The sequence below is a fragment of the Homo sapiens genome, chromosome 2 (assembly GCF_000001405.40).
Source record: "Homo sapiens chromosome 2, GRCh38.p14 Primary Assembly".
NCBI classification, from domain to species: domain Eukaryota; kingdom Metazoa; phylum Chordata; class Mammalia; order Primates; family Hominidae; genus Homo; species Homo sapiens.
In genome coordinates, this window is record NC_000002.12 from 67,434,732 (window position 1) to 67,723,089 (window position 288,358).

Below are 288,358 nucleotides of genomic sequence, written 5' to 3' on the forward strand. Positions count from 1 at the left end.
AGATAAATACTTTACAAAAAATGTAAAGGATGTGCACCGCATTTGAGAATCATTGACCTAAACCTTAGCCTCTGACTTGAATTAGTTAACAGTTTCAAAGGAGCTCCTTCTAGCCCAGAAACATCTTATTTTTAAGAGGTAAATGAGCCCATGACTTATTTCTTCAAATTAGGGGATGAGAATTAGAGAGGTAAAAGAACTAAGTCTAATAACATTAAATAAGCAATTGAAAACAGCTGATTTTTCTAACCAGGCAGTAAAGAATCTCTTTTTCTTGTGACGTCTCAAGCCACAGAAGCCATGTCTTTGAAAAACTCTTTTGTATCAGAAGGGCTCCGCTCCTTTTACTCCATCCTTTTCAGGATTGTGGATTGTGGTTGGGGAGGGTGGACCTTGAGCTTTTGGATGCAGAATTGATGGGAAATTTAAAAGCCTCATGGAAAATGTAAAAGAAAGGAAGAGATTTAAGAACTTCAACTGAAATTTACACTTTCTCTTCTGACAGATCCTAAATGGCTGGGGTGAAAGCAATCTTCAAACTATCAATTTTAATTGTCTATGGGAAATAATTTTTGAACTGCAGTTATAGCCATTTTGGTTGTTTTTGTTTTTTGGGCAATTGTTTCTTAATTATATTTGGTGATTTGATTTTTCTATTAGATGACATGGTAATTGCACATTTTAGCAAAGTAATTATGCAAATTTCTATTTCTGACATAATATGAAGAAAAAAACTATATATGTGAATGAAACTGGTTTCACAAATGGGCTTAGGCAAACTTAATATCTCAATTATTTTAATTAAGAGAACTGTATAAAAAGTTTCAAATATTTTGTTTCGTGAGATTTCAGGATAATGAACAAAAAGACATAATTGAAAATAGGTTCCCTTTAATCTTATAATTGAAGCAGAAAGTATTTATTCTAAGCCACTGACTGCCCATTGGAATCATGTTGGAGTCATTTAAGCAAATACCAATATCCATTTGGGAATTTCACCTGTGCATCAGTATTTTTTTAAAAGCTCCCCAGGTGATTTTAATAGCCATCCAGTGTTCACAACCACTGAACAAGGCTACCCTAAAGTAGACTCATCTAAATATTTATTAAGCCTGATATTGCTAAAAATGAGATAGGAATTATGAAATAAGTGTATTCCATAATTGAAGTAAGCCTTAGTTATCATACTTAAGGAGCTTATATTGCACTAGAAAAGATTAAAGTGAAACAAATTTAAAAATTTCAGAAAGTGGCATCATTAAAACCTAACTGTGGCAGAGAATTTGTTCTAAAGATGTTCTGAGAAGAAAGAAATCATGAAAGAGTGATGATTAAAGAACTACAAGAAGCCAGGCCCCAGTCTGGGCTTCTAAGTGTGGTAGCTATGGTAGCCAGCCCCCAAGATGACTCCTAGGAAGCCCCACCTCCTGGTATTCACTTTCTTGTGTGGCTTTTCTCTTATTCTCTCTCTCACTCTCTTTTAATCCTCTCTCTCTTTTTTTCTCTCTCATTAAAAATTATTTTCTCTCCCTTACTCTTTCCTCCCCTTTCTCTCTCCCTCTCTCTCTCATTAATAAGTCTGGAGGAAGCCAGATGTGAGGACACTTGGGCAGCTTATGGAGAGGCCATGTGGTGAGGAATGGAGGCCTCGGCCAACAGCCAGTAACCATGTGAGTGAGCTTTTAAGTGGATTCCTTAACGCCAGTCAAGGCTAGAGATGACTATCGCATCAGCTCACAGCTTGACTGCCACCTCATGAGAGACCTTGAGCCATAAAAGTTCAGGCCAAGAATGGAAAACAAGGCACTGGGAAGAACATCATGAGCAAAGGAATGAAGAGGAGCTGAAATGCTATGTTGTCGTATTCTGTCTGGAAACATAGGTATGTTGGCTAAGAAGCACAGTGTGGAGGAGTGCGGGGAACGTAGACTATCGAGGCTATTGAAAAATGTACTAAGCACTTAATGTGAGAGGGAATAAGGAGCCATTGGGCATTTGTTTTATTTTCCCTCTCAAAAGTTTGGAAACTTAATTTTTGAAAACACCATAATTCAAATGCAGAAAAATATTGTTTATAAATTAACAAGAGGAAAACCAGACCACTGATTTGTATAGAAATAGATGAGCACTACTCTTGTGAAAAAATGTTTAGGTGGACTGACCTCCTTGGAGCAAAGGGTTGGAAAAGAAAAGGAGAGATTTGATATATGAGATGAAATTTATCAATCACTAGTAAACACTGAAACAACAACAAATTTATATACCATAGATCAATAATAGCCTGACCTTCCATCTAAAAATATCTAAACATGTATTAGATAGACAGCAAAATCTGTTTTTTAAAATTAAGACTTGATTTCCAATGTTGGTTCAATGTGATTTCAAATACATTTATTAAAACTTACCACATGAACAAAAATTAATTGAGTGTCTTATACATTTTTCACACAGTCACTTATTTCCTACAAAGCACATAAATACTAAATTGAAAGTCCAAGGGCAGCAGTTTTTCATTTTTTCATGATGTTGTAATAGGAGCAGGAAAGAATTTTATGAATGAAAATTCACCTGGTTTAAGTACAAGCTCATAGCGGTCTTTCTGCTGTTGGAATGTTTACCTAAGGAATTTTGCCTTAGGCAAGTCTCTGCTTTTAGAATAAATCAGATCAACCTCAATTTTGTCAATGTTTTGCTTTTGGCCCACTGTTTATTTTGCAAGTAATACTCAAAATCAACAGTTGGGTCTAGGGTGAACATTAAGGAAACTGTGCCCACAGTACAGGGTCTGCATAAACCACCTTTGGGGAATAATTTACTTTTTCTTCTCCACATTTATTCAGAAAACAAGATAGAGCATCTTCTTAAGTCAAAACAATTGTTTCCATTTTAAAGCAATGAACAGTTAGTATATACATTTCAGAAAACCAGAAAAAATAAGTTATTTTTAACTGTTTATTGTAACACCAACAAACAGAACATATCACTACTGCATTTTTCTTTCTTTACTTCTGTATTTTTTTTCCCTGTAGCCTTAAAGGGTTTTTAACATTTAAGTTTTAGACAATTTGAGTCTCCATCTCACTGTGGAGGAAAATGCACTGAGCAACCTAGTATCTTTAAGGATACTGTGGGACTTATTTCTTATAATTATATCTAGTTTGAATTTTTAGTTTCAACTGATTTTTTTATCTCATTTGTCTCTGACCTCCCTTCTCTTTCTTTTGTTGGCCCAACATAGAACAGAACCCTCTGTTTTTAATTCAAAATATAGTCCAAACAAGACACTTATCAAAGGTCCATGTGTAATAGACTTTTACTGTTGATTTGGTGAGTAGTTACACTGAGTGATAGCACTACAGATAAGATTAATATTAGACATCGAGTTCTTAAGAGTTCCTTGGCTATTTGTACTATTGAGAATTTCTCATTTTGTGACTTTTTCTTGATGGTGGTCTTCCATCTTCTTCCATCTCTAGACTTCCTCAGCCCCTCTCTTATGCCTGTCCCTGGAAACTAAAAGTTCTTCCCAGTTTCTTATGCAGAGCAATTCAGTGCTGTCCTTATTTACCCTTATCTCATAACTGGCCACATCTTAAGACCTATCTTTCCCCAAATGCCATGACCCTTCAGAGGTTTTTTGGCTTGTTTTGTTTTTGCTAATCAAAAAAGAGTTCTCTCTTAAGAGGAACTGACCTGCAGTATTTAACTGACTCCTTCCACCCTCATCCCAGTCCTCTCCAGGAGTGTGGATCAATTCAGAAGATAGTCCTAAATCTTTAAACAGGATGAGTCAGGCAATGGTACTAGTGCTTGTGTGGTATTCTCTCCTGTTTTTTTTAAACCTTCCGATAATCTGGTAATTACCTGTCATTTCTGTTGATGGAAGAATTAGATGATTGGGATCCCAACACGATGCATCTGTCAGCAGCATTGATTCATCATCACTGGATGCCAAGGTTTTCCCTGATGTGAAAAATGGAGGATTAATTAGTCAGTGGCTTTCACTCCTCCCCCTCTTCTGTTTTTTAATTCTCTCTGTATTCTAGCGTTATGATCCTGCTACCTGTTTTATTCTCTAAAAGGGACACCCTGGTATAGGGGGCGGGAGTCAGAAGAATTGGAGATAGTGTAAAAAAAAATTATTCTTTCCTTTAGGCATTAATCTGACCTCCATTTTTTTTAGAGGTCTTCTTAACTGTGAGTATTCAGTTAGGACTTTCTTCCCCCTTTTATCCTATAAACCCTCACAGCCAAGCATACCTCTGTGACTTCTACTGGCCTTTCCCATACTGCACCTGGCTAGACTATGTTTTATTCTCTGTGTATACAAAGGATAGGACTTAGAGAGTTAGATACAGGGATTATGGCCCCTAAGCAATGCATGCTCAATTACAAATATTAAATTGAGCACAGAACAGTGAACTCTATCTACAAACAGTAACAGATCAGTGTTCAGAATCTGAATGTTCATTTGTCTCACACGGCCTGCACAAAGAGTACAGGCAAAACTTACCTTAAATATCTTAAATAGGATTTTGACTTGGCTTTTCTCCTCTTATGGCTAATAAATGTCATCATCATCATCACCATTGTCATTGTCATCTCTCACCATGCCTACTCTCCTCCCTCCCTAAAGCACACTCTTTCCCTTCTCCCTCCCTTGTTGGGAGCTAAGTGGACAAGAAATGCGGCACAGAACTCTGAGAGAGTTCAAGGCAAAAAGGGTGTCAGGACCTGGCAGGTGGAGAGAATTGAAGTCACACAGCCGGTGATATCAAGAGTGAGTGTGGAAAAAGCAGAGTCATGGGTCAAAGATGCATGAGTTGCTGAGTGGGGAGAAGGAGGAGTTCCAGAAGTGTCGGAAAAGAAACAATCCAATAAAGTAGGAGTAATGTTGTATTTAATAATACACTCTGGGCCAGGTGCGGTGGCTCACTCCTGCAATCCCAGCACTTTGGAAGGCCAAGGCAGATGGATCACTTGAGGTCAGGAGTTCGAGACCAGCCCAGCCAACATGGTGAAACCCCGTCTCTACTAAAAATACAAAAATTATCTGGGTGTGGTGGTGGGTGCCTATAATCCCAGCTGTTCGAGAGGCTGAGGGAGGAAAATCGCTTGAACCTGGGAGGGAGAGGTTGCAGTAAGCCAAGATTGTGCCACTGCACTCCAGCCTGGGCAAGAGAGCAAGACTCTGTCTCAAAAAAAGAAAAATAATACACTCTGATTCATGTCAACAGTGTTCTCCTAACTCTAATTAGTAATGGGTGAAGAGAAACTGCACCCAAAGCGCTCATCTCTAAAATCATTTTAATGTAGATTAAATTTATATATGATTAAATATCTTATTTATATTAATTAGAGAGGTATGTATAAAATTCAGACAAAATCCTCAAATTTTATTTCCACTTCTAATTCCAATTCATCTGCATTACTATGTTTTTTTAGCAAAAATAGAACAATAACTTGTCAATACTTCTCTTGTTCTTCTATGACTTGGATGAGGATAGAGACTGCAGCAAAATGGTCACCATCCGAATCAACTTGAGGACAACAAAGAAGCTAGCATTACAAATTTTGGCAATTCAAATATGGAATAACAGGTTCCTGAAGTATGATTATTCATTGTCTTTCCAAGGAGGCTCCAGGTTCAGAGTAGTTGCATTTAAACTCTGGTTCCAACACTTGCAAACAAGTCTTGGAACTTGGGGAAGTTAACCTTGCTCAGCTGTACTTTTCTCATCCTTAAGACAGCGATAATAACAGGACCTACCTCATATACGGATGTTGCGAAGAATGACATAATACATGTGAAGCACATACATGGCACACATTAAACTCTGGATAAATATGAACCATTACTGTAACACATACAGGTGATTAAATAAGGACTGGCTACCATGATGTTCTCAGATGCTCAAGCGAAAGATGTGGGGGGCATCTTTAACCCTACCTTTCCTCTCATCACCACAGCAAATCTGTGACAAAGTCCTGTCTTTCTTAATTTTAAAATAAATCCTAAATCCATACTCTTCTCTCCACCTCCACTGTAACTGCTGGTACCCAGGGCACCATCATCCCTTCCGGCCGATGGCATCAGCCTCTCACAGGTCCCAGCTTCCAATCTCCTTCCTCTCTAGTCCACTCTCCAAACTGCAGCCAGAGCTGACTCATAAAGTTACAAATACTATCAAGTGGGGGCACTTGTGAACTGTCCTCTATTTCTCTTTGTTTTTAGAATAAAACCAGACTCAGTCCCATGACCTTCAGGGTCTGGCTTAATTTGACTCCTGTCCCCCTTATTCACTTCATCTTATTCCACTTTCCTCCTTGCTTGCTTATGGTCAGCCACAATGACCACATTTTAGTTCCTTATCAACATCAACCCTTTCTCCAGGTACTCACTCTTCTCTCAGCCTGCACTGTTCTGTCTCCCATTCTCTCTTTTTTAAATTTATTGATTTACTTATTAAAATTTTTTAATTTTTAATTTATTTTAAATTTTTTAAAATTTTTTATTTTTAATTTTAAATATATAGTACATAGATATATTTGTGGGGTACCTGAGATGTTTTGTCTCCCATCCTCTTAATGGCTGGCTTATTACTATCCTGCAGACCTCTGTTCAAACTCTGCCTTCTAGAGAAGGCTCTGTCTTTCCTGCCCAAGGGGGCCTCCTTTATTAATTGGTAATCTCATCCCCTGGCTTATTTCCTCCATGGCTTTCATCACAACCTGTAATTATCATCTGTGTTTTTTGTTGTCTACATCTATGAACAATGACATCAAACACAGTTGTGTGTGGTGTGTTCTCAACAAAGAGTTACCTGTTTCTATAGATGTTTTATGCTAGATGTTGGGGAAATACATTTTAGCGAGACCATTTTTGTATTCTCTCCAGGATGTCAAGGAACTTGAGGTGTATTGGAAGCCCTGTAGAAGTGGAAGTGGCAACAACACCGTACAAAATGCTATCATGGAGCCAAGCACAAGCTGCTAACTTTGTCTGGTGTTGGGGGATCGGGGAAGGAAGGGTTCTAAGTGAAGTGTCATCGCGGGTAGGCTTCACTGAAGAATGAGAAGGGATTATCTCAAGAAGTAGGGAGGAAAGGACATGCTCAAGCACTTCTCTGCCCCTAAAAATATCAAAGACACATTGACTCAGCAGAGCATGCCACACACAAAAATCGTGAGGGGTCTCAAGGGAGTAAAGTGTGTCTGTTGAGAATAGGATATGTGAGAACAGCACACTTGAGTGTGATGGCTCAGAGGCTGGATTCTGAAGTCAGACCACCTGATTGGAATTCCAGTTCTGTCACTTATTAGCTGTATGATTGCAAAAATTTACATGGCTCTGTGAGGCTCAATTTCCTTCTCTGCGAAATGGGATTTCTCATGACAACTTCCTTAAAGGAATCCTGTAAGAATTAAATAAAATAAATATTTTGCAGAGTATCTGACACATACTGACTGCTGAAAAAATATATATAAAAAAACAAGAGTACCGGAAATCATATCACTCAAACACTTAATACTTTAACATGTTAGTGTTCCAGGCTTTAGAATAGGGAATACATAAATATATATTTTTGTGACCTAAGAGTGGGAAAGGATTTCTTAAATAAAATTGAAGAAGTGCAAAAAAATGAGACAGAAAATGGACGCATTGGATTGTATTAAAGATTTCTGTTCAATTGAGGTTATCATAAGTAGACATATGGCAGAATGAGAGAAGATATTTGTTATTTCTAAATCTGAGAAGGGATTTTTTTATCTATAAAATAAAAGGAAGTCCTTCAAATCAACAAAAACCCAGCAAATTTGATAGAAAAATGGACAAGGGATATAAACAAAAAAAAATCATAGGCAACAAAACCCCAAAGGCTAATGAGCATAATAATTGCTTAACTTAATTTTTATCAGGGAAAAACAAAGAAATAAACATTGAGATATCCATTTATTTTAATTAGACTGACAAACTAGGAGCTGGAAAATGCCCAGTGTTGGCAAGCATAGGGGATATAGAAAGTATAGACTGGGCTAGCCATCCTGGAGAGCAATCTGACAGTAAATTAGAAATATACGTAGCAATTCCACTCCCCGGTATATATCCCAAATATATTCCCCAAAAGTGTCTTAGAAGATATATCTGTCAGGATAAGTTCAGTTGTGTTGTGAGACAAAGAATCCCCAATCTCAATAGTTTGAAACAATACAAGTTAATTTCTTGTTCATACCATGTTCCATTACACATTGGCAGAGGCCTCTCTGCTCATCCAGTCTCTTGAAAACTATGCTGGCAGAGCAGGCTCTTTTTGAACATGACTCATCCCTGTACCAGGGGTGAAAAGCATGTACTTGTGGGGGTCCTCCATGGGCAACTAAATGCCCTAGCCCAGAAATGATATATGTTACTCTTTATACAATTCATTGGCCCAAACCAGGCACATGGTCCACCTGACAATAGGGCGTCAGAAATTACAATCCTACCATTTGCTGCCATAGAGTGCTACTCTCTGACCAGCACAAGGGACATATACAAGAATATCTACTAGAAGTATTGGGAGGTGGGAACATCAGCTTAGATGCGTTCATATTAATACATTTGAATTTTTAAATCACGGTGTCGAATTAAATAAAAGAAAATGAGATAAAATTTTTAATAAAGCAGATATTTTTACATAAATATTGTTTTATGTAAAATAGTATTTATGAACTATTTATATAACATAGTATTTATGTAAAAATACCTACACATTTTATACAATAGACATTTCCATGGCTCCACCCTCTGGGCCCAAGTTTCTACCCTAAGGGCCATACCTTCTTTTCCTTGAAGGGTAACACACATTTGCAGCTGAGTAGTTTCATCAGCCAGTTTCTTGCTTGTAGAATTTGGGGAGTAAAACAATCTTCCTCCATTCATCCTTTATTCCTTTTGATTCAAGCTGGCAGTGTTTATATAACTGGTAATGTTGGTATAACATTCTCAAAAACCTGTGGGTCTCCTGTATATATCATAAAATTCACACAATTAGACAAGAAGGTCTCCCACAGATCTTTCCTGGGTCACCCCATCTCCATTCTTCACTTCTGCAGATAGTTGAGAGGAATCATGAGCCACTCACGTAATCTCTTCAGCAAAATGTTGTCCAGCCACACCCTGGGCCTTCTCTCCAGAGCACACCTTCCTTACAGTGAATATACTACTTTTTCTGTCCTTTGCAGTCTGATAGGTTGAGAATTTCCAATATCATCAAGCCCTAGTCCCTCTTTATTTAACAGTTTTCCTGTCAGTTTATCTCTTCTCACATTTTACTACAAGAAGCAAGAAGAAACCTGGCTTCACCATCAATATTCTTCTTGGAAATATCCTCAGCTAAATATCAAAGGATGTTGCTTCTAAGTTCTGCTTTCCATACAAAACTGTAGAACACAATTCAGCTAGACTTTCTGCCACTACATAGTAAGGATCCCCTTTCCCGGAGTTTACAAAATCATATGTCTCATTTCCTTCTAAGTCTGCACTAGCATCAGCTTTAACATTCATCTTTCTATTAACATCCTCTTTATGACAATATATGTATTCTCTAGGATAATACAGGCTTTCTCTATCACGCTCCTCACTTCCTTATTAGTCCTCACCAGCAGCATCCTCAGCAACCATTTTTCTACCAACAGCCTGTTTACAACAATCTAGGCTTTATCTGTCATGCCCCTCAAAATTCTTCCAGATTCTGCCCATTATCAAATTCCAAAGCCACTTCCACATTTTTATGTATTACAGCAGCATCACATTTTCATTACCAAAATCTGTATTTGTTTCCTGTGCTTTTCACAAATTACCAGAAACTTGGTGGCTTAAAGCAATAGAAATTTATTATCTCACAGTCCTGGAGGCCAGAAGTCCAGAAGTGGTTCCACTGTGTTGACATCAAGGTGTGGACAGGGCTGCATTCCTCTGGAGTGCCCAGGGGAAGGTCTGTTCCTGGCCTCTTCTAGCTTCTGGTGGCTGCTGGCATTCCTTGGTTTTTGGCTGCATCATTTAAATCTCTGCCTCCATGTTCACATTTCCTGGATTTCCTTTGGAGGGCCATTGTTGGGTCTATCACAAATATTTATATGTATGCTCATATACTCTTTTATAATGTTAACATAGGAAATTATACTACTCAATTTCTTAGTGTTGAACCACACTTATATTTTTAAAACTCTACATAATAATCACTTTATCCTTTTGATGTCTTTACAGTTTTTCATTTTATGGAACTACCAGGCTTTATTTATGAAACTTTACTAATAAACATTACAGTTATTTTCAACCTTCCTGTATTATTTTATTATTGTAAAATTATTACATATGTACACATAATCTTTGTGTATTTATCCAACTCCTTCATTGGAATATATTCCCTGGAGTGGAATTGCTCAGCAAAACATACACATTAAAATTTTTTTATTTACCTTACCAAATCACCCACCAGAAAGTTTCCAATTTAAAACCTCATTTCTCATCTCTCATCTAAGAGAGTTTCTCATTCCCTCTGCATCTTGCCAAGTTCAGAGTACTAACAATTTATTTTCATAAGAGGTAGGGCATATTACTTCAATGTTTTCTTTTGTATTGCTAATTAAACAGCTGTTTTATTTTTATCAGTAGTCCATTTATTCCTGCAATTATCAATCTTTTCTTTTTTTGCAAGAACTTCTATAGATGAAGATAGTAGCCTTTTATATTAAGATAATAACCTTTTTGTTTAGGTTTAAACTATATTTTAGTATTTTTTCATTTTTCACTCACTTCAACTCTGTTAATATTGCCTTTAGTTATATAAAGGTTTAAACTTTTTAGGAACTAGATTATGTAATGTTGTTTTAAGAAAATCCTTCTTTACTCCAGGAATATCAGCCATTACTGTTAAATGTGACCTTACTCTCAATCACAGGATGGTGAGGTTTTAAGAGCATTTGTGTTTCACTGAGTTATTTTCTGGGTCAATTCTGGGCTGTCCCGATACTTTTATTTAATACCGCCTAAATCTGCCTCTTGAATGCCAAGGTTTGGCAAACCATCTCAGTTGGCAAACCATCATAAAAATATTCCGCAGAGCCATCTTGATCAACCTCTTAAGTCAGATGAGTGTTTACCTTACCTATTGTTCATGTTTATTCTGGGTTTTTATAAAGTTGGGGCACTTTTTTTTTCCCTTCTGTTTTCTTCCACTGAAAGCTGAAATCACTGTGCTCTAGAAGCAAATAACTAAAATGAGAGAGGGAGCAGACACCTGAGGGACGTCACACAGTTCTAGTCTCAAAGTTATTTAGGGGTTGATGAGTATGAGAATCACAGCGTGGTGTGTCACAGCTGACATGTGGTGTCTGAACTACTTTTGTCAGTTTGTGTACTATTTTAATCCCAGGAATAAACAAAGAAAAAAAAACTTGCCTGATACTAAAACTTTGTTGGATATAAAGTCAACTTAGAGCCTGAATTCAGACACCAGTTCTAGACAATAAGAGGGTACATTTTTTCCCCTCTCCTTAAGTAAAGAATTTTTTCAGGGTCAGCAAAAGTCCAGATGAAGTAAATGTTAAAAGATGTGCCTCCATAATAGTTTATTTTTCTGTCTGAATTCTTAATCAGGTCCATATTTAGATTGTTTGCATTCATCTTAATCACTTATCAGAACTGTTTCTTTCCTATATTAACTAATATCAAGGGATGGATGAGAGCTATCAATTAAATTTTGCTCATGCCTGCCTCTCTTGAGGACTAGTATGCTTTCCTTTAGAGCTGTAATCAATGCAGATCCCTTCAGGGTATCCACCCTTGCAACAGCTGTCATCCTAGCTTACCTCAATGAGGTCATCACAGGCACACCTAGTTTTTTTAATTTTTCCTCTATAATTAATTTCCTTGAGTCACTGAATACCTTTATCTACCTTCTGCCATAAACGTCTCATTTTCTCTAATATCCTTATTTGCAGTAAGTCAACCAGAATTGAGCACAACATGGCTTTTCCTTTCAATGGCGCTGAAATAATTTCTTCTGACTCATGCTCTGCACACTGAGCAGTGACAGGACAGTCTGTGATTGTTTGTTTAAGCACTTGTATGTTAGATTATTTAACTGCTTGTTTAATTGTACCTCACTGAGTGTTCTGCTCTCTGTTAAGCCTTGTTATCATTTGAGGCTATTCACCAAATACTTCTCTCTTATTCTAAATGGTTCGAGGAAAATATTTACCTTATTTCCTCAATTTTAAGATGCACTACCCCCACCCCCAACACACATATTTTTACATTTCTGCAACCAGAATATGTTCTAGAGTCAACGTGCACATTTAATGTAGTGTTTCCCTTCAAAAAGAGTGTCTTAGAATGGCTTAGAAGCCTAGAGCTGTGGTAAGTCAAAGATACATAAAACTGTCTCATGTGTTCCAGCCACTAACGCATGATCTTAACTCTTTTTTTGACTTTATTCCTCAGGTGCTTTGGGGGAAAAAAGTACATTTGCATTTCATGAGTTTAGGCCTGAGCTTTTGTAGTTTAGTATCATTGACTCTCCTTCCTCTTTGCTATTTCCTCCCATTGGATCATTATGGTATTATTATTAAAAAGTAAACTATTCCTGGAGACCCTCTCTGCTTTTGAGAACATCTCCCATCTCCCTTCCACTTAGACACACACACTACCTTTTTTATGCCTGGCCATTTGGCTTTAGTCTTAACTTCTTTGCCCCTGAGTCTATGGAGGAGTCTTACATGTTGCCCATTATATCAAAGCTTTGTGGAAGTCAAGGGTGGATTATGTATAAACACAACTTTCTTTGTCTTGGCACTTCCTCATACATTTTCATAAAATGTTAACTGCTGAATTCCATTAGCTCCAAAAAGAGAGTGAGTAGAATGCCAGGTTTGAATGTTAAAGTTCTACGTTAAACTTTCAAAAATCTAAAGCCATCTTCATTATCTACAATCCTTAAAAAATTATCTAATCAAAATGTTTACTGGATGCAAACATTTTCAGTCAGCACATGGAAGTCTGAGAGATAGGTAGATGAAAAATAGGTATATGTTTGTATCTATAAAAGTATGTGAGTATTTTTGCTTAAAATCTAAATAATTATTAGTGTATTCATTTCTACATATACATAAATTGATATGTAATTGTGGATTACATAAAATTGATCCATGTGATTGCGTACATGTATAGAAACATGTAAACTTAGCCATACCTTTATAAACCATACATAATTCATTTAATGACGTGCAATAGAAACTAGGTTAAAATTTGAGCTCTGCCATTGTCTTACTTTGTGAAACTAAGTCACTTAAATGTTCTGACCCTCAGTTTTATCTTTGTAAAATAAGTATGAAACAATAATGCTGCCATACATACCACAGAGGCCTATGTGGAGGATCATTCAAAAAACTTTTTTAACTATAAAATACTTTATAAATATTAATAATGTTTAATGAGATATGTATAAATACCTCAACTTACTCATAAAAAATCCATATTCTTAAAATAGTATATTTTTCAACAATTTAGTATTTCTTTTTTATTTACAGCTGATATGTAACACAAAATAATTGAAACTTTCTTTTTAAAATGAATTGGTTTAAAATATATTAAATATATATTAATCTATAATGTATAAATAATATATAATATATACATAAAATTTATCATATATATTTATTGTATTATATATAGTTGTACATGGTTTTAGATACCATAAATATATAGTATAAATTTATAACAGATGTCAACTTATTTTCAGTGGTCTTATCTTCAGTAGTCTAGTTCAGAAAACCTATAAGAAAAGGAAAAACCTACTTTTAAAAGTTATGTTTATTTTCTAGCTGCTTAGGTTTAGCATACAAACCTATATAAATGTGATTTGTTAAAATAATGGCATAAGTTACATGTAAATTTAAGAAATGAAATCAGTCCTATGCAGATATCTATGGCCAAAGTTATACTGCATGATCAAATACTTGCAAAGACCTATCATAGCCTTGCAAAATTAATCTTAAGTTAAATATAGTCTGTGAGGCACTGCTGCACTGGAGTTTCTGGATGTCAAGGTCACCCTAGAAATGTCCCAGGAGAAGGCTCTGGATATCACTGACTCAGACATTTAGAATCACCCCTTTTAACACTGTGCTTGCTGAGACTTGCAGGTATATTCTCTGTATTATAGCTTGTAAATATAGAGAAGCTTTCTCACAGCAGCCACGCCTATGAGCATCTTCAATGACTTTACCTCAAAATCAACCACATAGAGTCAACTTGGATGAAATCTTTATTGTGAAGCCTCCATTCTCATGTGAAAAATACCTTTTTTGGTGGGGGCGGATAGGGTAAAGAGCCTTATAGTCTTTGTCAACTGCTCTCAGGTAGAATGACTAGACAGGGAAGAGCAACATCCAGTGAAGTACAATTTGGTTTACAGACCCCCAAAAAGTATCACAAAGTAAACTGCTGGATCTTCTTTCACAGTTGCACATGTGTCTGTTCCCACCTCTTCTTAAACTTACTGCTTTCCAGTCAAGCAGCGGAGTGTAATTCCCCTGTACTTGAATCTAGAGCAGCCTTGATAATTGGTTCTTTCTGGTGGTGTGCAGGAAATGCTACCCCCAAAATATGGCACCATGGCATACTAAGTAGTTTCCATTTAAGGAAATTGACAAAATCTGCGGAAGCAGGAAGATCTCTCTGACCTGCTCCTGTCCCCTCTCTTTTGAAGCAGGTCATAGAAACTGAAATTCCCCTCACTCTTCCTTCCATAAAGCAGGACATAAAACATAGGAAGGTCATTCTCTGACCCTTTCTCCCCTGAAGACCTTCCTGTGGCAGGTGTCCTGACCTACACCTGGAGAAAAGAAATGTCACACAGAGAGGTCAAGAAGAGTCTGAATGAAAAAGGCTTTGCTAAAGTCTCACCCCACCTCACCCAGTTTATTGCCATTAGATCACATCCTTTTGTCTTCTAATCATATTTCTATGTGACTGTCCACAGTTTTCCCTGGGTCTTTGGGTCTTCCTCTCTGGAGGCGCCTATGTAACATAAAACTTATATTAAATATATCTGTATGCTTTTCTCTTATTTGTCTTTTGTTATAGGGGTGTCAGCCATGACCCTTGCAATGGGTGAGAAAAGGAATTTTTCCTCCCCTACAGTTCATAGCCAATAAAATGTGTAAGAAGTGATACAGTGTGACAGGTCATAAAAGGTGACATGGCTTTGGCCTTGTTCACCAGGACACTAGCCTTTTGAGCCCTGAGCTGCCATTTAAGAAGTCCAATCCTGGGCGAGGTGGCTCATGCCTGTAATCCCAGCACTTTGGGAGGCCGAGATGAGCAGATCACAAGGTCAGGAGATCGAGACCATCCTGGCTAACATGGTGAAACCCTGTCTCTACTAAAAATACAAAAAATTAGCCGGGCATGGTGGAACGCGCCTGTAGTCCCAGATACTAGGGAGGGTGAGGCAGGAGAATCACTTGAACCTGGGAGGCAGAGGTTGCAGTGAGCCAAGATCGTGCCACTGCACTCCAGCATGGGCGAAAGAGCGAGACTTCATCTCAAAAAAACAAAAACAAAAACAAAAAAAAACAACGAAGACAAAAAGAAGTCCAAATATTCTGAGGCCGCCAAGCTGTGAGAAAGCCTCACCCACAAGGAGGAGCCACACACTCATGGACCTGGCAACAGCCTCAGCTATAGTTCCAGCTGACAACCAACATCACCGTCACACATAACTAAAAATGCCTCTAGGTGATTCCAGCCAATAGCCTTTGCATCTTCCCAGCTCAGGCTGCAGATATCATGGAGCAGAGAGGCAAGCCAAGCCCACTGTGTCCTGTCTGAGTTCCCAACCCAAAGAAATTATAAGCATAATGAAATGATTATTTCATGTCGCTAAGTTTTGGGATAGTTTATTTCATTGCAATAGTAATTGAAATACCTCCTAAGTAAAAAAAAAAAAAAAAAAAAAAAAATCTTTCTTTCACTATCCTCTCACAACACACTTCTGACACCAGATGTGTGGGGATTTCTCCCCACCAGCAAGCAATTGATCAGTTCTGCAGTGGACACCAGCTGGCTGTCCTCCAATTCAATTCTGACACTATCTACTTGGAGATAGCATCAGATCTTGTGGGTTGAGGGCTCAGTCCCCAAAACTGCCCCCTGCCCCGACACACTTTGAATGCCAATTACAAGCCCCAGGATATTTTATTTTACCTATGTGTTTGTGACCAACTGGTTATAAAACTATAAAACAGGGTTCTTTGGGCTTGATTAATTTGCTAGCATGGCTCACAGAACTCAGGGAAACACATTTACTGATTTATTACAAAGATTATTACAAAAAATACAGACGGAGAGATGCATAGGGTGAGGTAAGGGGAAGCGGCCTGGAGCTTCCATGCCATCTCCTGGCCCAACACCCTCCAGGAAACTCCACATGAGCTATCTGGAAGCTCATCCAAACCCTGTTTTTTTAGGTTTTTATAGAGGCTTTGTTACATAAGTATGATTGATTACGTCATTGGCCATTGGTGATCCTCTTTAACCTTCAACCTCTCTTCTCTTCCCAGAGTTGCCAGTGTGGGCTGAAAGTTCCAACCCTCTAATCTGCCTTGGTCTTTCCAGTGACAGTCCTCATCATGAAGCTGCCTAGGGGCTCCCAGCCGTCATTAGCATACAAAAAGACATCAGCTAGAGATTCTAAAGATTTTAGGGGTTGTATGTCAGGAAATGGGAGGAAAACCAAATATATATTTCACAATACATATCACACCTTCCTTCGACTCTAGTTTGGGCTCCTGACTTGCTTTGGTCAACAGAATGAGGAAAAAGTGGCAGTGTGCCAGTTCTGAACCTAGGGCTCAGGAAGACTCGCCTGTTTCTGTTTATGTGTCATGCTCTAGACGTCACAATGAGAACATGCTTAGACTAGCCTGCTAGAGAATAAGGGACATGAGCCATGCTTAAGTCATCCCAGTCATCCCAGTTGAGGACAGCCTAGATCAACCAACAACCAGCCAAAATTCAGACATGGAGCAGAGCCACCTAGCTAATGACTCCAGACAGAGAATAAATGAATGTGTGTTGTCCAATGCTGCTAAGATTTTTGTGGATTTTTAATTAATTAATTACTTTTTAAAAATACAGATTCTTGCTCTGTTGCCAGGCTGGAATGCAGTGGCACAATCATAGCTCACCGCAGCCTCTACCTCCTGGGCTCAAGCGACCCTCTGGTCTTGCCCTCCCAAAGTTCTGGGATTACAGGCGTGAGCCACGGTGCCTGGCCTTGTGGATGTTTTTTAAGCAGCATTACTGCAGCAGATGATAATCAATACACCATTTTAAAAATCCAGAGAAGACATTAATAACACACCCTCCTTTGGTCTCATAGTCCCCTTCAGCTACTGCCTTGTATGTCTACTTTTCTTCACAACAAAACTTCTCAGGTTGATTACCTACTGACAGTTTCTACTCCCTCACCTCCCATTCTTTCTTCAGCCCTAATCACTCTGACTCCTGCTCCCACCACTACTCTGGAATTGCTCTCGTCAAGTCAGCAATGACTCTCATGGTGGCAAATCTGATGATCAAGTTGCTTTGTGATCTCACTGGGCTCTGTAGAAGCGTTCAACATATTTGATAACTCTGTTTGTCCCTTTTTTTCTTTTGGCTTCTGAAATACCTCCAGGTTTTCCTCCTATTTCATTGGTTATTCTTTTTTTTTTTTTTTTTTTTTTAGATGGAGTTTTGCTCGTGTTGCCTAGGCTGTAGTGCAATGGTGTGATCTTGGCTTACCACAACCTCTGCCTCCCAGGTTCAAGCAATTCTCCTGCCTCAGCCTCCTGAGTAGCTAGGACTACAGGCATGCACCACCACGCCCAGCTAATTTTGTATTTTTAGTAGAGACGGGGTTTCTCCACGTTGGTCAAGCTAGTCTTGAACCCCCAACCTCAGGTGATCCACCCACCTTGGCCTCCCAAAGTGCTGAGATTACAGGCATGAGCCACCATGCCCGGCCGGTTATTCTTTTTTTTAAAAAAAATCATTTTTTTTGCATTATAATGAACCTTTGCTCGTTCATTTTTTTTTTTCAAATACTTATTAGGCACCTATTGTGTGTCAAGCATTTTTCTGAATGTTCTGGTCACAGCAGAAAAACAAAACAAAATCCTTGCCCTCATGGGGCTTACATTCTAGTGACAGGAGACCGAAATACACAAATAAACAAGTAAGTGTATATCACATGGTGATACATTCTATAGAGAAAAATCAAGCAGATACAGGGGGATAGATAGTGATGGGGTTCCTATTCTAAATAAGGTGGTCAGTAAAGTCCTCATTGAAAGGGTGACATTTGCACGGACCCCAGAAGAACATAAGGAGTGAGCCATATGTCTTCTGAGGGTGGAGTATCCCAGACAGAAGGAACAGCAACTGCAAAGGCCCTGAGGCAGCAGTGAGAGTAGCAGGTCCCCCTGCCTCTTTTAAATATTTTATTATACTCATTTTCAAATCAATCGCTTGGCTTTTCAAATTGAAAGCTTCACTAAGAAAAAACAAAACAAAACAAGAAAACAAAAAAAAAAACAACAATGAAGCAATCCCTCACAAACGAATGTCTCAATTTAACACAGTTTAGGGTATGAGGAAAGGAAGGCCTTTTATATCTCATCTTGGATCATTTGCTCCAGTGTTCTGGAGCAGACTCTCTGATCTCTACACAAATGCTTACTGCTTATCTTTAAAAAATCTTTTTAAATGGTGACTCAGCTGGGTGCTTTCCAGTCCCTCTTCTCTTTCTGCACTCATGCCTTGGGGGAGCTCATCCATTTCCATAGTTTAAAATACCATCTAGAAGCTGACAATGCTCAAGTTGACAAGACTAGTCAAGACCTTACTGCTGAGCTTACTCAGATTCCAATAACCAACTAGATCACATCTAATGATCTAGATGTGATCTTGACACTTCCACTCGGGCATCTCAAAATTACCTACTTCCAAAGAGAACTCTTTATTACATCAATACTCCACAAAACTCAACCCTATCGCCCCAGTATTTTCCGTCTTTAGAAATGGCCATCTACTCAGTTGCTCAAGCCAGAACTCTGTTATCATCCTTGATTTCTCTCTTTTCACTATACCCCAAGTTCAAATTATTAATCACTTAGACTGTACCTCCACACCCAGGCACTTCTTTCTATCTCCACTTCACCCATCCTGTGCCAAGGCACCAGTACTGAGTACCATATCCATGATATTCATGGGAGAAGCCACTGCAAGTGTAAGATAAGAAAAATGAATCTAGACCATATCATCACACAACCCTATTTAACTAAATTTAAGATAAAGCAAACTTCCTAAAAGGCCAAACATATATATATATATATATATATATATATATATATATGAATATAATACCCAATGTTGACTTTTTCAATTAGTTTTATATTTTGCTTATGAACAGTATTTTATTTATGATATTGGATAGATCCCTGTGTATAGTGAGTTTTAAAGTAAAAATGAGCAAAATTTAGGTTGAGAAAATATTCAGAGGTGTGGAAACATCTCAGTGCTTTTTGTAAAGTCACTTTCATTTCTCTGATTTTATGATTTTTATATGTTCTAAGATGAGGTTGACAACTCTGGCCCTTTCTTACTCTAGTCTAGTTTATTAAATTATTAGATTCCTGGCTTTTACAATGTGAATAGAGTCTTTTGTGAACATGAATAACTATTATTTTAATAATAACTCACCATGCTAAAAATTGGCATTTAAATTTATAAATAAGATCAGAGCTGCTGACCTCTTTCAGTGAAGAAAAGAACAAAAAGAGTTAAGTTAGCAACTCATTCTGATAGTCCACCTAAATCAATTAGGATGTTAAATCCATGCATAAAATAATGTTTAATAAAAATCCTTTAAAGGGAAAATTGTTTCATTTTAAACTGAATGAATACAAAAGATGACATGAGTTTCCCGGATTACCACTATGAGGCTCTAAGACACCAGACTCAGGCATTGCTAATAGTTCAACAGTAATTGGAATATTAATAGGACATGTCATTCTGATTATATAGAATATGCATCAGAGTATTTTACCAAACCCTTCTGGATTGATTGGAGATTGCCAGAGAATAATCTGATTGTTGCTTTTCTCAGTTTAAAAGCCCCATTTCAGTATGCTTCTCGCAGACTCTATTTGAGGACATATTCAAAATAAAATCGATGCATTTATAACTTAATTAGCTGGTCTATATTGATTCGTGTTCCAGATATCCAGTTTGCATAGCATTATTGCTTTCACTAACTACTTGTAAATATATCCTAGGTGCCATATTGGGTTAATGCACTAGTTTTTTCCCCCGGAGGGAACTGAACTAGCAGCTGCCATAAGTCATCAGTAAAGTTCTATGTTTCTCAGTTTTCTGCTAGTCAATACATGTTAATAAGATGTCAAACTCATTTATCACTTAATCTCAGTCAAGTCCTGGGCTCTGTATATAACATTAGATCAGAAATGGTTGTTTTACAATGAATGTACTGTTCAAAAGTGAAGGGAATCTTGGCATTTAAACAGTTGGCTCTCTCTGCTCCATGGTTTATATAAAAGAGGGGTCAGGATGTCACTGGAACAATGACGCAAGAGCATAACCTGCCAGGGTTTGGATCTAGTCACCTGTTCTCATCCTGCCCAGTTTCAGAAGCGGAAGATGACTTTTCAACTTTGCCTGCCACACGTTTACCCAGAAGTTGTCATATAAAAAGAAAAAAGAAATCAGGCCATATGTTACTTCAATATTCTCCTGACTTAAAAAAGCAGTGGAGTCCATGCTATATGCCCAGGACTGGTCACTCTTCTCTAATTACATCAAGTGAATTTTTGAACTTTGCTCTCATAACATGCAAATATTCCCCAAGCAGTGGAGGAATGGCAAAACTCAACTCTTGAGGACTGAAGCAAACAGAGGCTTAAAGATGTAAATGGACTTCAGACTTGAAGCTCTGGCTCTCTGGGCTTGTTTAGGATGTCATTGATTTACTTACTCCATAAAGGTGGAGAGAGAGAGGATGGGGAGATAGGTTTAATTAATCTTAAATATCTCTGCAATTTAAGAATTGTAGGCCTGGAACAGTTCCTGTACTAACATGATTAGCAAATATTGACTTTTGAATACAATAATAATGTGTCATCTAAAACCCTTGATAAGTAACTTAAGTACTTCCTTAGCTTGCATCTTATTAAATTAGATGAGGTATGGTGGAGGCACATTACACAAAGACACTGAAATGAAAAATCAGACCTAAGTGGGTTTTAACATTGATTCTAAGGGAGCCAAAAGTCACAAAGAAAACATGTATGCTTCGGTTCTGCAACCTATGAATAGAAGCTGTTTATTTTCTCTAAACGGATTTTTTTAAAGTACGCAATAATTTTCATGGTGCAACTGTAGTAAACAGTCACAATTTGTGACTTTGTGACAGCTGTAATCAATCATCAGATTACGTATGATGACCATATAATTTTAGTTTTATGGAAGGTTAACTTACATAGATTGTGAGCTTTTGATGTTAAAATATAGAAGAAAGATCCATGTTACAGCAGGGAGCCTGTAAATATGGAAAGGATGATCTACCCAACTCCCTTCATAAGGTTTGACTTAAAAATGTGTACAAGTCAGCTAAGAAAAGAGTTAAAAGATGTGATACTAGTCAGCTGCAACCTGACAAATCTTACTGTATTGATTAGTTTTCAAAGGCTGTATGGCATGTGTACTCTATTTACAATAGAATTGGAATGAGAAGAGCAAAGCCTCCAAATGTCATCAAAGCAAATGGTCTGTGAATGTTGCTCCAAAGCTAGTCATTAGTTGCCAGGGTATTTGGCTGCAAAGCTTGTAAAGACGTTTCTCTGGAGGGGAAGGTATGACAAAATGCACTTCTTGGCAAAAAGACTTCGGCTCAAATAGCAGCACACATTAATTCTTGCTTGATTACATAAAATTAATTAGAGGATTAACATCCTTCATGAAATTTTGCCTGTTTTTTATCCTTTTCTTTAAAAAAAAAACAAACAAAAACAGGAATAGACCCCAGGCCTTTTTGGTTCTCTAATGAAATTGCAAATTGACTTGTGTTCAAATGGTGCTTGAGTAAAATGAACAATTAAAAATGTATTGCTAACAATGAGATGTATCAGCTGATCTCTTTAAGGATTAATTAGTTCCAGGAATGATCTTTCTTATACAACAGACCAAGGGGGATAGAGCCGTCAAGGGCAGAAAAGAAGGTATCAAAGAATAGGTTTTTAATGCATGCAAGTGCACACATGAGTGTGTGCATCCATATACACACATGTAGTAAAAGAACACAGAAATACATGCAAGCATCTTTACAGGTTTAGACTGTAAAGATGAGCTGCAGCATCCTTAGAGATATTTATTCCACTTCAGCTAGGATGATTCGACTGTTGCTGATTAGTGATCCATTAGTTAGCTTGAAGGCAGCCAACAGATTTTACCGATTGTAATTTATCATTAAAGCAGAGAAATGCTTTAGGTATTTAAATAATGTATGCAGATAAATTCACTCTTATTAATTACCCACCTGTACCAACCTTGTAAGAATCTTTGCCCCCTATCAAAAGTTTGCTCTCTTGAGGAAATTTTCAAAGTTAACCAAAAAAAGAAAAGCTCTCTCCCTTTGTATTTGTCAATTCTGCATTTCAATCCACCCCTTCACAAAATATCTGATATGTTTCTGGTTACACTTTCAGTGCTTAAAAATCCTAAAATTATCTCCACATTTGCCATTGAGGATTGAGGACTTATTTTGCAAAATATGATACCTCTGTCATTTCTTTAGCAAAGATTTCAGATACAGTAGGGATAAATTGGAGTCCCCAGAGCCCACAGCAAAACTCCAGGGGAAATGGACATTGTTTTCTTCTTCAAGACCAGTTTCAATAGATGATATTCTAGAAAATGTCATTTTTCTTAGGCTGCCCTAAAGTCAGATCTCCTCATTGCCGGTATTGTGCCGTGTCAGCCTAAAAGGGCATTTAGCATTGAGGCATTTGGTAAAGACTGCTTTATTGTACTTCATCCTCTCTACAGGGCATTCTGAAGAGATGAATAAGAAGTGCGAACAGGAAGAACAAGTTTCCAGTCCTGTCAAATTAATTAGACTAGCGTAGAATGAGGTGAGGTTTGCCATTAGGTAGGTTGAAAACATGTAAAGAAAATCATCTATGCAAACTGAAAGGATTTTTTTTTTTTTTTTTTTTGAGATGGAGTCTCACTCTGTCACCAAGGCTGGAGTGCAATGGCATGATCTTGGCTCACTGCAACCTCTGCCTCCCAGGTCCAAGCGATTCTCCCACCTCAGCCTCCCGAGTAGCTGGGATTACAGGCACCCACCATCACACCCGGCAAATTTTTGTGTTTTTAGTAGAGACGGGGTTTTGCCATGTTGGCCAGGCTGGTCTCGAACTCCTGACCTCAGGTGATCGGCCCACCTCGGCCTCCCAAAGTGCTGGGATTACAAGCGTGAGCCACCGCACCTGGCCATCTGAACGGATTTTAAGAGGGCAAGGAGCCCTCTTATATTTTTGTGTGTTTGTGCAAGAGACATTATACACGTGGATAACTGTGTTGTATATAAATGTATAGCATCTTTGAATGGAGAATGGTCTGTGTGTTTACACGACACACAACATTTGCAAAAAAAAAAAAAACAAACATGGCAGGCCAGTTGGAAAAGGAGAGCCACAATTAAAATAACACCTATTTAATTTTTTAGAAACATAAAATATATGACCTTTTACTTATAGGAGCAAACCCTAGTTTGGACTAAGAACTGAATCATGTGAGCTTATGGGGAGATTCATCAGAGCAGAGGGAACAATGCAATTTGGTGGTTGTTTTACCAGGTTCCAGTTGGGTGCTTTGAGCCTCAGATCTCCTGTAGGCAAAGATACAGGAGAGGGAGAGTTACATGTATGGTTAGGTGCTATTATCAATGCAGGGCCTAGTGGGTCATTTAAGCTCATTTTAAATGACCTTTTGAGAAACATTTCCATAGACTTCACTCTATTCTGGAAAATTGATCTTGGTAATTGAAGTAATCAATTTGTGTATCTGTAGAGCACCCACTGCTTTGGACCGCCCCCACAAAGCAAGCTGGCCAAGATTCCATCATGCAAATTGATGTTTTGATATTGAGTTCCAAAGTGGCAGGCTGCAGCTACCCTGTTCCTCTTAGTCCAGAGAAGTAGTTCACCTCCCCAAGCATGGGATGGATGTCCATTGCACTAGTTTAAACCTTGCTAAACCAAATCATTTCCCGAATCACATTAAGGTTGGTAAGTGATTTTATTTATGCAAACGACATGGGGTCATGAAACTATGTTTTCATATGTCCAACTTTGTTGTTGGTGGGGTTTTTTTTCGCTGTTGTTATTATTATTATTATTATTATTTTTGAGGCAGAGTCTCAATCTGTCACCCAGGCTGGAGTGTATTGCCCAGGCTGGAGTGCAATGGTGCGATCTTGGCTCACTGTAGCGTCGCCTCCCGGGTTTCAAGCAATTCTTGTGCCTCAGCCTCTTGAGTAGCTGGGACTACAAGTGTGTGCCACCACACCTGGCTAATTTTTTTTGTATTTTTTAATGGAGACAGGGTTTCACCATATTGGCCAGGCTGATCTTGAACTCCTGACCTCAAATGATCCACCCACCTTGGCTTCCCAAAGTGCTGGGATTACATGCGTGAGCCACTGCACCTGGCCCAACTTTGTTTTTTAACCTTTGTGGTCTTCATGTATCTCACCAGTTTCAAATCCACTTTCTCTGGCCTTTTATAGTTCCCTTTCTCCTCTACCTAGCATCCGTCAACATTGATGGATCACATTCCAGGCCCTCTTTTTAATAAAGAAAAGAGACTGTACAATTGTCAGTGATCCTTTCTTCTCTGCTTCTTTATATCCTATCCTGCAGCATCTTGGGTAGAAGTCCAAAGCTAATTCCAAGTGAGGGATGCTTCCCTACCATCAGGTTATTTTTGGAATTGATGCTCTCATTTCATTTTGTTCTGTTTTTTCATTAACAGGTACAGGAAGGCAGAACTGCCTCATATCTGAGTCAGAATGCTGGGCTTGATTTCTCATGTAACTGATGAAAATGTCTTACACAAAATGATGACCGTAAGAAACATCAGAATACTTGCTTTGCCGGATGACACCAAGATAACTAGAAGGTATTTCTACTTTCTTTTTGGATGTCAAAAAGTCTGTTTCAACTTCTCATTTTTTCAGGGAAAGCCAACTGCTCTTCAGTTATAGCAGCAGGACATGTTATCTTCCAAACAAAAGAAATTCATGTTCATGATGAGTAACATTTCCAATTAAAATTCATCATGAACAGCAGGCTTTATATCTTTTTTTGAACAGTGTGAATCATTTTTGATGCTGGGAAATGTGCTTCATTTACCTCCATTTTGTCATAGAGTGTCTACTTCCACTAGAATTTGTTATATATTAGTAAATAAAACATCATCTGACATTTTTGTCACTTCTTATGTTGGGGTGCTGATGAAAATAATGAGAATGCTCAGAGGTTATGGGAAATTGTTTATCAAGGAATGTAGGTGATGCTGCAAAGTATAAGTAATGCCATACAGCTGAATGATTGATCCCTGCTGCATATTTTAAAGCTCCCTTCATTGCTTATCGAAACCTTTTAGGTAATGCACTCCTCTCAGATATCATTTTATGCTTGAAAAGCTTTATAATTCATAACGAAAAGTTGCTTAGTTACCTCAAGTGAATCCACAGGTCCAATTATTCTCCGTGCAAATGGTTGGACTCCATTTTGACCAATGTTTATGGTGTTTGGCAATTTTTCAGTGGCTACTTTGCTCTGATATGATTAATTTATTGCATAATACTCTGCTTTGCATGTGTGGAGCCTAAATAATCTTAGTAGGCAGAAAGGAAATAAAAGACCTATGTCTTTCGAACTTGGAAACATTGGAAACATAACATCACCACGTCAATACTGCCAAAACCAATACCAGTTAGCCTCGATAAAGACAACTTGTATGTGCTGATGACACCCAGTCTTGGGACAGCCAGCCCTTCCCTTGTCCCATTCCTTGCCTTCTCTACCTTCAGAGATCCAAGCAGGGGAGAAGCAGCAGCCCCAGAACTTACCAAATCAGATTCAATCACCAGGAAACTCCTGGCATCTTCCCATCAGTATCTTTTCCTGTGGCTTTCCTGGGCCTCTTTCTTTGACAAAGTTACATAGAACACATGCTCTTATTAAATGGCTACACATGAGGTTGCCAACCCTTTTGTGGAAATATAAGGAACATACATATCTGTCAAATGAATGAATGAGTGAACTCAGGATCTATAAGTGTGGTGACTGCTGGGCTTCTGACCTTGGGAAAGTGTTTATCTACCTCTGTCCTTAGAGGATTTCCTGATGCCCTTACACTGTGAAATTCTTGCTTTCTCTGAGGTTTCTTATTCTGTTTCTATTTCCTTCAATCCCTTGCCACTTTTCTTTTGATCATTGGTATACGGTTGTGAAATGACTGCATAGGATAGGAAGCCTGGAGATGGAAAGAGCATGGGTTTTGAAATTACACCAACCCAGGTTAAAATCACCATTTGGCAAATCACTAGCTGGCAGCCTTGGGAGATATTACTTAACCTCATACAGCCTCAATTCCCCCACCTGAAAAACTGGAATAACTCTCTCTCTCTCTCTCTCTCTCTCTCTCTCTATATATATATATATATATATATATATATATATGTGTGTGTGTGTGTGTGTGTGTGTGTGTGTGTGTGTGTGTGTGTATAGCAAAAATGCATTAGAATTAAGATGAAATCTCCTGTGCAGATATACTAGGAATACTCATTTATTTTATCTAACACTCCTCTAGCACTTCCTGAAGTATGTCCCAGATGTTCCAGGTACTGCTCTAAGCATTCGATGTACCAATGAGGTAGTTGCTATTACTCCCTCCATTTCACAGAGAAAGCAACTGAAGAACAAATGGATTAAGTAACTTGACCAGGGTCTCATGGCTTGTAATTGGCAGAGGCAAGATTAAAACCAGTCTGGCTCGCTACGGAATCTGCACTCTCAACTACAGTCCAAAGCTGCCTGCCATAATGATGGCTTCCATTATTATTATTGTGATCATTGTCCTCATCACTATTACTATCATTATGACTACAACCAGGGGCACTTGGAAGACCTGGAATCAAGTGGAGATAAGCGGCGCATAGGGTGCTAGTTAGGCACAGAGCATCAGGGCGGCAAATCCAGACCTTTCCTTTCATTTTGTATCACAAAGCCTGTGGGAAGACATTATCACAAATGAACAGCCTAAAGCCAATGCCACAGCTCAGCATCCTCAGCTCTGTTCAGTGGTAAGTGTTCATGTAGCCCAAGGGCTCAAGGCCATTGCAAGCCATTGCATCTTCATATAATGCTAAAATTTTCACTCTTGTTCAGGTCTTCACCATACATTAGGTTGGTGAGGCAGCTCTTACGACAAAATTAATTTACAGAGGAAAAATATTTTTATTAAAAGATAGCTCTTTTAGCCAGACACATACCTGCTGTCTCCACTACTACGTAAGCTGAGGCAGGAAGATCACTTGAGAGCAGGAGTTTGGAGACTATGATGAGCTCTGATTGCACCTGTGAATAGTCACTGCACTCCAGCCTGGGCAACATAGAGAGACCCTGTCTCTTAAAAAAAAAAAAAAAAAAAGACTGCTCTTTTTAAGTACTCTTTCATTACATAGATGGCAATAACAAATATTCTCTCTTTTTAAAGATGAAACACTACTGAGCATCTGTCAAATAAGATGGCAACGTTTTCCTCCTCTCAGAAGCAGGAAAAGAATGTAAAATTATCGCTATGGGAAAAAAAAACTCACCTGCTACAGTCATCAGCTCAGTTTATTTGAAAGAAATCCTAGCTTGTCAACTTTGCTTTCCTCAACAAATGTCCCTGAAAGTAGCGGGATTTAGAGATTTCAAGAAAATGTGGAAGTAACTCTGTTCAGCTCAGCTCTATGGACAGAGGATGGGGAAAGAAGAGGGTGGTAGTTCCATATCAAGGTCTGTTGCTCAACCTTGAAAATAGAGACTCATACTTAATCACAGATGATTTTGATGCTATTGTTGGCAAAACAATAGGAAACCACATAGAACATGCCTTTATTTTCTAAAGACTAACCAGAAAGAATGATTTAGTTAAAATTTTCATGATTGTCACCACAATTCATTTCTTATCAAGAGCTACCCATATCTAGAAAAAGTGAAAATCAATAAAAAACAGTGAAATATTCCTGAAAGGTGCATGTAGGCTCTTCTCCCCTGCCCCTGCCTATTTATAGTACTTATAGGTGAATACATCCACTACGCCTATGATCCTCTGAGAGTGGTTGGATGCTTTTATCTTCCAACCTGGAAATATGTGAATGTAAAGCCATGATGTAACACACAGGAACACACCCTTTACCTAGGAACACACCCTTTGCCTAGGAACACACCCTTTGCCTAGGAACACACCCTTTCATGTACTTACATTTGAGACTAAATAAAAAGTCTCTGCAAATTTCATGAAATTATTTAAATACAAGGCACACTTGCAAACTATAATCATTTTGCATCTCAATGAAAGACACAGAATCATAATCAAAATTGCAATATCTAGTTTTAATGTACTGGATTACATTAAAATAGTATTACTATTTGAGAATCAAAAAGAAAAAAATATAAGTAAAAAGGCAAGAAAAATATTTTTTAATGTTGAAGTCCTGATAGGAGACTTTGCTATGTAGATTTAGGCATCAGGGAAGACTTTTCACATCAGAAATGCCAGCCACTTTCCCACAAGAAAGAATATTATGTGCACATCTTAATAATTCAGTTCACTAGAACTTTTTCTGATTCTCCTTCCTCTATTTGTAAAATAAACAATTTTAAAAAGCTTCATGTAGTAACCATGGAAAAAGAAAAAGGCATGTATTGATAATCTGAGATTGGTGATTTTTTTTTTTTTAAAGAATTGGTATGTCAAAAGCATATGCTGTGCCTCATGGCCAATATGGAAATGTCAGGGGTTTAATTGGCAGCTGTGAATAGCAGCACCTGCAAACAGCTCAGGGCTTGTTCCTGTGGTCTGGCAACATTCTTACTTAATGCTTTAAATAAAGGCTTACTCACTGGGACAGAAATAACTGACAATGGATGATTGATGATTGTCCATCACGCAATGGCTGACGTCTACCATTCACCAGGTCTGTTTACGAGCGCACGCCCAGATTTCATTAACAGGGGCATGACATCCAGGAGTGGGCCTGCCACAGATGGCCAGTCAGTAATCTAGTTCAAAACACCTAGAAGAGACCAAGATTTGTTAATCTGGAAAAATAGATTGTTGCAGATTCAGAATGCCTTATGAAGATGATTTTCAAAGTTCCCTTTTCTTTTTTTCTGCTTGTGTTCTTTTGTTTTGTCAATGTGTTTGGTTTCAAGTTCAATGTCAGGTTACATTTCTCTGATTCTTATTCCATACTGACTTTGCATTTGAAAGATGCGATGGCAGAAAGACGTATACAAGGAATTATATTTCTAATCATTAATTTATAACACTAATGTCTGGGGGACTATTCAAGCTTTGAGTATAGTCAATTTTACTATTTCAATTAGGAGGGCAAAAAAAGTGCAAAGAAATAAATCCACAGTGCATATACATGGCTAACGTGAATTTTCACACCTGGACATTCGTCAGCCCACAGCACGCCTCCAGGTACAGCCAAAAAACACACCAGCATATGTGGTGTACTGCAAAGAGCACTGGGATAGCAAACCTTTCCAAATAAACACCGCTAAATTAAAGCAGCTTTGCCCTGTTCAGTAAAACAGCCCATAGTATCTTGGGCTGACATGTTGTAGTATGAGACTAACACTAAGCTTTAGTTTTCTTCTTCCTGTTTCTCCTCCCTAAAGTCTCTTTTTCCCAGCTACAATGTTTTGTGGTACACATATACCTTGATTATTATTTCTCTCCAGTTAAGGATTAATCTCCTCTGATGCACTTACAAACCTTTTCATGGTTAGTGACTGGACCATGGGTTGGTTTGTTTGCTTGTTGGTGGGTTTTATTTTTTGGCCTACCTTTTGGACAGTGGCAGTTTCTACATCCTGTTTGGGAAAGGTGATGTCTTTGTCTTAAGTAATGGAGTCTTCCCCTAGAATTTTGCTCATTGCCTTTTCAACCACTTGTGAACTTATTTCTACAAATGGTTGTATTCTAGGCATTTCATTGGCAAAACTTGAGTAAAGTGGCCTATTTGTTTTTAGCCCTTTCTGAGTCTCACTGTATTCTCCTGAGGAAAATAGGGCAGGGATCATTTTCTTGTCATTTCAGTGCAAGAAAAGCTAGACCAAGAGAAGTCAAGCAACTGGAACCACATCCCACAACTTTAGCTAGCACAAGAGCCTCTACGAGCATCCAGGACTCACATGTGGCACTTGAGGGATCTTTCCACTGGGCTATTTGGGTGTGAGGCATGTGGACTGGATGGCACAGATCACCTGCTTTTTGGGGTCATCAATGAATATACAACCATAGCTAGAGAATGGCTGCCCTGCCAAAGTCCTAATTCAACCCCAAACAGTGTGCATAGCAGTGAACAAACATGGAGGACCAAGCATGTGCCAAAGGCCATGCTCTTTGCCATTCAGAACATTACTGCAAAATAAGAAAGGTCTGCCTTGCCTCTGAAATTGCTACCTTTGAATATGTATCTATCTTGGCTTTTTAAGTACTTTTTGTTTTGTTTTGTTTTGCTGTACAATCTGCTGTCTCTCCTTTTGTTTAATTGCATTCAGTTTTACAATTTCCCCCAGGAAAAGCAGCTAATTATATTTTAGCACAGAGAGAGGCAGGTGTTAGCTAAGATGTAAGAGTCCTAATTTTAGCCTTGATAATTCATGCAGTTTAGCTGGATCTCAATGTAAAGTCACCAGACTGGGTGTGTGAGCTCATCATTTTAGGCTTTCTGAAATTTGCATGGGATCATGTGACTACAGATTTGCACTTTGAGCTTGTAAATGACAAAGGGTTGGCAATAATTGAAATGGTTGTGTTGTAATCTTGTGTCCAAGGAAATATGGTCCAATGGTAAATCCAAATAAACTGAACATGGGAAGTGCATTTGGATAAGATCATTTGGATAAGCAGCCAGGCTTCTTGGGGTTGAACCCTGTCTGTACATTTCCTAGCTGTGTGACCTTGCGCAAGTCATTTAACCTCTCTGTGCTTCTGTTTCTTTATCTAAAAATTTAAGATAGGCCTGGGCGTGGTGGCTCACGCCTGTAATCCCAGCACTTTGGGAGGCTGAGGCGGGCAGATCACGAGGTCAGGAGATCGAGACCATCCTGGATAACATGGTGAAACCCCATCTCTACTAAAAATATAAAAAATTAGCCAGGTGTGGTGGCAGGCACCTGTAGTCCCAGCTACTTGGGAGGCTGAGGCAGGAGAACGGCATCAACCCAGGAGGCAGAGCTTGCAATGAGCTGAGATTGTGCCACTGCACTCCAGCCTGGGGGACAGAGAAAGACTCCATCTCAAGAAAAAAAAAATTAGGATAGTGTCAGTATATATCTGTAGGTCGTTGTGGGGATTAAATGAGGTAAGTTATGTAAAACTCATCACAATACCTGGGTCATAGCTAGGTATCTATATTTTTATATTCAGGGAATAATTGTATTGGAAAAGCCTAAGATTTTTGGAACAGCAACAGCAGCAAAGGCAGAAATTAGAGAAATATCCAGAAGCAAATTCTCCTCTAACAAATATTGGCATTTCAGAACATATCTGAAACAAATGTTTGCTCTTGAGATGAGTAGGTTCCCCAGTACTGAGATCATCTTCGTTTCCATGGACATGGCATTTACAGTCAAAATATCCAATTATATCCGTGAGAATACTCCTCCAATTGTTCTGATGTGTTTGTGTGTGTCTCTGTGTGTGCTTGTGTGTATGTAGGACTTTCTTCCAGGTTCAGAGATAGTAGGGGGCAGTGTCATGTAGACCAAACAACCAAACGACTTACTGAATTTTTTTCATCCCTACTGGTTGTTTTAAGTAGGGACAGCTCTGGCCCAACTCTGTTGACTGTAGCTTCTGAGCTGTTCTCACAGGGCCTACAGGGGAGTTACTGATTGTTTTCCCAGGAATCTGCCAAGTGCGGTGGTGTATGATGGAACATGCCACTTCCCTATCTCTGGAACCTGAGTATGAGTTGAGAATAATGATCATTTCTGCTAATGAGTAATTAAAAACAATTTCAAGACTACCTCTAACCTCTGCATTTGTGAATGCCACCCTTTCTTAAATGCTATACCGAGGTTCTTTGCTAAGGCTCAAAGTCTTCCATTCCTCTCTCTGACTCCAAATTCAATCAATCAAGTCTTCCTTTCTAGTAGTTCTCATATTTATTTTATTCACTCTATTTAAGATCCACTTTATCTTTCATTTGGACTATATAATGACCACCCATAGAGCCTTCCTGATTCTAATCTGTCTCCCTTGAAATCCCTAATCCAGCCTCCAAAGTGCCTCTAGAGTAATATTTTTTAAATCACAAACTTTTTCATGGTTCACCATTGTCCACAGAATCAAAGCCAAGTTTCTTTGTATTGCACAAAAGGCTTTGCATGATTTAGTTCCTGACAGCATGGCCAGCCTCATCTCCCTCCTCTTGCTGCCTGCGTTCTAACTACACAAAGCTGTTTGAAGTTTTGTATCTCTCTCTTCCCTTTTTCTCTCTCTGGTGTTTCATTCTTTAATGCTCTCCTAAACATTATTTCCTGTGTACAAATCATCTTCCTTTTGTGACTGTAGCATGCTTCTATTAATATTTTAAGATTTGCTCATGCCTGTAATCCCAGCACTTTGGGAGGCTAAGGTGGGCAGATCACGAGGTCAGGAGATCAAGACCCTCCTGGCCAACATGGTGAAACCCCGTCTCTATTAAAAATACAAAAATTAGCTGGGTGTGGTGGCGGGTGCCTGTAATCCCAGCTACTCGGGAGGCTGAGGCAGGAGAATTGCTTGCACCCGGGAGGTGGAGGTTGCAATGAGCCGAGATCACGCCACTGCACTCCAGCCTGGTGACAGAGCAAGACTCCATCTCAAATAAAATAAAATAAAATAAAATAAAATAAAGATTCTGCTTGGGTTTACCTTTTCCTTGACTTCTACAGAAAAAAAATTGTCATTTCTTCCTCTGGGCTATCTTTGTACAGATACAAATGAGATTGGTACACTGTATGGTATTTGTTTGTTTTACATCTGTTTCCTTTACTAGATAGTATGTCTTTGAATGTGGACCATTTCATTCATTTTTATTTCTATAATCATTATCATGGCCTTTAGGTACAAGGTAGATATACAATGTGCATTGTGAACAGTTATTAATAGTTACACAGTAATTCAAAGATTCATCTAGACAACTATATATAACATTGGATAAGAATTGAAAATTCTAGCTTGTGTAAATGAAGCATTTATTGAGAAACATGCCTTAGATTGAAACAATTCTTCATCTGATGCCTTTGATGATGCAACCCAGGCAAATACTTGCTTACCATCCTCAAAAATTCTATAACTCATCAAACTTAATTAAACGGTTAGAATCTTATCCTTTTAATTAGTGCTTGCACTTGAAAACTTTAAAAATAATGTCAATAATGACTAATAAGCTTTGAGCTTTTTGGTTTACGTGGTTCCGTCTCTAATTGTTGGCAGATTGCTACAGTCCTATCCTTTTGCAACACTGTGTATTTTGTATGAAAGTGACTTTTCCTCTTATTTCAGAGGGAGGAGAACATCCAAAATAATTACTAAGGAGAGAATATCTGAAATAATTAGGGAACAAACTTTGAGGACTCAAAAACAAGCACATGTCATCACCTCTCAAGATGGGCATATCTGGAAGGCCTATGTTATTCTTATTGCTGCGGTGGGGGACCCATGTCCTCCATACCCAAGCCTCTTGAAGCTTATAGAGTAGAAAATTCCTCACAATTTTCATTAAGAACCATTATATCAAGGGAATCATCATTCAGCTATGACAGATTGCTTTGCAGTGTAATGTTTTTCATCTTGAGAGCAAATGTTTCTTCAATCAATTTTTTTAAAGGGAGAAAGTAAGTAGTTATTTTGAATACATGTAAAATGCAAATAAAGTGACTATGGATGTTTGGGGAGCTCATACAATAGTAAGTCCAAAATAACTTTGATTTAAAAATTGAACATTGGCAAGTGATCAATCAATACTGGCCTCTAACTGCTTTTAGTGTCTTGACTAAATAAAAATGTTATTTTAGTGGCAGAGACATTTCACCTTGAAAAGCGGCCATGGAGCATGCACAATGACTACAAGGATGTTTTCCCTGGAATACATAATCCACACGCTCAGCTTCATGCACATCCTGGATACTGCCTGCCTCTGATTGACATAAGGCATTTTAATTTAAAAATGTTTCTCAAAGTGCCTAAACATATGTTTATGCACTATAGCTATTGAGTAGTATTACATAGAAATGCAAAATCTTGGAATGAAAGTTGACTCTGTGCAGGACCACACAATGGAATATAATGGAAACCAGAAAAGGAGAGGACTTGTGTCATTTTGTAGGCAAGGCAAAAAAAAAAAAAAAAAAATCCTTTAACAATTCAGTCATGTTAAAATTGGGAGACAATACTGACATAAGAAATACAGTCGATGTTAAGACAGTAGAGTCCTTCTTCACCACAGCAGGTCTAGACAGCTCCCACAGCCATGTCTGCCCTCTCACAGGGTGATATGTAGCCCTTCTTAGAGGGTGGTAAGAGCTCCGAAGGGAACATCAGTGCAGGGTCTTAGTTAATTTCCTTTTGCACAGGTGTCTGTGTCATAGTGGTTTTAAATTTGCTAGGAGGCAGCTTAATGGGGACAGCCTTAGGTGCACAACACTGCAACTCACCAAACCTCAAGGCAAAGTGCTCACCCGATAGAGAACGCATGTGGTTCCTTCCTGGCTGAGACTTTGTGCCAGAATCCAGCTTTATGCACCTCCCTTTCTGTCCCAGAAGGGGCTTCACCGACTTGCATGATGTGCTGTGCGTGGCCAAGACTGCTTCTTGTGGTGTGTGCTAGGTGAATACAGATTCAGCTCTCCTCCCAGTGTTCTGTGGGAATGGTGGTGACAGATATTGGATGGTTCTAAATACAGATATCAGAATGTCTACAATAAGATGCATAGAACATAATCCAAGTGAGATGCAGTGCTTCAACCATATAGCCTGTGCCCCAATTATTGATGGCAAATAATGAGCTAGATCTGATCCAGCCCCTCCTCCAGAGGCAATGCAGTCCATTTCTTTTCTTTTTTTGGAGATGGAATCTTGCTCTGTTCCCCAGGCTAGAGTGCGATGATACGATCTTGATCTCAGCTCACTGCAACCTCCGCCTCCCAGGTTCAAGCAATTCTCCTACCTCAGCCTCCCAAATAGCTTGGATTACAGGCACATGCCAACATGTCCAGCTAATTATTTAATTTTTTTTAGTAGACAGGGTTTTACCACGTTGGCCAGACTGATCTTGAACTCCTGACCTCAGATGATCTGCCCACTTCAACCTCCTTAAGTGCTGGGATTACAGGCATGAGCCACTGCGCCTGGCCAATACAGTCAATTTATTATGAACTCCTGTGTCATTGATGATTTGTCTATATCAGTGGTTCCCAATTAAACTGACAGGAGCCTGGCACTGTGATGCCCTGGGGAGAAGGGTGACAAAAAGAATCCAGTATTGCAATTCTGCTATCAGCCAAATGGAGCTTCTTTTGCTGAAACCTTGGATTTTTAACAGCAGTGATAACCTCTGAGAATCACCTTGGGATTTTGGAGGAAGTAAAGTTGAAAAATGACCCTTGGATACTAAACTTGTTTAGGGCAGGAATATGGTTTTCTATAACTTCATTGAGGGTGGGAATATTTGGTCAGAAACAACACTTTACTATACCTGCACTGAGCATCCAATTGTCCTCCGATTGGTTGAAAAATGAAATTTTTCATAGAGCTTCAAATCCAGTCTTCTGGTCTCGAGGTCTGGAAGGCAGGGCTCTTGTTCCAACTTTGGGCCACTGAAGTTTTCAAACCTTGGTATTTCCTTCTGAAGCTGCTGTGGAATCTTCAGCTTCACTGCACTACAGGACTAATGAAGGCAGGTTTTCTGAAACTGTGAAGGGTACCTTTTTAGATTCTAACTTCTTCATTTGTAAAATGATGTTAGCAATGTGGTATTACCAAAATGATGTTACCATGATGATTTCTATCTAAGGCTCCTTCTGTTCTGTCACAGATCACTCCATGATTCTGATTACCATTCTCTGTAAGACTTTCTCTTATTGTTCTGGGATACTTGAAAGAATATTTCTCGTATAGTTAGAAGCTGATCATTTTAAATTCTCTTTAGACAAATGTTTCTTTCATGTGGTGCACCATTTTCAAATGCAATTTGGGGCCGCTTTTTTCTTGTTGGATCTGAGATGGATCACAGGGGTTTGCCCCTAGTCTTCAAACACACAAGCAAACCAGGGTCTGGGAGATTTATAGTTTACATCATCATCGTTGTCGTAGTCATCATCCTCATCCTCATGATCTTCTTCTTGTTTTTTTTTCCCCCTCCAGATTTAATCTAGCAGACTACACTGACCTGGCTTAAGAATTTTTCAAATATAAATGATCTAAATGTTACCTTACTTGGCAAAACAAAGGCAGAGCAAGTAATTTTCTCAAATCTCTCTTCGGGCATGCCTTATAAGGAAGATTTTCTTTCTGGGGGGATTTAGACTCTCATTAATCTATTTCTTCTTTCAACAATAAAATGAAAAATGGAATGAGATTATCAAAATGGATAGTCTGGTGTGGACCTGATAACACGCTTTTGAAAAGTGGTTTACATTTGACATCAGTTAAGCTCCTTGGGCCAAGGCGTCTCAGGTCTGCTATGTGGGGCCTGGACTCCACTCCCAGTGTGGTCACAAATATGCTTTATTGTTTCAAAGGCCTCTCAAGGCAGTTGGAAGGATGAATGAATTCCTAGGGCAGTAAGTATTAAGTCATCGGCAAAACTATAAATATCTCCTAACCCTATCTTATGGAGAACTTATACAAAGACATTTTTGTGCAGTATGCTTTTTCCTTAACCTAGACATATATGTATTTTAAATTTGTATTATTTTACACATTTTTATACATGGTACAAAAAGGTAGGTAGTATAAAGTGAGCAATATAGATATTTAAAAGTTGATGCATCTTTCTTTGTGCCCTTTGGCACACAGAGTGTGACTGTTTCTTCTGTAAGGATTTTTAACAATCTTGAAGGAGTGGAAAATTCTGTGTTTCTTGTAATTGCAAGGACAATGGCAGTTAAAAAAGCCAATGTATAACTTCAAAATAATCATTTCAAAGTAATTATTCAGAACGTACAGAGTAGCTTAAAGAAAAACAACAAGCTGACAACACACCTTATAGTATTCACTGGCTTTAAAACCTGTGCTTGTAATTGAAAGTGAGATTAGCAGAAGTGACTGAATCCATGCTAGGGGAGATGTGGTTGGGACGTAGACGTCATCCCTATGTTCCACTCAACTGATTAAAAATTTCTTGATCACCCCTCACACTCTTCATTCCATTCTCTCAAAATCAGATTTGTGGACTAAACCATGAAATAAATTACCTTTTCCTAATGTTCTTTAATAAAAGTGGAACCATGTACTGCTCAATACATAAGCCAGTAAGAGAGGATCCATATGAAACTAAGCACTTTTAGCCCTTGTTAAGAATAAGAGCTGGTGATGAGCTGGTGATATTTCTCACAATAATGTACTAAGAAAGAAAAAGTAGCCAGGGGCCAGCTACAATCCAGATTCCTAGGATCCATGCTCAGAGATGCTGACTCCGTGGATCCTGGGTGGACCCAGAGCACCATACCTTTACAAACAGGCTCTCAGCTGATCATGATGACAATATCTGTGGCCTGAATTTTGAGAACCAGAGAAGACCGTGCTTCCATGAAAGGGTTATTGCTGGATCCACATCACTGTACTTGAGTCCAAGAACTCAATTTCTCCTACCTCCCACTTCATCCCAAGACACATGAGCACATCTGAATATGATTTCCTTGTTGCATTGAAAAGTTCTAAAGTCTAGAGAGAAGTGACTTGTTTCAAGTCATGAGCAGAAAGGGGCAGAGCCAACTAGGGAATCCAAACCTCTATACAAAGCAACAGACATCACTCTTTGGTGGGAGGTCTTTTTGCACTGAATTCTCCAAAGGCACGTGCCAAATTCATGAGCGAGGCAAAAAGTGACAGTGGGTGTCAACTCTTCAGTCCTTTTTGTTGCTCTCTTTTCATTCTGAGCCTGCTCACTGCTCCTCAGTCCAGAGCCCACTTTAAGGAGCTCCTTGGCTCTCCAGGCAAGCCACTCCTCCTCACCATCTCCTCACCATTTGATGTCTCTTTCTCAGCAGAGGTCCCTGGAGAGCTGCTATACTGTATTTATTTCCAAAGTCTAACTGTGACACTAAGAGTCCCTAATGTGGCTACACTGATGTCAACAAAGGGAAAAATCAAGTACCTGAAGGCATTCACAGCACAGCTGCCGCATCGGGGGGGACCTTCCTAGCTTCTCGGGTACAGTTGTGCAGCTTCTACCTTTTATTTCATGTAAACACAACTAAACTGGCTCTCCCCACCAACACCCATCAGATATCCCACAATCAAAGAACTGCCTACAGGCAGCAAAGAAGAATCACTAACTGGAGGATTTTTTGTTATTATGTTTTTAATTCACTTGGGGAATGATCCTGAATTTTTTTTTTCCTCTGCAAGTGATAGGTAGCCATCTTGCTGTATTTCTGTCCAAGCCCTGTTCTTGCTGACCCAGAATGTTAATGAAATAAAGGCAACTCAGAAACAGTGTTCTAGGGTGTGGCTAGGAACAAGGGTTTTAAAAATGTTTTAATCTAGTGTAAAAGGCAGTTCCAGTACTTTCATTATAGTAAGATGAAAAGGGTATCACGTTTTCTACTTTTTTTTTTTTTTTTTTTTTTTTTTCCAGAAGGAGTCTCGCTCTGTCGCCCAGGCTGCAGTGCAGTGGCGCCATCTTGGCTCACTGCAAGCTCCGCCTCCCGAGTTCAAGCAATTCTCCTGCCTCAGCCTCCGGAGTAGCTGGGACTACAGGCGGCCGCCACCATGCCCGGCTAATTTTTTGTATTTTTTAGTAGAGACGGGGTTTCACTGTGTTAGCCAGGATGATCTCGATCTCCTGACCTCATGATCTGCCCGCCTCGGCCTCCCAAAGTGCTGGGATTACAGGCATGAGCCACCGCACCCAGCCCACGTTTTCTCCTTCTGCATCATTTCTCGGCTGAGGTGCTTACAGCTCTCTACAAATTCTCATTGTATACCCAAGTGAGAAAGAAACTCTTCATTTCCCCTTCTCTGGGCAGTACTTCTTAAGCAAGCTACATTGAAGACTTAGCAATTATTTGCATAATTAGAAAATTTGGTACCCATTCAATTTGATCAATATATCCATTTTTCAAAATAACCAAGGAATTGCCAAATCTCCATCCAACTTTTTGTTTGACATGGCTTTGCAGAAGAATATAAAACGAAGGGGGTGTGTGCATGTGTGTGGGCATATGTGTGTGTATACAAGGCCGAACTACCGAAGAGATTTGCCCAAGGTCATAGAATAGTTCCTTGCCATTTCCTTTATTGTCTGTCCTCAAATTCTTTTTTAGTAGAAAGCAAAGGAAGAGAAATGACGCTGGCTTCTAAATTTCATTATAAAAGCTTCCATTTAAAACAAAATGTATTGCATATGATAATTGCAACCAGAGCTGGTGAAGGCAGTGGTTTTCAGCCTGGTAAGAATTGTGGGACTGCTCTTAAACATGCTGACTTCAATGAACCCCTGGTCCTCTAACTAGGCTGTGAATAATAGGACATTAAAAAATAGTTATGTGGCACAAAACACAAACACATTTAATGTTTATTATTTTGGTTAACAAAATGCACATTTATTTGAAAATAAATTCTATTCATTTTTTAAATTCTTTTGTTCTTTCCACTTTTATTCTGTTTTTTATTCTACCCAGGTAACTTCCAGAACGTACATACCTTTCTTAACCAAAAAAAATTATGGTACTAGTTCTGTGTTATCATAGTAGAGTGCTCTCTGTTTTCTCTGAAGTCCAAGTTTGAATTGGTAAACACAAAGCTGTTTGGAAAAACAAAAATACAACTGTTAATTAAAACCTGTCCTCCTCACCCCCAAATAACAAGCTGTTGAATTCAAATGTTGTTTTCTTATGTTGCTGTTGTTTCATACCTGCTTGTGGGTGTAAACACAGCATCTGTCCCTTCTTGATAGGTGTCAAGGAGTTCAGGGGACTTCTGTTATGACAATGAAGATGAATGACACTTACCAAAATTTTCCCATTCCAAGCCTGGTACCAACCACTTTACACCTATTAATTTATGTCATCCTGCCTGAGAAGACAGAAATTATTAGCTCCTTCTTACAAGTGAGAAATTAGCCTTGCGAAGGTCAAGGGCTTGCCCAAGTTCACCTTGGCTGGGTAGTAGAGGAAGCACCAAAAGTCCAGCATCCAGATTACCTCTTCCATGCTGCACTGTCTCGTGGGCAAAGCAGTTACTTTTGATTCACATTGAGGTTGCGAGCATCCTAATAGTCTTCTTCCGTCACTAACATGAATTTAACAGAGGATATTTGGCAAATTCTATTAAAAATGTGTAATTCTCCATTAAAATATTCAAATTATATTTAAAATCCATTTTACCCACACCCATGAAATTCGTAGAAAATATCCGGTTACTGAGGAGCTATTAGTTAGCTCTCTGAACTTTAATTACTCCCAGGACTGTGATTTGCATGGACAAATCAAAAAACACAATGGAGAACAAAGAAGAGGTTCAGCAAAGAAATGAGATAGTTTTCTCACCCTTTCCCCTTATTTGTCCTTTGCTACAGGTCTTGCATTATCAAACAAAGGCATGCATCACGTGCAAAGAATAGAAAACAAGAGAGATGAAATGGGCATCTTTCTGGAAACGTTGTTTGCGAGCCTAGCTTTGAAATTTACACCTCCAGGTTGATCCTTCACTTGCCAGTACACATGTCTGAAACCAATACTCTAAGAAGAATACTGAACAGCATGAATATGTCTTCTGGATTTCCTTCCTTGGCAATGAGATGCTATTCTTGGGATAGATCATCCAGCCTTGAGTTTTTCTGCTAATCCACTCAGGAGCCAGCCTTTGGGCTCTGAAATAGATCTGCTCCTTCTCTATCAACAATATGCACATACTGTGCACCAAAAGTCTTGGAGCACAGTACGGAGCCTGAGACTTCTTCAGGAGCTACGAATAAGGGAGTTCTTCCTGTTAAACTCATTACATTTACAAAGGCCCACCCGTCGTTTTTCCTAAAATAATTTCCTTTTATGAATGTAGAGTTGAAATGTTACACTAACAATTCCCATACTTGTTCCAAGATTTTTCACAGACTTGCCATACCTAAACAACTTTCTCCTTACAGCTTCAAAGATAGGACTAAATATATCATCCCTATTTAACAATCTTAAAATTTGAAAAATTTTTAAAAGAGGGAATCGTCTTCCCCTAATAAGAAGAGGCATACTGACCATAATTCCTCAATTACTTTTACTTTCTAATCCAAATGAACATATAGATGAAAGGTGTTTTTCAAAATGCAGAGTAGGTGCAAAATCTTTCATCAGAGGTGAAGTATTTGATATGTCCTTGGTCATGAAAGAAATCCTCAAAATTAAGATTTATTTTTACATTTCATCTTTTTATAGCCAACTGTCCACATAACCACCAGAAAAAAATACCATGATGGATTTTTTTTTAATTTAATGAAGGTAACTGATCTTTTTAGAGTTTTTCTGATAGGCACAGAACCTATTAAAATATGCATATTTTATATATATACATACCTGTGTGTGTGTGAGCACACGCACGTGTGTGTGCGCCTGTGTGCCTGGGTGTGTATGTGTGTGGATACATCTTCAGCTCAAGTAGCAACAGTGACCTCTAGTGTGTCTTTTAAATTTTCTCCCTCTACAACTTTAACTCATTGTTTCTTTAACCTCTAGGGCATTATTTAAGCAAAATGTTACAGTTCATATTTGGTCTAATTTCTGTATTGACTCTATATGCTGACAACTTATTCTTGAGAAATCTTCTTTGATCTTGGTAATGTATGATAAAATAATTGTGCCTTCATTAATGACTGTAATTATAGTACATAAAGCTGTCATTTAAATGAATAATCACCCCCCCCCCACCCCTCAAAAAAGGTTGGCTTCATTTGCAAAATGAATTTAACTTCAGCTGAATAACTCTTTGAGCTATAAGCCAGGAGCATCCACATGCAGTCATGTATTGTTTGCAAGAGTGCTCGTTTCTCATTGATGAGGTCCCCTCCCCCGTTCTTTTTAACTAAAATTAAGAGAGAATCAAAGAATCCGTCGGGCAAAACATTTTTTTTCAGTTTTGGGGGTTTTGCCTTAGACGTGTGCTGATGTCAGGACAGAGTCCACAAGAATGAAGTGGCCTGGCTCTGGCAGCTTGTGTCAGCACTTTCATTCCAAGTTCCTCTTTTCAGGAGTTTATAACATTGCAATAAAATTTATTATGGGCTGGGACTTGGCATACAGGAGCCTGGGCTAACACCGTAAAGTAGTTTGGAGATTTTTTTCTTTTCTTTTTTTTTTTCCAAGCAAATGTTCAAATCTGTTGGGTCCTGTTTCCCTTTTTAGGGAGTTCAAAATAAAAGCCTGCTCTCATCTGGTCACATGGCCTTGGTTTCTCCTGGTTTTGCTTTCCCTGTGGGCTGTTAGAGGAGAACTGAAAAGGGTCCCCTACCTACGCTATGGTAAACTCTTTTAGGATGAGTTGGAAACAAACAAACAAAAGTAATAAAGAAGTAAATGTTTCCTGTAAATGAAAAAGGCCCTTAAAATTGTAGTTGTTGGAAAAGAGCCTCCAGGGTAGGCGAGGGAAACATGAAAAGGTATTCAAGACTGTTTTCTATAATTGGGTGATCTTCTATGCCCCCCAACAGCTGGGCTTGTTGGCAAACAAGAAGCTGTATGTGGAAAACATGCTCCAATCTGTGTAAACGAAGCAAGCCATGAAAATTAGCATCATCCCCAGGTTAAAAAACAAAATAAAACATGCAGAACACAGACCCCTAGAGAATCAGGTGGGAGGATGTGAGTATGTGGTTATGAGTATGTGCAAGCAGATCTGTTTGATACCGTGGCATATAGAAAATATACACTATACATTTACATTTAATGTATACCTTGTCATGCCTCCCTTGCTTTGTCTTCTTGTTATTGCCCACAAGAATCTATGTCTCAACGACAATTCCGAGATGACCCCCATCCAGAAAAAGAACAAACAATTGAATCAGAAAAATGATTAATCCCATGGAAGGAAATTAATTAGGGGTGTACATAGCTCAATAAGGAATGTCAGAGTTAGAAGGAACTTAGAGTATTGCTTGACCAACCGCTCTTGTATTTTCATTTGCAAGTGAATAAGGTCGCGAATGTCAGCTTTTCCACATCAGAGCTGATATTCAACTAGAACACACAGTATATCTTTACAGGTGGTTAATGGGCAGCATGTGTTCTAATTGGACAGTGCCCAGCCTGGTTGATGTTTTTGGATACTTTCGAATATCACTGCTATCTGTGGTCACACACTGAGTTTGTGGCGATAAGCTATATCCTGGGTTTCTCTGCCAATCATCAGAAATTGTACAGGCTCCAAAATTTTTAACTTGATAGATCTACCGCAAACACTTTCTTAAACGGCCCCCACTTAACTGCTTTGCCAGATCAGACCCACCTGATTAGCAAATGCTCTCTGTTCACTGCATAAAACCCTCCACAGGATGAATGCTAGTGTCTTCTCATTGAGGACCAATGGTATCTACAGTTTGTCCCTAAACCTCCTTAAGTCATTGTACTTTTTTTTTTTTTTCGAGATGGAGTCTCGCACTGTTGCCCAAGCTGAAGTGCAGTGGCGTGATCTCGGCTCCCTGCAACCTCTGCCTCCTGGGTTCAAGTGATTCTTCTGCCTCAGCCTCCCGAGTAGCTGGGACTACAGGTGTGTACCACCACAATGGGCTAATTTTTGTATTTTTAGTAGAGACGGGGTATCACCATATTGGCCAAGCTGGTCTCAAACTCCTGACCTCGTGATCCACCCGCCTTGGCCTCCCAAAGTGCTGGAATTACAGGCATGAGCCACTGCACCTGGCCATCATTGTACTTTTTATTATAATTATGTCATTTAATAAAATATGAAGCTATGAATGTATTTTCATGAATCTATGAAAATTTAGCCAAGCACATTGAAAGACTTAATATAGTTGATTTTTGTTTAAAGTAGGATTGTTAAAAAAAAAAAAAAAAAGTAGGCTGTTGAAATGGGGTGGGCCAGACAACTGTGAACAATTGGAAAAAGCTGCAAAACAATGTGGACATTCTTTTGGCAGTCAAAGTGCTTTGCAAGTATCATATTTTTTTCAGAGAAATTTCCAAACTGGAAATTGTAGAAATATATTATGGATATGGTTTATATAAGAAAGATGCTGTGGAATTCCAGAGGACCCAGACAGGAGGAAGGACCCTCACCCCTGCATCAACAGCTGCAAAATGGACGTGCATTAAAATAAATGTTTAAGTGTAATATCATTTTAAATCATTCCCCACTTGAACAAACTTTGGATTAACTGATTAACAAGTGGTCTCATCATGTCTGAGTAGAGGGCTCTTCCACTAACTCTTTTAGCTCTGTTGTCTTGAGAGGATTCCAGAAAAGAACTTGTGGTTTTAAGCTCTGGGAGCAGGTAGGGGGTTTGGTATGAGTGGAGGAGGGAAGCAATGGAAGGTGGTAAAGATTTTGAAGAGGAAAAGCACGGTAAGGTGGAATAGGTCCCTTACAAATGATCTAGATATAGAAGGCACTGGCAAAGACTAGACATTGGATGAGAGCAAATCCAAATATGAATGATTATTCAGAATGGCTCACTTGGAGAATAAATGGGTTGTGTTGTCCTTAACAGTAATTAGTATAAGCACGCACACAGATTATTTACAGTCTATCGGCTCCTACCTCACCCCAACTACCAGATATTTATGGACAGTAAAATGCAGACACTTTTGTGCAGGTTTCTTACAAGGTTGTTTTATGTCTTCCTCTCATCTGCGTTTGCAGATGCTGGACTGTTGTATGTGTCAGATTTACCAGAATCATATTCTTCCCAGTCATTAATTCAGCGAAGTCTCTCCCATTATGCTCTTTTAATCTATTCTTTAAAATGTTTTCAGTACCTATCATGGAAGCATGTAATGCTAGATGTGTTTTTAGCTGTCCTACTGAGTCACCACTAAATCTTTTAATGGAGCACAGTCCTTTTGTTAAAATTATTTTTTGCTTTAAAATGCTTGAGTTAGGGATAGAGGGATAGTGTTCAGTTTGAATCTTCTGGCTTTTGTCAATTTGTGTCAGCCCTTAATGTAATCTTTCCTTTTCAGTACAAATATCATAGCAGTTCTCCCTTTTAAAACAACTAAAGAAATGGACTTTTATTTTTAAATCCAGGAAACGAGTATCAGGAAGGAGAGCTTCTTTGCTCTAGAATCTCTTTTGAATTCATGGTTTCAGCTTTTCCTTTATTTAAAGGGAATCCTTTTGAGATATTTTTATTTAGATGTTCTTTGTTGTTTTGAGAAAGAGAAAAAATATTCATGGGAAAAAAACAAGAGAAATCCTGATTTTATTTATTATTTTGATCACTGTAAGCACCTCTCATGTCAATTTTTTTTCCTGTGTTTGACTAGCAATGTGAGGGTATCCAAAGAGACATACGCTATTTTATTATAGTGCCAAAATAAAGATGTTCACTGCAGTATTGTTTAAGTTAATGAAAAATTGGAAACAATATGAATGTCTACAAATAGAGAATTGCTTAAATTAAAATGATGAAATAGAAATGCAGTGATTAAAAGGCTGATGTTCAACCTACAAAATGGGAGAAAATTTTCACAACCTACTCATCTGACAAAGGGCTAATATCCAGAATCTACAATGAACTCAAACAAATTTACGAGAAAAAAACAAACAACCCCATCAAAAAGTGGGCGAAGGACATGAACAGACACTTCTCAAAAGAAGACATTTATGCAGACAAAAAACACATGAAAAAATGCTCACCATCACTGGCCATCAGAGAAATGCTAATCAAAACCACAATGAGACACCATCTCACACCAGTTAGAATGGCAATCATTAAAAAGTCAGGAAACAACAGGCGCTGGAGAGGATGTGGAGAAATAGGAACACTTTTACACTGTTGGTGGGACTGTAAACTAGTTCAACCATTGTGGAAGTCAGTGTGGCGATTCCTCAGGGATCTAGAACTAGAAATACCATTTGACCCAGTCATCCCATTATTGGGTATATACCCAAAGGACTTTAAATCATGCTGCTATAAAGACACATGCACACGTATGTTTATTGCGGCACTATTCACAATAGCAAAGACTTGGAACCAACCCAAATGTCCAACAATGATAGACTGGATTAAGAAAATGTGGCACATATACACCATGGAATACTATGCAGCCATAATAAATGATGAGTTCATGTCCTTTGTAGGGACATGGATGAAATCGGAAATCATCATTCTCAGTAAACTATCGCAAGAACAAAAAACCAAACACTGCATATTCTCACTCATACGTGGGAATTGAACAATGAGAACACATGGACACAGGAAGGGGACCATCACACTCTGGGGACTGTTGTGAGGTAGGGGGAGAGGGGAGGGATAGCATTAGGAGATACACCTAATGCTAAATGATGAGTTAATGGGTGCAGCACACCAGCATGGCACATGTATACATATGTAACTAACTTGCACATTGTGCACATGTACCCTAAAACTTAAAGTGTAATAATAATAAAATAAAATAAAAATCATTGTATCAAAAAGAAAAAAAAAAGGCTGATGTTATCCATATTCATTGACACGGGTCAGTTTGTTTGTTTTTTTTTAGTGAAAAGCAGCAGATTAGAAAAGAAGCAGAGTGTGATTCTATTTAAATAAGGTTACACACAGGTGTACTTTGATTGGGCCTCACTTTATTGTGCTTCACAAATATTCCATCTTTTACAAATTGTAGTTTCATAGCAACCCTGCATCAACCACATCTGCTGGCAGCATTTTTGCAACAGCAATGCTCACTTTGTGTCTCTGTGTCACATTTTGGTAATTCTCATAATATTTCAAACTTTGTTATTATTATTATATATGTTTTGGTAATCTGTAATCATTGATGTTACTATTTTAATTGTTTTGGGGGGCCATGAACAATGCTCATATAAGACGGCAAACTTATCTGATGAATGTTCTGTGTGTTCTGATTGCTCCATTGATCAGCCATTCCCTCCTTTCTCCTTCTCCTTGGGCGTCCCTATACCCTGAGACATAGCAATATTGAAATTAGACCAGTTAATAACCCTACAATGGCCTCTGAGTGTTCCAGTGAAAGGAAGAATCTCATGCCTTCACTTGAAATCAAAAGCTAGAAATGATTAAGCTTAGTGAGGAAGGCATGTGGAAATCCAAGACAGGCTGAAAGCAAGGCCTCTTGGGCCAGTTAGCTGAGTTGTGAATGCAATGGAAAAGTTTTTCCAGAAAATTAAAAGTGTTATTCCAGTGAACATACAAAGGATAAGATGGAGAAACAGACTTATTGCTGATATGGAGAAAGTTTAATGGTTTGGGTAGAAGATCAAACCAGCCTCAACATTCTCTTAAGCCAAAGCCTAACCTAGAGCAAGACCCTAACTGTTTTCAATTATATGAAGGCTGAGAGAGGTGAAGAAGCTGCAGAAGAAAAGTCTGAAGCAAGCAGAGGTTTCTTCAGGAGGCTTAAAAAAAAAAGCCATGTCCATAACATAAAAGTGCAAGATGAAGCAGCAAGTGCTGATGGAGAAGCTGCAGCAAGTTATCCAGAAGATCTAGTTAAGATCATTGATGATAGTGACTACACTAAGCAACAAATACTCAATGCAGATAAAACAGCCTCATATTGGGAGAGGATGTCATCATGGACTCTCAAGCTAGAATGCCTGGCTTCAAAGCTTCAAAGGACAGACTGACTTCCTTGGTAGGGACTATTGCATCTAGTGACTTTCAGTTGGAGCCAATGATTATTGACCATTCTGAAAATTCCAGGGCTCTTAAGAACTATGCTAAATCTACTCTTCCTTTGCTCTATAAATGGAACAAGTTTGATGATTGCACATCTTTTTACAGCATAGTTTAATAAATATTTTAAGCCCACTCTTGAGACCTACTGCTCAGGAAAAAAAATTCCTTTCAAAATAGTACTGCTCATTGACAATGCAGCTAGTCAACCAAGAGCTCTGATGGAGCTGTACAAGAAGATGAACGTTGTTTTCACGCCTGCTAACAACATCCATTCTGCAGCCTATGGATCCAGGAGTAATTTTGACTTTCAACTCTTATTATTTGAGAAATATATTTTGCATGGTTATAGTTGCCATATATAGTGATTCCTCTGCTCGATCTGAGCAAGGTAAATTGAAAATCTTTTAGAAAGGACTCACTGTTTTAGGTGTCATTAAGAACATTAGTGATTCATGAAAGGTCAAAATATCCACATTAACAGGAATTTGGAAGAAGTTGATTCCAACCCCCAGGGATGACTGTGAGGAGTTTGAGACATCAGTGGAGGAAGTAACTATAGATGTGGTAGAAATGGCAAGAGAACTAGAATTAGAAGTGGAGCCTGAAGATGTCCCTGAATTGCTGCAATCTCATGATAAAACTTTAACAGGTGAGGAGTTGTCTCTTATGGATGACCAAAAAGAGCAGTTTCTTGAGATGGAATCTACTGGTGAAGACGCTGTAATCATTGTTGAAATGGCAACAAAAGATTTAGGATATTTCATAAACTTAGTTGATAAAGGAGCAGCAGTGTTTGAGAGGATTATCCCCCATTTGGAAAGAAGTTCTAATGTGCACTAAAATGTGATCAAACAACATTGCATGGTACAGAGAAATCTTTCATGAAAGGAAGAGTCCATAGATATGGCAGACTTGATTGTTGAATTATTTTAAGAAACTGCCATAGCCACCCCAACCTTCAGAAACCACTAAACTGATTAATCAGCAGCCATTAACATCAAGGCAAGACCTCTCACCAGCAAAAAGATTATGACTTGCTGAAGGCTCAGAAGATCATCAACATTTTTTAGCAATAAAGTATTTTTAAATTAAGTATGTCCATTTTTAGACAATTCTGTCACATACTTGTCTTAATTGTCTATGGTAAACAACTTTTGTATGCACTGAGACACCAAGAACTTCATATGACTCACTTGATTGTGGTATCCACTTTATTGGGAAGGTCTGGAACTGAACCCACAATATCTCCAAGGCATGCCTATATGCACCTCTGCATATATAAACATCTATGTATACAGTTAGGTACTGCATAATGGTCAATGGAGGCCCACATATAAGACAGTCGTCCTGTAAGTTTACTGTATAATACCATATTTTTACTGTAGTTTTCTCTGTTTAGACATGTTCAGATAAACAAATATTTACAATTGTGTTACAATAGTAACAATTGGCTACAGTATTCCATACAGTAACATGCCCTACAGGTTTGTAGCCTAGAAGCAGTAGGTCGTACCATATAGCTTAAGTGTATAGCGGGCTATACCATCTAGGTTTGTGTAACTATATTCCATGATATTTACACAATGACAAAACTGCCTAACTACATTTCTCAGAATGTATCCCTGTTGTTAAGCAATGCATGACTATGTATGTACAGAAAGAGAGAGAGAAAAGGCTGGGCATGGTGGTTCATGTCTGTAATCCCAGCACTTCGGGAGGCTGAGGTGGGAGGATCTCTTGAGTCCAGGAGTTGGAGACCAGCATGGGCAATATAGGGAGAACCCGTCTCCAGAAAAAAAGTTAAAAATGAAGAAATTTAGCTGGGTGTGGTTGTGTGCACCTGTGGTCCCAGCTACTTGGGAAACAGAGATGGGAGGATTGCTTAAGCCCAGGAGGTGGAGGTTGCACTGTGCTATAATCATAACACTGTGGTTGAGCCTGGGAGACAGAGCAAGAACCTATTTCAACAAAAATAAAAACAAAAAAGGGAGGGAAGAGAGAGAAATATAACAATATAATCAAAATAATAACAGTGCCTAACTTTGGGTGGTAGGATTTAGTTTTTTATTATTATTTAGCTACCAAAAAAAAAAAAAAAAGAAAAAAAGAAAAAGAAATCTTCTTGAAAAACTGCAATGGCTACCACTGCGTGGTGCTTTGGGGTAAATACTGTTGTTTGGCTGACCCAGCATTTATTTTCACCCTTTCTTCCCGCAGTACCTTCCCTCTTCAGATTGGAAAAGGAAAACACTTTCCCAGCTTTCCTTGCAACTAGAGTGACCATGTGACACAATTCTGGTGGTAAGGCAAAGTGAAAACGTGTGGGGGCCCACAGGAACCTAAGAAGGCTCTTCAGTTTGTTGTCTAGTGAAGCAGCAGCCAACACTCCATCACTGATCTCACAGGCATAAGGGAAAACCAAAGGCATTCCGGAGATGCCAGTCCTGATAGCATCAAGCCTTGACACTGAGGCAAGCAGAAGTCTACTTGTGAGAAAAATTAACTCCTCCTTGTTTCCCATTTGTATGGTATGTAAGTACTTGCAGCTAAAATTATTCTTAATTGATGAGGAATGAAAAAATAACATCACCTTTTAACCCCTCCATCATTCCAAATGCCCAGAGTTTATTATTCAGGAAAGCACTTTTATTTCTTCCTCTTTCTGTCTCTGTCTCTGTCTCTATCTCTCTTTCACACACACACACACGTGTATATATGCATTAATGTATGTGCACATGTACATATATTTATCTACCTTGCTTTCTGAAAATGAAAATATATATTTAAATTTTTCCTTCTATAACTTGTTTTTATTTTAAAAGTAATGGCATGATTATCTTTATTGGTTCATGTAATTCTATCATATTCTTTTTAACAGCTTTATTGAGATATAATTCATGTAGCATAAAATTCACCCATTTAAAGTGTGTGATTCAATGTTTTTTGTATATGAAAAGTTGTGTAATCCTCACAATTGGTCTTAGAACATTTTCATCACCACTCTCCAAGAAAACCCTGCATTCATGTGCAGTCACTTCCCATTTCCCCCCAACTTTCCAGCCCTAGGCAACCAGTGCCTTATTCTTTATAACAGCAGCTTAGTTTTCTGTAGCTGGATTTAACATAAATCAATCACTTCTCTACTGATAACTATGTAGGTCATGTGCAGTTTTTCATCATTACAAATAATGCTGTGATGAACACTCTTATTACCTCCTCCTTTACCCTTTATTACATGGCTTAACTTTTCTACTTGCATATATTCATCTTTAGAATCAGGGAAAGGAATCTATTGACACTAGGAAATGCAGGTTGTGGCCTACAGAGAGGCACTTAGTGGCAATGACTCAGCTGGGGGCTGGATCCAGCTTGGGCTCCACCTGCCAAGGGAGGTGTGTGCTCTGGAACAGGCTGCATAAGCCTGTTCCAAGGGGAAGTGGTGCTATTTGGTAAGAGTCTACCCAGGGGATTTCAGTGTTGTAGAAGGTCTCTTAGGATACTGCTTCTTCGAATTTACCAAAAGGCAGGGTCCTAGGGGAAAGTAGTGGAAGGTGGGGTTGGTTGATGATATAGTTTGGCTGTAACCCCACCCAACCCAAATCTCATCTTGAATTGTAGTGCCCATAATTCCCATGTGTTGTGGTAGGAACCCAGTGGGAGATAATTGAATCATGGGGTGGTTTCGCCCATACTGTTCTCATGATTGTGAATAAGTCTCATGAGATCTGATGGTTTTATAAGGGGTTTCCCCTTTCACTTGGCTCTCATTCTCTCTTGCCTGCTGCCATGTAAGATGTGGCTTTCACCTTCCACCATGATTGTGAGGCCTCCTCAGCCACATGGAACTGTGAGTCCATTAAACCTCTTTTTCTTTATAAATCACCCAGTCTGGGGTAAGTCTTTATCAGCAGCTTGAAAATGGACTAATACAGCTGGTTGAGGGAGGGTTTACAACTCTTGCAGGTTCTTACAGGCCAGAGCAAGGAGTTTGGATTTTATTCTGAGAGTGACAGGAAGCCATCAAAATCTTTTAAGTAGGGAAATAGTGTAACCTGATTTTTATCATAAAGAGATCACTCTGGTTGCTGTGTGAAGAATTTACTGTAAGCAAGCAAAAGTGAAAGATGGTGATAGATTAGAAAACTATTGTGGTGGCCCTGGTAAGAGATGGATTCAGTGTCAGAGAACTCAGAATTTAGGAAGAGAGATGAAGTATATGTGTTAGGATGATGCAAGGTAAAAAGTGATGTATGTCATGAAACAATTACATAAAAGAGACACATGAAATACTATTGAAATTCATAAGTGGAAGGAATTATTTGTACTACATCCTGGAGCTCAGGAGTAGCCTTGTGATTAAGGATTGTAGTTGGGCCTTGACGAATGGGTAGAAAATATCTTTTGGAAGTAGTGGGGGACTGGGGAAGGTTGGTGGGTAGATAGAGGTATTCAAGAGGAGATAACGTCTTAGAATCTGTAATATTTACCACTCATACCTAAGGTGCCAGGCATTAAACAGGATTGTTTGACATGAGAAAGTTCCAACCTCAGACTAAGGACCTAGGTACTGAGAAAGTGGACTGCTCTTCTGGGGAATGGCCCAAGCTTTGGCTTCCATGATCACAGTCTTCTACAAATGAGACATTCCCTTAAGCCATTAGAGTGGGCTGAATGGTGGCCCTCAAGGATATATTCATTTTATAATTCCCAGACCTGTGAATAACACCTTATATAGCAAAGGAGTGAATATTGCCTTATATGGCAAAAAATGTAATTAAGTTAAGGATCTTCGGAGGAGGTGATTTTCCTGAGTTATCTAGGTAGACCCTAAATACAATCAACATGTATCCTTATAAAGCTGCTGTAGGAAGATTTGAAATAGACACACAGACACAAAAGAGGAGAAGGCAAGCTGAAGATAGAGGCAGAAATTGGGCCGCAAGCCCAGGAATGCTCAGCCACTGAAGCTGGAAGAGGCGAGGAACAGATTCCCCCTTGTAGCCTCAGAGGGAACACAGCCCTGCTGACACCTTGATCCCAGCTCAGTCATACTGACTTAGGATTTCTGGCCACCAGAGCGGTAATATAGTACATTTAGGTTGTTTTTAAGCCATAAAGTTTGTAGCAATTTGTTACAATGGCCACAAGAACTGAATACAGTCACATATATGTGAATGCATTATTTGGAAAAGTTTGAGGTGCACTGGCCTAGGATGTTACCCAGCCTGAGGGAAATAGTTGTATATTTTACAATAGTTTTATGTTTACAAAGACCTTTTGGAAACTCAATACCTTAACTCAAGTGTGTAACCCTAGTGGGAGGATTACAGGACCACACTGGGTGAGGGGAAAGATATTTTAAATTAGGAGCAGGAGGCTAATGCGGTGCCATTACAGTCATAACCTTGAGAACACTGTTTTCAATGAGAGAACATGCTCTCTTGTGAGTGCCTCTTCCACCAGGGAGTTTTGATGGGTTTCAGGCCTGGGTTAATCGTGTGACCTTGAACAAATCATTGCAGGGCTCTCAATCCCAAATACTTATCTCCAAAATGGAGAAATGAATTCTTACTTCAATTGTAGGATTTGAATATTAAAGAGGACACATGCAAATGCACTATGTAAATTGTAACATGTTATGAATTTAGTAGCACTGTTATTATTTTCCATGCATGAGACCTTAAGTTTCCAAGCTGACGAGACAAATGACATCCTAGATTGGATGCCTGTTACTGCACCAGCTTTTGATGAAGATGAGACAAGGGCAAAGCTATTTATGAGGGCAAACCAGGTGCCAAATATTGTGTGAAATAAGTCACTTCATCCTTACAGCAACCCTTAGGGGATAGGCATTATAACCTCCATTTTACGGATGAATTGTTGTATATTGGAGAGTCTAGCACAGTCCTAGCACATAGTAGGTGCTCAATAAACGACAGCTGATACTAAACTGGGTCTCCATTGGGCCCTAAAGTTTCTGCTTCAATTCTACATTAGGCCTATTCCATTACATAAAGCAAATTTTCAAAGGGCCATGATTTGAATCAAATGATTCTCTTCTGTTGCTTTCTGTGGAGCTCATTTAAAACACTAAGTACCTGCTTTGACTACAGCTCATAACCAGGCACAAGCCTCTGCTGCTGGCTGCCCCGTCCATGAAGTGGATGAATAAACAGAACCAGGGATCTTTGTATCAGGGTAGCTTGATCATCCATGAAGGCTCTACGGAAGAAGAATGATGCCTATACCAGCCTCCAGACGCATTCCTCAAGCTTCCCTTTCTGTAAGCACAGGAGAGGAAGGGCCGCAGGGAGGTCCTTCCAACGCCTGCGCTTTGTAAGCTAATTATCATCTTAGGTAGCTGGCAGTCCTCAGGCTTTCCTTCCGGGCCTCTCTAGACAGTGCCATGAAGCTGCGTCAGTGATTTCAGTAATCCCTTTTATTATTCATCTTCAAAATATCTACTTAGTGGAAGTTAAACTCCAACCTCACATCATGTCAAATGTCCTGTATACAGGACAGGAGGTTGGATTTCCCGGTTTGAGGGTAAGAATGGCTTGTATTTGGGTGCTCAGTGATTCAGAAGAGGTTATTTGGCAGAATGAGAATCTTTTTATACAGGCACGACACTAAAGGGGCCTTTAGTAAAATGCACTATCAATTTATAAGGAAAAATACAACACCCTGATGCATTTCAAGAATTACACATTCACTGTGTCCCTAACAATGATCATAAGAAGAAGTTCAGATTCAAGGAATAGAGGGGTGTTAGATGCCTGTTTACATGGAAGAAGTAGGAGGAGGTAAAAGAGAAAGGAAGGGCATTAATAACAGCAAGGGTGCATAAATGTCAATAAGCAAAGGCATGTGATAGTAGAGGAGGAGCAGCAATGTCCAAGAATAATGATACCCCAAGGGATAAGGGGATGAGCAACCTGCAAGAGGTCCAATGCATAGCAGGACGTTGGTTCTGATCAGGTAAATGCAGGAAGGTTTTGTGGAGATGATGGCAGTTAAGTGCTGCCCTTGAAAGCTGGGAGGGTGTTTACAGCCAAAGCTACGGAGAGCACAGACTAAATAATGGGAATCTTATATGTGAAAGCAAGAACACACGTAGGAAAATACAAAGCCTCTCAAGGAGTTTTTCAATCTTATGATTCAGGGATTAATATACAGATCATTATGTACGGCTAATTATTCATTTAATTCAGGGCTAGGCAGGCAGACTAGAACTTGCCCATGGGAAAGGCTTTAAAAATTCTTATTCAGAGACACATGTGCATCAGGGATTCATTGAATAAAAAGGAAATTGTTTATGAGATTAAACCCAAATGTAAAGGTGGAGCCACCTGGCATAAACCCCACATGGGCATATACAAAGTGAGTTATAACTCGGGCACCAACCCTATCCACAGACTTCTCCAGCATACAGCAACACTGTAGTAATAAAAGCACAGACCTTAGTGTTTCAGAGGAGCTCAAGATGACATTGTCCAGCCCCTATGCTTCAAAGAAAGATCTGAGATTCCTGCTGTAGGGCGTGAAGTCCGGAAAGTGACTTGTCCAAGGACATATTGTTTGTAAGTGGTAGAGATGGAGATATACCCTGAGTTCTTAGATTTATGCAGAGGTCCAACTTTCCAATTCAGCAGTCACCTCCTCCTGCCTGTACAAAGCAAGGATTTGAGCTTAGCTCGCTATATCTGAGAAGAGATGACCCTGGAGGAGAAGTATGCTAACCTGGCCCAATTCACCAATAGTTGGGTGCCCCAGAAGCATCTCCAAGTGAGATCTTGACATTGTCTCAAAAAACTCTCTCCCACATACTCTTAACTGATCCCATCATTCTAGTGATTCCTGCAGTTACTCCCGAAAATCTTCAAAAAATGTTGGCTAAAATTCATATACCTCTGGAGGGATGCTACATAAGTAATTATTGGCCATTAGCTCCTTAGAATGGCCGAGTCCATCAGGTATTTCTGTAGTGGTAGCTAGTGAGTATAATGTCATAAATAGAGAAATGGATCTGAAACATTTTTAATAGCAGAGCCTATTTTCAAAAATATATTGTGAAACCCCAATCTAGTAACATTTATTTATTATAAAGTTTATCAATTAGATGAATAAGGTTGCTTCAAAGAATTTTTAATTGAGGGTAGGGAAGGACAGTTGCAGCCTCAAGAAGGCATAATATTTAATATTTGTCTGTACAATCCCTGGATTGTTACTGTATACCCAGTTCTAGAAAACACAGATCAAAAAACAATGGTTAACATGGTCTCCTAACTGGTTGCACACACCAAAGAATGTCCATGTGGGATGGAGAAGACAGTACTAAAACTTCTATTTATTTAACAATACTTAGAAGTTTTAAAATCTTTTAAAACTTTATCTCATCTTTTAAATTTTAATTTTTGCAGATTTTCATATGTAGCTTATGTATATAACTTATAAATAAATAAATAAATAAATATGCAGGTATTGAAGGATTGTTCAAAAGTTTCTATTGAGAGAATACACGTAGCATGGCTAGAGATAATTTGAGGCCCTGTTCAGGACAGGGAGAGAGACCTGGGTGGAACCACAAAGGGTCAAATCCAAATCCATAAGCAGATCTGGGCTTGTTGGACCTGAAGCTTAGCCAACTTTGGGGTGCTTCTTTAAGAAAAGGCATGTGAAACTGTGAGTATAAATGTAGGTATGGAATAGAATATATAGTTAGCACTACAAAAGAGGAATCACAGCACATTACTGCAGGTTTATGGATCGGGGTTCCTTTCTTCTGAGATTTCTTAAGCAATTTAGCAGAAACTTAAGACAGAAATGATTCCTACTGGCAGCTTGGTTTCTCTTCTTCACCCTAGAACTCTTTTTTTTTTTTTTTTTTTTTGAGATGGAGTCTTGCTCTGTCACTAGGCAGAAGTGCAGTGGTGCAATTTTGGCTCACTGCAACCTCCGCCTCCCAGGTTCAAGTGATTCCCCTGCCTCAGCCTCCCAAGTAGCTGGGACTACAGGTGCATGCCACCATGCCCAGCTAATTTTCTGTATTTTAGTTGAGACGTGATTTCACCATGTTGGCCAGGATAGTCTCAATCTCCTGACCTCATGATCCACCCGCCTCCCAAAATGTTGGGATGACAGGTGTAAGCCACTGCGCCCCACCAAGAACTCTTAACAAATTCCAACACTCCCAGGAGCTCCAATGAATAAGACGCTCAAGGCACCTATGGCTACCAGCTATTTGGGGAGAAGAGATGGGCAGAGAAGGAAGGAAAAGGATTTGCAGAAGGGTAGAAAAAGGAGTTACAAACCCATCACCGAAGAACCTTTCTAGAACTGGCAGATGCTTGTCCTTATTTTGCATACATTGAATATTATCAGTGACTTTGAGTTAAAGGGGAAATTTTATGGGATGGTGCCATAAAGATGTTAAGCACAAGGGTTGGAGTTAGGCACCACCAGTTTCCATTCTAGGATGATCAGTGGTCCCAGAGTACTGGGACTGTCAGAGGTTTAGCACCGAAAGTCCCACACCACAGGACACTCAGGTCTCACAGTTGGTCTCCCATTCCCAACCAGCTCTTTTACTTAGTAACTGCAAAAACCATGGAAAAATTAGCTATCTGGCTAAACCCAAGTTTCCTCATCTATGAAATGGAGATAACAGGACTATATCACTCAGCGTTCTTTTGAAAACAGAATGAGATAATCGTCAGTGAAAGACCTAGAAGGCTGGGGAGAGGACAGGCAGGGTGCTGGCGGAAAGAGGGGCTGCTGTGGGATCTGGTGCTTTGTGGATCTTTGCTAGCTTCTGTCCAACCCTTCCTCCAATGTTCAGTGTCCCTGAATTTTCACAGCACCTTTTATTTATGGGAAGGGAACAACTCTCCAGAGAGCTTCTTGCTTTCAGGAAGGCCTGGGCACTGCATCATCCTACCAGGTCCATGAGTAAAAATACAGAGGAGACCTCGTGAACACCTCTGACCTTTCCAATATCCCACATTCCCCCTCTCTGCAGTTAAGTGCTTTTCATGCTTGTAGAAGGCCAAGAAAGTAGAGATGCTTTTTTTTTTCGTTTTTTTCTTTAGAAAGAAAAAGGAGAAAGCATCCAATCCAGAGATTAAGACATCTAAAACACAAGAGTAAAAAAGCAAATTATGCATTAGGGAGGCTGCCATGGTACAGAAGAAAGGGAATGACTTTCTTTTTTATTTACTCATTTGTGTATCAGAACTGCAGGATTGGGACTCTGCTCCTCCCAATATGAGCTGTGTGACCTTGAACAACTCACTTAAACTTTCTTGGGTTTTTGTTTCCTCTTTCATAATGTGAAAAAACAAAGAATACGATACCCATAAAGTTATTGGAGGGGGGTTAAATAAATGAAATAATATAAATAAAGCACTTAGCCCAGGGCCTGCCATTTTTCTTTTTATGAAAGTAAAATACAAATACAATTTTTGCACCTTCCTAATAGAGCCCTCAGTCATAAAAACAGGATCCAAACTTGTCTTTTTTCATGTAAGCAAACTTATAATAAAGCATATAGAACATGTTTCAAAATATGTGTTTAAAATTGAACTGAGGAGGAACAAAAACTCATGTCCTTCATGGTTTTTTTTGTTTGTTTGTTTTAGATAGATTCTCGCTCTTTTACCCAGGCTGGAGTGCAGTGACATGATCATAGCTCACTGCAGCCTGAAACTCCTGGGTTCAAGCAATCCTTAGCCACCCAAGTAATTAGGACTACAGGTATGCACTTCTATCTATGCCCAGCTAACTTCTATTTTATTTTTTTTTGTAGAGACAAAATCTCACTGTGTTACCCAGGCCGCTCAAGTACATTTAATTTCATTGATAAAAGGAATTTCTGAAAAGAAGACTGTGTAGACTATGGCTTGGAAAGAGCCAGAATTATCCTCAAAGGACATGTGTCCTGGGGCTTCTGGAGGCTGAGACAGGAGATGAGGTCTCATGCACTGGAGCAAAGAACCCTCTCAAAACTCCGTCTGTGTGTACTGTCTACAAAAGTGCTGTGCAAAATGACATGGGAATAAGAGGTAGAGAGTTATAAGTGTAATGATCTCATGTTTGGAGAACCATCTGTGGATCTCAAGCCACCCTTATCAGCACTTTAAAATCTGGGTTTAAAACATGTGGGACCAGCCAGGCGCGGTGGCTCACGCCTATAATCTCAGCACTTTGGGAGGCCGAGGCGGGTGGATCACGAGGTCAGGAGATTGAGACCATCCTGGCTAACACGGTGAAACCCTGTCTCTACTAAAAGTACAAAAAATTAGCCGGGCGTACAAAAAATTAGTACAGGCGGGCGCCTGTAGTCCCAGCTACTCGGGAGGCTGAGGCAGGAGAATGGCGTCAACCCGGGAGCAGGAGCTTGCAGTGAGCCGAGATCGCGCCACTGCACTCCAGCCTGGGCGACAGAGCAAGACTCCATCTCAAAAAAAAAAAAAAAAAAAAAAAAAAAAATGTGGGACCACTAGGTTAAGGAGAAACATTGCTAGGAGAGGTTTTGCAGGTTGTTACTGAATGCTTTCTCACTTTCCCTGTGCCAATTTGGAAACCAGGGAACACTGCAATATGCATGCTGACCTGGAGGCTATAAAATGCATCCTCCCAAAGATTGGCAGAAGATGTAAAAACACTGGAAACAGGACTCAGTGAAACTTGAGGAGTTTATAGTCATGTTGGCTGCATCCAAATGTAGCTTAGGCATTTAGGTGCCTAAATATTTTATCGAAGACAGTAGAGGTCAAACACTCCTTCTTTAAGTCCAAGTAATATATGGACTTATAATTTCCATGGATTCAGATGGAATCAGGAGGCAAGAAAATATTAGGCGGCCACCTTAGGAATGTGAAAATTGCCTCATGCAAGAGTTTCTACAGGTAGAGAACAAGTTACAACCTTCCCTTTCAGCAGCTATACACCAAAAGGTTAAAAATTGACCCCCAAAGTGGAAAAAAAATAGGCTTCAGCTCACTTCCTCTCTTTTCTCAGGTGGAGTATACAATAGGGACGAGATATGGATGACTAGAGAAAACAATGGGATGTAAAGAGGTGAGAGGAAGGGAGGTGGAGGAGAGGGGAGAGAGAAGAGAAGCTAGCAAGAAAAGTGGAATAAGAAGAATATGGCTGTCAGGTTTACGGTTGGGGATTTTCAAGTCTACAAATGAGCCACTGTTTTTAGCTTCCATTGGCATCCAAGGGAAACACGTAAACAATCTTAATTCTGAAATAACTATTGCACGGTGAGCCAGTGTCAAATACTTTAGATCCAGGTAGATGCAAAATGCTGACCTGGGTGGCAAATACCAGCAAAACCTGGGCATGATGAATCTGTCTACTATTTGCCATATGTATAGCCCTTACGACTTTCTTTCAAGTGTTGCCCATGCAACCATAGATGCCTTGCTCCCTTATGCATGGGGCAAGGATGAAAAACTTCCAATTAATTTTAACGATGAAATAACTCAAGCCCTTTGATTAACTAATGCTCTACATTTGTTGATGTCCATCAGCTACTTTCAAACATACCATGCCCCAACAATTTGGCTCAATTCAGATATTAATAGTAAAATAAAATATCCCTTTACCTAAAGTAAACACCATCATGCGGATAAATGAAGAGTAAAATAAGATGAGGATTTGGTTCATTGTATTTATGAGTCTCATGCACAAAGCATACTCTATTTGGGAGCCTTTCAGCTCTGCCAGAACTTTAACAATGGCTCTTCCATAGAATAATTTATGATCAGAGTTCTTGCTTTAACTGATTCCTCCTTAATGCTCGGTTGTAATAGAAAATAAAAATAAAATCAATAATATCCTATGCGCTTTCCTCTTGAGATTTCTATTTAAGTCCCCAAATAAATTTTCATGTCACAAAAGCATTCAGATATTTTTCCATCTCTGCCAACAGATTGGACTAGACAATATACCCCAGCACTACTTTAAAGATCAACCACATAAAATAAATAAAAATGCACTTGGTATAAACAGTGACAAAAAGTATAAACATTCAAATGTTCCATTTGCCTTATGGAGAAATATTTGAAATAGGAGCCAACATTCAATTTTGGGGGTAAAGATTTTTTAAACATTCTGTTATTATTGACCAAGGCAATCTTGAAATACTTTAGCAATGGATAATACCTTGGATGTTGGATAAAATGCTAACTCCTTAGGCTGACATGAAAAGTGATCGCTATCTACCTTACCTCATGCCTCTGTCACAAACAGTCCTACAACACCTGCATATCATCTACTCCAGCTACTCTAGTTTAGGTATTATTCCCATTGCCCCAGCCTATCTGGACACTCTTGCCCTGCTCATTTGCTGGGGTTCATCTCCATGTAATAGGTCCTTCTGTTTCCTTCTCTGCCTTCAAAAGCTGGCTCCTTCAGAGCCACTGCCAATTTCACATCCACCAACTTTCCTGAATAACATAAAGTTAGCTCTCCTTCCTTCCAAACTAGTATATTTCTTGTCAGTATAATTCATTTGGAAAAAGAAAAAAGAATAAAACCTTTACTTTCTTGCCCTATCTCTCTAAACAGTGTTCTAAGTATAGTTATGTCTTGTTTCACCAATCCTGCTTTAAGCGTTTCAGGGATAGGATTCATGTCCCTCACTGAATTTGGCATCTTCACAAAGCAACAGAACAAGTTGAAGAGATGTTCATGTAAGATCTGGATAATATTATGTCTTGGACTTTACCCTCTAGCCTTATCAAGAAATACTCATAAATGTCAATCCATGAGACCATAATTCACCAAGACAAGAAACATGATTGATTAGATAGAAATTATGAAGAAATAGGCCTTGAAACTCCTTCTAATAAGCAAGGAGATACAGACTTCCATTATTTTCTAACAGTTTTTCTTTAGTTCAATAAAATCTTCCTGGGAGGACATAAAATCCATTGTCCTTTCTAAACCCACAGCTTATTATAAGCCACCTATTAGAACAATACAGATAAGTTGGGTGTCTCATATTACACTAAGCATTTTAAACCAAAGATATTGCCACTACTAGTTTGCATTTGTAAAAGCAGAACAATAATAGTAATAGGAGTTTTGCTGTTGACATTTCTTTAAAGGATCCAAGACTTACTTATCATCTGCAACTCTAACTAATACAGATTACTTTTGTTGACTAGAGTCTTTGTTTGTTTTCTAAGTTTGTAGGTTTGCTTCAGTAGATTGACAAAACAGAAGATTTAAAAATAAACCACACATAGACTGAACAGTAAGAGGCTTTATGAATATATCCAGGTGAAAGCCTTATTTGTCTCATCAGTCACTCCCTTTTCCAAAGGCAGCATTCCTGTCCATTGCTCTGACTCCATGGATCTACCGTAGTTTCTGTACTCTGTGATGGCACTTGATGCTCATCACTTTCCAAGTTGGGAGATGTGGCCTTGGCCACAAAGGTCTCAATATTTTATCAGGTCTTGGTTCTGCACCTGATTCAGCTTTTGTTAATGCTGCACTTTACCAAGCTTTTTCATACATCATTAAACAGCAACTATCGTGCTTGTGCCCCCTTTCTGATCGACTACAATGTTAAGATCACATTGAACACCACACATGCTTTTCCCAACTTGAGCAACGTCGTAGTCATGAACAGTCAACAGTATTTCCAAATTAAGCCCCCCACGGAGCTCTTCTTACTACTGAAGCAAGTACATGTCCTTGGTCTTTCAGAGAGGTACAATATTAATGCCAGATAATGAATTTGCCAACCAACCTGAATTTGGGGGTCTCTCTTTCTCCTAGTGTTGTCAGAGTCTAAATTGTAAGAACTTCACAAAAGACCAATATTAAAGTGACAGCATTGTAAACCATGGATCTAGAACCATTTCAATTAACATTTATTGAGAACATCATCTAGGAGAGAAATAGGGAAGTAGCAAGTACACGGATCCTGTCTTCAAGGAATTTGAAGGCAACATAGGAGAAAAGAAAAATGTATGAGAAATCATTATAACAGCACCATCTTTTGACAGATGCTTGTAGCTGTGTTCTGGAAACCCCTCCAGGTTCCTACCTCTATCTTAGCACTTACCTACTATGTTGAAATCATTTGAGAACATAGCTGCTAGTGGACAGGGGTTGCTTCATTCATCTTTGAATCCATCCTGCCTGATACAGTATCTAAAACACTTTAGTAACTGAAAATATATGTTGAACTAACCCAATCATGGTGGTAGGTGAGATCAAAGAGGGGAAAGATTGGGGGGTCTGATGTGGAAAGATGAGAAGCATAAAGATACCACCCAGGAAACCTTGCTAAATACAAAGAAATGGATATTTTCTTTTTTGTTTCTCTTCTATAAAACACATCATCTAACTTGAAGGCAGAGAATGCATTTTAAGAAGACAAGAATTCTCATCTAGGCAACTATAATGCTGGAGGCTGAAGAGAACCAGTTGCAAAATTATGCACTTTGCATCCTGGCTTTCCCTTTGAAATGATACTCTTGTAAACCTGAACTCGCTGCTCACAGAAGCATTTCACTACTTTTGTGTAAGACATTACCCTCCTCTCCCTCCACCCCGCTCCACCCTCCCTAGGCTTCTGGAAACCTGGAGTCAGTATCTGCAGACACATATGAAATGGCAACTCAAGGATTTATCTTGCTCTTGCATGAGAACACACAACTTTGCCAGAATTATTTAGATAGGTGAGGTTGTGGTCTGAAATACCCAGATAATAACTTCAAAAGTCTGTATTTATCACTATGTGTATTGATTGGGCTGGCATGAGAGAGACTGAAGATGGAAACTTTAGAAACCTTGGAAGATTTCACGTGATCTGGGGAAAGGGAGATTTTCTTTCCCCTCCCCCCACAAAAACAAACCATGAGTCTAGAAAACAAGTTGTGAGCTGCCCCAGCAGCATGAATTTTGTGCCTGAAGTAGACATTGCTCAATAATTTCCTGGAAATGCCCCTTAAAAAGCATTTTGCAAAAGCTGTGGGTCTACAGGCAGGCAAAATTTCTCTGAAGTGTCAGGTTTTATTTTCTTGTGAATTTTGCATTTTACACTACATTATATCCATGTGCATTTCAATATAAGTCCTTTCCCTACCTCCTCTGATTTTTGATCACACAGTGATATCCTATAGTTGGCCCACTTTGAGCAACAGGACTCTAAAATATAAATTCTAAAATATAGATCAGAAATTTCTCTTTTCCCAAAGTGTTAGGTTGCTGAAGACCTACGGCTTCTTTCCTGAGGCTGTATCACCTATAACCGTGCCCAACAAATGTGGACATCTATAAATGTCACATTTCCGCTTCTCAATTAAATGGCTGTCACTTAATCATGAATATGGTCAATATTTATTGAGCATTTGCTATATGCAAGGTACTGAGCTAGGTCTCTGTAGGTGAAGGAATAAATCAGAGTGTGGGAAACAGTGATGGCTCATCTTTCTCAGAGAGCTTGGGACAGAGAATACTCTGAATTAAAGCATGGATGTGCCACCCAACCCCCTCAGCAGGAGACCTTTGAAGCCACTCGGCCTTGGAGGTGGAACCTACTCGCTTCCACCCCCAGGTGCACTCAGAAAGATGTAAAAATATAGACCTAATTTTCTGAGAATGGGGCAGAACTCATAGTTTTGTTTGTTTGTTTTATGTAACACCTTCATTTAAGCACAATTCTATTAATTTTCCCAGGTGGTTAATTTTTTTGTCTGCTGGTTGGTGGTGGCATATTTTCTTCCCTGACACTTCTGGGAATATCTGAGACACAATTCTCTTACCACAGATTTATAATAGGAAGTTTGATTAACAGAAAAACGGCAAGGGTAGCCAGCAGAGTTCCAGGGAGGACAGGGAAAGAAACGCTGTCTGTCTTTTTCACTGTTGTTACCCCAGTGCTTTTTGTGGCTCTATAAATATTTATCTATAGTAAATAATCAGTTCCAGAAAATTGTTGACCTGTCTCAGTCTGTAAAATTATTTATTTAACTCCTGTACTTGAAAAGCCTGGGAGTGTGCTGCCTCGTGCTTCCATTCATGCTGCAGTTTCCTTTCAATAAGAAATCTACCAAAGGTGGCCTCTCAAGTCCTTACTATGATGGGCGATCCAACTGTCACCAGCAGGTACCTGGGTGCTTGCACCTTTTGTGGGCACTATGGGACATCCTGTTATCATGGAGGTGGGGATTCTTTTCATCCAGATAGTCCAGCCGATGATTCCTCTACAGAAAACAATTTTCAAGCCCATTGGAAAGACAGAAAAAACACACTAGATTTTTTTCAAAAGCTCATCATTTTCTCCTTTCTATTTGTCTCTCAGTAGAGGCACTTGGCACATCCCGTGAGTCTTCCAAGAACCTCAGTGTTTAGGCTTCCTCTTTTCCTTTTAGCATATTTCTGTATTATGTTGTTCTTACACTCCTACGTGATCATTAACAATGTTATCACATTCCAGTGAATTTAATAAACATACATGGAGTGTGTGCAGCAAGACGGCCCTGTGCTAGGAAGACTGGAAGACACAGTGATGAGTAAGGCTACTATGGAAGCTGCTCTCAGGAAACCACCTGCGGAGCCAGTCATGCACATTCCCAGCCTTAGCCTAACAAACCAAAAGAGCAACGTTCATGGAAGGCTTGGGGTCACCAACGAGCAAAGGGTATGTCCATCTGGAAGGGTTGCAGACTGCTTCACAAGTTGAAGATAACATTTCCATTGAACAGTGGATCTGAATTTGACCAGGAAAGGAGGATGGTGAGGAATAGCATTCCCAATGGTGGGCAGAGACACTGAGGCAAGAGAACACAGAATATCTTTTGGAAATGACAAGTTATTCCTTGTAAAAGGGGAAATACCTGGAACCTTTCATCACAGATAAGACTGGGAGGGTAAGTTAGAGTCGATGGAGCACCTGTGAGGCCAAACAAGGAAAGAAAGAATTAGAGCTCTAAAAGAGTCCTGAGCAGGACCTCTGGGATGTTGGGAAATTTCCTTCCCCATATGCAGCATGGCATGCATTCTGTAAGAAAACTTCACCTGACTTGTCTGCTACCGTATATCCAACTGACTCAGGAGGCTAAATATTTCTCTTCTCCTTTTAATCATTTAGCTAACCATGGCTGCCAATTTATGAAGAGATTCTTTAAAACATGAAGAGCTCAATGTAGCAGTAAGATTGGCCAGGGAACAGTACAGGATTGCCACATTCCTATGAATTCAGTCTGCTTCCCATATGCACAGAGCTGAAAAATAAAAGCAAGACTCTACTCTCTGTCTAGGAGGGGTGTGCTATGGTTAGGCTTTGTGTCCCTACCCAAATCTCAACTTGAATTGTAATCCCCAGGTGTTGAGGGAGAGACCTAGTTGGAGGTGACTGGACCATGGGAGCAGTTTCCCCATGCTGTTCTCATGATACTGAGGGAATTCTTATGAGATCTGATGGTTTTATAAATGGCAGTTTCCCCTGGGCTTACACGCTCTGTCTCACCTGCCAGCATGTAAGGTGTAACTGCTTCCCCTTCTGCCATGATTCTAAGTTCCCTGAGGCCTCCCCAGCCATGTGGAACTGTGAATCAATTAAACACCCTTTCTTTATAAATTACCCAGTCTCTGGCAGTTCTTTATAGCAGTGCAAGAACGAACTAATACAGGTTGGCTTCAAAACACATTTTTAGTATTATATTCTTCCTTCATGTCATAGAATATTAAGGATTATTTTTTAAAACTCATTTATCTCTCCAGATTTTAATTTCTGTCTTCTTCTTGTCTTTCCCCATTTCCACCACCAAAAATAATCACCTATCACACGTAGCACAATATGGACCATCTAGAACCTGCAGAGAATAGTGAAGGAAAGAAGCAGAACCTGAAGACGGAAGAAGAAAGTGGAATAGATGCTGAAAGCTATAAGGAAATATCAATATTTGGTGGATGGCAGAAAGTGTCCCCTGTAACTAGATGTAGATTTTACTTCAAAAGAATCCCACTGAAGCAACCCTTCTGGGGTTAGAAACCGTTGTGATGCTTTTGAGCCTCTAAACCTTCAAATTTAACTTGGTCTTGACAATCATAAGGTCTGGGCTGCTGCACATGGTGTGATTTTATTCCCCTGGTTGTCCTAGAAGTGGAAAAAGAATCACTTTCAAATGAGAATTTTTATTGTTTTCATCACGGGAGCTTCAGTCGGGCTATTAAAAAAGGCTTTCTTTTATGAAATTTCTCTTAGAAAACAATGGATTATAAGATAAGAGGAAATGACCTCAGGCAAGTGAAAAAGTACTGGTAAAGCTGTGAGAAAACTTTCCAGAACTTTCTCTGTATTTGTGTGTTCTGTCAAATTGCAGCCACATTCAGCCTTCCCTTTCTCCACCCCTAGGCAGTAAAACTGCGAGATGGCTAATTTCTAGTCTGTTCCCCCTTCACTTAGGTAACTGCACAGAAAGCATGATCTGACCCAGTCTTCTGTAAACAACTCCCTACCCCTAGCCAAGAAGGCTTAACCTTTGAGAGGAAATGGATATGTTGTTTTCTGGCATGTGAAGAACGTAAAGCAGTATACCTGCCCCAACTGCTATCCAAACCATGAGTGAATTTGCCGTGCTCTTTGGGAGTAAACTGGAGAGTTTGGCAAAAGAAAGCAAAGAGATAGAGGGAGAGACCTTGAAGCATTTTCTGAACTTTGTCTTCATTTGGCAAACAAATCTTTAACTTTGGAATCTGTCCTGGACCAGCTTCGTTGTGTGGAATGGAGAGAAGAACCTATTGTTGCACTGAGGAGACAGAATGTGTCCACAGATGCTAGTAACACAAATCACTCTGCATAGAAACATAAATACAAAGTCAGCTCCAGTACCCATCTTGGTGACCTTTAACCCACCATCCCAGGCCCTGATGGAGGAAAAGGGCTCCAAAAGAGAAGATTCCTTTCTCATGAAAAAAGGGAAGTGAGTAACACCCGATGTTTCCCATGCTCATTGCCTCTTTTACAAAAAGCTGGAATTCCTCTGGCATTAGAGGTAATCTGTAGTCATTGCATCACAACTTCAGGGGAATTTCTAGTTCTCTAGAGCTCACTTTCCCAGCCCAGCTCATAGGAGACCCATTCCATGGAAGGCATCTAACTTATATGTCAGGGACCTCAGGGCAGTCTCTAATCCTGGGCAGCCCTGAACTGGACATCCAACGTATTGGTGCTTCCATCACTCTATCAATATAACTGTTTGAGCTGCCTCACCCCATTGGGATTTCTGGGGGTGAGATCTGATGATAGATATAAAAGTGATCTGAAATAAAAGTCCACTTGCTTTTTACCGGAAAGGGCTCATATCTGAGGTCTGCTGAGAAAGGTCTAACAGCAGTAACAGCAGTGCAAGGAACTTCGGCTTTATTCCAGAGCAGGCTAACTAGAGGTGGGAAATTCCATATATCTAAGATCCAAACAACTAGAAAGCACAAATAATTGGTTGGCATGGGGTGAGGGGAGGAACTTCTTTCCTCCATGTCTACCATGAGAAACATAAATATAGTCATCCCTCACTATGCAGGATCCCCTTGCAGAGACCAAAATCTGCAAATACTCAAGTCCCTTATATAAAACAATGTAGTAATTGCATACACACATACCTCCCATATCATTTAAATCATGTCTAGATTACTTACGATGCCTAATACTAAGTAAATGCTATTAACACACAAAAATTTGTTATACTGTATTGTTAGGGATTACAGAGCAAAAAAAAAGTCTGCACAAATTCAATGCAGACACTTTTATTTCCCCCGAGTATTTTCTAGCCACAGCTGGTGGAATCCATGGATGCAAAACCCATGGATATGAAGGACGGATTATATATAAGATGTGATAAGGGACCATAGAAGAGAGTGATATGGTTTTGCTGTGTCCCAACCCAAATCACAGCTTGAATTGTATCTCCCAGAATTCCCACATGTTGTGGGAGGGACCCAGGGGGAGGTAATTGAATCATGAGGTCCAGTCTTTTCTGTGCTATTCTTATGATAATGAATAAATCTTATGAGATCTGATGGGTTTATCAGGGATTTCCACTTTTGCTTCTTCCTCATTTTCTCTTGCCACTGCCATGTAAGAAGTGCCTTTCACCCCCTGCCATAATTCTGAGGCCTCCCCAGCCATGGGGAACTGTAAGTCCAATTAAACCTCTTTTTCTTCCCAGTCTCAGGTATGTCTTTATCAGCAGCATGAAAACAGACCAGTACAGAGGGCAACTTCCTATATCATGTGGTAGGGGAGAAGAGGGAAGGAATTGCTTCAAAATTAACCTAATATTCTTTCCCTTTTACATCTATTTTACAATTTGATGATAATTAAGGCCTTTAATGATGAAAAAAATTACCATATAAATCTTAAGTAAGTTTTGTGCCATCAAACAATATACTACTTTCAGGAGAGTTTCATCATCTGGTATAACACCAAACCTCAAGTGGCATGTATTTCGCCACTTTTAGAAGTGACCAACATTTCTAAACTAACCCATACACTCCTCAGTTATTTCCAAGACATGGAAATTGATGTTTTCACACACCTGTAGGAAAGTACAGCAAATAGCCTTTTGGGGATATTTCTAGATCTTACTACACATTTGGAAGAAATTTGAAAAAAACTAGTCCAATAACCAGTTATAGTTAGTATCCAAGCTATTTGGTGATGAAAGTTAGGATTTTTTTTAAATGTCTAAATGTGCATGATACAGTTTGGTTCCATGTCCTCACCCAAATCTTACCTTGAATGATAACCCCCATGTGTCAAGGGCAGGACCAAGTGGAGGTAACTGGATCATGGGGGGCGGTTTTCTTCATGCATTTCTCATGATAGTAAGTGAGTCTCACGAGATCTGATCGTTTCATAAGCATTTGGCATTTCCCCTGCTTGCACTCACTCCATCCTGCCACCCTGTGAAGACAGCGCCTGCTTCTTTTTTTTTGGTTTTATCTTTTTATTATACTTTAAGTTCTAGGGTACATGTGCACTACGTGCAGGTTTGTTACATATGTATACATGTGCCATGTTGGTGTGCTGCACCCATTAACTCGTCATTTAACATTAGGTATATCTCCTAATGCTATCCCTCCCCCCTCCCTTCACCCCACAACAGGCCCCAGTGTGTGATGTTCCCCTTCCTGTGTCCATGTGTTCTCATTGTTCAATTCCCACCTATGAGTGAGAACATGCAGTGTTTGGTTTTTTGTCCTTGTGATAGTTTGCTGAGAATGATGGTTTCCAGCTTCATCCATGTCCCGACAAAGGACACGAACTCAGCATTTTTTATGGCTGCATAGTATTCCATGGTGTATATGTGCCACATTTTCTTCATCCAGTCTATCATTGTTGGACATTTGGGTTGGTTCCAAGTCTTTGCTATTGTGAATAGTGCTGCAATAAACATACGTGTGTATGTGCCTTTATAGCAGCATGATTTATAATCCTTTGGGTATATACCCAGTAATGGGATGGCAGGGTCAAATGGTATTTCTAGTTCTAGATCCCTGAGGAATCGCCACACTGTCTTCCACAATGGTTGAACTAGTTTACAGTCCCACCAACAGTGTAAAAGTGTTCCTATTTCTCCACATCCTCTCCAGCGCCTGTTGTTTCCTGACTTTTGAATGATTGCCATCCTAACTGGTGTGAGATGGTATTTCATTGTGGTTTTGATTTGCATTTCTCTGATGGCCAGTGATGATGAGCATTTCTTCATGTGTCTTTTGGCTGCATAAATATCTTCTTTTGAGAAGCGTCTGTTCATATCCTTTGCCCACTTTTTGATGGGGTTGTTTTTTTTCTTGTAAATTTGTTTGAGTTCATTGTGGATTCTGAATATTAGCCCTTTGTCAGGTGAGTAGATTGCGAAAATTTCCTCCCATTCTGTAGGTTGCCTGTTCACTCTGATGGTAGTTTCTTTGGCTGTGCAGAAGCTCTTTAGTTTAATTAGATCCCATTTCTCAATTTTGGCTTCTGTTGCCATTGCTTTTGGTGTTTTAGACATGAAGTCCTTGCCCATGCCTATGTCCTGAATGGTATTGCCTAGGTTTTCTTCTAGGGTTTTTATGGTTTTAGGTCTAACATTTAAGTCTTTAATCCATCTTGAATTAATTTTTGTATAAGGTGTAAGGAAGGGATCCAGTTTCAGCTTTCTACATATGGCTAGCCAGTTTTCCTAGCACCATTTATTAAATAGGGAATCCTTTCCCCATTGCTTGTTTTTGTCAGGTTTGTCAAAGATCAGATAGTTGTAGATATGTGGCATTATTTCTGAGGGCTCTGTTCTGTTCCATTGGTCTATATCTCTGTTTTGGTACCAGTACCATGCTGTTTTGGTTACTGTAGCCTTGTAGTATAGTTTGAAGTCAGGTAGCGTGATGCCTCCAGCTTTGTTCTTTTGGCTTAGGATTGACTTGGTGATGCGGGCTCTTTTTTGGTTCCATATGAACTTTAAAGTAGTTTTTTCCAATTCTGTGAAGAAAGTCATTGGTAGCTTGATGGGGATGGCGTTGAATCTGTAAATCACCTTGGGGAGTATGGCCATTTTCACGATATTGATTCTTCCTACCCATGAGCATGGAATGTTCTTCCATTTGTTTGTATCCTCTTTTATTTCCTTGAGCAGTGGTTTGTAGTTCTCCTTGAAGAGGTCCTTCACATCCCTTGTAAGTTGGATTCCTAGGTATTTTATTCTCTTGGAAGCAATTGTGAATGGGAGTTCACTCATGATTTGGCTCTCTGTTTGTCTGTTGTTGGTGTATAAGAAAGCTTGTGATTTTTGTACATTGATTTTGTATCCTGAGACTTTGCTGAAGTTGCCTATCAGCTTAAGGAGATTTTGGGCTGAGACGATGGGGTTTTCAAAATGAAGGCAGAAATAAAGATGTTCTTTGAAACCAATGAGAACAAAGACACAACATACCACAACCTCTGGGACACATTCAAAGCAGTGTGTAGCAGGAAATTTATAGCACTAAATGCCCACAAGAGAAAGCAGGAAAGATCTAAAATTGACACCCTAACATCACAATTAAAAGAACTAGAGAAGTGAGAGCAAACACATTCAAAAGCTAGCAAAAGGCAGGAAATAACTAAGATCAGAGCAGAACTGAAGGAGATAGAGACACAAAAAACCCTTCAAAAAATCAGTGAATCCAGGAGCTGGTTTTTTTGAAAAGATCAACAAAATTGATAGACTGCTAACAAGACTAATAAAGAAGAAAAGAGAGAAGAATCAAATAGATGCAATAAAAAATGATAAAGGGGATATCACCACCGATCCCACAGAAATACAAACTACCATCAGAGAATACTATAAACACCTCTACACAAATAAACTAGAAAGTCTAGAAGAAATGGATAAATTCCTCAACACATACACCTTCCCAAGACTAAACCAAGAAGAAGTTGAATATCTGAATAGACCAATAACAGGCCCTGAAATTGAGGCAATATTTAATAGCTTACCAACCAAAAAAAGTCCAGGACCAGATGGATTCACAGCCGAATTCTACCAGAGGTACAAGGAGGAACTGGTACCATTCCTTCTGAAACTATTCCAATCAATAGAAAAAGAGGGAATCCTCCCTAACTCATTTTATGAGACCACCATCATCCTGATACCAAAGCCTGGCAGAGACACAACAAAAAAAAGAGAATTTTAGACTCATATCCCTGATGAACATCGATGCAAAAATCCTCAATAAAATACTGGCAAACTGAATCCAGCAGCATATCAAAAAGCTTATCCACCATGATCAAGTGGGCTTCATCCCTGGGATGCAAGGCTGGTTCAATATACGCAAATCAATAAACATAATCCAGCATATAAACAGAACCAATGACAAAAACCACATGATTATCTCAATAGATGCAGAAAAGGCCTTTGACAAAATTCAACAACGTTTCATGCTAAAAACTCTCAATAAATTAGGTATTGATGGGACGTATCTCAAAATAATAAGAGCTATCTATGACAAACCCACAGCCAATATCATACTGAATGGGCAAAAACTGGAAGCATTCCCTTTGAAAACTGGCACAAGACAGGGATGCCCTCTCTCACCACTCCTATTCAATATAGTGTTGGAAGTTCTGGCCAGGGCAATCAGGCAGGAGAAGGAAATAAAGGGTATTCAATTAGGAAAAGAGGAAGTCAAATTGTTCCTGTTTGCAGATGACATGATTGTGTATCTAGAAAGCACCTGCTTCTTCTTTGTCTTCCACCATGATTGTAAGTTTCCTGAGGCCTCCCCAGCAATGCTGAGCTGTGAATCAATTAAACCTCTTTCCTTCATAAATCACCCAATCTTAGGTATTTCTTCATAGCAGTGTGAAAATGGACTAATAAAGTGCACAGATTTTTTTTTAACTTTTGTATCCCAATATGACTTCAATTGATTGGTCTGTGAATTTCTACTTGTCTTACCGCCGTCCTTTAGAATCATTATTTTAGCAATCTAACCTCTCCTTGCCATTCCAATTTTCTTGGCATACAGACCACAGTAAGAGAATAATCTAATCCTCCCTATTCAATTGCTGGTTTTGTAGAAGGACCAAATTATATGATCAGAGCAATGAGCACAGATGAGAAACAGCTGTGAATGGTATAGTCCCAGCCTCTTTGTAGACATTTCACGAAATATCATATCTGCGAATGAATTCCTTAGGGCCTCTATTATCCATAGCTTTTTGCATCCAAGGGGAGTATAGCACAGGGTTTCAAGCATGGTCAGGCAGTGGTGAGCATGCATTTGAAATTTTTGGTCACCAAATTGCCATGAGGAGTCGGCATGTTGGTGAAGTGTGCTCTGACTCCCATGTCTCCATGTGTGTGTTGTGGGCCTGTGTGGAGGTTAACTGCTCAGTTTAACTACATGTTTAGCCAGATGAATAGAAGAGGGGAAAAGTGTCTTCTTTCTTTGAACTTCTTACTTCCCTGGTGAACCTTCATGACTACCCCATCTCAGTGAGCCAGCACCCCATTCTCTGCCAGTCAGAGTCACACACTCACTACCTGAAGCCGCCTTGTTCATTGCTTGCTTGGTGCCTGCTTCCTGCCATGGAAATGGAAACTTCCTGGCTGGACTTGGTTTTGTTTACCACTGTATCCCCATTACCTGAACTAGGTGCTCAAATACAGAATTTTAGTAGAGAATGCTGCCTTTCACGCAAGTGAGAGAAAAACAAATGAAGGCTTACATGTATTTGCCTGAATGTACATAAAATATCTCTGAGAGCATGATGCACATCTGATAACATTGATTGCTTTGAGTGCCAGGAAAGAGGGAGATTTTTCACTATTTACCCTTTTGAACCTCTTGAGTTTTTACTGTACAAGTCAGTCATGTGCTGTACAGGGATGTTCTGGTCAATAATGGATGGCATATATGGTGGTGGTCCCATAAGATTATAATGGAGCTGAAAAATTCTCATCACCTAGGTACGTACGTCTTGACGATTCTGACTCTGTGTAGGTCTAGGCTAATGTGTGTGTCTCTGTCTGCTTTTTAACAAAAAAAGTTTAGAAAGTAAAAAATAAAAACTTTTTAAATAGGAAAAAGTTTATGGAATAAGGATAGAAAAAATATTTTAATACAGCTGTACAATGTGTTTGTGTTTTAAGCTGTGTTGTTACAAAAGGGTCAAAAAGTTTTCTTTTAATTTTGAAGTTTATAAAGTAAAAAAGGTGGTACAGTAAGCTAAGGTTGATCTATTAGTGAAGAAAGAAATTTTCTAAAATAAATTTAGTGTTGCCTACGTGTAGTGTTTATAAACTCTATAGTACTCTACAGTCACATTCTAGGCCTTCACATTCACGCACCCGTCACCCACTGACTCACCCAACTTGCAGTCCTGCAAACTCCACTTACTGTAAGTGCCTCACACAGGTGTACCATTTTAAAAAATATTTCATACCTTATTTGTACTATACCTTTTCTTTTAGATATGTCTAGATATAAAAATACTTACCATTGCATTACAATTGCCTAAAATATTCTGTCCAGTAACATGCTGTACACATTTGTAGTCTAGAGCAATAGGTTATACCATACAGCCTAGGCACGTAGTAGGCTAGAACATCTAGGTTTGTATCAGTGCATGCTATGATGTTCACAGAATGACGAAATTGCCTAATGACACATTTCTCAGAAGGTATCCTCATTGTCAAGTGACACATGACTGTATTTTGAATATGTGATTGTATTAATGATTCAAAACCAGATGATTAAAGTTTTAAAAAATGGAGTGCTCTATTCTTGAGAGCAGAGCTTAGATGCCTCTGAAGAGTATAATTATTTTTCCATTATTGTCAGTCCTATGAGCCTTTATGCTCTTTGGTTGTCTAGGGGAGTCCAAATCATCCTACACTTTTACATATTTCACCTCATCATCTTCAAATATTAATCAAATATAACAATATTAAAAGACTCTTACCCCTAATTCAGATTATTCTATGCCATGAGAGAAAAAAATTGAATGAACCAATTACACAGGAAGGAGGGAATTGCATAATTAAGAACATTCATGATGGTTTTACTGAACAGCATTAAAACAGTCCATTTTCCAATCATTCATTGCTTTTATTGGACACCATCCTGACTTAATAGAATGGTTCTTCTTAACGCTGTTAATTTCTGGAAGAGCTCCAAGGCAAATGAAATCTCAATACTCATGTTCTGGGAATACAAGTTGTGAAACAGTGGAGGTAGGGGGTATGGGGGAGGTCTCGTTGAAGATCAGTTTCACCCTGCAATCTGACAGGGCTTTTCATTCCTCATCATAACCTCCACACTTTATCTCCATGCTTTCCCCAGCCTCTAGAATGATCAGTCACACTAAACAAGATTCAGGCAGACAACTCTGAGAGGACAAGGAGAGAAGCTCAAACCGTACTATAGACAAACTATTTCATGCTTTTCATTGTCTGCTTGCCCCACACAAGGGAGTTGTACATGAGTGATTTTAGCTCATGTAATTATCTCAAATAATGATAATAACATTAAGAAGAAGAATATTAATAACAATACCATTGCTCTTATGGATTGATCCAATATCTTACCTCGAAAGAGGCCCAGGCTTTTTTATGGATATGATTAGGGTCACCCTTGCTGTGGACTAGCATAGGAGGCTGAGTGCAGCTCTTGATGACACTGCTTCTTAAATGCCTGAAGATTGAAATGACCCCAAATCCTCTATCTCCTGCCTACCATCCAATATTCTTCTCTCTAAAGCACATTGGGGCAGTTAGGTATGCTCCTGGCTAAAGGAAGATACAGCAAAACAGTCAACAAGTTTATGAAAAATTCATTGCTAAAATTGAGAACTAAAGGAATCACACTTTTATCACAACACAGTCAATTTAACCACAATATATCTCTGGGATTATAACTCTGAAGTACTCCAAACATTTCTTGATATGTACAAAATATTGATGCAGACTTTGCTGATTAAAAAATGTGTGTTCTTTTAGGTAAGGTAGAAGTTTCTTTTTTATTCTCTAGGGGAAAAAAGCTTGCCTCCCTAATTAGAAGGGTAAAAATAACTCCAAAAGCAACATGTACCATAAGTAAATAAACTTCTTTCAAACATTTTCAAAGTATTTATTTACTTATAAGCAACAAGTAAGTTTGCTTAGAAGACATTCATAAACCAGAAAATATCTCCCTCTATTCACTTGAAAAAGGCAGCACGGCATTAATTTTTAAGGATCTTATAATTAAAACTTTCCTAAATTCTTACAAATGAATGAAGTTTTTACAAAGTCTAACGTACCTATTACATTGAAATGTGTACACATCTGAACAGTTTTTAGGTGAGTACATTTTCTACCTTCATTTCAAAATTTTCTTCTTAGGCTGACCACACTGAAATACGAATAATGAAAACACAAAATTTCATGGTTTCTCTGGATATGGATCAAAAGATTACACTAAAATAAAAAATAAATTACACTTATTAGATGTTTGGCTTACTTAACCCAAGCATGTGGTGTGCAAACATTGTTGAGGAGTATCATTCAAGATATTTAGCAATCAACAAAATTTAGATAACAAACAATGAGAACAGATGCCTGCCAGCTTATAGTCAGTACTGCTGTATTGGTGCCTGCTTGTGAAATATCAATTCTGATGGTCTGAAAGCAGGCCCCTGCAAAGACAGCCTAGTTTCTGTCCTTGGCAGGGGTCCCCCTGCAGTGGTAGAGCTCCCTGGGACTCCCTAGACAGCAATACGATCACTGCTTCTCTTGATGTACCAAAGGTTAACAAATCACAGACAAGAAAATTGACAAGACTGATGGGCATATAAATATTTGTTTATTACAATGTGCACTGTAGCCATCCCATTTAAGTATACAGGTTAATTAAATCATAGATGCATGTTCTAAGAATGAGATTGATTTTCAAAGTGCTCTGTGTCTGTGTCCACAGACTCAAGCCAGTTCAAAAAACCATCAGTTTAATTTTTATCAAGCAATCAACTAACAATAAGTTATTTTCATATTTCTTTGAATTAATCTTCTAACTCTGGCTATAAATTTAAAGCATTCGGAATATATATTTTTTAAAAAACTAGCTTGGCTGGGCACAGCAGCTCACACCTGTAATTCCAACACTTTGGAAAGCCAAAGCAGGAGGATCACTTGAGCCCAAGAGCTCAAGACCAGCCTGGGAAACATAGTAAGACCCTATCTTTACAAAAAAATAAAATAAAATACAAAAAATTAGTGGTGTGCACCTGTAGTCCCAGCTATTGAGAGGCTGAGGTGGGATGATCACTTCAGTGCAGTCAGCCAAGATCACGCCACTGCCCTCCTGCCTAGGCAACAGAGCCAGATCCTGTCTCTAAAAAACAAAAGGCAAAACAAAAAAAAAATACCCACCTCCCAGTACTACGAAAATCATTTTAATAATTGGTTAAATTCAAACAATTTATAATAGGAGCCCAGATAATTAAACCCAAACTCCCATTCTTTTCAGAAATCCCCTCTCCCAGATTTTTGAGTAAATCTGTTTGATAACATCTAGCTGTGAGGAGTTCATTATATGTCATGAGTACCTTTCTGATTAACAGTTTATTTTACTCATTCTAGATGTATGCCACTTTTATCTTGGGAGCTTTTGTTTGTTGGTTGGGTGTGTTGTTACATTTTGCTCATATTGTTTGTAGCTTGTAAACTGATTCCCACAGGTGGGAAACTGCAATAAGTAATAAGGACAGTACACACTCCGTACTGCATCTGCAGATTCAACCAACCACTGAAAGAAAATGTAGTTAGGCCTACAATGACTGCATGTGTACTGAACATGTACGGACTTTTTGTTCTTGTCATTATTCTCTAAACAACACAGTATAACTACCATTTATATATATAGCATTTAAATTGCATTAGATATTATACCTAATCTAGAGATGATTTAAAGTGTATAGGAGCATGTGCATAGCTTATATGCAAATACTACACCATTTCATATAAGGGATTTGAGCATCCATGGATTTTGGTAAGGAATTGAGGGAGATAGTACTTTCTAGCATGCTTCCAGTGGGAGGAATAAAAATAAAAGTTTCTTCAGAATACGCTCTTCCACATTCTTGGAAGTCTGAAGTATATGGCAAAGTAATGAAAATGAAGAGAAGAAGGTCAAAAATTCAACAAATAAGTTATCAATGGGTATTTATTAAACAACTATCGGTGTTCTCAAGATATATTAGCTATTCAGGGGAAAACTACTTGGCCTTTAGCATTAGTGATGGGCCTATAATGGTTAGATGGAATTATTTGGGTACCTGGGGCTCTGAACTGTCTCTTCAAGGATCGCTAAGGTTTGGAGAGGTGTCAAGAGAGGAAAACAATTCTACTCTGGAGCCGAGTGACCCGAAGGTGTAAGAAAATTGAAAATAGAACCTATGGAAGACAGAAAGGAGACCAACTTACCCAGAATGGAGAATGGGCTGAAGAGTGGAGGGATGAGCGGTGCTGCCCAGGATTATCAAAAGCTTTGGGTAGGCCAGTTGTGGGGGACTCTCATGCCTGTAATCCCAGCACTTTGGGAGGCCGAGGTGGGCGAATCATCTGAGGTCGGGGATTCAAGACCAGCCTGACCCTGTCTCTACTAAAATTACAAAATTAGCCGAGTGTGGTGGCACATGCCTGTAATCCCAGCTACTCAGGAGGCTAAGGCAGGAGAATCGCTTGAACCCAAGAGGCGGAGGTTGCGGTGAGCCAAAATCGTACCACTACACTCCAGCCTGGACAACAAGAGCCAAACTTTCTCTTAAAAAAAAAAAAAAAAACTACAACAAAAAACAACAACAACAAAAAAAAACAACTTTGGGTATGGAGATAGCCTAGGCCATTGAGTCTTCCAGGAGATAGAGGGAAAACTTGAGCCCTTTGTGAATAAGCATGCTGACATCATTTGTTTTAGAGATGGGCTCAATAAAGTAAGACATGACTCACCCTTCTTGGTAAACTCACAAAATTAAATACAGAGCAAAATTGTGTTTCCATGCCCATTCTATTCCTTAAAAAGTCAAAAAGAATGATTCTAAAAGTGGTCACAGCCAAATAATGCAAGGACTCTGGGGATTTATCTGAATCAGATCAGCCTTTCCCTCAAAGGTACAAAGCAGACCTATTATACATATGTTTGTGTCCCCAAAGTAACATTTTTCAAGTGGCATTTCTAGTTTCAATTTCAATTTCAATGTAAAATAGAGTGTAGTTAAAGGGTTCATAGAATACAAATATCCAACTGTGAAAAAGTACATTAATTGAAACACTGAAAAACCTGGTGATTCACTTGCTAGTTTTTGGCCATGTAACATGATTTATACATTAATCTGGTAGCATGAACTAACATTTCAGGCCTTCTTACTATTGCATTAAGTTTCCAGCCAGGTTCTGATTAGTCAAGATAATCCGCTTTTAGTGAGTAACCTAACCTGTTTTGAATCTGTACGTGGTGTGTTACCTGTGTTTTATAGTAATGGGACTATTTCAACAGAAGAATGGAATGCCCAAGACACATTTATCAGATATGACAATTCTTCTATTGTTGTCACTCTTTGTCAAATGCCACAACCCACGGGCATTTAGCAAACCATAAAGATTTATCATCCGATTCCCTTATTCACTGTCACTTGGATATTTTGATTTTCGGTTTGACGCCAAGACATCTTCGTTCATTATGTATCATGGATGAAGCATTCAAGCTATGCCTCCTACACGTGAGTTTTGTAAGTTTTAGGCCTTCTTTCCACCATAAAATATGAACTGTCATGGACAGTGTTCGGTCTATTTATCTCTGAATTACTGCTCCTCACATTAGAGTTTCCACCAGTTGAGTAGAGGGGGAGAGATGGCTGCTTGTTTGCCCTCAGGAAACAAATATCTGAAGCTGAAAGGCTCTTAACAGTAAGAGCTGAAGCCTAGCAAGAAAACAGTGCAGTGATGGTAACTAAGTGAACTAAAGTGCAGAGCCATGGAGCAGGTGACAAGCCTAAGCACTGTTTTTGCTGCTCAGCTCACCCATGGCCCTCTGCTGTGGACTCACAGCTCCAAATAAACACAGGGTCAGGAGAAGATGAGAATGAGATCTGATTTACTGATTCCAACCAGCCCAAGACCCATTTAGACAAAAATTGCCCTGTTATAGCTTCACAATCTAAGAAGACATTTTTACGTGCAAAAATGTTGGGTGAAATATAATCAAGGATGCACGGAGGGACTCTGAACATATTCTGCCCCCACTGGGAGTTTTAATCTACACGTCTCCCTCGTTATTGTTTAAGCTGGATTTTCAACCATTCAACTAACTCATCCAGTACTGTTAATGTACTGGCTAGGAGAATACTTTGTCTTTGGTGTTAATACCTCACCCTAAATTGAAGTAAACCTGGCTATAGAGAGGGTGCAATTTATGTTGCCTGCCACGTTCCCTGGTTCGGTAAGATTTTCAGTTAAAGTCATCCTCCTTCACTTCCGTTTTGCCCCAGGGAAGGGAGACACATACGCATTCAGCCCTGACAGGTAAGTGCTTGCCACTTATAAAATCCAATAAATAAATTCTAAATAAATATATCTGCAAATCGAAACCATTTTGAGCTACTTAACTGAGTGCAAATCTAGTCCTTTGTACACATATTTGTACAAAGTGTTGCCTGTAATTTTAAAGATGCTTGCCTCCGGGAGGTTTCGTTTTTCCATTGAAGTCCCCCTGATTTACTGTACGCAATATGTTACAGCTTCCTTATTTGCTCCTTTGGGACGGTTACTGACAGTAAATCTCTATTAAAATATTCTTCCATATGGTTGCATGAAAATTTTATTGCAGTGAGCCTGGGGCTGAAGGTCACAGCTGAGTAGCTGCAGTTAAGTATTGCAGTCTATGGACTAGGAGGTACATCTGTTCTGGGAGCTGGAGTAAAATTAGAATTTTACTGTCAATAGCATTTCTCCAAAACTAGTTAACATTTGTTTACTGTAGCTGGCTGGGCCTTTTCTTCCGCAGTACCTAAAATGCATGTCACCAGGCCCCACACCAATCTCTTTCGGGGTGGAAGTTTTAATACAGAATCTGCTGAACCTGAAGGTCACCTAAGAAGTCCCTAATGGATATTTCATTTATGATACATGAAAATTTAATTTTATCTCTTCTAATTTGAATCTATTGCTCCCTCACATTGGTTTTAGCTATAACTCATTGTTTGTTCTAAAAGCTTCTAGGATAGCAGATCATACAAACTTAATAAATACTACCAAAGTATGACTTTTAAATCTGCATTTCTGGGGCTTATGAGACAGTACCCAAGCAACAAGTTTTCATTACTTTATATGTTTGATTGGAGAGGGTGAGATAGATTGGACACCATTTAGCTGGGATTATGATGTCATTACTTCAAGTGTTTGTAGATAATACTCATCCCTGAAAAGACTGGGAAAACCAAGGGACTTTTGAAAACATAATTCCACTCAATCAATGTGGCTACATAAGCATGCTTTATGGCTATACACACCACATTTAGCAACTGGGAGCTGGGGTCAGCCAAGTGCCAATTGTTTAATGTCAACATTTTAAAAAAGGAAACATTCAACTATGGTTTTAAGCCTATCTTTCTCAGCAGGGTGACATCCAGCCTAGACTCCAAATCCACCCCAACACCTCCCACGTCAAAGCACTGTGAGTAAGTTACAAGGAAAAACCAGCCCAAGCAGTTCCCAGGGCTTTGGCTGTGTCTCCACAAAGAATGATGCTCAGCAGCGTTCCATCCCAGCCTTCATCCAAACAGTAATCTGATCTGTAGATTTGTAACCCAGGGTCCCCAGGTTTTTGGGTATCACTGTGAAAAAGTACCCATTTGTAACTGTTGCATCTTGAGCTCTTATTTCAAAAAGTTCGAGGTAGAAGCTCAGTCCTGGAAAAACAAAAACTGGTTGGATCCAGAGGTGCCTGACTTGGAGATGAACTTTGGGGAGCTTTCCTCATTACCACCCTAAAAACCTCACCCAGGGAGGAACTTATTTGCCATTTTGTACATATGTGATGCATGTGGAAGCATGATCAGTGACTGCACCTGTGCTGCCTTTACTCCACCTCTACATATAGTAACTCAGCTAACTAGCTGAATAAAAGCCCTGTGTTCACCTTTGGTCAAGAAGGCAGTGCTGTGGGAGCTATCCTCAGTGCCCTCTTTGTTGCAAGTAATAAAATCGCATTGTTAAATCCTCTTTGGTTGTGATTGGACTGTCACTCACCAAGAGATCAAACCCACCCATTGTATGAGTAACAGATCCAGAAATTTGAGTGACTCTGTAGCAGGTTTTTTCTTTTGATACTGATTAATTCCAAACCTTATTTCTGAGACTCCATTGATTATCTCGTATTATTTCTATTACCAAAACACCAGAGTTTGTTCTAGATCCTGATGCTCACTACACAGAAAGCCAATCACTGAGACACTGAGTATTGGCAAGGAAGAAGGCTTTAATTGGGTGCTACAGCTGAGGAGATGGGAGCCCAGTCTCACATCCATCTTCCTGACTGACTAAAACCAGGGGTTTATAGAGCAGGGAATAAATGTAACAATGTGTAAGAAGACAAGAACTAGGGAGGGACAAGGAAGCAATACTGATGAATGAGGGGTACCCATGGTGATCTGGTGAGTGTCAGTTCTTTGATACTTTTTTTGAGAGGCCTAAAGGTCCTTTCCTGAGGAAGGAACTCAGATTAAATAAATACAAGTTTCAAGCTTTAAGACCAGAAGGATCAATTTATGTTAGACAAAAAGAACTATCTATGAGAGTATTGGGTTGGTTTCATTTCCAGAAGTTTAGGGAAATTTTCAAAGCAAATATTAAAAAAAAGTTTTTGAGATAGGGTGTCACTCTGTTGCCCAGGCTGGAGTGCAGTGGTGTGATCATAGCTCACTGCAATCTCAAACTCCTGGGCGCAAGCCATCCTCCTGCATCAGCCTCCCGAGTAGCTGGGACTACAGGTGCACATCACCATGACCAGCCAATGTTTTATTTTTTGTACTGATGAGGTCTCCCTATATTGCCCAGGCTGATCTCAAACTCCTGGGCTCAAGTGATCCTCCCACTTTGGCTTCTACAAAGTGCTGAGATTATAGGCATGAGCAACCACACCTGGCCTAATTTGTGTATTTTTAAGCATGTGTCACCATAGTAATGTAGGTAGTAGAGGGAGATCCAGAGAAAAGTGAAAAAAAAAAAGGGGGCAGAAAAGGCATTAGATAGAGCAAAGAAGTTACATTCACTGAGTGCCAACCAGGGCCAAGCCCTGATGCTTTGCAAAGTACTAGCTCTCATAATTCTCACACAATCTCTATGAGTTAAACACAATTATTATTCCCATTTTACAGATGGCAAAACTAAAGGGCAGAGAGATTAAGTAACATGTTCAGTCACACTGCTGGGAAGCAGAGCTGGATTCAAAACAATATAGCCCCAGTGCCTGTGTCATTAATCACTGTACTCCACTGCTTCTTGGATGAGGAGGGTGGTGGGAAAGACATTGAGGGTCTGAAATGATTCCTGATTAGGTTTCAGATAAATGCCCAGATCGTGCTATTTGGCTCCAAGATGAAGTCTGAATACATCTACTGTCTCTGATATTGATGTTGACAAGGATCATGCTCTTGACACCCAGTGGTGAGAACAGATGTGGAACAAGGTAAACGTCAACAACTCTAACAGCACCTTCAAGAAATATATAGTGAGGTGAAAGAGTTCAGTTTGATGGATCTGATGAACTAGGCACAATCTCTTCCCTGCAAAAAATTGCTCCTTTCAAAAAGAAACATATTTCAGATGCAGGTTACCATGGACTAAATTCTTAACCTCACCTCCATTACTTTCATTCTGCATGCACCCTCAGCAACACACACACACACACACACACAATGTTTGGGCAAAAGAGAAACTAAATGCTGAGAAGGCCAATGAGAAGGCTGTAGCAGAAAGAGGTAAATATGGGAGGGAAGTCTAAGCCAAAATTCCTCATGAAGAGCTAAGGATTGAACTTTAAGGAAGATCCAATATAGGGGCACATCCAGAGGACCTGTGGCAGAACTAGAACCTGGGCTTGGTACCAGGGGCTCTAAGTGGAAAAGAGGTGCGATAAAAACAACAGAAAAGGGTGTATGAGATTGCCCAGAGCAGCCTTGAGGCATCAGTGCCTCAAGTGTGTACCACATTCAGCAGGCTCAAAGGATCAGAGATTGATTTGCTTTTCAACAGATATTGTTTTAAACTGTATTTCGGCATAACTTTAGACTCACTTGGAAGTTGCATAAAGAGAATGGAGAGTTCCCATATATCCTTTCCTCACCTTCTCCTGATGATAAGTACTAGGATCAAAACCAGGAAAGTGACGTTGATACAATACTTTTAACTAAACTACAGACCTTATTTGCATTTCATCTGAACAGGTATTTTTGTAGCACTCTTCTTATGCCTGACACACCCTGTGCTAGGGCTTGGGGCACAGTTTCTGGCCTTACGGTGTTTGCCGTTCATTGACAAAAGTTTGTGGGCCAACGACATACTGTTGGAAATTGGAAATTGGAAATTGTAGTAGGTATTGGAAATTTTGTTATCTCATTGAGTTGCCATGACACGGGAAAAGCACTAATCACGTATCTCTGAGCACACCTTCATTTTTCTTAAGCACACGGCCACTGAACCTCTCTTCTTTGTGTCTTCAAATTACAGATCATGTACAATAGTGAAGGATTCCCAAGGATGTTTTTAGTGGAGGAGAGGTGGGGAAAGCCATGGGGACTTGAAGAGTTTTCCATCTTGGCCTCAGAGAACACAATAGGAATCTTTGAACATTGTGTGTTTTGGAAATACTGTTTAGAGATCACCAGGATTTTGACAACTTAAATGGAATCCCTCAAAAACTTTGAGGTTATAGCTATTCCTTTGTTGGTAATTAAACTTTTTGTTTTTGATAGTAAGTAGCAATCAGCTACTAGAAACAGCACCACTTCTGTATTGTTAGGTTCTATACTAAGATGAGAAAGCTAGAATCTTTATTGCTGTGTATATAAGGTCAGGAATTTGACAATAATGTAACTGGATTCATGGTACGGGAAGTAATTTACTTTTTTTGTTTGTTTTTAGAATTGGTTTTACTGTGTCATTATCTAATACTCTTGAATTTAGGTGTATGTTTTTGTTTTCCTTTTGCATATTAGAAGTCATTTCATATTTTTTTAATATAACATAAGTGCTCTAAAAGAAATGTGTAAAATGATTATAGCTATGTCCTGGAGAGTGCAAGTTAGTCTCTCTGTGTGTGTCCACTTTAAGTCCTATTATTTAGAAGCAGATGCAGTAATACTAAGTAAATACATATTTAGTAACCCTACATGCCCCTCTCCACACATGGGCACCTATTATAGAGATACAAAAGGAACAGTAGGCAAAGTCCCTTTCACTCAGCTTATGCTGCAAAGCTCCTTGTATTTGCTTATTTGAGAAAGGGGAAAGGATCATTTTAAAGTTAAATTGCCTAGTGAACCCATCTATCATTTGCAAAAAAGTAATGAGCTGGAGCCAGAAGCCTAAGTCTCTGCTTTCTTCCCCTTTCTCATGGCCAAGATGGAAGACATAAAAAGCAATTTTTCTTGATATGTGATCAAACGATGGATTAAGACTTGCAAGGAGCCGGTGATCAATTGTCTGATAATATGTGACAGAACTTGTCAGATTGACGAAAATGTACCCCAACCCAAAGGGAGAGAAGGCTCTGAGCTGTGAAGGTGCTTTCTTAAGCAATTGCCTGAGATGCAGAGGCCCTGTGATATCAATTATCTTCTGTATCAACACCAAACAGGATTTTTTTTTTTTCTGCAGAAGCTGCCATCATGGTTTGATGTGTGTAAGTTAATTCTAATTAGATGCATTTCAGTAATCACTTAACTTTAATTGGTTTTGTATCTTATTTTTCAAAGGAAGAAGGCATAGACTTGTCCTAATACTTTACCAAAGTAATGTTCCGCAAGACATGAAATGAATTCCCCTCCATTCTTCCCCACATTCTGACAACATGCCAATAAAAATAGTATTAGGTGATTAAAGAATTTTTATTTAAGGCAGACATAATGATAAATGGTAATAAACTCAAACAGCCGGCGGGCTTCTTGGTGGATTAACCACCTGATGGCCTGCCTCAAGATCCAGCCTTGGCTTAGTTGGCAGGATCCACACTTAGCATTACAGCCTCTTCTGGGGAGAGGGAAGAGAGGGAGAGTGAATGATGCCAAGACATCCATATTGTTTCCACCTTTCTCAGCAGTTTCAAGCTGCCAAATGAACATCCACTCATCTCTGACTGGTTCCAACTTAAGAAAAGAAGGGGGAAGAATACATTTCAAAATCGCATGGACTTATTTTGGGAGCTCAGAGAAACTGTAAGCCAGGTTTAGATTTATTTATTTATTTATTTTTTACTTAGCCCCAAGGTTGGGGAGAAAAGCCTTATTTTTACACAAGGCCAAAGAAACAACTGAAACAGGTTTTAAATTTCTTCCTAATGCAAAGGAGGAGGAATCTGCCTACTCAGCATTTTCTTCCAGTTTTCCTGTAAAGGAGGACACTGTGCTGAAGCAATTATTTCTGTATAAACAAGCTGTCTGCCCATTTGGGAGACATTTTCATTTGGTGTTTGAGATGCAATCTCAGAGAAGATAAGGCTGAGTTTTTATATGTGTAGAGAGAAAAGTTGGGGGAAGGGAAGGTATATAGTAGATGGTCAGATTGGGGGGTTATAGCTTAAAACCCAACTCTATTGGTCAATGGAGTTATAATCTTAAATAGATAAACACATCTCATGGTATCTGAAAAATCTTTTATTCATCCATTCATCGAATGTCTGTAGACATACATTATCATACGGGTTTTTGGGTTTTGGTTTTTAGTGCTTACTGTGTGCTAGAACCATGGCTGTGGGGATTCAGGGATGACCAAGGCAGAGTCCCCGACCTACTCCATGGAGCTTGAAATGAAGGTCCCCTGACAATGATCTAGCCTAAGTGTTTGTCAAACTGAATTCCAGGAAGCTAACTTGTGGTCTTTAAATGGCTGGGATAGTGGAAGAAAGCTAAGCAGACATGCTCTAGCCCATCTCTAGCACCCATCCTCGGCTTTAACCCAGGGCTTGCACTTTGGTTATTTTATATATTAGGATTCCCTATGAGATTTGTTTAGGGGGTGAAAAAAAGGGTTATTCATCCAGCATTCAGTCCTTTTATTTTAAGTAAGGAAAATTAGATTCTTGAGCCTCAGAAGCACTCGTGACATCTTTGGTGACAGTTTGGAGCATCCTGCCGGTCTGCTATCAGGTCGTCATGACAGATTACCCAGAAGGTCAGTGGCTGCCTCCCCTCTACCATGTGCTGCCCAGGATGGCAGGAGCTTTTCCATCTGTAGAGAAACAAAGGCTTGTGGGTAGGTGCTGCTTAGCACAAGATTCCTCCAGACAGAAGGGGAAGCTGCATGCTTGCTGTGTTTGCTGTCTGGAGCTTCAGGGATGGCTTGCCAGTTTACTTCTGTTTCTCACCTGAGGTTTTTGGTATATAAGACGGTATCTTGTCTCTGATCATCAGAAATGTTTGGGAGGTCTTGTGTGGACTCTGATAGCATTTGTTGACATCATGAAGGGAGTAGACTGTTATTACCATGAAAGGCTATTAGTTTTTCTCAATTTATCCAAATGTTTCTTGGAGCAGAATATGAAACTTACGGGATTCCAATAATGATCAGGGCCAATATGAGTCACCAAAATTATAGCAAAAGCTGATTCAGTACACTGAGGAAGAGAGGCCAAGGTCTAAGAACAGGAGATAAGGTAAAAAAAAAAAAAAAATCAGAGTGTTGTTTGATGATACGCTGACATCCTGGGTCACAGAGCACAGAAGAGTTTTGAGACACAAGCAAGGCAAAATCCCTTCAGGGATGCTAAGGGCAGTTTCCTTTCCCTTTGTGGTGGAGGGTGGGCATGAAGTTGTTGATGATTGGGAACTTTACAGTTGGATAGTGGGAAGTCTTGATTTATCTGGTTTGAGAACAGAAATCACCATGAGCCTTGGGCAGTCTCTATAGCCAAATGTGAGCCTCCACATCAGCCAGGGCAGCTGGGCCCTTTCATCACCTCCCCGCAACCACTGACCCCACGCTACCCCCCACTTCCCTGCTCCCCTGCACCCTTGCAGGAAGTTCTAGCCCCCTCATGCATGTATCACATCTGGGGTACTAGAACCTGGGGGAAAGAGACATGTATGTGAACAGCTTTTTAAATAGAAAATAATGGCAAAGGATGAGAACCTGAGAAGCTGATCAGATGGAGAGAAGTAAGCATTTGTCAGCATTTTAATACAAATGGCCATGGAAAAGATAGGGAACTTGGTATTGAGCGTTTGCCATCTTCCTGAGAGAGGTTAAATGGATTTGATTTACACTTCTCAGACAGCCTAATTGCAACTTTGCAGTAGGCAAGATCAAGTAAAATTCTGAGTAACAGAAAAGAGGATCTGATTTGCAATTCAGTCACTCTCTGGTGAGCTAATATGGGAAAATCACACAAGGTCAGAGGTGAGCTCCTTTCCTGGCCTCAGGGAGAATATAACTGAAGTGGAAAAGAGAGGGAATAGGTAATTGTCTTTAATCAGGAAGAGGCATGTTTCAGTGTTTATAAACAAGGATGAAGAACGCCACATCCAGACACTGATATTCCGTGCCAGGAGTGAAGAGCTGGGAGGTTCACAGATGTATGTGCTTTGAAACAAAGTTCTTTCCACTTCTGCAACAGGAAGTGGCCTAGTTGGAGATTTCCAGAGAAAGCTCATCAGGTGCCCGGTAATTTCAATGTAAGACACATACTTAGGGATCCTAGCCAGTTGATTCAATGTCGTTTCACAAACAAACTATACAGACCTTGAGTGATAAGTTAACACATTCAAAATGGGTGGCAGAACAATGACAAGAACCCCTACCTCATGATGTTCCCTCTTGTGGTTCCTTTTTCTTCATGGAATTGCCTCAGTTGAATTCAGGAAGTATTTTACTGACTCTCTTACATATGCTAACTCTGATTTGGGCAGATATAATATCTGCTCCTAGGAAGCTGTATACCTCATTGGGGAGAAAGGACACATACTGCTATTAGAACTAGATTGCCTTGCACAGTGATTCATGAGCCAAGATTAGTGTCAACAATTAATTCCATAATAGTACAGTCACTAATATTTGATCTTCACAATAGCTACATAAGTCAATGAGCCTGACTTGATAAAAACTGAAGCCTAGGTTAAGTGGCTTGCTTATGATCCAATAGTAGTATGGTACAGAAATGGAATTTAAAGTTGGGACTTCTGATTTAAAACTGGAGTCTTTTCCCACTATGTATTTTGCTAACTTTCAAAGTTGTAGAACTCCTTTTTTTTTTTTAATAAGAGGCATAATGAGAAGCACCAAACATAATCATCTCTGGCTTTAGCTATTGCCATAAAATTAATAATGTAAAATAATTATTTTTAAGCATTTGAATTCAACAAAACCACCATATGAGGAATGAAATATCTGAAAAAAATTGCTGGTTTCACTGACTTGTGCATTCTTTGACAAGTGTCAAAATATCACAGAGATGGAGCCATGATTTTGCTGAATTCCTGTGAAATAAGAATAATCTGAGAGCTGATTGGAAACCAGTATTAAACCACAACATCATTGCAGAATTCATGGAAAACAAGTCACAAATAGCAAATGTTCATTCACAGCAATTTCTTTTCTTTTCTTTTCTTTCTTTCTTTTTTGTTTCTTTTTTTGGTTACTAGGTATGTTTTGTAAAACAGCGAGGGATCACTGTATAAAAGAAAGAGAGGTGCTACAAAAATGGGCACCATTTACAAAAACAATAACGAAGGAAAGAAGCATATTAAACCACAGCTTTGCATCTTCAAAACTGTAATATTAAAAGCCATGCACAATTATCTACAACACAAACCTTGGGCTGAAACCTAACCCCACATGCTTAAAAATACAGGGATGATTAGAAATATATTCTTATTACAAATAATACCATGAGATTTTGGATTTTAAAAATTAGGACCAAATGTCTAAATATGCAGTACATATCATGACAAAAAGAGTAGTTGCATATACAAATAAAAACCTTAATCATTTAAAAATTTATTACTTTTTAATTTGTTTTCTAAAATTACCCAAGAGATTTTCTCAGTGAGAACAAAACATATGGTTGAATCATAGCATCTAACCACTAATTTATTATTGTTTTTAGTTGTGGGTTGTTGGATTATGTTTTGGCCTCCTGAAAAGCCAAAATCAGTTGAAAAGCACTGCAAAAATACTACACTGGGGCCTGAAACCGAGCATGAAAAATATTGGCTTGTAGAATGTGATTATGAATCACTAAAAATGATATTGAAAATCCACATGAAATATTCACTCTAGAAACAAATGGGAGATATGAAATGCATGAGCTGGAAGAGCATAAATAGTGCCACAATTATTTGAGCAGAGAGAAAGAGCAAGAGTAGAAAATAACTACAGCTTCTGGCTCATGGTACAGAATGAAATGAAGTCCTCATAGTTAGAGAATCCAAGAATCATATTTATGTGCTCTGGGGTTTACCAACTGGAACACTTGAGCTACACTGGATTTTCCCTCAGACTAGATTCCAGCTTCCAACTTGCATTTTCATAGAAATAATTACACAAACAGGATATATTACGCAATTCTTTTGACGTGGGCCATACTGTTGCCAACATTTTAAAGTGGTTCAGTTAAAATAGTTACGTCCTCGATAGACATCCCTGATTATCATGTCATTCTTCAGCCCATCTCTAGGATGGTTCTCCAGAATTTATTTGACATCTCCTTGGTAAACATGTTGTGAAGGAGTCTGCTAAAAACTTTATTTAATAGTCTAAAACTCTGAAGTTTAATGACTTGGTTTTTAAGCATTGTCAAAATGAACCCAAGTCCAAATGGTGGCATCAAATGTGTAGGTCAAAAGGTTTTAAACTTTTTAGGAGTATAAAAGCTAAACGCTACCTAACAAAATATGTGAAAGATCTGTATGGGGAAAACTATAAAACTCTGATGGAAGACATCAAAGAAGAACCAAATAATAGAAAGATATGCCACACTCCTGAATTGTCAAGATGTCAGTTCTTCCCAACTTTATCTGTAGATTCAATGCATTTGTAATAAAAATTTCAGCAAATAATTATTATTGATTCTAAAGTTTATAGGGAGAGGCAAAAGACCCAGACACACAACACTGAAGGAAAGGAACAAAGTTGGACTGACATTATTAGGTATAGTAATTGAGACAGTGTAGTTTTGATGAACAAACAGACAAATAGGTCAGTGGAACTGATGAATAACCCAGAAATACACATACATAAGTAGATTCAACTGATCTCTGACAAAGGAGCAAAGGCAAAACCATGGAGCAAAAATAGTCTTTTCAACAAATGGTGTTGGAACATGGAGACTGGACATCTACATGTAAAAAAAAAAAAAATGAACCTAGAAACATATTTTACACCATTCACAAAAATTAACTCAAACTGGATCACAGACCTAAATGTAAAATTCAAAACTATAAAACTCCTAGAAGGTAACACAGGAGGAAACCTGACTGACTTTGGGTATGGCAGTGACTTTTTAGCTACAACAACAACAAAAGTACAAAACCCATGAAAGAAATAATTGATAAGTTGGATTTAATTAAAATTTAAAACATTTGCTCATCAAATGACAATACAAAGAGGATGAGAAGATAAGCACAGACTTGGAGAAACTATTTGCAAAAGATACATTTCATAAATGACTGTTATCCAAAATTACAAAGAAGTCTTAAAACTCAGCAATAAAACAACCTGCTTAGCAAATGGGCCAAATACCTTAACAGACACCTCACCAAAGAAGATATACAAATGTCAAATAAGCATATGAAAAAATTCTCCCTATGATATATCACCAGGCAATTGCAAAATAAAAGTAAGATACCACTAGACACCTATTAGAACGGCCAAAATCTGGAACACTGACAACACCAAATGCTGGCAAGGATGTGGAGCAACAGGAACTTTCATTCATTGCTTATTAAAATGCAACGTGGTCCAGTCACTGGGGAAGACAGTGTGGCAATTTCTTTCAAAACTAAAGACACTCTTACCATACAATCCATAAAGTATACTCCTTGGTATCTACCCAATTAAATTGAAAACTTATATTTACATAAAAACCTGCAAACAGATGCTTATAGCAGGTTTATTCATAATTGTCAAAACACGGAAGCAACCAAAAGGTCTTTCAGTAAGCCAATGCATGAAAAAAACTGTATTATATCCAGACAATAGAATATTTATTATCATTATTCACTACTAGAAAAAAAAATAAGCTATCAAGCCATAAAAAGACAGGGAAGAAACTTGAATTCATATTACTAAGTGAAAGAAGCCAAGGAAAAGGTTACATACTATATTATTCAAACTATCTGACATTCTGAAAAAGGCAAAACTATGGAGACAGTACAAGGGTCAATGATTGCCAGAGATTAAGGAGGAAGGGATGAATAGGTAGAGCATAGAGGATTTTTAGGGCAGTGAAACCGGTACAAGACTGGCGGGACTTGTTTTCTGTCACTACCCTGCTAACAAAAACAGGATCTAGTCCAGACACGATAAAGCAAAGAAACTGGAGGAAATGAGCAGATACTGACAAAAGAGATCCCTAGCTACCTCATTGCTCATTAGCATAAGACACTCCCACCAGCATCATGGCAATGAGCTGAAACTTACTGCTCATTTTTGTGGCAACGACCTAGAAGTTACCGCCCCTTTCCTAGAAAGTTCTAAGTAACCTTTGCCCTCAATTTGCATTAACCTGCACCTTAATTTGCATATAATTGGAAATGGGTTTGAGTGAGTACAAATACAATTGCTGGTCAGCTCGGTGGCTCACGCCTGTAATCCGAGCACTTTGGGAGGCCAAGCCGGCTGGATCATGAGGTCAGGAGTTCGAGACCACCCTGGCTAACATGCTGAAACCCCGTCTCTACTAAAAATACAAAAAGTTAGCCAGGTGTGGTGGCAGGCACCTGTAGTCCCAGCTACTTGGGAGGCTGAGACAGGAGAATGGCATGAACCCAGGAGGCGGAGCTTGCAGTGAGCCGAGATCGCACCACTGCACTCCAGCCTGGGTGACAGAGCAAGACTCCATCTCAAACACAAACAAAGAAAAAAACACTACTACTGTCTATGGTCTTGCAATGATGGATACATGCCATTATACATTTGTCCAAAGCAGTAGAATGTACAACATCACAAGTGAAATCTAACATAAACTATGGAATTTGGGTGATAATGATGTGTCAATGTAGGTTTATTGATTGGAACATGTACCACTGTGGTGCAGGATGTCTATAATGGGGGAGGTTGTGTATGTATGGGAACAAGGGAGTATTAATCTGTTCTCATGCTGCTAATAAAGACATACCCAAGACTGGGTAACATGGTGAAACCCCATTTCTACTAAAAATACAAAAAAATTAGCCAGGCATAGTGGCAGGTGCCTGTAATCCCACCTACTCAGGAGGCTGAGGCAGAAGAATCGCTTGAATCTGGGAAGCAGAAGTTGCGGTGAACCAAGATCATGCCACTGCACTCCAGCCTGGGCAACAGAGCAAGACTCCATCTCAAAAAAAAAAAAAAAAAAAAAAAAGAAATAGAGGTTTAATGGACTCACAGTTCCACATGGCTGGGGAAGTCATAATCATGGCGGAAGGCAAAGGAGGAGCAAAGTCATGTCTTACATGGTGACAGGCAAGAGGGTATGTCCAGGAGAACTCCCCTTTATAAAACCATCAGATCTCATGAGACTTATTCACTATCACAAGAACAGCACAGGAAAGCCCTGCCACCATGTTTCAATTACCTCCCACTGGGTCCCTCCCACAACACATGGGGATTATTACAATTCAAGGTGATATCTGGGTGGGAACACAGAGCCAACTATATCAGAAGGTATGTGGAGACTCTCTTTACTTCCTGCTCAATGTTGCTGTGAACCTAAAACTGCTTTAAAAAATAAAGTTTATCAATTTTTTTAAAAAGCCAAGTGCTTGCATGGTTGGGAGATGGGAAGTGGGGAGTGGTATGGCCAAAAGAAAATAGGAGAAAACCCCATCCAACATGCTTTTTATACAATTAGCAAAGGTCACCAAAAAACTGTAAAATATTTACTTGGCAGCACAGGAATTTTGTCTTTTTGATTATAGGGAAACATATACTTTTAAAATGTATATAATGTAAATACAACTTAATGTTTTCAAAGTATGATTTACAAATCCCTGAAACACTTTCAGGGGTCCCATGAGGTCAAACTATTTTCATAATAATACTAAGACATTTGCCGTTTTTACTGTGTTGACATTTGCACTGATGCAAAAACAATGGTGAGTAAAAACCCTGGAGTCTGAACCAAGGCAATAGCACCAAACTCTGCTAGTATTCACTGTATTTCTCCTCACCATGCACTCACAGATAAAAGAATGCCAGCTTCACTTTACAAATGCTTTAATGAGTCTGTAAATATTACTGACTTTATTAAATCTTAACTCAAGTACGTGCAACAAAATGACATGTATGCACAAAGAACTTCTGTTGCACAAAGAAGTATGATGGTTGCCTTGAGGTGAAACACTTGTATGTTTTGTGTTGTGAGCTGAAGTAGCTGCTTTGTTCTTGAACCATTATTTGTGCTTGGAAGAATGACTGACAGACAAACTAAGATTATTCAGCCTTGGGTATCTAGCAGATATTTTCTCAAAAATGAATGAAGAGAGCCTGACACTGCAAGGAAAACAATTGATAGCATTTGTCGCCCATTGTAAAATTTGTGCTTTAAAGCAAATAATTAGAATTTTGGAAAATATGTATTCACCATTATGTGCTTGACAGTTCCCAATATTTAAAGACTTTTTTCTAATTACATCAGTGGTGATTTTCTCACATGTGATTTTTTGATATTCTAGAATGAAATATGTCAACATTGAAAGATTTGCATAATTCAGAGAATCACTATTTTCCAATGTAACATCATGGGTGAGTAAAAGATCCATTCAAAGTTCAAGAAGACCAATGGATTTTAATGTAACAGGGTATTAAAAATCCACTTATGTAGTTTTAGATGCCACATTGCAACTAACCTTTAAGAAACTAGCACTTGTCAAATTTGGGTATACGATCAAAGAACATACATAATTAATTTGTTTTAACCATTGAACTATTTCCCCATTTTCCAATTGCATAGGATTTGAAGCTAGATTTTCTTCATTATTCTTCAACCAAATGGCATAATTCTATAGGCTGAAGAGAAGGATAGAGCAGATATAAGAACCTAGCTGTTTTCTATTAACCTAGACATTAAAGACATTTGAAAAAATGCAAAACAATGTCACTCTTACTGAATTTTTTGTTTTTTGTTTTTTTAAATACTTATTTTCATAAATATAAGTTATTTATCAGGTAGTGGGTTTATTATTGTAATTTTCAAACAAATAAACATCAATATTTAAAAGATTGCTCAGTTTTAATTTTGAATACAGTAATTATCATTTGATGTAACTCCTATAAACAAATGTCTTTTGGAGTCTGAAATATTCTTTAAGAGTGTAAAGGGTTCCTGAGACTAAAAAGTCAAGAACTGATCATTTTAAGACGTAATAAAACAGATGTCACGTAAGTAACACAAGTTAAAGAATAAAATAAGACTAGTATCTTTGAAGACATTGAATGTCTTTCCCAGAGGATAGCTTCTTCCCTTCTCCCAGGAATGAGCATAGTATATTAATCTTATATTAACTATTATCTTGCTTTCTTTCATAGTTTTATCTCACATGCATATCTATCTACACAATATTTAATTTGCCTGTTTTTGAATTGCATGCGAATAGGGCCATACTGTATGCCGTAGTTTGAGTTTCCCTGAAAATAGTGCCTGAGAAAAAGATTTGGGTGCAGGTAGTGTATTTTGGAGGTGATCCCAGGAAGGAGAGGTGTAGGGGTGGGGTAGAGACTAGAGAAGGAAGAATGTAAAATAAAAATACATTGTTAAGCTCGTTGCCAATGTGGGCAACTCAGACACAGTCCTGTTGGGTACTCTCTATACAACTGTGTAAAATGCATTTCAGAATTGGCCCTCCAGACCAAAGGAAAGGAGACTGGGCATTTATTCACTGACATTATCTCCGTTTGGCAGAGAGTTGCTCTTAGGGGCTTAACTCCCCTGCAGGCTCAAGCTGAGTGGCTTCTCATGGCTCCAAGAAAGGCCTAAGGCAGAAAAGCAGAGGCCCCTCATTGTGACCTTGAGGTGGGACACAGGCCACTGCATGGAACTGTCCACCTGAACCCAGGTGAACTAAAGGTGTGGAGTAAGGGGCACCACAAGAGTCAACTATATTATATATTTTCTTTTATGACTTCCTTCTGTCCCACCAGAAGGTGTTTTTGAGCTATTTCTGGTTGATATGAATAGTTTTAGCTAATTTATTTCTGCTGATGCATAGTATTCCATTGCCTGACTGTTCCACAACTTAATTTCCATTTCATTGTTGATGGACATTTGGTTTATTTCTAGACATGGGACATTCATTTTGCTTCCAAAGGAAAACAAAAAGCCAAATATTTCCATGTCCTTATATTCCATCTAAAAAATGCATAATCAGCAGAAACAAAGTCTCCACTTCACTTCTGCATTTCAAAGTTTGCATAAATATGACTAGCCAAACTAAGTCACATTCTGACTGCAACGGATTCTGGAAAATGTAAGCTTTAGCTTTTTAGCCTCTGCAACATAAGGAAGCACTCTAAAAAAAAGCACCATACACAACACACCAGGCAACTAGGCAACAGCTATGAAAATTAAAAATACACATACTCTTAGATCCTGCAATTTTACTCTGGCAGTCTATTTCATAGAAATAAATGTACTAATATAAAAGAGCATATGTACAATGGTATTTATCACAAATCTGCAGTGGATTGAAAGTAAACATTCTATAATAAGAGAATGTCTAAATATATTGAAATATAGCCACATATCAGAATATTGTATATCAAAAGAATGAGCTAGAGCAATACCAAATGACTTGGAGTGATTCCGCAATGCATTATTGAGTGAGAAAAGCAAGACACAGAAAAGTATGTGTTACATAATCTTATTTTTAAAAAATAGAACAGTGACCAACGAAAGTTATATAGGTATAAAATATATAATATATAAATTTCTATAAATATAGAATCTATCTATATGATTATATAAATATATAATTATATATGAGATTATATAAATTATACATATGAGATTATATAAATATAGGAGCTGTATGTAAGGCCAGAAGAGCACCCACTAGGCTGTTAGCAGGGCTTATAGTTAATAAGATAGAATGGTGGTATTAAACTTACATGGGCTAGAGAAGGGTAGGGAAAAGAAATAGATAGATGGGAAGATGGATGGATGGATGGATGAATGGATGGATAGATAGATACATAGATGATAGATAGATAGATAGATAGATACATACATACATACATACATACATACATACATACATAGGTAGATAGATAGATAGATAGATACATAGATAGATGCAAGAATGGTCCCTGCCATGTGATTATTTTAGAAGGCTAGGATTTTAAGCAACATTTACTTTCTTTATATTTGTATGGGTACTATTAAACTGTTTGTATTGCATGTATATTGTTTATTAATCAATACAAAACCATAAATCCATTTTTAGTGTGAAAAAATTCCTTCTGTCTAATGGGGGAAAGTAGAGTTTACTGAGGAAAGTAGAGTGGTAAAGATGATTATTGTTGTATATCACCTACTTCTGTACTAATAGATTTGATACCATGTATTTATATCTATGACTTCAATAAATTATTAAAGAAATTTTAAAAACTTTATACACAGCAAACAAAGAAATATCCTTATTCAGGCTAAGGCTGATTCTTGCATCTGAGCTCCGGAGCACACCAAATTCTACCTCCTTACTCCATTTATTAAGCCGTCTTTACCACAGTATCAATCTTTCTTTACTGCTGGCTCCTCTGAAGGTTAAAAACATGCTCATCTATCTTCCACCTTAGAAAACCCTCCCTTAATGTTATTGACTCTTCTAGCTACTGTACCACCTCACAGCTCCACTTTGTAGCTGTACTTGAAATAGGTGCTTACATTCACGGCCTCACATCTCATATACCCTTCAACTCACTGCATTATAGCTTTTGCCCTAACACATGCTTCCATGAAACTCCTCTCACCAGGATAACTATGGCCATCTAATTGCCAGTTCCTGTCATTCTGATGTCTGAGGAACACTTGACCCTCTGAACAACCAACTCCTTAAAGCCCTTCCACCTGCTGGCTTAAGCAACATTCTTCTGTCCCTAGTCTCTTGCTGATTTCTCTGTGTGAATTTTCTCTGGGCCACCCGTTAGCCCTTCATTTGCCTTTTTCCAGAATGATGGCGTCGCTCGGGGTCCCACTTCCTTTCATTCACATTCCATTCACTTTCCCTGGAGATGACATTCATGCTCATGGCTCTGGCAGGGATGAGTCAAATCTGTATTTATATCATGAATATCTTTCCAAAGTTCCTCATCCTTATTTCAAACAGCCTCCTAGAAATCTCCTAGATGTCTCACTTGTTCACCAAACTATACATATAGAGAACAGAATGTATTGCCTTCCCCTCAAAATTTGCCCATACTGATCATCAGTCTTTGTTCTCCATCTTGTCAAATGTTGTCACCATCCACCACCTTGTAAGAGACAACTTGAACAATAGAGACTGTATATAACCTTGATTCTTACCATATCTAATAACAAGGTTCTTTTGATTCTAATTCCTAAATATCTCTCAAACCCTTCCATTATCTCCTGGCCTCTATGCTTGCCTTTGTTCAGCCTATCACTACTTATTTGAACTCTTGCAATCTCTTATCTCTAACGGTGCCACCTTCAAACCATCTTTCAGGTTGCTAGCAGTGTGAACTTGCTAAAATGCAAACTGGAATAGATCACCCCTATGATTAAAATTCTTGAATAACCTTGCATGGCCCACATGACCTAGTGTAAACTACTTAGAATGACATGCAGGACTTGCCCCACCTTCCTCTCTAAAATAATCTCTTAGCATTTATCCACATGTGAGCAACCTGCTCTTCCACACACTCAATTATATCAATTTCTCAAGTCCAGCTACAAAAACCATACTATTTTGGAGGGAAGGCATCTTTTACCTTGCACTTACTTCTCTGAAACAATGTAGCATATGCATAATTCCATGTTTCCAACTGCTTCTCCACTAGATTGTGAGTGCCTCAAGGGGAGGTGTATTCTATTCCCACACATAGCAGTGCTGGGTATTTGCTACATATTGGTAGCTACATATTGAAAGGTATTGCTACATATTGAATGATCTCAAATTTGCATGTACTAACACTGAATATCAATAGGAGGAAGTTACATCAATAGAAGAAAGTGATTTTTTTTTGGTTTCAAAACAAGAAATGAAACCACGGGAATTAAAACCTTACTCTTGTCTAAAATCCATGTTTGGTGCTCTTCTCACTATACTCCATGTCCTTCCATGTTAGTTATATAAACTTAAGCAAGGTACTCCCATCTTAGACCTCATTTTTTCTCATCAATGGGAAAAGTTATTTCTAATAAATAATTTAGCTCTGATATTTGGATTAGCATAGTGGTGAGTTCAAATCTTCAATCTATCAATGGGGCAAGTTTTTAAAATTCTCTGTCTTAGTTTCCTTATCTGTAAAATGGGGATAACAATAGTAACTTAATTCATAGGGTTCATATGAAGATTAAATTGGAAATAATATGAAGGGCTCAGAAGAGTTCCTGGCTAAGATAAGCATTTAATTATAGTTAGCCATTATTATATTCTCTATAAGTAGGAAGCCAACACACTTGACCCCTTCTATAACAGAAGTGGATGGCCAAAGTTCAGCTAACTGGTTTTTTTAAAAGGAATAGCTTAGGAAATGATTTTTAGATGGCCAATAAAGATCATTGTTCTTAGCTTGTGATTAGCTTTCTGAATGACCCATGTGTCAGTATAAGGAGGATCTCCATATCCAAAAATCATGTATTAATAATAATTGTCACAAATGACAAATACATAGCTTTGGTAGGTTTTGTCCTATTTTGAACAATTTTAAGCTCTAAATACATTGCTGATTTTTATCTCATTGTAAGCCAGTTTTGAAAGCTAAGGAGATGCATAATATTTTTTATATTACTTTGCTGAAGATGTCTACCAAATTTATTCACTTTTTATTTCAATAGCTTTAGGAGTACAAGTGGTTTTTGGTTATATGGATGAACTGTATCGTGGTGAAGTCTGGACATTTGGTATAGTCAACACCCAAATAGTGTATTTTATACCCAATAGATAATTTTTTATCCCTCATCTCCTACCACTTTTCCCCTTTCTGAGTCTTCAGTGTCCACTATACCACTATGTATGCCTTTGTGTACCCATAGTTTAGCTCCCACTTATAAGTGAGAACATGAGATACTTGATTTTCTATTCCTGAGTTACTTCACGTAGAAGAATAGCCTCCAATTCCATCCAAGTTGCTGCAAAAGACACTCTTTTGTTCTTTTCTATGGCTGAGTAGTATTTCAGTAGTATTTCATACACACACACACCACGGAATATTCTCTATCTATCTATACCACATTCTCTTTATCCACTCATTGGTTGACGGGTGCTTAGGTTGATTCCATATTATATGGTTTGGTTCTGCATCCCCATCAAATCTCATGTCAAATTGTAATCCCCAGTATTGGAGGTGGGGCCTGGTAGGAGGTGTTGGAGGTGGGGCCTGATAAGAGGTGATGGTCCTCCTACCATGGGGGTGGTCCTTTATGAATGGTTTAGCACCATCCCCTGTTCCGTTCTCGTGACAGTGAGTGAGCGAGTTATCATGAGATCTGGTTGCTTGAAAGTGTATAGCACCTCTGCACCCTCTCTCTTCCTCCTGCTCTGGCTGTGTGAGGTGCTCATTCTCCCTTTCCCTTCTGCCATGATTGTAAGTTTCCTTAGTCCTCCCCAGAAGTAGAGCAGATGCTGCCATGCTTCCTGTACAGCCTGCAGAACTGTGAGCCAATCTTTCCTTTATAAATTATCCAGTCTCAGGTATACAGCAATGCAAGAACTGACTAATACACCATGTCTTTGCAATTGCGAATTGTGCTACAATAAACACATGAGTGCAGATGTCTTTTTGATATAACGGCTTATTTTCCTTTGGGTAGATACCTAGCAGTGGGATTGCTGAATCAAATGGTAGATCTACTTTTAGTTCTTTGAGAAATCTCCATACTGTTTTCCACAGAGATTTTACTAATTTATATTTTCACCGATAGTTTATAAGTGTTCCCTTTTCATTACACCTATGCCAACATCTGTTGTTTTTCAACTGTTTAATAATGGCCTTTCTGAATGAGGTAAGTTGGTATCTCATTGTGGTTTTAACTTGCATTTCCCTGATGATTAGGGAGGTTGAACTTTTTAAAATATGTTTGTTGGCCATTTGTATATCTTCTTTTGAAAAATATTTGTTCATGTCATTTTCCTACTTTAATGGGATTATTTGTTTTTTTAATTATTATTTGCTGATTTGAGTTCCTTATGGATTCTGGATATTAGTCCTTTTTCAAATATATAGTTTGTAAATACTTTCTCCCATACTGTAGGCTGTCTGTTTGCTCTGTTGATTATTTCTTTCATTGTGAAGTAGTTTTTTGGTTTAGTTAAGTCCCATTTATTTATTTTTGTTTTTGTTGCATTTGATTTTGTAGTTTTGGTCATAAATTCATTGCCTAGACCAATGTTCAGAGGAATTTTTCCTAGGTTTTCTTCCAGAATTTTTAAAGTTTTAGGTCTTACATTTAAGTCTTTAATCCGTTTTGAGTTTATTTTTATATATGGTGAAAGATAGAGATTCTGTTTCATTCTTCTGCATGGGGCCACACAATTTTCCCAGCATCGTTTATGGAATAGAATGTCCTTTCCCAGGTGTATGTTTTTGTCTGTTTTGTCAAAGATCAGTTGATTGTAGGTATTTGGCTTTATTTCTGGGGTCTCTATTCTGTCCCATTGGTCTATGTACCCACTGGTACTTTTATACCAGTGCCATGCTGTTTTGTTTACTGTAGTCTTGTAATATAATTTGAAGTCAGGTAATGTGATGCCTCCAGATTTACTCCTTTTGCTTAGGATTGTTTTGGCTGTTCAGGCTCTTCTTTGGTTCCATATGAACTTTAGAGATTGTTTTATCTGTGAAAAAAGACATTGTTATTTTGAAGAGAATTGCATTAAATCTCTACACTGCTTTGGGCAGTCTGATCATTTCTACACTATTGATTCTTCCATTTCATGAGTGTGAAATGTTTTTCCATTTGTTTGTGTCATCTATGATTTATTTTCTCCATGCTTTTAACTTTTTCTTGTAGAGATCTTTCACCTTCTTGGTTAAGTAGATTCTTAGGTATTTTTTTTCAGCTATTGTAAAATGAATTAAGTTCTTGATTTGCTTATCAGCTTGATTGTTATTGGTGTATAGCAGTGCTGTTGATTTGCATACATTGATTTTGTAACCTGAGACTTTACTGAATTCATCTACCAGATCTAGGAATTTTGTTGGAGGAGTGTTTAGAGTTTTCTAGGTATCAGATTATATCATCACCAGAGATAGTTTGATTACCTCTTTGCAAATTTAGATGCCCCTAATTTCTTCCTCTTTCCCTATTGTTCTGGCTAGCACTTTCAGTGCCATGTTGAATAGAATTGTTGAAAATGAGCATCCTTTTTTTGTTCCTGTTCTGAGAAGAAATGCTTTCAACTTTTCCCCATTTAGTATGATGCTGGTTGTGGGTTTCTCATATGTGGCTTTCATTAGTTTGATGTATATTCCTTCTGTGCCTTGTTTGCTGAGAAGTTTTATCATGAAGGGATGCTAGGTTTTATCAAATGCTTTTTCTGCTTCTACTGAAATAATAATTTTTGTTTTTAATTCTGTTTATATGGTGAATCACATTTATTGACTTGTATATGTTGTACCATCCCTGAATTCCTAGGATGAAACCCACTTGATCGTGGTGAAGTATCTTTTTGATGTACTATTGGATTCAGTTTGCTAGTAATTATTGAGGATTTTTGCATTTATGTTCATTAGTGATATTGATCTGTAGTTTTTGTTATTGTTATGTCCTTTCTGGGCTTTGGTATGAGGATGATACTTGTTTCATAGAATGAGTTAGGGAGGATTCTCTCCTTCTCAATCTTTTTGAATACTTTCAGTAGGATTGGTATCAGTTATTTGAACATCAAGTAGAATTCAGCTGTGAATCTCTCCAGTCTTGAGCTTTCTGGGGGTGTGGAGGGGGAGATTTTTTTATTATGGATTCAATCTCACTACTTGTCATTGGTCTGTCCAGGATTGCTTTTCTTCCTGATTCAAGCTTGGGGGATTGTATGTTTCCAGGAATTTATTCATCTCTTCAAGATTTTCTAGTTTGTGTGCATAGAGGTATTCATAGTAGTCTTGGATGATCTTTTGTATTTTTGTGTTATCAGTGATAATGTCTTCTTTTTATTTCTGACTGAGTTTACTTGAATCCTCTCTCTCTTTTTTGGTTAATTTAGCTATTGGCCTATCAATTCTGTTTATCTTTTCAAATAATCAAATTTTGTTTCATTGAGTCTTTGTATTGTGATTTTTTGGTTTCAGTTTCATTTAGTTTTGCTCTGAGCTTTGTTATTTCTTTTCTTCTGCTAGCTTTGGGTTTGGTTTGTTCTTGTATTTTTAGTTCTGTGAGGTGTGATGTTGGGTTGTCAATTCGTGATTGTTTGGCCTTTTTGATGTAAGCATTTAGCACTATAAACTCCCCACATAGCACTCCTGCTGTGTTCCAGATATTTTGATAACTTGTGTCACTGGTTATTATTTATTTTGAAAAATTTTTTAGTTTCCATTTTGATTTCATCATTGATCCAAAGATCGTTCAGGAGCAGGTTGTTTACTTTCCATGTATTTGTAGAGTTTTGAGAGTTCCTTTTAGAATTGATTTCTAGCTTTATTGCATTGTGGTCTGAGAAGATATTTGATATAATTTCAATTTTTAAAAATTTATTACACTTGTTTTGTGGCCTATCATACAGTCTATCTCAGAAAATGTTCCATGTAATAAGAATAAGAATGTATATTCTGCAGTTTAAGGATAGAAATTTCTGTAAATGTCTGTTAGGGCCATTTGTTCTAGAGTCAAGTTTAAGTCCAGTGCTTCTTTGTAGAATTTCTTCCTCAATAATCTGTCTAGTGCTGTCAGTGGAGTATTGAAGTCCCACACTATTACTGTATTGCTGTCTACCTCTCTTTTTCGGCCTAGTATTATCTGTTCTATAAATCTGGGAGCTCCAGTGTTAGATGCAAATATATTTAGGATTGTTATATCTTTTTGTTTAATTCATCTATTTATCATTATAATTTTTAAATCTTTGTTTACTGTTGTTGATTTAAAGTCTGTTTTATATGATATAAGAATAGCTACTTATGCTTGCTTTTGGTTTCCATTTGTGTGGAATATTTTTCTCTACCCCTTTGTTTTCAGTCTATAAAAATATTTAAGAGTTAAGTGAGTCTCTTAAAGGCAGCAGATATTTGGATTGTGGATTTTGTTTTTTTGGTTCTGAGATAAGGTCTCACTTTGTTGTTCAAGCTGGAGTGCAGTAGCACAATCATAGCTCATTATAATCTCAAACTCCTGGGTTCCAGTGATCCTCCAATTCCAGCCTCCTGTGTAGCTGGGACTACAGACCCACACTACCATGCCCAGCTAGTATTTGCTTTATTTTTTGTATAAACAGGCCTTGTAATGTTGCCTAGGTTTGTCTTGGCAATAAGACCTGGCCCCAAGCAATTCTCCCACATCGGCTTCCCAAATTGTTGGGATTGCAGCCACAGTGCCTAGCCTGGATTGTGTTTTTCAATCCATTCTACCAATCTATATTTTTTCAGTTAGGCATTTAGGCTACTTACATTCAAAGTTAATACTGATATGTAAGATACTGTTCCAGTCATTATGTTGATTGTTACCTAGTTGCTTTGTATTCTCCATTGTGTTACTGTTTTTAAACCCTTTGAGTTTTACAGTTTTCAGTGTTTTCATACTGGTGAGTGTCAACCTTTCATTTCAATATTTAGAACTCCTTTTAGCATTTTTTTCTAGTGCCAGTCTAGTGGTGACAAATTCCTCCAGTGTTTGGTGATCTGGGAAAGACTATTCTTCCTTCATGTAAGAAATGCAGCCTTCAGGATACAACATTTTTGGCTGACAGTTATTCTGCTTAAGGAAACTAAAGATAAAACCACAGTCCCTTCTGGTTTATAAAGTTTTGGCCGAGAAGTCTGCTGTTAGTCAGACAGGTTTTCCTTTATAAGTTATTTGATTTTTTTCTCACTTTTCTTAGAATTCTTACCCTTCCATTGACTTTAGGTAGCCTAATGACTGTATGCCTTGGTGATGTTCTTTTTGCAATTACTATTCCAGGAATTCTTTGAGTCTTTTGTATCTGGATGTCTAAATCTCTGGCAAGACCAGGGAAGTTTTCCTCAATTATTCCTTCAAATATATCTTCCAAGTTCTTGTGTTTTTTTCTTTTTCTCTTTCAGGAATACTTTTGATTCTTAGGATTGGATGTTTCATATTATCCTATATTTCTTGGAGACTGTGTTCATTTCTTTTATTTTTTTTTTTAATTTTTGTTGGTTTGGGGGTTAATTCAAAACGCTCCTCTTGGAGCTCTAGAATTCTTTCTTCTCCTTGGTCTAGTTTAGTGGTAAAAGTTTCCACTGCATTTTATAATTATCTGAATGAGTCTTTCATTTCCAGAAGTTCTGTCTGGTCTTTTTAAGAATATACTTTCTTTAGAAAAATTTTTATTCATGTCCTTAATTTTTTTTATTTATTTATGTTGGTTTTCAACTTTCTATTGGATCTCATTAAGCAGCTTTGTAATCAATATTTTGAATTATTTATCTGGTATTTCAAAGTTTTCATTTTAGTTTGGATTATTGCTGGAGAGTTAGTGTGATACTTTGGGGGTGTTGTAAAACTCTGTTTTTTCCTATTGCTAGAATTATCTTTCTGGTCCCTTCATATCTGAATAGACTATTTCTTCATATTGTTTTCAAATTTATTTCTGATGGGACTTGAGTTTTTTTCCCCCTTGAGGTTTTGACTATAATATATGTATAGTTTATGACCACCTAGCTTTGGCTCTGAGTGCTTTCAGTGGCAAAGACTATATGAGTTCCTTGGTAACAGAGAATCTTTGTATGATGGCTTTCTCAGATGCCACTTGCAGTAGCAATGTGCTAGGTGTCTGAGCAGGTTCACTGTCTTACATGGGGCCAGGATGACAGAGGTCTCATGAAGCTCATCTCATTCCCCAGTGGTGAAGCTTCTCTCATTCCCCAGTGGTGCACACTTTTTCTTCCCCAGTAATTTTTTCACTGGGTTGAACAGTTCAGCTTTCAAGCCAATAAGAGACACTCACAGATAAGAACTACCTGTGGCTGAAGCAGGTGTGTATACGCAATACCCCAATTGGGGACAAAAGTCCCATCCATGTCGATGGTGTCCGGGGGAGCTTCTGGTGAAATGCACTGAGGTTTTTACAGTGAAAAGAAAGGGAGCCACCTCAGCTCCATTACCAGGCCAACAGAAAAGCTATCTATCTCCTCACGAAGCCCCTGACCCAGTGTTCCAGATATTCAGATCAGACAGTCACCTCTGTCCATCTATAGGAACACTGAAATTCCATGTGGAGAGACAGAGGGACTCCACCTCTCACACAAGCCTGACCCTGGAGGGTGCACCTCCCATGGGGACACAGTCACCCCAAAATGCTCCAGTAAGATTGTCTATAGTACCTGCATGGAACTCCCATGGGAGAAACCCCAGATGTTTGCAGCAGTGGGTGGGAGGAAGGAGAAGTCTCCTTCCCCAAGTCCTTTTTGGAGCACTGGGGCTGTTTGACATCTGGGAAGGAACCTCAAGTCTTCCCCCACTGAGCCCAGAACTGCCTTTGCTGAAAAAGGCACAAGCAGGAATTTCTGAGACATAAAAAAGCTTGCACTCTGGTTCCCTTTGTTCCATGCGGTGCTCTCTTGGCATGTCACACTCCCCCTTACCCTAAGTGTGGCAATTCCTGAGAGCCAGACTACTTACTGTGAAGCCCACTGCTCCTCTGGGTCCAGCCACCCTGTGGGGCTGTCACAGTCCAGGCTGTGCTGGGGAATGGTTGCAAAGGATATGGTGATGTGAAGAGACAAGGTTTGAAGGTCTCCGAGCAAAGCGAAGTCCCACAATGAGTGCACACCCAGTATTGTGCCCGCTACTACAGCCCAGGTCCAGGGGGAAAAGGAAGGATCCCAGCATGAGCTGGTAGCCCAGTGTAATGCTCTGAAGAAGTCCCCAAATTGCAGCCCACTCCAGTACTTGGGCTTATGAGGGCAAAGAATCTCTTCTTGAATTATGATAACCAGCAGTCTGCCACAAGAGTTAAAGAGGCTGAAAATACTCCCTACCCTTTTATGGAATACTAGCTTTCTCAGGGTTTGATCTCTGTCAGCTTCTTGTGTCTTTCTTTTGTGTGTGTTGTAGATTCTTCCAGTGAAATCTCTGGTAGGTTCCAGAACTTTCCCTTTAACATTCCATTTGGACTATGATTATTCACCTGTAATTTTGGCTCTTCCTTCTGAGGAGAACTGGTCACTGACATCTCTGGGCAGCCGTTTGGAGTAGCTCTCTGATGCCTCGGGCTATGGACTGGTCTGTGGGATGTGCAGTAGCTAGGGCTCTGCTCTTAGCTCCAGAGGGGGCAATGTTGGGTGGAGCTGAACCAGGATGACCTGTCCTCTGGTCTCCCAGCAGTGGGTGGAAGCACCAGCCAAGATGGGAATAGCAGGGTATTGGTGTAGACATCGTAAGATTTCCTTGGCTTTACAAAGCTTTAGTGTGATGGCTTTCTCAATTAACAGCTGTAGTAGTAATATACTGGGAACATGAATAGGCTCAAGGCCTCCTGAGTGGCTGGAATAGTGGGGGCAATGGTGTTAGCAGAGGTCATACAAAAGTTTTCTTCCTCCCATGTGCTGTGTTATTGTGCCAGCAGATGTTGTAGTGGGCTGTGCTGGTTGACCTCTGGCCAGGAAGTGGCACTTGCAGGAGAGAGACAGCTGTGATGGTGGCTGTGGGACTTGCACTTGGTCTATTTTACCTATGGGGGATATTCAGATGTCCTAGGCAATGGACTGGGCTATGAAACTCCCAAAAGTCCCTGTTTAGGTTCTGCTACCAAGGCAGATGGAGTTGCAAAGCTAGGTGGGGACTGGGTCAGACAAGTCTATGATCTGGTTCCCCAAGTGCAGACACAAGTGGCAATCCCTATGGGAGTCAGACAGCAGTTCCCTGGTTGCTGGGGTAATGTTCCAGGGAGAAGCAGAACTGCCTCTGCTGCACAAAAGACACCACACATAGAAAGAGGAGCGGCAGTTGGCAGTGAGATGCACCCAGCTCCCACGTCCTTGACAGAGCAGATTTTAAATCCATGGACTTCTGCTGGCAGAAAGCTGCCACAGCCAGCTGGGCCTTCAGCTGTCTGTGCTCAGAATGCAAAACTACCCCAAGCTTCAAGACTCCTGCTGGAGACAGAAACCAGGCCACATCCTTCTGGGTTCAGCCTAAGAAGCAGGGGCATGCAGCTCTCAGCCAGGGCAAGAGCATGCTTCCTGCTCACCTCTTGGTTCTGGCCTAGATAGCTCATCCCCACTCCTGATTAGATCACAAATATCACTTGGGATCTTCTCCCAATCTGTGACCAGCATCTGAATTAGCTGGGAGATTTCCATAGTGTCCTCTATGAGTTAGGATCATAGAGCGTCCTCTATGAGTAGGATCAGAGCCAATGGGGACAGGATCCTTCTGTCCCCATTGGGTCTGGGAGTGTATGCAAAGCACATCCTAATGCTACTTCTTCTTATATACTCCCCACCACCCACCAAATCAGCTCCAGTTCTGGGCAGGGTGAGGTGCTCTCCCATGGCCTGGACTGCCCAGCTCCCCAGTGGGAATGTGTACCACAGAGACAGCCCCTCCATCTTCCACCCTCTGGAGACTCAGAGTTTTCTACCTGACTCATGGTGCAAGTTCCCATCTGCTGCTGTTTTAAAAGTATCTGAACTTTCACTTTTTCTGTTGAGTTGCCATGTTCCTTCTTGGATAAAAGTTCACACTATGAGTCTCTACATACGATTTTCCTCTTTCTGAGCAAATGAGGCATGCTAACAAAGCACACCATCTTGGAAAAATATCTGCCATCTTGGAAAAAAAAATCTACCAACTTTAACATGAACTTTCCCCCAAAGCCCAAAATGTACTTGTATCAGTTTGTTTTTATGCTGCTAATAAAGACATACCCAAGACTGGGTAATTTATAAAGGAAAGAGGTTTAATGGACTCACAGTTCCACATAGCTTGGGAGGCCTCACAATCATGGCGGAAGGCAAAAGAGAAGCAAAGTCATGTCTTACCTGGTGGCTGGCAAGAGAGCAGGTGCATGGGAGCTCCCCTTTATAAAACTATCATATCTCATGAGACTTATTGACTATCATGAGAACAACATGGGAAAGATGCACCCTCATGATTCAATTACCTCCCACCAGGTCCCTCCCATGACATGTGGGAATTACAGGAGCTATAATTCAAGACGAGATTTGGGTGGAGAAACAGCCAAACCATGTCATTCCACCTTTGCCCCTCCAAAATCTCATGTCCTCACATTTCAAAATCAATCATGCCTTCCCAGCAGTCCCCTAAAGTGTTAACTCATTTCAGCATTAACTCAAAAGTCCACAATCCAAAGTCTCATCTGAGACAAGGCAAGTCCCTTCAGCCTATGATCCTGTAAAATCAAAAGCAAGTTAGTTACTTCCCAGATACAATGAGGGTACAGGTATTGGGTAAATATACCCATTCCAAATGGAAGAAATTGGCCAAAACAAAGGGGCTAGAGGCCCCATGCAAGTCTGAAATCCAATAGGGCAGTCATTAAACCTTAAAGTTCCAAAATGATCTCCTTTGACTCCATGTTTCACATCCAGGCAATGCTGATACATGAGCTGGGTTCCCACAGCCTTGGGCATCTCCCCTCCCTGTGGCTTTGCAGGGTACAGCTCCCCTTTTGCCTGCTTTCACAGGCTGGCATTTAGTGTCTGTGGCTTTTCCAGGCACATGATGCAAGCTGTTGGTGGATCTACCATTCTGGAGTCTGGAGGATGGTAGCTCTCTTTTCACAGCTCCACTAGGCAGTGCTCCATAGTGGACTCTGTGTGGGGGCTCCAACCCCACATTTCCCTTCCACTCTGCCCTAGCAGAGGTTCTCCATGAGGGCCCCAACCCTGTAGCAAACTTGTGCTTAGACATCCAGGCATTTCCATACATCTTCTGAAATCTAGGTGGAGGTTCCCAAACATTAATTCTTGACTTCTGTGTACACACAGGCCCAACACCATATGGAAGCTGCCAAGGCTTTGGACTTGCACCCTCTAAAATAATGGCCTGAACTGTACATTGGCCTCATTTAGCCACAGGTGGAGCTGAAACAGCTGGAATGCAGGGCACCATGTTTGTAGGCTGCATAGGGCAGAGGGGCCCTGGGCCCAGCCCACAAAACCATTTTTCCCTCCTAGGCCTCCAGATCTGTGATGGAATGGGTTGTCATGAAGGTCTCTGACATGCCCTGGAGACATGTTTCTCAAGGTCTTGGTGATTAGCATTTGGCTCCTCATTACTTATGCAAATTTCTGCAGCCAGCTTGAATTTCTCCCCAGAAAATGGGTTTTTCTTTTCTACTGCATCATCAGGCTGCAAATTTCCCAAACTTTTATGCTCGGTGACGTCTTTGCCACTTAGAAATTTCTTCTACCAGATACTCCAAATCATCTCTCTCAAGTTCAAAGTTCCACAGATCTCTAGGGCAGGGACAAAATGCTGCCAGTCTCTTTGCTAAAGCATAACAAGAGTCACCTTTGCTCCAGTTCCCAACAAGTTCCTCATTTCCATCTGAGACCAGCTTAGCCTGGACTTTATTGTCCATATCACTATCAGCATTTTGGTCAAAACCATTCAACAAGTCTCTAGGAAGTCCCAAACTTTTCCGCATCTTCCTGTCTTCTGTGCCCTCCAAACTGTTCCAACCTCTGCCTGTTACCTAGTTCCAAGGTCACTTCCACATTTTTGATATCTTTACAGCAGCACCCCACACCCAGTACCAATTTACTGTATTAGTTTGTTTTCACACTGCTAATAAAGACACACCCGACACTGGGTAATTTATAAAGGAGAGAGGTTTAATGGACTCGCAGTTCCACATGGCTGGGGAGGCCTCATAATGATGGTGGAAAGTAAAGGAGAAGCAAAGTCACATCTTACATTTCAGCTGGCAAGAGAGCATGTGCAGGGGCTCTCCCCTTTGTAAAACCATCAGATCGTGGGAAACTTATTCACTATCATGAGAACAGCATGGGAAAAACCCACCCCCATGATTCAGTTACCTCCCACCAGGTCCCTTCCATGACACTTGGTAATTATGGAAGCTACAATTCAGGATGAGATTTGGATGGGGACACAGCCAAACCATATTAGTATGTTTTCATACAAAATTTAAAAAAATTCTAAAGTATACGGATGCTGAGTTTCATAACTTCTAAACTCATATTCTTACTTTTTTTCCTTCTTCCTCTCTCTGGTTACTACAAAAGAAGATGGTCAAATGCTCGTCTTTGGAAATGTGATGAAAATACACAGAAACTAGTATCATTTCCACATTCCATCAAAAGAACAAGGGGGACTAATGGCATTTAACACAATTGTGCCAGTTATATGGCAGTGCATCTAGAAATGTCCCATCTTTAGATATGACAATCTGTGTTTCTAGTGCCCTTAACAACACTAAATCAAGAATATTTTTGCCAGTGTTGTACCTCCAGTGTGTTTTCAGAAGAACAGCTAATCTGTATGTGTTTCATTCATTTATAAATCACTGAATGTTGATTTAACATAGTTGATGGATCCCTAAGAAAAGCTTCATTAGAAAATGAAGCTTTCTGGTTGGTAGGTGAGGTGGCTGGTTAAAGGAATCAGACAACAATTTAGATGTCTGCCATCAACAGAACATTAAATTTCGAATCAGAGTTAGAAAAGTCCAGCTTCTTGTGGCTCAAAGTGGTATTCAATTTTGAGGTTTGAGGTTTGCTTTGCTCCTGCTGACAAAGAAGAGAAAATCAGAAAAAATAAACACAAAAGAGCATCAACAGTGTCTACCTTGGTTCTCTACTAGGGAAAGTGGACATGGCTTGTCTTAGGAGTCAAAGGGAAGTCTGTTTCATTGTCCCTGGATGTTGGATTATACTGGGCAGGAAGGGTGTAGCAGAAGCTACAGGAAGGTAGAGGGAGATCTGGTGAACAGCTGCCTAGTTAGGATGTTGCTTTTTGGACCCCCAGCGGGTACTTTGGGCTTAGATAAGCAGAAGAGGTGTCAGGTAGCAATCAAGTCAGTGTGTGCCTCCTGCATTGTCTAAGTGCCTGAGGCAGCTCAGGAAGCTAAGAGGTGCTGCCAGAAATGGTACCTTTTTCCTTGTCAACACAATAACAAACATGAATGCAGCTGAGTAACTGGTTGCAAACGGGAGATCCTGCTCTGCTGGAATCTGAGATGGGGCACAAAACAACCCCCTACTCTGCCTTTTCCTCACCACAGGAGGGCCATAACTGTCTGTTTGTTGAATGCCAGCAAACTAGCACCTCTCAGGTAGAGCAAACTACAGTTATCTGTGCTTTTAAACACCAAAGAAAAACACTAAAGACGCCAGCAAGCACAAAGCAGAAGAGCCCCTGAATGCCCCTAGGCTGCCTGTGATTGTCATTTTGAAGGATTGTTATTACTATGTTTTGACGCCAGTGGACATATTGAACTTCTTTCCTTAGTGCCATTGATGTCAGCAGGATCAAAGGTGTGTGTGCGTGTCTGTATGCCTGCACAGGCATCACAGGAGGTGAGACAGATGAAACAGGAAGAGGGGAGAAAAAATGGGCAACTGAAGAAGGAATGAAAGATGAGGGTGGATGGGAACCCTGATTGGAGGTTATGTGGCTCATGGAAGATGAATCATTCTATAATACAGTTCAAAGAGGGCAACAGCACATATATCTCCTGCAAAGGCATTCTGCCCCACTGAGCCACATTCTCTGAGCTTATTGAAGTGACTACAAATCCCATTCATTGTGGGCAAGACTGATCCCAGGTATGGAAAATGTAGGCATTGGGTGCAAGGGTGGCTGTGCCTTCAAGCTAGTTTTGAGAGTAGTAATTACAGCAGATGAATCTTTACTCACTATGGTACAGATTTGTCCCTGGATGTTGAGTTAAACTTGGCAGGAAGGAAGTAGAAGGAGATTTAGTATTTCTTTGTTATCTATTTTGTGCCACGTACGGTGATAAGTTCTGAGGATGTAAAGATAAGTAAGAGATTATAGGCCAGTTCTAAGGAAATGTAGCACTATCCCCTTCAGAATACAATAGAATGTGTTTTATATTTTATTTTATTTTATTTTATTTTATTTTATTTATTTTTGAGATGGAGTCTCGTTCTGTTGCCAAGGCTGGAGTGCAGTGGCGTGATCTTGGCTCACTGCAACCTCCGCCTGCTGGGTTCAAGACATTCTCCTGCCTCAGCCCCCTGAGTAGCTGGGATTACAGGTGCCCACCACCACTCCTGGCTAGCTTTTTTGTATTTTTAGTAGAGATGGTGTTTTGCCATGTTGGCCAGACTGGTCTCAAACTCCTGACCTCAGGTGATCCACCCGCCTTGGCCTCCCAAAGTGCTGGGATTACAGGCATGAGCCACCGTGCCCGGCCAGACGTGTTCTATAAAAGGTGGGAGAACAGATGGCTAAGAGAAGGAACATAAATGAACAATACTCAACCTGAGGAAAGGGATACTTTCTGGGGGAGACAGCATAAAAAATCTTTCCAAAGGAAACTTGAAGAAGATAGGAAAGCACACTTAACCAGGTTGACAAAGACAGGGGAGTTTTAAGAAGAAGGAATATGCTTTTTCTTCCAGCTAACACATATATACAGTCTGTACCAAAGCTCACCTGAGCACTTTACAAGTATTAACCTATTTAACTTTACAAGAACAATATTACAGAAGGAATAACATCCATGTTCTTATTTTGTACATAAGGAAAGTGGGGCAGGAACAGAGTAAGTAATTTGGTCAGGGTCAAACTGCTAATAAGGGAGAGAACCAGAATTTTAACCCACATAGACTGCATTTAGGGTCCATGCTCTTAACTAAGAATACATACTGCCTTTTTTTGCTAGAAAAAAGGGTATAAAGTTGCAGAGTTTTCAAGTATCTTTGGTTCAGTCCAACCAGTGCATTTATGGTGAGTAAGGATTGTACCAACTACAGATGTTACAAAGATGAATAGGCATAGCTCCTGCTCCCAAAGTGCTTAAATGTAATAGAAAGAGACCCTTAAACAGCTAATTTCAATATAATGTGGGATCATGTTTAGATATAATAGCTGATTTTCTCTTCATTCTCTGTAATTTCCTTTTTACTCCATGGCCCTCTTCCTCCTTAAATTAGTTATTAGGATTGTTAAAGCAGAAAAGCAGAAGAGACGCTTTTTGAAGACCAAATCCAGAGTCAGCAGGACCTAGGGCCTAGAAGGTATGACATAAACAATAGGTTTGGAATAATTCAGGATGATGCCAAGTCCAGCTCAGTCCTCCTCCTCCTCCTGCCCCCACAACCACCCCTCTCAATGATACAGGAGGAGAAGAAGGAGATTAAGAGAAAAAGGAAAAGAATTGGAGGCTGGTTTAAGTTCCTGTGACAGACACTTTGGAAAGATCCAATGGCAAAGGAACTGCACCTTATTTCCTGGACAATTGGCATTTAGGAGAGAATTCTGAGCAGGAGAAATGAATTTGGCATCATCATCATGTAGCTGGTATTTTAAAGCATGAGGTTGAATGAAATCACCAAGGAAAAGACCGGGGAGGTGGTAGACTTCTTGTAAACTTTGCACCCAGGTTAGGATGGATTCAGTAGAGAAGGATGTAAAGGTATCTATGCAGAGTGGCTGCCATATTCTTGCAGATTTTGTCTGCACCCACTGTGTTCCAGTGAGAAGCCAAATGCTTCCCATATTCCCCATTACAAGCTCCATGAGGGCAGGGATACTAACTGTTTTGTTCATTATTCTATTCTCAGAGCCTAGAGCTGAAAATATAGTAGACGCCCATAATTTGTTAGGGTGAGCAAATGAATATGCTTCTCAAGGAGAAGGCATATTCTCAAGGAGAAGCAACAAGGAGAAGGTTGCAGTTTATTAATTCACTTAATAAAGATAATAGTTAGTGATTTCTGTTAGTAGGCACTGTTGTAATTGCTTAGATTATATCCATGAGCAAGTAGAAAAAGATTCCTGCCCTCGTGGAGCTTATAAAAAGGGAGACAGACAATAAAAACTGAACCAGGATTATGAGTTTACTGTATAATACGTTTCCCCGCAGGATCAGGCTGAAATCAGGAGGACTTTGTCTGAAACTGTACCCTTGCCTGATGTCTTCTCCTTACTCTCCTGCTCTCCAATGCCCCTCAGTTTCTCCTGGAGTACTTCCTTAATAAATTGCTTCCACACAAATCCTCATCTCAGCATCTGTTTGTGGGGAACTTCACCTAAGACAAAAGTTATGCTAGATAAGCTTAGTTGCAGAAAAAAATTAAAATGCACAGTTCTTGCATCCCTGAGTTTGTAGCTTGAGCCTGGTACCTGCTGTGAATATAATGCAGTATATGCTGCAATCAAAATGTGTACAAAGAAATGGCACATGGTATAGTGGGGGAATCAGAAAGAGCTTCCTGGAGGATGACTTAACTGGGTGAAGAGTGGTGAAAAGTCATGCCAAGAAGAAGGAATAGTAAAGCCCAAAGTGCAGCGACAAGAAGGTGTCACGTGTGGGGCCTGCACCTGGCTCAGTAGGTCTGCTGCAGAGAAAGCAGTACACGGCAGCAGAAAAGCATACTTCCCTTAAGGTGAATATAGGGAAGGGGTTGCGGGATAGTGAGCAGCAGAAAATTATGTAAAGTGGGCAAAGGATCCTATTGCGAGAGTCTTCCAGGTTAGGAATTTGAATTTCTCCTAAAGGTATTCAGGGCCATAGAAGAGTTTTGTTTGGTTTTGTTTTTAATTCAGTTGTGTAGTCACATGGCATAAAATTTGAAAGTACTAAAGGTTTACAGTTTAAAAGAGAGTCTTTATCTATTCTTTCACTTAGCCGTGGGAACCACTAATACAAATTTCTTGAGTCTCCTTTGGAAAATATGCTTTATAATATATATATGCTTTATATATTATATATTATATTATATGTATTATATGCTTTATATATTTAATATATAATTAATACATATTGCTTATATATATAAAGCACCGTAATTATTTATTTATTATTTATTTATTAAATATGCACTTTGGGAGGCCAAGGCAGGCAGATCACAAGGTCAAGTGATTGAGACCATGCTGGCCAAAATGGTGAAACCCTGTCTCTACTAAAAATACAAAAATTAGCTGGGCGTGGTGGCACACACCTGTAGTCCCAACTCCTTGGGAGGCTGAGGCAGGAGAATCGCTTGAACCAGGGAGGCGGAGGTTGTGGTGAGCCGAGATCGCGTCACTGCACTCCAGCCTGGGCACGGAGCCAGACTCCGTCTCAAAAAAAAAAAAAAAAAAAAAGCAATATGTGTATATAACTCTCTGCTTTGTTCACTTGACACTCTAGTATGATGACCTTTGCATATCATTGTAAAGTTTTAGTAGAGGAGTGATATGGTCAGTTTAGCATCTCATAAACACTATTACAGCTGTAGCATGCAGAACAGAGGGAGAGGGGAACAAGGCAAGACATGAGCAGTGTTTGACATAACATAGGAGCAATATAACTGAGAGAAAATGAAGATTTTAAAATTAGCCATTTTAATCAAATAACAACCATCCATTACTGATGTAGTGCATCTCTTCTAAATAACTCAGAGCATCTTCATCCACAATCCCTCTAGTCTCAAACTACATTGTGACCACCTGAGAAAAGACACTTGAGCTTACAGTTTGCACATGGGAGAAACAAGGTACCTAAAGAGGTAACTTTAGGCTACTTTGATTCTGGGTCTAATATTCTCTCCCCTGGTTATTTTAACTCTACACTTTTGATGGTCCAAACCATCCGCACAGTAAATAAGCAAGCTTCACAGTGGATTAGGAGAGCCAGTTACTGTACCAGCAAAATAATGATCTAAGAACTCCTAGAAAGTGGAGAAGAAATTTTTTGTTCTGATGCTTACCAAGCCTTTAGAGACCCTCAGGTAACACAAAGTATTATTAAGTTAGAAACAATTCAAGTAAGTATTTTCTGAAGCAAAAGAGAAACTAGACACAGGGCAGACTCTCCCGCTGAAGGTTTCCTGAACAATTACCTTGATTCTGCTTAATGTCATCTAAACCCAGTGCTCAGGGCACATGCAATAATCATGATAGATTCCCTTGTTCGGAGGTAGACATGGAAAGCCTTAGTAGGCAGACTTCTCAGATGGTCTCCACTGATACCCATCTCCTGGCATTTGTGCCCTGGTGGAATTTCTTTCCCCTGAGGGTAGGCTAGACCTAGTGACTTGCTTCTAATAAACACAATAAGGCAAAAGTGATAGGCTGTCACTTCTGTGATTAGGTTACAAAAGATTGTGGCTTCCATCTTGCTAGCAAATTCTCCTTATTGTCTTTATATTAGCCTGTTCAGGCTGCTGTAACAGAATACCATAGACTGGGTGGTTTACAAACAACAGAAATTTAGCTCTCACAACTCTGGAGGCTGGAAATCCAAGATCAAGGTTCTCTCAGATTCAGTGTCTGGTGAGGGCTAGACATATTCAGGTTCATAGACAGCCATCTTCTTGCTGTGTCCTAACATGGCAGAAGAAAGAAACACCTCACTGGGGTCCTTTTAATAAGGGCATTAATCCCATTCATGAGGGCTCCTCCCTCCCTCATTACCTAATCACCTGCCAAAGGCCTTACCTCCTAATACTATCACATTGGGGATTGGGTTTTCAACACATGCATTTGGGGAAAACAAACATTCATTCTATAGCAGTCTTCAGAGTTTGCCCATTTGGATGAAGGAAGCTGCCATGTTAGAGCGGTCACACAGCAAATAATGGAGGGTGGCCTGCAGTCAATAGCTGGCAAGGAACTGAAGCCCTCAGTACAATGCCCGTAGAGGAACTGAGTCCTACCATCAACCATGAGAGTGGCTTTGGGTACACATCCTTTCCCAATCCTGGCTTCAGATGAGAATGCAACCCCTAGACTAAAGCCTTGATTGCAAGCTTGTAAAAAACTATAATGCAAAAGACCCAGCTAAGCTGTGCCTGGATTCCTGAACCACAGAAACTATGAGATCATAAATGTGTATCATTTTAAGCTGCTAAATTTTGGCATAATCTGTTTCACAGTAATAGCTAATTAATACAAAAGCAAGGTCAGGGTGAACACAAAAATTAAATAATTATGACTTACATACATAGAACTATGCTATGCTGTTACACATAGCATGCACCCTTCTTATGAACTCAACAGTATAACTTAACTAGAGTGCTTACTTGACTGAGACTTAGATATTGGTCACTCTGCAATTCACAGTCCTCTCTTCACCACTACGGCTTCTTTTGATGATCCATTGCATGTTTTTCAGGACTTACCTCTTGATTCAAGATCTTTTCAGGAGGATACTGGGGAAACTGTATTACCCCGGTGGCATGAATAGGAAAGAAAAGATGCTAGACTGCATGCTTAAAGCACATGACACAGAGGCAGAGCTGTCAGCAACTCCAGCATCACGGGATTTAACATTAGGGCTTAAATAAGAACCTTAAGCAGCCCTACAAAAGCCCTAAATAGCAGCAGGAATATTGAAGTTGGGGAATATGTGTAGTTAATCCTGACAGATAATGTCTTAAAGGGATCCTAATTTACTTGGGAGATGCGATGAGAGACTATGAGGCTCAGAAATCTTCTCTTTATTTTATTCTAGATGTTTTCAACCTGTTTTCACTTGAAGTTGATAAGTCTATATCTAATGAGCATTGACCTCTGGAATTTGAGAAGATGACAGAGAATGAAAAATTAAAGTTTCTTCTCTTTCTGATGCTCTATTGGTGAAGAGAGGGTACATATGAAAAAGATCTACAAATACTGTCCTAATTTCACAGAAGGTGGTAAACATATAGTGCTCACTATTTATATGCAACCAGTTAGACTCTCCATTCATAAACTCAGTTGTAAAAGAAATCTTCATTTAAAACATTTTTACATAAAACTAAATGCATCTGTGGCCTCTTTTTTGCCTGGCTATTAGAAAATTTAGTAACAGCTATTATTGCAGCCTTCTTTTTCAAGGATTGCTGCAGAATTTCACCCAAAAGATGAGCAAAAGACCTCTTACCCTGACCGCAGCATAGCTGTTGCTGATTCCTTACTGCCCAGGCCTGTGGTGGCAGTAAGGACTAAGGGGTGTGGGTTTAAGGCAGATATAGAAATCTCAGGGAACCTCAACTAGTAAGCAGAAGACAGAAGTCAAGACCTTCTTTGGCTATCACTTACAGTGTTCCTTGAAAAAACTTCCTCACCATTTTAAAGGCCCTGTTTCTCTTTCTGTAAAATTGAGGGTAAATACATTTGTATTCCAACTGCCTCACGAATAGTCAATTAGGTGGTTTTCTCTCACTTCCATACTTAGCAAATCAAAAAAGTATGAAAAGTATACTTTTCAGAACAAGTTCTAATGTCTTCCTCCTGGGAGGGAGGCTGGTCAGGAGTTTCTGTGCACCGGTGTTCCACGAGGCAACTAGGCCACGGCCATTGGAGATTCATCCAAGCTCACACCCAGGAGGTCCCCGGTTAACATGAAGAGCTCATGATACTTAATCCAGTGTTCTTTCTACTGCACTGTGCTGCCAGAACAGTGGTCACCAATTGCGCCACTCCCAAATCAATGTTAAACCGTGCATAAAACAACAGCACTGATTATGGGCTATGCTGTTATTTCAGGGGGACCATATCTAGTTGGAGAAGGGCTATATATGTCGGGTAAGGAATTGAGACTAACGAGACAGCAGAGAGCAGAGGTAGGCTTTTGTGTTTGGTTGATAGCGATGGATTCTACTGTACCTTTGTTTTTAATATTGGATCTTTCTCTGCAAATGCATGGATACAGCACAGAAACATCTATTACCTGTTTCTGAAACATCATCAAAAGCCCCATGGGCAGCAGAGTATAATGCAATGTGCCAACATGACAAGTGTGAAGTGTGTCAAGTCAGGGAACACCATAAATCCCCTATTCAATTCTCAAAGAATGTGATATACAAATGTCCATTCATCTTGCTCTCTCACACTTTCACCATTTTCCAAGGAGGCATCTGATAGGCTAGTGAGGATTCCCTCTGTGCTGAGCTCCTGAGGGCAAGACTCATTAACCATTTGGCTGTCTCTAAAATTATTACATCCAAGCACTCAGGGAAAATAGGAACCTGAGGTAGCATACCACAACTTGCTACTATCATTTGTCAAAAACTGGCACCAGGTAGAAATGACACAGGATAACAAGTCCAGAAGCATCTAGAACAAACAAGAAGGATTCATCATTGAAGACAGGCAGAAAACACCCCCCAACCATCCATCCTCATATCAATTATGCTAGTACAGACTCACATTCCCAAGGCCTAAACAAGTACGGTTCATATTCCCAAGGCCTAAAAAAAACAGTTGGACCTTAAAAAATTAGATTAAATTTTAAATAGAAACCAGACCTAAGAAAAAAATAAGTGCATTGTATTCTGCCTCTTTGTTTGTTCCTCATTAAGTACAGGTTTTCAAGAAAAAAATAAGTTAATGAGGGGAAACCTCAGTATTTGACTACAGAAAAATATATGCACCCTTCTCCCTGCATTGACAACATCAGGAGAGGTGTCAGGGATGTTCAAGACAGGGGAAGGGGTCAGCCCATCAAGAATTGGAAAGATGATCAAGAGGAAGAAGTGCTGTAAGCCTAGAGAATGGAAAAAAAATTGAAAAAAACAGCTAAAGTTTATAAGTACTCCCCAGGTGCCAGGACTTACTAAATTTTTAAAATGTATTATCTCAGTCTAATTTCACCAAAACTCTATATGGATAGTACTATTATTATTCCATTCATAGATGAAGGAAACCGAGGCACAGGAAAGTTAAGTGACTTGAAGGTTAAATATCTGAATTCAAGCAGCCTGCCCTAGAGGCCACAGTGTGAACAATAAAGCCAGTGGTTCTCTGTCTTATTCTTCCATCAGAAGCTCTGGAGGGCTTGTTAAAATCCAGCCCTAGAGTTTTTAATTCAATAAGTAAGACGGGAGTTTGCCTTTCTAACAGGTTCTCATATGATGCCGATGTTGCGGGTCCAGGGACCACACTTTAAGAAACATTGCATTTAGCTATATTGTCCTTTTAAAAGGGAAGCAGTCTAGTCAAAGGGAGTAACATTAGCAAATGCATAGATTAAAAACAAAACAAGTCAGGTAATAATAAAGAAGTGTATCTAACTTTAGCAATCATGTTGGTGACTCCAGTTTAAAAAAAAAAAAAAACCTATGTCGTAACAAAGACTTGGAAATCCTGACGTGAATATTGCAGTATATAGACAGCCATGCCATCCTTTTTATACATAAAGGATGTATAAAACTTTGGGAACCTACAAAGGAGGTAAGAACAAACAAACTCTTACAGGTAAGGCAAGGCAGATGGCTGCATCTTTAAAATCTATTGGCATACATTAATCATGAGTACGCTTAAGTCAAAAGGAAAGATGAAAAGAACACTTTGATGCTGGTGTGGCATAAAATCACACATTATATCTATATCCCAGACAGCTTTCTAAAGAAAAACAAACAAACAACAAAAAGCACCCTCCCAAAACACTAAGCAATATGGATCACTTTCTCCAACTCCATGTCAAAATTCGATCATTTTGTTTAAGTTTAGGAGTCTAGTGGAATCCATTGTCTTTGGAATGTGTTACAAGAGTCAACTGAGACCTTCAAAGAAAACTTTCACTTTTGGATTACAAGAGACACATTTCAACAGAGATGTTTCTCTCAAAAATAACAAAAAAATTATGCTAGTAAAATATTTTTTTAAATGCAAAGTGCTTTCTGTAGTAACCGAAAGTCCCCCAATCCTGGATACTACTTTTATTTCACTGATAATTTTGACATAGAAAAGCATGTACGGAATAAAATCATCCACCTAAGCCTTCTTTGGACATCTTTTACATCAAAGCCAAGAGGACACAAGGTGCCTTGGGCATTGTGACTCTCACGATGAGGCTTACAGCCTATTGAAAGACTTTACGTTTTAATTTATGTGTGTGAATACATTGCTACAATTCTCTCCCAAAATGTCTTAGTTTTAGCCAATCATGAATGTGCAAGAAACCCAGAAGATGGTATAAAACATTTATTTACCTTTCCCATTGAACCCCCTATTAGATCCTGTAAAGCCTACTCAGTGTGGTGGACTCTTTTCTCTTAGTTGAGAAGGGATGAAAGATGTAAATGAAGGGAGAAGAAAAATTTTATACAAAGTCAAATACAGTAAGTACTATGCATACTGCTCAGACAATCATAAGTACATAGGAACTTAGAGGACAGAGATATTACTGGAAATCTCATTAAGCTTTCTTGAGATGCTCTGGATTTCAGATTTGAAAGAAGGATAAGAGAGAACAATAGAGAGGGAACGTTCCAGGAAGGAGGGTGCTTCTGAACAAATGCTGAGCGATAAGACTTTCATTCTAGGATATGCCATTATGAAGAAGGTAGTAAGTGCATTAACATGATTGAGACAGCAAAGACCCAAGTAGGGCAAACACCTGGGACAAAGATAGAAAAGCATTCTTAGGCTTATCAGGGAGGGATGGGGGTGTCACACCAAGAGTAACTGTTAGAGGCAACGGGAAGCCACTGAAGAATTTGAAAGGAGTGACATGAAAAAAGTAATGATTTAAACAGACAAAATGGCAGCATTTCATAGCATATGTCCAAGAGTAAACCATCGGCTAGGAAACCACTACAACAGTCCAGACATGAAGCAACAAAGACCCAAACTAAAGTCAGGCCACTGGTAATGTAAAGGAAGGGATGACTGTTAGGTTCAGAAATAAGGAGAAATCCTTGTCCTGGCTATGACTGTGGTTGAGGAAGGAATAGCCAAGTAGTGATGTCAAGCTTCTCAGTCTCAGTGTCTGGCCAGAAACAGTAACTGAGGCCTACACGGGTTAAAGAACTTGACCAGGCTCATGTTTCATCAATGACAAGGTTGCATTTAGATATATGGGATCTCAGTTTAGTCTTCCTTCCAGTACTTCATGCCACCTCATGCATATTCGTACAAAGCTTTTGAGTCTTGACATTTCATCACACCACAATAACTCTAAAATCATGCAGCACATGTAGCAAATAACTCTAAAATCATGTGGCACAAAAAAAGCAATTTTTTCTATCTCCCAAGTTTTCATTGAAATGAGCACATTTTATTTATTTATTTATTTATTTATTTTATTTTTATTTTTTTTGAGACAGAGTCTCACTCTTTTGCCCAGGCTGGAGTGCAGTGGCACAATCTTGGCTCACTGCAAGCTCCGCCTCCTGGGTTCACACCATTCTCCTGCCTCAGCCTCCCGAGTAGCTGTGACTACAGGCGCCCGCCACCACGCCTGGCTAATTTTTTGTATTTTTAGTAGAGATGGGGTTTCACCATGTTAGCCAGGATGGTCTCGATCTGACCTCGTGATCTGCCTGCCTCAGCCTCCCAAAGTGCTGGAATTACCGGTGTGAGCCACCGTGCCTGGCCAAGCACATTTTATAAGAAATTTTTCCAAATTCTAGTATGATTATTTATAATGTCATAATTATAGATTTTTTTTCTAAGTAGAAATTCTGTATGGTAACCCATTCCCTAGAGAGAGTAACCTCTCCCAACTCCTCATCCTTCATTGATTCAAAGGTTCTTGAGAGCAGGGTTCCTCAACCTTCACACTATTGACATTTTGGCCTGGATGACTGTTTGTTCTATGTAGGGGGCAGGTATTTCAGAATGTTTACCAGCATCTCTGGCTCCACTCACTAGATGCCGGTAGCAATCATCCACTCCTAGTTGTTACAACCCCAATGTCTCCAGACATTGTCAAATGTCCCTTGGGGGACAAAATCACTTCCATTTGAGAATCTCTGCCTTAAAGGTATTTTACAAAACTTACATCAATGAAACTATCATTTCAATTCAACAACTCTCCTAAGTTCTGTCTTTGGATGGTGGTTCTCTTATATGTGTGGGTGGGGGCGTTGGAGGAGAGTTGGGAAGATAAGACTCAATCACCAGTTGCCAAGTTTCACTTTAAACTTCCCCTTCGTGGGGTATCACTGCATCTGGAGCCAAATCGAAGGGGACTTGCTTAACTGGAGCCCAAAAGTCTTCTGTGGTCTTTAAGAAACACATGGCAACAAAGTGCTTTCCATGAACTCACTTTTCACTTAGAATCAACTAAATTCTTTTTTAGCTATTTAGAAGAGATCTTGTACCTCAGAACAAAAAAAATTACAACCATCTTCAGCAAATGTTAATATCTGAGTTATAAGCCCTCCAAAGGAGGGGACAAAGCTGGGTTCCCTCTCCAGAATGACCCTGGACTATGAGCCAAGACCAAGGCTATGGCCCTTTAATCTGAGAAGGACATGCCTCTTACCGTACTCTGATCATCTGCCTCAAATGGGCAGGCCTGCAAGGCAACAAAGTAACTGATGAGACCATCAACTATACTTTCTACAGCTTTATCTTTCAGATTCATCAGGAATTGAGTAAGAAAAAGGGACCTGTTATGTTTAATCATAAACTGACAAGACATTTGTATTTATGTGGCAAGAAGTTACATCTGCCAACCAGGCTCCTGTCTTAAGTAAAAGCTTCATGTCAGCTCTTCTGTTTACTCAATCGTCAGCTGCTTTCTGGTCTCACTTGCTTTACTATATATTTATATTGAAAGAATACATTCTCAGCAGCTTTTAGGCTCTTAAATGCATTTCAAGAGAAGACCAAGTCCAATCACTGTTACTTAATTAACACAATTGTGAAGACTTCAATCTAGCTACACAATAGCTTTCCTGACCTTGCAGAAGGAGGCAGGACTTCATTATTGAGTATATTGTTTCCTATAAACATATAAAACCCCTACAATAACAATCCCATCAGCCGAAATGAAGTTATCTGAGAACAGAATTAAACTCTAAATGACCTTTTGCTCTACTCCGTAGCCCCCTATTAATAATTTCTAATCTAATCAGTGTGGATAAATGCACTAAGGCTGGTCATGCCAGGCACTGGGCCAGCCCGGCCAATTGCCGTCCATCTGATTCATTCCAGTCCAGAGCTTGTCTGGAAAAGACGCATCCCTCGCTGAGAGGCCACTGCCTGATTTCTTCTTTTGTTATCTTTTAGCAGCAAAGTCATGTCCTTGTAACTGATAGACACGTTTCTTTGTAAATAACCCTGGAGTGACTGATAGAGCTTTTGCCAGACAAAGGCGCAAATAGCAAGGCATTACTCATGCCAAGCCGGAGAACACTGTGTCACGGCTGACAAATTTATGGGAGATATGAGCTCACCTCTTGCACAAATATATACTTTCCTGGCAAATTCATCACATGCTTTAATGGCCCCATACTGCATTTGTCAGCTGTCTGTCCCTGTGCCTTGTTGCCTTTGGTTTCCTGTCAAGGATTGTTTGTTGAAATCATCTTACAGCCCCATTCTTCAGCAGTGAGACCCAAGAAAGATCAATGATGACACCTGTATTGATAATATTTTACATTCAACTATTTGGCTGATAAATCATTTTAACAATGCTGATATGTTTATTGAGTGTCTGCCGGCATCACAATGATATGGAAAGCGATGCCAACTTAAATCTTTGCTTTGTTGGTCTGGTTTTTATTTCTTTCTTTTCATTTTCCCATAATTAAATGTGCCATAGTACAGGTTTTACTTCCCCATGTCAATCGCGAGCAAGTGAAAACAGGAGAAGGGGTGACCTTGCGCTTCCACTCATTGGTTTGTTTTGTAAAAAGGTAAGAATGGAAGCCTGGTAGTTATTGTTGGCCAAAAAGGTAGTTATTAGAAGGGAGAACAAGGGTTTTTAGGGTTCTGGTAATGTTCTGTTTTGTGACCTGGGTATTGGGTTCAAAGATATGGTCATTTGTGAAAATTCTTTAAGCTCTATGTTATAATATGTGCATTTTTTTCTGCACATACATTATAGTTTAATAAAAAGTTAAACAAAGATCAGCAAATGAATTACACATACACATGCACACACACATTATAAATACACAGTCTCAGAGTCAGTGTTTTCTACCTTGAGACTTTATATTACCTACAATCCCTTAAGCTTCTCCCTGGAAATATCACCTGTCCAACATGGAAATTACATCCAATAAGCATTTATAAGTGATCCTCTTAGCATCATCTCCACAGAATTTCAAAGAAAATCTTAGGGTTCTCAAATTCCTTAGCCTTTACCTCCTCTTTAGGACACTTTTAACATGGACTCCTGGGTCTCTATGAAAAAATGGAAAGAGACTGAGGCATCAATAAAAAGAAATAAAATTCTCCCTTGGTTTCTTACTCAAATTAACTTTGACTCAAGTCACACGCTCAGTCTATGTCTATGGAAACATTCAGATACATGTAAACATTCAGATGAAAAGTGAAAAATCCAACCAGCTGAATTGACTTACCTGTTGTTGGGAACACCTGTATGTATTGGCCTTATAGGAAGCCCTCAACAGACATTCACTTTCTTGTCTTTGGGCAGAACTGTATCATATGGCACCTCCAGTTGCAAGGACATCTGGAAGACAGAATATTTAGCTTTTTCAGACTCTGTATTAGAGACAGGTAATGAGATCCCCTTTGGGAATGAGCGATGAACTGGCCAAATTACAGTTCTAACTAGATAAGCGAAAGCCACAGCAGGCCAGGTGAAATGGAGGTACGGGAAAGTCCAGGGAAGAGTTGTTTAAATCAGTGGTTTCAACCTGGGATGTTCATTGTAATCACCTGGGTATCACCCTCAGCAATCCTAATTTAATTGGCCTTGGGTGTGGTCCAGCATCAGGATCTTTAAAAGCTCCTGTAAGTGATTCTAAGGCACAGCCAAGGTTGAGAGCTACTGGCTTAAAGAGATAAATATCAAGACTTGTATCCTCAAAGAAAATAGCAAAGGTATTAGGTATCTCACCAGCTATTATGTTTTGTGGATTTAAAGTCAAAGATTAAACAAAGGTTTTTAAGAGCTTATATCTGGAAAAGGAGTAAAAGTCTAGAAAAAAATTATTCCCTGATTTTGCAAACACTTGAGTGACAAACAGGCATTAGAACATGAGCAAGTTATTTTTAAAATAATATGTTGATTAATTAAGGTTCACTCAATCTAATAGTTGGAAATATTCATAGAAAAAGTGGGCAGTCTTATCTGTGTAATTAACTGGAAATACATCTCAGCTCCACCCCTTCCAACAGTGGGGGTCTAGTGTAAAATATTGACCTCTCGTAGAGTCTCAGTTTTCCCACTTATAAAATGCGAGAAATGATTGAACCTACCTCAAAAGCCTTTCTGTAAGGAATGATTGAGATAACCTGGATGAAAGGGTTAAATGTCTGGCATGTAGTAACAGCTCAATATCATCGTTCTTGGTCTCCCATTCAGCAAGCTCATTTACAAGCATTCATGTCACCTACAAAGAATTAGCAAGAATTGGGTCTGAAAAACACCAAGGTGACAATTTAATTACTGTTATATGAGGCTTGATGAACTATTATTCAACTATCCAGGGCAAAGTATTGTAAAAGAGATATAAAATGCTGCTGGAGGGACTTATGTTAGATATGATTTAAAAAAATAGTTAACTATGAAGGCAATAAAACATGATAAAACGTTAGTTGAAAAAGCAATGGTTTCTCCTCAGAAAGTCTGCTTTAATAGGAGATATTTTCATATTTCTAGAATAGTCTAAGCCATAGTGTGGTAAATAAATTAACTTTCAACATCCTTTTTGGTCTTTATGACTCAATAATTGTGACTCAACGATATAAACTTAGGAAGATGAAATTCAGATTTCAGTTGAGAAGCAATGCTGTTTCACCTCCCTGAGAGAATTGCCTTGTTTGTGAAATACTACAGAAAAACCTGTATTTTCTCCAGAAAATGAAAGGTCTTGGCCTGAGTAAATCAAGGCAGAAAACTCACCCCCGTGAAAGCTGCAGCTCTGAGAGTGTGTGGGCAGGGTGAGTGTCACAGGTTCAGGTTGTCTGGACTGCCCTTGGGACCCCAGCTCCTCCTTTCCATCATGTTGCGGTCCAGAGTTCAGTTCATACCATCCCAGATGATTTGGGGGTTTGCTTCCTCACTTCAGGCACTCTTTAAATAAGAGGCCTTGTCAGTGGCTCTTCCATCTGGCAGAAAGTGGGTGCTCAATAAATATTTGTTGAATGAGCCTGATCATTCTGATGAAAAGAGACCCCTTTGTTCTTTTGGGCCATTGGGTTTACCATTTACTAAACGGCCTGTGGCTTCCTGGTCTGACAAATTTATAGCACCTGTTTATGTCTTTCTCACCCACAGGCTTCAACAGAATACCTGTGGCTGCACTTACAAAAGGCAGCCAGAAGGACCCGTCCATTCTGGAAAGTACCTTTAGTCTGAAAGGTACAAATCAGAACTTTCACCACATTCCATCTGGCACTCACTGGTGGTGCCAACACCTCAAAAACCCTGCCGGGGCCATTTGTCACCATGTGGACACAGACAGACCACCAGTGAAAGTGGAATTTTTGAATGAGCTTGAATGACCTGCCTATATGTGTAGACAGCCATGGTCACTTTTTCTCCGTAGGATTAGATGTGCTGATTCTAATGTGGTTCACATTAGGCTATTTTCTTTTAAAAGTGAAATTTCTTTTGGAAGCCTGGACATTTCTAAGACGACTTCACATCTATTCACTCATCTTGCCTTCCAAAACAGCTGCTCACAATCTGAATATTAGACTACAAATAGCAAAAACAAACCTCTGTTGTTATTATTACTATATTATTAGGGTTTTTTTAGAATCCCAAGGAATTCTTTATATAATGTAGAGTAAGCTATTAGAAGGAAATCATTATTTTCAATGTGGTTCATCCCATGGAGGTATGGATGGAGAATCCCTGCTCTTTCCTGGAAATGGATGCTGGTTCTTTAGAACAGTGAGTCTTCTTCAAACTGCATAAAATAATCATTATGACATAATCAGCAGCAGTGTGTTACACTCTTGTCATTTTTCCCTAGTGCATTTCCAGGTCTCTATCAGCAGAATTGGAATTACTTCATCATTTTCAGCATTTCTTTTTCCTTTCCAGCATTTATTGCAGAAAAAATATGAGGCTTGCTGGTAGTATTCCCAGGTGACAAATGTGCACCCAACACCCTACAGAAAAGAAGAACCATAAAATAATTAATTATTCCATTGTAACTCCTGCCTGGAAAACATCTGGTATGTAACATCACATTATGCTTCATGTGGAGTGTTGTGAATCATCTTCCTTATGCACAGATCTTGTCTCCTCACTTAGATAACAAGCTCCCTGAGGGAGGGGAGACCACCATTTATTGAGAGCAAACCTTAGCCCATTACGTATTTTATTCTCTGTATTACCAACATCCCAGTGAGGTCTTTACAGATGAAGGAAGTGTGGGAGGTTTGAGTCATTCTTCCAAATGCACACAGCAACTGGGTAACATTTGGCCCCACCCTCAGCTTGGGCTCGTCAGTGGAAGTTTGCTCAGCAACAGAGACCAGCATCAATAATCGTGCTCAAGAGATTAGTATTATGAGCCCGGTATTACCGGCATGTTTGTGACATGAGTACTCCTGAGACTTCTGGAGTCAACTTTAAGAACAGCCTCGACTTTAAATATCAATGTTGGCTCAAGACCTGATTCAACATATTTTGAAAAACTCAGTGTTCTCCCCTCCGATCCCAGCATTAATTGACTAATTTAAACTAAAAATATATTGGGTGCCTTTTGTGTGCCAGGCATTATACTATTTGTTTAGGAGAGAGTGCGAAACAAGACAGAGAAAGTCTCTACCCACATGGAGTTTTCATTCCAGTGGAGCAGTGTGTTATCTATTATGGCATAACAAAGCACCCCCAAACTTAGTGACTTAAAATGAGAAACATTTACTGCCCTACAGTTTCTGTGGGTCAGGAATCTGGGTGTGGCTCAGCTGGGGGCCTTTGACTCAGGGTCATAATGCTACAAGGTGTGAGCTGGAGCTGTGGTCATCTCCAAGCCAGCTGGGAGGAGACCTTTTTCCAAAGTCACTCACACAGCCTCAGGTGTTTACAGGCCTCAGGTCCTTGCTGGCTGTTGGCCAGAGGCCTCAGTTCCTTGCCACAAGGGCCTCCCCATAGGTTACTCACAACATAACAGTTTGCAGCCCCCAGAACAAGGACCCCAGAGACAGAGTGAGAGAGGGCAAGAGAAGGCAAGATGCAAGTCACACTCTTTTTGTAACCTAATCCCATCACATTTCCTGAATTCTGCTCATTAGAAAGAAGTCACTAGATTCAGCCCACATTCAAGATGAGAAATACCAGAAGGCAGAGAACACTGAGGCTGTTTTAGAGGCTGTCAACCCCAGGGAGACAGACAGCAAATAAGTAAGCAAATAAATAAAAATGGAAGGTGATAATAAGTGCAATGAAAAGAAATGAAGCAGAGTAAAGAATCAAGAGTAGCAGTTGAGGGGTGAGTATTTTAATTAGGATGGTCAAGGGAGGTCTCGTTGCAAAGGTGACATGTAAGTTAGGATCTGAATGATATCTGGGATCCAGCTATGCCAGCATCTGGGCAAAGAGCTTATCAGGCAGAGGAGCCACAAAGTGTAGAAACTTGAGATGGGGAGGAGGTTGGTGTCTAGGAGAAATGGCAAGGAGCCCAGTGTGGGTAGATCAGTGGGAGGGAAGGAGAAAGTTGGAAGAGAGGAGGTCGGAGGGGCAAACATGAGCTAGGCTGCACAGGGCTTGGTCGACCATGGCAGAGAATTTAGAATTTATTCTGAAAGGAATGAGAAGCCATCGTGATCAGATTTACATTTTTAAAGCTCACCTCAGTTGCTGCTGTAGAGAAAGGGTGGTAGAAGGGCAGGAGAGGGAAGAGCAAGATCAGCTGAGAGATGACCACAGAGGCCCTTGTGAGATGGGAGGTGACTCACATGAGAGTAGAGGCGTCTGAGGGGCTCATTTGTCTCTAATAGTCTGCCTTCTACCCAGTGTCTCATCTTCTGTAACCATCTCACCACATAGGTTGACCCCAGTGTGGGCTGTCACCTCATCCCCTTTTAATTCCTCTGCCAAATGATCACCAACACAAGGAAGTGTACATAATGAACTCTACTCAAGTTCATGGTACCCCAAGGGGCTCCTGTTCTCAGAGCAACGCAGCAAACAATTTAAAATGTAATATCAAACACTGCCATTATAAAACAACTTGGCCCATGCCCCCGCTATCCCTGATGCCCACCATGTTACTAAGCCAACCTCTCTCCTTTGATCTTGTAGCTCCACACTTCCAATTTTTCTGGGTCCCTCATCCCCTCTTGCTCTCAGGCTGCTCACACACAAAAAAGTTTCCGCATCTTTTCACGTAAGAACAATTCGATGTCCCCTTTATTTTGCCTCCTGCCTCTAGATCTTGACTTGAGGTTTCACTTTTCACAATCAAAATACCCTATCAATGTGTTTTGCCAAACAATATCAACAGCAAATACATTTTCCTAAGCAGGATGCTTGGATGTTTTCACACCACTCTGACACATGGATGGAAGGTTAGAAGACAACAAAGGAATGGGCTGGGAAGGACTCCAAAAGCAGAATCAGAGATTATATCATTCCTTGGAAATGGAGAAAAGGATCAAAAAAGCTGAATAAAAGGTAGTCCCAGCAACAATGTCTCCTTGTGAACAGACTTTTGAGTATTTGGCTTTGTTATCCCCCAGAGAATACAAATGTCTCTATGGACACCAAGGTCATAATAACTCCACTTCTCCCATCCCCCTCACACCCTTTGGCAGCCTCATATATTCTCATTATAGTAAACTCAATTCACCAGAAAATTTCAAGAAAATTAAGTGCTTCCCTCTTCGACTGTTTACGTTCATTTTGACTTACTATATGAAGAGTCTAGGTACCCATAGAGTGTTCAGATTCTGCCAATGATGTCATACTTCAGAAGTATGGAAATGACTGAGGAAGAATTAATTTCTGATTCATGTAGCAATAAATTGAGGCTTATTGACTTGAACAGTACTTTTGCCAAGAAATTTTTGCTGCCAGAGTTTATTTACAGAATGTCATGATTTTCCAAAACATTATTGCTTCCTTTTTCAGACCATGCCTTCTGACTAGAGCAGGTAATTTGGGGAGGATTTACACATAATTATAGCCCGAATCCCTTAATTTATAAAATTGCATAGTACTTGGCTCATTAATGGCTGTTGAAAATGCTGGTCTAGTAAAATCATAAGGAGAGCTTTTACCTGGTGAATTTAGTTGTTGAAACAAAGTTGGACCCATTCCCAAACATAATCTGGAAACAGTCAGTCTATTGGGAAGGCACTGCCCTGAATGGATGGGCAATCTGGTGTTATGGACTGACCATCCTTACCCACTGGACTTGGCATCATCACCAACCTCTTTACTCAACTCCTTTTGGGCAATTAAGAGTTCCATGAGGATACTGACAAGATTCCAAAAAGCAATAAAATTACATAATGTAGTCCTGGTGTAGATAGAGGATTCCTGGTAATGACTCTGGGGCTTTTCTCATGAGCACATAATAAAGTTGTGAGCTGGACATAAAATACTCAAGACACAAGGAAGAGCTTCCCCACAGTTGCAGGTGTCTGTAGCTATCTATCTACTTTGTCTTGTTCTCCCACCCACCTCAGGCCCTGAATTGAGACCTGGTGAAAGAGGTAGTCTGAATTGTATAGAAGAACGCAGAAGTAAAACGGCTAACTTACCTGATTTCTATTCCTAAAGTTTGAGGGAAGGCAGAGTCAGATTTCAGGGGATAAAAGAGACTGTTGTGGCCCAGACTGGACTTTAGTTTCCTTTGTGATAATTGTGCTTTCGTGTGTGTGTGTGTGTGTTGGGGAATGGGGGGTATATGTATGCTTGTATGCATGAAAAGTTTACAAATGTTTCCAATGACAATATGGTCCCCAAACTAGGTTGATCATCAGAGTCACTTGAGGAGCTTTTAGAAAATACAGGCACCTGAACCAAACCATCCTGTGTCACAGGAATCTGTGCTTGTGAAACAAGCGTCCATTTAGGTGACTCTGATTGTTAGCTAGACTTAGAACCACCATTCAAAGACCCATTCCTCACCTCACCCTCACCATTTCTGTGCCAGCTCTCTTCCACTGATTTAGTTTCTCAAAATTTTCATTATCTTGTTTCCTTTATGTTTTAAACTGCATTTAGTCCATGCAAACTGTTTCTTTCTTTGGTTTACAAAGGTTCATCTTGCCATGTGGAGATATTTTTCCAATCCCGAAACATTTGCAATAATGGGGGATTCAATTCTATATTGTATCTCCAAATCTCTTAATGTCCTAAAATGGCCTCACCAGTCAGTAGACTCATCAATCTATGCATAACCAGATCTATGGATGTTTTTTAGGTCCTGGGGAAACCTCAACTGCAGACTGGTCAAGTGCTGCCCAATGATCTAATGACATGTTCACAAATTTGTATCCATACCAATTCTAGGCAAACATGGAGGAACAGAGTTTGGAGCAATACCCTGACTTACATTCAGTACTGTTAATGGCTCCAGCATCTTGAAACAAACCAATTTTGGATTTTCAGGTAAAGTTTGGCAAATAATTTTTCCTTACTTAAAGAAGAGAAAGGGCTTAAAATGGATTACATACAACTTTAAAGTACATGTTCTTACAAAACAATAGCTTCTTGAGCTAATTCTAGATAAATTAGTTATAAATGAATCAGAAACATATGGTTGCAACTTTTCTCTAAATAAAAGGAGACTAAAAATTCAGGAAAGGATCTAGAGACAAACATGAAGTAGATTTTCCAAAGGCCTAGACAATTGTTTAAAACACTTTCCAACAACTCAAATTTGTCAGGTTTAATCAATCCTTTTTTTTTTAGTCTAGTTGTCTGAATTTAAAGATATCTAAAAAGAATTGGTGTTAAATGAAAGATTTTAACACATTTCAAACGGAATTAGTTTTCAAACTACAATGTAATTGTGGCAAACTCACTAAGGATAGGAGGTAAAGTAGATGGGAACACACTCAAAAGACCAGAGCTGGGCATCCGCAACTTTTAAGTAATTTTTAATAAAAAGAGAGAGAAAATACTTGAAATTGAATGATAGTTGAACAAATCAATTATTGCTAAAGGATTTTTCCTTAAGTCCTGATGGTTTTACAATGCAGAAAAGAATGCATTGGGCTTTTGACAACTTCTTCTATTCCCAGTGAAAAAGAAAGCCAACCCAGAAAATCACTTAGGAAGATCCAGACAACAGATGGTACGCCAAAAGTGAACAATGATCTCAGTAACTGAGGCCTCAGAGACAAGATGATCCATTCCACAGCTGGATATTGTAAAACTTGGGTACCAGTGGTGCGCAGATCTGACCATTAAAACTATGTACTTCTTGAGTCACAAACCAGTGTGTGTGACTGGTTAAAACCCAGTCACAACCTGGAAAAAGTTGTGGAAAGCACCTGGGGACTGAGGAGAAGCAAACTTCCTTAGGTTTACACAGTATGGCTGGCACCTTAAGCAAGTTAAAATCGGTCTCAATTCCCTGCAGAATAAGGGCAACACCAATTATGCTACCTACTTCATGCAAGAACCTAAAATGAAAAATAAAATTGCTTTTAAAATGTGCTCCAGCCAAATAAGCTGGTATTTTATGAAAAGGAATGATCGCATTTTTGAGCTTGTATGTTAACCCATCGTGCCAGATCAACAATAGCTACACATTCTTTGATCTTCTTCCCATTGAAAATAGGTGTTTATGGCCTCTCCTCTTCAAAGTGGGCAGGTTCTGTGACTGCTTGACTCATAGAATATGGTGGAAGTGATGCTGATAATTTCTAGGGTCAGGGCTTTAAGGACAGCTTTCACTTTCTGTCACTTGAAAAACTCTTGGAACCCAGCCTCCATGTAGTCAGGAAGCTCAAGCAGCCCCATTGTAAGTCCTGTGTCAGGAGAAACTGAGGCCTCCAGCCAATAGCCTTGATTGAGCTCCCATGTTATAACTAGCACTCACTTACTAAGCATGTAAGTGGACCATCTTGGAAAAGAATCCTCCAGCCTCCAATTGAGAATGTCTCAGCTAATGCCACTAAGCCTTGCCCAAATTGCAGATATATGAGCAAAATAAATGGTTGTTATTATTTTAAGACATTAAATTTTCATGTGATTGGTTACGCAAAAGTAGATAACCAGAACACTCACTATCTTGTATAATAATGACAATATATTATGTAATAATATTGTATATGTAACAACTTTATGTAGTTATTATAATAATTATTATTAACAGGAATAATAATTTGCAGTTATTTAACATTAGGTTCCAGGCACTACATTATGGGCTTCACTTGCATACTTCTACTACTTTCTAATTATATGTTTGTTTGTTTATCTATTCATTGTGGTCTTAGTAGACTGCTAGCACCATGAGGGAAAGGAATGTGTTTTATTCACCACAGTACACTAAGTGCCAAGCACAATGACTAACATATAAATAGACATTATATGACTAGCATATAAATAACATAAAAACTATTCTATCAGATAATTTTTTCTATACTAAAACTTTATCAGATTGCTTTTTCATAACAAAGGAATCAATACAAACCTTGAAAAGGTCAGGACAAAAAAAGAAGCTAGAGACTGAGAGAAAGAGTAAGAGCTCAACAACTCAGCTGAACACAGTGGCATTTATAAGAAGTCTTTGGAAAGTAGTTATTCAGGCTATGCCTAAACTATGTGGTTGAATCATTTGGTTAATCATTAATCATTTGCTACTTATTGTTTAGTGACTAACCAAAATGGTCTAACCTCTTATGCACATGGACATAATGAAAAAGAGAAGGAAACATCAGGGAAAGTTGGATGGCTTTCACCTAATGTGGAAAATAAAAACAAAAACAAAGGCTCTGTGGCAGTGTTGCCAGGGGCTTATTCCTCTGGGCACCAAATCCTGCTGCACTTGCCATAGATCATACCAGTCAAGTGATACTGTTTGGCCTTCACCCTCATCCAGGTGCTGAAGTGACAGCCTAGAGAAGGATATGATTTGTACTAGACATAAGGGTGAGATGGAATTTGTCAGATGGGAGCCTGGCATTTATTACCACAATTGAATGGTCAATCAATTATCAATTGTTAATACTGAAATCATCAATTTCAGATAATTAAGAACAACTGGAGGAAGCAGAATCCTCTCAAAGGTATGGCCACCAACTACAGTGATTTAAATATCCTGGAAGGGACCTCAGCTTCATATTTGTGACATTGAGCAGAATACAGACAAATTGTCAGGCAGTTGGGTGGGATGAAAAAGATGGGACGACAGCCAACACTATCAAAAGGACCTGAGTTCATGAATATCTGGGCTAGCTCAGTGAAGCTAAGGAGGAAGTGGATATGAAAGTCAATATTTTAAACTATGCAAGATGAATAATAAACTGGGGATAAACAATAGAGCAAACAGAACTGAACCTTCAAATGGCAAACTTTCAGGCTGTCCTGGAAGAGGTCACATTACATGGAACTTCATGTGCTTTTAGGCTTTGGGAAGTCAGTGGCCTAGGATGACAAAGGAAGAGAAACACAAAGGCCATTTGCAGAGGAAAGTGTATTTCATCCTGAAGCTGCCATCCTCAGATCGATTCACTGACTAACCTGGTCAAAGAACTCATGGCTACATGTCCATCTGGCAGATGTAATAGTGGGCAGGGCCAGTGACATGCAGGGACCCCACCCAATCCACACCCTTCCAAAGGACTCTACAGGGCCAGCACTCAGAGCCCTGCTGCTCTGAATGTTTTGCCAAAAGAAACATTCAGATGCCAACACTGACAGTGAACATGAGTGAGCAAAGCAAAACACGCAAGGGCAGCCTGTAGCAAGACTAAAGAAAAACCACCATTCTGTCCACCAGGCAGGTCAAGGCCATAAATGCTCTACTGGAGACTGGGTTACACCAGAAAGAATACAGAAACTAGTTAAGGTTGGAGGTATATTTTCCTAGGTGACCTCCAGATAAAGGTTAAGGAGGAAGCTAACGAGAGGAGGCTGTATGTAAAATGTACGTCAATTTCCATTGTTTTGAATAAACCCACATCGTACAGCTGGTAGATGATAAATCTCTGGTTTACATTGGTCTATTATTTAATTAGGCCAACCCTTCATGACTGATGGTATTTTGTCATTTTAACGATTCTTTATTTTTCTCACATCTAATTGGGAAATCACTGTTTATCATGGTTATGGTTTCTTTATTGTACCATCTTCTAGCCGCTGTCCAAGATGACGTGAACTCCAGGCTATTGACTTTCCTCTACCTTCAATGGAAATTGTCATGGAGAATTAAGTTTTTGACAAATCTACAGCCTATGTGCAGGGCTTCTTCCTGGGTGTAACAATAAGGAATTTGGAAACTGTCTCTAGTTTTGGCCTGGAGTCACACTGCAGCTTGAGACCCTGTCATTTCCATCAAGCTTGAAAATATACATCTTAATAAACTGCAATACTTCTTAAACCTTGATGGTATCTGTGAACATGATGAAAAGGGTTTTCACCATCAGATTTGAAACGTTTGGCTTTTTTGTTTTTAAATCATAGACTTCTGTTGTCTAAAACAAGTTCAGGCAGTAGGAAGGAACGAAGAGAGTTCAGATTTATTCACATGGTATTTTCCCAGAAGAGTCTCTTTTTTTAAGAAGCAATTTTTAGGCCATCTACATTAGGCCCATGCAAATGAAAAGATCAGAGTTTAATTAATCTTGTCCTGAGTAAGAGAAGTGACAAATAGCAATTAAGTGTTTTGTGTTCCTCAAGGAATTTTCCTGCTTACTTTCTCTTTGTTTCTCAAGGGAGGGAGTTACTCTCCCTTTTGGAAAATGCTCGGTGGAGAGGGCTAAAGCTAGTGACTCATATCCTGATTATCTTTCTTGAGCATGGCATGGGAGAAATAATGGAAATTTCTGGAGCCACACAGACCTAGGTTCCATCATTTGTCAGCTATGAGATGTTGGCTAATGTACGTAATTTCCTTCTTTATAAAACAGAGCTAAGAGGGCCAACCTTTCTCACAATAAAGTCAAGGCAGCCACTTTCTTCTCCATGGGTTGAGTTGGCGTGAAAAGAAGACTCCTGGCAGAATGCAACTTGAACCTGAAGAGCTTTATTCAAGAACAATTGAAACTGGAAATTATGTTTCTAACATCACACTGCCTTGTACTTCATGCGCTTTATTCTACAGAGTACTTTAAGGCTACACCTACACCTCAGAATGTTTGAATTTATTCAAGAAACAAAACTAGGTTAAATAATAATATAAAATGATGACAATGATAATAATAATAATAATTGATGTTATTGCTATGGAGCTGAGTAGAAAGAAAGTACTTTTTTGGTTAAAAGATCTCAAGTTGGCCAGGCGCAATGGCTTACACCTGTAATTCCAGCACTTTGGGAGGCCAAGGCGGGTGGATCACGAGGTCAGGAGATCAAGACCATCCTGGCTAACATGGTGAAACCCCATCTCTACTAAAAATACACAAAATTAACCAGGCGTGGTGGCACGTGCCTATAATCCCAGCTACTCAGGAGGCTGAGGCAGGAGAATGGCTTGAACCCGGGAGGCAGAGGTTGCAGCGGGCCAAGATTGCCCCACTGTACTCTAGTCTGGGTGACAGAGCGAGACTCCATCTCAAAAAAAAAAAAAAAACAAAACAAAACTCAAGTCACTGGCTGGTTGCCTTTTTCACTGTTCAGTTGATCTTTGAGGCACCATTAGACTTAACAGTCAATGTCTTTATCAAGGAAAACAATCAGCAAGTATATTAATTAGGGCATTGCTTACACTTTTACTGCAAGTCTGATTTTAAGTTGGATGCCTGTCTTCATTAAAGTCATTAATACTCTAAGTGAATTTGTGCCTGAAATTTCATATGTATTTAGGAATTACACATTTTTTGCTTTTTACCGTGGGACCTTTAAGCTATGAGCAATCTCCCTGTTGCAGACATCTAAAATTACAAACAGAGCTGTTTAGGTATATTAACAAGTGCCTCACCTTCAAAGTTGAAAATGGAAATTAAACAGAAGTGTACAGGATAGGATCATTGACAAAACCCTATGAGTATTAGCTTCTCTTTATTGGTACATGTAAATGTCTTCTGCAGCTGGCCACTGATGAGCACAGCCAGCATCTTAAGTCATGATTGGCATTGGCATTCGCTCTTCATTCTTCCCCAGAATAACAGAACTCATAGAATCCATCCCTCCCAGGTGTCACTGTAGAGTAAGTACCATTATATCACCTTTATAAAACAGTGTGTATCTTGAATCTAAGATCTCCTGCAGGGTCTCCTTCAAAACAATTGATCTTAAGGGTCCTGGATGTGGTGTGGTGGTGATGACCACAGTTCTGTTCTGATGTCCACTACTCTGTGATCTTTGGCTTTGTGGACCACTGACAGACCCAGGCTACTGTTTATGAAGCTGCTGACCCTCCCTTGGATCTCTGACCTCTAGGAAGCAGAAAGATCCTTGTGATTAGCTATTTTTGCAGGAGTTCCTCACAGCAGAATTGTCCAGATGTTTTAGGAAGGGGAAAGGGACAGGGGTGTGAGGAGGTTGGTGAGGTGCAGCTTCACCCTATGCTAGGATCATGCTCCCTCTTCCAGAGTTTATGCTAGTCTCTTTGGTTCTTTCAGCACCTAGCCTTTCCTCTGGCAGAGCAAGTGCTCCATTGTTTTATCTGCTAGCCCCAAAGACCCCCTCAGCAGCTGCTGGAGCATCGAACACATCTGTGACCCAATTCAAATTATTTCTAAAAGGAATAACTGGCCCTACACAATTCAAGGGACATAAATCTCAGTGTTTCATAACATTTCCTAAAAGCTCAGAAACTCCCAAAACATCTAGAGGCCAGCAGGGCCTCGTTCCAGCAGAATTAGAGTTCAGCCTAGCAGTGTCACATTGATCCACTTCAACATCTCAAGTCTCAGTTAGCTTTTGTTGGCAATAATATATTCCAGAAAATGAAATCAGCCCACATACCTAATAGGTACACCTTGAGGCCTGCATCTCAGTCAGCCTGGGCCACTGTAACAAAGTACTATAGGCTGGGTGGCTTATAAATGAGAGAAATTTCTCTCTGACAGTTCTAGAGGCTAGAAGTCCAAGATCAGGGTTCCAGGATGGTCCGAGTCTCATGAAGGCCCTCTTCTGGGATGCAGAGTGCCAGCTTTTCATTATATCTTCACACAGTGGAGAGTGTGAAAAAGCTCTCTGGGGACCCTGTTCTAAGAGCACTGATCCCATTTACAAGGGCTTCACTCTCATAACTTAATTACCTCCCAAGGCCCAACCTTCTAATACCATCACATTGAGGATTAGGATTTTGACATACAAATCCTGGTGGAGGACACAAGCATTTGGTCCATAAGAGTTGGTCATAGTCTGGTCACATCTCACCTACCTGTCCTGATTACCAACTCTTTTCTTCAGCAGCTCAACAACTGTTCATCCTTTCTCTAGCCCACACTGTCCTCTCAGTTCTCTGTCCACATAAGCTGACAGCAAAATCACAGTAGGTCATTGTTTTCCAACCTCACATCCTTTCCTGTTGGCTTGAGTTTTCCAGCTAAATTGTATGTTCATTATGCTTTCTTATATCCACACAGTAACATGATATACTCTGTCACAGAGGCACAATAAATCAAATTAAATTTAAAACTATTGCCTGGTTAGTTCATTTGTGGTTATGTCTAACAGCTGTAGTAGGCACTACAGGCTATAAAAAAGTGGAATATGGGGCCGGGTGCAGTGGCTCACGCCTGTAATTCCAGCACTTTGGGAGGCCGAGGCGGGTGGATCACAAGGTCAGGAGTTCAAGACCAGCCTGGCCAAGATGGTGAAACCCCGCCTCTACTAAAAATACAAAAATTAGTCGGGTGTGGTGGTGGGCACCTGTAATCCCAGCTACTTGGGAAGCTGAGGCAGAGAATTGCTTGAACCTGGGAGGCGTAGGTTGCAGCGAGCCGAGATTATGCCACTGTACTCCAGCCTGGGCAACAGAGTGAGCTCCATCTCAAAAACAAAAAAACAAAAAACAAACAAACAAAAAAAAACCAAAAACAAACAAACAAACAAAAGTGGACTATGATATGGTCCCTGTCCTCAAACATCTCCCAATCTCATTGAGAAGGCAAAAAATACAACAAAAATAATACAACTATAAGCAAATGCTAAGCTTGGTGCACCTAGGTGTTTCTTTGGTATCCAGGAAGGGGATAGTATAAGGTAAACTGAAGTTAACTAGAAAGATTTTATGGCTATGATAAAATCAGTGATTGGCCTCAAACAATTACACAAGTTGAGGAGACTGTTTAAAAAATGTGGGGTGTTTGTATTTTGTATAAACCTGTACATTAATCTTCAGAGAAGCTTTATTCACCCTAACCAAAAACAGGAAATAGCTCAGAAGTCCTTTCCTGAGTGAATGGTTAAACAAACTGTGGTTACATTCACACCATGGAATACTATGCAGGAATAAAAAGGAATGGACTATTGATGTGTGTAGCAACCTGATGACTCTGCAGGGAATTATACTGAGTGAAGAAAAGCCAATCCGAAAAGGTTACATAATGCATGATTCTATTTATATCACATTTTAAAAATTTAGAAACGAAGACTAGATTAAAGTGGTTGCCACAGATTTGGAGAAGGGGCAGGAGAGAGATGGAGATGGTTATCAAAGGGCAACCCAAGGTTCCTTGTGGAGATGGAACTGTTCAGTCTCTTGACCGTGATGATAGATACTCAAATCCACACGTCATTAAATTATATAGAACTAAACACACACACACACACACACAAAACAAGTAAAAATAGGGAAATCTGGCTAAAGCCTGTGGATTATATCAATCCTGGTTGTGATACTGTACTATGGTTTTACAAAATGTTCCATTGGGGAAACTGGGTAAAGGATACAAAGCATCTCTCTGGATTATTTATTACAACAGCATGTGAATCTACAATTATCTAAATAAAAAATTTCAATTAAAAAAACCCAGCAGAATGTCATTTCAGATGATAAGGTATAGCATAAGCCAGGCAGTGAAACTTAGATCACATCCAATATTAAGTTTCAGAAGACTTGGTTTCATGAAAATTTCTTAACCTGCTAAGCTTCTTTGCCTCAATTTATAAGTCAAAAATTTATAAATAGAAGGTACCGTAAAGTGGTGAGGAAAAATTAAGCATGACATTTAAACATTCAAAGAAGATGATTTCATGTCATCCAGTTACACCGCTTCCAACTTGGGGAGACCACCCCCATTTCATTGAAAGGGTCAGAGGATGGAAGAAATAAGATGATGTTTTGCAAGAAAGTATTTAAAATTAAAATATCCCTCCCAATTGCCCCAAAAGCCTAGGGGTTCTTAAACAATGATATACATAAGATTCATTTCAATGTGTGAAAATACAGCTTCCTGGGCCCACACCTAGAGATTGACATTTGGTGGAGTTGCATAGGATTCTGGAATTCTACATCTAATAAGCAACCCAGGTGATTCTAATCTACCTGGAATAAGAAATCAGAGTCAAAGAGCATACTTACCAAAAATGCAAAATTTTTTAAGACCCACTACTTTTGTCACACAATAGTTTAACTTTATTCTGATGATTCAGTGGAATTTATAGAAAGACGTTTGGGTACTTAAAGGTCTGGGTCATGTTCTTGTGTGGTTGGGAGTGGAGAGAGAAGAGGAAGCTGTCAAAGTATAAAACCTTCCCAGCCCTCCCCTTCTAATCACAACTCATCAAAGAGCATTTTGCACAGGGAGATCAAAGTCCCTTGCCGAAGAGAGGTTGAAAGACTTTGCTGTTGTAATTCTGGGGCAGAGGTGCTTGGATATAAATGAGCCCTAACTGTGGGTTTGGGGGACCCTGCAATGTAGAAATGTAAACACAGATGTCAGGCCTTTCATCCCCACTATATAAACATACCAGCTGCCAGGGGAAGGAGAAACCCTTCAGAATTAGCTGCATTTTTTTGCCATCTAGAGTATAAAAATTGGCTTGACACTTGAATTTCCATCAGCAACTTGAAGCATTGTTGACCAGAGTAGGGCTAACAATGGAACATCATCCACAGGCTGAGTGGCTCTTCTCTCTAGGAGACGTTCAGTTCTTGCCATTCTCTGACATATGGGTGGCTGTTCCAGAAAAAGAGAATGAGAAGAGGTGGTGGCACCCTTTCACAAAATCCCTAGACTCACAGAGAGGGGTCTTAAAAAATGGGTGGCCATTTTGTTTCCAGGGTTCTATAAACCAAGAGTCTGACTGAGATTTATAATCCTTATTGACCCAGAGTTAGGGAAAATGGAAGAAGCAAACCCTTAAGAGTTTTTGTGAGAAAAACTGAATTGCTTCCAGGAAAAGAGGATATGATTATTCCAACACATGAATATTTGAAGGGCCACAGCTGGTTTAGCCACAACAAAACCACAACAGACCTCCTCTCACACTATTAAATATTTTTTTTAAAAAAGGAAATGATGGAAAGAACCATTTCTGAAAAAAACTAAATGTGCAAAAAAGTATAATGGGAAGTGCATTTTACAATAAAACACTTCAATCCATGGAGAAATGTGTCTTCAATTACATCTCAAGCTAGCATGCCCGCTTGCATATGCATGTAAGTCTCGTGTTTTCCACAGAGCCTCAGTTCCGAAAGACCTGAAGTGTTGTAGCAAAAGCATATGAAGAGTGTCTTTTCATTGGAACAGAGATGGCCTTTCTTCTGAAAACATGACAGTCAAATATCTTCTGGCAATGGATATGCTCGTTGTTACATTATTAGCAATACACATCAACCCAAGATGATAAAAATGAATCTGAAATTACCAAGCAACCTATATATGTGAACTTATTGGACAGAGGCCATTGTGGTTTAGGACACATTACTTCAAATAAAATGTATTCCTTTAAAAATCATTCATCAGAGTATTGTAAAAGGATTATCACAGTGGGCTTTTAAAATAGCTTTGTTTAGAAGGGATCAGCTAAGCCAGCTGTATGTAATAGAAGATCCAATCAATTCAGGATAAATGCATCATAGGTATTAACTAGAAATATTTTGCTGCTGATATTTAGCTTATAAGATACTATTTTCTACAGTCAGGTTATGGACTACAATTAAACTCAAATCTATGTGGACAGTATCTTCTACTTACAAGTAGATTCATTCAAGAAGGCTGTTCTTAAATCCATTTGCTTCTAAGTTCAAAAGATCACACACAATAATGCATTTGTACACCCTTTTGCTTTTACAAGAGCATTCTAGATGTTGATTGCATTGTTTCTGTCCCTTCTTGTTTGTTTCAAAATCTCATGTATGTATGTGTGTGTATGTATTTGTGTGTGATATGTATTGCTATGTATGTGTTTATGTATCCAAAATAGTACCTCAAACAGCACACACACCAGAATATCTCAATATTTCAGACTTCAAATGGCTATGCAAGACAGCCAGTGCCACCTGTGGATGCAGGCAGAGTTGACTTTCCTTTATTAGCAATCTGAAAGTTTCTTAGGTTGAGTAAATAATGTAGCTTATGTAATTCTTAATTTATACTTTAACATGGCCAAGATATGCATAATAATTTGGTTCCAGTGTAACTCTGCAGGCCGGTCTCTCATCTATTCTATGCTGCATTCAAACTCTTCTGTTTGTTTTATTTTTTAGTTCCTCTAGAGTACTGTTTTCTTCTCTTCAATTAATAATTTTTTTATTGATGACCTATTATGTGCTAGGCAAGGTTCTAAGTTCAGAGGATACAGTAGTGAATCAAACAGACAAAATTCCCTGCCTTCTTAGAGCTTATGTTCTAGTTGGGGAAAGACAAAATAAATAAATATGTAAAATATATATTATGTCAAATAGTCATAAGTACTATGCAACACATGCATGGAAGATGGAGGAGTTGGAAGGGAGGAATTGCCACTTAAAATGTGATGGACAGGCATTCAGAGTGCCTGCTTGCCTGGTTCAGCAGCCTGAGCCACTACACCCCTCCTGTGCAGAGATCTTGGTGCAGGGGGACCTCTCTGTTCCCCAGCCTAGCAGTTTTCCAAGCATCTGGAGCACCCACTCTCCTGGATTAGGAGTTTAGGCCACCCTGCATTCCCACGCAGAGAACTTCGGGCAAAGGAGGTTTTCCAGCTCCACGCCTAGGCACACCTCTTGGGTACGTGGTGGCTGCCCATTAGATTCTCCCTCAGTGCTGGTGCCTGTGCCTGCCATTGGATGACCTGTAGGCAGACCTGCCCAGTCTGATGCTTCCCTTTGTGACTCTTGTAGGCCCCCAGGGCTGAGTAGGGAGCTAAGACCACTTTCATTCCAATCAGCTCATTGCCTGAGGCAACAGAGAACTTCAGCCATTAAACAAAGATCAAATATATACCTCCTCGAGTTGCCCACAGCCGGTTCCTACCTATAAGCGCCATCTACTGCCTTGTAGGTCAAACTGCACAGCCCTACATAAAATCGAAGCCGAAAGACCCTACATAGTATTCTCCGCATTCACACCCCCTAAGGAGGGGGATAAAGGGAAAGGAAAAGAAAAATAATATTATGGGGAAAAAAGAAAAATAAATAATCCTACTCCTGTGAAAATAATTACAACAATTAGAAGTGCCAGTATCTCCAGAAGAGAAGGAATCAGCACAAGAATTATGGCCCCATGGAAAATAGGAAGGTAGTGACAACACCAAGGGATTGCTCTACAGCAACGGCCTCTAGCCAAAGTGGAAACTCAGAAATGACAGATAAAAAATTCAGGCTGGGCGCAGTGGCTCATGCCTGTAATCCCAACACTTTGGGAGGCTGAGGTGGGCGGATCACCTGAAGTCAGGAGTTCGAGACCAGCCTGGCTAACATGGAAAAACTCCATCTCTACTAAAAATACAAAAATTAACCGGACATGGTGGCACGTGCCTGTAATCCCAGCTACTTTGGAGGCTGAGGCAGGAGAATCACTTGAACCCAGAAGGCGGGGGTTGTAGTGAGCCAAGATAATGCCACTGCACTCCAACCTGGGTGACAGAGCGCGACTGTCTAAAAAAAAAAAAAAAAAGAAAAAGAAAATTCAAGACAAGGTTGAAAATCAACACAAAGAAACTTCTAAAGCAATCCAAGAAATGAAGGAAAAGATAAACATCTTAAAAAGAAATCAGCCAGAACTTCCAGAATTTAAAAACTTGCTTAAGGAATTTCAAAATAGAATTAAAAATTTTGTCAATAGACTGGACCAAGGAGCACAAAGAATTATGGATCTTGAAGACAAGTCTAGTTTTCCTAGTCAGATAAAAATAAAGAATAAATAATTTTTAAAAATGAACAAATTCTTCAAGAAATAGGAGATTATGTAAAGCGACCAAACTTATGAACTATTGGCATTCCTGAGAGAGAAAGAGAAAAAGTAAACAACCTGGAAAACATATTTGAGGGAATAATTCAAGAAAAATTCCCTAAAATTGCTAGATGGGTAGACATCCAGATACAAGAAATCCAGAGAATGCATGTGAAATACTATAGAAAATAAACATCACCAAGGCATATAGTCACCACACTATATGCAGTGTCCAAGGTCAATGCTAAAGAAATATCTTAAAGGCAGCTAGAGGAAAAAAGTCAGATCACATACAGAGGGTATCCCATCAGGCTAAAAGTGAATTTCTCAGCAGAAACCTCATAAGCCAGGAGAGATTGGGGACCTATTTTCAGCATTCTTAAAGAAAAGAAATTCTAATGAAGAATTTCACATGCTGTCAAACTAAGTAAGCTTCATAAGTAAAGGCGAAATAAAATCTCTTCCAGATAAGCAAGCACTAAGAAATTTGTTACAACTAGACCAGCCTTACAAGAAATTCTTAAGTGAGTTCTAAATATGGAAACAAAAGAATAATACCTGCTACCACAAAAACACACTTAAGTCCATAGCCCGCAGGCCCTATAAAGCAACCACACAATAGAAACTAGAAAGCAACCAGCTAACAACTTCACAATGGGATCAAAATCTCACATAACAAATTAACCTTGCATGTAAATGGTCTAAATGTCCCACTTAAAAGGTAAAGAGTGATAAGCTGGATTTAAAAACAAGACCTAGTCAGGTGCAGTGGCTCATGCTTGTAATTCCAACACTTTGTAATTCTGAGGTGAGTGGATCACTTCAGCTCAGGAGTTTGAGACCAACCTGGGCAACATGGAAAAACCCTGTCTCTATGAAAAATACAAAAAATTAGCCAGGCATGATGGTGCACACCCAGCTACTTGGGAGCTGAGGTGGGACGATCGCTTGAGCCTGGAAGGTCAGGGCTGCAGTGAGCCAAGATTGCACCACTGCACTCCAGCCTGGGTGACAAAGTGAGATCTTGTTAAAAAAAAAAAAAAAAAAAAAGTTTAAAAAAAAAAGACCAATCTGTCTGCTATCTTCAAAAGACTCATCTCACACATTATGATGCCCATAGGCTCAAAGTAAAGGGTTGGAGAAAGATCTACCGTGCAAACAGAAAACAAAAACAAGTAGGAGCTACTATTCTTATATCAGATAAAACAGACTTTAAACTAACACTAGTAAAAAAAGGACAACAAAGGGCACTGCATAATAATGAAGTGTTCAATTCAACAAGATGACTTAACTATCCTAAATATATATGCACCCAATATTGGAGCACCCAGAACCATAAAACAAATACTTCTAAATCTACTAAAAGACTTAGGCAGCCACACCATAATAGCAGGGGACTTTAATACCCCACTGACAACGTTTGACAGATCGTCAAGGCAGAAAACTAACAAAGAAATTCTGAACTTGACCAATTGGATCTAATACACATCTACATAATACTCCACATATCAACCACAGAATATACATTTCTTCAAGATTGACCATATGTTTGGCCATAAAGCAGGTCTCAACAAATTTTTTAAAATATCAAAATTATACTAACCATACTCTCACACTGTAGTGGAATAAAAACATAAATCAATACCAAGAACTTCTCTTAAAGCTACACAGTTAAATGAAAATTGAAAAATTTGTTCCTGAATGACTTTTGGGTTAAACAATGAAATTAAGGCAAAAATCAAAAAAATCTTTGAAATAAATGAAAACAGAGACAAAACATACCAAAATCTCTGGGATGCAGCAAAAGCAATGTTAAGAGGAAACTTTATGGCATTAAATGCCTACCTCAAAAAGCTAAAAAGATCTGAAATTAACAATCTAACAACATAACTAGAGGAAGTACAAAGACAAAAAAAAAGCTAGCAGAATAAAACAGACAACTAAAATCTAAGTAGTACTGAATAAAATTGAGACCCAAAAATTCATGCAAAAAATCAACAAAACCAAAAGCTTGGTCTTTGAAAGGATAAACCAGATGGATTCAGTGCTAGCTAGATTCACAAAACAAACAGTAGAAGATAAACACACACACACACACACACACACACACACAGACACAAAATCAGAAATAAGAAAGGTGGCATTACAATGACCCCAGAGAAATACAAAAGATCTTCAGAGACTATTATGAACATCTGTATGCACACAAACTAGAAAACCTAGAGAAAATGGATAAATTCCTATAAATATACAAACCCCCAAGACTGAATCAGGAAGAAATTGAAACACTGAACAGATCAATGTTAAGTTCCGAAATTGAATCAGTAATAATAATTTTAGAAAACCTATCAACCAAAAAAAGCCCCAGACCAGATGCATTCACAGCCAAATTCTATAAGATGCACAAAGAGGAACTAGTACCAGTGATACTAAAACTATTGCAAAAAATTGAGGAAGGGCTCCTCCCTAACTCATTCTACAAAACCTAGCATCACTCTGATACCAAAACCTAGCAAAGACACAAGAAGAAAACTAGAAGCCAATATCCCTGATGAACATAAATGCAAAAATCCTCAATAAAAAACTAGCAAACTAAATACAAGAGTACACAAAAATTTAATTTACCATGATCAAGTAGGCTTTATTCCTGGAATGCAAGGTTGGCTCAACTTATGCAAATCAGTAAATATGGTTCACCACATACACAGAATTAAAAACAAAGACCATATGATCCTCTCAATTGATGCAGAAAAAGCTTTTGATAAAATACAACATCACTTCATGGTAAAAACTCTCAAGAAACTAGGCATCAAAGTAACATACCACAGAATAATAAGAGCCATCTATGACAAACCCACAGCCAACACCATACTGAACAGGCCAAAGCTGGAAGCATTCTCCTTGAGAACTAGAACAAGACAAGGATATCCACTCTCATCACTCCCATTCAACATAGTACTGGATAGTGCTAGCCAGAGAAATCAGGCAAAAGAAAGAAATAAAAGGCATCCAAATAGGAAAAGAAGGAATCAAACTATCTATCTCTTCACTGACAATATGATTCTATACCTAGAAAACCCTAAAGACTCCACTAAAAGGCTCCTGGATATCTGTGGAAAAAAACATTCTAGTCACAGAGAACAGCCAGTACAAAACCCCTGCAAAATAGTGTACTTGACCTGCTTAACATGGAGGTCAAGATGGTTGGAGAGTGGCAATGAAGGGAGAAGGTAATGGGAGATGTGGTCAGGAGGCAGTGAGTTGTACAGATCGTGTGAGGCTCTATCAAAAAATTTAGCTTTAATTTAGAATGTTTGGAAAGCCACATAAGTGGGAGGGTAAGAAAAGGTGGGGAGTTGGAAAACTGGCCGTGATAAGGGGCAAGATGATCTTGAGAGTAATGGTAGACATCAGAGGTGGTCAGATGCTGCACATATTTTGAGAATACAGCCAAAAGGTATATTGACAGATTGAGTGTGGGGAGTGTTAAAAGGAAGTCAAGGGTAAGTCTAACAGGTTTTTTTTTCTTTTGCCTGAGCAATTGGAAAGATAAAATCGCTTTTGATAAGGGGCAAGCTGTAGGAGCAGCAGACTTTGGTAAGAGGAAGGTGCAGATATCAGGAGTTTGGATTTGAACAGGCTAAGACTGAAATATTTATTAGACATCCAAATGGAGATGGAAAAAAGGCAGTTGGACACATGCATTTGTCATTCTGGGGAGAGGTATAAATTGGAGACATAAAACTTGGAAGTCATCAACATATATAGGAGATTTAAAGATATGAAAGTGAAACACCAAGGAGAGAGTATTGATAGAAAAGAGAAGAGGATAGAAGAGTGAGCCTTGGTTCCTCCTACTGATGACTCTGGACATTAGAACATCCTTTATCAAATGTGTATTTTGCAAATATTTTCTCACAAGCTGTGGCTTAGTTTTTCATTCTGACAGTGTTTATCAAAGAGCACAAATTTTTGATTTTAATAAAGCCAGACTTACCAGTTCTTTCTTTCATGGGTTATGTCTTTGGTTTTGCATCTAAAATGCCAAGCCCAAGTTTATCTACATTTTCTCCTATGTTATCCTCTGAAATTTTTATAGTTTTGTACTTTACATTTGGGATTGTGATCCATTTTGAGTTAATTTTTGTGAAGGGTGTAGGGTCTATGTCTAGATTCACTTTTTCTGCATGTGGACATCCAGTTGTTCTAGCACCATTTGTTGAAAGGACTCTTTGCTCCATTGTATTGCCTCTGCTTCTTTGTTCAGGTCAGTTGACTATATTTATATGGGTCTATTTCTGGTCTCTCTATTATGTTTCATTGATCCATTTGTCTATTCTTTTGCCAATTCCACACTATCTTAGTTGTAGCTTTGTAGGATTTCTTAGTCAGGTTGCACCAGTCCTAACTTTGTTTTCCCCTTTCAATATCATATTGGCTATTTTGGGTCTTTTGCCTGTCCATATAAACCTCAGAATCAGTTGGTTAATATCCATGAATAGCTTTAAGATTGCACTGAATCTCTAAATCAAATTAGGAAGAACTGAATTTTGACAGTATTGTCTTCCTATTCATGAATGTGGAATCTTTGTCTATATATCCCTTTGATTACTTTCATCTGAGGTTTATCATTTTCCTCATCTTTTACATGTTTTGCTAGATTTATATCTAGGCATTTTATTTTTAGGGGTACTAATGCAAATGATATTGCATTTTTAATTTAAACTTCTGCCTGTTCACTGCTGTCTCCTGAACCTTACTATAATTACTGGTTGCAGAAGTCTTTGGTTGATTCTTTAAGATTTTCTGCATACATGGTCATGTGATTGGTGACCAAAGAGATTTCTTTTTTTTTTTTTTCAATCTCTTACCTTTTGTTTCCTTTTCTTGCCTTATTACATTAGCTGGGATTTCCAGTATGTTGCTGAAAAGGAGTGATGAGAGGACATCCTTGCCTTGTACCTGATCTCTCAGGCTGTAGGAAAACTTCAAGTATCTTACCATTAAGTATGATGTTAGCTGTAGGATTTTTGTAAATATTTTGTATCAAGTTAAGGAAGATTCCTTCTATTCCAAGTCTACTTAAAGGTTTTATCATGAATGAATATTAGATATTATCTGCATCTATTGATATGAACATGTTATTTTTCTTCTTTAGTCTGTTGATGTGATATATTACAGTAATTAATTTTCATTGTTGAACCAGCATTGAGGACTTGGTTGTGGTGTATAATTCTTTTTACACCTTGTAGAATTTGAATTGCTATTATTTTGTTGAGGAGTTTTGCATCTTATTTTAGTGAAAGATGCTGGTCTTAAATGGTTGGTAGAATTCACCAGGGAACCCATCTGGGCCTGGTAATTTCTGCTAATGAGGTTAATTATTAATTCAATTTCTCTAATAGATATAGGCTTTTCAAATTGTTTCTTTCTTCCTGCGAGAGTTTTGACAGTTTCTTGTGTCTTTCAAGAAATTGGTCCATTTAATCGAGATTATCAAATTTGTGGGCATAGAGTTTTCATAATATTTATTATTCTTTTAATGTCTTTGGGATCTGCAGTAATAGTCCTTTCATTTTTAATATTAGCAATTTGTGTTTTCTATATTTTCTTAGATAACTTAGGTAGAGACTTACTGATTTTATTAATTTTGTCAAAGAACCAGCTTTTAGTTTTATTGATTATCTCTTTATCTGTTTTCAATTTCACTGATTTCTGCTCCAATTTTTATTATTTCTTTTCTTCTGCTTACTTTGGATTTACTTTGCTCTTTTTGCTTAGTTGCCGAAGATGAAAGCTTAAGTGATTAATTTTAGAGTTTCCCTCTTTTCTAACATATGCATTTAATACTGTAAGTTTCCCCTCTAACCACTGGTTTCAGAATATTCCACAAATTTTGATAAGTTGTTTTTATCTTAATTTAGTTCAGAGTATTTTAAAATTTCTCTTGAGCTTTCTTCTTTGACTCATATATTTTTTAGAAATGTGTTGCTCAGGAATTTCTTTCCAAGATGGCCAAATAGAAACAGCTCTAATCGGCAGCTCCCAGCGTGATCAACACAGAAGATGGGTGATTTCTGCATTTCCAACTGAGGTACCTAGTTCATCTTATTGGGACTGGTTGGACAATGGGTGCAGCCCATGAAGGGTGAGCTGAAACAGGGTGGGGCATCGCCTCACCTGGAAAGCACAAGGGGTCGGGGGATTTCCCTTTCCTAGCCAAGGGAAGCCATGGCAGACTGTACCTGGAAAATCAGGAAATTCCAGCCCAAATACTGTGCTTTTCCAACGGTCTTAGTAAATGGAACACCAGGAGATTACATCCCCTACCTGGCTCAGCGGGTCCCACACCCACGGAGCATTGCTCACTGCTAGCACATCAGTCTGAGATCAACCTGTGAGGCAGCAGCCTGGCAGGGGGAGGGGCATCCACCATAGCTGAGAATTGAGTAGGTAAACAAAGCAGCTAGGAAGCTCAAACTGAGCGGAGCCCACCGCAGCTCAGCAAGGCCTATTGCCTCTGTAGATTCCACCTCTGGGGGCAGGGCATAGCTGAAAAAAAGGCAGCAGAAACTTCTGCAGACTTACACATCCATGTCTGACAGCTCTGAAGAGAGCAGTGGTTCTCCCAGCATGGTGTTTGAGCTCTGAGAGTGGACAGACTGCCTCCTCAAGTGGGTCCCTGAACCCCATGTAGCCTAATTGGGAGACACCTCCCAGTAGGGGCTGACTGACACCTCATATAGGCCGGTGCCCCTCTGGGATCAAACTTCCAGAGGAAGGATCAGGCAGCAATATTTGCTGTTCTGCAGCCTCTGCTGGTGATACCCAGGCAAACAGGGTCTGCAGTGCACCTCCAACAAACCCCAACAGACCTGCAGCTGAGGGACCTGACTGTTTGAAGGAAAACAAACAGAAGGGAATAGCATCAACATCAACAAAAGGACATCCACACCAAAACCCCATCTGTAGGTCACCAACATCAAAGACCAAAGGTAGATAAAACCACAAAGATGGGGAGAAACCAGAGCAGAAAAGCTGAAAATTCTAAAAACCAGAGCACCTCTTCTCTTCCAAAGGATCGCAGCTCCTCACCAGCAACGGAACAAAGCTGGACGAAGAATGACTTTGACGAGCTGACAGAAGTAGGCTTCAGAAGGTTGGTAATAACAAACTTCTCCGAGCTAAAGAAAGATGTTCGAACCCATCACAAAGAAGCTAAAAACCTTGAAAAAAGATTAGAGGAATGGCTAACTTGAATAAACAGTGTAGAGAAGACCTTAAATGACCTGATGGAGCTGAAAACCATGGCATGAGAACTACATGACACATGCACAAGTTTCAATAGCTGATATGGTCAAGTGGAAGAAAGGGTATCAGTGATTGAAATCAAATTAATGAAATAAAGCAAGAAGAGAAGTTTAGAGGAAAAAGAGTAAAAAGAAATAAACAAAGCCTCCAAGATATATGGGAATATCTGAAAGACCAAATCTATGTTTGATTGGTGTACCTGAAAGTGACAAGGAGAATGGAACCAAGTTGGAAAACACTCTTCAGGGTATTATCCAAGAGAACTTCCCCAACCTAGCAAGGCAGGCCAACATTCAAATTCAGGAAATACAAAGAACACCACAAAGATACTCCTTGAGAAGAGCAATCCCAGGACACATAAATGTCAGATTCACCAAGGTTGAAATGAAGGAAAAAATGTTAAGGGCAGCCAGAGAGAAAGGTCGGGTTACCCATAAAGGGAAGCCCATCAGACTAACAGCAGATCTCTTAGCAGAAACTCTACAAGCCAGAAGTGAGTGGGGGCCAATATTCAACATTCTTAAAGAAAAGAATTTTCAACCCAGAATTTCATATCCAGCCAAACTATGCTTCATAAGTGAAGGAGAAATAAAATCCTTTACAGACAAGCAAATGCTGAGAGATTTTGTCACCACCAGGCCAGCCTTACAAGAGATCCTGAAGGAAGCACTAAACATGGAAAGGAACAACTGTTATCAGCCACTGCAAAAACATGCCAAATTGTAAAGATCACCGATGCTAGGAAGAAACTGCATCAATTAACGGGCAAAATAACCAGCTAATATCATAATGACAAGATCAAATTCACACATAACAATATTAACCTGAAATGTAAATGGGCTAAATACCCCAATTAAAAGACATAGACTGGAAAATTGGATAAAGAGTCAAGACCCATCAGTGTGCTGTATTCAGGAGACCCATCTCATGTGCAGAGACATACATAGGCTCAAAATAAAGGATGGAGGAAGATCTACCAAGCAAATGGAAAGCAAAAAAAAGCAGAGGTTGCAATCCCAGTCTCTGATAAAACAGACAATAAACCAATAAAGATCAAAAGAGATAAAGGAGGCCACTACATAATGGTAAAGGGATCAATTCAACAAGAAAAGCTAACTATCCTAAATATATATGCACCCAATACAGAAACACCCAGATTCATAAAGCAAGTCCTTAGAGATCTACAAAGAGACTTAGACTCCCACACAATAATAATGGGAGACTTTAACACCCCCCTGTCAATATTAGACAGATCAACGAGACAGAAGGTTAACAAGGATATCCAGGACTTGAACTCAGCTCTGCACCAAGAACCTAATAGACATCTGCAAAACTCTCCACCACAAATCAACAGAATATACATTCTTCTCAGCACCACACCACACTTATTCCAAAATTGACCACATAGTTGGAAGTAAAGCACTCCTCAGCAAATGTAAAAGAACAGAAATCACAACAAACTGTCTCTCAGACCACAGTGCAATCAAATTAGAACTCAGGATTAAGAAACTCACTCAAAACCGCTCAACCACATGGAAACTTAACAACCTGATCTTGAATGATTGCTGGGTAAATAATTAAATGAAGGCAGAAATGAAGATGTTCTTTGAAACCAATAAGAACAAAGAAACAAGGTACCAGCATCTCTGGGACACATTTAAAGCAGTGTGTAGCGGGAAATTTATAGCACTAAATGCCCACAAGAGAAAGCAGGGAAGATCTAAAATTGATACCCTAACATCACAATTTAAAGAACTAGAGAAACAAGAGCAAACAAATTCAAAAGCTTGCAGAAGGCAAGAAACCACCAAGATCAGAGCAGAACTGAGACACAAAACACCCTTAAAAAAACCAATGAGTCCAGGAGCTGGTTTTTTTGAAAACATCAACAAAATTGATAGACCACTAGCAAGACTAATAATGAAGAAAAGAGAGGAGAATCAAACAGATGCAACAAAAAATGATAAAGGGGATATCACCACTGATCACACAGAAATACAAACTACCGTCAGAGAATACTATAAACACCTCTATGCAAATAAACTAGAACACTAGAAGAAATGCGTAAATTCCTGGGCCCATACACCCTCCGAAGACTAAACCAGGAAGAAATTGAATCTCTGAATAGACCAATAACAGGCTCTGAAATTGCGGCAATAATTAATAGACTACCAACCAAAAAAGTCCAGGCCTAGATGGATTCACAGCCGAATTCTACCAGGGGTACAAAGAGGAGCTGCTACCATTCCTTCTGAAACTATTCCAATTAATAGAAAAAGAGGTAATCCTCCCTAACTCATTTTATGAGGCCAGCATCATCCTGATTCAAAAGCCTGGTAGAGACACAACAAAAAAGAAAAATTTCAGGTCAATATCCCTGATGAACATCGATGCAAAAATCCTCAATAAAATACTAGCAAATCGAATCCAGCAGCACATCAAAAAGCTTATCCACCACGATCAACGCAGCTTCATCCCTGGCATGCGAGGCTGGTTCAACACATGCAAATCAATAAACATAATTCATCACATAAACTGAACCATTGACAAAAACCACATGATTATCTCAATAGATGCAGAAAAGGCCTTCAACAAAATTCAATAGCCCTTCATGCTAAAAACTCTCAATAAACTAGGAATTGATGGAATGTATCTCAAAATAATAAGAGATATTTATGACAAACCCACAGCTAATATCATACTGAATGGGCAAAAACTGGAAGCAATCCCCTTGAAAACTGGCACAAGACAGGGATGCCCTCTCTCACCACTCCTATTAAATATAGTGTTGGAAGTTCTGGCCAGGGCAATCAGACAAGAGAAAGAAATAAAGGGTATTCAATTAGGAAAATAGGAAGTCAAATTGTCCCTGTTGGTAGATGATATGATTGTATACTTAGAAAACCCCATCATCTCAGCCCCAAATCTCCTTAAGCTGATAAGCAACTTCAGCAAAGTCTCAGGATACAAAATCAATATGCAAAAATCACAAGCATTCCTACACACCAATAACAGACAAACAGAGAGCCAAATCATGAGTTAATTTCCATTCATAATTGCTACAAAGAGAATAAAATACCTGGGAATCCAACTTACAAGGGATGTGAAGGACCTCTTCAAGGAGAACTACAACTCAACGAAATAAAAGAGGACACAAACAAAAGGAAGAACATTCCATGCTCATGGGTAGGAAGAATCAATATCTTGAAAATGGCCATACTGCAAAAAGTAATTTATAGATTCAATGCCATACCCATCGAGCTACCAATTACTTTCTTCACAAAATTGGAAAAAACTACTTTAAGGTTCATATGGAACAAAAAAAGAGTCCACATTGCCAAGTCAATCCCAAGCAAAAAGAACAAAGCTGGAGGCATCATGCTACCTGACTTCAAACTATACTACAAGGCTACAATAACCAAAACAGCATGGTACTTGTACCAAAACAGAGATATAGACCAATGGAACAGAACAGAAGCCTTAGGAATAACACCACACATCTACAACCATCTGATCTTTGACAAACCTGACAAAAACAAGCAACGGGGAAAGGATTCCCTATTTAATAAATGGTGCTGGGAAAACTGGCTAGTCATATGTAGAAAGCTGAAACTGGATGCCTTCCTTACACCTTATACAAAAATTAATTCAAGATGGATTAAAGACTTAAATATTAGACCTAAAACCATAAAAACCCTAGAAGAAAACCTAGGCAATACCATCCAGGGCATAGGCATGGGCAAGGACTTCATGACTAAAACACCAAAAGCAATGGCAACAAAAGCCAAAATAGACAAACGGGATCTAATTAAACTGAAGAGCTTCTGCACAGCAAAAGAAACTAACATCAGAGTGAACAGGCAACCTATAGAATGGGAGAAAATTTTTGCAATCTACCGATCTGACAAAGGGCTAATATCCAGAATCTACAAAGAACTTAAACAAATTTACAAGAAAAAAACAAACAACTCCATCAAAAAGTGGGCAAAGGATATGAACAGACACTTCTCAAAAGAAGACATTTATGCAGCCAACAGACATGAGAAAAAATGGTCACCATCACTGGTCACCAGAGAAATGCAAATCAAAACCATAATGAGATACCATCTCACACCAGTTAGAATTATGACCATTAAAATGTCAGGGAACAACAGATGCTGGAGAGGATATGGAGAAATAGGAATGCTTTTACACTGTTGGTGGGAATGTAAACTAGTTCAAGCATTATGGAAGACAGTGTGGCGATTCCTCAAGGATCTAGAGCTAGAAATACCATTTGACCCAGTGATCCCATTACTGGGTATATACCCAAAGGATTATACATAATGCTACTATAAAGACACATGCACATGTATGTTTATTGAGGCATTATTCACAACAGCAAACACTTGGAACCAACCCAAATGTCCATCAATGATAGACTGGATTAAGAAAATGTGGCACATATACACCATGGAATACTATGCAGCCCTAAAAAAGGGTGAGTTCATGTCCTTTACAGGGACATGGATGCAGCTAGAAACCATCATTCTGAGCAAACTATCACAAGGACAGAAAACCAAACACTGCATGTTCTCACTCACAGGTGGGAACTGAACAATGAGAACACTTGGACACAGGGTGGGGAATATCACACACCAGGGCCTGTTGTAGGGTGGAGGCAGGGGGAGGAATAGCATTAGGAGAAATACCTAATGTAAATGATGAGGTACAGCAAAACAACATGGCACATATATACCTATGTAACAAACCTGCATGTTGTGCACATGTATCCTAGAACATACAGTATAATAATTAAAAAAAAATTTAAAAAAAGAAATGTATTGCTCAGTCTCTAGTATTTGGAAACTTTTCAACTATCTTTCTGTTATTAATTTCTAGCTTAATTTCATTTTGGTCTGAGATCAGGCACTGCATAATTTTTATTTTAAAAATTTATTAAGGAATGTTTTATGGCCCAGAACTTAGTCTATCTTGGTGAATGTGCCATGTGAGCTTGAGAAGAATATGTATTCTCCTGTTGTTAGACGACATAGTCTATAGATAGATATTCATTAGATCCTGTTGTTTGATGGTGCTATTGAGTTCAACTATGTCCTTACTGATTTTCTGCCTGCTGGATTTGTCCATTTATGATAGAGAGGTGTTGAAGTCTCTAACTCTGATACTGGATTATTTATTTCTTCTTCCTGTTACATCAGTTTTTGCTTCATGTATCGTGATGCTTTGCTCTTGGGCACATACACTCTAAGGATTGTTATGTCTTCTCGAAAAATCGACCCCTTTATCATTATGTAATGACCCCCTTTATCCCTGATAAGTTTTCTGGTCTAAAATCTATTCTGTATGGAATTAATATAGCTACTCTCACTTTCTTTTGATTAGGGTTAGCATGGTATATCTTTCTCTATCCATTTACTTCTAATCTAAATATGTTTTATATTTAAAGTGAGTTTCTTGTAAGCACCATGTAATTGGGTCTTGTTTCTTGATCCACTCTGACAATCTCTGTCTTATAATTGGTGTATTTAGACCATTGACATCAAAGTGATCATTGATGTAACTGAATTAATATTTGTTGTATTTTTTACTGTTTCCTATTGCCTTTGCTCTTGTTCCTATTTTTGTCTTTTACTTTTTTTCTGCCTTTTGTAGTTTTGATTATTTTATATGATTAAATTCCCTCTCCTTTATTACCATATCAGTTCTACTCCTTTTCTTACATTTTTTAGTAAGTGTTCTGAATTTTTATACTTTTAACTTCTTTTTCTTGTTTCTTTACTGGATAGAGCTTTACATACAATGTTGAATGAAAACAGATCTAGATATCCTTGATTTCTTTCCAGTTATAAGGAAAATATTTCCCTTTTAGTATTTCCCACGTTGATTATAACATTTGCTTTAAGTTTTCTGTAGATATTCTTTATCTGGTGGTTAAAGTTTCCTTCTATTCTTAGGTTGATGAGACTTTATTTTTTTAATCATAAAAGGACATGAAATTTTATTAAATGCTTTTTCTGCATCTATTGACTTATCCATATAATTTCTCTCATTTATTAATTTAGCAAGTTACATTAATTGATATTATAGGGTTAAACCACTTTGTATTCTTGAAATAAATTTAACTTATTTGTGATAATTTTGATTCTCATATATTGCTGGATTTTGTTTACTATTATTTTGTTTAGGATTGTTGCATCTATAATTACAGATGATTTCATTTTTTTGACTCATCACCATCAGTATTGGTGTCAAAATTATGCTAGCTTTATCTATATTTTGCAATAGACAATGAAAAATTACAATTAATGTTTTTCTGAATATTTGATAGCACTCACTTGTTAAAAACTATCTGAACCCTTGGCTGTTATGTGCATAGACCTTTTACATTCCAAAGTTTTAAATTATACTATCTAATTTTTTGATAATTATCTGAAATATTATGTTTTTTTATTGCTAATATTATGTTTGTGCTTTTTTCCCTTTGTTTTTTCCAGTTTTGTCAAATAAATTAATCCTTCACAAAATAAATGTTTATTGCTCATTTTTATTGTATGTTTGTACTTCATTAATTAATGCTCTTAAATTTATTACTTTCTTGCTTTCGTTTTCTTTGGGTTTTCTCTTAAGTTAAATAATTTACATAGTTAGTTTCAGATCTTCTTTTAAACTATAAGTATTAAAGGCTATAAATTTTCCTACAGTACTGCTTTAGCCATATCCCCACAAGTCTTGATGATGTAGAAATCTAGCTATAGTTTATTTCTAAATATTAGGTTAAACCTTAGGAAATTGTCATTTTTGTAGGTTAAAAATTGTTGAATGTCAGCAATTCTGTAGTTAAATTTAATATAGTCTAACTTTCACTATTATGTCTTTATCCACAATTCATATAGAAGCATGTTTGTTAATTTCCAAATAGATGTGTTTTTTTTCCAGTCAGCTTTCTTTTACCAATCTCTAAGAATTTTAATGTGATCAATAGGACAATTCATTTGAAGCCTTTATTAATTAGCTTATGACCCATTATATGTGTTCCATTTTAATAAATATTTGGCTTGTGTTTAAAAGGAATTTTTATTCTGCATTTGTTGATTGCATTGTTCTATAGAAGTCTAGCTGATAAAGCTGCTATATTGTTCAATTTTCTGTATCAGTAGTGATTATTGTCTGCTTGCTCTATCAGTTTCTTTTCTTTCCTTTTTTTTTTTTCCACAATCTCAGCTCACTACAACTACAACCTTACAACCTCTGCCTCCTGGCTCAAGTAATTCTCCCACCTCAGCCTCCCAAGTAGCTGGGACTACAGGTGCACACCAACATGCCCAGCTAACTTTTGTATTTTCAGTAGAGTCAGGATTTCACCTTGTTGCCCAGGCCAGTCTTGAACTCCTGTGCTCAAGCTATCCACCCACCTCGGCCTCCCACAGTGCTAGGATTACAGGTGTGAGCCACCATGCCTGGCCAATTTCCAAAAGATATATATTAATATATCCCACTATGTTGGTGCAGTTTTAAATTTCTCCCCATAATGTTGTTAGCTATTTTTACTTTATAGATTCTGATGTTGTCATAAGGGTGGAGTTGTTATATATTCTTAGTTAACTGAATCATTTATTATTATAGAATAATCCTCTTAATCACTACTAACATCTGTTGCTTCCAATTCTGTTTTTAAATATATAACATTTTCTTATATACAAAATAATATATATTTTTATTACTGTATGTTAATATACATTATCTTTTACATAGAATTTGCCTTGGCATAGCTTTTTCCATTTGATTTCAACCATTCTGTGACCTCATAGGTTTGCCGTATCTCTTGTAAATTGTACATATTAGTAGCTATACTTTAGATATTTATCTGGACTAACAATCTTTTTTAAATGGGACTTCAGTTTATTTACATTTATTGTAGCTACAGATATATTTAAATTCATTTTTAACATTTAATTATGAGTTATTTGTTCTACATTTAAAAAAATATATCTTTTTCTCTCTTCTCTTGCCTTCATTTGCCTATTTTTTCCTCATTACTTACCCCCTTCCTAATTTAGAGTAATTCACTTTATTTCGGTTCTAGAAATTTCAGAATGCTTGCTTATCTCATCAAAGTTTAAGTGTATTAAATATCTTTACTCTCCTTCTTCCAAAATACAAAAGACGAAACCATTCAACACCAATTCCCAGAACTTTACTTAATTCTACTGTTTAAATATATTGTGGTTTTATTATTTTTAACCATTTAAGACATTACTATTGTCATTTCATATAGTCAGTACTAAGTTTATCCACTTATATTTTTGTTCTTATCATTTCTTTTTAGACCTTCCATCTGAGATCACTTTCCCTTTGCTTGAAGTATATCCTTAATGAGGTTCCTTTGGTGATAAAAGTTTAGCATTTATTTGTCTAAATATGTTTTGTAGACATGCACATGTAAGATGATACTGTCTCTCTGAACGTCTCTTCAAGATATTAATTTATTGTCTTGCAGTTTAATTGTTATTCTTGAGAAGTCGGCTCTCAGCTGGAATATCATTCCTTTGAAGGTAAACTCATAGTTTTCTGCAACTGTTTTTAAGGTCTTCTTATTTGTTTTAGTGATTCAGTTTCTCTATGATGCTTCTTCGTGTGGATTTTTTTTTCCTCCTTGGCATTTGCTTGAATTTCTGAATAATGAATGGATCTCTCATTCATTCTAGAAACTTATCTGCCATTATCTTTAAAATATTGCCTCTAATGCATGTCTAGTAACTTGGTAATAAATTGACCTAAACATGCAATGGCTCAACACAATAGAACTTTATTATTTCCTCTTCTGTCATGAGTAGGTGCATAACTAGGCAGGGCTAACCTCCTCCATCTGGTCATTCAGTGAACAAACTGATGGATGCTCTGCCTTTTTAACACATGACTTTTCAAAGTCATCTCCATCCAAGCCAATCATAAGGAAAAAATAACATGAAGGAACACATATAAGAAGTATTTTATAAACTGAGCTTAGAAAAGGAACACATAATATTTTGTATCAATTGGCTATAATCCAGTCATATGGCCACCCTAATATCAAGTGAAGCTAGAAAATACAGTCTATGTGCCCAGGAAATAAAGAATTTGCATTTGGTTACATAGCTAGCAGTTTCTGATGTACCATTCTCTTTTTACTCTCTTTCTAGATCTATGCTGTATCATTTCACTCTATCTCCTGCTTTTCTTAATCTCTCTCTCATATTTTCCATGTGCTGTGTTCCTTTGTTCTGCATTATGTTTTTTTTTTTTGAGATATTCTTTATTTCATTAATTCTATCTGCAGCTGAGTCTACTCTGCTGCTAAACCCATCCATTTATATTTTAACTTCAATTGTCCTATTTCCAATTGCTAGAAATTTTGTCTGGTACTGTTTCAAATCTGTAAGTTTGCTTTTTATAGTTCCTGCATTCCAAACATATTTTCAGTCTTGTAGTATTTGTTTTAACTTGGTAATCATAGTTGTTTAAAATAATTCCAACATATGAACATTCTGGGGATTTGATTATGCTCTTGTATTTCTGATGGCTTTCACTCACAGTGCCTTGTTTCTTTGCATATTGTATATTGTTAGTTTCAGATTAATTTCCACAGAGAGTATCTGTGATTGCTACTGCTAGAATTCTGAGAGCACTACCAACCTGAAGCCACTTTAAAGTAACATCTCATCTTTGTTTTTGTTTCTGTTTTGGTTTTTTGGCTCTTTTGGATCGCCTAAATTGTGGGCATTCAGAATTCTAAGGCTTTTGGGGCTGGCTGGGGATTATTATTTCTCAAAGGAGCTTTTTTCCTCTTCCACTTAGAACTAAAATTCAAAACAACAGCTTTATGTGCAGTATCCTCTAGGAAAGAGACAAGAAGTGAGGTATGCTTATTTCTTGTTCACCTTTACACTGTGGGTATAGGCCTCTAGTATCCCAGCTTAATCCTTGTGGTTGACATATTTGACTCTTCAAGTTGCAAAAACCTACCCTGGGATGTTTTCGGTTCCCTGTACACTGTTGATACGGGACAGAGGAGCTCTAAAATATGGGCTTGGCCCAGGAAAAAGTTTAAGGGTGAGCTGGTGGTGCTGTACAGCAACTTTTATTGAAGCAGTTGTGTACAGCAGCAGCAGAGGTACTGCTCCTCGTGGAGCAGGGCTACCCCTTAGGCAGTGTGCCCAGAGTAGCAGCTCAAAGGCAGATGTGTAGTCATATTTATACCCACTTATAATTACATACAAATTAAGGGGCAGATTATGTAGAAATTTCTAGGAAAAGGGTGGTAACTTCTGGGTCTTTAGGTTATTGCCATGGAAAGGGGTGGTAACTTCAGGGTGTTGCCATGGCAATGGTAAACTGACAGGTCACACTGGTGGGCGTGTCTTATGGGTGGCGGCTTCTGTCCTGGACCTGTTTTAGCTAGTCCTCAATTTGGTTCAGTGTTAAAGCCCTGCCTCTGGAGTCCAGTCCCGCCTCCTACCTCACTGCAAAATGAAAGCTCAGGCTCACCCTATTTGCCAAACGATGTTAGGACAAAAGCTCGCTTCAGTGCCGCTTATATCCGAATTCCTATTTCCACCTAATTTGGGGCTTAACTTCTTGTCTGCTCCCTGACATATGTAAAAAAAATCCAGAATTTAAAAAAAAAAAACCCATCCAACATTTTTAGTCATTTTCAATTAGTGCGTCACTCAGATATTTATCCACCATTTTACTGGAAGAGGTGGTTACTGATTCCTGGTTCTGTAGTTTCAGTTTATATACAATTTCCCCTCAAAAGCTTCCCTGACCTTCCTTTCCAAGGTGCTCCCATAGCCTTCAGCACATACCCTTATCTTAGTATTTACCACATGGCATTGTAATTTCTAGTTCGTCCATCTTCCTGGGACACTGGAAACATTGAGAAAGCATGAGTCATGACTGTCTTGTTATTCATTATATTTCCAAGGATAATTAAAGTGGTTTCTGATACTTAGGAAGCATTGACTAAATATTTGAATTAATAAATGCACATATGAATTAACTTCTTTCTTCCACCTGCCTTATCTTCCTTTGAGTGGTTCCTGGACATTTTCTGGGATTTTCTTTTAAGACTGTCAGTTTTACAACAGCCTGGCCTTTAGGTAATATGGTGGTATAACAGGAAATACAATTTACTTGATAAATATTAAGTAAATGAATACATGTTTAATATGTACTTTTGAAATCAACAGCTTGCCCCGTGTAATATAATTATTGGTTAAACAATTTTCAGATGGTCTTTGAAATACTTTATGAATATTGAGACAATTGGTTAACTAACACTTAAATGAAATGATATGGTCAAATACTTTAGAGGAATGTAAAGAAAATTAAGATGTATCTTACTTGCCCTAAATCTCAACTTTTATTGTGCCATGGACACTTCAAAAACCATGTTTTTAAGCTGGGGTAGTAGATGTCCTTCCCCATGGCTAACAACCTATTCAGAAACATATCATCATCATCTTACCTGCTACTGATCAGACTTGTCATTGTCTATCTGTTTTATGACTTGTTGCTGTCCCCCTTCCTTGTTAGGGCTTCAGCTTCTAACCTGGCCCTCTGAGTACAAGAGGTTGTGAGGAAAGTTCCACCAAGCCATATTATTCATCCTCTGGTGAATGCTGTTTCTTCAGAGGATTAAAGACCAGAATGTCCTGATTAAACACTTAATTAGACATAATAAAAAATATTGCCAGTTTTAAATAATTGAGTCCCTCATTAGTGTAATATGCTAATGACAGAACCCTGAGAAAAGGAAATGGAACAAAATTTACCCTCTGAGAAAATGGGTTGAAATTAGATTTTTACACTAAGATTTTTCAGAGTAAATTACCAGCTCCCAATAGATAAGAGCTGTCTAACTAGTATTTCATTCACTGCTTGGACCTCTAATGGCTAAACATTTTGCAAATGAGGGCACTTGGGTTTGGCCTTTTTGGTTATTTGCTGTTAGAAACTGCTATAGACTATGAGATACAATGGAAAGAGCCTCCTGCACTGACAGCCAGGTGATCTGTGTGCAAATCACAGCTATCACTTCCCTATTGTGACTTGGTAAGCCCCCTTAATCTCTTTGAGTCTCCACTTATCTTTCTGTTAAGATGAAGCCTGCAACTGTTTGTATCCTAGACAAATTTTTATCTTCAATAACATAATTCTGCTTACTGAGAACTAGGCACTCAGTATATATTTACTGAATTAATAAAACAAGAGTTGGATTAGGTAGTAATTCAAGTAACTTTCAATTCCAAAACTACATGATTTCCTCTATTCATCTTTTTGCCATTTTTGGCAAAAATTGTTCTCCGCAAAATGACTCTTGAGTCCTGTGCACCAGTGATTGATAGGTAGATGGATGGATGGATGGATGGATGATGGATGGATGGATGGATGGATGGATAGATGGAGAGATAGATAGAGATATAAAATTCTGATTCAGCACCAAATGTAGTCTCTACATGTAGGAAATAACTTCTTAATTGTATCCATCATCTGGAATATTACATGAGAAAATTTAGCGGTACTGACTTAGATCATAGTCTTATTCTTTGCCATCATCCAACATGAGAGATGTAAGAAAATGAAGAACAAGATGGCAAGAAGAGTGGATTGTGTAGTTGTCTATGCATTGACATGGTTCATGAAATATTGTTTTATATATATAAATAAATAAAGCAGGTTGTGGAAAATATACTCCCATTTTTGTAAGAAATAGAAATAATTATAATCCTACATGCCTGATCTATGTGCCTGGTGGGGAGAGTATAAGTTTGTATGATCTTATAAAAAAGGCATAATTGACTACTTAAATTGTTAACACCTGTTTCCAGGGGTGCAATGGTGGGTAAGTGTTTGAGTGGCGAAAGTAGGAAGGAAGTTTGGAAGGAAGGAGATCGTTGGCTTCTTCTTTGTCCACTTATGTATTGTTTGGCTTGTTTTTAAATATAGTTTGCATCAAATTACCTTTGTAAACTAAAATGTGTGTAACACATGGTTGATACCCAAATTTAACTTGTTCTGCCAACTTTCCAAATATTTGAAAATTCAGGCAAAGTCTTTAAAGCAGCCTTCAATGTCTTTCATATTCTGACTGCTCATTAGCTCTGTGTCCTCATCTCCTTTGAATCTCTCCCTTGTTTGCACTTTTCCAACCACCCGGTCCTCCCTGACATTCCTTAAACATATGAAGCTTGCTTCCACTATGGACCCTTTGCACTGGCTGTTTCCTCCTCCTGACATATTCTTCCTCCAGATATATATGTGGCTCTTTCCTTCACGTCTTTTAGGTTTCTGTTCGAATGTCACCTTCTGGACCATTATATATTATCTCGCTCTTCCTTGGCACTCTTTAGCCTGTTTTACTATTTTTTTTCCATAACACTAATTACTATCTGATAAACTATATATTTATTTGTCTATTTGCTTACTATATGATCTACTTATAATGCAAGGTTTCCCAGTACCTAGAATGGTGGTGCCTGACATACAGATGACACAATTGACATAATTAATGAATACAAAGGCAAATAAGGCAAATGCAGCTCATCCTGTGGAGCAGTCTAGTGCCATTTGAGGTGTATATGCTGACCTATACAGTTGACTTAAGTTTTTTCAAGGAGGGAATAGAAACATATAGTGCTAAACCCAGATTTCCTTCTGCCCCTACCTCTCAAGCTTTAGTGACATCATGCTCCCAATATCTGGTACCATCATGCAGGTTACTCTGCAGATCTGAAATATCACTTTTACTCTTTTACTTGGTACTATTCAGAATTTTCTGGATCCACCACCAGACAGAATCAGACTCAGCAAAATCATGCCTTTAGGTCTTGCCTAATCACTGAACGTGTATATTTATTTGACATTTCCAACTAGGTCATCTCAATACTGTCTTAACACATCTGATCTGAGGTGTAGACCATTCAAAAGGCAAAGTGAGCAGTCTATTCTCACTCCTGGATTCTTCATTAAAATATTATATTCCCAGCATTTCTGTGTCAAAAGGTAAGAATGCTTCATTTATTATAAAACACAATTCATTTGGCTTAAACAATATGGAGATTTATTGGCTCTCAGAACTGAACAGTCTCAAGGAAAGGCAGCTTCCTGATTCACTGATCCAGCATCTCAGTCATATCTCCAGAGACCCAATTTCTTTTTATCTTTCTGCTCAGCAGTCCTCAATATGAGCTCCATCCTAACATCTGCTCTCCTTGTGGTAGTAGGATAAATGCCTGACATAGTCAGGGATGCAAGCATCTTTGTTCAGTAGGATACATTCCTTTTGCCCCAGTATTATGATAGCACTGAGATACACACTCATCACACTGGCATGGGGCATATGTCCTCTCCAGAAACAATGGCCGTAACTGGTGGAATGTGCTGATCAGGTAGGTTAAGCCAATCTGGGCCCACCCCTAGAGCTGGAAGTGGGATCAGGTTACTCTAAAGTCTATTGGTAGAATAGAGGAGGAGAGAAGAGAATTCACCAGTGAAAGTCAGGATACTCTGAGAACAACAAATGCCCACTACAGGTACCATGACAGAGAAAGATGTGAGTGCTGAAGAGGACTGCTCACTTTTCATGGGCTTCAGAAAGTGAAGGGGAGAGAAGCCATTGCCATAAATGTTTGTATTTCCAATGTCCTAAATGTCTCTCTAAAGCATATTTGTGGCTTGAAAAACACATGGAATCCAGAAGAATTAAGTCTAACTGCTGTGACTTGTTAATGCATAGCAGTCTCTTTCAGCCAATAACTCGCCTCTACAAAAAGGCCAAAAAGACTGTCCAAGACAAAGAGCAATGCCGGAAAAATTAAGGTTCTCTTCTCCTCCTGTACCTAGCTTGGAAACTGGAGGGCAAATCCATTAACACAATAAAAGTTATACTTCCTTTTGTTAGCAATTCTTGTCCCACTTTAGCATTAGTAACACCTTCTACCTAAAGGCCAACAATATCTATATCCCATTCTTTTGGGGATAGTCTACCCTGTCACTTGAGGAAGTGCTAATAAAGTTCCAAGAATCAAAGAAAATGCTCCATGCAAATTGATGGCATTTTTACAAACTTCTTCTTATTGTGAAATTTTAAGCAAAGAATAATACAATGAACTGCCATGTATCCATCATCCAGCTTCAACTATAACCATATCATGGCTAATTCCAGTTCCAGCCACTTCCTCCTACTATATTATTTTGAAGCAAATTATTTTGGAAATTCCAATTCCAGCCATTTCTTCCTCCTATATGTATCTCATATATCTCAAAAAGATAATGAATCTTAAAAACATTATTATCACAGCTTAAAAGTTAACAATATTTCATCAGCAATTATCAACTATCTAGTCAGTACTCACATTCAATTATCTCACAAATGTCATAATTTAAAAATTTGTTTCTTTGAATTAGGATGCAAATGGCATCCACATAATCAATTCATTCAATTCATTCGTAAGTATTTGAAGTCTCTTTTAACCTATGAATTTCATCTCATCTCTCTTTTTTCTTTCTTATAACATTTTTATTGAAGTAGCCAGGTAATATGCCCTGTAGATTTTTCCACAGTTTGGATGTTGCAATTGTATCTCCGTGTAATAGTTTAACACTTTCTTCTTTTCTCTCTTATAAATTGATAGCTGGATCTAGAAGCTTCATCAGATTTAGGTATGGACGTTATTTTGAAGCATCAGTCAAGGAAGCATATTCATATATCTTCCCCCACCTTAGATACATATATTTCAAAGTGTCTGGGAAATTCCAACCTGCAGGGAGGTTCCATTTCATTTATACAAATAAATAATCTAAACAAAGTGAGTTCACATGGCAGGGTGTTATTTTGAAATTCACATAAGCTAACATTTCCAAGTTGAAGAAAATGAAATGCACAAGCGTAGATCTATAAGCACAGACACTGTGCTCTCATTTGTAATAATGCAGACAGGTTCCTGGATACTTTCTTGATCAACATTCTTCATCCCACGCTCTTGAAAGTCCCACATGAACAGAGCTGGCTAAAAATGTAACTCTTCGTTCAAGGTCTCTATTTTCTTCATTCCCTATCTTCTAGGACACTCATTTTCTCATACTTGTCATACCTGACATAGCTCCCCTGCAGCAAACTCAACTACAAACAATCTTGGAAGACACATCCTTTGAACAAAATTTGATGTAAATCAATATAAATTACAAAGTGAAGATATTAGAAAAGATGGCCCTTCATTATAGGAGCTCTGTGCTGCTTTCTAGGCTGAATCCCAAGAAATTATACCAGCACCATGCTGTCAAATCTTAAGCAATGGTGTGCCAAAATCCAGAATAAAGCACAGACTACGAATGCTTGCTTAGAGATTATTTGATCTGTTCCTCTTGTTTTTCAAAAGGTCAGAGAAGTTAGTAGCTTGCAATTAATACATGGCCAAATCTAAAATCTAGTTTCCTGATTTCAATCCGTGTCTTTCTGTACTGTCTCTCTACTAAAAGGTTAACAATATCTCAACTCACCAGCCACAAATCTATATGACCTTAAACCTTCCCATCATCATCCATGAGCTGGACCCTAAGGAGAGATCTCTTTGGAATTAGGCAGAGAACAATCTTCCACACTCCTACTCTCATTAACTGGGACTACTGCGCACTCTTCCTCTCCGGAAGGGGGAAAGGCCATCTTTCTCTTCCACTAAGGCTCCGGCAGAAGTGACAATGTCATCCTCTCCCTCTTGCCTCTTATACAGTTTGCAGGTCAAGCAGTTCCCTCTGTACATCATTCATTTCCCTCCTTTTTTGCTCAAAGCCCTGCTCATATCTAGATTATTCTATCCATGAGTTCTCCTTGCTCACTTCTTAGTGCCACTAAAGCAATCTTTTACATGTGCTTATATGAAGGGCATGCTTCAGTTATTCATAATCTTCTAAGGACAACTACCATCTGTGCAGCCCAACTGCAAACTCTTGACCCTGCTTTTCAATGCTGTTCATTAGTTCAGTCTCCCATACTAATCTCACTCTCTGTGCTACTGGTTTAACCTTTTGATTATATTTTTACTTCCTTCTCATAGCATTTTTCTCCAACCCTCTTAACACACTTTCCTGAACCTACATATCACATGCAGAGAATATTTTACAAATTAGACCAAGTCTTCTTTTTTCTGAGAAAAATTCTGCACTTGAAATGCAAATTCCGACTTTCTTGATTGACCCAACCACCCCAGCCCCAGCCAGACACTCATGAAAGACCCTGTGATAAGTGCATATGGTATGGTCTCCACATACAAGCTTACCTGGCTAAATTAACACCTCTTACAGAAACATTTTCACTGTGAAAAAATTATTCAACTTTTTGTAAATTATAATCTATTGATTAATATTTGTTGAATATTTATTAAATACTAATACTACATGTAAGGCACTACTCCAAATAATATGGTATTTATACCAATGCACAAAACACAGTCTTTTCCTTGAAGACCATTATATTCTAGTTGAAAAAACAAAATATGCACATTTGTAAAGATGGCTAAAAGCCAAAAAAAAGATAATTGCAAATGAAAAATTATTAATAACCAGATAGTGACTACTATGGGGAATTCAGAAGAAGACAGATCATGGATGGAGGAAGAGAATTTAGTCCTTGGAGCTTGGAGTTACAGGTAAAATTTGTAAGGAATAGAGAGGGGATCAGAATTAGCTAGGGCATGAACATAGAATACAAGTTATTAGCAGATACGAACCACTTTTAATCTTTAGTGTGTGTCTTAGTCCATTTGGGCTGCTGTTATGAAAAACCTTAAACTGGGAGGCATATAAACAAGAGAAATTTGTTTTTCACATTCTGCAGGCTGGAAACTCCAAGTTCAAGGCATTGGCAGATTCGGTGTATGGTGAAGTCTCACTTTCTGGTTCATAGATGGTGCCTTCGTGCTGTGTTCTCACATGGCCAACAGAGAGAACAAGCTCTCTGGAATCTCTCTTATAAGGACACTAGTACCTATTCATGAGGGCTGTACTCTCATGACCTAATCACGTCCCAAAGCCCCACCTCCTACTACCATCACCTTGAGGGTTAGGATTTCAACATACAAATTATAAGGGAAAATAAACATTTACTTCACTGCAATAGGCTTCTACACAGAACCACAACTGCTGACTCTAAATATGGTAAAAATGATGTTAATGACAGTTCTAATGATGGTGGTGTGAGGAAGGTGGGGATATTGTTGGTGCTGACAAATTACAAAATTGTACAAAAAACACAAATTTGTACAAAAAAATTACAAAATTGTACAAAAAAATATACTTTATAAAAGAAGCCTTTTTTTTTTTTTTACTAGCCTGGCCTTGATTTCTATCCATTACTATAAAACATTCTCTATCATTCCAATACTAGTTTTGATAGCAATGCTGTGGTTGACTATATTTTTCTTGCTTTATATCAATGGCTTAATGAATTCATTTTTTCAGTGTAACAGAAGCAAAGCTTGTGTACTGATGTTAATTTGATCTGGCTAGAGTCTTGTCAATATATTTTTGTTGAAGGCTAATCCATGCAGCTCAGAGGCGAAGTACAAATAATTGATTGCTTTCTTTGGAGTTTGCTTTCCATTAGTTGCTGGTCCTCAAGTTTCACTCCCATAAGCTTGGCTTTCAGACTGATGATAACAAAAGTCTAACCTTACTGAAAAAGCAGGGTACGTATATATAACCAATATTAATATTATGTTGAGAATGCATTTATACATCTAAACTCACAGGAGCGCACCCACACACCCACGTACACACACACACACACACACACACCCCACTTACTTTATGTGAAAGACCCTGCCATTTTATTCTCAAGCTTAGGAAAATTGAAGACATAAAAGCAAGCATGTTCTCAGTTCCACTCAGTGGAGGTCTGAGCTAAAACAACGCCTGGAAAGCAAATGCAGTGACCTTTAAAAGAATCGAGAAGAAGCTATTTCCAGCACATTACTAAATGCTATATTTTAAAGGTTCTAACCTTATTTGCTACAAGTGTATAATATCAGGAAACCCTTGTGAGGGAAGGGTCTGCATTCATCACATGGCACAAATCACTTACAGAAGAGATGGGGAAAGTTATTACTTTGTAACTTGCAGACACCAAAGTTCAACCCAGCTCCTTTTGTGGTTTGCTGCATTAAATAAGGTTCAGGGATCATTTGAAGAATTACAGACTTCTTGACCTAACAAAAATATAAAGTTTTCTGCAAATAACAACAACTATATCATCATGCAGAGCCATTTATGACACTAACACACACACACTACACCTTTTCCAGTCCTTGCCAGCTGGCAAAACTGATCCTTGATGTGTCTATGATGTTAACTTTATTTATTCTTCCAGTTGATTAATAGTAGCAATTGATCTATAAGATGCAGCATCACATAAAGAATGGGTAGGGGGAAGAAAACTACTGATTGAAAAAAGAATCCTAAAATACAGTGTTTGAAGCTGAAGTTAGACTCCACTATGAAGCTCTGGAGAGCTATTAGCAAAAAAAAAAAAAAAAAAAAAAAAGGAATTATAATAATACTGATTATTTTAACATTTACTAGAGTCCTTAGATAGATAGATACATATATAGACAGATATATAAATAGATAGATTAATAGATCAACATATCTTGATAATACTTATAGCTTTCCATTTGTCTATTGCTTTGCAAACATTGGCATTTGGCTACACGTTTGTATTCTCAACCACATTATATTTTATAGATTGAAAGTAAAGATTTCTAGTAGATCAGCTTCAGTGAATCCTTTTCCCACTGCAGTTGCATAATCCACATCTATATTGAAATGAGTTGCCAATTATCTCATGGATATAGGATTTAAAAATCATTTAAGCAAATAAAACATCATGTGGGGGACTTATGTGGTCACCCCTTTGCCATCCAGCTCACCTTTATGCCAAGTGGGGTGGTCAAAACATTTGTAAACAACTCTGGTTATCTAAGAATTTACTGGCTTTTGTGATGATCTGACTATTTTTCTTTCTTTTTAATGGTGGACTGGAGAATCCCCTTCAACCTACTTAGCCTAAAATTGTTTGTTGCTGCTTACTGGTTTTCCATACTTAGAGTTAAAAGACTGAGGCCACAAGCAGAAAACAACTAGGTAAGGCCTATGACATCATGTGTTTTCAGAAGAGGAATAGTTCTCTTAATCAGGACTCTATCCTGGTGAGAAAATAATTGTGTGAGGGTTTTGAAATCTCTTATAAACCAAAGCCCTAGCTAAAAGAAACTTATAAGTACATTGAACAATAATCAAAGTCAGACAAGGAAAAGAAACCAAACAGTTAAATGTGCCATGAAAACTGAGAGATGAGTTCCATCTCACAAATAAGGACAGGAAAAGCTGAGAAACTCAAAAATAAGAAATTAAATCAAGAAGTCATTAAACCTAAAGATCTTACCAAGAGTTCCCTTGTGACTTGGGCCATCACAGCTCCAAAATGTCCTTGACTGAGTTACAGGAAAACTAAGGTCTGTCTGACTTTTAATAGCACTATGAGCATTCCAAAGTGTGTTTTAGGCTACTCTTGTTAAGATTCTCTAAAGTGAAACAAAATACACATTGATTTTCAGTATGGAGATAACAGTATTACTGTAAGACAAAAGTCAAAAAGTATTTCCCCAAAACAATTCCTGTAGTGTGAGATATAATAAAAACAAATCTAGGGAGGCTTAAGCCCGTGAAGTCTCTCACACTGGCCCATCCTAAATTATTTTGGGTTGCTCAGTCTGCGTACCATTTCTACTTTGTTCCGCTGTCATCTCTAGAGGAAGCTCCATGCATAAGATGGTTTTATTTAATCCCAACTCAATAAAGATAATCAAAAGTGTCAATATTAAGGAAGACACAAGATATGTGTTGGGCTTCCCCTTATATTCTCCTTTGGCAAAATAGGTCACTGGGTTTACCAAGGGAGACAAGAATGTAGTGTTTTCAGTTGAATTTCAGGTTCCTAAAGCTTCAGTGGAAGGATGTGTTCATTTATCAATCTATAAACATGCTCGATGTGAGCATGTAGGGATACCCAACGAATACATCATTTCTAGGTTTTGGATGGATCTCATGCCTCCATTCCCATCATCTCTCTGCTCTATTATCCTCTATAAGAATAATGGCTTTTACTGAGTGCTTCTAGCGTGTCAGGTACTATTGTTAACACTTGGTATAAAAACACTCATTTGATCTTCCAAGTAATCCTTGGCCTTAGGGCTATTACTGTTCCCATTCCCCCACTAAGAAAAGTAAAGTAGAGAGAGGCTGAAGGACTTTCCAAGGTCACATAGCCAGTGAGTCATAGAGCTGGGACTTGAATGCAGTTATTGATTCCAGGATATCGACTACCTCACATAGTTTTTAAGGATTCCTGACACATAGTACCAAATAAATGTTTGCTATTATTTATAATTATTTATTAATTATTATTTATTATACTACTATTACAGGTTGAGTATCTTAATCCAAAAATGTGAAACCTGAAATGCTCCAATTTCTGAAACTTCCTGAGCATTGATATGAAACTCAAAGGAAATGCTCATTGGAGCATTTCAGATTTTGGATTTTCAGATTAGAGATGCTGAACCAGTAAGTATATGTCATGAAAATATTCCAATATCTAAAAATATCCAAAATTTGAAATACTTCTGGTCCCAAGCATTTTGGATAAGCAATATTCAATATGTATTATCCTACTTTTTATCCACTAGGTTTTTACATACTATCTTAAAGATTCTGACATATATTCACCGTAGTCTTTTCTTGGCCTGTCTTTCCAAAATACTTTGGAATTTGACATGATGCAAATATACAATATTTAGTCTAGTTGACAAGTAACCGGCTATAATGGTTAATTTCATATGTCAACTTATGTGGGCCACAGGGCCCAGATATTTGGTCAAACAGAGATACTCTGGATATCTCTGTGAGGGTGTTCTTCTGATGAAATTAACATTTAAACCAGTGGACTTTCAGTAAAGCAGATTGCCACTCACAGATAATGTGAGTGGCCCTCCTCCAATCAGTTGAAGATCTGAATAGAACAAAGACTGACCTCCCTTGAGAAAGAAGGAATTCTGCCAGAAGTTGGCCTTTGGACCTGAGCTGCAACATCAGTTCCTCTCTGGGTTCCCAGCCTGCCAGCCCACCCTGCAGACTGTGGACTCACTAGCTTCACATGATTACATGAGACCAACCTTTACATCTCTCTATATATTTATATATGTCCTATTGGTTCTGTTTCTCTGCAGAACCTTGACCAACACACTCATGAACTGGAATGTCAAATACTGGCCTGGTTCACAGGCAATTTCACCAGCCTACACTAATTTCATCATTCCTCTCCATTCTTCCTGGAACTATGAGAGTTACATAATCCCCCAATTTTTCCCAAAGAGGCAACCCTCTGATGTTTCACTGGTTTGCCCTTACTCCTTTATAAGGATTCAGTTTGCCTGCAAAGAAGACCTTCAGGCCATACTACAAACAAACACAGAAACATCAGCAATGTGACCAGATTGCTCAAGGATACAGCTTGTTCAGGACTATTCTGATCCTCCTGAGAACACGCCCACCCAGCAGGTGAAGAGGGCAGTTCAGCCAGATCTGCTCTCCCCACAGCTGACTGCGGCCCTTCCTGCCACTGAAAACCGACACGTGATGGATTAAATATCATGCCAGAGATTTTATGCCTAATTATTTATATTCCCTAAGGCTAATCTTTAAGAAAACAGTAGAAAATAGCATCAATAGCTTGCAAAAGATAACTCTGACACCATCAAAAGCAAGTGTTGCATTTCACCCCGTTCTGCTTGTTAATCCCCCAGCAAGGACTTTCCTTTCATATATTAAAGACTTCTTATAGGATGGAATAATGTGCTATATTATTAACAGCTGGTGGGTGGTTTAATATAGTCACAGGTGAGTGGATTTCCTCCCTTCCACTTTCTCACTACTGTCACTTTAAAAAAAATCAAAACAAAACAAACAAAAAACTACACCCTCCAGAAAGGACAAGATATAAAACCAATATGTTTGCCTTTCAATTAAAGGCCTCAGGCTCTCAGCTTGAGTGCAACACTCCAACATCAATGAGAAGATTTTCCTAAGAACTGTGAAGTGTGAGACTGTGGTTGAGAGGCTCACATGACTGAGTAATAATTCGTGAGTGTTTCTTACAAGAAGCCTGTTAATGAGCTTTAATATCTCTGACAGCTTAGATGGCTCTGGGGTGAAGCTTGGTCTACAAATTGTCACCTTGGGCATGTATTTTTTCCTGAAATCTTAATCCACCAAGACATAGTTGAAGTTTAACAGTCAAAATGTTCACATGGATTCAAATGTACCTTTTTTTTTTTTCAAGTCCTGGTCGACAGAACTATGAAAATGGTACCATAGATATAGTCCAAACTTTTCTTTTGAATTTCCTCTTGGAAAAATAAAGAGATAAGTAACTCACTTTCAGGAAAAAGAAAATGTTTCTGTTTATTAAAATGCATTTGTGGAGCAAAGGCTACAAATTTACTGAGTGTGATGAACAGATGAGGGAAGTTTTGAGTGAGGAACGCAAATGAGTTCTACAATAAAAATATTATAGTCTTCGATATGATTTAATCTGACTTAATCACTCAGTGTTACATATTGCATAAAATTGAGAATTTTGAGCATTTATAGAGGCACTGCTGATATCTAAGATATTGTTTGGCAATCTCAAATTTTACATACAAATTTCTTTCACCCAAGACCTCGAATTATTCTGTTGACTGCCTCATCATATCAAGACAGAATAATACTGACCTTCATCCTCAGAAGAAAAATGAAGCCAAGTAGCTATGAAAAAAAAATAGATTCCTGGCGTGGTATATGCCCTGGTGTAAGTTCTACCTACATTGTGCCCTCTCTCATGACACACACAAAGGTATTGTTGAGAAAATTAATTGGCCACTCAACTAGTTGTTTGCATCACGTAATTCAAATTAGTTGTTTCTGTCAAGCAAACTCATTGTTTCTGATCTGTTTATGCATCTCCAGAATAATGTAAGCTCCAGGAGGGCATCCATAGTTTCCGGGCTAGTTCCTGGATCATGGTCCTCAGTAAATATTTGCTAAATAAATGCCCATTTATTAAAATATTAAAAAACAAATAGGAACTACACTTAAGTCACAGAGTGGCTATACCTGCTGTCATATTGTAACCAATAAAAAGATTTGAGTATCATCCATTGTCACAGTTCCCAGCTTTGATGATCTACATTGTATTGGTTGATTTATGAGAGCCAGAGTTATACTGTGCACACAGAATCCCAAGGGTACAATTCTTATAGATGACGATGACTAAGGGAATTATGGCCTCTGGAACTAGGCAGTGTGGCAACCCCAGTTGGTTTCACAGGTAATCATCAACAACCCCAAGGAATGATGTATGACCAGTCTTACTTCTAAGCTAAAGAGAATCAAGATGGGTTGTTCTTTGAGTGTGCTTTGAGAATTGAAGGTGCCTTGTGATATTACAAGTCTGAGGATCCCTTCTACAAGTTTCTCTCAGATGGGGATAAAAATCCTGCACAGGCTTCCTCACTGGGGTGCTGTGAATCTCTGGCCTCTATTTGCTTATCTGTGAGCCCAGAAGGGCTAAACCCAGAGACTGCTATGGACCTCTTGCAGTTCTGACATTGTATAAATCTGTAATAGAAAGAATCCTCAGAACTCAGACACATGTTATGATTATCACCCTTAGCATCAAAGACTCAACTCACATAGTGAATGGAATCTTTGTGTCTCTTATTCAACAATTTTTTTTTTCTTGAGACAGAGTCTCCCTCTGTGTCCCACTCTGGGGTACAGTGGTGTGATCTCGGCTCACTGCAACCTCCACCTCTCAGGTTCAAGCCATTCTCCTGCCTCAGCCTCCCTAGTAGCTGGGATTACAGGTGCCTGCCACTGTGCCCAGGTACTTTTTATATTTTTAGTAGAGTCGGCATTTCAACATGTTAGCCAGGCTGGCTCTTGAACTCCTGACTTCATGATCCACCCGCTTTGGCCTCCCAAAGTGCTGGGATTACAAACACTTTGAGGCCTGGCCTCAACAAATATTTAGAGAATATCTATATGCTGGGGAAAATAGTCACTGGGTAAAGGATATATCTAATCATCCCATCATCAATAATTGACTGAAGTGTCAGCATACATTAAGTACTTAGTTTGCACCAGCCACTTTTCATAGATTTTATATATTTTACTAATCCTCTCAATAACCCAATAAGGTAGGTACAGATAAGGAAACTGAGGCACAGAGAGGGTACACCTACCACCAGTAAGTGTAGGAGCTAGGATTCAAATATAGACAGTATGACTCCAAAGCCATTCCTCTTAACCACTATACTATAATAATTAAGAAGAAATTACAAAAGATAACAAAGAAAGTGGAGTTACTCATAGAGTCTTTATTTCCTACATGGAGTTAACTCATAAACTGAAGTCAAGTAATTATCCACATGATCTAAAAGAGGTTTGGTGGCAGGAATAAGGTTAAAAACAACAACAATGACAAAAACCCAAGCCTCCATGTTTTTATATATTAACTTGTGCTAATATGATTATGTTGAATTAAAAAGAACAGTTGAGGAATTTAACCTTGGGTGAGTGTGAGGTGCTTTTGATGTGGGGTCACTTTGAATAACCCAGATGAAGGCCCAAGTCCCACTTCCATGTGTTGAGTGGGAGAACACCACTGAAGATTCTAATGCTCTCAGGCCTTTTCTTCTTCACTCCAACAGTATTGACTTTGTGCACTACAGAGACCAGCACTACTGGCATGCTGCAGCATGTGATTACCACGTTGACTTCCAGAGCCACATCCAGCTGGGAACTCAGAAGGAACTAGGTGTGAATCCTGGCTCTCCTGGAAGAGTGGTTTTGCTAGGTTCCTCAGTCCCACTAACTTCAGGTTTCTTATCAAAGTAATGGGGAGAAAAACACCACCTACCTAATAGGATTGTTATGACAGAATGTAAATGACATGATACACTTAAAGACAACACAAGGCCTTGGCACATAGTAAACACTCAAAAAACTGTTTTCTGTTAGTCTTATGTAATGCCACTCCATAGTATTCGACAGTATTTTCCAATTAGGCTGTACACCAGAAAGCAGGGTTTCTAAGACTCACTTTTCTGTATTTACCTTTGTGCTTAGTATGTATTAGGCTCCATAAAGACATATTGACAGATTGAATGGCAAGTGGGGCAACAGCTGAGATCTAAGTTCTCTATGTACAAAGTCCCAAAACAAAAAAAGACAGCAAATGAGTGGATTACCATTTGGTTTTTTGATCATTCTATTGCTATTCATATGATCAGATTTCTTCTCTTTTATAAATCACAGGAATAACTTCAGGAAGCCTCAGACATCCTCATATAAGGTTAAATATTTAAAACAGAGCTGTGTGGGAGTGTTGAAAATATCCAGACAAACATATGCTGGAAACCTTTTGTAAAGCCCCACCACAGTACAGTGAGCCCAGGATGGCTGCAGCAGTCCCCAGCTGTGCACTCAGGGCATAAACACCCATTTGTCAGGGGCTGTCCATCTTGAGCACAGCTCACAGTCCCCTTCTCAAGAATGAGGTCACCACAGAGCCCACATGGGCAGACAGGCTGCAGAATAAGATATATCTGGGTGCAGATGTGGGAGGAATTGGGACTAACAACAGTAATGGAAACAGGAAATGAGTTACGTCAGCCCAACAGCACAGTTGTTGAAAAAGCAAAACTTAGCCATGTAGTATAATTTTCATGTTTCATAATGTTTATCACCTATCAGCCAACTATACCAATGGGTTGGACTGTCACTATGAAAAAAAAAGAATCCTTCAAAGGTGTCCAGCAGACCCCTTTCCTACCACAGATGGTCTTCTTAAGTTTCTTCCTGTGCTCTGAATCAATATATCACTAGATCTAAAGGGTCATCTCATTCAAATGCTTCAACTGCAAAATCTTACTTTTTTCTCTACTGTTTAATGCCACTATAATGAACTTCGCAGGGCCTTTGAAAGCTAGACAGGCCTCACTGATGTATAAAACAAGAGAGAAAAAAAATGGATTCCTTGGTAATAAAAGAGCAAGCCTCTTCCCTTATGGTACAAACATACATGTATGTTCATAGTATGCACATATTCACAAGCACACATATACATGCCTGAGCACAAACACACACTTATTGTTTCTACTCTTTAAACGTGAAGTTATTTGGGGAAAATTGTCACTGAGTCTCTGGGCTAGGAGAACAGCAAATCATTAATCTCTCAAGATGGTTAGCTTATGCTTGCTGCTGTGATGTTATTGACCTCACCCTCTCAAAGTACATCCAAGGCTGTCTGCTGACCTGAAAACTTTGTTTGAACACTCTGCCACACTATCCTTGACTTCACATAGACCTTTATGTCTTTTTGGCTGCTGATAAAAGTCATGCACAGTTAAGACATACAATCTGACGAAATTACCAGCACCTAGCTCTGCTTAATTCTTAAAAACTGTGTATAATATTATACTCTTCCTAAAAAGCCATTACTTTACTCTATAAAATGTGCCAGCTTGTTTAAAACTTGAGAAGCATCCTACACAAAACTCTTCTTAATTCTGCACTCTCTGAGATCATTCCATTTTCTGAAAGCTTTAAAGTCTATGTGCCATATCACCTATTAGCAAAACATCTTACACTCTTCTCTCATTGTTTCACATATATTAGACTTGTTTTCCTAAGTGAAATGGGCTCAGAAAGAGTTGAAACTTAGGGAAAATGCTTAGAAGGATAGCAATTTTTTCTTAATTTGTTATTTTAAAACAAGAGTGGGAAGGAAGACAAAGCCTACTGAGTTGATTAACTGTTAATTTTTAGAATTAAGTAGAATGTCCCAGATTTCACATTGTCTTTCAAACAGAAAGATATTCATTCTGGAAAGGACAGTACAAACAAGATTATGTAGGAGAAAGTAGTGCCTAAGTTGAGAAATGGAAATATAAGTCTAGGAAGCCAGGAAGAATGAATTTGATCCTGTAGCTCAGAAGAAATTATGCACTCAAGATAAAATTACCAAACTCTTTAGAAAACCACAACGCATAGAGGATATCTTAGCAACAAGAAGACTACACAGTTTGTCTGGCTACAAACTCAATACCGTCCATTATTTAATAATTCATTCATTAACAAATATGTGTCAGGAGCCTACTAGTGTCTGTAAGTACATAGTATATATCTGGAATTGTTTTAGGCACCTCTATGCAAAAAACAAGACAGATAAAATTCCTACTCTGATGGAGCTGACATTCTAGAGGTAGAGACAGAAATTAAACAAATGAACAAATAAACATATAGTGGCAGCTAGTGGTAAGTTCCAGGAGGAAAAATAAAGCAGAGTGAGGAAACAGAATGTGACTATGGAAAGATGAGGGATTGTGTTTTAGATAGAATTATCAAAGATGGACTTTTTAAGGAGGTGATATTTGAGCATAAATTAATTGAGGGAATAGCCAAGCAAGCAAGGACTGAGAGAACATTCCTGGCATAGGAGACAGTAGGTACAAGAGCCTCAAGTAAGGGAGAAGGTTAATGTGTTCAAGAAACAGAAGGAAAGATGATGGTTATATTAATTGGCTTCACTTGAGTCACATTTTTACTATCTATAAATATCCCATACATTGTGTTGTATACCATAGATATATACAATAATTTATTTAAAAAAAAAAAGACCCAGTAACATGGGAGAGGTAGGAAGGGGCCAGATCATGGAGGGGTTTGTGGGCCACAGTACAGAAGCCTGGATTTTGTCAGGGTGAATTGGAGGATCCTAAAATTTTTGAGTAAGGAAGTGTCATAATCTGATTTGCAATTTAAGAAAATTGCTCTGTCTTCTGTTGGAAAACATACTAAATAAGATTCCAGAGAGGAAATTCTGAGACAAGTGAAGAGGCAATTCCATCTGCCCAGGAGAGAGATGGCAGTGACTTGGACTGGGGTGATAGTTGTGGAGGTGGTGATACCATTTGAAAGATGAGTAGATGGGACATAACAATGGATTGCTTAATGAGAAGGAGTCAAGTATGGTATCCAAATGTCAGCCAAAGCAACTGGATGAATCATGGGGCCATTTACTAAGATGGAAAAGATTGGTGGAGTAGCAAAATTGAGAGCAGGGAAGAGAATCAAAAGTTGCATGGGAATGGAGCCTATTAACTATATAGTGCAATTGCTTAAAAAGCTAATAAGATTAACTATATTGATACAAATTTAATAATCCAGATCAAAAAAAAGCACAATACATCCTCTCCTGTACACTATTTGTACTACATCCTAACCCCTCCGTTCAGTACTACACCCTACATTTTAAGAAGGATATTAACAAAGAGAACAGTATTCAGAGGATGGAGTTTAGGAAGGAGGAGGAGCTCACATGACATGAAAAATGCTTGAAGAAATTGAGGACCAGAGAAAAGAAGAGATGTTGCTGAGAAAGATGGGTGCAAAATATGGTAGTTGTCTTCAAAGATTTAAAGAAATGTAACATATCCCATGTGACTACAAAAGGAACTTGGTAGAGACGAGTAGAAGACAGGAGGCCGACTTCAGAAAGAAGGAACTTCTATTAATTAGAAAGGTGTCCCAAAGAGACTGGCCAAGCACTCTTTAGGGGTGTGCATCAAATAACACATTGGATGAGATGATATCCAAGTCCCATCCATCATGGGGGTTCAGTAACTCCAGATGCTAACTCTTTCTAGGTAGAAAACATTTTGATAATTTTTTAAAGTCTCCAAAAGGGCAGATAGTTGAGGATCAAAATATACTTAGCAATTCAATCCTTTTTTACTAGGCATTCAGACCTAGCTAATAGAACCTTTTAAATAGCTGTCAGGTTTTTTTTTTTTTTAATTATTTTGTATTTTGTGTAGGCGTGGGGATGAGGAATCTATTCTCTGCAACAAAAGCCTAGATCAACTCTATCAATCATTAATAATAGACAAAGGATCATGTTAACGAAGGATAACACAGAACTCTAAGAAGTCACTTGGTGAATCTCTTCTGATCCTAAAGAGGACTGGATGGAGGAACCACCTGGTGGAGTGAGAAGAGAACAGACATTCATCTTCTTGCCAGCAACCTTGCCAGTGACCTTGAACAACTGCATTTTAAATGATTGTTTTAAGAATAAAATGAGACAGTCCAGGTAAAACACCAAGCAGAGTGTCTAGACCTTGATAAAATGGTGGCTATTATTTTATTGCTATAATTATTCAGAAATGTTAAATCATTTCTATATATTGAGCTGTCTGATCTTTGGTTTAAGAATCTCCAGGAAGATGGTGTAGGGCCTTTCCAGGGTCTTCCTTTCATAATGTTTAGAGCATGGTTCTGAGGCTCCCTGATGTATCATCTATAAAATGAGAGGGTAGGATGACCTTTAGATTCTTCCAGCTCTTATAGAAAATGTTACTGTGAGATTTACCACCACAGAGAATATTCCAAAAAATGTGCTAAAGCTCTAAAATAGAAATTAATAAGAAATTTTAGTAAAAGTGGTTGACTAGGAGATGACCATGTGGAAATCAATGACTCTTCTTTATACTAGTTAGAAAATATCATGAAAAAATATGACATTTATAAAAGCTAAATCCATAAAATACTTTACAATAATTTTAGCAGGATATGCAAGAGACCTATATAAAGAAAACTTCAAATTGCTCCTGAAAAATATAAACTAATTATTGGATAATTGGAGACATAATGTTCTTAGGTGGCAAAACTAAATGTAATCATATTAATTACTGACAAATAGACTTGTTTGTTTAAAGTATATTTAATAAAATTTCCAATAGCATTTTTTCTGTCCGTTAGCATGGAAGAAAAAGTTTCAAAAGTTTATATGAAAGAATATATATGGAAGAATAGTTAAATACATTTTGAAAGAAAATAGAAGTGAGAAAAGACTGGAACAATACCATAGGCTTTATATTTCACCACATGCGCAAACTAAGTTCTCAGTGTACTTAAGAGCTAAATGTAAAGTCTAAGCCTTAAAAACTAGGAAAAAAAGTGGGGAAAGCGGGGGAAGGAAGAAGAGGAGAATGACCATTTGTCATCTTTCTAGTGAGGGAAAGACTTACAAAAAGAAAGAAAGTGAAAAAGCCCATGAGAATATTGATTATTTAAGCACATAAAAATTTATATTACTTGTCAATTTAAAATAATATAAACTAAATTAAAATGCATATAAAATAGAATAATATTATCAAGAATATGACAGAGATTTAGTATTCAATATATTAAAAAATCACATACAGCTTGTCTTATTCCAGGTGTCTAAGAAGCAAACAATAAGACAGAATTAAAAGTACAAGAATTTTAGTAGGCATATTAGGGCTCCCATAACAAAATACCACAGCTAGGTGACTTAAATGACAGAAATTTATTGTCTCACAGATGTGGAGGCTAGCAGTTGGAAATCAAGGTGTTAGCCAAGTTGGTGCCTCCTGGGCATGAGGGAGAATCTGTTCCATGCCTTCCTCTGGCTTCTGGTGGTAATTCATTGGCTTGTATATGGTGTTCTTCCTGTGTCCTCACTTTGTCTTTTCTTTGTAAGCATCGGTCTCTTCACCTGGTGTTCTTGACTATATATGCGGACATCTATCATCCTTGGATTAAGGGACCATCCTACTGCAGTATGACCTCATTTCAACTAATTGCATCTGCAACAACCTGATTTTCAAATAAGGATACATTCTGAGGTACTGGGGTAGGATTTCAATATATGAATTTTGAGGGAACATAATTCAACTCATAACCTTAGGGGAAATGCCCACATAAAAGGAAGTAAGAAGGAAGACAAGCAGACTGTGAGAGCCACCGGAGCTGCTGGTAGAGGGTGCAGACTGTCTTACAGTCTAAGAGGTGTCAGAAAGTCAGAGAGAAATCCTTGAGACAAAGTCAGCTGACAAAAGTGTTCTATCTTCTAAGAATGGGTCTGCTTCAGTATCCCCACTACCCTCAGTCTTTGGTGAGGGGCAGTGCATTGGTGGCGTGGCTTGGGCATAAATAGGGCAGTGGATTTCAAAGTGCTGCAGTTGGAACCCTCAGTCAATGCCATTTCTGTAGTCAACAGTCTAGAAGCTGTTTCCTCTTGGCTGACACAATACCATAAAAGATAAATGGATAGACGGTGATTTACATTAAAGGAAATATTGAAAGTTCAGCTTTACCAGAGTGTAATTGCAAATGCACAATCACAAAAGTGCAGTATAAGGCAACATATGATTTTTTTGGTTTATAAAATTACCAAAGTAAGAATTCCTTAAAATGGAGATATTCAATGCTGAGGAGGATGAAATCAACAAGCTGTTATTAATGCAAATTGGTACAACCATACTGGAATGCAATTTGGCAAAAATGTGTCTTATAAAATAACTGTATGCTTTGACCTAATAATTGGTTACTTAGGAATATATCCTAGGAAATAGTCAGAAATGCATACAAAGATTTATACACAAAGATAATCATTACAGCATTTATAGTCATAAAAAAATAGATGCAACCAAAAAGAACAGTTTAGTCACAAGGTAATATAAAGGAAATATTAATTCATTTACTTAATAGGATAAGATAAAGCTATCAAAAATCATACTTTAGAAGAGATTATAATGTTACATGGAAACATGATAAATTAATAAAGATAATTATTTTATTTTTTTTCTTTATTCCTTTTTTTTTTTTTTTGAGACAGAGTCTCGCTCTGTCGCCCAGGCTGGAGTGCAGTGGCGTGATCTCAGCTCACTGAAAGCTCTGCCTCCTGGGTTCATGCCATTCTCCTGCCTCAGCCTCCCGAGTAGCTGGGACTACAGGCGCCCACCACCACGCCTGGCTAATTTTTTGTATTTTTAGTAGAGACGGGGTTTCACCATGTTAGCCAGGGTGGTCTCGATCTCCTGACCTCGTGATCCACCCCCCTCGGCCTCCCAAAGTGCTGGGATTACAGGCATGAGCCACGCTGCCCAGCCCTTTATTTCTTCTTAAAAAAATGGGATACATGTGCAACGTGCAGGTTTGTTACATAGGTATATGTCTCCCATGGTAGTTTGCTGCACCTATTGACCTGTTCTCTAAGTTCCCTCCCCTCAACCGTCACCCACAGCAGGCCCTGGTGTGTGTTGTTTCCCTCTCTGTGTCCATGTGTTCTCAATGTTCAACTCCCACTTATGAGTGAGAACATACAGTGTTTGGTTTTCTGTGCCTGTGTTAGTTGGCTGAGGATGATGGCTTCCAGCTTCATCCATGTCCCTGCAAAGGACATGATCTCATTCCTTTTTATGGCTGCATAGTATTCCATGGTGTATATGTACCACATTTTCTTTATCTAGTCTATCATTGATGGGCATATGGGTTGGTTCCATGTCTTTGCTATTGTAAATAGTGCTGCAACAAACATACGTGTGCATGTGTCTTTAGTGTAGAATGATTTATTTTCCTTTGGTTACATACCCAGTAATGGGATTGCTGAGTCAAATGGTATGTCTAGTTCTAAATCCTTGAGGTATTGCCATACTGTCTTCCAAAATGGTTGAACTAATTTACATTCCCACCAATAGTGTAAAAATGTTCCTATTTTTCCACAGCCTTACCAGCATCTATTGTTTCCTGACTTAATCACCATTCTGACTGGCGTGAGATGGTATCTCATTGTGGTTTTGATTTGCATTTCTCTGATGATCAGTGATGTTGAGCTTTTTTTCATATGTTTGTTGGCCATGTAAATGTCTTCTTTTGAGAAGTGTCTGTTCATATCCTTTTCCCACTTTTTGATAGGGTTGTTTTTTTTCTTGTAAATATGTTTACGCTCCTTGTAAATTCTGGATATTAGACCTTTGTCAGATGCATACATTGCAAAAAATTTCTCCCATTCTGTGGGTTGCCTGGTCACTCTGATGATACTTTCTTTTGCTGTGCAGAAGCTCTCTAATTAGACCCCATTTGTCAATTTTGGCTTTTGTTGCAATTGCTTTTGGTGTTTTTGTCATGAGATCTTTGCCCATGCTTATGTCCTGATGGGTATTGCCTATGTTTTCTTCTAGGGTTTTTATGGTTTGGGGTTTTACGTTTAAGTCTTTAATCCATCTGGAATTAATTTTTGTATAAAGTGTAAGGAAGGCGTCCAGTTTCAGTTTTCTGCATATGGCTAGCCAGTTTTCCCAGCACAATTTACTGAATAGGAGATCCTTTCCCCATTGCTTTTTTTTAAATCAGATTTGTCAAAGATCAGATGGTTGTAGATGTGTGGTGTTATTTCTAAGGTCTCTGTTCTGCTCCATTGGTCTTTATGTCTGTTTTGGTAACAGTACCTTGCTGTTTGGGTTACTGTAGCCTTGTAGCATAGTTTGAAGTCAGGTAGTGTGATGCCTCCAGCTTTGTTCCTTTTCCTTAGGCTTGTCTTGGATATATGGGGTCTTCTTTGATTCCATATGAAATTTAAGATTTTTTTCCTAATTCTGTGAAGAATGTCAATGGTAGTTTGATGGGAATAGCATGAAATCTATAAATTACTTTGGGCAGTATGGCCATTTTCACAATATCGATTCTTCCTATCCATGAGGATGGAATGTTGTTCCATTTGCCTGTGTCCTCTCTTATTTCCTTGAGCAGTGGTTTGTAGTTCTCCTTGAAGAGGTCTTTCACATCCCTTGTTAGCTGTATTCCTAGGTATTTTATTCTCTTTGTAGCAATTGTGAATGGGAGTTCATTCATGATTTGGCTCTCTGCTTGCCTATTGTTGGTGTGAAGGAATGTTTGTGATTTTTGCACACTGATTTTGTATCCTGAGACTTTGCTGAAGTTGCTTATCAGTTTAAGGAGTTTTGAGTCTGACATGATGGGGTTTTCTAAATATAAAATCATGTCATCTGCAAACAGAGACAATTTGACTTCCTCTCTTCTATTTGAATACACTTTCTTTCTCTTGCCTCATTGCCCTGGCCAGAACTTCCAATAGTATGTTGAAATAGCCTCATTTCTCTTTCAGAGTAAACTTACAACAACAAAGCCATACCCACCATGGAGAAATAGCTTGTCTGCTTGGCTTAGTGACCTTCCTTTCTAGTGCTCAGTTAGCCATTGCTACAGTTTTAATAACACAGCTTGTCAGAGTCCACAGTTCAAAGAAGATGTTGTAGTTTGCAAATTAGGCAAATGGACAGTGAAATTCTGTTTTTTCCTTCCTTTCTCCAAACCAAAAAGAAGATCATTAGAAACAGATACAAGATCTTTCTTGCAAAACATCTAGTCTAATTTTCAGCACAAATTGTTCAGAGAACTTTTCATGCATCTGACATGGAAGAACTTAATTGATATTCAATTTTGGAGAAGAGAGAATAGAAAGAGAAGAAAAAATTTACCATCCCATGAACAATAGCTTGTGAACAAGCTTTAAGGCTCTTGTACTGTTATGAGGGCTTGCCTCTGAAATTCCACTTTCAAATGCCTCCCAACTACATTACTCACACGATTTCTGACCACATCCCTCTAACTCACTCCAGTTTGTCAAGACGTCTCCACTTTTAAGTACTCCCCTATCCCTGGAGTGTCATTTCATTGTTTCTTGGCTTGAAAATAGTACCTTAGTTTGTCCCATCAACCTTTTCTCAGGGAGGCAGTCAGCACATTTTAGCAGACTTTACAGTATTAAAGGAAAAGAAAAAAAAGCCCTTCCTGATGTCTGTTCTGAATTTGTTTGTGTTCTATTCTGTGTATATCCCTCCTTTGTTCTGTCCTCTGCCTCAGACAGAAAGCAATCATCCTGCCTGAAATATATCTATAGCCAAGGCTCCATGTAAATTACGGAGAGAGATGACAAATTTCATGGCCTGGTTATGGTAAAAATGGCAAATTTCACAGTTTGTCATGGATTAATAGAAAGGGAAAACAAACACAAATGAAGTCATCCCAGTTGTTAGAAATAATTCCAGAGTGACTATTTGATGAATTTAAACAATGGGATGGAATGCAGGCCGCTCAACATGCAACCCATGACTTTAAATTTAATAAAGGGCCTTGTAGTTTTATTATACTCAAAACATCCTCAAGATGAAGGTTGAATCCAAACACGCTTTGCACTTCAGCCTGAGCCCATAAGGAGCAAGCCCCAAATTCCAAAAAACCTGAGTTTCCCCTCCTCACAGAAAATAATAAAGCATCCGTGAAATGTTTTCATGATGAACCATGGAGTGCAGATTTTTAGGGTCATTGGTGACATCATGATAGATGAGGAGATTTATCTACATGTTTGGAAATGTTACACAGCTCAGTCGAACCACCTGGAAAATATCTTTAAAAGATTAAGGAACTGAACTCATCTTCATAGTTCATTCTCTTTAGCGCTAGTTTCAACTTTATTCCCTCTCTTTGCTCATTCTCAGTTACTACTGCAACCTTGTGAAAAATGTCTTGACCAGGGCTTCATTCACCACGGGATTCTGAGTAAGGTCTCATGAAAGAATTGGATAATCCATCATCATCTCTTTAAACTTAGATTCTGTAGCCAGTGCTTTAGGCCTGGCATTCCTGTGGCTTTGGTAACCGTCCCCACATTGTCTAAAATCCTTCAAAAGAATCTCTCATTGTTGCAGAGCTTGAGTAGTGTTTTTGCACTGTACTTCATGTCTGCATCTATATTTTGCTTATCATCCATGTATTCCTTGAGTATTTGTATAGCATTCATGCCTGAATGAAACAAATTCTGAAATTATGGCAAAATTATATATAGACAGATAATTCATTGGAACTGGTATTTTCACACTGCCTGGTATTTAATTGTCAATCTAATCAAGTTGAACATAAAAATTTAGCCTGAATAATTCTTTTAATCACTTTAGATTCTTCTACATAAATGAAGACCCCTAACACGAATGTAGATATTAGAATACATGTAGGTAAATAGAGGTAGGAAGATAAAATAAATGGCGGCATAGATGCCTTGAAGCACTAAAGATTTAGGAACTGTCTAAAACTCTTGGGTGGAATAAGCACAGGGCATTCTGAGGGGTAGACTGGGCCATTCTAATTCCCTAACAAATAAGGCATAGTTCACTTTTCATCTTTGCATCTTAATAGACTATTATATTAGAAGCAATCACATTTGGTTTATTGTCAGCTTAAAAATCATGACTAACTTATCTGGAAATTGAAAATAAGTGGCAAAGTGTAGTCCAATAATGCTGACTCTTTTTTTAGGCTAGTGGGAGATTTTCCAGTATGTGGAAAGGAAGACAGCAAGTTGACAATTGCTTCACCTTCAATCCCTTCAGTGCTTACGTAACTGTCTGCCCCACACTCTCATCTTGTTTCTATGTCACCTTGTAATGTCCCTGTCTGCATGTCTTACTCACACAAGTAGACTGAAAGTTCCTTTAGGGAGGGGTCTTCATTCTCTTTTAATTCATCCTGGAAACACTGAGAACAATTCAGGGCCATAAGTTCTAGCTGGCTTGAGAGACACTCCTAAAGCCCACATCAAGGCCATCAGCTGCACAGCTTGCTAATTTAACTGTAGTCATTTGCAACAGGTCTTCCTAAATCATTGCTAAGGACTCAAGTCTCCAGAGCTCCATGGAACAACCCCAATTAATATTCCCAGCACTGCCATAGAAAACAGTTTCATATGCAAATATAGCCACTCAGCTTTCTGATCATAGAAGCTCTGCATTAAGGAAAGGCTGCTGGAACATCTGGTGTCCCATCAAGTTTCCAATATCACTGTCAGTAAACAGTGAGCTCAACTTAGAGTGCAAGGATAAAGGCCCTAGGCTCTGGCTGAGCCCCCGTTCCATATTGCTGATGGAATCCGAAGAGTACAGCCATTTGCTCTAAGTCTGTGACAAATGATATAAATTCTGGCAGATAAGGCAGAACTTAAATCTGAATGTGTTTTAAGGCCACAGAGTTTTGTAAGGTTAGTGGTACCTGGAAAAGGATGCAGCATAGATTCTAATTCCTTACACCATCTTCCATTGTCTCCTCATTGCTTGTCTTTCCCAAAACATTGTGTTAATCCTCATTCCCTGAAAAGAAGACTGCGATTTTCTTCCCGGGAGAGGGATCAAAGAAGTGGGAGGAATACCATGGAGCCAGTTTAGAGGAAGAACTATTTTTCCACAAATCAGAGGCTGAGAAAAACTAAGAGTTGAATGAAAAGCGAAAAACTAAGGAACGCAAAGCATTCCCTGAAGCAGTGGCTAAAACCAAGTGAACCAGAGCATGAAAGGAAAATAGATACCCAGAACCAGAAGCTGAAACCCTGATGCATCAAAAGCGACAGATCTAAAACCAATGGGCTATGATCTAAACAATGGCCACTTCCATTTGCTTGCTGTCATAAACCAGTTTAAAACAGATGCTTAAAGTCACATACTATAAAGAACAAAGAAAAAAATGTGCATTGTCTCTTCTTTATGTTTCTTTCATCTCATAGAAAAAATGACCATGGCTCTTAAACTCGCCCATTGGAAAAATGAGACCCAATTTGTGTATTCTTAAAGTGGGAGGCTGGCTTCCTTGACCTCTCTTCTTGACTCTGTCCAGTACACTGAACTGGCTCTGGGTCTTTTTTCACCTACAACAGTGGAACTCTCATTTTGGGTTTCATGGCTGCATGAGAGGCAGGGCTTGATCTTATTAGGCTGGGTACAGGTGGAAGTCGTAAAGATGTGGTTGATACCCTCAAATAGAGGTTATTAAAACTGGGAAAATAGCCAGAGGTCTCTTACACAGTTTCCTCCTCCTCTGCCTGATACCTATCAGGTGCATCTCATCTCACATTGCTCTACAGCTAATGGACCTTCCTAATGGACCTGAAACATCTCCAAGTATTCTGTTGCCAGAGCAATGGTAGCAATCAGAGAATGGTTTACTGGTTAGCAACCTAAGCTCTGAGGTTAAATTAAGTCTACTAATGCAGACCTTGGTTGCCCCTTACTAGCTATGGAGCTGTGATCAAACTACTTAATCTCTTTAAGGCTCAGATTTTCAATTTGGTAAATGGATATTCTAAAGGTGTATGTATTAGACAGGAAACAAAGTCTGGCTGCGATGATGATGATGATACCTCAGGTTCCTAATCCAACCACTGTTCATTTCTTACTGGTATAGTTCAGCCAGCTCTGCTCCAGGGCACTCAGAGATTCAGGCTGTAACTTGTAAACAGTTCTGATTTGCAGCCTTCTACTGAATCCTCTGCATCTGACCAGGAAAAGAGAAAGATAAGAGAGCAAAGAATCTTGTGGCAGATTTTAGAGGCCAGGATCTATTTATCCTCATTGACCAGAACCAGTCCCATGGCTCCCCTGTGGTTCGATGGGGCTAGGTGCCCAGGAAGAGGAGGGGAAGCCCAGAGATTGTTGAGCACCATAATGATTGGCCCTAGTCACTGTGAAGGCACTTCATCTGGCCTAGCCATTGCCCAGGGTTTGTGGAACTGGGCATGGAGGGTTTTGAATACGCAAAACCAGGATGTGAGCCAATGGACCAAGGGCCATAGTGGAGTTTAGTAGGAAACTTCTTTGTAGATGGAGAGCCAACAAGAAATTAATAAAGCCATTTTAGTGGGCATGGTCACCACCATCCTCTGCTTCTCTGGAAAACTTGAGTGCAGGAAACCCTCCTCAGTCCAATCCTAAGTAAAATGATGTGAAGCCTTGGATGTTTTTGTAAAGCCACTTTTTAAAAGGCTACAGAGATTACTATAAGTTGGGCCAGATGCAGTGGCTCACACCTGTAATTCCAGCACTTTGCAAGGCCAAGGTGGGTGGAGCACTTGAGGTCAGGAGTTCTAGACCAGCCTGGGCAATACAGTGAGAACCCCCCACTCCAACATCTCTTAAAAAAAAGGGTATTTAATTATCCAGGCATGGTGACATGCACCTGTCATCCTAGCTACTTGGGAGGCTGAGGTGGAAGAATAGCTTGAACTCCTGGGTTCTCCAGCCTAAGCAACAGAGTGAGACCCTGTCTTAACAACAACAACAAAAAGTTAGGATAGTAAGGAGAGACTTCAAAGCAAGTAAAGACTTTGATCTAAATTTTCAAGTAGGCAAAGAACTAGACAATTGATACAGTTTAAGAAGTTCATATGCTGTTACCTACATTTGCCCCATAGTTACTGAGGAAGACAATAGAAATTAAAGAGGAAGTATCATTAAAATTTTTGGTCTAAGGATGAAGATAATATTGATGAAAACAGAAAATATTACCTTCTATGTAAAACAATTTAAATATTTGAGAGGCAAATTTTTTTTTCAAATGATAGCCCTTTCAGCTGTGGATTCTGAACTTTACTGTACAGATTTCATGTTTGCAGGTAAAGGAAGAGTTGGCCTGTGGAAAATTGCCTAAGAGCATCCCTCATCTGCTTACAGAACTGTCTAAGGGTCTCATGATATAGGTGCCTTCTGTTTTAACTGAACAAAGAAAAGGGGAAGAAAGCAAATAGTGTGAGAAGGACTAAATCTAGGGGAAAATAAATACTCAGAAAGTAGTCAGTAGTTTTTCTATAATTTCTTCTTGGGTACAAGAAGAAAGTCAAGGGCTTTACCACCAAGTTTAGACAAAATCTGGTAGCTTGAGAACTTTTGACACCAAAGCATCAGTATTCTGTTACCTAAGGATACTATCTGTATCTTATTAAAAGGAAATGGAATAGAATTAGTTTATGCACCTACGGATCTTCATCATTCAAGTGACTCCTTCTCAATTATTGAAGGTTCTATAGATGAATGAAAATGTAATTCTCATAAGTAGCACCTGATAACAGGAGAAATATGGCAGGAGCTGATATGTACATGTTACCTACTTGTTATACTTATTATGTTTTACTTCAATTAACTTTCCTTTTATGTTAAAACATGATTATGTAATGGAATTTAATTAACTTTTATAGGTCTATTACAACAAATAATGTATCCTCTTTTTAATGCATTTCTGAGAGCAAAAGCATTTACCTTTCCTTGTGATATAAGTTAACCAAAACAGAAACAACTTATATTCTCTAAAACCATTTCTACCTTCTGAAAATTCTAATTCTTGTAATGTTTCTTCCTATGCTGCTTATTTATCTTTTGTTTTTCAGCCCCACAGCCTGACCTTCTCTATTCTGCTCTTTATTGCTGGGGCTGGAAGCCTGCAGACTACATTTCCCAAGGCCCCTTGCCAGCTAGGTTCTTGTTACTTTCTACCAATTGGAGAAACTGTTTGAAGACTTTTGTTCCATTCTTTAATGGAACAAAAGACAGAAGCATTGTTTTGTTTTGTTTTCTTTGCTTCTGATTTCCACAGCACTGTGGTTGCTAAGAGTTTCTGGTGGCAGCAGGGGAGCTTCAGCCTCTAGAGTCCCAGAATGGGCAGGCTCTCATGCAGAGCTCTGGTTATAGCTGAGGCAGCACCTTGTTGGCAGTTTTAGCAGCAGCAGGTTTAGGCTCCTGGGCTCCAGTCCAAGGGCACCAGAAGCTTCCTTTTTTTCCCCATTAATTCAAGTTCAAAACTTTGAGGTTATTTATCAGCGTTCTCCCTCTGTCACAGCTTGTCAGTGATCTTTTTCTTCCTGTTATGTCTTATACACATATTTTCTTTCTTTTCCATCCTAAGTTACCCTGCCTTGGTCATTCTCCAATAGTTCATGGGCCCTTGTAATATTTTCCCAGACACTGAAACTTGGGAGAGACCTGGGTTTAAATTTGAGTTCTTCCACTAACTTGCTGTGTGGCTCAAAGCAAGTTATTTAACTTCTTCAAGGCTCAGCATTTTTATCTACATTAATAGTAAAGAAAAAATGCTAACGGTTATTGAACATCTACAACATGCTTGGGGTTTTGCAAACACTCTACCTGCATTCTTTATTTTAATACTTACAACAGTCCCATGAAGTGTGTATTATTATTATTCTCATTTTTACGACTGAGAAAACTGAAGTTTAGAAGAGGTAAGTAAGTGGTTTACTTAAGGTCTCTCTGCCAGTAAATGAAGGAGATGAGAATTTAACTCAGGTTTCTCTGGCTTCAAATACCATTCTCTTAAGCTTATTTCAGTGAGGATCATAATATAGATAATGTAAGGTTATTGTGATGATTAAATGAAATATATAAAGCATTTATCACAGGTTCAACACATAATAAGCATTAGTGAATGGTAGATCTTATATCTGAAAAGTGCTATAATAGTCTTTATGTCTTATATAGTATTACATGTATGCATCAACGGCCCAACATATTCTCCTTTGGTCATGTTAACCCAAATAATTGGATGTTTTCCCCTACAGAAACATATAAGAGAGTTAATGGAAAAAAAGGATTTGTTTCATAGTCATTTTTGCTGGAACACATAGGTTCTGTAGACAAATTCACACTAGCATTAAATATACAGTTATATTTCCTTACGTGGTTTTTTAATGCTTAAATATATCCTTTTTTTTCTTGGTGTAAGCACAGTCATAGTTGACACTTAACGAAACTTAGATTTGAATCTTTAACGTGAGCATTTGACATTAATAGGGATAATCAAAACAAGTGGAAATGTCAGTGCCATGAAGCAGGTGAAGGTCCAGGGACAGCAGGGAGCAGCACAACTGAAGAGAAAAGGGGAACAATCTTAAAGACAGATTCCACCCAAGCTTAGGGACAGAACACCTATTCAGCTAATTCTGTGTTTCACAATAGAGTCAATATGTTTTTTCAGGTAGTTTATCTTTTTTCTTTGCTGGAATGCTGGATTCACTTGTTTTAATAAGAACATTTTATACCCAAAGGTCAATTAATAACTAGCAACCCAAATAAAGCTTCTTGGTATCTTCTGTCATCAATTCTTAAAACTTCTGGACCATCACCTCTACTCAAAGGATTCTGTTCATTTTTAAAGCAACTTGCCTCCCATTTCCTGTCATTGGTGGATAATTGGAATTAGCTCCTCAGGAGTCATCATGACGCAGTATAAAGAGGAGTGGAGACCAGGAGTCTGATGGTGACGCTGATGCTAAATACCTCTGGGAATTCTCCTGGCCTTTATCTCATTCATCCAGTGAGACCCACAGTTTCATCCTGTCCAGAAATTTTATGATTCTAATTAAGAATGATTTCTTCATTCTGATTTATTGCAATGAATTAAAGCACACTCAAAGCCTAAATGTGGCTGCATTCCCAAATGCTGCCTCTGGAAACCCTAATCTTAAAAATTTTGCAAAACATTTAGTTGACCAAATACTCTGAGCAACTACAATGCAGTGTGTCATTGCTTAACACTCTGGAGGATACAGAGTGCAGTACCAACCCTCATGGATTTTTTAGTTTAGTTGATGAGGCAAGACACAGACACCAAAAGAATATGCAAATATAAGGCAGAATAAGATCTGAATCGATACCAAAAGTGCTAAGCAAATAATATGGTAGAGAACAATTCCTCACAAAGAAAAGAGCATGGAACCATTTGCAGGTGAGTTCAAATGCAAGTTTAAGCAAAGTAGAGAGTGTGATAGAAGGCCAAGCAGATGAGCCAGAAAGGGAGTTTGGCCAGATTGTGAAAACCCTTGAATGTCTGTATAAGGAAACTTGACTTCATTCACCGTGCAATGGGGAACCACTGTTAAGTTTTGAATAAGGATCATTTCTAAAGTATCATAAAGGATTTCAAAGTTGTATTTGTCACAACAAAGATGTTTCATGCTTCTGAATGAACTGCTCAACTTTCAGAATTTGATTTTTATCTCATTTAAATTGAATGGATTGGACAGGTTCTCATAATCCCCAAAAGCTTTATTTCAAATATACAAGTCATTCTTGCAGATATTCCTTTAAGTGACTTTTGCTTCAATTAAGACACTTTCAGCTTAATGTGACTACAGATCAAAATTAGTAGCTAGTGGCAAAGTAAAAGCATTAAAGAATTCCAGTCTTTAGAGCTTAACCTTTCTTCTCATTTTTTTTAGCAGCTATCATTTAATAAGAAGCTACTGAGCCATCCCACACCTCTCTACATGTGTTGCTTATTCATCTTTGCAGTTTTACAATAAAGCTAAAAATACTTTCTTCATCCCAAAAAGACAATTAATTATATTTTAGGGGATGACTGTCCCAACCACTTGGGTGGCTGATAGATATTTGTTTTGCAGTATTGAAAAGAACCAAACAAAAAACTTCTAGCATTTGCATCCAACAAGGGTTGGAGAGAGAAGAACTCTCTATCTATTAGCATGAAACTTTGCTGTTTTCTCTACTGAATTAACTCCAATCATTTTCAAGAAAGAACATTTCAATACATTTTTCTGACAGGTAGGAAATTAACTACATACCAGAAGCTATTGAATTCAACTTTAACAGTATCAATAAACATTTCTGATTAAATTATGAAATTGATTTTATAATTTTGACCATTATGTTTTTACCTCAATATCATCATATGACAGTAAATGTAGTTACTGCTTCCTTATTGATCTCAGACATGGCACTCCAAAGTACTCATTTGACTATATTACAAAATCAAACTTGATTTCCTGTAGTATTGCAGTAACTTCAGGTCATAATCTAGTCTAAAGAATCAAAATAGATGAATTATTCCGTTATTAAAAGATATATTTTTCCTTGGAGGAAAAGGAACACTTCGGTCAAGACTTCCCTAATGGTTGTGTTATAGGATATTTCTCCATGTGGAATTACTTTGTGTGGGTCTCACATAAATATACCATCACCTCCCAGCTTATGTGTTATCAATCATGTTTCTGGTGAATAACATAAACACCACTTGAAGAGAAAGAAATGTTTATCCTTCATATATAGGAATTCAACAAAAATGCTGTGTTTCCATGACTTTAAAACCTATGTCTTGGTCTCAGCAGCCCAACTCACAAAAATACTACTAATATATTGAGCCATTGCATTTCCCAGAAGAGCAATGTGTCTCATGTGTCTTTAACTAGATAAATTTTAAAAGCAGACCAAAAGATGAGGCACTGAGTATCTGGCAGAGCTAATACAAAACTGTGAATTCTCATCCTAGAGATCCAGCCTCCCTCAGTAGGCTCATACAAAGGCATTTCATGCTTGTCAAAACTTTTTCACAAAAGAATTGAGTTTCAAGTCATACAATGCAGGCACATGAGGAAAATCTCCCAAATTGCCTAGTTTACTACCTCATTAGGTAGCTAAGAAGACCAAGGCCTAGTGTCATTAAGGGACTCATTGAAGGAGACATTGCTGGTTCATAACAGTACTAGAACTAGACCCCAAGTTTCTTGTCTCACAGCCCAACTCCACTTTTTCATGTCAGGTATATCCTGATTTATAATTTTTGAAATAGCCTATGAGGTGAGAGTTAAAACATTAACCCCAAGACAAATTACATCTACCCCAGAACCAAACATATTAGCCCACACTAGAGAAGCTCTAAGGCTGGGATTTTTCTTTTTTTAAATCAGATCCTTAGCTCCATGGAAATGGAAATGCTGTTTTAGGACTATTGGAAATCAAAAAGAAGTCTTTCATGCATTTCACAAAGGACCAAAGTATTTATTCACAGTGGCTCAAGATATCAAAAAAGATAAATATGCCTTTTCTGTGAGAATCTTTAAGTTTCTGCTATAGCTCTGAGTCTGGAGGGTCAGATAAGATCCACTCCCAGTAACTCGTCATTTAATGTTAGGTATATCTCCAAATGCTATCCTTCCCCCCTCCCTCCACCCCACAACAGGCCCCGGTGTGTGATGTTCCCCTTCCTGTGTCCATGTGTTCTCATTGTTCAATTCCCACCTATGAGTGAGAACATGCGGTGTTTGGTTTTTTGTCCTTGCGATAGTTTGCTGAGAATGATGGTTTCCAGCTTCATCCATGCCCCTACAAAGGACATGAACTCATCACTTTTTATGGCTGCATAGTATTCCATGGTGTATACGTGCCACATACATAGCACATATATACATATGTAACTAGCCTGTATGTTGTGCCCATGTACCCTAAAACTTAAAGTATAATAAAAATAAATAAATAAATACATACATACATACATACATACATACAAAAAAAAAGATCGACTCCCTCTTTACTTCTCTTCATTCTTGCATTGGCATTTGCTAAATATATCTTCTTGGAAAGGGTTCTGTTATATGGTCAACATTTAAAACCAATGGGAAGAAAAACATCAAATAGTTGACTTCTAACCAATAGGGCTGCAGAATCGTTTAATCAGAAGTAACCATAAATTTCATCTCCTCTAGCCTTCCCCAAAGCAGGAATATCCTGGGTACCATCCAAGAAGATGCCCCTGATCTTTCTCAGCTTTGGGGCCAGGGGACCTTCTCTTTTCTAGATAGGTCATTCGATTTATGAATACTAGTGAACAATCAAAGCTTTTCCTTATACAGTGCTAAAACTGATTTACTGATTGATTCAATGCCTCCAGAAAAAAAAGTTTATCAAAACTAGCACTTTAATAGAAGTAAATCTAGCCCTAGATATTAGTCTCCTATTTTATTGTAAGAATATCTTCCTGCTTTAGTTTGTGCAAGATAAGCAACTCTCTGAAAGGAAAGATACTTTATGAAGCTTGGAAGAGACAAAACAACAGGAATCTAATATTTTTGAATTTATGAGAGTGAATATTGGGTTTCTACAGAGCAAGAGACTCCGAAACGGCATGGTGGTGACAGGGCATAGTAATACCTGTTGCTCCAAGACAATCATAGACGCTACTCTCACTAGGATGATACCTATTGGTTGCTTTACCAAGGACCACTTATTGAATGCACAGTTTCTTGAGATAGAAAGGGTAATTCAAGTATGTATTTGTTAGGCCACTTGATGCGGTGTCTTATGTGTGTCTAATGTTCCATGAAATCTTCGGTGACAACATGAGCATAATCCCTCCTCTGCAAAATCCATGAGCCAGTGGGAGAAACAGCCAGGTAGATCTACAAATAAGAATGCAATTAGTAGATACATGCCAAGAGAAGGTTCAGTGATCAAAAGAAGAGAGAGAAGAGAGTCCAGTTTCCAATAAGAGTTTATCCTTCTTTGCTTCTCTTGTCTGGATTACAGCAACTGGCCTTCTAACAACCAATTCTATTCTATTCCACTCAAATGTATCTTCCACCTGGTTCTTAATGATCTTTCTAAAATCCTATCCTGATTATGCATTCCCTTACCCTCAGGTGAAAGTTCATGCTCCCTGGCATGATACACAAACCCACTGATAAGACAGTTCCTACTCTCCTCTAGCCACTTTCCTCAGTACCAGACCCACCTTACATCTTGTCCTCCAGCCATATTCACCTCCGTGTGGATGCCCAGATAATCAGGGTTTGCTCACCCCTTAGTCTTCATCTGCAGGGCGTTCTTCACTAAGGATTATAGTCTTGTTTTGTATTCTTCATGGAAAAAACTCTAAGTGAAGCTTCAGGTTTCATCCCAGGTATTATCTTTTCAGGAAGCCATTCTGACCCTCCTGGCCGGGGTCTGGCATTTCTCTTCTAGGTTCAAACGCGCCTGTGCTTACCTTGATAATAGATGGTAAGCTATTGAAATCCTATAGCTATTATGGTCCATACCATATAGATGATCAGTTTTGTGACTACCTTATCCAAAAACAAAAAAGAAAAACAAGGAGGAAGAGAAGAAGAGGGAGGAGGAGTAGAAGAGGGAGGGAGAAGGGAAGAAGGGAAGAAGGGAGGAAGGGAGGAAGGGAGGAAAGAAAGGAGGGAGAGAATGTGCCTATTTTGTGGATTATTACTACAGAGTAAATAAAATAACATTATTTAAACTTATAACTCCCATAGATCTCAACATAGCTTGTGTTGATAATTATTTACCTGATAAGTATTAATACATGAATGAATGAGTGAAAAGCTGTCAGTGGCTTTAGTGTCCCCAAGGAGTTTTTACAGTGCCCACAGGTTATATTCCGAGCCCTGCCTGCTCAGATGTCCTTTCAGTAACTTAGTGCTATGAAAACTGCTGTTTGGCTACAGGAGAAGGGCATTCAGCATGCGTTTCCTTGGGTCTAAAATAACTCTGCTGACAGAGGAAAGATTTGGCCTCTCAGATATCATAGGTAGCACAACTTACCCTTTGGTTGTTACTATATTAAAGTTGATTCAAGGATAGAAAACGGTGGAGAGATTTTCATGGAGCCAGTTTCTACATTAGGAACATTCACAGGCAAGCTGAAGATGTTTATCCATCCCTTTGTTCAGAAGAGAAGTTGCATTTTTATAAAAATAAATGTTGGTATTCTCCCTAGGTCTCAGAGCTTGATGAGAAAGCAACAGGTTCTTTATTTTCCTTCCTCCTTGTTTTTAGCTTTTGTTGTTTTAATGGTTTTAGGTAAACTGCTTATTTAAATTTCACAACAAAGTTTTCTCTAATAGTGAAGCTTCAGCTTTGAGATTCAAATAGCATGGTGGGTCATAGACCCTTTTCTGTTGTACCTGTGATGCTTCCATAGTGACGGAGAATAAGCAACACAAGTGTGGGGCACTGGAAATTCATTCCGGAAGGTAAGAAAACATTTCTTCACACAGAATTTCCTCAAGCATACTTACAAGATCTTAAATGAAAATATTAAGCATTTCCTATTATTACTTAGCTTATACTTGGTTGACACTGTATACATTTATCATAACTCTTGGAATACAAATTAGGACAGGAGTAATCTAAAACAAGATTTGGCACATCTCTGTAAAGAGTCAAGATAGTCAATATTTTAGGCTTCACAGGCCATACAATCTTTATTGCAGCTTCTATACTCAATTCTACCATTGTAGCAGGAAAGCAGCCACAGACAATATGTAGACAAATGAATGTGACTGTGTTTCCAGAAAACTTTATTTATAGACATAGAAATTTACATTTCATGTAATTTTCCTGTGTTATAAAATTTCTTCTTTTGATTTTTTTCTTAACCATTGAAAACCTTTCTTGGCTGGATTGGGTCTGTAGGCCGTAATTTACCCACCCCTTCTCTATAATATACCATATACCTCTGGGCTAAGAGGTAGAAGCCACGCAATATGCAAGTAAGATAAAGGATAAAGATCGGATTGCTTCTTCCCAGGACTATGGGGTACCTATGAGAAAGCTTAGAGACTCTCTAGGTAACACTATACTAATTCCCATGGAAATGATAAAAATGAATTCAAACTTTTTGCATATCTGTTGTATCTTGCACTTTTCATATGTTACCTTATTTAATCCTCACAGTGGCCATGTAAGGGCATTTAAAATTTTATCCTATTTTACAGAAGTGTAAACCGAGGCCCAGAAAAGTTGTGTAACTTGCCTAAGATCACACACCAGCCGGCATAGGATTTTCACTCAGTCTCCCTGACTAGAGAGTCTGTCCCCTTTTTACTCTACTTCCAATAGCATAATGTCCCTGGATCTGCCACTCTATTTGGAATTCATAATTTATACCAGCAGGTGGATGAATGGTGTGGGAATTACTGACACTAGCATTCAAAGCTTTCTATGGTATCCCTGATCTGGCTTCAATCTTGCTGCCTTTCTCTCCCACTATTCTCCTAGGCGAGCTCTGAATCCTTAAAACATCCTGCCCCTGTGCTTCTGCCTAGGTCACTTCCTCAGCCTGGCCTCCCAGGCTCAGTTCAAATGCCATCAGTACCATCAGCCTGCCTTGATTTCCCCTCATCTGAAGCTGAAAGTGATCCTGTTACTGAGTGACACCCAAAATACATTGTACCTCCCTGCTTTCATCAACATTATATTCACTGAAGTTTAGGTCTTATTCACCTACTGTTAGTTCTTTGAGGACAGAAAAAGTACCTTATAAATCTTTGAATCTTTATATATATTGCATAGGTTGAGTGCTTGATAAATTTGTCAAATGAATTAACAGTAGAGTATTTCAGGAAAAATGAAAAAAAAAAAGGTATCATCCTTAGCAAAATAAAAAATAGAATCTTTAAGATGGACAATGGAAGGATGCTCTCCAACATGATTAGACCATTCAGTTTTGTTTCTCACATCTGAAATTCAACTCTCCCTTGGCCATCTGGCTCAACTACATTCATCTAGGAAAAGAGAAGGAGCTTCTCCCTCTTTAACACTCTCTCCCAAGCATGGACATCCAACTTTTTTAAAAAAAATTCTTGTAGCCCAGCTCAGATTAGTTAAACAAGAGTTTATTAGAGGCTAGAGGATGACAAGAGGGCTATACACATGGGGAGGGACTAGAAAATGAGATTGGACAAGGTATATACAGTTTACAGCTCTGCAACTTAGCTTAGCAGCAGGGAAGTGGGCAGTGATTGAGGCCATCTTATGCCCTACTCCTCGCAGGGCATGTAGTGCCTTTAGAGTCTCTGAAATGGACACTCAAGAAACATGGCTCCAAAGAGATCATAGCTCACACTTACTCTGCTAAGATGTGCCACCAAGACTTTCAGGCGTTTTGTTAGAGAATCTTACTTTTATCAGAAGAATAAGTTCCAGGATGCCCAACTTCTTTAGGTCATATCTTGGTCCAATGCAAAAAGCTAAAACTTGGAGGGGAAAGGGGAGAAAAACAGAATCTGCTGTCCCAGTTGACAACAGTTTGAAAGCAGGACCAAGAAGTCCGGGTATGGACCAGACGACATTTAGATTTCTTTCCAGCTTTGGGTCTCTTCAGACCACACATCATGAGATATAGCAGTGGAAATTAGAACTAACTTTCAATATAAAACTATGAGCAACATTTCAATATGAATGTATTTTCTTTTTTTTTAAACAATAAGAAAATATACTAAATGGTGTTAAGTGGAAATATTAATGAGATGCTTAAACTTTAGTGAGTTACTTAGAATAGTTGAGAGAGGGAGAGAGAGAGATCAGTTGTGTGACCATGAGCAAGTCTGTTTCTTCTGGGTTTCCTCATCTGTTAAAATGGAAATAAAATGTTTCCCAGGACTGAGTAAGGATCAAATGAAACAACAGAGGTGAAAGAGCTTTGAAAAATAGAAGATACCCCCAACAAAAAAAAAGTAAGGGTTGATAATGAGCTAAATGCATTATAGACCCAGGAGACTAAGGCAGACTCAACCTCTTGGGCAAACAGCAGTCCAACAGGTGTCTTGAGTAAGGGTTGAGGTTGCATTCTGATTAACCCACGTGAAGTTTTTACATCATCTAACGCAATATGATACACCTAAGCAGAGCCCCTTGAAGGCCAAATTGGGTCTCTGGTTTCCTGTTGTTAGGACTGTGTGTTTTTCATTAATTTCAGTGACTTTTGCAATTTCTCATCTAAGGAATGCAGGGGAGGAAGGTCCATAAGGAAGACTGGAACAGAGGAAGGGAGAATTTTTAATACTAAAGCAAAAAGACATTAACTTTTGCAAAGGAGTAGATTACAAAACAAAAACAAACCCATTAGGTTAGTTAAATAAGCAGGTCATTGAGACTTGCCAAAGCACGTAATGAAATAGATAAGAACAAGTTTTGGGGAGTGGTTTTCTTGTTTGGTTTGTCCCCCAAAGGAAATATCTGGCAGGATTCTCTGCCTTGTAATTAATTTATCCTGTGGTTGATATCTTTGCTCAGTTTTATTGTATAAATAAAACAAGGAGCCAAATCTAATTTACATGGCAATATGTCATACAATTCCTATTAGAAGAGACAGGAGTAGTGGAGAATTATTCTTTGAATATTGTTTTTGTAAGGCCACTAGTACAGATTTTTAAAAAGAGATAGGGAGACTATTTGCAGAGAAAACACTAACCCAAGACCAAAGCAAGAAAAGAGCTCTGGTTTAGACTTGTTTGGTTTGAAAAGTAGCATTTGGTTCAGCATAACTAGCAAGATAACCAGGCAAATGATTCATCGGGCTTGTAACTTAGCAGGTGCATCACTGTGCATACCGCCAAAGAACCGTTCATGACTCGTTTCAAGCTGTGACTTTCTCTGTGTGGCAAGAACAAGAGGGGAATATCAGGTGCTCCAGTTTCCTGCTATGGGTGCATCTCACCTCATTCTGTTCAATTCTACTCAGAAAATATTTATCAAAATACTCATTCTGTGCTGCTAAGTTTTACTGGTTGCTGGTGGGAATGAAAATAGAGGTGAAAAAAGTGAGAATTTAAAAAAAGAGAAACTATCCCTGCACTCAAGGATTTTAATCTAATTAAGAAAAAAATCTGGTTTCCCTTCATGAAAAAAAAGATTCAATTATAAGGCAGTGTACAGTAGTACAAATCCAAAACCAAGGACACGGAATATGGCACTAAAGAGAAAGACAAAACTAAATATACACTCTGGACCAAAATTTGATGTAATAATTATATGTGTGTGTATAAAATATGCATACATACAGAATAAAAAAGTTACACATTCAAATGTTAATACTGGTTATCTCTGGATATGGGATTACAAGTAATTTTTTTTCTTATTTATGTAATTTTTTACTTTAACTCCTTGCATTGAACAAAATTCATATTTGAAACCAGGAAAAGAAATTTTAAAAATCCATGTATATATATAGACAGGCATCAAACACATGTGGCAAAGGTGAATGCTGTGGGAGGAATGAGGAAATGTCCTTTAGGATTATGACTGGGAAGGGCAGAGGACCTGGAAGATGAGTGTCCCCTCATAGAAATCCTGGGAGGGGAGACCCTCCACCTGAGAGACCTGTGTGAGAAGGAGTGGACAGTCACCTCTGAAGTCTACAGGTAAGATGAGAGGACACCATGGAGAATTCTGAATTTAGACAAAAACATCAGGACTGCATAAAGGCGAGTGGCTGGTGAGCCTGCCTCAGGAGCATAACTGGGATTGAAATGATTCATGATGCAACAGGAGCAAATGATATCATTTTGATCAGCCTGTTAGCATCCTGTCTATGCACCCCTTCTGAGGAAGACCCCGTGTCTTCAGGCATGAATCCTGGACCTTCTCTTAGGTTGCTTGCAATAAACAGTAGAGAAAGCTGAAAATTAGAATGAGCAGAGTCAGGGTCAAGTTTTTGGCATTTAGACTTTTAAAAGCAGGGGAATCAACAGCTGGAGAGAAGGATCTGATTCGAAAGAAGGTAAATGAGGATGAAGGAGTTAGGAACTACCTAGGCTGGATTTGGGAGAGGGATTTTTGATAGGAAGTTGAGAAAATAAAATGAATTATTTTCTTGAGACACCAGCTGCTATCCCTATGGAGGTCACTGTGCATAACAGAAGTAGGGGGAAAAAGGTAGTCTCTTGTACATTAAGAATGCTCTTCTACTGTGGCATCTTCTAAGACAGGGATAAGCTTTTCCCACAAAGGGCCAGATTGTAAATGTTTTCAGCTTTAAGCACACTACACAATGTTTGTCACAACTACTCAACTCTGCCGTTGTCACCCAAAAGCAGCCATAGGCTACATAAACAAATGTGGCCATGTTTCAATAAAACCTTATTTAAAAAAAAAAAAAAAAAAACTTAAAAAAATAATTTGGCCCATAGTTTGCCAACTCCTGTTCTATGATATTTGTAAGATTTATGCATCTTTCTCTTATTATTCCCTGACAGGATGCTCTTTCTTAGAATCTATACTATGCATAGAGAGTGCCATGTGGTATATTAGCTATATTCAGGTTACAGCAATCAACAGCCAGTTCTTTCACTGACCCCTTCAGAGGGATTGGGAGCTACAGAACAGGACCCTGACCATCAGAACATCCTAAGATTACTTGTTGTTTTTGTATGTGATTTCCTGTAGTGATCAGAAGGGAAAGCTTTACAATGAGAGAAGGTTTGTCTTCAGGGGCAAAAAGGAAGACAGGAGCTGGCACACTGTGGCTCCTCAGTCCAATTTACGTGAAGAAGAACCTCAGGAAGTAGAAAAGGTGGTGACAGATAGAAATGGCAAATGTAAGTGGCCTAAAGAAGAAGGCCTGCAGCAGGCTAGTGTGGCTTAGCATAAAAAGTCTATATGGTTACCTTTGAGAGCATCACTCACTCAATCAATACCTACAAAGCACCTCCTAAGTGCACAGAACTAAGGTAGGTACTGGAGAACAGCCAATAGGAAATGGATGCTGTCCTTCGGGAGCTAGCGTCTTACAGGCAGTGAGAAGAGACCACCATGGGAGAAGGAAAAAAACCATTGCAGCTGGTGAGAAGTGAGGCTCTATAGAGAAGAAAGTCAACAGTCAACATTGTGCTACTCCTAGGTCAGGAAAAACAGATCTAAATTGCCTGGCATTGCCCATTTTTGCATCAACACATATTTATTGAGCCACTGAACATACAAGAGAGAGGCAGGAAGGAAAAGCCAGTTTTTGCCCAAGGAGAAATTTATAATTTTGGAGCAAGACAGGCCTGATCTCCCAGTCAGCTCACATGAGATGAGTTTGGATGGGTTGTTCTCAGCCACTTACTTGCAGGAACTCAGGCATCTATGGTGGCAGATCATAATTTCCTCCAAGACAAAAGTGCCAACCAGCTAAGCAAATGCTTATTGAGCATGCTGCTAAGTATCTGGATATTTAGAAATGTCTAGTTGGCTAGCTGACTTTTTCATTTTTCAGCTTAATGTTGGCATTCCTTAGAAACAATCTGAGATTGATTTTTTCCTGCACAAGTCAAATTAAATGTGTTATTTGTCAAATAACTCTCTAAGAAAATGCTGTTCCATATTTCAATAAAGTGTGCTTCCCGTGAACCCTTGAGAGGTAGGCATTTTTTCCACCCTGTGCCATTTTTTTCCACCCTGGTCTATCCTGGTGCCAGGCTCATGGAAAGAACTTTCTATTTGCAATGAGTGATTCTGGCAGAGTACATGTGGTATTATTCTTGGTTTGTGTCTACTGCATTAGGATGCTTTCCTAAACAATGTGGCCATGTTTTTTGCTTCCCAAATGTACATTCTGCTGCTGCAGAACATTTCTAAGCCTCGGCCTTGCTGAAGCATTCTAGAACTCTTAAAACTATGGACTGAATCACAGGAGGCTTCTAATATGTATCAACCGAATACTTGTTTCATTTGGAGGTTGAAGAACTCTGTAAGATTGGAGAAGAGCACAACAAAGAATATCTCTGTATTGAACAGCTGGGTGCTGGGTGAGGCCCTATTCCTCCCTACACGAGGAAAAAAGTGCATGCAGGGTTTGGCTGAGCATTATAAAGCTGCCATAACATTTGTATCTTATTGCCTTCTTTTCCTATCTCCAGTCACCACAAACACTTATGGTTATTATGATAAGATATAGATAACAGGGCAATACAAGGTTATCAGCAAGGGAATGGTGGCAATTTGTAGAACAGACAAACTAGGTAGCTGCAATTTCCAGAGGGCTCAGTACTTCAGATATTAAGGTGTGTGGGCTTTAGCTTTGTCCTCCTGAGAGCATTGGCCTTCACATCCTATTTTTCCATTCCTCTGCTCTCTGCTTCCGAGTGCACACAAACCTCTCTGGGAGGAGAAATGACTTCTGGATTATCCAGGGAGTGGATGGTGGATATTAATAGAAGTCAAATTTACAACCATTGTTGTACTCTAAGACTCATGGGCTATTGAACAGGAACTATTTTTATGCTCACACCAAAGCTATTTATTATTCCAGTGCATCTCATGCTCCTGACCAGTACCTCTTTGTGGTTAAAAAAAAAAAGTGTAAAATTCTATTCTATTTTTATATTTTTGAGTCTTGAGTGAGTCTTTTCCTTTTTTCTTGGGTGTTGAGATCTAGTCACAGTAAACCACATTCACTCAGGCATTTCTCCCATCCTCCAGTCTCTTGTGCCCATTTGAGGAGCTCCCCTCATTCTTGGTTTAATTACTGCTCTTGATTTCCTTGGCTCTTCTGTCAATCCCTTATACTCAGCCTCCTCATCTCTTGGGTGATTTTTATCTTCCTTCTCAGTAATTTGTTGATTAACCTTCTTCATTTCTCCCTAGGAAGGGCTCAGTCTTTTTTCTCTAAAGCTGCTATCTCACTGGTAATGACACAGGAGTTTTTTGGTGCCACTTTGCCAGCCAGAAATCTCCACAGCCAGCAGTACCCTTCCCAGGCATCACTCAGCTCTGGGCTCACCACTGGACTCACTCTTCCCACTCAGCCTGGCAGGCTGCACTCAACTCACACTACCACCCCAGATTCCACGCCCGCTGGGGCTCTGAGCTCAGCCTGCAGCTGAACTGGGCATGATGTGACCTGCTTCCACCTTGGGTGCCGGCTTCTGGACAAGGGGAACATGGTGGCACCTGAAAACTCAGAGATACCAGCAACTGCAGAGCCCCAAGGGGTGTTATGGCTGTCCCCTAGGGAGTCCCAAGGTCTGAGCCACCAAAGACTGTTACATCTCTCTCTCCTTCCCACCACCCACAGCACAGCAAACAGCAGGGTGTGTTACAGCTCGTTCATGTTACAGCTCACATTCATTCCCACCGCCCACAGTGCGGCAAATAGGAGGGTGTGTTACAGCTCATTTGTTCCTGCCATCCACACACTCCAGTGAATGGGAGCATGTCACAGCTCATTCAGTCCCACTACCCCACTCTAGCCTGCAGCTCCTGGGCTGGGCTGGCCTGGCCCCACCGTGGCCACTTCCTTGTCACATAGGGCAGCTGCCCTGCGCTGGTGGAGAGCGGGAGGGTTCTTGTCCCACATCCAAGAAAAATGAGGTTACACAGACACTGGAGAGTTAGTGCAGTGGAGAAGGGTTTTATTGAGCAACAGAACAGCTCTCAATAGGAGAGGGGGCCCAAAGCAGGTAGCCCTCTGTGTGAGAAGGGGCCTGAAGGTGGGTAGTACCAATGTGTGGCTGAGTCTGGGGATTTTATGGGCTCAGAATGGGGAAGTGCATGCTGACTGGTCCATAGGCAGGCCTGGAAAAAGCATCATTTGATTGGCTAAAATACATCGAGGAAGTTCTCACTCCAGTTGTGGACTCTGGCAACTCATCTTTCAGGCTTTAAGCTATCTTTGGCTTGAAGGTCAGGTTTCACCAGGAACTAACCCCTGTGTGCCTAGGAATTTGTCTGCCTCCTGCCACAATCAATAAGATTGTCTCTGTTTCTCTTCAAGGCCAGCATTAGCTATCTAGTGACTCTTCTCCGGCCTTCAGATTGAGATCCTAGGGACATTTAGCTTTCTGCTTCGACTTTAAAGCTGGGTGTAACATGCATGCTGGCATCCATTAGGCAAATTGCTTCTGATTCTACCAGGCTTCTCTCTTACCCCTCTAGGAAGGCTAAACTAGACTTCTTGCAATATACTGTAAGATGCAACACCCCAGTCTGTCTCCACCTTAAGCATCCATTATTATCCTCTATGACATATAATTCTTATTTACATTTTTATTTATATAATTGTTATATAATATAAATATATAATTATATAAATATAAATATTAAATATATATTATATAATATAAATATTAATTATATGATATAAATATTAAATATATTATATAATATCACTATATAATATAAATATAAATATTTAAAATTCTTTATCTTTATTTACACAATCAATTTCTGATTTAATCATTAATTTTGTTTTAATCCATTTTTCTCACTTCACAGTTGAGGGAACAAAGTCCAGATGGTATAGTGACTTGACCACGGTCACAACAGCTAAGATTAATTAGTAAGAGACTAGAACTCTCACCTTCCTTCTTGCATGCTCTTCTCATTGTACTGTCACCTCCCTTAGTCTTGCCAGTTTCTCTTCTAATAAATCCTTATATATGAAACACTGACATACCAGTTTTACTTTTTATAGGGCCTTAACATAAAGCCTCCTAAATTGGTTGATAAAATTATTTGATCCAGTAATTACATAGCAGAATAAACATGACTTCTAGATTCTCTTCCTGACATCTTAGCAGTTCTCAGCCCTCTCCTCTGTGACCCGTCCACCTACTCTCTCAGGTAGTAAATGATAGTGCCCGCCCCAAAGTATGTCCTCAGGAGACGCTTTAGTCAAAAAGGGCCCCATGTCAAACATGTTTGCAAAATGCTCATAGTACATCTGATTCCTGCCCTGGGAATTGATAATGTGTGTCAAAGGCTCTGAGAGTGCTATAATCAAGAAATTTGTATGACTTTATTAAATTTAATATTTATGAAGTTGATTTTGCTATAGAACTCTTTTCCTAACAACACCTATTTTGCTATGGAACTCTTTCCCTAACCTATTAAAAGTTTGCAGAACACATTTTAAGAAAAAGCAGCTCCAAATTCTTTTTCTTCATTTCTGTGTAACTCTCCCATCCTTAGCATATCTACACTGCCCTACAAAAACATTTCCATCCTGTGACTACCTGTTTAAGTTCCTATCATGGTAAAGTATTAGTAAGGGCTTGCTATGTCTAGGAAAAACACTGAATGTGTATTCTAACATGAGTTGAATCCCAGTTTCTCCGGCTACACGACCTTGAAGAAATAGCTTTACTTTCTGTAAGCATCAATTTCTTCACCCATAACCTCAACATCCTAATTTCTGCCCTTCCGATATCATTATTGCTGTGAGAATCAGCTGAACTAGTAGATGAGAAAGGATATCGTTCATTCTAAAAGATGTTATAAATGTTAAAAATTATTATTCTATCATTATTAATGGCAATGGCAATGAGGCTAAACCTCCTTTCTTAAGCAACACATTTACATTAGTGTCAAACATTCCCAAAGGGAATAAAAACTGCTCATATTGGGTTTAATCTGTCAATTGAGCATTGAGAATTACAGCTGAAGAATCAAAACAGAAATGAGTACATTGCAAAAGAAAAGGAGAAGGGAGGTATAACCCTGGGGTGTTGGGGAGTGGGGGCAGGTAGCTGAGAGGAATCTAAACTCAATCTTTGAGGAGGGAGAGCTCTTGTGGAACTTCAATAAGTGATCTCCTATGACCCAGGGACAGGGGTAAATGGTGCAGTCAGGAGTTAAGTGCCTGGTGGAGCCATACACAAAACTGTTAATGAAATGGAAGGCTTGGACAGCAAGCAGCAGAGACCCCTCCCTAGTGACATGAAGCCAGGAGCCCTAAGAGAACAAGCAAGAAACAGTCTTTTGTGAGACACAGCAGAGATCTGTCCCTTTGGCCCAGAAGGAAGATCGCAGATAGGACTGGATGTCAGCAACTGGAGGTCAACAACTTAGAGCAGAGCCAGAGAAATACTAGTTTTTCACCAATGGGTTTATATGAGTATGTCCTACTTGTCTGACAGGCTGGTGGCCAGAAAAAAACATCTGTTACACATTTTAATAGGGGCCTTCTGAACACATGATGCTGTAACACAAAGGAGTGATGTAAATGGTGGGGAAATTTAGAGATCACAGCTGGCCAGAAACTAAACTTAACATGGGTCCTTTAAGGCTTTGTCCTTCTGACCATTCCAGGTTCCTAAATCTTCCTGCCAAGTTGGCTGGAAGCCAAAATATTTCTCAACTTTGCATTTATTTCAGGGTGTTAATCTCACAGGCAACCAACCCCTACTTAATAAACTCCAGCTCTCCATGCCCACTCCTTTAGGATGCCTGTGTGTGCTCTCCCGAAGGCTCAGCACACATGCGCCTACCGCTGTCGTTTCCTGCCTGGGGAGGGTGTTGACACAGGAGAGCCAGGGCATCATGCAGCTGTCATCAGCTCAATGCCACAGATGGCATCTCGATTATGCATCCCCTTCCCAAGGCACTTGCCCGTGAGTCTGTGAGCCCTCTACCTGGCTCTGGGTCTTCTTTCCAGCCCCAGAGGCCAGCAGGAGAGGAAGGGTAACGGGGCTCAAGATGGGCTCAAGATCCTTTCGCTCTGCTACCAAGCTGGGAAGGAGTGGGCTTCCCTTGCCTTTTCTTCAGTCCCACTTTTAATCACTAACCACAGAAGGTAATGAGAAAGTGCTTGAATTACAAAGATTCCCATTTATTACTCTGACTGCCCCTCCACAAAGCCCCTCTTTTCCCCTTTGGCAAGAACAGATCACTATTGACACTTTTAGAAGGCCCTGGGCCCCTCTCAATTATTGGCCTAATCTCTGCCTGCTGAATTCTGAAAGCAGAATTCTTTTCTAACTAGATTTTTTAGAAAGTGAAGAGGCTACCCTTGGCTTTATTCATTGGAATGACTTCGCAGGCTAATGTATTCTCCTGTCAGTATATTTTATGGATTCAGCAACATCTGCAGGATATGGAAAGAACAGAAACAAACCAGATGTTTCAAAAAGGTAGCTCCACTAAGCCTCCTTAACATAATTATTGCAATATCACATCCACATTTTATTGTACCTCTTCTATATTTATATGCTGTTAACTTTTCCTGTAGAAATCCGAACCAAGTTCCTTCTAAACAGATTTGCAATCTTTAAAAACAATTTTGACATATATCCTCCATTAAATCCAAATTTTCTTTATCAAATTTTAGAGGGGAAAATAAGATTAAGGAAATGTAGATATTTATCTCAGCCTTCAACATTTACACTCATTTAGTTAATTAGCACTTAATTACACTGTCAAAGGGGGAAATTTTACCACGGACAGACCAATCCCCACCCCTCAGGCCCTCGCTTCTAAGAGAAGCAGACCTTTGCTGGGAGCCAGCTCATTCCTCCACGAAACATTTGTAATGATTACTTGACAAGGAGTGCAGATACAAAATTGCGCAACAGAGAGCCATCACTCACCACAGCCCGCTGGAATTCTCATGCTGGAGCAACAGTGCCCCCCAAAGCAAGCGGCCAGAAGCACCCTGCAAGCAAACACTGGGCTGCCCAAACTTCTATTTTCTGCTTTATAAGCTGAGGAGCTATTTTAAGAGCTGCTGGCCAAAAGCAGGCTCTATTACAACCAGACCAGCATTCCAACCAAGCTGGGGAGCCTCGGCTGGAAACAGAATGTTTCCACCTATTTTAAATCAGACGCCAGGAATTCTCTAAGGAAGAGATGGGAGGTGGGGAAGGAGAGACATGGTAGAAAATTGGAAAATTTTAGAAGTTTGCCAAACTCAAGAGAACAAAGTATAACTGGATTAATGCACAAATCTTATTAACCAAAATGCAAATGAATAGAGTTCCTCCATCTTTTCACAAATGGCAATATTATTTGGTCTCAGCTTTCCTGCCAAACAGAAGAACTCATTAAAGCTGTTGGAAAATAATAGTACTCTAATTAGTTTAATTATGATACGATGAATCAACCCAATTTTTAAAAACAATATGCAATTAGCCTTTTTTAAGTCAAAGACTCTGTTTTCCAAAACAGGAAATGAAGCATAACACTCTTATTTCATCGTTAGGGCAAAATCCTAACCACTCTGATACAGTAGTATAATGAGCATGTAATGAAACCAACAGTCCCCACTTCTTCAGCAACTCTCTTTGTGCATTGACTAGACGGCCTTTTGGCTTCAAGAATGGCAACTGCATTAAGCTGGAGGCTGACCCAAATTTTCCCTTTCAAGTTCTAAGTCCTGTTTTCTATTTTCGTTTCTATCCTGGAATAGGGTCACCCTACAAAAGATGAAATATTACATTCTTAGAAGACAATGAACTGATGATGTCATATTGGCATGTTTGGGTTTTATACTGCTCTTGGGGGTAGTGCAAGGAAAAAAATAATGTGGTGTTGGAAATGGGGAATGCAAGCCAGGCAGCCTGAAATCCAAACTTTTAAAATCAAACCACATAATCAACACCACAATATCGATACTGGGGAGGTTGGAATAGTAAACAAATAGTATATATTTTTTAAAAAACCCTCTTTCCCCTGGGAAAAAAATCCACAATGAGACTCCCACCCACTACAATCTTACCAAAATAGCTAAAATTAAAAGGACTGATAATACCAAGTATTTGTAAGGATAAGAAGAAATTAGAAGTATCATACATTTTTAGTGAGAGTATAAATTGGTACAACACTTTGGAAAACTGCTTCATGGTATCTACTAAATAGCTAAATCCTAAGACCTAGCAATTCCACTCCTGGCCAACCTAAATGAGTGCACACATCCATCAAAAAGCATGTACAAGGACGTTCATAGCAGCTTTATTCATAATAGCCTGAAATTGAAAACAACCCAAAAGTCCATCACTAGTAGGATGAATAAATTGTGACATATTCATATGATGGAATAGTACATAACAATACTGCCCAAACACAGAAGAGTACATACAACAAGCTTTCACTTACATTTTGTTAAGAAATAGGCAAAACTAATCAGTGGTGATAGAAGGCATCATGAAAGTAGTGGAGGAATGACTGGGCAGGGCATGAGAGCCTTCTGGGGTGTACCGGAATTGTTATGTATCTTAATTTGGGTGGCAGCCACACGGGTACATACATAAGTAAAAATGTATGCAACTGGATAGTTAAGATGTATCCCATTTATGTATAGTATACCCCAATTTTATTAAAAAAAAAAACAAAACAAAACAAAACCGTAAAAGCAAAGGCAGAAGAAAAGGAATCTCCTGCTACAAACTAGAGTCCTCTGCTTCAAATTTGTAACATACAATGTCACTTCCCTACATGAAACCCTCCAGGACTTCCCCTTCCTCTGAGAATGGTCTGCAAACCTTTCACTTGGCCTGCATATCCTGGGCCCTATCTACCTTGGCAAACTTTTTACTCATCACCTGTGTTCCACTTCCTCTTGCTAACTGCCCTCCAGCCACCCTGATAGTTTTCTCATCTAATACATCAGGCTCATTTTGACCTAGGTACTTGCCACTTGCTCTTCACTCTGCATGCACTGCTTTTCTCCAGATCCCCCTATGATCACCCCCAACTCATCAGTCAGACCTCAGCTCAAGTGCCATCTTCAGAGAGGCCTCTGCTGCCCACCCTAGCTAAAGTAGCATGCTCATTTCACTACCATCTCTCTCTAGCCTATCACCCCATCTATCCTTTTCAATTTTATACATAGTGCTTCTCATTCTCTAAGATTATCTGGCATGTTTACTTGCTTATTTTCTGCATTCTCCTCTAAAATATATGCTTCTCAAGAAAGTGGACAAGGTCTGTCTTGTTCACTACTGTATCTCCAGTCCCTAGGGTAGAGCCTGTCATCTAGTAGCCACTCAATAAATATTTGCTTAATCATGACTCAATAAATGAATAAATTACCACCCCCAAAAGTTAATGGGCATGGGAAAATTCATAAGGAACATCATGGCACAGTCAAAAGAGCACTGGATTAGGAGTCAGAAGACCGAGATGCTTAGAGTAGATGATTAGCTGCTTTAACATTTTTGATATCACCTATCTAAATCTAGTTGGGAGATTGGACATGTGGACATGAGGAGATAATGAGCAAATGATGCAGCAAAAGGCCAAAGGAGAGACCTCAAAAGATGAAGCCCTATGGTTAGGTTGGCCTGGTCAGGTGACCTTGCAAAGGAGGTGGGGTTTTCACTGGGCCTGGAAGGCTTAGGGGAAGGAATGGGAAGAGATAGAAAGAAGCAGAAGATCATAAATTGCGAACTTGGGTCAGCGAATGTGCAGAGGTGAGAAAACCCAAGACCTGCTGAAGACCCAGGAGCAGATGCATGTCACTCAGAGCAGAGGACTGGTTCAGGAGACTGTCTCACCAGTGTCCAGAAAGTGACTGTCCTCATTCTTTGAGCACACACAGATCTTAGAAGGGCTTAACAATTACCAGTGAACAAACCTTCTGCCAAAGAGAAGCCACTTGTATTAAACAATGGATTTCATGTACTGTGACCTTCCTTGAAACTGTGGCCTAAAAGGAATATGAATCAAAAGTCAGAAATTTGCACTATGTCGGAAGCAGCCAAGATGGCCAAATAGGAACAGCTCTGGTCTACAGCTCCCAGTGTGAACGAAGCAGAAGACGGGTGATTTTTGCATTTCCATCTGAGGTACCGGGTTCATCTCACTGGGGAGTGCCAGACAGTGGGCACAGGACAGTGGGTGCAGTGCACTGTGCGCGAGCCGAAGCTGGGCAAGGCATTGCCTCACTTGGGAAGTGCAAGGGGTCAGGGAGTTCCCTTTCCTAGTCAAAGAAAAGGGTGACAGACAGCACCTGGAAAATCAGGTCACTCCTGCCCTAATACTGCGCTTTTCCGACGGGCTTAAAAAATGGCGCACCAGGAGATTATATCCTGCACCTGGCTGGGAGGGTCCTACACCCATGGAGTCCCGCTGATTGCTAGCACAGCAGTCTGAGATCAAACTGCAAGGCAGCAGTGAGGCTGGGGGAGGGGCACCCATCATTGCCCAGGCTTGCTTAGGTAAACAAAGCAGCCAGGAAGCTCGAACTGGGTGGAGCCCACCACAGCTCAAGGAGGCCTGCCTGCCTCTGTAGGCTCCACCTCTGGGGGCAGGGCACAGATAAACAAAAAGACAGCAGTAACCTCTGTAGACTTAAATGTCCCTGTCTGACAGCTTTGAAGAGAGCAGTGGTTCTCCCAGCACGCAGCTGGAGATCTGAGAACAGGCAGACTGCCTCCTCAAGTGGGTCCCTGACCCCGGACCCCGACCCCTGGGCAGCCTAGCTGGGAGTCACCCCCCAGTAGGGGCAGACTGACACCTCACATGGCCAGGTACTCCTCTGAGACAAAACTTCCAGAGGAACGATCAGACAGCAGCATTCGCGGTTCACGAAAATCCGCTGTTCTGCAGCCACCACTGCTGGTACCCAGGCAAACAGGGTCTGGAGTGGATCTCTAGCAAACTCCAACAGACCTGCAGCTGAGGGTCCTGTCTGTTAGAAGGAAAACTAACAAACAGAAAGGACATCCACACCAAAAACCCATCTGTACGTCACCATCATCAAAGACCAAAAGTAGATAAAACCACAAAGATGGGGAAAAAACAGAGCAGAAAAACTGGAAACTCTAAAAAGCAGAGTGCCTCTCCTCCTCCAAAGGAATGCAGTTCCTCACCAGCAACGGAACAAAGCTGGAGGGAGAATGACTCTGACGAGTTGAGAGAAGAAGGCTTCAGACAATCAAACTACTCCAAGCTACAGGAGGAAATTCAAACCAAAGGCAAAGAAGTTGAAAACTTTGAAAAAAATTTAGACAAATGTATAACTAGAATAACCAATAGAGAGAAGTGCTTAAAGAAGCTGATGGAGCTGAAAGCCAAGGCTTGAGAATGACGTGAAGAATGCAGAAGCCTCAGGAGCAGATGCGATCAACTGTAAGAAAGGGTATCAGTGATGGAAGATGGAATGAATGAAATGAAGCAAGAAGGGAAGTCTAGAGAAAAAAGAATAAAAAGAAACGAACAAACCCTCCAAGAAATATGGGACTATGTGAAAAGACCAAATCTACGTCTGATTGGTGTACCTGAAAGTGATGGGGAGAATGGAACCAAGTTGGAAAACACTCTGCAGGATATTATCCAGGAGAACTTCCCCAATCTAGCAAGGCAGGCCAACATTCAAATTCAGGAAATACAGAGAATGCCACAAAGATACTCCTCGAGAAGAGCACCTCCAAGACACATAATTGTCAGATTCACCAAAGTTGAAATGAAGGAAAAAATGTTAAGGGCAGCCAGAGAGAAAGGTCGGGTTACCCATAAAGGGAAGCCCATCAGACCAACAGCGGATCTCTTGGCAGAAACTCTACAAGCCAGAAGAGAGTGGGGGCCAATATTCAATATTCTTAAAGAAAAGAATTTTCAACCCAGAATTTCATATCCAGCCAAACTAAGCTTCATAGGTGAAGGAGAAATAAAATACTTTACAGACAAGCAAATGCTGAGAGATTTTGTCACCACCAGGCCTGCCCTAAAAGAGCTCCTGAAGGAAGCGCTAAACATGGAAAGGAACAACTGGAACCAGCCACTGCAAAATCATGCCAAAATGTAAAGACCATCGAGACTAGGAAGAAACTGCATCAACTAACCAGCTAACCAAAATAACTGCAAAATAACCAGCTAACATCATAATGACAGGATCAAATTCACACATAACAATATTAACTTTAAATGTAAATGGACTAAATGCTCCAATTAAAAGACACAGACTGGCAAATTGGATAAAGAGTCAAGACCCATCAGTGTGCTGTATTCAGGAAACCCATCTCACATGCAGACACACACATAGGCTCAAAATAAAAGGATGGAGGAAGATCTACCAAGCAAATGGAAAACAAAAAAAGGCAGGGGTTGCAATCCTAGTCTCTGATAAAACAGACTTTAAACCAACAAAGATCAAAAGAGACAAAGAAGGCCATTACATAATGGTAAAGGGAGGGAGGGAGAGATGAAAGAAATTTAAAACATGCATCCTTTATGAAGAAGTGAGAGATTTGTACACAAAATAAACACAAATGTGTGGTGATACATTCCTTTACTCATGTGTCCTAACACATTTTGTTATATAGAGCTAACGACGTTGCTGAAGTTTGAAAGGTAAAATGCTATCTTGTTACCTCCAACTGCTATCACCAAACCAGTCATAAAGTTTAAAAAAAAAAAAAAAAAAAAAAACCACATACAATTTTCAAACTATGAATGTTTTCAAATAAATGACTTTTTTCAGAGTAGGAATCATTTGATTGGATTGAGAATGTTGTCCAGGAACTGTGAAGTGTGTGTATATGTGTATATTTGTGTGCACAGCCAGAGCCTGACGAATAGTACACTACCCAGTGATTTACAGATAAGAAAGTATTTAGAACGTAGACAAGCTCAGACTACCAGGAGTGGGTTGCAAGCAGGGATACAAAGAAAGTTCACTGATGCCAACTGTCTTTCATCTGAACACAGCTTGGAGTTTGGTCTGGAAAAAAAAAAAAAGGGACTTTACTCAGTTGTTATTTTTTCAGAAATGATTCATTTATTCTTACTGCACAGCTGGAAACACATGGGAAGAGGTGAATGTTTCACCGTGGAAGGTTCAGTTGGAAGGAATTTGCTATTGAGCTCATAAATTGTGAATTTCAGACCTCCAGTTCTAAGGTTGGGACCTAAGATTGGCAATGTCCTCCTTTCCATTACAGAACCAAACCAACGGGATTCCAGTGGGTCATTCCCCTGTAGACTCTCCCTGACTCCATAAGACTGGCAAGGTTGAGGTTGCCTTCATAGGGCCAACCTTATGAGTCACCCAACTGGGTGAACCTCTGGTGCCTTTGGAGTCTGCTAAATATTTCAGAAAAGTCTCAATGGTTAGGACTATTGTTGCTTACAGCATCTGAATGTTCTGATGATGCTCAAGAAAGTTTCAGTTCTCACAGATCACAAATGACTGCCACAGTCAGAAGAACCTATAGTTAGTCTGCTTTTATTGAAAGAAGGTGAAGGAGGAAAAGGAGAAAAGTCAAAGGGTGAGGGGAAGATGAGAGACACAACTTTCATTTATATGAAGTGGCAGGAAAAGCTGCGAAGAAACAGAATTTTCAAATTCTGTTTTCACCATTTGTCTCAGGCTATGTCTATATACTTGGCAATAAAATCCTGCTATCTCTAACTTTTACTTAAAATGATCGCTATGGTGCATGTAATGTATGACATCAGTTCTTCAATCTTAATCAATAACTCCAGGATGATGACACATTGGGCTATCTGAAGGTTGCCATTTAAAGGTTTTGCACTATCATTCAATCACTCTCTCTGCTCTCTCTGTTCAGCTTCACCTGCAGCTACCTATTCAAACCCAGCTCTCTTCATGGTTTATTTGCTAATAAGCCATCCTGATTTAATTATTCTCTGAAAACACTATGTGAATCCCCACCTCCAGGTCTTTGCTCACATCACCTACCCTCCACACATGCTGTCTCTCCTTCCTGTCAAAGCACACCTGTGTGTCTGCAGTCCTTGGCTCATCCTCCTCCTGCTCCTCTGAACTCCTATAACGCTTTCAGTGTCATTGAATTCCCAGTGTATGTTTCTTTCATTGTCAGATATTACTGTCCTTGATGGCAAAGACTATGGTTTCAGGCTTTTTTATATTCTTGTCATCAGTGATAGGTGCCATCAGTAATGGGTGTTCGACCTCTTCACAGCAATACCGAATACAAAGAAAATTCTGGACTCAGACAGAGTTGGGTCAAGTCCCATCGCCACTGTTTACTAGATTCCTCCTGTCCCTGGCCCTCATATCCAATGTGTCGTGAAGCCCTGTCAGTTTTACTTCCAAAATATATATTCAATCTAGTTGCTTCCCTTTTCCATTGTGTTTATTCATATCACCAGCGTCTTTCACTTCAGCCATCAAGACAGCCTCCTATCTAGCCTTCATGCTTCCATTCTTGCTCCTTCCCCTCCATTCTCCATACTAAATACAATAATCTTTTTGTTAAGAGTAAGCCAGATCATCTTACTTCCATGCTAAAAACTCTTTAATGTTTTCCCACTGTGCTTGGGATGAAGCCCAGACCCCTGACCATGGCTTGAAGAATGTCTGACCTCTACCCTTCTCTGCAGCATCATCTCACACCTGTCTACCCCTCTGTCACTACACTCCAGCCACACTGGCCCTTGGATACTTCCTTAAAATGGCTTAGTTCTCACCCATCTTCAGGGCCTCTGCCTGGACAGTTATCTCAATCTGAAATCCTCTTTCTTGATTCTCAGCCTAGCTGGCTTCTTCTCATCCCTCAGGTTTCAGCTCAAATGTCCCACTGTCACAGAGAACCTTCTCATCACCCTATCTAACATATTCCTGTCCACCTTGTTTTTCTCTATTACAGCATCCTGTTTACTACTCTTATGGCACAACAGTCCATAATTATCTTGTTTGTTTACTTGTCTGTATCTGCTGAGTCAGTGAAAATGTACAACCCATGAAGGTAGGCATCATATCTGTTGTGTTCTCCATTGTCTCTGTCACCACTAGGATAGAGTCTAATGCATAGCATATGCTCAATAAACAGTATTAGCAACTTTTACTAAACAGAACATGTTAATTTATGAACAGAGTCACAGGCATATACTTCTATTTCTTCCCTCTCAGCCTTTGTGCTATTGTTCTTGTACATTTTACTACATATAAAGCCCACACTGCCTTATTATTATTTTTAACAGCCCACTATCTTTTAAAGAGATTTAGCTAATAAGAAAAAAAAAACCCTACATATTTATCTATGTGGTCACTGTTTTCAATTCTCTTCATTGTGTTGCATAGATCCCTATCTGGTATCACATTTTTTCTGCCTGAAGACTATTTTTTAAAGCATTTCTTGTAGTACAGGTCTACGGATAATAAATTATTTCAGCCTTTTTATGTCTAAAAAAATCTTTATTTTGTTTTCATTTTGAAAGATGTTTACACTGGGTATAGAATTCTAGGTTTTATTACTTTAGAATTTTAAAGATAGTGCTCCACTGTCTTCTTACTTACATTGTTTCTAATAGGTAATCTGCCATCAACCTTAATTTTTGTCTCTCTGTATACAACGTATTTTTTTTTCTATGGCTGCTTTTAAAATTTTTTCTACCACTGGTTTTGAATAATTTGATTGTGATGTACTTAGCATTTTCTTTATGTTTCTTGTGATTGGAGTTCTTAAGATTCTTGGATCCATGGACTTGTGGTTTTCATTAAATTTGGAAACTTTTTGGCTATTATTTCTTCAAATATTTTTATATGCCAATATAACCCCACTTTGAGGACTCCAGTAGCATGTAGATGAGGCTAATGGAGATTGTTTCATACTTTACTGATAAATCTCTTCTGTCTTTTGAGCCTTTTTTCTCTGTATATTTCCTTTTGGATAGCTTCTATAGCTGTCTTCAATTCACTAATCTTTACCTCTGCAATGTCTAATATGCTGTTAATCTCATCAAGCGTGCTTTTTATCTCAGACATTGTAGTTCTCACCTTTTAAAGTTTGATTTGGTTTGGTCTTTTTTACATCTAATTAGTACGTATCTCTATTAACAAGCATGCTCAACCTTTTCTCTAGCTTCTTGAACACACAGAATACAGTTACAGTAACTGTTTTTAGTGCCCACGTCATCAAATTTTAACAGCACTGTTAGTTCTGGCTGGATTCTAATTAATTGTTTTTACCTCATTTAGGTCATATATTCCTGTTTTGCTTGACTAGTTATTTATTATTGGATGCCAGGCACTGTGGATTTCACCTTGTTGGGTGCTGACTATTTTGTAGTTCCTATAAATATTCTTCGTTCTGGGATGCAGTTAAGCTACTTGGAAAGTTTGATTCATTGCTGGCTTGCTTGTAGGCTTTATTAGGTAGTCTTAGGTCTAGGGCTATTTATTCCCTACTACTGAAGCAAGTCTCTTGTAAAGATTCTATCCAGTGACCAGGAATCATGAAGGTTTTGAGTTTGGCTGATGAGAACAGGCACTATTCCTTGCCTTGTGTGAGTACCAGGCACTTTTCCCTCTAATACTTCCAGGTGGTTCTTTCTTCTTCCTGGGAAGTTTTTTCACACACATGTGCTAATCAATATATAGCCAAATACTCAAACGGGCCCTCTGCAGATTTCTAGAATTCTCTCTGTGTGCAGCATGTTCCTCCCTGGCACTCTGCCCTATGACTTCTAGCTGCCTTGGGGCCCCTAGATCCTCAGTTCCATCTCCTCCTCCTGTACCACAGCCTGGAAATTTTCTTAAGGTTATAAGCTGCAGCAATCACAGGGCTCAACTCACCTGAGTCCCTCAGGAATCACTGTCTTTCAATGTCTAATGTCCAGTGTCTTGAAAGTGGGCTTGTCTTTTTTGTTTTTAGATTTTTAATAATTTTGGAGGAAGAGCATGTCTGGTCCATTTTACTCCATTTTGGTTGGAAGCAGAAGTTGCATGATGCATATAAACATTACCTAATCCTCTTGCTCATCAAGCTACTATCTGGGAAACAGTTCTAGTGGATAATAAAACAGTAATAAGGAAAACATTTTTCAAAAAGTAGAGAAGGAAGAATGTACTATGAAGTCCCACACCCTAGTTATGCTGGAGTTGGCTAGCAGAGAAAGGAGAAGGAAATAATCACTACTAATTACTGTGTTATTTGGGGGTATATAGAATAGGCCATGCTAAATAAAATTCTTTTCTATTTTGGTAGAAACTAAGGTAGGGTTCAGTAAGGTGAAAACAAAGCCAACACCCCTCTCTTAAGCCTCTTCTTTCATTAAGTGATGTGACCTGCGCCACAAAGGAGGGTCATCAGCAAACACAATGGTCTGTGAGCACATCACAGGATGTGCTCATTATACCACAAAGATAGAGTAGGGACCAAGCAATCACAGGGCAACACGGAAAATTGTTTTATAAGCCGATTTTTACAAATTGATTTCAAAACTGGGGAGCAATTACCATTAAGCAAAATAATTTGCTGCCCCAAAGAGGCTAGGGCAAGGCAATAGGTCCAAAGATAACCTAAGCCATCATTAGAGAAATCCAGTTATTTAGTCAATTTTACTTATTTACAGGACTAAAGATTAATGAGTTCAGATACTCACTCAGACAGTAATTAGGTTTCAAAAACATACTATAACACAATCAATCATGGCTCTTGAACATAATGGCATTAGGGCAGAGCCCTCTTTCAGCTCCAGTTATTAGCAACTGATTGGTGAACACTGGGCTTAAGCTGAGAGGCTACCCCAGGGCCCTGCAATAAAATGAAAGAAAACCTTTGAATAAGAAGACAGCATATCTTTGATCCTTTGTCCTTTGCTTGGATATTCTGAGATATTAAGCTCAGAATGTAAGAATCTGTAACAGAACTTCAAGATTGGTGGCATTTCAAAATACAGTTGGTATTTCACTTTCAATAAAAATTTACTTGAAAATCCAGCTATCTATATTCCTTTGAATCTCATCTTTGATGGATATTATCACTTTCTTTTGAATTCATAAAAACTTACTTTCTCATTACTTTATAAATAAAGATAACTTAGGGATTTTATGAGTATACTGGGACTCCATGGCACCAAAGAGAAAGGCAGGAGAATAAAAAGCAAAAGAGCTTTTAGATGAGGAACAAATTTCCATTTTCTGCTTTTATTTAGCAAAGAATAGCTTCTCTTGTCATGGAACAAGGTAAAGGCATAAGTCCTAGATTCATAAAATCTAGGGTGGAGAAGAGATAGGAAAAGGAAAAAGCAGTAATCACTTGGAACATTTTTAGATATAAAGAAAAGTTGCAAGGATAATAGAGAATTTCCATATACCCTTTGCCCAGTTTCCCCTAATGTTAACATCTCACATTACCATGACACATTTGCCAAAACTGCAAAACTAACATTGGTACATGACTATTAACTAAACTCCAGATGTCATTTGGATTTTACCTGTTTTTCTACTAATATTATTTTTGTGCTCTGTATTTTTTGTTTTTTTGTTCCAGGATCCAGTCCAATATACCACTTTGCATTTGGTCATCTGCCTCCTTAAGTCTTTTCAGGTCTATGCAGCCTCTTAGTCGTTCTTTGTTTCCCATGACCTTGACAGTTTTGAAGAATACTGGAGAGGTAGGCTGTAGAATGTCCCTCAGTATGTCTAATGTTTTCTCATGACTAAAGTGGGGCTATGGATTTTTGGAAAGAATACCACGTAGGTAAAGTACCCTTCTCACTGCAATATGTCAGCAGCTATAAGGATATCAGCATGATTTATTACTGGTGATATTCACCTTAATCATTTGGTTAAGGTGATGACTGCCAGTTTTCTCCACTGTAAAGTTACTTTTCCCTTTCCATATTCTATTCTCTGGAAGCAAGTCACTATGTACAACTCCCATTTGAGAGGGAGAGAGAGAATAAAGCTCTGTCTCTTAGAGAGTGGGTATCCACTTATTTTACTTGGATTTCCTCTATAAGAAATATTTGACCTTCTCCCCTTTTATTTATTTATTCAATTGTTTCCCTTCCCTATTTTTAATAAATACTTTCTCCTAGCTTCTTCTCTCTATATATTGGATTTTATATCAAAGTATATAGCAAACACAATAGCTCATGCTGTATTGGAAAGACTCACCAGACCTCCTTCAAAGACACGTGCCTGTCCTCCATGAAGCCACTGTGCAATTTGTTGAATTTGTAGTTTTACCCTTCACATTTTTTTTCCTGACTTTTTTAATGGAAAGCTTATTTTTCTGTGGTTGTTTGTATAGATGCCAGGCATTTCCTTTAAGAGTGTTAGGACTTTCTCTGATACAGTTCACTTTTTTCATACATATTATACAGGCTATGGAATCAATCTAAGACTGTGTAAACTTAGGCTGTATCTCCATAAGTTTTTAAGACCCAGTTGAAAAATAAAAATATAATATTTGTTCCATTCAATCCAGCAGTTGTTTAATTTCCATAACAGCAAGCAAAGGGTTTGACTGACTTTTTCTAAACTAATCATGTTTCTCTCTGTTTCCATTTGGATCTACAAATTCTTTTACCATATGAGAATCCTTGGGAAATAAAAAAAAAAAGAATTGACGTATTTTCCCCTACATAGTCTCTTCCCTGCCCAGCCCTTCTCCAAGGAAAAGAAAAGACCCCCTTAAACCTTTAAATTCAGTCCTGAGATAGATACTGAGGTGCATAACTGCAGAAGAGCATAGGGATTTGCATTTGATGTTTGGTTTATCTGAAGCCCAATCAATTGGCTCCCTGAATGAGCCAGACCAAATTTCTTGTGTGCTATGCCAGGCTTCCTGTGAGTCTTGAGTCCAACCATTGGATTCTCACCAGCTTTTCCAGGAGAGAGCAACACAAGACCCATGGGACCTTCTGCATTCCAGCTCTAAGAAAGTTCTGTCAACAAGGCATTGATTTCAAGTATGGGTAAAGGCATCCCCCAGTGTGTCACCATGCACGAATATTGCCAATGCTAACATGTGCTATAAGCCAGACTTTCCTCATTCTGCCAACAATAAGAAGTGTGCAGCAGCTCAAGGAGGAGCAGGGGAGGCTGCCACCCCTGTAGAATACCCATCGAGTCCTTGGCACTGAACTAGACCTGCTGAGTAGGAAAAGGACACAGACCACTTCATTTTTATTCCTTCCCGCTATGGTTCTTCTTGTCAAGGCCTCATTGCCTCTTTCCTTCTCAATCTCCTTCATCTCTTAAGAATATTCTAGCCGGGCACAGTAGCTCACATCTGTAATCCCAGCACTTTGGGAGGCAGAGGTGGGTGATCGCCCACCCACCTGAGGTCAGGAGTTTGAGACCAGCCTGGCCAGCATGGTGAAACCCCATCTCTACTAAAAATACAGAAATTAGCTGGGCGTGGTGGCGGGCCCTTGTAATCTCAGCTACTCAGGAGGCTGAGGCAGGAGAACTGCTTGAACCCAGGAGGCAGAGGTTGCAGTAAGCCAAGATTGCGCCATTGCACCACCTGGATGACAAGAGCAAAACTCCATCTCAAAAAAAAAAAAAAGAATATTCTAGCTGGTGGATTATTTCCATTCTTCAGAAGTTCCAAGTGTCCAAACATATGCATTTTTTGTTATATACCATTTGTATGTGCTGTTTCAAATATTTTCCATTTTATTCCAGTCTAGCATATAAGCAGTTAAAAATATAAGGTTAAAAAAATTATATGTCTTATCAGTCCTTTCTGCTAGAATGTAAATGCTATGAAGACACTTAAGATTTGTTTACTGCTATGTTGGTTGTGTTTAACAGAGGACCAAGAGGATAATACAGGCTCAATAAATATTTGCTGCACAGAAAGGAAAAATGAAAGTCTCCTCCCAGTGCCTAGTACATCACCTCAACTCAGTCATCATACTGACTGCCGGATGTCAATCATGCCTATTCTCTAAGGGCTTAAGGTCTAGATTAGTGGTAAGGTAACCATGTCTAGCATACTTTAAGAAATAGTGACTGCAAATGTTATATTTATAGAGTCATTTAAAATCCCCTTCTCCCCCAAATACTTTTTTAATCTCATTCTCTGAGCAATTCTATGATATTGGTTTAGTGACTGATTTCTTAGGATCCCAATCTGGATGAAAATAACTGAACCTACCCTCGACAATTTTGATCCATTGGCACTGACAACACCAAGCATTTGTTGTGAAAGAGCTAGCTGAATGAGGAAAGTTAATTTTTGTACCTTTTGTAATCATCCTATAAATGTAAAATCATAACAAAAAAATCAGAAGTATTTCTCAAGTGCATTTTTAGTTTTCTGAAATTACAGTACATACATTTCATGTCTCGTACTCCAAACCTTGACCTTTTACTTGTCAGTAGGCAAGTTTGGGTTGGACATACTTTCTTCCAGACATGCTCATTTTTTGTTGGAGTCTTGATTGGGCCTTCACATCTCCAGATGAACCAAACATGATCATTTTGTGATCATTAAAAATTCTCCATATATTTAAATATACTTATATATTTATGCTTCTAACTTGACAAAATGACTTTAAAGTGTAATTGAAGTACAAAGATGTGTATTACATATCTTAAATTCTCTTTACCTTTCCCTCTCCCCTCTCAATATCTCCCTCTTTCTCTTACCTTCCAACTTTACCTCACTCCTAGATTTTATGAATCTAAGACTTGCACCTTTTTTCATTGCTCTAATTTCATGATAAATAAGTTAGCTAGCAAGGCCTCCCAAATCTCTAATTGAAATACACGTGAATCATTTTGGGGGAATCTCACAAGCTTGTCGGAACAGTCTGCCAAACCTGGGGAGATGAGCACCAGGGTATGAACTTTTTTTTTTTTTTTTTTGAGACGGAGTCTCACTCTTTCACCCAGGCTGGAGTGCAGTGGCACAATCTAGGCTCACTGCAACCTCTGCCTCCCAGGTTCATGCCTTTCTGCTGCCTCAGCCTCCCGAGTAGCTGGGACTACAGGCGCCCGCCACCACCCGGCTAATTTTTTGTATTTTTAGTAGAGATGGAGTTTCACCGTGTCAGCCAGGATGGTCTCAATCTCCTGACCTCGTGATCCACCCGCCTCGGCCTCCCAAAGTGCTGAGATTATGAGCATGAGCCACCGTGCCTGGCTGGGTATGAACATTTTAATGAACAGTGGTCAGGTCACCAGGATCATCCCCCTTCAGTACCAGAGTCAAGGGGATCAGCCAACACACGTGGCAAGGCCAGAGGTACAGGTCCCCAGAAGAGAGACAGAGCCTTGACTGCAGGTCTTCCATGTGTCTCCATTGTGTCTGCCTACTCCCCGATTCAAAATTCCTTCCTGCTTTCAAATCCAAGAAAAATAAACTCAGATTCCAGGGTCAGACATTTTTCTCTTTCTAAAAAGTATCAACACTCCCTCCCCTCACCACTCCCCACAAGGAAGTGGATGCAATGCCTGTTCACAAAGGCACATTGGGTGAGGATCTCTGTGTTTAGATTCCTCTCTACAGAGGCCAGAAAGCCTTTAGAGTCACAGAACTGACCCTCGGGCTGAAGCTTGAGGTCATCCTTCATGTTCAGAGTTCCTCACATGCCGTCCCCTGCTCTCTGCCAGACTGTTTGGTGACAAAGAGTCCAGAGGGAGGGAGAGTAAGAAGGGGAAGGGGCCAAGGCAGGGCTTCTCTTTCCAAGATGTAAAAGGCAAACTTCAGGCCACCAAGTCCAAATCGACAACCAGATAGAGCCTCTGTGCTGGTTTGAGCTATTGCTCAACGTTCTAGGCTTTAATATTTTAAGAAAAGTTTATTATGACAAGTCAATGACAGCACTTTTAGTAGGTTAATAAATCATGGGCATATTATATCACAGAGATGACAGCTATGTAAAGCATCACAGGAAACCTGATATTATTTCAACAAAATAGCAACTAGAGCGTCTTGGCACTTACTGTAATTTTAAGTCAAGGTTTAAAAATATATTATTATTAATATTACTGAATGAGAAATTTCCTTGGATTGGGTACTGAGAAATGAAACAGTTCATTGCACAGTTTAGTGTGAGAAGGAATGAAGCATTACGTGGGGAAGGGATTGCAAATGCAGCTTCCTATATTGATGCTCTGGTTATTTTTTATGATTTGCTAATAGCAGGTTAGGGGAGGGAAAGGAACCCAAACCAGATGAAAAATAGGATAAAAAGATGGCCAAGAGCTTTCTTTCATGGCCTCTTTCCAAGCATATGTGGAAAAAAAAGAGATGTTAATTTTTTAATAAGATTCAGAGCATGGTAGAGTAGGAATTGGGGGCCGACCCAATCTTGTTTTGTTTCTTTCATAAAGGAAACTTGGAAGCAGCTGTCAGAGCTGGGGGGTGACAGATGTTAGCAGTGAAGGGTGCAAAGGCAACAACTTACTCCTCCTTCCAAACTGTGAAAATTGTCCTGTGCCAACATTTTTCTGTTCTTTTGGTGGACAGGACAGTGGATTGGCAGGATTAAGAAAGAATAATAAACCCTGATATGTAAATAGTACTTTCCAGTTTACAAAATGCTTTTACATATTTTATCTCAAATCAGCTTTCTACAATAAGCAATCTAGGCTCTGCTGTAATTCTTTTCACATGAGAAGGTGAAGGCTTGGGGAGGTGAAGTGACTTGCCCCCAAACCCACAAAACTGCTTGTGATTGAGAAAGGCTAATAATCCAATCTCCTGGTGGTTGGGTCAGAGCTTTTTCCATTATGTGTGTTTATCTCAGTTTCATCTGGTTTGGGTTTCTTTCCCTGCTCCATCCTAATATGAGCAAATTATAAAACATAACCAGAACATCAATATAGGAAACTGCATTTGCAATCCCTTCCCCACATAATACTTCATTCCTTCTCACACTGAACTTTGCAATGAATTGTTTTAGTTTTTAGTACCCCATCCAAGACTGTTAATCCATGTCACTATTTCTTTTAACTTCTTGTAACTGCTTAGCACTGGAATCCAATAGTTTAGTGGGCATAGTCAGTGCCATCATCCCTGGAGGGAAAGGTGTCCCCTCACAATCTTCCTTCTTAATCCTGGCCTCAGGGCTGGCTTCGTTCCTCTGGTTTTGGATGAGAGAGAAGGGTATTTCACACCAAGGAAGGCTTGACGTTCAGAACAACATCTTGGCAAGGGCAGAGGCCAGCTAGGAAGGGTGAAAGAATCTGTTTTCAGCTCTCTCAGCTCCTGAAGGTCCTCTTTCTGTGTTTAGCATTGCCTTTTCTCTAGGTCTGTCTTCCACCTTCCAGGAAACCAGGGTGTTTCTCCACCACACAGCCACATCCAAAATCTGCCCTCAAGAATCCAGTACCAGTCACTTAAGCCTTGGTCTAAATTTAAATCTATGGTACTTCTCCTAGGGATATATTCATAGCAAGCCTATGTTTAATTGTGGAATAAAATATTTTCCTGCAAAATAATGATAATAATAATAATCATGAACTACTACAAACATGGAAGAGTTGTTCAGTGATTTTCTTGGGGAAGGAAATGGAAAATTTCCTCATATCCCTGACAATGTGCTACACATAGGCACCATTTAAAAGATGATCCAAGCATTGAAAGTAATGTCACAGCATTGTGTATCATCAAGGTATCCTTTAAAGGATAATAGATCATTCAGCATTGTATTACAACAGTGATCATTTTGAAGGTTTGTAATTGAGACACAGAAAAAAATGGAAGTGATGTCATCAAAAAATTTAAAAGCCCCTGGCTTCTAGAACACTCTGTAAGACTCTAAGACAGGTAAGAGCTATCAACCTAATGACCATAGGCTGCAAACCCCAGAAAACTTTAGAGCACAGCTTTCAAATAAGTGGCAACTGGAAATCTACCAGTCAAGGTTTTAAATTTTTTAACATAAATGTAAATCTACTTAACTAATAGCATTGACCCATTCCCTGCTCTTCCTTTTTATTGCTTTCCAAGGCCATGTTATTTCACTTGCACGGAATTAGACACCAAGGATTAAGTCATTTACTCTAGAGTGACCCAGGAGTGGAACTGAGGGTATAACCCAGGCCCACTGACTCCCTTCCACAAGCCATGGATGCTTTAACTACTACATAGGAAATCACCATTCAGAAAATCTCTTAAATAAAAGTCAACAGTAATAATGTCAAGACTTAATAAATGGGTGTGGACTATGTCCTTGGAAAAATTAGTTCTACCAAACTGTGGAGACATGGGCTAGGTCAAAGTGAGTACATGGTTAGACCTGTCTATCTTCTGAAAGAATTTGGAATGAGGAATGAATCATAGAGGTTATCTGGATAATTCATAAATCACAAAAGTCTATCTAGTGCCTGTTATTTCAAAGCAGTTCCATAACATCTCCGGAAGAAAATCAGGTTATCTATATGACCCCAGATGGCACCCACAGCTTCCTAAGCCCTGGCTTTTTACACGTGTGGCTGTGTCTGGGGCAATGCCAGGCATTACCTTCGTAAACTGTGTAGAAAGTAGCCCTACTCACAATCACTCAAATCCCTAGAAACAGAGTCAACTTAAATAAAATGGGCCTTTTAATTCTAATGTGAGCTGTTATTTATAAGTTAGAGTGAGAAAGAGGTTAAAGCTCTTATTTATACAGAAAAATTCCTCTATTCCATGAACCGAAGAAAACAAATGAAGTTGAGAACTCAAAACTGCCTTTCTTAAAAAAGAAGGAGAAGCAGGGGTCAGAGTAGGGGTGGAAGAGAAAACATGTGCCATTCTATAACGTTATTGAAAAGTTAAGTCTCTATGAGTAGAAGAAATATTCTAGAAGCAGAAAGTGGATTTCCATGAAAATACGCACTCCCTAGGAATTTTAACATCTTGGGGCTTACCCAAGCTGTGCTGGGGAAGTGAAAACTCGTGAGCAGCCAAACACTGGGAAATTTTTATTTGCAGCCATAAGTTATCCCATATGGTAGGAGGGTGATTTCTTACACGACAGATAGGAACTTGAATGAACTTGACTGTTTTCTACAAGGAGAAGGGAGGAAGGGATGGGTGGGCCTGATTTCTGTGTCATAACTGGGCCTAGGGTAGTAGCAGCAGCAAATCATCTCGTCAGAATAGTTTTAGTTGGCTAAAAAAAAAAATAAAATTATGGCAAGAGTGACAGTGAAATAAAGCAATAGGACGGGAGGGAGAAGAAAAAATAGAAAAGCAAGGTAAGTGATTACCAGCAAATAGGGAAGGTACGGTAATAAATACCAAAGGCACAGGAGAGGGAGGAGATGAGGGCAGAGGAAGTCGATGGTGGAAAGATTGGTCAGAGGCAAGGAAGGGCATCTCCACCAGGTATATTAGGTCAAGAAGGGCTTCTACTATTACAGAGAAATTCAAGATGGTGTAAAAAAAAAATAGTAAGACGGGCAAAGGTAGAGAACGAACACAAGATAAATTGCATCAGAGGTTGAAATAAATAAGACTTTTTAAGTAGATAAGAAACAAGAGGTCACAGGAAAATTTATTGCCAGAAGAGGAAAAAAAAAAAAAAACTAAATGAATTCCCTGCCTGAGTGTTCACAAAGGATGGGGATAAGGGAGGGGGTATAGAAGCCAGAAACAGGCATAAATTTTCAGAAGGAGGATGGAGAAATGATTAAGGAAATCAAGATCAATAGCAGAGCCAGCCATCAAGACATTGCAATGTTCCCAAGCCTCAGAAAACTCCAGGGGCAGAAATGGCATCTGCCCTGAGCCTGAAGGGACATGATGGAAGGGATCTCAGCAGCCTTCTCACGAAGCTGTTGCAAAACTAGAAAGGGAAAGGCAGGCGCGGTCCTGCAGAGGTGACATGATATCAATTGCGGATGATGCACGAGCCACTCTTGGGTTACCATGTGATGAGACCTAAATGCAGATGAGGGGTGACACTCAGCTCATTCTTCACGACTGGCATTTCCCTTTGACAAGCAGTTGTCAGTAAGGGCTATGTGTCAGTAATAAAATGACTGGTATTTGTACACTCTCAAAGGCCAGTTGTTCTCATCCTGTCCTTTAGCTGTGGCACCAACAAACTGGTGGCTAAGTGATCACTGTGTCTTCTGACCTTTGAGCTCTGGGAGGCCTTCTCTGCCATGCTTCCAGGGAAGAAAATTAACCAAGGCAAACAGGAGGAAAAAGAAGGGAGACTCTGTGGAATCCATCTCATGGATTGAGTTGGTGTACTTACCTCACTTACTCACGTCATATACATTCCCTTTGTGCCTCACTTTTACATTTCTTCCTTTCTTTTACTGTATTGTAAACACCTTTGCAAGCTGCCTTAAATGGTTTTTGAAAAAGCTGAGAGAGGAAGAAGGCTGGAAGAAAGAAGAGGAGAGACTCAAAGAGCAGGAAGAAAAGGAAGAGAGAGGAATTGTGAGTTAATTTCTCAGTGGAGACAGCAGGGCCTAGAAGAGCAAGAACATGGGTCTGAATAAAAAGAAAAACTCACTGGGAACAAGGAAAAAAATCTAAGAATCAGAAAATTATCTAAATCGGTGGGGTTGAAGGAAGGAGTAAACTTAATTGTGAGAAGTGAAGAAAAGATCTGAGGTATAGAGCGTAGAAGAAAGCAGCCGAGGAGAGGAAATGAGAAATGTGGTGGGAAGAAGCCCGTCATGGTTCAGAACGCAGGGTTGAAAGGGAAAGCTAGAGAGAAAGAAGCAAATCATTAGCAGATTTGCACTTGGCTTTGAAGAATATCCTGGGAGACAAGGAACCAAGCTGGTGAGATAGAGGAGAAGACAGGGCATGAAACCAAAACAGCAAGCCAGGAAGAAGAGGGAGCGCAGCATCCTTGAAGCCCAGAGTCCTTTAGGGACCTGGGGCCACAGCACTAAGCCTGTGAACACCAAAAGTGGCTCTTTAGGGAGGGACACATAGATACACACCACACACACAATACACACACAGCACATACACACATGCCACACACACACAGCACATACAACACACACTGCACACATCGCACATAGGAACACAGTACACACACCACACACCCACCTCATATTCACACACACACAGCACATACACACATTACACACACCACACAGACCACCTCACATACACACACACAATACACACACAGCACATACACACACACCACACACACACAGCACATACACACGATACACACTGCACATACACCACATATGAACACTACACACACCACACATCCACACCACATACACACACCACCTCACATACACATACCCACCACACACACACTACCTCACATACACACACAACCACAACACACACACAGCACATACACTACACACAGCACACACACACAGCACATACAAACACACCACCATACACTATACACCATACACTATACACACCACACACACGGCATACACACACTACACACACCACCTCGCATACACACACCCACACTACACACACCCACACCACACACAGCATACACACTACACACACCACCTCGCATACATACACACACACCCACACTACACACACAGCATACACACACCATACACATACCACCTCACATACATACACACACACAGCACACACACAGTGCATACACACACACCACCTCACATACATACATGCACATACAGCACATGCAGTATGTACACATACCACACATGTTACACACATAGCATATCACATACATACACAACACATACACACACACACCACACACACACTACACACACAACCTCACATACACACACACACCACACACACTACACGCACACATCACATACATACACACACCCCCACAGCACACATACAGCACATATACCCACACCACACACAGCACACACACTACACACACACCACTTCACATACATACATGCATACCCCCACAAAACACATATAAAGCACATGCACACACAATCACATACATATACACCCACACACAGCACACATACATGCTACACACACCACCTCACATACATATACACATACTCCCACACCACACACATACAGCACATACAAATACACACTCAGACACATGGCATATACACATACTGCCACAGCGCACACACACACACACACACACAGCACATACACACATCACACACATATATACATTTCTAGCAAAATAAACCAATTTCGGTTCTCCTTTAGGAAAAAAGAGAGATGGGCAATCTATGAAACTTGCTAGTGGAAGACACAAGCTACTCTAATATTCTAGTTATTTGACACCATTAAATTTAATAGCTCAAACTATAAATTCTACACAGGAATGATTATTATTCCATACACAGATAAGTGAGAATGGCTTTGAAAGATATTTTATTTACTAATCTGATTAGAAATTCTTAGCTTGGTCTAACTAGCTCATCAATAAGGAAAATAGCCCATAAATCCTTAAAAAAAAATCAATCATTTGACTTCACAAAATTTCAGGATTGAAAGAAAATGAGGGAAGGTGCGGTCACTTAGGCCATTTCCCCATCAGGATATGCCCATTCCATAAACCACGTCAGAATGAAATGCACATTTTTCATGTCCATTAAGTCAATTAATAGCAAAAGAGTTTTCTTCTCTTCTCTAGGTGGTCTTGTTCATTGCACACTTCTCAGCCAGAAATATATATCTATTTATTATATTTTCTAATATTCAATCTGAAGTAAAAATCAGGAGGTTTTCACTCCTATTTTGTAGTTAGGAAGATGGAGTCCATAAAGAAGGAATCAAATGAGACCAGTGTCAACTAAATTAAAACAAGAGAAAGGATTGCCCTGTAATTGAATATAAAAGGAATTGGTTTCCTCTAGTTTAAGAAAATAATGTGAGCCCTCAAAATAACCTTCCCTCTTCCTTGATCAATATGCCCCAGCCCACAGCAGTGCACTTACGCAGGGTATGGGCAATCCATGGTGACAGATGTTTTTGGACAGCCGAATTTTCAGATATTGATTCACTAGATAGCCTTTCAAATCTTCCAGTGAAGAGAAATCAGAACTGTTGAAAAATCAGAACCTCTGACAACCATATTTGCTCTGCTCAGCTAATGTCAGTTACCGAACGTGCTGCTCACTTGAGACTGGACATGGCTCTCCAGTTCAACCCAGTCCCCACCCAGGGGCACCAACCATTTTGGTAGCCTGCTTGGCCCCTGTAGATACTTGAGTTTTTGATGTCCACACTGAAGAAACCATAGGACCCCTGAGCACATTGCACAATCTCCCAAAATGAGAGTCAGTTTTTTATCTTCTCTAAGATGGCTGAGAGGGCACATGACAGGTCAAAATGACCCACCATGCACAGTGCTCAGAACATACTTACAAACAACAATAGCTATGGGACCAGATGGCAGGGCCTAATTGGCCCTTGCCTCACTTTAAATTATAGAACAAAGTCAACTTCTAATGTCCGACATTCCTTGACAAATCAGATTAGGGATTATATTATCCTTTTTAAAAAATTTAGCTACTCATGCTTTTCTCTTATTTTATTATTTTTCTCCATTACACTATCTGAAATCTGATATTTATAATCTTGCTAATAATTATATTATGAAACATTTACTTCCTGATATCTTCTTTGAAAAACTCAATATATATTTTATTGTGACTTTACTAAAGATTATGTGAATAAACTAATTTTTTATGATGTTGGCATTTTTCAACATCTGCCTTGAAAAATAACACTGGGTCTTTGGAACGCAATGACCTGAAATAAATTAGAATAATCTGATCATTTATTTTAAATATTATCAACTAGAAGGATGATAAAACCACACTGAAACTCCTGACTCACTTAATTATCAAGGCTCATTCTGTACCCAACGGGAAAATGACAGATGAAGCAGCTCAGCCCTGACCCATGGTAACCTCACTGCCAGCAAGGCAAGCGTTGGTTAGAAAAGGTCATACCCTGGAGTGTCAGGATTTGTAAGTCAAAAATAGCACAAGGCACTGAGAAGGAACTAGTCTTTTAACTTATAAAGGTGAGATACCAAATTCAGCGTAACCACATGCTTCCCATATAGTATAGTTCTTTTTAACTCTGAATTAAACATATATTTTTATGCCAGAACAGTTTTTTATTACAAGGCTGGTAGCCAGAGTGGTCATAACACCCATACAAACGTAATTCTTCCAACCCACTTTCACTACAAACAAACACATGTATCCCAAACTGCTTTGCAGGCTGGACCAGCTACGTGATTTGCAGGACCCAATGCAAAAGGCAAATGCAGAACCCCATGTTCTAAAATTATTAAGAATTTCAAGATGGTGACAGCAGAGCATTAAACCAAGTGAGGAGTCCTCCGGGCTTGGTGCCCTGTACAACTTCGCAGGTCACCCTAGTTACAAGAAAGCCCACCCTAGTCACAAAAAAGAACTTTTGAAAGTTCAAAAAAATTAATTTTTCCTTTCAAAGACATATAACCATTTAGTCTTTACTCCTGTATTCTCAGATCTGGCCTTAGGTAAGACAGCATTCATATTGGGGAGTACAGCATGGAGATACAAAAGAGAATCAAACTTTTTCCTAAGTATCTTTCCCGATCTTACCCACACCCTTCTTATTCTGAAGGGCCCTTTCACCTCCCTCCTGGAACCAGAAAAGAGATGCTGAAGCATTACTCTTTGGACATGCATCGTGGGCAACTGATTAAGTAAATACCTTTTTAACCTCAGGGCAGATTGTTCGAATACAAAACAATCAAGTCCTTTGCTTTGAGAAGGAGAAAGCTGAGTAAGAAGAGAAGGAAATCGAAAGTAAATGTCCTGTTAAAAAGTAGGTCTTCTGGAAGAGCTCTTTGCGCACCGAAGCAACTGAACCAGAGTTTAAAGTGTCAGCAGGGCAGGAAGAACACAGTAGGTGAGACCTTGAAGAATACACGCCTGGTAACACCTGGGACTGTGTAAGAAATTCTGAGAATGGAGCCTCAAGCGTTCAGTGGGCACCATTATGGGAGACGCAGGCTTTGACATAAACTCTTGCTGCATCCACTGTTGGCAGGGTCTTGGAAGGGTTGGTATCATTTCCGAGGTCGACTATAATTCTGTTTCTATAAAACATTCTAGTTATTCTTTTGGCTTGGCCTACTTGATCATTATTAGCTCTGAGAAATTGGTACAAGAGGATTTCAGGTACAGTCAGGTACAGTTTGGTTTGTTGGCAGTGACCTGAGACTCCAGATAGCTAGGCTTGAGGGTCAGCACCTTCCAAAAACAGCTTCTCAGCTTCATCAACCAAGAACATGCGAGCACACTCCTAGATCAGAAGTCGCTTGACTCCCCTTAACTCTCCTTAACTCCCCTGGGGTGAGGGAGTGGAGATGCATGGATCAGGCCTGAGCCACAGCACACTCCAGCCTTAACCAGAGCAGCCCTCTAATTTTCTGTTCATTGGTTGGTTCCACCAGTAAAGCACTGAAGTGAAAATCACATCTCTGGAGGACATCCCCATCATGTCTGGCTCATGACACCAGCTCTAACACTAGCTGCCAGGGCTCCAATCTCAGCTCCACCACTTCTTAGGGTATTACCTCAGGCAAGCTTTTAAAGCTCCTCCGTGCCTCAATTCCCTTGTCTGGAAAATGAAAACAATAGCTCTACCTACCTCCTAGGGTTTTTGTGAAGACTTATGTGTAAAACTTTGAGCTCAGTTGCTGATTTACAGTATGAGCTAAACAAATGTTAACAATAGCAATTTCGTTTGAACAAAGAATTTTATGGTAAAAGAAAGACTGAAAAGCACTGGACCCTAATCCTTTAAGATCTCTCTAGGCTAAAATGCTATGATCTTTCTACCATTTCGTCTTTTATTTTCTTCATCTCTTTACTTCCTCCCCACAAAACCTCCACCACCAGAGTTGAACAGAGGTCAAATAGGAATCTTTCCCTTGTCCATGGTGGTGGTTGGTGATGGTGTGTCTGCAAATTTGAAAGTGTTTCTGGAAATGCTGTCTGGAAGCTTTATATTGTAGGATTTTGCCTGGCCTTTTTTAATGGATGTAACTGGACCCTCTTTCCTCACCACCCAATGTGTGAGAGGAATCCTGATAGTCTATGTATGCTGTATGGGTGAGGCCTATGTCTCTAATTACCGCTGCAGACAATAATGTGGGAATGCCAACAGCAACTACTGTCACAAAGGAAAGATCTAGGACAAAGTAGAAGCGATAGCTAAGGCTTTGCAGAATACATATATGTCCACTTCATGGCACCAATGCACAAATGACCTCCCAGCCGGCAGTTACCTTCCTCAGCTTTTTCCACCTGCTTAGTGAGAAAACAGCTTTCGATGACAGGAGCCCAGGATAAATCTGTCAGCGTGACTTACACGACAAAATCTCCTGAGAAACGCTTGAGGAATCCAATAAATAAAAGCTCTATGTCCCAAACAGTAGCAAGGTTACCCAAGTTTATCACGTCTCCTCTTAACCCCTCTGGTATGGACCTCATTGACTGTAATTATCACCAACCTCAGAAGACATCTGGAGGTGGCACATCTTTTGCTCCTGTGAGGATGGCCCCATGCAGACCTGTTTCCCAGGTAGCAGTCCCAAGAGCAGCAGGTTTTGGACAATGGTCATGAATATCTTTTATCTGACAGGTAAGTGAGATGCTTTGATTCTTCCAGAAAGGGCTGGGCATTGAGAACAGATTTCAGGCATTCAACAGAAGTTGGGGAAGGGATTTTAAGATATTTAGAGACTTAGAAAACAAGAGGCCAGTGGAGTCTCTGGCCACATAATAATACCAGTTCTATAGCTGTCACCCAACCCTGCAAAAAGGCGTCAACTGGCAGACTTGACCAGATACTACACAGTGATTCTTTTTGTTTGTTTGTTTGTTTGAAATGGAGTCTCACTCTGTTGCCAGTCTGGAGTGCAGTGGCACAATCTCAGCTCACAGCAACCTCTGCCTCCTGGGTTCAAGTGATTCTCCTGCCTCAGCCTCCCGAGTATCTGGGACTACAGGCATGCCCCACCATACTCTGCTAATTTTTGTATTTTTAGTAGAGGTGGGGTTTCACCATGTTGGCCAGGATGGTCTCGATCACTTGACCTCATGATCCGCCCGCCTCGACCTCCCAAAGTGCTGGGATTACAGGCATAAGCCACTGTGCCTGGCCTAGAAAGCAATTCTAAAGGAGGTTTGAGGATGCCCAGAAAGGCTCGAACCCATCTCTTAGAATTGCACTCAATTTCTTCCCTCAGAGGGCATGGGCACCTACAGTGATATCCAAGCTGCAGAAAGAACAAAATTCAGCACCAAGACAAGAGCACCTCAAAAAGCTACACTGGGTAGACAAGCAAAGGAGAGGGTGAAAGAGTGTGTGGGTATTTAAGATTCCTTACTGCCTAGGGAATAAAGTCCCAATTCGTATACATGATGCCCAAGGCTCTACCCAATACAGCCAGATTTCTCTTTCTGAATGCCTCACCATTCCCACCCAGCTATAGCTCCAGGGTTATAGCTGCAGACTCCAAGGGGACCTCAGAGTTAATGCAAGGGGCTGCAGATTCTGATTCTTACACACCCAGGTGGTCTTACAGGTAATGTCTTATCTGTCATTTTTTAATGTGTACAAAATTGCTAGAGGGTTATTATAATATAGATTCATTTAAAAATATTACTGAATTTTTGTTTGCTTTGAATGAACAATTACTTTCCCATAGAAGTGTTAGAAGTTTCTTTTTGTTATTGTTTTATCTTCTTGTTTACATAAAAAGGATTCTTCTTCTTCAGAAGCAGGAACCTCCTAGGTGACACAGACCCATTCAGTAGGCAATGCCTTTGACATCTTTTTTTCTCCCAGTGCTGTCCATTAGAAATGTAATGCAAGCCACAAATGTAATTGTACATTTTCTAGAAGTCACATTTTAAAAATAATAAAAAAGGAAATTTTAATTTTAATAAATATGCTTTAATCCAATATATCCAAATAGTGTCATTTCAACACATTACCAATATTTATAAATTATTAATGAGACATGTTACATTTTTTTTCATACTAAGACTGCAAAATGTGGCATGTATTTTATGGTTACAGGACACCTTAAATTGGTCTAGCCCTATTTTAAGTGCTCAGTAACCACCCTTGACTAGTGGCTACCATACTGGACAGTAAAGTCATACTTTCAAGTCTTGGTTCTTGTTGCTCCTCCATCTTCCCTATCTTCCACACCCTATCTTCCAGACCTCTGTGCTTGTCTTTAACAGAGTCATCCTTAATGCCTCATGGATGGACTATTATTTCTAGAGATCTCAAAGCTCAGAGTGATCTCCCATTCCTCATTTCTTCTAGCATTACTGTCTATGACAAGCCACTTGTTCCAATAATACTACCCTACCTGGTCTCTTCAGTCAACTGCTTCATAGGTATGTGTCCTATCTCCCAAAGAAGTTTGTAGCCTCTTTGTGGGTAGGATACTTACCTTTTACCTTTTTTCTCCTCCACAGCACTAAGCAAAGAATACACAGTAAGCTCCATAAGTACTTGCTCAATTGAATCAATTTCATTTTCTTAGGCACTCTGCTCTAGGATGCTGGAGAAGTGAGACTTTTATTTGCCAGTGAAGACTCAATATAGCAACAAAAGAACAAAGAGATGTGATAGTCTTCCTCCAGGGGCCAGTTTTCTTCTGGATGAATGCATTTGGTCATCAAGAATGTCTCAAGACTTTCAATGGCCTTATTTTATACTACCTCAGGCCTCTCATCTGCATTCACAGACTTCAAATATGTATAACCAGTATAACATTTTTGAAATACTTTCCAACATGTTTCCTTGTACCTCATACCTCTTCTGCATTTCAGCTTCATTGAAACAGAGAGGACAGGTGCTACTTGTGAAAAAGGAGAATATAACAAGGAAAAATCCTCTCCTTCCCCTTGGAGGTCTGAAGAAGAAAGGACATAGAGACAGGGCAGTAGGCAGTCATGTGTGTGCTTAGAACTCCGTACTCCAAGGTGATAAGTTAAATCTGAAGAGAGGAAGGTGACCAACAGAGTTAGGAAGACACAGTGCCATGGTCAGGTTGAGAGAAGGACTTCTAAGTAGCCTTCAGTTCCCATGTGTCATAGACTCTGAATAGAGAGCCACAGGGCCTTCCTGGAGACAGGATAACCCCACAGCCTTCTCCAGAAACCCTTTAGAGGACTTACAGAGACTCAGAGGGATCTACAGAGTCAGTAAGGATCAAAAGGAGGCCAGACAATGGAGGGAAAGCTCTTGACCATGGCAGAGCTGTGAAACCTATCACAAATTTATCAGCTGCAGAATGTCTAGAGAAGGCGGCCAGCTAGAGCAGATTCCAGTGATGCCAGGCAGCACCCACTCAGGGAGAATCATGGGGAGACCTTTTCTTTCTGGATCTGTGAAGATCTTTCTCCCCATCTCAGACACCATCCGAAGAGAGGGCAGAGGTGTAGAGAAGAAAGAAATAATACTTCAAAGAGACAGGTTACTCAACTGGACTAAGTTTTGAACCAGACTGCATTAAAACTAGGGCAGTGGTGGTGGTTGTTTTCATTACACCAATCAGGTAGAATACAAAAGGATATCAGAACAAATTCAGAAAACATGGAAACTACTTTTTCTGCACACCTCAGTATAATGCAAGTAATTCTGTGATCCTAATATGTATGAAATCATTGAATAGATAAAGCTAAGAGGACAACAAAGTATGGAGTGGTATGATGAGTCTATGAGAAGGTAAATGATTTTCAGACAATTCAAATTCTCTAGCGAATTTGTTGTCACAAAATACACTGTAATTAAACTGCATTGGCCTTGGGCAAAATTCATCTTGGATATCTTATTTGAAATAGCATTCAATGAGCACTTGTGCTAGCCACTGCAGATACTTTATTAAATAGAATATGCTTGCAAGGCACTTATACCTTCATACCATCTTCTCTTCCAATGCCTAATGTTTACCTGGTGAAATCTACTTTCAAGATGGCCCTGGTGTCTTTCATGTATTCCGTCATGTAAATTAAGTTAATGTATTAACTCTCATAATCTGTGGTTTGTTGGCTTGTTGTTGTGATTGTTGTTTACATTTTTATGTCATTCCCAACTCTACAAAGTAAAGCTTTGATCTCTGCTAGAGTAACCTTCAGGCAATAGTAAACTGCTACAGAATTCTGTATTTTTTCACACCAGGAGGTCTTCTTCACTGAAATTCATTCAACAAATACTGACTAAGAGCTGACTCTATTTCAGATCCAGAACTAAATGATGGAAATCCATGGTTGCTTCTCTGACACCTCCACTTGGAAGTAAGAATCTCAAATATATATCCTATTAGTAATATATCCTAATAGGAAAACATGATTCCCACCCATGCCAACCTACTCATCTACACTTTTTTCTCTCTCAGTAAATAGCAGCACCGTGTACCCAACGTGCTGAAATTGGAAGCCCTCATATAATCCAACTCCTCCCTTTTGCCAACACTGCCCCTCAGAAAGATATGCACTTTGACACACATAGCATGTGTACATGCACATCTAAAGAATCATTCCTGTTGGTCCTGCCTCCACATCAGGTCTTGAGTCTGTGCTCTCCTCTTCATCCCTGTACCACTGCTGTGGTGAAAGCCCCACACATCTCTCAACTGGACCACTCAGATCAACTCTGGCTGGGTTCTGCTGCTTCTACTTTTGCACTCTACAATCTACTCTCCTCTCAGCAGTCAAATCAGCAGTCAGATTGCCTCACTTCCCTGCATAAACTCTTATTGGCTTCCTGGGACATGGGAATAGGACCTGAACCCCTTCCCCTATCCTCCAAGGCTCTGCATCTTCTATACTGCTCACCTCCTCATGTCATCTGCCCTTCTGACCTCCCCAGCCTCACCTACCATCTCTTTCTCCACCATCTGCATGCTCCAGGCTTAGGTGGTTCTAAGAAAGAACAACATTCTTTGACTTCAGATGCCTTGCACTTGCTGTTCTTTCTGCTTATAATTTGCTCTCCATGTCCCTTCACATGACAATGGTCCTTTCCCCCCGTGCACGTCTCAGTTTAAATGTCATCTCACAAATACCTTCCATGACCAGACTAGCTAAGGGTACTGACTTATTTTCCACAGCATTATGTTTATTTCCTTAACAGCAAAACCATAGATTATAAATAGTTGATTTTTTTTTGGTGGCATAACTTAGTGGTTAAGCATCTGGACTCTGTAGCCAGACTCTCTGAATTCAAATCCTGGCTGTGTTACCTCCAAGCTGTGTGACCTTGGAAAAGTTTCTAAACCTTTCTGTACCTCTTTCCTTATTTCTGAGAGGTAAAAAGTAATAATACCTGCCACCAAGAGTTATTAGATGATTAAGTGAGTCAATGCAAATGAAGCACTTCAAATAGTGATGATTTGTAAGGAGCATAATATGATTGTTTGTTAAAGAAATATAAAAATAAAATATGATCATGGCAGGAATCCTGTCTGTCCTATTCAGCACCATCTCTCCAGGGCTTAGTCTCATGCATAGTACAAAGTAGACACTCAATAAATACTCAATAAATAGATAAATGAATAAAATAATGACTAAATAACATGACTTCTGTCCTTGAAGTTTTTGTGGTGGAGCCCAAGAGGTTGCAAACTTCAACGTGCAAATGAATTACCCGGGGGGTCTTGTTAAAATGTATACTCTGATTCTGTAGGTCTGGAGTGAAGCCCGAAATTCTGCATTTCTAACAAGCTTCAGATGTTGTTGGTCCATAGTCCACATTTTGCATAGCAAGATTCCAGCTGATTTCTAGACGAAGGCAGATCTTCGTCTAGAAATGTGGTCCTGAAACCTGTCTACTGGAAACAGCATTTCTGTTTACCCCTTATAAGTAATTGCTTCCTAAGGCCATCCTAGACTCTTTGGAAGTATTGATGAGGCCTCAATGGACACTGCCCATGATTTTACTCAGGTGTGGTGTCACGTGAGTCAACGGCCATCCTTCCTTTACTCTCGACCACCTGGGAAGGTCTGGAAAAGGTCTCCTTATATTCTTCCCCTTTATCATCACTGGGCCATCTATATATTTCATCTGAAAAGAATCTTTCCTCTTTAGGGCTCTCTTTGGGGCCTTAAAAGGTGTAGTAAATGTGTTCCTTTTACACCACCATTTTCAGTAATTTATTCCAGACACTGGATCTTGTATTATTTAACTCTTAAATGCTTTCAGATTTCAAATATGCTTTGTATCAGCAAATACAAACTACGTATGTTGGCACTGGCATTTTAAGAACAAGAAGGTTAAAGTTTCAAAAGCAACATGCTGATTTTTTGGACATGACCAAGGTGTGATTAATTTTTCTGGGCGGAGGGATATGTGGCTGGAATTACTCAGAACCGCCCACCAGTTGCCTCTCAAGAGTGTTTGAAATTAAAAGATTGCCATTGCTATTGCCTTTACTGTAGAGTGTGCACCAGAAACAAAGTCCTGCTCCTTTCCAAACTCCCAACCAAAATAACCCCAGGGCACTCTTGAAAGTAAGCATAATCTTCATGCAATAAGACATTTCACGGCACCATGTCTGAAACCTGAATGTATATCTTCTTTAAACAATCACAGCCTGCAATGCCTAATTATCCTGCTTCCAAAAGCATTGGGTTAGGCACGCAACACATCTCGGTAATGGAAGTGGACTGTAGTCTCCTAGAGCCAGTTCATAAAAGCAATGGAGATGTTTTAATGTTGTCAATTCTCTCTCGGCAGTACAGTCAAGTAATGTAGCAGAACTGTCTGATGGCCAAGGTAATGATCAGAAGGGATATAACAGAGAGAGACATCTACTGGCTGGTATCGTAGAATTAGCTCATTTATTCAGTTGGAAGAGTTTGGCTTGAGGGCCTCATGGCACTTGTTTCACAAGCCAACGTGCCCTCCACAAGAACATCACAGTCCAGACTGCATAAGATCTTAGGGTAAATGTCAAATTCCTCCTTACCTGCTCCTTCCCAGAACCATGACTCCATTTGTCAGTCTGGTGAAACCTCCTTCTCTCCCCTACATGCACATGCAGCTTTCATTGCTGAGTATCAATTACTTTTGTATTTGAGGATGGTAACTGCAGCTAAAAAAAAAAAAAAAAAAAAAACAAAAATGAAGCTATTAGAATGTCCTGCCTTACAGATTCTTCAGAATTGACAACCAAGTGTCCAGCTCAGCTCAGCAAGACGATGTTTTCCATTCTAAAATTCTGTAGCACCACCAAGCACTTCTTAAAATGTGAAAACTCCATAAAGGGCCATAGCACCTATCACAGACTGATGTCCCATGGTCCTTGTTTTATCCCAAACTAATTTCCCTCTGAAACACTATGATTTGTCATTGTTATTGGTCAATGCCCCTGTTAATTATTCATAATTCCCTCTCAATGATAATGCCCACACAGATAACTTGCTTTTCCTTGCTTCTATTCTACCACCCTCGCCTAGAATTGAAGGGGACCAGCAAGAATACTTCTATTCAGTACTATTCACATCAAGCATACTGAAGCTTGATGTTTGTCCTGCCCCATATTATTAGGCGTAAAACTCTCAAGACTCAGAGGCGCACCTTAATAGTGTTACACAGGCAGAGTCATGACATCCATGCTTGTCTACAGTAGACAATCAGAACTCACTCCAAGAGGGAAGGGAAGTGATTTTTTTTTTTTCTCAACAAACAGATTTTAAGATGGAAATCACTGATCTTACAGAGAGAATGAGGACACAGCATAGTCAGAGAGTCTCAGATACAGCATCTAGCACAGCATTTGCAGAGCACACTAGATATTGGTTGATAAAGATCCCAGACTTGAAGCCTGTACTTTCTGTAGGAGAATGAGCAAATATTAAGACTTAATATTAATATTGCCTAGAAGCAAGTAGTAGACAATCTTGCCCAGAAGGTGTGGGGCACAGAGAAAGTTCTAGACAGTGATATATTCCATTAAGGAGCATTATAGCTCCTTAGCTTAATAGAGAGAGGGGGGTCCAAAACTGTATAATGTTCTTGTTACAAGGTGTGTACTCAGTCGTCACCAATTAACTTTTCCTTGCCTTCATAAAGACCCAATTAAGATTCCTCCAGTATTGTGATGTAAGATGTCACTGCCCGGGGCCCTGCCAGACTCTTAGACAGTGGTAAGCAGTCTCACTGGTGAACATCTATTCTATCCCCCAAATCCCTGGGAATGCCACCTGGCACACATGGGTTGTGACTCACAATTGGCCACAGATTTTTCTCCCTCCTCCCCAAGGCTTGCCCTGGCAACCTTGGCTTAAAGCACAGAATGCTCTTGGTAAATATGAAGGGCTTTAGAAATATTAGTGTCAATTGTCATTGTTGTTTTTGTTAAGACTACAATTTGGAGCTATAACCATAGGATTGACAACTTCCCCCCAATCCAATTATAACCACTATAAAGTGGAAATCTTAATTTCTTTCTCAAAGAGTAGTGATTTTCAAATGGGGGTGATTTTTGCCCCCAGGGGACATTTGGCTATGTCTGGAGACATTCTTTTGGTTGTCACAGTTGGGGGTGGGGGTGCTACTGGCATCTAGCAGGTGGAGGCCAGAAATGCTGCTAAACATCGTACAGTGCACAGGACAGCCCACAAGCCCCAAAGAATTATCCCACCCCAAATGTCAATAGTACAGAGGTTGAGAAATCCTGTCCTACAGGATCATGGGGAGGAGAGAAAAGATCTAGCCTTATTTTCTGCCTGAAACCCCATTATTAGCTTCTGGGTTAAAGTCGGCCCTGGTGTAGCAACTGTGCTTGGGATGGGAAGACTAGGTGCTTCTTTAGCCCACTTTGCAATTGTGTGACCTCTGACAAATCAAAATGACCAAATCCTAGTTTCACATATTCTGTTTCTGTGGTCAAATATATCCTAGGTTGGTATTCATAAACATGTTTACCATAATGCAAGTGACATTGTAATGTATCTTCCATGTTTGAGAGTGAAAGGGGTGTTATTAATAATTATAGTGGGACAATAGGAGTAAATCTTGACTGTCCTAGGCAAACTAGGATATGTGGCCATCCACCAAGAAGAGGACAGCAGAAAATCAAACGAAAACAGCATCCTCCTCTGTTTCTCTGGTATTCTGTCCACTCACCACTCATCTGCCTGCCTGGCTGCTATATCCACCCCCTTATATAGGAAGGACAAGGCTTATTATCTCTAACTGGAGGGTAAGCAAGCTGAGAAGCAGAATGGGAAGCCAAGCACCCCTCTGCCCCTGGTCTCCTGATTTATACCTCAGGGTCCTTTCATCTGAAGTCAGGTCTATCCTCCCCAACTGCAGCAGAAGAGAGATAGGCAGCAAGGAGCCAATACTTCATGGTGCCAGATTTGTGAGCCCATGCCTATTTCCTTAAGGGGTTTAACAAGCCTGTTATGTGCATTAAGTACTGGCTGCTTAAAAGAATCTGCGACACCATCTTAATACTAACCAGGAGAGAAGCTGGTTAGCATTAAGTGCCCAGAGGGTCGTGAGCCAGGACAGATGGCCATCTTTTCTTCATTAATGCTCAACTTCCTATAGCATCACTAGATAGCAAACCACATTCATCTTTATGGGAAGTTTAGGGAGAATAAAGGAAGAAAGACACTCATGGATAATGGAGAACATCCTCACAGAAAACAGTCAAGCGTGGTCACCTGATTTAGATCTGGTTTTCTAACCTCACTTTCTATTTGTTGCAGTCCCTGATCTCTTAGATCCTGAAATAGTGCAATGGATTAGAATTTTCCTCTGTAGTTCTTGATCAAAGTAAGGCCAACTAACCTGGTTCTTCTCTTGACAGGACCTCCTGGGACAGGGGTTTTAGTGCTGGACCATGCCAACTCCAGCGGCTGCATAAAATTGGCTCACTCCTCTGTCCTAACATAGGGTGCCAGAGAAGTACAGGATGCCCAATTAAATTAGAATTTCAGATAAACAACACATAAGAATTCAGTATAAGGATGTCCAACTATTACATGGAATATACTTATACTAAAAAGTTATTAGTTGCTTATCTTAAATTCTGAATTAATTGGGTATTCTGCATTTTTTATTTGCTAAATCTGGCAACTCTACCCTAATTTAAAGGTGCTTGCACTTCCTTCATAAAGCTACTGTCCTCTGCATCACTTGAAATGAACTATGATGTATATGGCCAAAGATTTACTTGAAATTAGAGAAAGCCATTGAGAAAGGGATGTGTGACAAATATGAACATTTTTAGGCACAAGGTCGGTGGTCATTGAGGTAAAATGGGGAATTTCTACTTTTCACTGGAACCAAATACTGTTTGGCTGGCCTGAGTCTCGGGATTTTACACACAAGAAAAAAAAAAACCGTGATTTTAATGAAGAGCCATGACTGAAGCAATTTGCTGACTTGCAGTCAAGGACCAATGGCACCTTCCAGGGCTGGCCAGAAGAGGTTGAAAAAATAAAGCATCTAAAAATAAATGCTTTAAACTGTTTTGGCTCTTGCTTTGGGAAAAATCTATGAATAAAGAAGTCATTTGGATGGGAGAGTTAATGTTGTGTGTGGCAAATGGCAAGTTTCAGGGAAGAAGCCTCTATTCACTTACAACTGAATGATGCAGTGGAATAGAATTTGGGAAGAGGTAACTGAAGATGCTTTTAAAATTCTGGGTTATAAAGTTTTCAGGGCAAACTTCAGTCTTTTGAAGGTTATCCTTATATATCTTTAGTAAATAACAAGTTCTCTCTCTTTTTTTTTTTTTTTTTTTTTTTTTTTTTTTTGAGACAGAGTCTCGCTCTGTCGCCCAGGCTGGAGGGCAGTGGCACAAACTTGGCTCACTGCAAGCTCCGCCTCCCGGGTTCACGCCATTCTCCTGCCTCAGCCTCCTGAGTAGCTGGGACTACAGATGCCCGCCACCACGCCTGGCTAATTTTTTGTATTTTTTAGTAGAGACGGGGTTTCACTGTGTTAGCCAGGATGGTCTCGATCTTCTGACCTCGTTATCCACCCACCTCAGCCTCCCAAAGTGCTGGGATTACAGGCGTGAGCCACTGTGCCCGGCCAGTAAATAACAAGTTCTCATTTTTAAGGGGAAATATATTTGGAAATGCCTATAAATTGTACTTTTAAAAATATAAATAATATTTCAAGTGTTTTAGTATCATAAAATAAAAATTAGAGGGGGGCCATTAAAAAAAAAAGGTATTTCAAAACACAGACAACATGGGATAGGCACCACATATCTAGCATGGAAGAAAAGGCTATAATCCAGAAAGGGAGAGGGGATGTTGGATCAATCATAAATGAGACAAAATTCCATCCTCTTATTTAAATTATCCACAACTAAATTGAACTAAGGATTCCCAAGCCAATTTTCTTGCATAACAAATGTGTGATCTGTGGTTTACTTACTTGCAAGGAAACAATTTGAGGAGTGTTCAGTGACTTCCTTGCACACCCAGCTCCTTCCCTGGCAGTCTTGGTCTCCCCAGACTTGGAGGGGCAAATATCCCCCAGCCAACTTGTCTACCCAGAGGTCTTCCCTCCAGTCCCCACCAAGCCAGGATGCCAGTGAGGCAGCAAACATGATGTGTGTGGGTCCAGAGATGTGCTTGCTGCTCGCCTATGTCAACTGGAAATCATCTCTGACCATACTCTTTGCTACCTGAAATTCTGGATTTGGAACTGATCGGCCACTTACTTAATCATATTTGAAATAAAAATATCTCCTTCTTTTCAAATATAATCTGAATTAAGATCAATGCTAAAGCATGAAATACATCATTTAAATCAAAACAACCCCCTTTCTCTCTCTCTGTCTCTCTCTCTCTCTCCCCACCATTCCTTTAGGCTCAGTTTCTCCAACAACAGTGAACAGCTGTCCTGAAGCAGCAGTTTGCTATCATTATTTTATAATTCAGCCCATTCCATCATTTTGCCAGGGAAGGTTTGTGAGTCTGTATGCATGAGAGATACTCACAACATGGCAAGGCCCTCATAATCACCTGTGATTAATGCTAAGAACCCCCAGTGGTACATCCTTTAATGATGCTCTTAGAATCATGATGTCTGATCTTGGTTCTATTACTGTCAAAAGTGCTTTAATCTGCCCTGGGTTAAGGGCTCATACATCTATGCTGGTGCCTATCCAGGGAAGCAATTGGTGATTTTTTTCACCCTCTGCCTCAAATATTCATTCTTTTTCCTATTTGCTTCATAACATAGAAATGAAAGCAGCAAAGAGTGTGTGTCCTCTGGAATCAATTGTAACTACTGCTATTACACAGGTCATTTGGCCCAAATTGAAGCATCCTGCCTGGTTTTTCTATGCCCTGACTTCAAGGCAACAGAACAGGAAAGAGTAGTTCACAAGAAATAAAGTGCGATAGAGGCACTTCCTGGGAGAGGTCACCAATACATCGTGGTGTATTTCAGGGCCAATTTCAGTCAATTGTTAACACTACCAGACACAGAAACCTCCAATGCCATTTGCTTATTTCAAAACTCCTTCCTGTTTAGTGTATCAGATGCTTTCCGCAGCAAGAGTTAGTGACTTACAGGTTAAGCAAGAGGCACTTTTTGCATACCTGCTTGTGTTTTTAAATAAAGTGCATCCAGTTCCAGGGATGGCAGCCAGAACACTTCCCATTGTTTCTTTTAATACAGTGAGACAGTGACACCAACAAGCCACATAACCGTGGGTGGATCAATTATAATTTTTAGGCTTCAAGTTCCCCACCTGTCACAGGAGGAAATTAAACCACCAGAACTATTAAACTTCAAGTTCTGATGCACTGGGGGCTCCTGTCCCCACAATAATTCATAAAGAACAAGGAGCATGTCTTAAGATGGATTTTTTCTTAAAGACAGAGGAAGTCACACTTTCATCAGGGCAAGTGACTTAATGTGAAACATTTCTTCAACTATTAACCCCAAGCTATTCATATCCCAATTAGGTCTTATAAACAACATATTATACAGAAATTACTCCAACAATAAAGAATGAAATCACTAAGCTAAAGATGATTACTTGGCTGATTAGACTTGGCTTCCATGCTCCACAGACAGAAATTTTGTTGATGTTACTTGTGTGTGTGTGGGGTGGGGGTGGTGTGGGGGGGGTTTCCCTAAGCTCCTCTAATAATTCAGATAGAAGGGAGAAAGTAGAACTAATCTGAAATGAATATCTCTAGGAGACAGCCAAATTCCAAGTTGTACTCTAAATATAAGGATTGGAGCACTGGTAACAAAAATGGGGATAACCCAAGCACAAGAATTTGAAGATAAGTACTGCAGGAATTTAGAAAATAGGCATGTTGGATAACATTAATGTAGTAAAAGCTCTTTCCTTTCTCTAGGCTGACAATGCCAAGCAGGGACCCGAGTATTCCGAGAAGAAAAAAAAAGCAAGAGTAGTTAAAATCCAAAACACTATTTTTGTTGTACCTCTGTTAAAGATCTTTTCTGTAATTTACTGCTGAATCTTAAATTGCATAGACCTAGATTCTAGTGCCATGATTTCAAAAAGTTGTCTCTATAGTCTGAAAATTAGCAGACATTTTTTGGAATAAATTGCCTTTCCAGAGAAAATACAAAATAACTTCTATGGTCATGTGTGAACATCAAGATTCAAAAATTACATTAACGGAATAAGATAAAGTCTCCGAAACTGCAATAAGAGTAAATGTCCCTAAAGTTGGAGAAGAATGTTATTATTTAGAGGAATGAATACCCTGAGCCAATGTTTTTCAGACTTCAGGATGCATTTGAGTTCCCAGGGCATCTTGTTAAAGTGCAGATTTTGATTCAGTAGGTCAGGGATAGGCCTGAGAATCTGCATTTCTAACAAGCTCCCATATACTGCTGCTCCTGCTTATACTCAGACCACACTTCCAGTAAAAAGGCTTCTAAATGACCAATTTTCAAAGAACTTGACTATAGCCATCTACACACAGATTATCCTAAGAACAATTTGACATTTGTTTGATGATTTGGAAAGCACTTCTATTTCCTGAGGATCTTCATTTTCATCAATAATTATTACAAGAAAATATTCCCATTATTGAAGCTTTCATGTTTGGATTCTGCATCATTAAAGGTTTATACTTTACAGACATGAGAAAAAGGCAAGGCACAAATGCAGAGAAGAGCATTAATTTCCTCCCTAGCCTCCCTCTCTCCTGCAAGTTTAACTTCACACATAAATTTAACATGAGGAATACAGCAGGCATCAGACTGAGTATAGCCATATAAAAACTGGACTGCTGTTCTGAGAGATGTGGCTGAAGACTTCTACTCATCAGCCCCGATGGGAAAAGAACTGTCCTTTCCTGTTGGTAAGGACAGCAGCCAAGTTTACCTTATATACTCAACTTTTAATGTCATTGCCAGGAAAATGACATTTGAAGAAAGAAAGGGACCTTGATCTGTGGGTGGCCTGAAGATTGAAGTCTTTAAATTCTTCTATTTAGAGACCATTTAATACCACATTCGTTATTCTGATTCCTCTAAAAGCAATTTTTAAAAACTTTTGTTACCTTCCCCTGTCTTTTATTATTATTATTATTATACTTTAAGTTCTGGGATACATATGTAGAACGTGCAGGTTTGTTACATAGGTATACACGTGCCATGGTGGTTTGCTGCACCCATCAACCTGTCATCTACATTAGGTATTTCTCCTAACCTCCCCTGTCTTCTAATCCACTTGGCAAATATTTTTAAGCACCTACCTCATCTCAAACATTGTTTCAGAATCTGGGGACACAGCAGGGTTCAAAACAGAAATCTATGGCTTTATATTCTAATGGAAGACACCAGGCATAAACCAAATAAACTCCTAATTTAGAACATAAGAAAGTGAAAAATTCTAAGGGGACTTGTTCAAACAGCATTGTTCATAGCAGCCAAAAGATGAAAGCTACCCAAATATCCACTGATGTATGAATGAATAAACCAAATGTGGGGTATACATACAATGGAATACTATTCAGCATTACAAAGGAAGAAAATTCTGACACATGCTACAACACGAACGAACCTCAAGGACCTTATGTTAAGTGCATAAGCCAGTCACAAAAGGACAAATATATTTTTACTCCATGTAGCTGAGATACATATGGTACATAAATTAATAGAGACAGAAAGTAGAATGGTGGTTCTCAGGAGCTAAAAGAGGGAAGAATGTCCCCATTCTTCCATTTTAATGGGTATAGTCTCAGTTTTGCAAGATGAAAGGAGTTCTAGAGATCCATTGCACAGCAATGTGAATAGACTTAACACTACTGAACTGTACACTTAGAAGTGAAGAGGGTAAATTTTATATTATGTGTGTTTTGTGTTATATGTCTTTCACCACATTTCTAAAACATGCTATGGAGAAAAGTTAAACAGAGAAGTAGGTTAGTTAGAAATGGGTCAGTCCGTTAAGGTGGGGGATGTTGCATTTTAAATGGAGTAGTTAAGAAAGGTCTCATTGATCAGATGACTCTGGTGCAAAGACTTAAAGGAGGGGAGAGACTGGGCCACATGACAGAAGAATCTTCTGGCAGAGGAGATGGTGAGTGGATGGACTCAGGTAACAGAAATGACAAAGAGTCCACAGCACTTACATATTTGTATTGTCTTCCTCAGTCTACCAGACAGCTAAGTTAGAGCTACTATCTGCTCATATCTGCAGGGCAGGGCCACTAATTGAGCTAACCTTTGGTCCTTTTGAGAGAATTGTCAGAAAAGACCTAATGGAAGCAAGCAAGGACTAATTTGAGAGCATCTAAGTTTTATGTTGCTCTGGCAGCTATTCATACCTTTCAAGATTTTGGAGAGCTGAAGCAAAGGACAAGCAAAGTGATATGCTTTCAGCCAGCCTAGTCAGACTTCAGTTAACTAATGGCCTAGAGACAGGCGCAGGACAATAGGACGGGGAGCAGGGGATCTGTACCCAGCTCAGGCTCTGAGGAGAGAAAAGGTTCTAAATTCAACCATTGTAGAAAGCAGTGTGGTGATCCCTCAAATACCTAAAAAAAGAACTACTGTTCAACCCTGCAATCTCATTACTGGGTATATACCCGAAGGAATATAAATCATTCTATCATAAAGACACATACACATACATGTTCATTGCAGCACTATTTAAAATAGCAAAGACATGGAGTCAACCTAAATGCCATCAATGGTAGACTGGATAAAGAAAATGTGGTACATATACACCATGGAATACAATACAGCCATAAAAAAGGAGATCATATCCTTTTCAGAAACATGGATGGAGCTGGAGGCCGTTATCCTTAGCAAACTAATGCAGGAACAGAAAATCAAATACTCATGTTCTCACTTGTAAGTGGGAGCTAAATGATGAGAACACATGGACATGTAAACGGGAACATCAGACACTGGAGCCTATCAGAGGGTGGAGGGTGGGAGGAGAGAGAGGATCAGGAAAAATAACTGCTTGGTACTAGGTTTAATACCTGGGTGATGAAATAATCTGTACAAAAAATCCCTATGAGATAAGTTTACCTACAGAACAAACCTGAACATGTATATCTGAACTTAAAATAAAAGTTAAAAAATAAATACATACATAAATCTTAAAAATGCAAGAGGGTTGTTAGCATAAAGGACTTCCAGGGTAGCTGGGAAATAGAAGGACTGCTGGGGGAAGGGCCATCCCATTCTGCCTGGATCACAGGCTGGCTCCAGCATGGTGCTGTCTCAAGGGTACCAGGTGACTGGGGGCCTCAGACTGGTGCTTCTACAAGATTTTAGCAAGGAAAGGGGTTTACACAAAAGGCCCCAGCAGATGCAGGAGTGAGACGCTTGGTTTCAGGCATCTGAAGGGGAGCAGAGAATAAGAAAACCATTGGTGAATATATCTGAGATCCCCTCCGGAAACTCTCTAGAAACAATAGAGGGAAAGGAAAAGTCCAGTAGAATGTGGGTGCTGCTTATACTGCGAACTCCTTTGTTAGTAAAGTCTGGGAAATTTGGTTTCTTGAAAAAATTCATTTCAAGTTTTGTGTGTGTGTGTGTGTGTGTGTCCAAAAGACTATAGGATTTAATTATCGAATCAAGCTCTCATCTTTAATTGTAGATCAGCTTAATTTTCGATCAATTCCCTGAGGTAGCTGTGAGTGTCGAATAAAATAACAGATGGAAAATACTTAGGGTACCTAAACATCCTAGCTCAGTCAGTAAATAATCGTGATTTTTATTCTATTCTTCTCATTGTCATTTTATTACAAGAGATCTTCCTTCCTCTTTCCACCCTGGAAAAAAAAAAAAACATATCTGTCAAGAGTCTGAGCAAAGGAAATCTCTAAAGTTAGGTGGGTGATTTATTTGTCATGGTCCCTAATGAGGAATTTCGTTTTAAACCCTTTTGAAACATCTGTTGCGTTTCAACTCAGTAAGTGCAAATAACAGAAAAATAGTAGCATCTGGGCTAGAAGTAAAAAATATCTGCTCCTATTTTTAAAAAAAGAGTAAGAGCTAGAGCGGGGGATGGGGGGGTGGTGGGGGAGGAGAGAGGAGTGGGGGAAGGGGAGGGGAAGAAAAAGAAAAAAGAGGGGAGGGGAGGTTGCTGCATTTCTCACACTAGCACTTGATCAGAAGTCCTGCTCTACCTGTCGCACAGGAAGCTGCGTGATTGATGTGCACTTGCAGCTGCGCAGCTGCTCCTTGGAGTACCCAGAGTCCCCGTGCCCCGCCGCTGGGTCAGCACTTTCCTCTGCGGGTGCTGAGAAGTGACTTTCTGCATGCGTTTCCCACCCCCTCCCTTGTGCCAGCCTTTGCTTCTAGGAAAGTAGGAAGAAATGGTCCATGAAGTTTCATTTGCCTTGAGTAAAACAGAAACGTCTTTGGAGAAATTGCAAGTCCAATGCTAGCAGGGTGCAGCCAAGAAGGAGGCCTGTGGCCAGCCCCACCTGCTGCCTGCAAGAAGGAGAGAAGGCCAATGGGGATAAGGGTCCTGAGGCCTCAGAAGACAGGGGAGCAGTTTGACCATCTGCAGAGAAAGAAAACCTTAAAGGAAAAGCTAAAGATCTCATAAGTCCCATAGGTTCCTCCACGCTTTTCAGTGAGCTTACTGGAGTTGTTTTGAATCTGCCCTGAAGGAAGTCAGCTCAAAGGCCGAAAGGAAAGCTGGCCCACTTATCACCTCCCTAAGCAAGCAACAACCCATGAACTGGATGTCAGGACAGGTAGCTGCTGTCACTGAGGGAACTGATCCCATTGCAGTGACGCCAGAGACAGATGTTGGGGCAGCCTGGGAGCTCACAGAACAGCGGTCCACTGTAGGGCAGTCATCTTTCGTGGCCAGCAGCAAACTGAACTCACCTCAGGGGTCCTTCTTCCAGGCTGCATGTGAGACCTGATGCATCCCCTCCCAAGAGGCACAGGGATGCTTACACACATACTTCTTGGGGCTCTTCCAGTCTCATTAGAACGCTTCTGGGCCCAATATTTTGCCCAGATGTTCACAGGCAGGCAGGAGAATTGTCTCATTTATAAAGAGTCTTGCTTTTCTGGCCAGAATTGGTAATAACCAACATCCTCACAGTTGGAACCATGGATGATTAAATGATGTTTAAGGACCTTAAACCTTATCTGATCTGACCCCTTTACCTGCAGATGGGCACCCTGAGGCCACAGAGGCTGTGACAGGCCCCCCACATGAATTCAGAGCAGCTGACCTGTGACCTGTGTCTTTTTCCTTCCTGCAGGACACATCCGATTTGTCCCTAGGCTGCTCACAGAGGAATGAAAGCCTTCCTTGACTTGAATCTATCTGTACACTTGAGGTAACTTCCACATCCAGTTCCCCCAGAAAGGAGTCTGAAGGGTATAGGAAACAAACATCTGTGATTGTCTTCAACTCATAACACCTGGCTTCACACCATAGGGGGATGGAGAAGAGAACACAGAGGAAGGGGAAGGGGCCATAGGGTGGGGTCTGGTAAAGAAGAACAAAGGAAGAAATGAGGATAGCATGGTCTAAAAGGGAAGGAAACAGGTAGGCGGGGGCGGGGTTGGGGTTCGGGGGAAGAGTAGGCAGAGCCCAGAAAACTTGTTCTAGGGAGAAGTTAGAAGACTGAGGCCGAGGGAGGGGAGTAAGAGCTAATGAGAAAAGGAAAGTCAAGGAGAGAACTTACCTGAATTTAAATTCTCAATTAGAATCAGTATGAAGGATCACAGAAGTCACACCAGAATCAAGCCTAGCAAGATTGTGTGTGTGTGTGTGTGTGTGTGTGTGTGTGTGTGTGTGTGTGTGTGAGAGAGAGAGAGAGAATGTATTGCCTTGAGCTCCAACCCCAGTTTTTTATCACATGACAAGAAGGATAAAGGTCCCTGGTTCCCAAGACCAATATCCTCCCTGACCTGGATGTGAACAGCCCTCCTCCCTGAGGCATTTTCACCTTGCTTAGCCTGCTCTGCAGAATCTGAGGAGGAGGGGAGACTTAAGTTACACAGCAGGGGCCAATAGGGCTGCACAAAGCTCATATTATTCTTACTTTAATCATGGGTTTTGCTTCACAAATCCTGCTTTGAAACCATACATGGCACTGAAGTTTTATGGCAGCACTTGGGGTGGTTTATGGCTTTGCCAGGGTTTGTTGAGGTTTTTTCCTAAAGATATCACTGAATTTTTCTGTTTTCCCTTCTCAAAATAATTATTGACAAATGTGTGTAGTGATGGCACCACCCCTTGGATTTTCTCCCAAACTAAATTAAATCAAGCCTTCTGCTTTCCCATTCACTTATTTCTTTATGAAAGAGAGAGAGAGAGAAAGAGAGAGGGAAGGGACGAGAAGGGGGAGGAAGGGAGAAAAGAGAGAAGGGGAGGCAAGAATACCTTTTTAAAAAGTCAGAAAACCAAATTCTCACAATATTTAATGCAGCTTTTTTTCTTGTGTAAGGATTGAAGGCTGAATTATGCCAAAGGTGTGACAATTAGAAAAAAATATGAGTCAGGGAAAATTTTCCTCAGGCTGATTTCGTGCCTTCAATACGTGCTTACATCCTAAGGCCTGCACTTAGAATGGGAATTTGAGATATTAGAAAATAAGATAAAGAAACCAAAAGACACATTTTTCTCTAAATCCTATAAATGGCATTTCTTTTCTTTGACTCACAAAGGTATCCATGTGATATTCAGCACAGACTTACTAAATACTACCTCATGGCTGCCACAGTGGTGGTTGTATGGGCATTAGGAGAGAAGGGTCTGCCTGAAAGACTTCACATAGCCCAAAACCATCACCACCCTGCTCTGTGTCACCCTCATCTGTCACCCTGACCAAGGCAAAAGCCTCCCCCAAATAGTTTCTCTGTTTCTTTCTCTTTTCCCTAGAGTCTATTCCCATGCAAAAGTCAGAGTGATCTTTTAAATTACCTTGATGAACATTGATGCAAAAATCCTCAATAAAATACTGGCAAACCGAATCCAGCAGCACATCAAAAAGCTTATCCACCATGATCAAGTGGGCTTCATCCCTGGGATGCAAGGCTGGTTCAATATACGCAAATCAATAAATGTAATCCAGCATATAAACAGAACCAAAGACAAAAACCACACGATTATCTCAATAGATGCAGAAAAGGCCTGTGACAAATTTCAACAACTCTTCATGCTAAAAACTCTCAATAAGTTAGGTATTGATGGGACATATTTCAAAATAATAAGAGCTATCTATGACAAACCCACAGCCAATATCATACTGAATGGGCAAAAACTGGAAGCATTCCCTTTGAAAACTGGCACAAGACAGGGATGCCCTCTCTCACCACTCCTATTCAACATAGTGTTGGAAGTTCTGGCCAGGGCAATCAGGCAGGAGAAGGAAATAAAGGGTATTCAGTTAGGAAAGGAGGAAGTCAAATTGTCCCTCTTTGCAGACGACATGATTGTATATCTAGAAAACCCCATGGTCTCAGCTCAAAATCTCCTTAAGCTGATAAGCAACTTCAGCAAAGTCTCAGGACACAAAATCAATGTACAAAAATCACAAGCATTCTTATACACCAATAACAGACAAACAGACAGCCAAATCATGAGTGAACTCCCATTCACAATTGCTTCAAAGACAATAAAATACCTAGGAATCCAACTTACAAGGGATGTGAAGGACCTCTTCAAGGAGAACTACAAACCACTGCTCAAGGAAATAAAAGAGGACACAAACAAATGGAAGAACATTCCATGCTCATGGGTAGGAAGAATCAATAATGTGAAAATGGCCATACTGCCCAAGGTAATTTATAGATTCAATGCCATCCCCATCAAGCTACCAATGACTTTCTTCACAGAATTGGAAAAAACTACTTTAAAGTTCATATGGAACCAAAAAAGAGCCTGCATCGCCAAGTCAATCCTAAGCCAAAAGAACAAAGCTGGAGGCATCACGCTACCTGACTTCAAACTATACTACAAGGCTACAGTAACCAAAACAGCATGGTACTGGTACCAAAACAGAGATATAGATGAATGGAACAGAACAGAGCCCTCAGAAACAATGCCACATATCTACAACTATCTGATCTTTGACAAACCTGACAAAAACAAGCAATGGGAAAAGGATTCCCTATTTAATAAATGGTGCTGGGAAAACTGGCTAGCCATATGTAGAAAGCTGAAACTGGATCCCTCCCTTACACCTTATACAAAAATCAATTCAAGTTGGATTAAAGACTTAAACGTTAGACCTAAAACCATAAAAACCCTAGAAGAAAACCTAGGCATTACCCTTCAGGACATAGGCATGGGCAAGGACTTCATGTCTAAAACACCAAAAGCAATGGCAACAAAAGCCAAAATTGACAAATGGGATCTCATTAAACTAAAGAGCTTCTGCACAGCAAAAGAAACTACCATCAGAGTGAACAGGCAACCTACAAAATGGGAGAAAATTTTCGCAACCTACTCATCTGACAAAGGGTTAATATCCAGAATCTACAATGAACTCAAACAAATTTGCAAGAAAAAAACAAACAACCCCATCAAAAAGTGGGTGAAGGACATGAACAGACACTTCTCAAAAGAAGGCATTTATGCAGCCAAAAAACACATGAAAAAATGCTCACCATCACTGGCCGTCAGAGAAATGCAAATCAAAACCACAATGAGATACCATCTCACACCAGTTAGAATGGCAATCATTAAAAAGTCAGGAAACAACAGGTGCTGGAGAGGATGTGGAGAAGTAGGAACACTTTTACACTCTTGGTGGGACTGTAAACTAATTCAACCATTGTGGAAGTCAGTGTGGCGATTCCTCAGGGATGTAGAACTAGAAATACCATTTGACTCAGCCATCCCATTACTGGGTATATACCCAAAGGACTATAAATCATGCTGCTATAAAGACACATGCACACGTATGTTTATTGTGGCATTATTCACAATAGCAAAGACTTGGAACCAACCCAAATGTCCAACAATGATAGACTGGATTAAGAAAATGTGGCACATATACACCATGGAATACTATGCAGCCATAAAAAATGATGAGTTCATGTCCTTTGTAGGGACATGGATGCAATTGGAAATCATCATTCTTAGTAAACTATTGCAAGAAGAAAAAACCAAACACCGCATATTCTCACTCATAGGTGGGAATTGAACAATGAGAACACATGGACACAGGAAGGGGAACATCACACTCTGGGGACTGTTGTGGGGTGGGGGCAGGGGGGAGGGATAGCATTGGGAGATATACCTAATGCTAGATGACGAGTTAGTGGGTGCAGCGCACCAGCATGGCACATGTATACATATGTAACTAACCTGCACATTGTGCACATGTACCCTAAAACTTAAAGTATAATAATAATTAATTAATTAATTAATTTTAAAAAAATTACGCATCGGATCCTGTCACTCTCTTCCTCAAAACCCTCCACTGCTGCAACTCACACTGAAAATAAACTCTCGCTCCTGGCCCATGAACTGGCTACTCTCCACCTACATTCCAACCTTACCTCCTCCCATGTTCTCTCCCTTTTCCCACTAAGTAAGGCCACAAAGGCCTTCTATTGTTTTTCTTTTCCTTCATCAGACCTATCTTGTTCTCACCTTAGAGCAGTGCCCTTCCAGTATTTTAGAGACTCTTCTTGTGACTAAAATGACTGGAAAAGTGATGGACCAGTCCAAGGTTTCTACCTATGGAGCAAGGATTAAATAGTCCAAGAAGCAGGTTTAAAGTTACAGTGGAAGAAAAAGCTGGAAGGTCATTTTCTGCTTGCTGCCTTTCAAGTTTATCTCATTTAAAGTGCTAATAATTGCACTTGTTTGTATTTCCCCTTTCCTAGAATGGAAACCTAGGGAAAAATAACCTCATCGGTCTTATATTCTCACCACCTAGAACAATGCCAAGTACTTAGTGGAGACTCCCATAAATAGCTGTTGAAAGAGTAAATTAAAGAAAAATCATAGGATACTCACACATTACAATTTTAAATACCAATAGACATCAGTTCTACAATTAAGAACAATTATGAGAGGTACAAACTCTAAATGGGAAGAAAGTTCCCTCTTGCTTAAAAGATGCAGTAACAAAAATGGTGGCATTATCAAACCATTATGAATCTACCAATAAAAGCCGAGCTTCCTGCAAATCTGGCTGTGGCCTTTTGCTCTCTGTAACTGACCACTCAAGGAACTCATTTCTCCAACAGAAAATACTTGACAAATGGTCTCATTTTCATTGATTTCACTTTCTGAGAGACATCTATTTGCAGCAGGGCAATGTGGCCAAGTGGAATGTTTTGTAGCAATATTTGCAGTGATTACTGTTGCTGTTTGACTGAAGACAAAGTCTTTGAGTCTCAAGATCTATATCTGCAAAATAAGGTGATAAGATCTATTGTCAACTTCCCTCTAGTTTCTCTGGGAATATGTTAGATGTAAATCAAACTCTCTGAACTTTTCCTGGAAGAAAAAAAAAAGTAGCAAAGATATAAAATAAGCCTAATAAGTGAGCCATCTTGTTGTCAAGTTCTTATCTATTTAATTAAGCTAAAAGGTGATATATTTTTACTTCAGCATGGTGGCCTTCTCTAAGAACGTAACTTGATTGTTATTCCCAGTCCACAGAAACCAGAGCTCCAAAAAGTCAATAAAACAGGAGAGAGAGAGGTGGAGAGAAAGAGAGAGAAAAAAAATCTCAGTTTAGACTATGGCCTCATAGAAATGTAGGGGTAGTTCCCAGCCAAGAGTCAGATTGAAAGTGTGGATTCAGTTTCTTGTTCCGGCTGAGTCAGCTCTTCATGGTGTATTCTTGCGGTTTTACGTCATTTAATACACATTTCAAAAATATCTAATCCATGCATATTAAAAAGAGCATGTAATGATAGACTGCAGTAAGGCCCAAACAACCCCTACTATTGGCATTACTTGGCCCACCAAATACTTGTAGCCCCTGTGATACCAGCACAATTGCCTAGCACTTGTTCTCCCTCCACAAGAAAGCTTAGGTGGATGTTTGTGACACTCTGTGCTTGTTGCCTAATTGCCACGCATTCTTCCCACCTTCCTTGTTCACAAAACTCCAAATGTTTTTGGGCAGCAATATGCCCAGCCCCAACTGAGATACTCACTTATCCAGCTTTCTTAGAAATTCAGTGTGGCTATGTGATTCCAGCTAAAGAGATGTAAGTAAGTGTTTACTGGGAGTATCTGGGGGCAAGTTTGCTTCTCCTGATGTGAAGGGGCAGGTTCTGATGGCACAGTCCCTCCCTTTCTGTCATGTGCTGTGGAGGAGACAGTCTGTAGATGGAGGGGCCACCTGGTAACCACCAACAACCAAGCATGAGGACAAGTGTCATGGTGCAAAGGGCAAAGCAGAAAGATGAAAAGAGTTTCAGTCCCTGATGACATCAGTGAGCAGCCAAATCCACACCAGAAACTGCCTACATCTGGTTTTCTTGATATCTGAGGACAAGAAGCACATTTTTTTTTTGTTTAAATCACTGAAATTAAGTCATCAAATACTCGTAGCCCAAATGATTGCTAACTGATACAATGACCATATTATGTAAGAGTAGAGAAGTAGTTTTATAAACAGAAATGGCATCCTGGATCAATAGGAATTAAGGGCCCTTAAGGGACTCCCTGCTTCCAGGACAAGGTATCCCTAAATAATCTCTAATCTGTACCACTTAATCCCTATCCCTCATGGTTTATATATAGCATACCAAATTGTTTTCTTAGATCCTGAATCCTTGGCTCTGAAGCCTCACTGTTTCCCACTAGCCAATTCCCTCAACTGTTCCACATCCACCCTTTGTTACTTTCCATCCATTAATCACTTGCATTGTCCAGGTTTGCAATTTTCCAAACTCTGCCCATTTCAATTAGATTCCAGGGTCCCAGACATAACCCGGCAGTCTCCACCTGTGCCTGACTAACATCGGAGGCGGCTGGATTCCTGCAGGCTCTATTTCCATGTGTGCCATCTTGAGTCCAGAACTAGATAATTTCACTCATCTAGAAAATTAAGGTGAATAAGAGAAGAGAAGACTGGAATGGCATATGGTCTAGCTTCCTGAATTTGTGTGATTATCCATTATCAAATCGCAGGCACTGAGTTATTAAGTCTATTGACAGATGCAATGTAATTTTCTTCAAACAGATAACTGATCCTGGAGCTGATAAGGTCTGAATGTGCATTGCACACTGCCTCATATTTTTATCATTCTTCACTTTCTTTATTCAATGCTCTGTTATCAAATTACCAGTACAAATGTATTCACAGAAGTAAAGCAACATAGAATGCCTTACATTTATACTCTCATTTACTTAAAATATCTTGACTTTGAGCAGCATTACTCCAGAATCTTGGGAAAAGAAATGAAAATAAGTAGGAAAACTACAATACACAATGTTCGAAATTATAAGTCTGGGAAATGTTTGAAATAAATTGTACAGAAATAGGTGAGCTTCAGCTCTAAGCTTAGACAATTTTAAGGACCTCAAAGTTGAGAAATAACAGTGTTTTGATACGGCTAAATGTATAAAGGGCTTGCCTTTTCCTTTTATAATCCCTGGCAAGGATATTCTCATGCTGGTGATAAATCAACACTGAAATCTAGCTCAAACTACAAAAGCAAAATAAAATTATTGGGACAACACCTTTCACAAACTGACTGGAGAGGACACTTTGCAAACATATTAAAGCTACTCTCTGAGTACACACACTTGGTACTCATGAACATAACAAAATGGCACAATTCCATGCTTGTGAAACAAACAAAAATCCTACTTGTTCCACAATTCAGCCTCAGGCCCTAATTCAAAACTATTTTTTTTCTCTAAGTTTCCCCCTACTAAGATGACTGTCCATGTTCTGTGTTCCAAAAAGTTAACAACAAAAATAAAAGAGCATCTAGATGTTTGCTTTCAGATGGGTAGGTATAATATGTACATTATTATTAAAATACGTATACCAGATTACATGATCCCTTTGAGAGAGAACGTGTGAATTGGTGGTCTAGCCACTCTTTATTTGTGAAGAAAGATATAAGTGAGACCCAGTACCTTCATGTAGATGCAGGAAAAAATGACTAATGTTGAATTCTTACTGGGAACCAAAATATTTTAGAAATTCAGACATGTCATTATTTGCTCAACAATAAGTCACTGTGTAGTGAACTTTAAAGAAAATTACTGATTTTATTTGACTATAAGAATATAATTAAGTGTAAGATTGTATAAGAATCTTATTTAGCAAATGTACTAATTATGATCCTTGGGGCATTGGATATTTAGTTTCTATTGTACCTTCACAAGACACTCCCCAGGCATCTTTTTCATTTTCCTTATTGGAAGCTAGTGGTATTCCCTGCAGGATTTAGTTAAGAGTTTCTGCTTTACAAACCTACTAGGAAAACATTCCATTTCTTCTCAGCTGGTCATTTTCAAAGACTAAAGGCACTTAGGCTATTAGTTTTTTCTAATGCATTGAGTCTGGTTATCTCTATTTAAATGGAGCTCTATAATAAATTTCAGTTCTCAAAATTTTGTGAAGTGTGTTTAGTGTAACAGATTCCTGGGTGATTTCGTTTGCGTCAGAATTTCTCTTACTTTCTAGAAAGGACATGTTCATATGTGAGTGGCAGAGTTCAGAACAAGAACAAAATAAAAACATTAATTACCCCGAGCTGCCTGAATCATAACAGCTGTGTTGAATGTGCGGAACACTGGTGTAGGCATCCAAGGAGCATCAATATTTATTAGAAGATGTGCCTATTCATTGAGCTATAAAATGATTCAGTGTAATATATGCCATTCCAATAATTGAACTCCATGCAAAAGAACACCAATGTAGCCACAATGAAAATTGAGAACAATGATTTTGATTTATTAAATTATTCTATGCAGCCACAAGATCTTGAACAAAGAGATAAAAAGTTAATGCAAGTCTATGGTCATGCTGCTGTCTTACAGTTAGAAGGACCAGAAGCAAATTTTCCAGCCTGACTAAGGGATGCCTGGTTCTAAAGGTCTAGCCCCATATTGTTTTGATAAAAAGTGCTCATTTGAGCCTTCGGTGGCCCAGAGGCAGAACCCTTAGGCTACACATTTCCCTTGAATGGCATCCCCTTATCATATCACCTGTTCCTTTCAGAAGACCTTCTCTGGTCACCCTAACATTCATTGTACTCATCTCTGAAACCTTATGTCTGTAGGTAGATATAGGCATAAGGGGAGGTAACAGGGATGAAATCCACATTTAAGGAAACAATGTGGTCTATCTACTCAAAATCCTCAACTGGCCAGAATCTCTATGTTCTGCTTTAACAAAAGATAGATCACATACACCTCACAGCTCATCCACGGGGGTCAGTTTTCTTGTTGTTAAAGGACTTTTAGAGTCTGTATTGAGGTCAATAAATTCATCTCAAGTTTTTCTATTCTCTGTATCCATATAGTGCAAATTCATAGTCAGATTGAAAACCCCATGATATTATAAAAATACCTATTATTAAAGAAATGTATAATTATCTTCATAATACCATAATTACTGAGACATGAAAGTCAACAGAAAAGGTTTTAAACGTAGATTAAAACAAGAAGATTTTATGTAACCACGAACCAAAAAGGTTAATTACTCAGCACAGCCCCAGCTCCTTATTAATTTTGTTAATTGGGTGTACCGGTTTTGGGACCCCCTCCCAAAACATATGTACACCAGAAACTGTGAATGTGACTTTAGTTGGAAAAAAAGGATCTTTGAATAAGTAATTAAGTTAAACATCTTGAGATGAGATCACCCTAGATTATCCAGATGGACCTTAAATTTAGTGGCAAGTGTCCTTGATAAGAAGAGTAGACACAGAGACAGAAGATAAGGTCATGCAAAGAGGAAAGTAGGGATTGGAGATATACAGCCACAAGCTCAGGAATGCCTGGAGCTACAAAAAGCTGGAAGAGGCGAGGAAGGATTCTCCTGAGACCTTCAGAGGGAGTATGGCCCTGCCAACACCCTGATTTTGGATTTCTTGCCTCTAAACCTGTCAGAGAAAAAATTTCTGTTGTTTTAAGCCACCATGTTTGGGCTTATTTACTATTACTTAGGTACTTAATTACTATCACGGCTCTAGAAAACTAATACATAGGGTTTTACTATATTTGAATAAATGCCACTCAATAAACACAAATAAGGTATAAAGATGAAGACTCTTTAGAAATTCATTTAACACATAAGTGCTACTATGTGCCAGGAACTGTATAAGACTGTGAACATACAGCCAAAATTTTAAAAGATGTTACACTGTAAGACTGTCATTGACCTTACAGTGAAATCTGAAAGGGTTTTTTTTCCCCTTCAGTCTTTATAGAACAAAAGAAAGAAATAGCAGGAAATTTAAAGAGAAGACTATGAGCTAAAGTGGGGTCAGTGGAATTCTTTTGATAGAAAGGTTATAAAGGCAATTTTGATATGTGGAAAATATATTGTCACTAAAGAACCACAAGAGTGTTTGCAGACATTCAGTTCAAATGTAGAGTTTATCAAACCCTAAAGAAGGCAAATGTTTTCTACATCACCTATTCATTACAAATGAAAAGAGCACCATGTAGAAACCCAAAGACCTGAACCCTTTTCCAAGTAACTATCCTAAGGAGATATTTTTATCCAAACTATTAAAAAAGAAGAAAAAACAAAGTAAAAGTGTCGCTGAGTCCTCTGTTTTTTTTCCTACATTTTCCAGATGATATTTCGCATTATGATGTGTCATCCCATGTTGTATCAATCGCATTACAATATGTCACTTAATGTAACATAAAGCAATATGATTGACACCATCTACTAGGGCTTGTCACAACAGTGCATGTCAACCAGGACATTTTTATGGCTTTTGCAAATAAAAAAAATCAACATATTTCACATAACATCACATCCAAGGTACAGGGAGGAGGAAAGAAAGGCTTTCTTGAAGATTTTTGCAACATTCCTTTTGGAGGAACTGATAAACATCTGCTAAGTAAATGGAGTCAAATGTGTTCCCTATACTTATATCAAATGGACCCAATAAACTATTGCCAGCCTGTCTCAGGTTCACAGTCAACTCCTATTGCTCCCTGTTCATGCTTGCCATGTTCAATCCGAGACACCTTATAAGATCACCTTTAAATGAGGAAACAGAGCTATCAAATGGAAGACCCTCATCTGAGCCAAAGGAAGAAGTAAAGGCTGGCAGGACTCGTAGATAACTTAGGAATGTTCTAGAAGCCATTAATTGGTACAAACTGGTAGCAAGTAACAGCTCAAGGCAGCTTCAACAAATGGAAGATTTATTATAAGGACATTGGGGATTTCCCAAAGAACCGAGGGCAGAGAGAGAACTAGACCTTAGGAAAAGACCAGATGGAATCATTAAAAATCCATCAGCATCGTCTCCTCATTTCTACCTTAGGTGCTCTGTCCCACCTGCTTTCTTCTTCCCTCTCTGTTGCTACTCCTTACATTCAGCAGAATTCACCCCCATGACAATCAACAAGATATAGTCCCGATGACATGGAGATCTTACTGGATATTTGTTGATTTCCTCTACGGGATGTTTGTCCTTCCTAACAGAAATCCAATTCCTCAACCATGCAGCGTAAAAGGGATAGACCTCACCTCTAGCTCCACAGGAATACTCAAATTGGCTTCAATCCATCAGTGAATTCCATTACCCTGGCCAGCGATTGGTCCAGGGAAGTGCACTGAGCCTAAATGGATCCAATTAGAGAGAATCTGGGGAAGATTTGTCTGGAATCCTGGGACACAAACACACTCTTCTTCCCTGGGCCTATCTGAGTAAGAATGCTAGCTTGGGGCTGCTGCAGCCATTTTTAATACCATGACAGGAGCCAGCCTGATGGTTGTACCAACTCAGAAGAAGGGAAACTGAGACTTGCATTCCTGTGATGTCATTTGAGTTCTCAATCAAATCACAGCTGTAGCCTAAATCTCTCCTAACACAGTTTGGTTTCATGCGTCAACAAAATCCCCTTATGCTTAAGCCAGTATAAATCAAGTTTTCTATTTCTTACAACCAAAGGAATACCAACTTATGTAAGAGGTTGACTCACTATCCTACAGATGATAGGAAAATCTCTAGCCAACTAGCTTGAGCCAGCCAGTCTAATCAGTCATGGCAAGGGTACAAACATAGCTCTCAGGTGACAAGCCCCACAGACTGAGTAGGTGAGCCATTCTCAGAAAAGAGGGTGGGTATTTTGAATAAAGTCTATCATCAGTTAAGATACCCATTTGCTGGATGAGTCTGGATAAATAGCCCTGTGTGCTTTGGTTCTTTTCATGTTTAAGTTGGTTGGTCACATTTCTGTACCTAAACTCTTTCGTGGTACTCTGATTGAGGATTAATTTGTTACTCACTCTAAATAGGGTTTCATATTTTGCAGATAGGTTCTAATTTTAAAAATGCTTTACATTTAGATGGCTTTTTACATTTTCATAATTCTTATCCTTTCCCCCTTTCCCTCTGCTGTTGCTGTTTGAGCATATAAAAAACAAAGACATATTTTCAGATCCTTGCATTTCATGATTCCACCCCAGGTTTCTATGGTATACTGATTTTCAGAGCATCCCCTTTCAGGCGCAGTCATGCGGCTCACCCACTGGGACTGAGGGTACAAGTAGCTCAGGTTTTCTGGCATTTCTGAAAGAATCTTGGTTATGATGTAATAGGAGGCTTAAAGCTGCTCAGACCCTACATTGAAGGAACTTCACTTGGAATTTAACACAAAGAAAACATCAGGGACATGCATACCGAGTTAAGCATAGTGTTTGTTGTTCATTCAAGTGTTTTGCTTTTTAAAATAATAATTAAAAATTGCAAACAATTGAATGACAAAAATATTAACCTTGTTAAATAATGTATGATTTATCCATATGATAGTTATATTAAACAACTAAAAATCTTGTTTTCACAGACTATTATAGGAAATTGAAAAATGCTTGTGAAGTATTGTAAAGTGAAGGAAGTAGGTACCAAAGTATATATAAGATACAATCATAAACTTCACACACACAATAAAAACTGGACAGAAACAAGTATTAAGTGTGATTACCTGGAGATTCTCAAGACCATAGGATTATGAATGGATTTTTTTTTCCTTTTTTTATGTACTATTTTGCATTTTCCAAATTTGTCCACAGTGAGTAAATATCACTTTTTTAATTAGGAGGGAAAAAGATCATTAAGAACTCATTTTATTTTTGTAGATGTGGAATATATTTTATCCTCTAAATTTTGGTTTTAGAGGTAGTATAAGCAGGTTGATATAAAATTATTTTGAGACAATGTAAATATGCCATATCTAAAGCATATTGAAGAAAATGCAAGAAAACAACTTTTAAGAATAACAACCAAAGAAAGATATTGCCCACTTATGAAGAAAAGGGCATTTTTGCCCATTATATTTCCTACTTGAAGAATCTTGTTTCTACTAGAAGAACAAACTGTTCACTTTAATTTCTACCTTTGAAACTCTTCCGAATCAAAGGCCAGAATGACTTCCTTTCTGCATCACCACAGTATGCAGCTGTATGATTTATAACTCTGATTATATTTTTATCTCCCACAATATGCTAAAATGAGTGAGGTCAGAGATCCCACTTTCACTCAGTTTTCTTGTTTTTGTAACTAGGAGTCAAATTATTCACATTACTTTCATGCAGTTTTGTTTAGCTTAATTGTATACTGAAAGCCTGGCACACATAATTAATCAATGTATTGCTAGTGACTGTTGAACAACCCGTATCTGTTGGAAATGTTATTGTAAAATGCCAGATGCAAAGGGAAGGAGGACAGAAGCAGCTGAGAAAGAAAAACCATGCCATTTTTCCTCAGATGAGCGTTATCAAAGTGGTCATGTGTATTGAGAGAAATCAATTTGGCTTTACAGATTTGTCCTCACTTCTGGAAAATCCAAAATATATCTCCTATTGTTCTTTTGCCTGCCAGGCTGACACACCAACAAGAGCTACCTCCTATATTTTTGACTGCACCTTATACACATTTAAAAAGTGCATTGTTTTGCAGGCCACACAGGAGTACTGGGCACAACTGGTATGATTATATAATCCAATGCTTCAATTTCACCCCAGCACTCAGTCCTTATTCTTATACCCTCTCCCTAATTTGTATGAGAAATATGTGAAGGGAAAATGGCAGTCCAATTTTTTTTTCCAATAATGGCCTTTCATTTTCAGTTTCCTTAGACTTCATGGACTTTTCAGTAACTTTGTTTCAGGAATGCGTGAAAATTGATTTAAGATTTTTAAAATTTATTTCAGTATACTTTGCCATGAGGAATTGATATACAGACATTAGCAAATCTAGTATCTTTTTGAGCACCCCTGTCAATGACAGAGTTACATTGTCTGTCATTTGACTGCCTTTACTGAGTGCCTACTGTGAGCCAGCCACTGGGCAGGGCTTGAAGTTTCATTAAATACAGAACAAGAATTGCTGTTCCTACCCTTAAGGAGATTCCAGGCCAATGGTGGAAGAGGCACATAAACCAGGATTACATGTGGTGTAGCAAGTGTTCTTGCCCAATGATCCAGAAAGGCTTCCTGAGGAGGTGACACATGGCTGCATTTTGAAGGACAGATACAAGGTAGCTAGGTAGTCAAATGGAGCCCTTTAATCTCCTAAGTCCTCATTGGTCTTTACAGCTATTCCTCGTGTGCTAGAACAGACATTACGAACTCCACTATGGAATCAAGAATACTGGGAAACAGAGAAGTTGTGACTTGAACATTTTCACACACCCAGAGAGTAAAATGTCTATTTTCAAATCAGGTATCCTGAAGAGTATCCTTTGCTCTTCCCACCAAGACAAAACAAAGAACTTACCATTTTGCTAGGGTGTGCAATGCCCACACAAAGACACTTCATTGAAAACACATTATTTGTAAATAAAGATCTTTATTATCTCCCAGAGATATTAAGTGAACTTAAAAAACTGCTTCCTTCAAGCACTTTCCTCAGCCAAAACCAATGCAGCACACATTAAATACCTGGCCCAAGATGATGATAATGGGGAAGTGGGGGATTCCAACACATTTTCTCTTTTCATTCCCCTGAAACTCTGATCATTCTATTATGGACTCGTGGGCACTAAGCTGGTTATTTCTCCATTTTGCATAACCCCAATCTTATACCTACAACAAACTCCCTTTTCTCTTCTATTTAATTGTTACGGCCATTGCTACTGTTGAGTGAAAAATAAAATATCTCTGTGCTGGCATATTGCTTTATTTTGTTCTGCTTTATTGAGAAAGAGAGAGAGAGGGCAAGAACTGAAACCAGCAGAAAATGATCTGTTTGATGAAAGGTAACAAAATTATAAAAGTAGTCAGATTCCACAGAATCCCGCCAAATATGAAGAAACTACAATCAGAATATGCTTCTAATAGAACCATTGGCCCAAGAAGGGACTGCAGCAGGATGAGTCAGTGCCCCAAGTCCCAGACACATTTCAGCAGCTTTGAGAAATGAGGACAGGAGCACCTAAGTAGAGCACCTGGATTGGGTCACCACAGTGGTGATGATACCTTGTCATTATTGAGCTGGATTAAGGAGGTGAAGACCCCACCAGAAATGGAGAGCACACAGCAGAATGGGTGGTCACAGTGTTCTCAACAGCAAATAGTGGGTGTCTAAAGTCCATTTCTGGGCTTTGCATGGGTCAAAGGTAATCCAATCTCACCCTCATCTTGCCCCACCCTTCAGGAGTTTCCAGAGACCAAGAATAACTTCTATGAGGAGGCTTCTGTTCTCTCCCCAGTACGAATTTTGTCCATAAACAAACTTGTTGTTTGCGTCAACTTTACTTTTTTAAAAAAATTTTAGGCCAGGTGCGGTGGCTCACACCTGTAATCTCAGCACTTTGGGAGGCCGAGGCAGGCGGATCATGTGGTCAGGAGATAGAGACCATCCTGGCTAACACGGTGAAACCCCGTCTCTACTAAAAAATACAAAAAAACTTATCCGGGCGTGGTGGCGGGTGCCTGTAGTCCCAGCTACTCAGGAGGCTGAGGCAGGAGAATGGCGTGAACCCGGGAGGCGGAGCTTGCAGTGAGCCGAGATCGCGCCACTGCACTCCAGCCTGGGTGACAGAGAGAGACTCCATCTCAAAAAAAAAAAAAAATTTTTTTTTAAGCATATCTAATTGAGTCAAATTACAGTTTAAACATAACCAGCTAGAATTAAATATGTGGGCCGGGTGCGGTGGCTCATGCCTGCAATCTCAGCACTTTGGGAGGCCAAGGTGGGAGGATCACGTGAGCCCAGGAGTTGGACCAGCTTGGGCAACACAGTAAGACTCACGTCTCTTAAACAAAACAAAACAAAAAAATCTCTCATTTGTCTCATTAAACAGTTTGTATTTACAAACACAAACACAAACACACACGAGAGAGTTATTTACCATTATAGAATTCTTTGTATCTTGTAGAACTGTGACTCTTCCATCTGACACTATCAAACATGAATACATTGCCATGTAAACTAAAGAAGCACTTCCCCCTAAATACAGTTTTTTATGATCTCATTCACGGTCCTTGCTCTATACCAAGACACTGTTTACTTCTGCTGGCCCAGAGAATTCCACTGGGAAAGGATGATCCTTTTTAGCCAAAAACAAGTTTTTATCTTTAGGCTTATGGGGCATCATTCATAATATGTTGATGTTTTATATCCTTCTCCCTTCTCTAAGAGTTCAAAGGGAATTGAAGAATAGAAAAAAAATGGAATATCCTTCATTAGTTCTATTCAGCCCAGAAATGAAACTGTGCATGAATAAAGAAGAGAGAACAAGAGCAGACAGTTATACTGGGTTATGAACGATGTGGGGGGTGGGGTGCGTTGTATGTGTCCGTGCACATGCATGCACACGCGTGCACATGCATGCACACGCGTGCACAAGTTCACTCCCTCATGCAAGTGTTAACCCCAACCCCTTGCCTTAGGGGAAGATAAAACACCATCCCCACTCATTTACAGTTAATCTCAAAGGTTAATTTTGTTGCTCATACTCTATAAACAAAGAAGATATTTCTTTCCCAGCTCGGGGCCTTTTGCCATAAGCGAAACAGAGAAGAAAGTCAGCGTGTCCCGAGGATTAAGGAGAGGTCGGAAGATCCGAAGAACCTGCTGCTGACAGATTTGCTTATTAAAAAGCCTGCTCCAGTGGACGGGCTGCCACTGATGGCCTGACACAGCCGGACTTCAGAAGGCCAGCACACAATCAGCGGACTGTGCTACTCTGGGGACCGCAGGGCACGGGGGAGACTTTTCTAATTTGTCAAAGTTGTATCTAATTCCACAGAACAAAGTTCGCAAAGAGAGATGAGCAGAATCCACAAATTATTGCTCATTCACCAAGCCCTTGATGGAGAGATAGAAACAGCACACAACTAGGGTTTTGTAAAGTAACTCGACCCCTGCCAGTCGGCTTTGGGTAATTCCTCCTTGTGGGCATAACAGTTTCCCTTGTTTTTTGTTTAATAGGATTATTCCTCAGAATATTAAAAAGATAACATCAACATCTTTCAGTGGCCCCATAAACTATTTCTGGAAATAGAAAAAGAAGGGTTCAGGTGTTTTTGTGACTCCTGATAGGACTTTTGTTCTCTCAGAAGCTACAAAGAAAGAATGTGGTTTTGTGAGGGGTGTGCCAAGAGCAAACCAAACAAAACGTTACGTTTTCTAGAAAGGCAACATCCTTCAAACTTACATTGCCCATCGAGACTCCTGCTAGCCTATTTGAGAACTGAGACTGACTTTCAAATGGGAGCTTAGAAATTTCGATTCTGAAAATTGAGGAGTTGTGAAGAGGGAAAGCTCAGACATTAGTTTTGAGTCAGGGAACGCTACTTAAAAGGAACACATTCTCTGGATGAAAACGTATTGAACAGTCTTGAAATGAGGAGAAAACATATTGAATAGTCTTGAAATGAGGAGAAAACATATTGAACAGTCTTGAAATGAGGAGATCTCCAGGAAAATGTTGCCTTCTTATTGGTAAGGAGTGGCACAGTCAAGAAGAAGCAGGTCCAGACACGTCAGGAGTTCTGTCAGTCTAAGTCTGCCCACTCCAGGAAGGAGGGTAGTGAAGGCAAATGATGGCTGGGCCCACCAAGTGAGAGACTTCCATAGCAATATCCATAGGCTTCTTATAACACAGTGTTTTACAATGATCACAGCAGGAAGAGTTGGGAAGAACTGAACCAGTCTCAGGCCGGTCACTTTCTTTTTTACCTAACAGCAAAAACCCTCAGTCTAGACATCTAAAATTCATGAAAATTCGCAGTGTACCTTATGGTGAATTCACTTACCGGGGCTCCATGGCTCTAGGTACTGATTTTCTCATTGCATAGATCTTTGCAGGTGCAGCAATTTCAGAAGCTGCGGCTCTCTTTCAACCTGGATGGGCTGTCCTAACTGCTTTTGCAAAAATGTCTTCTGCCCAACACTTTCTCCAACTATGAGGAAATTGATTTCAGGGATTACCTTAGTTTTAGTCAAGAAAAAGAAAAACCTCCAGGTAGAATGTACCTGAAAGATAATTCTTCTTACTCAGAAGCCCTTTGCTACTGCCTGTCTTCCTCTACCAAGCAAACTTCTGGATGCAGAGCCGGAGGTTAAGGAAGACTCTTGCTCAATGCACTACTGAGGTTAGGTTTTGGAGAAGCCACCGAGAATCGTCGACAGGACCTGGGATTTTTGTTATTTTTGTTTTTTGAGTTTTCTTTTTTTTTTTTACTTTTATTTTAGGTTGGGGGTACATGTGCAGGTTTGTTACATAGGTAAACTGCATGTCATAGGGGTTTGGTGTACAGATTATTTCATCGCTCAGGTAATATGCATAGTAACTGATAGGTAGTTTTTCCATCCTCACCCTCCTCCTACCCTCCACTCTCAAGTAGGCCCCATTGCCTACTTTGATTCCCTTCTTTGGGTCCATATGTATTTGATGTTTAGCTCCCACTTATAACTAAGAACATGCGGTATTTGGTTTTCTTTTTTTTCTTTTTTTTTTTTTTTGAGATGGAGTCTCGCTGTCACCCAGGCTGGAGTGCAGTGGCGCGATCTCTGCTCACTGCAGGCTCTGCCCCCGGGTTCACGCCATTCTCCTGCCTCAGCCTCCCGAGCAGCTGGGACTACAGGTGCCCGCCACCTCGTCTGGCTAATTTTTTGTATTTTTAGTAGAGACGGGGTGGTTTTCTGCTCCTATGTTGGTTCTCTTAGGATAATGGCCTCCAGCTCCATTCATGCTGTGCAAAAGACAGACCTCATTCTTTTTATGCCTGCATAGTATTCCTCGGTGTATATGTACCACATTTTCTTTATCCAGACTACCATTGATGAGCCTTTAGGTTGATTCCATGTCTTTGCTAGGGACCTAAGATTTTAAATTAAGATCTGATTTGAAATTCTGGCTAGGGAAGTTACTTGCCGTGAGACCTAGGACGTGGATCCTACCATATCTGAGCCTCTGTTTTCTCATATAAAATGAAGCTGAAAATAATGCTTCCTACCTTGCAGGGCTGATGTAAGAAATAATTTGTCAGGGTATACAAGGATAGTTTGTAAAATATTCTATACCTGTTAGCTGCTGATTTGGTTTGGTTGGTTTGGTTTTATGACTATTAACTACTTTTGTTCATTAGCAAGTTGTGTTCCCACCTGGTCAGCCCACCAAACAGCCTAGGCCAATAGTCCCTGTACATCTCCCTTCCCCATTTCAACTAAACAGCCTATGAGGGGGAGACTTCCATATTCCATTCTTTTAAAACATAAAATGAGTGTTTATATAAAAATCAACTCTGCCATTTTTATTGGATTTTTGGAAACATAAAAGCTATTTCGAGCCAAATATATAGAACTGGATATAAGGTATATTTGTAAGAAAAACCACAGACATGACATTATTTTATGCTATTATCTTTTTCTCTCTTCTCACTTATGAAAAGGTTTTGAGAAACTTAAAATATAAGGCACAAATATGATAAAACTGAAAAATCACTAAAGTGAGTAAAAAGTCAAAAGAAAAATAAAAAGCAGATCTACACTAATAGAAATTTCTACAGCTTAATATAAAACTAAGCACCAAGGTTATTGACTCAAAGCAAAAGGGGAAAGGTGGTAAGTGGCTTTTTCCAATGTAAGAAAGCCTCAGAAGGGAGAAAAATTATTTCCCAACACCAAATTCTGGAAAAGGCTTTTTCACAGGAGTCTTCACATGACTGATTTTTGAACGTAGTAATCGCCATCAAAGGTTTCCTAAACGTGATCACTTTTTATTGATTATCGACCCATTCTGTTCTAACCCTGCTAAGAGGGACTCTGGAGTTTGGAAAGCCAGTTTGGAAAAGGAGGTTTTCTATTTGATATAAAATCCTGGCAACTCTTGAGTCATCATATATCTCATTGTAATTTATATTTTCGACGACAAACTTGCACAAGTTTTATAATGAATTTACTTAGTTTGTTATAATTAGCTAAGATATATTGAACTCTTGTTATGAGTTAGGCTAAGCCCTTTATCTGCATTGGCTCATTTAATCCTCCCAAAAATCCTACCATACAGGGATTATGATTTGACTCATTTTACACATGGGAAAGCCGAGACTTATGGAGGTAAAGAATTTTGCACAAGGTTACACAATTTGCAATTCATCCTGGAGTTTAAACTTGACGCCAGCTCCAGATTATCTGCCTGACCACTCGCCACTATGCAAGCCTGCCTCTCACACTTTTGGGCAGACCATATAAGGACTACAACAGACCATCAAATGAACACAAAAGTGTATTGGATTTGATCAGAAAAGCAGGTTGCCAGTGAACACAGATGCTATACTGTGACAGAGAGAATTTATTAGAAGTTTATGGAGAAAGAAAGGGATTTTATTTGTGGTCTGCTAGTACTGAGACTGAACAGCCAGCCAGGGCACCTTAGGGGAAGTGTGAACTTCATCTGAAAGTTGGGTCAGAAGCCCATGAAATTCCACTTTGCTTCCACAGACAGTTAAGGAGGCCTTCTACCTGGGCTACCAGATTCCCAGAGGGTTGGTGCCCTGTCCCATCTTTGATTCATGATCTTTCCCCACAATTTGGTTATGTCAACAACTTGACAAGCAAGTCAATTTGGCTGTCCTGGCACAGCACACAGTGCTGTCTACATTGTTAACCAGCTGTAAATCCCCATTGATTTTAATGGACACTGGTTCAGTTCCCCCATCTGTAAAATGAAAAATCTGTATGAATGAGAAATAGATCATTGTGCTTTAAAATTCTAAAATTATATCATCCTGTGGTCCAGTCTTTCTCTTACAGAATAGAAAAGTTTAACAAATTTCCTCAAATCAAAGCAAAATATTATTTTATACAGGAAACAACCTAAAGTCAAATACCTGTCTTCTTTCAACTGCTCTGAGTGAGACTTATTTTGATACAGGAATTATGTACACAGACTCTGGGTGCTTCTCATTTATAAACTGTGTGTGCTGGGCAAGTTATTTAAGCTTAGTGTCTCAGTTTAGTCATCTGTAAAATGAATATAATAATAATACCTACTTCATAAGATTGGTATGAACTATAAATGAGTCAGTAGCTATAATGTGCATAGAGCTGTGCTGACAACCTACTAAGTAACCAGTAAATGATAGCCCTTAGCCGTCTGTCTCTAACTCAACTCTCCCATTTTTCTCAAGCTAATATGCTTACTATATACATTTTCCAGTAGCCTGTCCTTTATAGCTGTGACTTATCCAAACCTGACACACAGAACATTCCTTTCACATTTCAAGCCCACCAAACTATTTCTCTTCAGCCACTCCAAAAGCAACTGGAAGACAAAAAAATAAAAACCTTTATGAGACTTCCCAAGATGAGAGGACTCAGACAGATAACTACTCTGAATTTTAACTTCACAACTTCTACTCCTTCACTTGCTTGCAAATACATTTACCCTTCAAATACATTGCAAAGCACTTATTTTAGAAGGCGCCCATTTGCAGATATTGTTTGAGGCCAGTACAATAGTGGATTGGTTTCCATTTTGGTCAAATTTTGGTTTTACATGCATTTATGAGGATATTAGATAAAGCAGTACACTACAGTGGAAATAAACTCGCAGTATATGATTGTCTTAAAGCAGAGGAAAAAAATACAAAATTTTATCTGAATAAGGAGCAAAATGTGTTGTGGCTATGATTCTATCATTCAAAGGTGCTGTCTCTGAAATGCAGAAATCATCTTTAACTTTTCTAACCATCTTACTCTCTGGCTGTAACCATGCCAAGTCCTATTAACTCTTTCTTCCTAAATCTGTCTCTGGGATGCACTTGGAGTATATCATATGACTCTCTCACAGCATCTCTTGCAGTCTGTTTCATATTAAAGTTATTTATGCATATGCCTGTCTTCCATACTAGATCTTTTAGACTGAGGCCCTGTAACCTGACTTGTCTTTGTATTCCTAGCAGCATTTAGCATGTGCACACAGGCACACACACACACACACAAACACACACACACAAGCATGACACTGGTTCACTCTTCTGTGCTTTTTTATTGCTGTTCCTTTTGTCCCAAATGCCCTCACCCCCTACTTTTTCTACCTGGTGACACCTTTCTTATCCTTCATTGGCTAATTCCAGTTCCCTGCTCAGACTCACACTCCTGCAGAGTTCCATTTGCCATATGACAGTGATTATCTCATGGCATTAGGGTTCATTCCATATCCCTCTGCCTTCCTTGTCTGATTGTGAACTCCCTGAGGAACAGAAGCCTATCTTCCTCATCCTTCTATCCCTCACAGCACCCATCATGGAGTCTGACACACAAGAGGCACTCAAAAATGATTTTGGAAATTGAACTGTGTCACTTGAATCCTTAAGACCAACTTCAGGAGTAAATGCCTTCTTTAAACAATTACCCTGGTTTTCTCAGATAACTTCCCCCAAAGAGTACTAAGGAGAGTTTGCCTGTTCCTGTATGTCACTCTATGGCCTCTACCTATGAACACTAGGTTGGGGACAAAAACTTGAGTATGAATCCATAGGACACTCACACTGAAAAATTTGACCTCACTGTGGGTTGCATGACCCTGTGACAAAGTGAGAAAAGAAGGAAAAGGACTGAGTGTAACGTTCATATAAAAGCAGCAGCTTAAGAAATACCACAAAATGAACCACATGTTGATTTCCAGTAAATAAGTGGTGACCCTGCTGAGAGGAGCCCAAGATTCTGCTCCATGGCACAAAAGGGGCTTAGATGCCCTGAGGAATATGTGCTTGGTGTCCTAGTTAATTACATGGATCTTCCTGGAACACTGGTCTCCCTGCCCCACAGGTAGCTTCAAATCCCACTCCTAGAAGGTCTTCAAGAGGAAGGCCATGCTAATTCCACAAGAACAGAAGCTGTTACCCTGACCTCTGTTTAATGTGCACCACAATGTAAAAAGCTGCCCAAAAGACATTTGACAAGTGGATAGATGATTTTGTAATTCTTTTCTCCCATGAAAATAAAAGATTTTGTCAAGTGGGTGGCATTTCCATCCCCTTCTCTATTTTATTGAATTAAAACGGCTTCAGTGTTTTTAGAAAGCATTCCTCTTAAGATGCAAATTTATACCATTTTTCTGCATTCTTAGGATTACATGCTCTGCTTAAAATCCACACTCCGCTTCAGTTGCACACACGTAATTCTTTCTGACCTAGATGGAACAGAATACTCATAGCAAACTGAGAATACAGATCAGGACTGAAGGTCAAAGAAAGCAAGCTAATGGTCTGCATATCATCCCCAAATACAGGATTCTTGGGGACTTTTTAAAAAAAATTGTGCCTCCTCTTAAAAGGAAAATAAGCTGTTCTTTCATTTCTTATTACAGTCCAGAAAAGATCAGGATCTAAAGGCGGAGTTTGTAATATTGAGGGACACATGTGGAAATCGCTTTCATCATGGCAATTTCCTGAACTGCTTTCTAAAGCCCTTCTTTGGCTTAAATAGTCCATGGAGCCCTTTTAAGATTTTATACAAAGAAACTGATCAGTTTCATAATGTTGTGATGAAATTAGAGCCCATATTGCTTAACTGGAATGACTATACACAGTAGCTATTCTTCATTTATAGATTGACTGTAATTGTCTGGGGGAAAATCACCTCTCCAGAGGACTTAAAATGAGGCAGAAAGGTCATATAGTAAGGACAGACATTTGAACCTGATTTACAGTAATTTGAAGGTCTGAGGAAATATTCCGAATCCCTGATTGTGAGTCCTGTTCTATTCTGACATTCAGGGAAGTAGTTTTGGTGAACGCACAACTGGTTTTTTCTCTCCATATTTAATGGGGGCTAAATACATTTGCATTCATTAAATTGAGGAACCTGTGGGGCCAAGAATCCCGTGCATGATGTGTCTTGGAATATCAGTGTAACTTTACATTTAACAAAACTCCTGGTACTTATCCAATCCTAGAACTTTTTTTTTGACTTGGTGGCAAATAAATCCCACATCAGTTCTCTGGTCATGAATAAGTATAAATGAAAGTATCTAAGAGACATTTCTCCATTTGGAGACAGTCATCTCACCCATGATGACCTCCCTGCTGTGGAGAAGAAGCACATTTTAGTTTTGGTGACTGTAAGAAGTTCTCCTTGCTTGGAAGTCACCAGCCTTAAGCAATTCTGCTCACCTGTAGGGAATTTCCCTCCTACTGAGTGAAAGAAGAGAGGAATTTCTGTTAGAATGATGATATATCCATTAGCAATTAGGCTTTCCAAGGCAGTTGTCATGAAATTATGGGCAAACAGGGTCACATATGACTTTCATGGGTCATTGGACACTTTTGCTTTTGTGACCCCTTCCATATATGTATGTATATATGCACAAATACATATATATGTACATGCATACATGTATATATATGCATACAATTTGAGCATCCCAAATCTGAAAACCCAAAATCCAAAAAGCTTCAAAATCTGAAACTTTTGGCACATCAACAAGATATTCAAAAGAAAGGTTCATTGGAGCATTTCAGATTTCAGATTTTTGGATTTGCAATGCTCAACTGGTAATTATATAATGCAAATATTCCAAAATAAAAAAAATTGAAACCCAAAACTTTTGGCCCCAATCATTTCAAATAAGGAATACTCAACCTGTATAAACATATACACATATATAATTATATTTTATAACTGCATTGGTATACACATGAATATGTTAATATTGTTAATATGGTCTGGCTGTGTATCCCTACCCAAATCTCATCTTGAATTATAGTTCCCATAATCCCCATGTGTCATGGCAGGGACCTGGTTGGAGGTAAGTGAATCATGGGGGCAGTTACTCCCATGCTGCTGCTCTTGGAATAGTGAGTGAATTCTCACAAGATCTCATGGTTTTATAACAGGCTTTTCCCTCTTTGCTTGGCACTTCTCCTTCCTGCCATCAAGTGAAGAAGGGCATGTTTGCTTCCCCCTTCCACCATGATTATAAGTTTCCTGAGGCTTCCCCAGCCATGTGGAACTGTGAGTCAATTAAGCCTCTTTCCTTTATAAATTACCCAGTCTTGGGCAGTCCTTAATAGCAGTGTAAGAATAGACTAATACAGTAAATTTGTACCAGGAGTGGAGCACTGCTGTAAAGATACCTGAAAATGTGGAAGCAACACTTGAACTGGGTAACAGGGAGAGGTTGGAACAGTTTGGAGGGCTCAGTAGAAGACAGGAAAATGTGGGAAAGTTTGGCACTTCCTAGATATTTGTTGAATGGCTTTGACCAAAATGCTGATAGTGCCTGCTGAAGACAATGAAGTCTAGGCTGAGGCGGTCTAAGATATAGATGAGGAACTTGTTGGTAACTGGAATAAAAGTCATTCTTGCTATGCTTTAGCAAAGAGACTGGTGGCATTTTGTCCCACCCTAGAGATCTGTGGAACTTTGAACTTGAGAGAGATGATTTAGGTTATCTGGCAGAAGAAATTTCTAAACACCAAAGCATTCAAGAAATGACAGAGCATAAAAGTTTGGAAAATTTGTAGCCTGACCATGCAGTAGAAAAGAAAACCCATTTTCTGAGGAGAAATTCAAGCCAGCTGCAGAAATCTGCATAAGTAACAAGGATCCAAATGTTAATTTCCAAGACAACAGGGAAAATGTCTCCAGGGCATATCAGAGACCTTGGTAGCAGCCCCTCCCATCACAGGCCTGGAGGCCAAGGAGGAAAAAAACGGTTTTGTGTGTTGGGTCCAAGGTGCCTCAGGACTTGGTGCCTTGTGTCCCAGCCACTCCAGCCATGGCTAAAAGGGACCAAGGTACAGCTCACACCATGACTTCAGAGGATGCAAGCCCCAAGCCTTAGCACCTTCCACATGGTGTTGATCCTGCAGGTACACAGAAGTCAAGAGTTGAGATTTGAGAACCTCTGCCTAGATTTTAGAGAATGTATCAGAATGCCTGGATGTCCAGGAAGATGTTTGCTGCAGGGGCGGAGCCTTCATAAAGAACCTTTGCTAGGGTAGTGTGAAAGGGAAATGTGGAGTTGGAGCCTCCACATTACAGAGTCCCTACTGGGGCACTACCCAGTGGAGCTGTGAGAAGTGGGCCACTGTCCTCCAGATCCCAGAATGGTAGATTGATAAGCAGCTTGCACCATGCACCTGGAGAAGACACAGACACTCAACACCAGCCAGCCTGTTAAAGCAGGCAGGAGGGGGGATGTACCCTGCAAAGCCACGGGGGTGGAGCTGCCCAAGACCATGGGAACCCACCTATTACATCAGCACAACCTGGATGTGATACCTGGAGTCAAAAGAGATCATTTTGAACTTTAAGGTTTAATGACTGCCCTATGGGAATTTGGACTTGCATGGGGCCTATAGCCCCTTTGTTTTGGCAAATTTATTTCATTTGGAATAAGTATAATTACCCAACGCCTGTACTCCCATTGTATCTAGGAAGAAACTAACTTGCTTTCCATTTTACAGGTTCATAGGCAGAAGGGACTTGCCTTGTCTCAGATGAAACTTTGAACTTAGACATTTGAGTTAATGCTGAAATGAGTTAAGACTTTGGGAAACTGTTGAGAAAGCATAGTTATGTTTTGAAATGTGAGAAAGATGAGATTTGGGAAGGGCCAGGAGCAGAAAGATATGTCCCCCACATAAATCTCATCTTGAATTGTAATCCAAATTGTAATCCTCACATGTTGGTGGAGGGATCTCGTGGGAGGTTCCCCCATGCTCTTCTCATGATAGTGAATGAGTTCTCATGAGATCTGATGGTTTTATAAGGGTCTTTTCCCCCTCTTTTCTCAGCACTTCTCTCTCCTGCCACCATGTAAAGAAGGACATGTTTGCTTCCCCTTCCATCATGATTGTAAGTTTCTGGAGGCCTCCCTAGCCATGCAGAACTGTGAGTCAATTAAATTTCTTTCCTTTATAAATTACCCAGGCTCAGGTGTTTTTTCATAGCAGCATGAAAATGGACTAATACAATTGTATATCAAAATATTCTCTTCAACCTAAAAGCTCACTTTTTTCTTCTGATTTTAAGATAATCTGAGATATTTTCACAGAACTTT

At 39.3% G+C, this 288,358-nt stretch overlaps 5 long non-coding RNA genes across 13 annotated transcripts, besides 6 other annotated features; 2 read left to right on the forward strand and 3 right to left on the reverse strand.

The window, feature by feature from the left end:
• Positions 1 to 8,847: 8,847 nt before the first annotated feature.
• LOC107985891 (uncharacterized) lies at positions 8,848 to 29,766 on the reverse strand. Its single transcript, XR_001739520.2, has 3 exons — positions 29,293 to 29,766; positions 27,672 to 27,807; positions 8,848 to 9,005 (listed from the first exon to the last, which is right to left on the reverse strand). It is a non-coding gene; the product is annotated as an uncharacterized LOC107985891 (long non-coding RNA).
• Positions 29,060 to 29,640: an enhancer, noted in NCBI's record as "OCT4-NANOG hESC enhancer chr2:67690923-67691503 (GRCh37/hg19 assembly coordinates)". NCBI's record gives its function as "activates a minimal SCP1, AML or CMV promoter by ChIP-STARR-seq in primed H9 embryonic stem cells {active_cell/tissue: H9 hESC(primed)}" and the evidence as "EXISTENCE:reporter gene assay evidence [ECO:0000049][PMID:30033119]".
• Positions 67,851 to 68,020: an enhancer, noted in NCBI's record as "experimental_58804 CRE fragment used in MPRA reporter constructs". NCBI's record gives its function as "activates a minimal promoter by MPRAs in K562 erythroleukemia cells, with activity observed for both the introgressed and non-introgressed 2:67729799 variant alleles {active_cell/tissue: K562}" and the evidence as "EXISTENCE:reporter gene assay evidence [ECO:0000049][PMID:34662402]".
• Positions 87,874 to 110,006, reverse strand: LOC124907804 (uncharacterized). Of its 2 annotated transcripts, none has more exons than XR_007086623.1 (2): positions 108,402 to 110,006; positions 87,874 to 89,096 (listed from the first exon to the last, which is right to left on the reverse strand). It is a non-coding gene; the product is annotated as an uncharacterized LOC124907804 (long non-coding RNA). The 2 variants fall into 2 exon arrangements; XR_007086621.1 differs by having other exon boundaries at positions 87,874 to 90,172.
• Positions 110,007 to 114,478: 4,472 nt separating this feature from the next.
• On the forward strand, positions 114,479 to 116,903 carry LOC124906017 (uncharacterized). The gene is made up of 3 exons (XR_007086624.1): positions 114,479 to 114,535; positions 115,892 to 115,975; positions 116,824 to 116,903. It is a non-coding gene; the product is annotated as an uncharacterized LOC124906017 (long non-coding RNA).
• Positions 116,904 to 118,080: 1,177 nt separating this feature from the next.
• On the reverse strand, positions 118,081 to 216,299 carry LOC105374786 (uncharacterized). Of its 5 annotated transcripts, none has more exons than XR_001739524.2 (4): positions 216,235 to 216,299; positions 129,697 to 130,913; positions 129,051 to 129,184; positions 118,081 to 128,298 (listed from the first exon to the last, which is right to left on the reverse strand). It is a non-coding gene; the product is annotated as an uncharacterized LOC105374786 (long non-coding RNA). The 5 variants fall into 5 exon arrangements; XR_940218.4 differs by lacking the exon at positions 216,235 to 216,299 and having other exon boundaries at positions 118,081 to 119,267; positions 128,186 to 128,298; positions 129,697 to 130,957; XR_940216.4 differs by lacking the exon at positions 216,235 to 216,299 and having other exon boundaries at positions 118,081 to 127,238; positions 128,186 to 128,298; positions 129,697 to 130,956.
• On the forward strand, positions 129,569 to 139,309 carry LINC02831 (long intergenic non-protein coding RNA 2831). 4 transcript variants are annotated; one of them, NR_183412.1, is made up of 7 exons: positions 129,569 to 129,734; positions 130,072 to 130,155; positions 130,846 to 130,979; positions 132,045 to 132,241; positions 133,277 to 133,425; positions 135,271 to 135,369; positions 139,066 to 139,309. It is a non-coding gene; the product is annotated as a long intergenic non-protein coding RNA 2831 (long non-coding RNA). The 4 variants fall into 4 exon arrangements; NR_183413.1 differs by having other exon boundaries at positions 132,045 to 132,153; NR_183414.1 differs by lacking the exon at positions 139,066 to 139,309 and adding an exon at positions 136,005 to 136,422.
• Positions 130,921 to 132,120: an enhancer, noted in NCBI's record as "BRD4-independent group 4 enhancer chr2:67792784-67793983 (GRCh37/hg19 assembly coordinates)". NCBI's record gives its function as "activates an origin of replication core promoter dependent on BRD2, P300/CBP, MED14 and CDK7 cofactors, and independent of BRD4, by STARR-seq in HCT116 cells {active_cell/tissue: HCT116}" and the evidence as "EXISTENCE:reporter gene assay evidence [ECO:0000049][PMID:35650434]".
• Positions 182,851 to 183,020: an enhancer, noted in NCBI's record as "experimental_58914 CRE fragment used in MPRA reporter constructs". NCBI's record gives its function as "activates a minimal promoter by MPRAs in K562 erythroleukemia cells, with activity observed for both the introgressed and non-introgressed 2:67844799 variant alleles {active_cell/tissue: K562}" and the evidence as "EXISTENCE:reporter gene assay evidence [ECO:0000049][PMID:34662402]".
• Positions 211,301 to 211,801: an enhancer, noted in NCBI's record as "H3K27ac hESC enhancer chr2:67873164-67873664 (GRCh37/hg19 assembly coordinates)". NCBI's record gives its function as "activates a minimal SCP1, AML or CMV promoter by ChIP-STARR-seq in naive H9 embryonic stem cells {active_cell/tissue: H9 hESC(naive)}" and the evidence as "EXISTENCE:reporter gene assay evidence [ECO:0000049][PMID:30033119]".
• Positions 211,802 to 212,302: an enhancer, noted in NCBI's record as "H3K27ac hESC enhancer chr2:67873665-67874165 (GRCh37/hg19 assembly coordinates)". NCBI's record gives its function as "activates a minimal SCP1, AML or CMV promoter by ChIP-STARR-seq in naive H9 embryonic stem cells {active_cell/tissue: H9 hESC(naive)}" and the evidence as "EXISTENCE:reporter gene assay evidence [ECO:0000049][PMID:30033119]".
• Positions 216,300 to 288,358: the final 72,059 nt, after the last annotated feature.